This window comes from Heloderma suspectum, chromosome 6, assembly GCF_057233095.1.
Source record: "Heloderma suspectum isolate Gila_16-S chromosome 6, 16-S_ref, whole genome shotgun sequence".
NCBI lineage: Eukaryota > Metazoa > Chordata > Lepidosauria > Squamata > Helodermatidae > Heloderma > Heloderma suspectum.
The window spans coordinates 78,153,728-78,442,085 of NC_139463.1; the positions used below are offsets into that span (position 1 = coordinate 78,153,728).

Sequence of the window (288,358 nt, forward strand, 5' to 3'; positions counted from 1 at the left end):
TTTTGGATGAGGCCACCAGAGATAATTTTGAGCAAAAACATTCTGAAAAGACTTACATTCTTTCAAAATCCCCATTTGACCGTTCAAAGGCTTGTTTGATGGTGTCGTGTTCTGTAAAGAAGATTGTGATTAAGTTTTCAATCAATTTTTCTCATGACATTTATACGTCTACAAGCTTTTGTTACAGCACAATTCTGTGCATGTCTATCCATAAGTAAGCTCCATTGAGCTCAGACCTGTGTAAGTGGGCATTGAAGCCTTAGTGAATTCAAAAGAGAAAGCAATGGAGTTGATGGAACATGCATTCCTCCTGACTCCTGAAGTACCAGTTATAACCACTGGTGTTGACCACAAGTGGTCCACGTATGTTTCAGGCATCTGCCTGAACAAATGTGGGGTTGTGTTATCTTCAGCAGCATCACATTGGAAGTGATCATGCCTCACTGACTGCACACAAGAAATAGTCAGCTGAATTCAAATTGAAATCTAATTATGATATTGTGAATGGTGCGAAGATGCTCCTTAAATTGACACCAGGATTGCGTTATTACAACCTGGTTTCCTGCAGTTGTGTTGAACTGCAATTCCCATCATCCCCAGCCAGCATGGCCATTGGCCATGCAAGGTAAATTTGGGTCCAAAGTAAATGGACTAAAAGAAGGCAATACAGATTTAACAAAACAAAACAAAACAAAACAAAACAACACCTCTTAAATATAATAGACAAGTTCCTCAATTGATTGGATAACTAAAAAGACAAAAGGTTCAGAATTAAATGACATAAGCATTCAAATGTACCACCTGTAAAATGAGTCAGTGCACAACACTCTGTATGAAATACACATGTTCTGTGCAACTTTGAGGGGTCTCGTAAGGTTGTATGGATGAGGATCAATTAAATATGGCCCTAAAAATGCCATCAGCTTCACTTTGACCCACTAGCCAGAAGTATATTCACCCGTTTCTACTTCACACTGTGAAACTTAGCAGTGTTCACTGAATTTGATAGGCGGCGGCAATGCGGGCTGGTGCAAGTTCTTCCACCACCCAAAGCAGGAGAGCACAATTGCACTACCATGTCATCTCCCATAGCCACCATGTTTCCTGCCATCCCCTGCCATCCTCACCTGCATCGTCTCTCCTCCCCATGACCCACCCACACCATGCCCATGCCTCCCATCACCCCTACCCTCCCTCTGACCACCCACCAACCCACCCCCTGCCTGCCTGCTTTGCAGATCATCAACTCCTTCCCCTTCCCTTCCACGGCCATCATCGACTGCCTTCTGGCTTGCTCTCTGGGTGATCCAGAGGGTGAGCAACCTCTCTGAACAGCCACATTAGACAGAAAAAAGGAGCTGGAGTGGCTCTTCTGAGAGATTTTGAGTCCCAAATGCTGGGCTCTGAGCAGCATCCTGATGTCCTAGGAGATCACCTATACATGCAATGCTGTAATGTCAGGATGGCATGGGTAACTTCTACTAGACAATACAAATGGAATGAAGTAGACACATTTTTGAAGTCAATCATCTAGTTCTATGCAATGGCGCAAGACACTGGGAAGCTGTCTAGTGCAATACCTACTGAAGTGAATCAGGCTTGTGCAGGAAAACTTCCCTATAAGCTGAACCGCTTGTCTTTGTTTCAAAATACCATTAGAAAAGCCCCACAATCTGACCAGTGCATACAAATTGTTTCAGAGCAATTATATGGAAAGATCAGAATTAGAGTTCAATCCCATACACGTTTAGACAAAAGAAACAAACAAGACATTCATCCTGCAACCCACAGTTTTATTTATTTATTTATTTATTTATTTAATTAATTAATTTCTATACTGCCCCAATAGCCGAAGCTCTCTGGGCGGTTCACAAAATTTAAAGCCAAAGAGCACACAATAAAAACAATATATAAAACATTAAAACCACAGTAGCTGGGAAAGATTGAAGGCAAAAGGAAAAGGGGACGGCAGAGGATGAGATGGCTAGATAGCATCACCGATGCAATGAATATGAACTTGAGCACACTCCGGGAGAGAGCGAAGGACAGGAAGGCCTAGCGTGCTATGGTCCATGGGGTCATGAAGAGTCGGACATGACTTAACGACTGAACAACAACAATAACAATACAATGAGAATAAAATCAGAATAAAACCTAGCAGCATTGCAGGAGTTTAAAATACAGATTTAAAGCAGCAAAGCTAAAAGTCTAGAAAGCTAAAATGCTAAAATGCCTGGGAAAATAAAAAGGTCTTCAGCTGGTGCTGGAAAGAATACAATGTAGATGCCAGGCGAACCTCACTAGGGAGCTCATTCCACAGCTGGGGTGCCACAGCAGAAAAGGCCCTCCTCCTAGTAGCCACCCGCCTCACTTCCTTTGGCAGGGGCTCATGGACAAGGGGTGCTGAGGATGATCTTAAGGTCCGGGCAGGCACATATGGGAGGAGGCGATCCTTCAGGTAACCTGGCCCCAAGCCGTTAAGGGCTTTGAATGTTAACACCAGCACTTTGAATCGGGCCCGGAAATGGACTGGAAGCCAGTGCAGCTGGAAAAGTACTGGCGTAATATGAGCTCGCAGGCCAGTCCCTGTTAACAATCTTGCTGCCCTATTTTGGACCAGCTGAAGTTTCCGGACCGTTTTCAAAGGCAGCCCCACGTATAACGCATTGCAGTAATCCAGACGAGAAGTTATCAGAGCATGGATAACTGTAGCTAGGCTATCTCTGTCCAGATAAGGGCGTAGTTGGTATACCAGCCTAAGCTGATAAAAAGTGCTCCGTGCCACTGAGTTCACCTGTGCCTCAAGTGACAGTTCTGGATCCAAGAGCACCCCCAAACTACGAACCTGATCCTTTGGGGGAGTGCAACCCCCTCCAAAACAGGTTGAATACCACCTAGCCAGGCAGATGAACCACCCACTAACAGTACCTCCATCTTGTCTGGACTGAGCTTCAGTTTATTGGCCCTCATCCAGTCCATTACTGTGCCCAGGCACTGATTCAGAACAGCCACTGCCTCACCTGGGTTGGATGAAAAAGAGAGGTAGAGCTGGGTATCATCTGCATATTGAGGGCACCTCAGCCCACACCTCCGGATAACCTCCCCCAGCGGTTTCATGTAGATATTAAACAGCATGGGGGATAAAATAGAGCTTTGTGGAACCACATGGCATAATTGCCATGGCACAGAGCAATAATCCCCCAGCACCACCTTCTGGAATCGGCCATCCCCTGCAGTGCAGTGCCTCCAACTCCCAACCCAGACAACCTATCCAGAAGGATACCATGGTTGATGGTATTGAAAGCTATTGGCTTGGGAATGCTGGGAGTTGTGGGACAGTTTTCTGTCTAAACCTGCATAGGATTGCACCTTTAGGGCACAATCCTACAGCCACTAGTTAGAGGCTAGACAGCCATAGGATTGGTTGGTTCCCGGAGAACCGCCTCCCCACTGCCTCACAGGTCGTGTGGATCATCCCTGCACTCTGTGCTCATAAAAGCAGTGTGAAGTGGGGGGAAAGGGGGCATTCCCGGGGGTGGGATGGGGAGGGGTGTTCTTAAGTGCTGATATGACACTTCCTTTGTGTCGTCCGGCCTCCCCACCCCATGCTTCAATGGTCCGCAGCTAGACAGCCAAAATTGGCTGTCTAGCCACAAATGCAGAGTGGCTGGAGCACAGAGGAGATGATCCCCTCTGCACTTCTCCATCCATGCATTAGATAGGCAGTCGCCTCCTAGTTTGGAGTTGGCTGCCTATCACATAGGATTGCTCCCTCCGTGTATTATTATTATTATTATTATTATTATTATTATTATTATTATTATTATTATTTTCCACCCAAAGTACTCTTGGAAGTTCACAAAAATTAAAAACTATATAATATAAAAACATTAACATATGAAATTTAAAAAAATTGAAACTGCTAAAAACAGTTACTATGGGATAGTGGGACTAAGGGTGTACGGATTCCCCACTGTCCATTCTGGTGGGGAATCCATGGGGGGGGAGGCAATCCATTCCTCCCTGCCTCCCAGAATCCTCCATGAGGATTCCACGGAGCTGCACTGGCTATAGGGCTGCTTACCTTGCTGGCCAGAGCCATTTGCCTCCTCCACGCCAATTGCCATTTCTTTTTAAAAAAAGAAAGAAATGGCAATTGGCAGGATGTGCGCATAGACTTATATGCAAATACAGCCGTGAATCTTGTGTGTAAGCCTATGGACACATAGACTTATACAAAAGATTCACGGCTCTATTTTGCATATAAGTCTATGGGCACATCCTGCCGATTGTTTTAAAAAAAGAAAGAAATGGCGATCAGCATGGAGGAGGCTTCGGCTCTGGTGGAAGAAGCATCTGACAGCTGTTCCACCTCCAATCCTCCTGGAGCAGAGGTAAGTGGTGCCAAACCACCATGGATTCCTGAGGCCAGATTCCAAAGAATCCGGCCTCATCTGAATCTGTGGCATATTATTATTTTGAGACTATGATTAGTAATATTCCTGGCTGGTTGATTTTAGCTTTATCATTATATGTTAGCTGAAAATAGGGATGTTGGAAAATTCCGCCATGGGTTCCAGTGAGGCCGGATTCTAAAGTTGCATTTTTTTATACGCCAAAAAACTTATACGCCCCGGAATCCATAGCGGAACGGCCTCCCGTGCCCCCGCAAAATCCCCCTACGACGGAACTTACCTGGGGCGGATGCGGCGGTGGCAGCAGCTGGTCTCCTGGCCGGCTGCGGCCAGGCTGCTGCGGCCGCCATTTCATTTGTGTCTTTGCAGCCGTGATAGGCTATGTAAGTATTTATGTAGCCTATCATGGTAAAAGCAGCCATGCAAATGGCATAGCAGCTGCCATTTGCGTGGCTGCCTTTACCATGATAGGCTATGTAAGTATTTGAGTTACCTTTGAATCTGAGGTGGATTTCTCTAACATTCCTAAGTGGAACCTGGTAAAATAACTGACATTCCCATCATATGGACTCAAATGCCTGGGAGTACAGCACAGTCATAACTGGGCACTGAAAAGATGCAAATGTTGGTGACAGGCAGGCCTCAGTATGGAGATCACAGTTGGGAGGCTACCACCAAGAAGGCCCTCTCCTTTGTTGCTACCCTGGAGGAGGCACTCAGAGGATGAGCTGAGATGTTGACTGTAGTGTCTGGATAGGTTCAGACTGGGAGAGGCACTCCATAAGGTACTGCAGTCCTGAGCTATGTAAGGCTGTACAGGTTTAAAAAATCAGCACTTTGAATCAGACTCAGATATGCACAAGCAGCCTGTGCATTCAGGCCAGAATCAGTGTTATATATATATTCAGATCTTCTGGTCCTTGTTATCCATCTGGCTGTCTTATTTTGCACAAGCTGCAGTTCTGAACTGTCTTCAAAGGCAGCCCCACATAGAGCACATTGTAGTAATCTAACCTGAAGGTTATCAGAGCAAGAGCATAGACTACTGAAGCCAAGTTATCCCTGTCCACAGAAGGCTACCTAAGCCTCAAGTGATAATGATGGTCGCAGGAAAACCCCAATCTAGGAAACAGCTCTTTCAAGGGGGGCTCAGCCCCATCCAGATCATGCTGAATGCCCTCCATCTGGTCAGAAGAAAACCCACCAACAGCACCTCAAATCTTGTCTCGACTGAGCTTCAGTTTATTAATTGGGCAGTGGGTTGGACTCGATGGTCTTGTAGGCCCCTTCCAACCCTACTAGTCTATGATTCTATGATAACCCTTATCTGGTCCATTGTTGTAGTGAGGCACTGATTTAGCACATTTAGAGCCTCACCTGATGAGGATGCAGAGGAGAAATAGAGCTGCCTGTCATCAGCATACTGGTGGCAACGTAGTCCAAATCTCCTGATGACCCCACTCAACACTTTCATGAAGGTGTTAGAGACCATGAGGGCCAAAACTGATCCCTGTGGAACCTTATACCGGGGAATCCATGGGGCAGAGCATTATTCCCTCAAGGGCCACCTTCCAGACCTGACTATCCTAAGAGTGAAGCCACTGTAAAGCAGTACCCGCCCTCAGACAATCAGCCAAGAAGGATATCATTATCATGAAAGCCACTGAGAAATGAAAGAGAATCAACAGGATCACACTCCCTGTGTCCTTTCCTTACATAGGTCATCATACAGGATAACCAAGGCTGTTTCCATGTCCAAACCCAGCCTGAACCCTGACTGAAATGGATCCAGGTAATCCATCTCATCCAAGAGCATCTGGAACTGACTGGCAACTACCCACTCAAGGGCCTTTAAAAAACAAAGGGTGGTGGTGGGAGAACCCCTTCTTACCTACATCCCGATATCTTCTGGGCAGGTGTTTTGATTCAGCAAAGCTTATCAAGAAAAGACAAGAAATGAATGTTACCCACTTCATGGTTCCAGATTGTTTAGGGGCTTGAGTGTGCAAGGCAGAAAGAGCAAAGGGGAAGATGGAGCCTTTATACTCTAAAATGCATGTTGGGTTAATAACTACCCATCATATATCTTATGTATGGGCAGGACATGACATACTTCTGGTAATAATTAAAATATATACCTTGTCCGAAAAAGTCCTGCCAAAGCCTCCCCCTCCCTCCAGAATCAGGACAAACAGACATTAGCCTTATCGTCCTACAAATAAGTTAAGCAAACTCTTTTCTTCATTACCCTATAACTCATGTATCAACCTTTCCCCTCTCAATATTTTGACAAAGGTGAATGGAACTGAGGTAAGTGGCCAGTGGTTGTTTGTCAAGTTAAAAGAGCCCAAGTTCAGAGCAGAGCTCTGGCACCAGTTCCCAAGGCTGTTGCTGACTAAACATCACCTCTTTTTTAACAGGGTCTAAAAATCTGGATCGGAATCAGATGAAATGTAGGGTGGTGTTAAGTACCTTCCTGCTAAGCTGTGCATGTCAGGAAACATTCCCTCAATTTGGGAAACAACAATTCTCATTTATTACATTTGGGAATTAGACTATTTCAGAAGAGCAATTTTCTGAAAGCAGAAATGCCACTATTTTTACTCATTCATCCCTGGGGGTTTGGGGGGAATCTTACTATCAGCTGCAGAAAAAAAGAAAAACAGAATTTGGGGCCTTCATGGAACTTTGCAGTACATTATGAACACTCTCTCTCTCTCTCTCTCTCTCTCTCACACACACACACACACACACACCTCTCTCTCTCTCTCACACACACACACACACACACACACACACAGACTGTTGTTGCAGGTCCCACTTTTCGGGCTGCCTAAACCCCATTGACTTCAATACACTCATAGTCAACATAAAACTGTATCTGTCATGTAGCAGTCAGCTTTTGTTGTTGCCTGTAGTCGCTTTAGTATTTGACAGTTATATGAGTGATGATAAGCAATAGGAAGTGATATTGATCCTTTGCATCAAGGAACAAGACTGGCTTTGTATCAGGATTCCTTCAAGCATGATCAAAAGGGGTCTTGCATTAATGGGGGCTGTTAGTGGTTAAGACGCTGAACTGCAGACCGGAAGGTCAGCAGGATAGCAGTTCTAGACCCGAGTGCCGCGTGACGGAGTGAGCTCCTGTCTTCAGTCCCAGCTCCTGCTAACCTAGCAGTTTGAAAGCAAGAAATTGTAAGTAGACAAATAGGTACCACTTCAGCGGGAAAGGTAACAGCGTTCCGTGCACCTCGGTGTTCAGTCATGCCGGCCACATGACCACGGAAGCGTCTTCGGACAGCACTGGCTCTTCAGCTTAGAAATGGAGATGAGCCGCACACTCTAGAGTCGGACACGACTGGTTGGGGACACCTTTAATGTATTACAGCAAAAGATCCCATCCAGAGAGTTTTTATGAAGAAGAGTATTATAAAAGTGATGAAGGGCCATTGTTTCCTTCTGTGCGTGCTTTGTTGTCTGTGGGGAGTCTTGTTAGTAGCGGGAGGAGAAATGGGTATCTTGATCAGCATTGAGGGACATAGAGGAGCCTGAGCTACTTGCTTTACTTTTCACATGGTTATCGGCCACTTTTTACATCAGCTAACAAGACAACATTTGCAGGAGTTAAATGCTGTACTGTACTAGAACAGCAAACAAAAACCTAATAGCATCAGATAATAGGTCTGCCATATCTGGTAGATATGCTGACTGAGAAACAGCAAGTCCTGGGCATCAGGTCTACCTAGATAGGTAGACCTGGCTTCTGATAAAGTTGTATACCAGGTGTACCCCACTTTTGTTTCTCAGCGGGTAGATCTGGTCTCTAGATAATGTCTTTCTACTTCCCACTGAAACCCTCCATTCTTTCTCTTACTCCCTTCACCCCAAGGGCCATTACAGACTTGAAGGGCTTGGTTCATAAGGGGCTGGGGAGAAGGGGGCAGGGTTACCTGCTCAGCCTGCAGTTCATTCCTATGGTCTGTTCTGCAGGCAATGCACAATAGATCCAGGTTCCTTCATAACAGGGTCATTTACTACTACATTAAATGAGAGAGAGAGAGAGAGAGAGAGAGAGAGAGAGAGCGCTCAGACTTCTGAAGAGGTGTGTGGCAAACTGTCTCAGCTCCAAGAACTGCACTAAAATAAAGGTGAGGAGATGCTCCATTAGGGCCTCCTGCAAGTAGGGGTGCACAAATTACTTACCCCTAGGGATGTCAGATAATTCTGCCATGGATTCCAGTGAGAATCTAAAGAATCTGGCCCCCTAGAATCTGTGGCGGAATGGCCTCCTGCCCCCCCGCCCCCCCGTGGAATCTCCCTGGGATGGAACTTACCTGAGGCGGATGTTGCGGCGGCAGCAGCTCCGGCTGGTCTCCTGTCCGGCCGCAGCCGGGCTGCTGCGGGTGCCGTTTGCGTTCTTGCAGCTGTGATAGGCTGTGTAAGTATTTACGTAGCCTATCACGGCAAAGAGCAGGGACGTAAATGGCAGCCGCTATGCCATTTGTGCCCCTGCTCTTTGCCGTAATAGGCTACGTAAATACTTACACAGCCTATCATGGCCGCTTGCAAGGACGCAAATGGCAGCCACTATGATGGCCGCCATTCGCGGCCACAGCAGCCCAGGCGCAGCCGGAACTCCAGCTGCGGCCAGCCCCAGCCAGCGGCTATGCAGAGCGGAGCCAGCCGGGGAGGATTCTGGGGGGAGGGACGAAGTGCCTCCCCCCCCACCGTGGATGCCCTGGCATAGAGCCAGGTGAGTATTTCGTACATCCCTACTTACCCCATTCTGGTCCGCGGCATCTGTGGGGTGGGGGAGGCGATCCGGCGGGGGGGGATTTGCGGCTGCAGACCAGGGCCAGTGGATGGACCGGATGGCAGACACCAGGTAGGGTCCATCCTGGAAGAATTTTGCAGGGTGGCGGGGGGGATTGCTCCATTCTGCCACAGACTCCGGGGCAGTCCGTGGCGGAATTCTCTAACGTCCCTACCTGCAAGAGCAGAAAATAACAGGTTATCTTAAAGCTCTAAACATCACAACAACCTGCTCTAGCCCGCAATAAATTCTACTGCTGCTGCAATCAACTTCACAGCCCTATCTACATTTCCCAAGAACACCAACACACCAGGAGACTGGATAACAACACAAGACTACACTGCAGAGTTGCCATACATGACTCTAACCTCTACCTTGACAAAATGAGAATAACAGCACTGGCCTGATTTGCAGGACTTGGGTAACCCACACTTTCTCAGCCACAGCCCTGCCTCCTGCCATATGGGTAGAATACTGATGAACTTTATCTGTGTGCCGTGCATTGTCAGGGTAACGTTTCTCACATTTATATGCCGTGGGAAAAAGAATAACAAGACCTGAGTTAGAAGGATCTTTGGTGCTGCCTTTTGCTTTTTGGTAGACACACTACTGCCCAATCTCAGTGACACTAAACTCCTGGATATCTAAACATATTTTTTTTTGGGGGGGGGCATGTTCAATGAGGCTGCAATTACTTCCTAAATGGAAAGACCCCCAAAAGGCTCAACACAACTGGAAGGGTTAACACATCCAGATAGTGTGTGTGTTAACCATTGCTACAACTTCAATACTAATACTGAAAGACAGGAGCAGACTAGTTTCCCACAGCAAGAATAGGAAGAACAGTGGCTGCACATTTTGCTTCATATCTCAGGTTCTATGGGGGCTAGAGACATGCTTTTTCAAAAAAAGAAAAGAAAGGAAAGGAAAGGAAGCTAGTAATCTGAAGATTTTACCTTATCTGGGGGGTGGGGATCTGCCCCCATACCCCTTCCTGCGGATTCACATTGATGGAATGGAGTATGTTGGAAGAGGGCATGGCTGGCTGGCTGGCTGGAAACCAGAACTAGATCACTCCATATTGCAATGTTTTGTTGCAGGTCTCACTTGTATGGTTACTAATTGACAGCTGATATGCAGTAGCGGTCACTATTTGACTGATAGCCGATACATGATTTGCAAGAGAATGTAACAGCTTTTATCATAACTTATATCATACCCAACAGGAGAATGAACTGTTCAAGGAGCTAGCACTGAGTCAGTTTACTTACTGGTCCATAAGTGCAACTGCATTGTCTTCAAAGGCCTTGCAGTTCTTTTCTGCAATTAGTTTTTGAAAGGGAGGAAGGAATCCTGTAGTTGCATTTTTATGCAATAGAAAGCATTCCTTTCTTTCCTGATGGACTTTCCCACACAACACCCCATAGATCCATATTTGTTGCCCAAAGTTTATCTAATAGACAGAAGGCAAACAGTGTCTTAAGTCATTAACCATGCACTGGGACTAGGGATGTATAAGAATTTTATTTTTACCAGCAAAACATGAGAGCAAAAAAGCAAAAAAATGAAAGCAAGCACAAGCATGTGCCCACCAAAAATATCCACAAATTGTCAAATACATGCTGGCATTTCACTCGTTCTTGATTCCTCTTATCCTTTATATTAAATATAAATATATACATTATATTTAAGTATAAAATATCCTTTATATTAATTTTCTTAATTTGTGTAAATTTCCCCAATAATCCTAGGGATGTACGAAAGTCACTTACCTTTCTGCAGCTTGGATTCACGGGGGGGGAAGGGGCTCCATCCCGCCCCCGGAATCCTCCCTGGGCTGGCTTTGCTCCACAGTGGCTCCGCGGAGCTGCTGGCCATGGACGGGTTGCTGCAGATGCAAATGGCGGCGGCCGTAGCAGCCGCCATTTGCATCCTGCGAAGCTGCCGTGATAGGCTCCATAAGTATTTACGTAGCCTATCACAGCAAGCCAAAAAACAACAACAACAGTGTACGCAAATGGTAGTGGCTACGGTGGCCACCATTTGCGTTCCCTATTTTTAGCCATTTTAGCCTACGTAAATATTTACATAGGCTAAAATGGCTAAAAATTTTAGGGAACACAAATGGCAGCTGCTGTAGCCGCCACCATTTGCGTATGCTGTTTTTTTTTTTTTGGCTTGCCATGGTAGTCTACGTAAATATGCAGCCTATCACGGCCTCCACAGGGACGCAAAAGGCATCTCTGCGTTAGCAGTGATAGGCTACGTAAGTATTTAGGTAGCCTATCACGGCTATGATGAAGAAGCGAATGGCGGCTGCAGGGCAGCCGCCATTCACAAGTCAGCACAGACAGCAGCAAGTAAGTGCTCCATTTCGTGCGCCTTTCGTGGGGTGGGGGCTGGGGGGGCTTCGTTCTGCCATGGATTTTGGGGGGCTGAATGCACTGGCATTCGGCCTCACCGAGATCCATGGTGGAATTCTCTGACATCCCTAAATCAGGCCTGCTTTAGTCAATGGACAAAATCTTTGCAAATTTCAGGAGGGTGATGGAAACCTCCCATTGAATTTCTGCTTGGTTTGCTCAAGTTTCCCATTTGTGAAGTGAGCAGTGATTGCAAATGCAAATGGGAATTGGGCACACGTCGAACTGTGAGACGATGTTCAGAAAATCCTAGCAATCTGGAACTTTGCTCATTTGCCCATTCCTAACTGGGACTTTGTAGATTGACACTAAACTTGGGTTTTTCTGGATTTTTTTTTAGTCAATACTAGGAATGAGGTGGATTCCAATGTCTGAAATGGGGCCAACATATTCTGAAAGGATTCGGGCATTCCCAAAAGGGCTTCATGTGAAACAACTCAGTAGCTGAAGCAAAAGGAAGGGGATAGACGAGAAGAGGATAGAAGTGCCACCTGGTTGCTTCCGTTGATTAATGATCTTGGATACAAGAGCATAGAAGAGGGTAGAAGGGGATAGAAGTGCTACCTGGTTGCTTCTGCTGATTAATGATCTTGGATAGAAGAGGATAGAAGAGGATAGAAGGGGATAGAAGTGCCACCTGGTTGCTTCTGCTGATTAATGATCTTGGATAGAAGAAGGTAGAAGGGGATAGAAGTGCTACCTGGTTGCTTCTGCTGATTAATGATCTTGGATAGAAGAGGATAGAAGAGGAAAGAAGGGGATAGAAGTGCCACCTGGTTGCTTCTGCTGATTAATGATCTTGGATAGAAGAGGATAGAAGTGCTACCTGGTTCCTTCTGCTGATTAATGACCTTGGGTGTGATCATAATGACAGCAGAGTAGGCAAGGGGTTTAGAATGGCTAACAGCACCCAGAGTAATAGCAATTAGATCACTGCCCTTCAGTGTAATTGGCAGGGAGAATACAGAAAGTTTAGTAGTTCCTAACTTTGGCATGCTCTGAAGTTTTCAGATTAAATACATCTAATTCATCTTGGAATGTAGCCAAAAATGAAGAATCAGGATGAGCTATGTACCTGATTGGGAGGAGTTCACCAAGCATTACCATGAACAATTAGTAAAATATTCCAATTACAGGTGGAGTCACTAGATGTCTGTTTCCTGCTACTAACAATTGATAAGAAAGAGAGACAGTGAGTTGTCCAAAACCAGACATTCAGTCCCTGGCAGTGGTAAGATCTGCACACAGGTTTCCCCAGTCCAAGTCCAGTGCTCCCTCTAGCCAAGTTTAGGAGTTGTAGGAAGTATTAATAACAAGCAGGTGCATGGTTTCCTTGCACTTATGCTTTTATGCATTTCCCTAAGCAGAACAGCAAACGGGCCACCCTCCCCGCACAAGTCAAAGTTGACACTGAGAGAGAAAATCCCATAAATCTCTCTCCTCTCTGTAAGCTGGCCACTCAGATATAGGACAGACAGTGCACCCCCTTTCCCATGGTCATCAACTGTGCACACAGCACCATTATGGGAAACCAAGATGGGAGACTTTGGCCAAGCAGCAAAGAGAGCATAGCAACACTGGGTCACATACACATGGCTAGATCAGGTATTGCCTAATCAATCAGAGCTGCATAATTAGAAAGACTCGAGAAAGAGGCAACACTAATCAGAAATGCAAGCCGCTAATGCTAGAGTGATTTCTCCTCCTAAATTGGCATGAAGCACCCAATTTGGCAGGAAGCACCCCCCCCCCCGCCAAAAAATGCAGCTGTCTTTACAAGCAGCTTCACAGAACAAGTTCGAGGCCACGGTGAGCCAGCAGACAAGCTAATGTGAGTAGGGATGGATGGATGAGCAAAGGGCTGGATGTGCCTGATCTCTTCTGATCTTGGAAGCTATGCATGGTCAGCCCTGGTTAGTACTTGGATGGGAGACTGCCTGGGATCAGGCTTCCTGCATTGAGCAGGGTGCTGGACTCGGTCTTGTAGGCCCTTTTCAACCCTATGATTCCATGACTCACCACCATCCATCCTCACTAGGTGCTCAGCGACCTTCTGCCTCCTTCCCCTACTCGCTGCGCTCACCACTGGACGTCCTGGTGAGCAGTGGTGTAGTGGTGGCAGGTCGCGCTGGGGCTTCACTCCGGGTCTTTTTTTGAAGCCAGCCCCTGGCCAGATTGCTGTCTGCTAGGGAAGGAGGAGAGATCAGAGGGAGTGCGGGCAGCTGCCTCTTGGCTGCCACTCGTCTATGCAAAGCCAGCCAGACAAAGGGAGCGAGCAAGAGAGGGAGCCTGAGGGAGCTTTGCAGACTTCTTCCACCCCCCCCTTTTCCTCCTCAACTCTTGGCTTCTCCGCCCGTCCCTGCTCCGTGCCTGCACGCCCGATGCTGCCCTTGTCTCCTGCAACACTGGCCACCTGTTCAGAGCTGCTGCTGGCCATGGTAGCGGGGGGGGGGGGTACCACTATTATTTTACTTATGGGGCAGGTTGGCTGGTTTGTGCCAATTTTTAGGATGTATCACACAGTCCTATGCATGTTTACTCAGAAGTCAGTCCCACTATGCTCAATTGCCAATTGGGCTTTCTCCCTGGTAAGTGTGCACAGGATTGCAGCCTTAGCTGCCTTCCCAAGATCTCTATAAATTTAATTCGAAATAAGCACCCACTGGATTGCAATATTAATTCTTGAACATTAATTTCTACACTAAGCAGAATTGCCAAATGCAACCTGCTCAGTCAGCTACACTTTTTGGTAGAAGGCTGGCATGTACCTGGGTAAACAAACCCTGGTGGAGGGGAGGGAAACAGAAAAAAAAATCAGTTGAGGGAAGGGGAGAAAGGAGGGGTGTGTGTGTGTGTGTAGTTCAATCCAGCCAGGAGTGTGGATGTTTCTGTTGCGGGATGGGAGAGAGATAATGAAGGAGCGTAGGGAAGGCCTCTCAGGCATGAAGTGTCCCATCTTGCAAGGTGCTTCCACAGTTGCTTTCATTCATGACAGTTATATCCATGTTCCCTAACTGCCATGGCAACCATAACCATGTTCATGTGTTCAGACAAATGTGTGAGGACTTAAATGGGGTAGAGAGTAGTGCTGTGCTGAAAATTTCTCCCACATTCTTTTCTCCCCCCTCCCTTTTTTACCATTCTTATTCAATCTGCTAGAAAAGGAATTGCTTTTGAAAAGAAATTCAGAGGAGGAGAAATTCCGGAGAAATTCTTGTCAGTTGGGTTTGGGATTCTTGTGCTTACCTGACTAATGAGGTGGCTGAGGAGTGTGTGTGAGTGTCCTGTCTGTCTTTGTACAATAATTCCTGTGGCAGCCTGTAGCCTCCTTGGCTTCCCACACTTCAGTTAAAGCCATCATGAGGAAGACATCATGAGGCAATTCCTCCCATGGGGCTTTTCAGTTTCGGAAGTGCAGGTGGCCTGGGAGGCTGCAGAGCAGTGGAGAGATGCGGATGGGGGGGGGTCCTGCCAGATTCCCAGACAGAATCGGGTGCCTGTAGCCCTGTACCATCCCTACTATCAATAAGTATGAGACTGAGGATAGTCTGGAAACTCTATTCTGTACTCTGCCAGGAAAATGTTTTCCCCAGGATAGTGCTGGCACACTTCTTGGCCCTCCATGAACTCCCTGACTGTTGGAGACAAATCTGCAGGCTTGTCATCATTTTCCACATTGACTAGGCATTTTCCTTGTTCCCACAGGGGTTTGTCACAGCAACCCTTCAGTTTAGAATAAATGGTATCTTGGTGACTACAGACATAGATTGTCACTTCTGCCTGTAAAAAAAAGAGGTTCACAAGCAACTTCTTTTTTGAAGGAAGTACCTTTCCAACTCTAAGCTGGGAAGCTCTGGAGTCCCTCTGAAGTTGGCAGGTCTTCCTGCATAAGAAGATTACTATTGCTCATGGTGGACAGGTTCCCTGAGAGATCCCCTTGCCCTAGACTACAAGGCGTTCCCCACCCCTTTGATGACATGCCCCCTCCTGCAATGTGCAGGGAAGTACTAAATGAGTCCTAGTTCATACTGGCAGACGTAAACTGAGGCCCTAGATGCTTGTACCCAGTCCAACATAAATTGGCTGCCCTAGCCTAGAACATGCCCTAGGAATACCCAGAAAAAGGCAAAGTACACTGGCACATCTGCTGAGGTAGCTTGGCAGAGAATACAATGTACAAAGGATTCCCTGAAAGCACACTCTTTCAAATCCATTGTGGTTTTATGTTCAATTATTCCTCAGCAAGCTTCCAGCTGTGCACAGCACTACCACCCTTTGGCCTCTTTTCCTGAAATTAAATTCCAAACATTCTTGCTAGAAGAAATGACTGTGGACTGTGGAGGACTATTGGGCAACTCAGGGGGTGGGGGAGGTGCCACCATAACTGTGGTCATGGGCACGGGGAGGTATGGCGTTGGGGGATTAACAGGCCAGCTGAGGAGAAGAGGGGCTAGACACCTTACAGCTGTCCCCTCTTCTGGTTCTTCCCCCAATCTGATGGTTCCTGGCAGCCTTACCAGTCTGCCCTCGGGTCTGGTGCTGCTGCTGCTGAATGCCAGGTCGGCCCAAAATAAGACCTCCCTCATCCATGTTTTGATTGTGGATGAGGGGGCTGACCTGGCATGTATTACTGAGACCTGGGTGGGGGAACTGGGAGGGGTCACTCTCTCCCAGCTGTGCCCTCCTGGGTACTCGGTGCAGCACCAACACCGACTGGAGGGTCGGGGAGGGGGAGTTGCCGTGGTCTATAGGAATTCAATCTCCCTCTCCAGGCTTCCTGCTCATTCGAGTGGAGATCTTGAGTGTTTGTACCTTGTGTTGGGTACCCGGGACAGATTAGGGATTCTGTTGGTGTACCGCCCACCCCGCTGCCCATCAGACTCCCTGCCTGAGCTGACGGAGGTGGTCTCGGACTTGGTGTTGAGGACCCCCAGGATGATGGTCCTGGGGGATCTCAACTTCCATGCCGAGGCTGCTGTATCCGGGGCAGCTCAGGACTTCATGGCCTCCATGACAACCATGGGGCTGTCCCAACATGTCATCGGCCCAACGCATATAAAAGGACACACGCTTGATCTGGTTTTCTCGACTGGGCAGGTGGATGGTGATCTGAAAGTGGAGGAATTAACATCTGTCCCTTTGTCATGGTCAGATCACTTCCTGCTGAGGTTTAGACTTCTGGCGGCCTTTCCCCTCTGCAAGGGTGGGGGGCCTATTAAAATGGTCTGCCCCCGGAGATTAATGGATTCCGATGGATTCCAGAGGGCTCTGGGGGATTTTCCTGCTGGTATGGCTGGTGCTCCTCTCGAAGCCCAGGTCGCTCTGTGGAATGCAGAGATGACTCGGGCAGTTGACACGATCGCGCCCAAGCACCCTCTCCCTCTGAGCAGAGCCCGGCCAGCTCCTTGGTATACACCTGAGCTGAGGGCAATGAAGCAAGAGGGGAGACGGCTAGAATGCAGGTGGAGGAAAACTTGTGCTGAGTCTGACCGAACACAGGTAAGAGCCCACTATCGAGCCTACTCTGTGGCAGTGAGGGTGGCAAAGAGGCAGTTCTTTTCCACCAGCATTGCATCTTCTCAGTGTCGTCCAGCGGAGCTTTTCCGAGTGGTTCGTGGCCTGTTACATTCTGGGCCAGGGAGAGAGATGGTGGAACCCTCGGTAGCACGCTGTGACAAGTTTGCACAGCACTTTGAGGATAAAGTCGCTCAGATTCGTCATGAATTGGACACCACCATTAATGCAGTTCCATTGGTAGAGGCGTTCAGAGCACCGTCTGGTCCAGTTTTATTGGATGAGTTTCAGTTACTGAGGCCTGAGGATGCGGACAAGGTGCTTGTCCAAGTCCGATCGACCACTTGTGTGCTTGACCCTTGCCCTTCATGGCTTATTAAATCAAACAAGGAGGGGTTGTCCGGCTGGGTCCAGGAGGTTGTAAATTCCTCCTTGAGAGAGGGAGTGGTGCCTGCTGCTTTAAAAGAGGCAGTAATTAGACCACTCCTGAAAAAGCCTAATCTGGACCCAGAGGATGTTAACAATTATAGGCCAGTGGCCAACATCCCCTTCCTGGGCAAGGTGCTTGAGCGGGTGGTTGTAGGACAGCTCCAGGCACTCTTGAATGAAACGGATTATCTAGATCCATTTCAATTGGGCTTCAGGCCTGGTTTTGGAACAGAAACTGCCTTGTTCGCCCTGTGGGATGACCTCTGCTGGGAGAGGGACAGGGGGAGTGCGACCCTGTTGATTCTCCTGGACCTCTCAGCGGCTTTCGATACCATCGACCATGGTATCCTTCTGGATAGGTTGTCTGGGTTGGGAGTTGGAGGCACTGCACTACAGTGGTTCCGCTCCTACTTGGATGGCGGATTCCAGAAGGTGGTGCTGGGGGATTATTGCTCTGTGCCATGGCAATTGTGCCATGGGGTTCCACAGGGCTCTATTTTATCCCCCATGCTGTTTAACATCTACATGAAACCGCTGGGGGAGGTTATCCGGAGGTGTGGGCTGAGGTGCCATCAATATGCGGATGACACCCAGCTCTACCTCTCTTTTTCATCAAACCCAGGTGAGGCAGTGGCTGTTCTGAACCAGTGCCTGGGCACGGTAATGGACTGGATGAGGGCTAATAAACTGAAACTCAATCCAGACAAGATGGAGGTACTGTTAGTGGGTGGTTTGTCTGCCCGGCTAGGTGATATTCAACCTGTTCTGGAGGGGGTTGCACTCCCCCTAAAGGATCAGGTTCATAGTTTGGGGGTGCTCTTGGATCCAGAACTGTCACTTGAGGCACAGGTGAACTCAGTGGCACGGAGCACTTTTTATCAGCTTAGGCTGGTATACCAACTACGCACTTATCTGGACAGAGATAGCCTAGCTACAGTTATCCATGCTCTGATAACTTCTCGTCTGGATTACTGCAATGTGTTATATGTGGGGCTGCCTTTGAAAACGGTCCGGAAACTTCAGCTGGTCCAAAATAGGGCAGCAAGATTGTTAACAGGGACTGGCCTGTGAGCTCATATTACGCCAGTACTTTTCCAGCTGCACTGGCTTCCAGTCCATTTCCGGGCCCGATTCAAAGTGCTGGTGTTAACATTCAAAGCCCTTAACGGCTTGGGGCCAGGTTACCTGAAGGATCGCCTCCTCCCATATGTGCCTGCCCGGACCTTAAGATCATCATCAGCGGCCCTTCTCCGTGAGCCCCTGCCAAAGGAAGTGAGGCGGGTGGCTACTAGGAGGAGGGCTTTTTCTGTTGTGGCACCCCGGCTCTGGAATGAGCTCCCTAGTGAGGTTCGCCTGGCGCCTACATTGTACTCCTTTCGGTGCCAGGTGAAGACCTTTTTATTTTCCCAGGCTTTTTAGCTTTCTAAATTTTTATTTTTGCTGTTTTAAATCTGTATTTTAAATTCCTGTACTGCTGCTAGGTTTTATTGTGGTTGTATTGTTATATTGTGGTTTTAATGTTCTATATATTTTAAATTGTTTTATTGTGTGTTGTTTGGTTTTAATTTTTGTGAACCGCCCAGAGAGCTTCGGCTATTGGGTGGTATAGAAATAAATAAATAAATAAATAAATAAATAAATAAAATGACTGGGTCAAAAAAAAAGCTGTGGAGTCAGGGCAGGGTGGTTTGAAGGCCCAGTGCTTGAACTCTATAGGACACTGCAAGATTATATGTATGCTCACCAGCTAACAGTTGACACAGAGTAAAGTCCTGGAGCCTCCTGTCAGAATCCCTGGTATGAGACTGCTGGTGCTTTATACACAGGTCATTTTTCCATTGTGGGAGCCACCCATTTCTCACTGCTCAAAGTCATTTAGCCAAAGGCACATGGCAGGTAATGTCTGCCCTTAACCTCTTGACACCTGTACACTTTTCAGATGTTAGATCCACTCCTTTGGAACATATACATATGGTATTGGAGGGTGTTGCAGGTTTCAGTCCCATCCATCCCTCTGTAAGCACCTCACCAAATTACCTACACATCTATAGCTGTAATTGTGCAGACACATTACAGCTGTTTTCAGAACCTTGTGTTTCAGACTCCAGCTGCATCCATCCATCCATCCATCCATCCATTCATCCTTCTGCAGTCACATTCTGTGGTCACATCCAATTACTTATACACCTATAACTGTATAGACATATTGCAGATGTATCCAAAGTCATGTGTATGGCAGGGGACGATGTCTGTTCCAGAAAGGTGGAACCTGCCCTTCCAGCATTAAATTAATGTTTTATGGCAGATCCCATACTACTGAAAAAGGGGGCTTAAGCTGAGTGCCTCAGCCAAAGCTGTCAACATGTGAATTCTCTTATGTCATCAATTTTCAACTGTCTAAAGAGGATGATGACATGTGGTTTTCTTTTTTAAATCCAATTGCTGAACGCATGCTCAGAGTTTGGAAATAAAAGGCAGGCTAAAACAGCAAAATGGGGGTTACTTTTCCAAACATTTAACAACTTGTTGGTTAGATATAAGTGAAATGATATGAATAAACCTTACACTGTCAAGCAAACACTCCAGCGTATGACCTTTGCAGCACTCAGCATGGCCATGTGCAATATCCCCAGCAATCTTATTAATAATTGGAAAATCAGCCTTGGGAAACTTCTGGACCATCTGGGCTATTTTTCTAGAAACAAAACCAATGAAACATCAGGATTATTCAAAGACATGTTCCAAATAACACCTTAATTTATTTCCAGCAGGATCAGCAGCATAATCATAATTAGGGCCTAATGAATAAGTCTATTCCTTGTCTGTGTCAGTTGTATTCCATGGGCTTCTTCACACGGAGCTTTTATCCTGCTATTGAGATTGCTTACTCATGGAAGTTTATGGGTCCTTTAGATGATGTTGTTGACCTCCAGGGCATCTCCTGCACTAAATGACCTTTATTCCATTTTTTTAAAACATCGGAGATAATGAGCTATCAAATTACAGTGCTTGAGTTCCACATGAGTTCCCTCTGTGAAGAAGGAAAGCCGCAATAAGAGGAGCTAGACCAATTAAACATATGGGAGACTCAGATAAGGGGGGAAGGCGGGAAGGAAGCACGGGTAAAGGGAGTCTGTTGTGATCCTGCATTTAAAATGGAAGCAGAAAGCCCAGTTTTAAATGCGGGATTTTAGGCTGGTGTAGAGATGCTCCATGTATTCAATCAGAACTCTGTCCCATCCTATTTCTGCATCAGTCTTCAAATGTTGTTGTTGTTGCTGTGTTTTTGTTTTTAAAGAACAATGCACAGAATTTGCATCTGAACTCATGCAGTTTTTGTTCCAATCCACATATTAGTCCAAGAATTGCAAAGTAGGTTGGTTAGTAGGGACAGTCAGCCAGAATGTAGGTATAGTAAGTTATAATGCAGTAATTTTAAAGGATATTTAGTGAATGCATTTGGCTCTCTTTTAAGCTTGGTTAATACATACCCTTTGGAAATGTGGGTGGCAATGCTCCTTCGCATATTTGCAATTTGGAAGGTCTGTATTCCAGCAGCACCCAACTTTTCAGTTGATTTATCAGTGCTTTGTCATCATTCTTTCAAAGAAAAGAAAAGAAAAGAAAAGAAAAGAAAGGAAAGGAACTGCTACTGTCCTGCTCCAAACCTTCCAAATTATTAGGGATGTTAGAGAATTCCACCACAGATCCCGGGGGGGGGGGGCAAATGCCAGTGAATTCAGCCCCCCGGAATCCGTGGCGGAACAGCGCCCCCCCCAACGAAAGCTCCGTGAAATGGAGCCTACCTGGCTCTGGCTCCAGCTCTGGCTCCGGCGGTGGCGGCTCTGGCTGCTGCCGGGTTGCTGTGGCTGCAAATCATCCCTATGCCAGCGTAGGGATGCGTCCCTATGCCAGCCCATGATAGGCTATGTATATATTTATGTAGCCTATCATGGCTAAAGCAGGGACGCACATGGCATAGGGGATGCCATTTGTGTCCCTGCTTTAGCCATGATAGGCTACGTAAATATTTACGTAGCCTATCACGGGCTTGTGTAGGGATGCAAATGGCATCCCCTATGCAGGACGCCATTTGCGTCTGCACCAGCCTGGCAGAGGCTGGGGGCCCTGCTGTGGGTTGGCCTGGCTGGTGGCTCTGCGGCCTGGCTGCGGAGCGGAGCTGACCGGGCAGGATTCCAGGGGGAGGAATGGATCGCTCCCCCTACCTGTGGAACCTGACAGAGCCAGGTAAGCATTGTTTCATAAACCCTACAAATTATGCAGAAGATGACTCCAACCCATTTGAGGGAATGTCTGGCTGGCTACCATGTTTGGAGTTGAGACATGCCAGGTTATCTAGCCAGCCTAAGAGGGTTTTCTGATTTTAATTGTTGTGCCACTCTACAATGTATGGATTGGCTTTGATGCTTGAAAATTTGGAACAATAATATGTTTTATCCCCAGACACCTTTGAAGGGTGCATCTGCCTTCTACTTGTAGCACACGATGGTCCAAATGGCAGTGGGTGACCCTTCAATGTGGGGATGTAATACGAGGAGTTTTGCTCCTTTCTAACACACAGTTCTATGAACATCTCCCAATCCAAGTGTGCATTCACTTGAAAGATACACTGTGTTAGGAAGATAATGGACAGACAGACGCACGCACACAAGAACATCTGTCACTCTATCATCAGTTGAGCTTATTCCCCCATCCCCCAAAGCAAACAGACTTACACTCCCATCAAGACTGTTTCTCTAGATGTCTTCAGGATGAAACACATGCGCCCCTGCCACCAAATGGCTTCTTTCAGTTGATGCAAGTTGGCTGGTGCCTGATCCCCCCCAAAAACATTAAAAAAATCTGGGGGAAATGTCTTTTGATTCATTAGTGAAATACAAACAGCAGGCTGGAAAGCAGAAAAAGCAAAATAAACGTTTCCTCATAGTGCCCTGCAAAGTTTGGAGCAAGATGCAACCAAAGTTAACGCACTTATAGGTTTCACTGATTTCAATAGGGGCTGTTCAGACACAGCATTTCACTCAATGGGGATCAAGAGTTGTTAACTGTCTAGATCAATCCCATATGCTGCAGTCATTATAATACCTTGTCCAGGGCTGCTCACCCATTCTGTGGGGCCTGTAACTTCAGATATCACTGCTGCACTCTCTCTCTGGAACAAAGTATCCTTCTTCAGTCATACTGCACTTGTATACTGAAATGTGTCCTGGAAGTGTAATGTTGTCATAATTTTAGTGGATAAAAATGTCTTGATATGAGTCATCCATTTGTGCAGGATGGCCCAATGGCAGAAGCAACCTCAAGAGACATTTGGGGACTGTCACATTTCCAGGTGTGTTAGTGAAGTGGCCAAAGGTGATCTAAGAGGTAGGGACCAAGATTCCTTGCAATGTTATGGAGCATGCTTGAGTATGATCCTCTAAGACTTGTGGCTCATCCTCTGCCACATAGCAAGAAGTAGGGATGAACGAAACCCCCCTTATCTGGCTCCGCTGGGGGGGAGGTGCTCTGTCCCTCCCCCCGGAATCCTGGACGGGGGGGGAGGCACTCCACGCCTCCGCCCCAGAATCCTGGCCAGCCGGCTCCGCGGGGATTCCATGGAGCCGCTGGCCGGCTCCGCCTAGGGATGGCAGAGAATTTCTCCATGAATCTTCGGGAGGCCAAGTGCTGATGCATTCGGCCCCCCACAAGTGTTGGGGAAATTCTCCGCCGGCCCTCCGCCCCCCCCGGGATGGGACTTACCATGGCCGAATGTCCCTCTTGGCGGCGGGTCCCGGCGGCGTTTCGGCGGCGTTTCGGCGGGGGTGGGGGCGGCGGACAGTCTCATGACCGGCTGCTGCCGCTGCCATTACAAAATAAAATTAAACAAAAAACAAAAAACACACACCCGTGATAGGCTACGTGACGATTTACATAGCCTATCATGGCTGACTTTGGAAATCTAGCCGTGATAGGCTACGTTAATCGTTACGTAGCCTATCATGGTTTGTTTGTTTTTTTTCACTTTTTCTTTCGCGGCCGGGGAGACGGGGCGCTTCTCCCTGGCCTGAATTTCGGCTGGGCGAGGCGGGGCGCCTCCCCCCCGGACTGAATTTCGGCCAGGCGAGGCGGGGCACCTCCCCCCCACTGCAAAGCAAGCTGCGGGACAAGGTAAGTCCCTTTCGTCCATCCCTAGCTCCGCCAGCAGCCAGACATCCGGCCGCTGGCTAGCAGGGACGCAAATGGTGGCGGCCATAGCCGCCGCCGTTTGTGTCCCTGTAATCAGCCGTGATAGGCTATGTAAAGACTTACGTAGCCTATCATGTCTGGCTTAAAAAGAAAAAAAAACACGCATACGCAAATGGCGGTGGCTACGGCCACTGCCATTTGCGTTCCTTATTTTTGGCTGTCTTAGTCTACATAAATATTTACGTAAAGTAAGACGGCGAAAATATGGGGGAACGCAAATAGCGTTCGCTACGCTATTTGCGTTCCCCTTATTTTCGCCGTCTTATTCTACGTAAATATTTACGTAAACTAAGACGGCCAAAAATAAGGAACTCAAATGGCGGTGGCTGTAGCCGCTGCCATTTGCGTACGCTTTTTTTTTTTTTTAAGCCAGACGTGATAGGCTACGTAAATCTTTACGTAGCCTATCATGAATGGGAAAAAAAAAAACAGACTGCAAATGGCGGCAGTGGCGGCCGTTCGGAAGACCAGCCGCCGCCGCCGCCTCCACTGAAGCTGCCACTGGAGCCGCCACCGTCCGGAACATCCGCCCCAGGTAAGTCTCATCCCGGGGGGGATCCATGGGGGGCAGGGGGGTGGCAGGCCATTCCGCCACAGAGTTTGTGGGGCCAAATGCACTGGCATTCGGCCTCACCGAAATCCGTGGCGGAATTCTCTGCCATCCCTAAGCCTATCACAGCAAAAAAAAGGGAACGCAAATGGTGGCGGCTACAGTGGCTGCCATTTGCGTTCCCTTTTTTAGCTGTGATAGGCTATATTTACATAGCCTAACACAGAGAAAAAGGGAACACAAATGGCGGCCGCCATAGCCGCCATTTGCGTTCCCTTGTTTTTGCCATGATAGGCTATGTAAATATTTACGTAGCCTATCACCACCTCCTCAGGGATGCAAATGGTGTCCCTGTGTTAGCCGTGATAGACTATGCAAGTATTTATGTAGCGTATCACGGCTAAAATGGCAGACGCAGCTGCCATTCTCAGAGCAGTGTGAATGGCAGCAGGTGAGTGCTCTGTTTTGCGTGCCTTTTGCGAGGTGAGGTGGCATGTTACGCCATGGGTTTCAGGGGCTGAATGCACTTGCATTCGGCCTCACCGAGATCCGTGGCGGAATTCTCTGCCATCCCTATAGAGACAGAGATGACTCTGGTAGTGCTACTTAGTGATGAGAGAGAACCCACTCCTGTCTGGGTTATCCAGATGTCCCCCCATGCCTAGGGATGGCGGAGAATTCCACCACGGATTTCAATGAGGCCCCCCCGAAACCCATGTCAGAACGGCCTCCCACCCACCTGCCACCCCGCGGAACCCCCCCCCCGGAACGAAACTTACCTGGGGCGGCGGTGGCGGCGGCTCCAGCTGGTCTTTTGGCCAGCTGCTGTGGCTGCAAATGGTGGCCACCATAGCGGCTGCCATTTGCATCCTGCCATGCTGCTGTGATAAATACCTAAGGATTTACATAGCCTATCACCAGAGAGCCAGTGTGCTGTAGTGTCAAGAGTGTTGGACTATGAGCTGGGAGATCCGGGTTCTGGTCCCCACTCAGCCATGGAAGCTAACTAGGTGACTTTGGGCCTGTCACATACTCTCAGCCCAACCCACCTCACAGGGTTGTTGTTGTGAGGATAAAATGGAGAGGAGGAGGATAATGTAAGCCACCTTGGGTTCCTTGCAACAGGAAAAAAGGCAGGGTATAAATGCAATCAATCAATCAATCATGGCAAAGAGTAGGGACGCAACGGTGGCCGCTACGCCGTTTGTGCCGCTGCTCTTTCCATGATAGGCTATGCCACTACACCATTTGCATGGCTACCTTTACCATGATAGACTACGTAAATACTTACGTAGCCTATCACGAAAAGAGCAGTGGTGCAAACGGCGTGGCGGCCGCCGTTTGTGTTCCTGCTCTTTGCCGTTATAGGTTACATAAATACTTACATAGCCTATCATGGCAGCTGCTACGGTGACCGCCATTTGCGTCCGCAGCAGCCTGGCCGCGGCCGGAACTCCAGCTGCACACGGCCCTGGCCGGTGGCTCTGCAGAGCCACCATGGAGCGAAGCCTGCCAGGGAGGATTCCGGGGGGAGGGACGGAGTGCTTTCCCCCCCCCACTGCGAATCACACCTGCAAAAAGATAAGTGACTTTCGTACATCCCTACCCACGCCAGACCGTGCTCTGCTTGCTGGTCCCTCCACCTCCACCATGATCAACTTTTTAAAAAAAGAAATGGTGATTGGAAGTCTATGTGCACATATACCTATACATAAAAAAGTGCTGCGAATCACCCAGGCAGGAGGAGGAGGAGGTGAGGTACATGTCCCCACTGCTCACTAGCAGGAGACAGCTAGCTGGGGGGGGGGGTGTCATGAGATGCACCTTCTCCTCCTCCTACCTGGTCAGCTGTCAAGGACAGCTGACCAGCAGTGTTGCGCTTGCCCCCACAATGCTCTAGTTGTCTCCTCCTCATGAGCAGGAGATGGCTAGCAGTCCTTGGGGGTGTTTCCACAAGTGACTTTCCCCCTCAATTGACAAGGTACAGCAAGATCTCGAGGCTCCGATTCTCCTTTGTTTGGTTTATTGCCATAGGAAGAAACTTTGACCCTTTGTTATAGAGATCCTGTGGGTTAAAATGGGGGCTGGTTTCTGTCTTTGTGTTTACTGCTCTCTTTCCTGGCACAAGCATATGTGTAACTCCCATTGTGGTCAATGAGGCTTGCTCCTGAAATGCAGGTGCATCTGGACTTTCAGGGGAAAGGAGGAAGGAGGGGAGAGGGGGGAAGCCTCTCTTATTGGTTGAGCACCCTTGCCAGTCAGATGACATTCACCCCCACCCCCACCAGGAAGTATGTTCTGTGAAGTGATTTAAGAAGGATGCACTTAAACCACACTTTAAGAAGGATGCAGACAAGCTGGAGAGGGTTCAGAGGCAGGCAACAAAGATGATCAGGGGACTGGAAACAAAGCCCTATGAAGAGAGACTGAAAGAACTGGGCATGTTTAGCCTTGAGAAGAGAAGACTGAGGGGAGATAGGATAGCGCTCTTCAAGTACTTGAAAGGTTGTTGCAGAGAGGAAGGCCAGGCAGGATCTCTTCTTGATCATCCCAGAATGCAGGACACGGAACAGTGGGCTCAAGTTACAGGCAGCCAGATTCCGGCTGAACATCAGGAGAAACTTCCTGACTGCAATACGACAATGGGACCAATTACGTAGGGAGGTGGTGGGCTCTCCCACACTGGAGGCATTCAAGACGAGGTTGGACAGCCATCTGTTGGGGATGCTCTGACTTGGATTCCTGCATTGAGCAGGGAGTTGGACTCGATGGTCTCGTAGGCCCCTTCCAACCCTAGTATTCTATGATTCTATGATTTTTATTGTTCCAGACAACCTGCTCATGGAGCCCAAATGGACCACATTGCAGCAAAGCTAATTCCTTTTTAAAAAATCCAGTATTCCTCCATTAGCTTCTCCTTCTGTTGTTATGGAAACACAGCCATAGACAGCCGAGCAGGCAGGAGGTGGCAGCAGTGCAGGGCTGAGAAGTATAGCTCTTTGCTTTGAGAATTTTTCTGGAAAAGCTGAAATTTCAAGCTGCATCTAGCACAAGAAGTGCTTGGGCAAACTTTCTGAAATTTTGGCAGGTGGGACCCCCTCCATGTCAGCAGAGAGGTGCCCCAAGTTTCATGTGCTTATCGTGAAATCTGAAAAAGTGATGACCATTTGTGTTTTCCTATGCAAGTCGATGGGAAAACACCTAAACGGAGTGGTCTGGATATCCAAATCTCACTTCGGATCTGGAACCGGATCGAAGCAGAGGGGGTTCAGATCAGTCCCAGTCAAAGCGGGGCTGATCAGGAGGGTCCAAAGCGGCATCCAAAGTGAAGCAGAGGGTCAGCAATCAGCAACACGTAGATATCCGTAACTACAGCAATTTTTAGCACTTTGCTCTCACAGCACCTCATGGATTCCAGCAGCAGCAGCAGCTTATTTCTAGAACCTTTCCTGCAATCATGGGCAAGTATGCGCAATTATGGCAGTAATCTGTGCGATTTAAGGCTCCTCACAAAGTGGATATCCCTGTCACAGGTCTGTGTATGCATATATGGAATTCTTACCGTGAAATCATTTGGCAATGATGCACGGAACTCTCGCGGACTGCTTACTATGCTTAGAGCTGCCCTAGGGAAAAGTGAAACTAGATGAACCACATTCTTCTGGTAGTCCTCCCCCAGTCACTCCACTGCAAAAATGGCTACTCATATGGGGGTACCAGTCTACAGGCAGTGGGAAGAGGAGGAGGTGAAGGCCCTCCTCATTAACATCAAAAACAGTCCTGCAGTGGCCCTCCTCATGGGCAGCAACTCTTGCCGGAGCCTGAGGTACTGGAGACAGATTCAGAGAAGCATGGCCTGTGCAGGGTTCCCCCGCACCACCGGGCAACTCAGGTCCTGGTGGAAAAGGCTGAAGGTGGATTTCATGAGGCAGGGAATGGCTGCAGCAAAAGGGGATCACATCCCTCATAACCCACCCCCATTCTACTGAAGGGTCTGTCAAGTGTGGATGGCAGCAGGAAGGCCACGGTTTCATCGCCGCCATATGCCAGGTGGGTCATGTGGGTGTCTTCTATGCAATCAGTTGTTTCTGCAAATAATATGCCCTTAATGTAAGGGATCGTAATGAATGGCTGGGTGTATACAATCAGACAGGCTCCAACCTGACACAACTGAACATCCCACTCCACCCTCCATGTAGAGCCACTGCCACCCACTTGCACCCCACACAAGCTGCATATATGTGCTGGCAGTCACCCCAATGCTGCACTGTATGAAAGGCTGGTGTGCAGCAGGAGTACACATACGATATGTAACCTAACTGCCCTGCCCTTGTGTTACACAAATAAATGCAATCTAATCTTGGCTATATTTTTCCAGGTGAAACCAAAGATATGGTTGTTAAGTGTGTGTGTGTGTGTGTGTGTGTGTGCGCATACCTGAAGCAGCCTTCATGCATTGCTGAAACTGTGCACCATCATTCATTAGATTTTTCAGTGTGTCCCTTTTTGTGTAGCTGTTGTGTTTTTATTCCAAGAACAGGCAGCATGTAGCATTGCTTGTCGAGAGTGTAAGGGGACAATACTATGGCTGCTACGTAGTGGCTAGACGGCCATAGGATTGGTTGGTTTCTGGGAACTGGCCTTGGACCTCGTGCTCCGAGGTCAGTTCCCAGAGAACTGCTTCCCTGCCCCCTCCCCCACTGCCTCGTAGGCAGCACAGAACATTGCCAGGCTTATAAGAGCAGTGTGCAATGGGACAAAAGGGGGCATTCCCGGGGGCGGGAAGGGGAGTGCAGAAGTGCTGATATGATGCTTCCTATGCATCATCCGGCCTCCGCCCTTGCTCCGAGGTCCTGTGGCTAGGCAGCCAAAATGGGCCATCCAGCCATGAATACAGGGTGGCTGGAGTGTAGAGGAGAAGATCCCCTCTGCGCTCTGCCTGTCTTGCGTTGGATAAGTGGTCGCCTCTGAGTTTGGAGGTGGCTGCCTATCCCAATAAGGTTGCTCCCTCAATGCTCTATATTATGATGACATGATGACGGTACTGGTCAGCGGGGTCACAGACTGATATCCTTCCTGAGTCCTTATTCTCTGCAAGCTGGAGGAAGTGTGGTTTTCATGTACACCTAAGCATGGTTCCTTGCAGCTGCGTAAGCACAGTCCTGACCTGAAGATATGAACTAGACAAATCAGGAAGTTTCTAGAGAAGTAAATGCCAGGATTGTATGTTCCCATAGGGAAATTAAATGGTGTGGGCCATGTAGAGAGGCCTCAAGTGGAACTTACTTTGAAGATTGTGCCTCTTCTCATTGTGGTTCTTCTCCTCACTGTCGATGTCAGTCAGTGACACTGGTTGACTATGACAGTCACTCAAGGCACTCACAAAGACTGAAGCCTTTCTACTGGGGTTGACTGGTATGGGTAGGATAAAATGGATGGAGATTCTTCTGGCATCATATGGAACAGTGTATAACTATAAGTTTCTCTGCTACTTCCACAGAGGAACACCGGGGCCTGATGGAGGCCGAGGCGAGGCAGGAGAGGTGGAGGCGCCGTCGGCACCAGGAGGATGGGGAGGAATCACCGGCTGCTGCACCATCCTCACCACCAGCAGCAGCAGCAGCACCACTGCCGGCAGCACAAGCTGGAGGACCATTTGCAGCACCACCAGTGACACCGCCAGCAGGAGCCGCACCAGCACCACCACTCGCTGCTGCAAACCCATGTGTCCTGCCGGAGTCCCCTGCAGTGACACTCGGGCGGCTGGTGGGACAGGTGGCAGACCTGAGCAACCAAGTTGTGCAGTTGAGGCGTCAAAGTAAGTTTCACTTCACATCTTTCACTGGGTAGATGACTGCTGGATGGGTGACAGAACCTGTGGTGCCTTTTGTCTTTGTTGATGCCTGTCATGATGGCAAAGCTGTCTGTGTTGCCATGTTTTTCACTGATGATTCCTTGTTAGCATGGTGTAACTGTGTAAGTATATCACCCGAAGAAAAGATAGGATGAAATTGTAGTTACAACATGCCATCATCATTAGGGATGCTGGAGAAATTCAAGATGGATTAAAATGAGCTCAGATGTCTAAGAATCCGACCTGCGGAAACGGCTGCAGAGTGCCTCCTTCAGGCCATGCAGAGTCCGTGGACTTTCGGATGATTTTTTTTTTTTTTACTTTCCTGAAATTTACACACATTAATCCGTAGAAAAATACATATGTTTCTGCTGAGGAAACGTTGAATGGAATGGAGGACAATACACTAAATGTTACATACTGAGGTAAATAATATACATATTTACGGAAATACTTACGTAATTATTTACGTAATTATTTCCGTATTTTTCTGCATGGCGAGAAAGAAATAGTCGCATCTGTTTGTGGGTGGATGATGGAACGAAAGGCTCCTGACAATCCACAAAACACAGATGGAGCGGATTTTACACAATCCATACATTCCTAATCATCACCAGCAATAGTAAGTGGTGGCTGTGTGTTAAGTGTGTGGCTGTGTGTGTGTGTTCTCCATGAGCCACAGGTTTCCTCATGTGGTGTACATTCCTTCCTTCCACAGATGAGGAACTGACTCTGCAAGTGCAGACTCTAGAGAAGAGGGTGGAGAGATGGCCTGAGCCAGGCCCAGCATCAAGCAGCCATCCCAGCAGCAGCAGAGGACTGCCTGAACCAGCCCAGGGCCAGCAGCAGTAGGAGCAGTGAGACCTGCCCTGCCTGTACATGATGTAAATCATTATTTGAAAATGTATACCAATGAATGCTGTTCATGTTTCACCACACAAGCTGTACTGACTGCTACTGTACTTCTCCACTCCCCACCACCCAACTGGGATGCTGAAGTGGATACGGTTTGGTTTCTTTCCATTCCTTGCAATCCAGGCTCATTTCCTTGCCTGCTAGGGATGTACGAATCCCCTTACCTTGTGTCCACAGGTGGGGGGGGCGTCAGGGGGGGAGGCGATCCATTCCTCCCCCCCAGAATCTGACCTGGTTGGCTCCACTCCCTGGCGAGTCTGTGGAGCCACCGGTCAGCTCCGTTCCTCAAGCAATACGGCCGCTGTTGTGGTCCGTATCGCTGTCTATGTCAAAAAAGGAAATGATCCAGATGCAAATGGAGATAGGCTACTTAAGTATCTACATAAATAAAGATGTGTAGCCTATCGTGAGAAGAAACGGGGATGCAAATGGCATGGTGGACTCCATTTGCATCCGATCACTTCCTGGTTCTGCAGGACAGAATCGGACGGGAGGGGAGATTTGGCCCATTGCCTCCGGGGTGGCAGGGATGAGTACATTCGTTCTGCCATGGACTCCGGGGGGCCAAATTCACTGGAATTCGGCCTCATTTGAGTCTGTGGCGGATTTTGCAGCCATCCCTACTGCCCGTGCTTCCGGTACAAACACAGAGATGCTGTGTATGCCAGCCTTCCTCTGCCTCCAGCCCAGTTTTGCTGCAGTCCCGTCGCTGCCACTGCCAGTCCAGCAACTGGTGCCCAAGGTGGAATTTGCAATGGCCCACCCCCAAATCAAAGTTCAGCTCTAGGCTGAGGAGGCATTTGGTAAACCTGAGCAGCATTTTCCCCTGTTTTCCATCAGGCAACCCGCACACATCTTTGGTAGCAGAACTATTTTAATTTAAAATGGAATGTGCCCAAATTTATTTCCTTCCTTCCTTCCTTCCTTCCTTCCTTCCTTCCTTCCTTCCTTCCTTCCTTCCTTCGTCTTTCTTTCTTTCTTTCTTTCTTTCTTTCTTTCTTTCTTTCTTTCTTTCTTTCTTTTTGCATTGTGCCAGGACGTAGAGGCTATGGAAAACAACAAGGATGGCTGACAAGGTGTTGCCAGGCCAGTCAGTCCCTAGGATCAGCCCTCCAAGGGCAAAGGAAGTGGCTGCTGGCAAGGGTGCTCTCTCGCCCTTCCTCTCCTCCAAGCGGACTTGGTGTGAGGGAGGACTGGGTCCCAAAGGTGGGTGTGCAGGTCGCATGGCTAGGGATGCTGGAGAAATTCAAGATGGATTAAAATGAGCTTGGATTTCTAAGATTCCAGTCTGGGGAATCTACTGCGGAGAGACCCCCTCAGGCCACGCAGAGTCTGTGGACTTTTGGATTTTTTTTTTCAACTTTCCCAAAATTTACGCATATATATTCATAGGAAAATAAGCAAGTTTCTGTTAGGGATGTCGGAGAATTTCTCCACGAATCTCCAGGAGGCCGAATGACAACGCATTTGGCCCCCTGAAATTGGTGGAGAAACAGTCCGCCCCCCCCCACCCCCGGGATGGGACTTACCTTGGTCGAATGTTCCTGGCGGCGGCGGCAGCTCCCGCGGCTCCCGGCGGCGGTGCAGCGGTGGTTCGGTGGCAGCGGTGGCTGGTCTTCCAACCGGCTGCCACCGCCGCCATTTCCAAGTGTAAAAAAACACACACAACAACAAACGTGATAGGCTACGTAAACATTTATGTAGCGTATCACGGTGTTTTTTTAAAATCTAGCCGTGATAGGCTACGTAAATCTTTACGTAGCCTATCACAGCTGACTTTGGAAAAAAAAAAAGCGCATACGCAAATGGCAGCGCCCATGGGCACCATTTGCGTCCCTTATTTGGGCACGTGTAGTCTCCGTAAACATTTATGTAGACTACGGCAAAAATAAGGGCAACGCTATTTGCGTTGCCCTTATTTTCGTCGTAGTCTACGTAAATTTCTACATAGACTACACATGCCCAAATGAGGAACGCAAATGGCGGCGCCCATGGGCGCTGCCATTTGCGTACGCACTTTTTTTTTTTCAAAGTCAGCCGTGATAGGCTACATAAACATTTATGTAGCCTATCACGGCTGACTGCAGGGATGCAAATGGCAGCATTTGCGACCCAGCAGGACTAGAGGATCCAGAATTTCGGCCGGAGGGACGGGGCACCTCCTCCCCAGCCAGAATTTTGGCGGGGAGGGATGGGACGCCTCCCCCCCCACCCAGAATTTCAGGGGGAGGAACGGAGCACCTCTCCCCCACCGCGAAGCAAGCTGCGGGACCAGGTAAGGGTCTTTCGTCCATCCCTAGTTTCTGTTGGGGAAAAGTGGAATGGAATGGGGACAATATAGGCTATATAGACAATATAGGTAAATCGTCACGTAGCCTATCATGGGTGACTTAAAAAAAAAAAGCGCGTACGCAAATGGCGGCCCCCATAGGGAGCCGCCATTCACGTTCCTTATTTGGTCGCTGTAGTCTACGTAATCTTTATGTAGACTACAGCGACCAAATAAGGAACGTGAATGGCGGCTCCCTATGGGGGCCGCCATTATCCGTATGTGCTTTTTTTTTTTTAAAGTCACCTGTGATAGGCTACGTGACGATTTACATAGCCTATCACGGCTGACTTTGCAGATCTAGCCGTGATAGGCTACGTTAATCGTCACGTAGCCTATCACGGGGGCGTTTTTTTTTTTTTTAGTTTTATTGGAATGGCGGTGGCAGCAGCCGGTCGAAAGATCGGCTGCCACCCCCGCCCCTGACGAAGACCCGACGAACCGCCGCCGGGACCCGCCGCTGGGAGGGACATTCGGGAAAGGTAAGTCCCGTCCCGGGGGGGTGCGGGGTGCGGGGGGGGGTGCAGAGAATTTCTTCCCGAAACTTGTTCGGGGGGCCGAACACGTTGGCGCTCGGCCCCCCGAAGTTTCGGGGAGAAATTCTCCGCCATCCCTAACCTATATACTGACATCTTCTGAGCAGGTGTTTTAATTCAGGAAAGCCAACCATGAAAGGCAAGAAATGAATGTTAGCCACCTCATGGTTCAAAGTTGTTGAGGGGCTGGAATGTGCAGTAGAAAGAGAAATGAGGCAGATGGAGCTTTTATTTTCTAGTACCTAATTTGATGTTAATTACAAACCATCATAATGTCACTTCAAGCACTCCTGGTAATTATGGAACAGGAAATAAAGTGTCGCTCATCGTGTTTACAAAGAGCACATTCTGTCACCCAAAGGCCTGCCAAAGTCATTATTTTTATTTTCAGAAGTGGGAGAAAGAGACATTGGCTTGATAATCTGGAAACAAAGAAGTTAAGCCATTATTGCTGTCTTTCTTACCCTTTAATGAAATTATGACTCTTTCCCTTTTCAACATTTGTCCAAAGCAAAATCAACCGTATTATCAGAAATCAAAGGAAAATTCAGCGTTGGCAAGCACTACAGAACTGCTCAGAGCACTGTGGACAATGTAGTGCTTTAGCATTGCCATTTACTGCACTGCACTGCCCAAACAAAATTTCCATGATGTGGCTCCGAAGGGCCTGGGCACATCACAGTACTCCAGAACTTCCTTGCCCAAGTCAGGAGCTAAAACTTGAAAGAGCACAGCAATCAAATACAAACCACTCTTTTTCTTCTTTTTCCTTGCCCCACCACAACCCTGAGTGTCAAGCACTGCATGGCTGCACATCTCATCCTCTGTCCATTGATCTCCCTTACTTTATATGTGATGTGCTACTCTGGGCAGCGCCATGAAGGGTTAGAGGTAGGGGTAGGGGTAGGCAGGACTTGGTGTCTGAATGGTGCAGCAAGACCCTCGTGCAGTGGGTGGATGGCGACTTTTCACATTCATGCAATGCCTGCTTTCTTCTCATATGCCCAATGCAGCAGTCACTAATGCACATACAGAGTGATTTCGCTCTGAGCTTGCTGAGGATTGATTGTTGGTGTGTGTGTGTGTGTGTCCATCTGCTGGTGCTGTAACTCCTAATGCTCTTCTGCTGGTGGTGGTGGTTTGTGTATGTAACCCTTCACACACACACACGTGGACAACATTAAGGGCCAGAGCATCTGTGTTCACTCCCCAATCTAATAGCTTGACCTGGCCTCTAAAGGATATGCTCAGCGAGGTTGCTGAGTATTCCTTCTACTCGACTGCCTATGCAGGTACATTAGGCCGAGGCCAGACTTCCCATTAGGCAAAGTGGGGCAAACAATTCAGATGGTGGATCAGGGAAATGTAGCAGGGGGGTCTCAGAGTCTCTGCTGCTTGTTTACCTTAGTTTTGAGTCAGATATGGGGCCTTGGCCTACCTGCCTTCTACCAGATGCAGTTGCTTGCAACCTACAATGAGGCCAGGTGAACACCCAAGCTCTGGAGATAGAATGCAAGGAGCAGAGAAGTGAACATGTGTCCTTTGCTAGCCACCCACTTGTAAGGATGGATGAAAGTCCCTTACCTGGTCCCACAGCTTGCTTCGCGGTGGGGGGGGAGGTGCTTTGGTTCTCCCCCCGAAGTTCTTGGTGGGGGGGAGGCACCTCGCCCCTCCCAGCTGAAATTCAGGCCGGGGGGGAGGCGCCCCATCCCTCGTCGCCGAAATTCAGGCCGGGGAGGAGGACCCCATCTCCCCAGCTGTGAAATAAAAAAAGTAAATTGGAAGAGAAAAAAAAAGTGATAGGCTACGTAATGATTTACGTAGGCTATCATGGCTAGATTTTCAAAGTCAACCGTGATAGGCTATGTAAATCTTTACAAAGCCTATCACGGGTGACTTAAAAAAAAAAAAGCGTGTATGCAAATGGCGGCGCCCATGGGCACCGGCATTTGCTTTCCTTATTTGGGCAGGGGTTGTCTACGTAAAGATTTACATAGACTACGGCGAAAATAAGGGCAACGCTATTTGTGTTGTCCTTATTTTTGCCGTAGTCTACATAAATCTTTACGTAGACTACCTCTGCCCAAATAAGGGATGCAAATGGCGGCACCCATGGGCGCTGCCATTTGCGTATGCGCTTTCCCTCCCCCAAAGTCACCCGTGATAGGCTACGTAAAGATTTATGTAGCCTATCATGGCTGACTTTGAAAATCTAGCCGTGATAGGCTACGTAAATCGTTACGTAGCCTATCACGTGTTTTTTTTTTTTTTAACTTTACTTTGTAATGGCGGCGGCGGCAGCTGGTCGGAAGACCGGCCACCGCCCCCGCCCCCACCGAAACGCTGCCGAAACGCTGCCGGGACCCGCCACCAAGAGGGACATTCGAAGGAGGTAAGTCCCATCCCGGGGGGGGTGGGGGCGGAGAATTTCACCACCAATTTTGGGGGGCCGAATGCATTGGCATTCGGCCTCCTGGAGATTCGTGGAGAAATTCTCCGCCATCCCTACCCACTTGACAGTTTGCTCATTGCTGATGCAGACACTCTTCCACCACCACCCATCCTTCATAGAATGATAGAATAGTAGAGTTGGAAGGGGCTATAAGACCATCGAGTCCACCCCCCTGCTCAGTGCAGGAATCCAAGTCAGAGCAACCCTGAAAAGTGGCTGTTAGGGGTGGACGAAAGTCACTTACCTGTCCTCGAAGCTTGTTCGCGGTGGGGGGGAGGCACTTCGCTGCTCCCCCCGTGAAGTTCAGGCCGGGGGGGAGGCTACCCGCCTCGCCCGGCCGAAATTCAGGCCGGGGAGGAGGCGCCTTGCCTCGCCCGGCCGCGAACTCCAAAGTTTTTTTTTTTAAAAAAAAACGCCCCCGTGATAGGCTACGTGACGATTAACGTAGCCTATCACGGCTAGATCTGCAAAGTCAGCCGTGATAGGCTACGTTAATCGCCACGTAGCTTATCACGGGTGACTTAAAAAAAAAAAGCGCGTACGCAAATGGCGGCCCCCATAGGGAGCCGCCATTCGCGTTCCTTATTTGGTCGCTGTAGTCTACGTAAATCTTTACGTAGACTACGGCGAAAATAAGGGCAACGCTATTTGTGTTGCCCTTATTTTCGCCGTAGTCTACGTAAAGATTTACGTACACTACAGCTACCAAATAAGGAACGCGAATGGCGGCTCCCTATGGGGGCCGCCATTTGTGTATGCGCTTTTTTTTTTTTAAGTCACCCGTGATAGGCTATGTGACGTTTAACGTAGCCTATCACGACTGACTTTGCAGATCTAGCCATGATAGGCTACGTTAATCGTCACGTAGCCTATCACGGGGGCGGGTTTTTTTTTAAACTTTTTATTTCGCGGCCAGGCGAGGTGAGGCGCCTCCCCCCGGCCTGAATTTCGGCTGGGCGAGGCGGGAAGCCTCCCCCCCCAGGCCTGAACTTCGCGGGGAGAGCAGCGAAGTGCCTCCCCCCCACCGCGAAAAGCTGCAAGACCAGGTAAGTGACTTTCGTGCACCCCTAGTACTTGGCATTTTTCCCTATTAAATTTCATTCTTTTGTTTTCAGCCCAGTGCTCCAGCCTATCAAGATCACGCTGAATTTTGTTTCTGTCTTCCAGGGTATTAGCTAACCCACCCAATCTTGTGTCACCTGAAAATTTGATAAGCATTCCCTGCACCTCCTCCTCCAAGTCATTCATAAAAATGTAGAAGAGCACTGGGCCCAGGACTGAGAAAAATGTAGAAGAGCACTGGGCCCAGGTATATGATGTCCACAGCATTTCCACACTCCACAAGGGAGGTTACTTGATCAAAAAATGAGAACAGATTCGTCTGGCAGGATTTGTTCTTGACAAATCCATGTTGGCTTCGAGTAATCACTGCATTGTTCTCAAGGTGCTTGCAGACAGATTGCTTTATCATCTGCTCCAGAATTTTCCCAGGGATTGATGTCAGACTGACTGGTCTGTAGTTCCCAGGTTCCTCCTTTTTTTCTTTTTGAAGAGAGGGACAACATTAGCCCTACCTCCAGTCATCTGGCACTTCACCTGTCCTCCATGATTGCTCAAAGAGAATAGACAGTGTTTCTGAGAGTTCTTCTGCCAGTAGGGATGTCAGAGAATTCCTCCATGGATCTCGGTGAGGCCGAATGCCAGTGCATTCGGCCCCCCGAAATCCATGGCGGAACGGCCTGCCCCCCCGCCCCCCCCGTGGATCCCCCCTGGGACTAGACTTACCTGGGGAGGATGTTCCAGACGGTAGCGGCTCCAGCAGCGGCTTCGGCGGGTGGTCTTCCGACCGGCTGCCACCGCCGCCATTTGCAGTCTCGTCTTTTTTATTTTTTACATAGATGTGATAGGCTACGTAAAGACTTACGTAGCCTATCATGTCTGGGTTAAAAAAAAAGTGTACGCAAATGGTGTCTGTAGCCGCCGCCATTTGTGTACACATTTGTTTTTTTTAACCCAGATGTGATAGGCTACATAAGTCTTTACGTAGCCTATCACGGCTGAATACAGGGATGCAAACGGTGGTGGCTATGGCAGCCGCCATTTGCGTCCATGTTAGCCAGCGGCCAGATGTCCGGCTGCTGGCGGAGCCGGCCGGCGAAGATTCCTGGGGGTAGAGACGGAGTGCCTCCCCCCCGTCGAGGATTCCGGGGGGAGGGATGAAGCGTCTCCCCCCCAGCTGAACCCGGTGGAGCCAGGTAAGCAGGGTTTCGTACACCCCTATCTGCCAGTTCCTTTATTACTCTACAATGCAGTTCATCTGGCCCTGGAGATCTGAGCTTATTCAAAGTAATGAGGTGTTCTTTGATCATATGCCTATTGATCTCAAGCTGCAATACTGTCTCTTCAGTAGGGATGGAGGAGAATTTCTCCCCGAATCTCTGGGAGGCCTAATGCCAACGGATTCGGCCCCCCGAAATTGTTGGTGAAATTCTCTGCCCCCCCGCCTCCCCCGGGATGGGACTTACCTCCTGCGAATGTCCCTCCCGGCGGCGTTTCGGCGGGGGCAGAGGCGGTGGCTGGTCTTCCGACCGGCTGCCACCGCCGCCATTACAAAATAAAGTAAAAAAAAAACAAAACACCTGTGATAGGCTACGTAACGATTAACGTAGCCTATCATGGCTAGATTTCCAAAGTCAGCCATGATAGGCTACATAAATCATTACGTAGCCTATCACGGGTGACTTTGAAAAAAAAAAAAGTGCACACGCAAATGGCAGCGCCCATGGGTGCCGCCATTTGCATACGCACTTTTTTCCCCCCACTTTTTGCTGTCCTCTGGCAAACTTCAAAGATGAGACACTTTTACTACTCCCAGGTCAGAAGGTTAACCTGGGTTGCATTAGGCATTGGAATCTAATTTTTAATTCGAGAATTGTCTTGGAGGTATTTGGTTATAGAATGTCCTAACTGGGCAGAGGGGTTAGATGATGCAAATATGAAAGATTTGCCTGCTCTGCTATACATGGTGATATTTAGGGATGTCAGAGAATTCCGCCATGGATCTCGGTGAGGCTGAATGCCAGTGCATTTGGCCCACCGAAATCCAAGGCGGAATGAACCCCCCCCCCCGCAAAATGGGCCCGGAATGGAGCATCTACCTGCGAATGGCGGCCATGTCTGCTTCTTCCATATACCCATGATAGGCTATGTAAATACTTACGTAAGCCTATCATGGCTGAACTAAGGGAACGCAAATGGCGTCTATGGCGGCCACCATTTGCGTTCCCTTTTTTTTTCCATTTTAGCCTACATGAATATTTATGTAGGCTATTAAGGCAAAAAAAGAAAAGAAAAGAAAGGAACGCAAATGGCGGCTATTACGCCATTTGCGTTCCCCCCCCTTTTTTTTGCCGTAATAGCCTATGTAAATATTTATGTAGGCTAAAACAGCAAAAAAAAAAAAAAAAGGAATGCAAATGGCAGCCGCTGTAGCCACCGCCATTTGCATCCGCTGGATTGTTGTTTTTTGCTGTGATAGGTTACGTAAATATTTATGTAGCATATCACAGCAAAATACAGGGATGCAAATGGCGGCTACAGCAGCCATCATTTGCGTCCCTGCAGGCTGCCCAGTGGCTGGATGTCCGGCTGCGGGCGGCCCCGGCCGGCGGCTCCGTGGAATCTCCGTGGAGTGAAGCTGGCCGAAGAGAATTTTGGGGGGAGGGACGGAGCGCCTCCCCCCCACCGCGAATGTCACTCTTCGAAAAGGTAAGTGACTTTCGTACATCCCCAGATATGATACTGTCATAATATCTTGTGTTACAGCCAGCCAATTCCCCTACTCCTCACTTTCATTCTGTCCATCTAGGGATGTACGAATCCCCTACCTGCCAGTCTGGGAGAGGGATCCACAGGGGGGGAGGCAATCTGTTCCTCCCCTCGGAATCCTCTTCGGCCAGATCTGCGGCAATTCCGCAGAGCCGCCAGCCAGCTCCGAAGTGCCAGTGATATGGCTGCCAAGTCGTATCGCTGGCTGAAGGGGACTACTGAGTGCGGACGCAAATGGCATCCAGGATACCATTTGCGGCCGTAAAGTCCTTAGTTTAAGGTAAATGCAGCCATTTACAGCTGCATTCACCTTAAACTAAGGCCTTTATGGCCGCAAATGGCGTCCCAGATGCCATTTGCATCCGCAGTCAGTCCCCTTCAGCCAGCAATATGGCATGGCAGCTGTATCGCTGGCAATCCAGAGCTGGAGGATCCAGCTGAAGAGTATTCTGTGCAGAGGCAGGGGTAAGTCTTCTGTTCTGCCACGGATTCCAGGGGGCCGGATTCTTTAGAATCTGGCCTCATTGGAGTCCGTGGTGGAATTCTCTGCCATCCCTATGTCCATCATAGCTCTGGCTACACTGCTCAGCCTATAGCTCAAACTCTACTGCCAGTTTTCAAGTTTACAGCCCTGCCTCAATACATTCTCTCTAAAGGATCCCAATAAGACACATTTTCCTTTTTCTTTCACACCTTTCTCCTCCTCCTTCACAGTTTAACTGCCATTCCCATTGCCTTTAGGAAGAGCTTTCCTGGAACCTGGAGGACAGATTTCAGCACAGCACACTTAGGTACACATGGTGCCTGTGACATTCCTGCCCCAGGTTATACCTTCTTCAGCTTCTACCCCTTGAAACTGAAAGCAAAACCTCACAGGACACCTGCCTCCACTTTGGTCAGTTGTCCACTGACACACTGCCCCTTTTACTCTTTGGGTTAAAGAGACACCCAATATGCCCAATTGGTTCCTTCTACCTAATACAGAAGAAGTAACAATGGATTTTCTAATGATAACACAATAAGCCAAACAAATACATTCAATTTTGTATTTAAGCAAACAAACTTGCATTTTAAACAAGAACAATTATAGTTTATTTATAAAAGTTATAATTTATCACTTGATCAGTGCTTGGTCCTAGCTTACCTATTCTACCCCTTCTAAATCCTGGTTCCAAGCCCCCACTAACTAGGTGTAGCTTCTTCAATCCCTAAGGCCCTATCCAACTTCTATCTGTCAGTTCATTCCTTTTATAGGCCTTCGTACTGCACTCCCTATTAGCATGTTAGGAGAGTGAGTCCTAAGGTCTTCTAGTAACTGAAAGGCCATTCGGTTCAGAGGGAAGAAGCAGGCTTGTATTAACACAAAGGATGGCAATTGGGCCAACTCAGGGGCACAGTTCAGAAGATCTGGGGCTCATGCCCAAGTGATCCTTTCCTCACACCGCCCATGCCAAGCCATCAGAAATATAATAGGAGGCACTTTGGTTTCAAAGAAAGAGCTGGATCTGGTTGAGGGCATATTTTGGCTGAGGTGAAGGTTCCGAGAATTTAGCTTGAAATAAAACAAATTCCTTAAAAGGCTCGTAATAGCAACAATACCTCCTGAGTTGTTAAAATTTGTCACAGAGCAGTCTTTTAAAAACCCCAAATGAAATATTTGTATTTCCTTAGGTACAAACTATCCCTTTCATAAATTACTTGTTTAATAATTCATCTTGTCTCATGTGTTGGTGCCCACCTCACACCTGAGCCTCTTATACCATGCTACCAAGAGGTTTAGAGGTATTTTAACAGAATTGGTGGCAGCAGAAAAGGGTTACCCTGTGGAAGTATGAGTTATAGTGGTAGAGAGTTCCATAGGCCCTGAAATATAAGCATTTCCTCAAAGTAAGAAATACCATAGGTGGGAATGGTCAGTGAAGGAGCAGTTCCCCCAGAGGTGGTGGCAGTGCTGGGGAGAGGAAATCCCCCATAGGGTGGAGCCATAGGTGATATGGTTTAAACTGGGAAAATATCTCACCCAATTGATCTAAAAGGTGGCAGGCAAGGAGAGGTCAGATAACCCATGCCCATTTTGATGTAGAAAGGGTAAGATGAGGTTGATTTATAGGAATTCAAGGGTTTGATTATTTGCTTCCAGTGATTTGACAGTTATTTCCAGTTTTCCCTATAGTCATTGTTGGGGTTTGACTTTGTCAAACCATTTGTACTGTGTCTTTCAGGAAACATTTTGTGTTAGATCAAATGGACCATTTATGGAACTTCTTCCCAAGAGAGGTGAGACTGGCTTCCTCTCAGTTACACTCTATGTAGGCACTGAAGTCTGACCTATTCCTTTAAGATATTAATGGTGATGAATGTTGTATGTCACTATTTATTGTTAGTCTCTATTGAATATTCTTCTTTTTGTGTTTGTTCTTTGTTTTTTGTGATGCAGACATTCTTAATTACTTTTTAATCTACTTATATTGTATATTGCCTTTGGCAGCCCTGGCAGACCAGAAGTTTATTTAATAAATGTATTGAGTAAATAAATGATAAATATTTAAAATGGAACACATTATTCTCACATTAATCTGTTAACTCATTAGGTGATAGCAAATATTATTTGACAGCTATTCTAGTCCCACCAATAAAGATGGAACATATAGACATGCCTCAAATTCTACCCATTTAGTGACCACAAAGGGAGTAAGGTCAGGAAAGAGGTCACTACTTCCTTGGTCTTTGATGACTGTAAGGTCCTTATTTCATAACTAGAGACAGACAACTCAGTCTCTTTCCAGTATTTAGGGCTTCCACAGATGCTCAAACAATATTATTATTATTAGTATTGTGTGTGTGTGTGTGTGTGACCCGGAGCTGTGGTGTTGCCCAGGTGCCATAGTAATGTGATACTATTATCATGTTACCCTGAGTTACAGCCTGCCAGTTTCCCTACTCACATCAATTTTGTCCTCATAGTTCTGCTCACATGACTCAGTCTCTAGCCCAAACTCTGCTGCCAGTTTTCAATGTCACTTTACAGCCCTACCTCAATAATTCCCCTCTAAATGATCCTAAGAAAACAAATTTCTCTCTCTCCTCCTCCAACCGTCACTCCCATTTCCCTTAGAAAGTGTCTGCATGGAAGCTGGAGGAGAGATTTCTGCACAGCACTCTGGTGCCCACTACAGAAACAAATGAGGGAAACTGATGCCAGGAAAGGGGTGAGAAATGCATCCTTGCCTGGAAGATCTAGGGGATGGAATGGTAAAAGTGCTGCCACATCTACATAGGTGGGTGGCCTGGCAAGGGTAGGAGAAGATGAGAAGACGACAATGTGGACTGCTGTTGCTCTAGGGAGCGAACAGTGTAGCTCCTTCTTCCAGAAGACACTTGCAGTATTCTTTGGCATATATTTTCTACCTTCAATCTAGCCTTTTGCCCCACTCTGCACCTACCAGGACCAAAGGTCTGGTGTGGGAGTGAGTTGGGACTAAGGACCTCTAGGGAGGAAGAGTAAGGATGGAGAAAGAAAGCTTATGAGAAGGAACCATCAACAGCTACTGGTTATCTTCTGGCTGCAGTGATTACTGATTGTGTCCTGAGTTTCAACCATCTCTCTCTCTCTCTCTCTCTCTCACACACACACACACACACACACACACACACGACTTCCTGTTTAGCTCTAATTAAGTGAATCATTGTAATTTAACAGGGGAAAGTTTATTCCAGGCTTTATTCATTCTCAATGATATCATCATCCTGAGAGATGAAGGTTATGGAAGAATCATATACTTATTTCTTGGAGTCAGAAAGCTGACATGTAACATGCATTCAAGCAAGGGCACTGAGCCTTTAGGCTTTATCTCCAGCATTCTTCCACTGGTGAACTAGAAAGAAACAAAAGGAAATAATCACTTGCATGTGTATAAGGGTAACATGATGTAAAACATTCAAGAGATGATATATACTTCTAAGTGTTGATACAACCATTTTCACAACAGTGGATGCTTTAATGTAGGTTTTAAGTGAGTCTGAGACTGAAGTCCCCACTTGAGAATGTACAGGTTAAACATCAGAATGGGGGTGAGAGAGAGAAATACAGGGTGGTGGTGGTGAGGGGATTCTTCCTAAGTCCAGGGGGAATTACAGCTTAGTGGCGGCAGTGGTATGTTCTCTTCTCCTTCCTTTTCATTCTTTCTGCCACCACCATGAGCTGCAGTGAAGCTCCAGTGGGTGGCCAGCAGCAGACAAATACAGACAGGGGCTCTGCGTAGGGATGGTGCGAGCATCCGGTTGGGGCTTGAAGCCTGGCAAGAAGTTGCTGGTTCAGCAGCCCCCTGGATGCCAATTCATGGACCTGAGCTCTTGCCCAACTCACTGCATGCCGAGTTGGGCAAGAGCATGGGTGCCTGTTTCCTCAGTGAGTGAGCCAGCCACCTTTTGCGGAGAGGGAAGAAGGCTCCTTCCCCCATCCTTGCTACAGTGGCAGCACTTACACTTACATAAAACGACTAGCCTGTCCCTCACTGTTGCCACTGTAGCAAGGATGGGGGAAGGAGGAGAGGCACGCTGCCCTCTTCCCCTCTCATCCCCATGTTGGCAGCAACAAGGGACAGGCTGGTTGTTTTACATAAGTCTAAGAGCCTTACGGAAATCAAACCGCTTGTCCCTTGCTGCCACTGCTGCTGTAGCAGGTGGGGGTGGAGGGAAGAAGGAGGCACCTATCCTCCCCTCCACACACCTGCTACAGTGACAGCTGTGGCTGGATGTTTTACGCAAGTCTCTTACACTTACACAAAACAACCAGCCTGTCCCTCGCCGCAGCTGCTGTGTTAGGAAGAAGGACAATCATGGCACCCCAGCGCTCTTGCTGGAGGCCAGGGCTAGAGCATGGGGGCTGACTGCCGAGTTCCTTCTTCCCTGTGCCCAGCCCTTGACAGCCAGCGTGAGGAAGAAGGGCGACGGCCACCCTCAGTGCTATTGCCCTGGCCTCCTCCTCTAGAGTAGGCCAGGGCAAGAGGCTGGCAGCCAAGGACTCGGCAATCAAATCCTTGTGTACATAAAGCACAAGGGCTCGACTGGAGTCCTTGGTGTAGAGAAGAGGGGTGGCTCACACAGCTCCCAGGCGAGTTGGGAGGCTCGCTGAGCAGGTCCAGGCCGCAAGAGCTGGGGGGGGGAGCTCATCCAGCTCCCCCCACCCCTGACAGAGATTGGCTTCTCCATCCCTAGCTCCACTGCCATTGTTGCTTGCTGAGGCATGAAAGAGAAAGAAAGACCTTTCCTTGCCGCTATAACCATTACTGCCCTGAACTGATTGAGACATGTCACACATATGATAGCTCTCTTCAAGTACTTGAAAGGCTGTCACAGAGAGGAAGGCCAGGATCTCTTCTCGATCTTGCCAGAGTGCAGGACACGGAATGATGGGCTCAAGTTACAGGCAGACAGATTCGAGCTGAACATCAGGAAAAACTTCCTGACAGAGCAATACGACAATGGAACCAATGATCTAGGGAGGTGGTGGGCTCTCCCACACTGGAGGCATTCAAGACAGGGCTGGACAGCCATTTGTCAAGGATGCTCTGACTTGGATTCATGCACTGAGCAGGGGGTTGGACTTGATGGCCTTGTAGGCCCCTTCCAACCCTACTATTCTGTGATTCTATGACCCTCAACAAAATAATAACTGAAATCCTCCCATCAAAATACTCCACATACAAATTATGTGGAATATGGGTGAAGGTTACAGACTCAACAACTGTACACTGAAAAATGTAAATAATGAATAGGTGGTAACAACTATGTGTTTGCTGATATCTATATTCTGCACATACACTTTCTGGAAGGTATTCTGCTCTGGATCAAATCTTGGCTATTTGTAGGCAAATACAGGGAGCAATGCAATGGAACAGTCAAGTTGGCAAGCAAATGGCCAAGCACACAGGTTTCACTCCAAGGAGATTTTGGTTAAGGCAGGGGAGGTCAAAATCCAGGCAGAGGTCAGAACTCAGGCAGTCAAGGAGGATCAGGCAGCCAAGGAGGATCAGGCAGCAGCAGCAGTCAAGGCAACAAGCCAGAGGCCAAATGCCAGTACCAGTAAATCAGTCAGGTACGTCACGCAGTCCAGCAGCAGGGCCATTAGGCAGTCCAGAAGGTCAGTAAACAGAGCATCAAGCACAGGGCACAATTCAGGAGGCAAGGTGCAAGGCAGAAGCAGGATGGACCAAGTTGTTCCAACACTGGCTGGGCTTCCAGTGAAGGCTTATAAGCCGAAACCCACCCAGAGCTCAGCTGGAGCAATCAGAGCTCCCTTTCTAGAGCCTACTCCTGAGGAGTCTTTTTCTCCTGAGGAGACCTTTTCCAGAGGTGAGCACTCCTTTGCACAGGAGCCCTACAAGTCAGTCACTTGAGGTGACAATGCTTCTGGGGATCAGGGGGTGGCTCAGCCTCTGCCTCAGAGGCAGAACCCCTTTCTCCTGACAGGGATGGCATGGTAACCACCTCCCCCAAGGGCTCAGGTTGTGGGTCTGGTGGCAGTCCTTGGTCTGGGGTACCCTGGGCTTCTGGAGCCTCTAGCACCTCCTCTGAGGAGGACTCCTCCAGTCGGGGTATGACAGAAGGCTGGCTTATCTGTGGCTCCCTTTGAGTGTCCTTCAGTTCCAAACTCGGATTCGCCACTGCATAATGTGTGAAATGGTTCTTCAAGTACCTATTTGCTAGGGATGGAGAGACTCACCCCAGCCCACCTTATGTGGCACTCATGGGACTCCTGCAGGCTGCCCAACTCTACTCACTATGTGCAGTGAGCTGCCAGGTGGCCTGCAGATGTCCAGCCCATGGCCTCCTGGTCCCACATTGAGCCACATTTTAAAGGTCCATTTTATGCAAATGACTGTAAAGCAACCCATTTATGCAAGATTTCAGGCATAAATGGTCTATTTAGGCTATTTGCGCCTGTAATTTTGCGCAAATGGGCTGCTTTATGGCCACCCATTGCATAAAATGGCCCTTTACAAAAAAAGGCCGACCTGCCATTTTGAGTCTTGGTGAGGGAGGGGGATCACCATGCTTGCCTGACTCAGTGCACACCAAGTCATGCAAGTGCGGGGTTCCATGGATTGGTGTCCAGGGGGCCAATGGGCTACTAACGGCTTCTAGTCCTGATGGCTATGTGCTACCTCCAGTACCAGAGGCAGTAAGCCCATGTACACCAGTTGCTGGGGAACATGGGTGGGAGGGTGCTGTTGCACTCATGCCCTGCTTGTGGGTTCCCAGTTGACAGCTGGCTAGCCACTGTGTGAACAAAATGCTGGACTAGATGGACCCTTGGTCTGATCCAGCACGGCTCTTCTTACGTTCTTATGTTATGTTCCTAACTATAGGTGGGAACAACTTCATGTTTGCTGACGTGTATATTCTATATATATTGTTACTGGGAGGATGGATTGTCTGTGGCTTCCTGAGTGTGGTTCCAGTTTAAAGCTAGGATTTGCCATTGCATAATGTGTGAAAAAGTCCTTCAAGGATTTGCTTTGTAGAATCCTTCCTGTGTCTGTGACTGATTTGAGACTTGAGAGAGACTTTGGTTTCCTATGAAATCGGAACATACATCTGTCCTTTCAGTGTCACCTCTCATCAAATGAGTTCTGCAGACCTTGCAAGTACTCAACTGGCAACCAATACCATCCACATATAATGATAGAAAATTGGAAGGGTACTTGAAGGTAATCTAGACCAACCCCCTGCTCATTTCAGGAGAAGCCACAAGTAAAACACTCCTCTCTACTTATCCTGAAGATCTCCCACACAGTCTTTTTGTTACTTTTGTAATCCTGAAACAAAAATCCCATACACTAAGTGAATATTTTCCTGTAGTGAGTAAGGGGGCACAGAGTTTGTAGGGAAAGTTATTCTCTATAATGGCCCAATAATTCCTGGGTATTGGTGCAACATAAATGACCCATAAGTAATGAGTCCCCAACCCACTGGACTGGTCATAGGATGTGTCTCTGAACATCCTTTCTCTGGCATCATCTTTAATAAACAACTGAAACCTTGTTACAGAAATCATATTACCACATCAGCTCACCAGAGATGGTTAGTTCTCTCCAAGAGCAGCTCGAACGCTTTCAACCAGTTTTGAACCCTGAAACAAGAGGCACACATTCTGAGACATTACCGGGTAAAGACCTTCCCAAGGATCTCCACCCAGCTGAATAATTTAGGGTGCAGTCCTAAGGGGATAGGCAGCCACTGCCAAACTCAGAGGCAACCACCTATCCAATGCAGGGCAGGAGAAGCATGGAGGGGATCATCCCCTCCATGCTTCAGCTACCCTGCATTTGTGTCTAGGCCGTCAATTTCGGCTATCTAGCCTCGGGAAGGTGCAGTGGGGGAAGTGGCACATAGGATGTGTCATACCGGCATTTCCTCCTTCCCCGAACGCCCCCCAGAATGCCCCGTTTTCATCACTCCATGCTCCGCTTCTGAGCACGGAGTGTGCGAGACAACATGGGAGTGGGGGAAGGTCAGTTCTCCTGGAACTGACCTCAGTGCGCTGACTCTGAGGTCGGTTCCTGGAAACCAACATATCCTATGGCTTTCTACCCGTTAACTAGCGGCCATAGGATTGCTCCCTCCATCACTCTAGTAGTAATGCTAGTTTTAGTAGTCTTTATTGGGGATGTGCACGGACCCCTCTCTTTGCTTAGTGGCTGCCATTTGCGTGACTGCTTTTACTGTGATAGGCTATGTAAATACTTATGTAGCCTATCACAGAAAGAGCAGTGGTGCAAATGGCGTAGCGGCTGCCATTTGCATCCCTGCTCTTTGCCGTGATAGGCTATGTAAATACTTACGTAGCCTATCACGGCAGCCTGGCAGGATGCAAATGGCGGCTGCAGCAGCAGGCCGAAAGACCAACCGCCACTGCCGGAGTGGCTGCCGCCATCGCCGCCGGAGCCCCAGGTATGTTTCGTTCCGGGGGATTCTGCGGGGTGGCGGGGAGTGGGAGGCTGTTCTGCCATGGGTTTCAGGGGGCTGAATGCCAGTGCATTCGGCCTCACTGAAATCCGTGGCAGAATTCTCTGCCATCCCTACTGAGGTGCCTCAGCGATGAGCCACTTCACTTTGGGGCACCTCAGTGCTGTTCGGATCATGCCGAGTACCTCCAAAGCAGCCTGCTTTGCTTCGGGATTTGGACCGAAGTGGTGTATAGCCCTAGTCTGTATTATTAACTATATTTAGGTCCATTTTTTCCACTCTGAAGAAACTTAATACTCAACCTGCACCCCACCGCCACTCTAAATTTATAACAACAACAACAAAACAACCCTTCCTAAGGTAGCCCAGACCATTGTAATTCTACATTTCTAGAGCATGGAATTCAAACACAAACAAACCTTATTATTATTATTATTATTATTTGAAGAACACACTCAAGGCACCCAGCCATCTGTCACTGAGAATAAGGCCAGGGCCCTGTAATTACACCCCAACCCTGTGGCCTTGTCCTTGTCAGGCTGCCACATAAAGAAAACATGCACTGGATGCTTGTCCTTCTCAAACGTATACCTCTGCTGTAAAACATTCTTCATGGTTGTCAGCTTCACAGCATTTTGTCAAGAGGCCAGTGAAATCTGTTACCACAGCTGCAAATTGTTCATCTGTGATGGTGGGCTTGTGTTTAAGCAAGTTGACAAGCATCCTGTAATAAGAACAACAATTAGCCATAGCACACATCATTGCACACCTTCCTAATTCCATGGAAAGCAAGAGCCACCCCATCCTTACTGGGCGGGATGGCACATCATTTTAAGTCATGATGGACTTAAACAAGGTAGAGAGAGCTGTACTGACAGGAATTTCATAGTGTCAGGTCACTCCATGCAATATTGACTCCCAGTTACAAAGCCAATAAAAATTGCTAAAGACTGAGAGGAAAATGAAAGGGAGCCAAAATCGCATAGAAAAATAATATTTCTGTTTTTGGCAGGAAGAGTGATGGAGTAATAGAAGAGCTGAGCAGGCAGGGAGATTGACTTGGAGTCAGGATGGCTAAAGGAAGTAAAACAGAGAAGGCAAAAAGGGCACACAGACATTGGCATGAGGGTTAGAAGAAGCAGGCACCCACGAAAGGAGACAGGGAAGGAACCAGCAGGTTGAGGGAAGCAGTGGGAGGCTAAATAAGATGACTTGCTGACTGAGTGAGAGGCCAGAGAGAGGAGATTCAGATGGGCAGAAAATTAAGCATGAGAGTTCATGGACACAACAGGTGAATTTGGTCAGGAGCTGCAGAGGTGAGGAAGGCTAAACTTCATGTATTGATTGACTTAAAATAACTGGCCAAATATTGGGCTGCATGCCTCTAGTTTCTTACCTTTGCTTCTTTTCTTGCAGATCCTTTGGGTTTGTTGAACACAAATCCACATGGAATTTGAACAATTCATGATTGAATGGGACAGGAACATACTCTGGATCTTCTCCCAAGCCACTGAAGCATTCCCAACGGAAAGCATAGGAGTCATCACAGCATCGGCTAACTTGTTTATTTATAGGATGCTCTTCATGTCGCTGACATATAGCTCCTAGCACTAAATCTGTCTAGAGAGAAAGAGAGAGAGTGAATCTGTTTCTGAACTAAACAATTACCTATTTGTTGCATAAATTACCACAATTTTAATAGGATATCTTACTTACTTACTTACTTACTTACTTATTACATTTTTATACCACCCAATAGCCAAAGCTCTCTGGGCAGCTCACAACAATTAAAATGATAAAATACAAAACAATAAAATATAGATGATAGAATACAATATAAAAGTTTAAAACTACACTATAAAAATAAAATAATCGAACAGAACTTGCAGCAAGAAATTTAAAATACAATATCAAATAAAGACAAACTAAAAAAAATAAAATGCCTGGGGGAATAAAAAAGGTATTCACCTGGCACTGAAACAAGGACAACACAGGCACCAGGCAAACCTCTCTGGGAAGCTAATTCCACAACTGGGATGCCGCCACAGAAAAGGCCCTCCTTCTAGTAGCAACCCATCTCACGTCCTTTGGCAGGGGCTCTCGGAGGAGGACTGCTGAAGCTGATCTTTCAGACAGCCTAAACCCAAGCCATTTACGGCTTTGAATGTTAGTACCAGCACTTTGAATCGGGCCCAAAAATGGACCGGCAGCCAGTGCAGATGAAAGAGTGCTGGCATAATATGATCATATTGGACAGTCCCTGTTAACAGTCTCACTGCCCTATTTTGGACCAACTGAAGTTTCCGGACCATTTTCAAAGGCAGCCCCACATATAACACATTGCAGGTAGGGATGTATGAAACTCCCCTTACCTGGCTCCTCCGGGTTCCGCTGGGGGGGGAGGCGCTCCGTCCCTCCCCCTGGAATCCTGGCCGGCCGGCTCTGCTCCGCGGGGATTCCGCAGCAGCCGGACATCCGGCCGCTGGCTAGCAGGGACGCAAATGGCGGCTGCCATAGCTGCTGCCGTTTGCATCCCTGTAGTCAGCTGTGATAGGCTACGTAAAGACTTACATAGCCTATCACGTCTGGCTTTAAAAAAACCCAAAAAACGCGCGTATGCAAATGGCAGCAGCTACGGCCACCACCATTTGCGTTCCTTATTTTTGGCCGTCTTAGTCTATGTAAATATTTTAGGGATGGCGGAGAATTTCTCCCCGAAACTTCAGGGGGCTGAGCGCCAACGTGTTCGGCCCCCCGAACAAGTTTCGGGGAGAAATCCTCCACACACACCCCACCCCCTGCACCCCCCCCGGGATGGGACTTACCTTCCCTGAATGTCCCTCCCGGCGGTGGGTCCGGCTGGCGGTTCGTCGGGTGTTCAAGCAGGGCGGGAGCGGCAGCCGGTCTTTCGACCGGCTGCCGCCGCCGCCATTACAAGAAAAGAAAAAAAACAAAAGTCCCCTGATAGGCTACGTGACGATTCACGTAGCCTATCACGGCTAGATTTGCAAAGTCAGCCGTGATAGGCTATGTCAATCATCATGTAGCCTATCACGGGTGACTTAAAAAAAAAAAAAAAAGTGTGTACGGATAATGGCGGCCCCCATAGGGAGCCGCCATTCCCGTTCCTTATTTGGTCGCTGTAGTCTACGTAAATGTTTACGTAGACTACGGCGAAAATAAGGGCAACGCTATTTGCGTTGCCCTTATTTTCACCATAGTTTACGTAAACATTTACGTAGACTACAGCAACTAAATAAGGAACGCGAATGGCGGCTCCCTATGGGGGCCGCCATTCGCGTACGCGCTTTTTTTTTTTTTTGAAGTCACCCGTGATAGGCTACGTGACAATTCATGTAGCCTATCACGGCTGACTTTGCAGATCTAGCCGTGATAGGCTACGTGAATCGTCACGTAGCCTATCAGAGGACTTTTTTTTTTTACTTTCGCGTTCGCGGCCGGGTGAGGCGGGAAGCCTCCTCCCCGGCCTGAATTTCGGCCGGGCGAGGTGGGAAGCCTCCCCCCTGGCCTGAATTTCGGCCGGGTGAGGCGGGAAGCCTCCCCCCCGGCCTGAACTTCACGGGGGGAGCAGCGAAGCGCTCCCCCCCACCGCGAACAAGCTGCGAGAACAGGTAAGTGACTTTCGTCCACCCCTAATATATTTACATAGACTAAGATGGCGAAAATAAGGGGGAACACAAATAGTAGATGGGGCAGGGCCTTCTCAGTGATGGCATTTAGGTTTGGAACTCCCTTCCCCGAGAAGCCTGTATAGACACTAAGGATGTCAGAGAATTCCACCATGGACTGAAATGGGATAGAATTCCCTTCAGTCCATGCCATGGAATCCTCTGAGGAACGGCACCATGAGGTCCTGCGGAGCCAGCAGTCATGCAGCTTTTTTTTCGTCATCTGCAAGGAGTCGTGAATTTTTTGTAAATAAAAACGCAGTGTAGTATAGTCCGATAATAAATATGTAAGTTTTTTTTTAAAAAATGAATTGTGCTCACCGCCTTGTTTGTGGGTGTTCTTTTTAAATTGAAATCCTCCATCTCCGTTTACTTTCAGCCAAAACACTTCCTCTTCCTAGGGGCTTCCCAAAAGAATGCTGTCTTGGGTGTGCCTGAGCGATAAACTATTTGTTTAAAGCAATGCTGTTTTAAAGAAAGAAAAAAACTTTTAAAATGACCATAACAGTCCTGGAGTGGTATGGTCATTTTAAAAGTTTCTTTCTTTCTTTAAAACAGCATTGCTTTAAACAAATAGTTTATCGCTAAGGCACACCTAAGACAGCCTTCTTTTGGGAAGCCCCTAGGAAGAGGAAGTATTTTGGGTGAAAGTAAACGGAGACGGAGGATTTCAATAAAAAAACAAAACAAAATGTAAATATTTATGAAAAATAGCAATTCTTACAGAAGTTATGCAGACGCACAGAGACGGCTGGGCACCGGAATTACGGTTGTTGGTATGGATTTATCTCGTAATTTTTGGAGCGGAAAAAAAAGAGGAGAATTCTGGGGGCTTGTGAACGGTGGACCAGAGCACTGGCTGCAAACTTCAGAAGTCAAGCAGCACAGAAGCTACACAATTCGTACATCCCTAATAGACACTTCCCTTTACACCCTGAAATACCATGTAAAGACCATTTTCTTCAATGGATGTTTTATAGTGGGTTTTCTCCTGGACTGGTTTGTGAAGGCTGCTTTCTGTTATTGTGACAGTTACATTCATACTACTTGATCATATATTATTTTATTCCAATTTGGATTTTTTTTTTAAAAAAGAATGGGCATTATTTTTATTTTTGTGAGTTGTTTTGGTGTTATATGGTTGAAAAGAAGCAAAAAATATAACAAAATAAACCGTGGATAAAGAAAGAAATGGGAGAAGTAAATATGAAGGAGAAAAGACTCACATATTCCTCAGCACATATCAGTCTATGAGCGTCATCCTGATGGCAGCATTTGGTAGCAACTCCTGTGAGTTTCTTTGTGTACTTGTACAGTTCCTCAAATGTTAGCTGGGGTGCTCTCTTGCCATAGGAGAAAAGGAGCCTGCAACAACAAGAGCCCAGTAGAATTCAGTCAGAGGGGATATGGAGTGTGATCCACAGCTGGGGTGGATTTCCTGTAGTGTTCAAGGAGTCTGACAAGAAATTGCATTGCCTTCCACAAACTGAGGGCCTAACTGTGAGAGGTTCAGAAAAAGTAAGGCCTCTTCTACAAGGATTACCCACCCATGAAGCAGGGTGAGGCATCTGCATGAGGTGATGGTGTTGGAAGAGTGGGGAGTTGTGCCACTCCCACTTACACCCCAGCCAAGAGAGCCCACCAGTACCACCTGCAGGTGCTCTGGGGAGTCCCACCAGCCTCTCTCACACCATGGCATTTCCCACAGTGAGAGAACAGCTCAGGGGGATGTCTGGAGAAGGTGCCAGCCCTCTGTTGCTGCTAGGAATGTCCGTGGAATCTGCCGCGGACTCCAGTGAGGCTGAATTCCAGTGATTTGGCCCCCTGAAGTCCATGGTGAGACGAACGCACTTATCTGTGCCTCTCTGGACCAAATATCCACCCCTGGCCAGTTCTGTTCTGCCATCTGTGCGGAACCCGGAAGTAAGTGAACGGATGCAAATGGTGTCCCCATTTTTCCTTGCAATAGGCTACGCCTCTCTATTTACGTAGAAACTTATGTAGCCTATCACGTGAAAAAACAGGGATGCAAACGATGTAGCGGACACCATTTGCATCCGTGGTTTTTCACATGATAGACTACATAAGTGTCTATGTAAATAGAGACGCGTAGCCTATCGCAAGAAGAAATGAGGACGCAAATGGCGTAGCTGAGCTGATGCCATTTGCATCCGGAGAGCACAGTAGGAGCCGGGATGGAGCCGGCCAGCTCAGATTCCGGGGGAGGAATGGATCACCTCCCCCCCGGCAGACCCCCCCCCCCCGTAGATGCAAGGTAAGGGGATCCATACATCCCTAGTTGCTGCAGGGCTCTGGATCGCGACTGTGGCCATGTCCCTGCAAGACCTCATCAGATCACAACAGTGCCTGGCATGATCATTGGCTGGGCCTCATCGGCTGCTGAGACCTCACAAGAAGTCCTTCACTGTGGTGGCCCCTACTCTGTGGAACTCCCTCCCTAGGCAACTCTGCCATGCCCCATCTTTAATGAGCTTCTGCCATGCCTTGAAAACGTGGTTATTCAGGCAGGCATTTGGGGTGGGCTAGGGAAATTTCAGAAAATGATGTTTTAATGTGTAATCTTATTGTTTTCAAACTGTTTGTATTATTGTACATCACCCAGAGTGGCTGGGTGACTGACCAGATGGGTGGTTAAGAGAGTAAATAAATAAATAAATAAGAGCCACACATCCACTCACAAGATTTCGCGAGAGCCCTAGCATGGCAGCAAAGGTAAGGGTGGATGGCAGCAGTGGCAGGAGGGAGGGGCATGCGGAAGTGGCAGGAGAGAGGGCAGCAAGGTTGCAGTAGTGCAGGATGTGTTTCAGGTGGCCAGAGAGCTCGTGCTGGGCCTGCTATTTTATGTACGTTTTGGTGGGACTGTGGAAATTTGTTGTTGTTGTTCAGTCATGTCCGACTCTTTGTGACTCCATGGACCATAGCACACCAGGCCTTTCTGTCCTCCGCTCTCTCCCGGAGTGTGCTCAAGTTCATATTCATTGCATCGGTGATGCTATCTAGCCATCTCATCCTCTGCTGTCCCCTTCTCCTTTTGCCCTCAGTCTTTCCCAGCATCAGGGTCTTTTCCAGGGACTTTTCTCTTCGCATTTGGTGGCCAATAGAGATGTACGAAAGTCAGTTACCTTTTTGATGGGGTGATTCACGGCGGAAGGGAGGCGCACCGCACCTCCCCCCAAAATCCTAACCTGGCCAGCTCCGCTCAACAGAGTTTCTGCGTAGCTGCCAGCCGGGGCCGACCACAGCCAGACATCTGGCTGCTGGGCAGCCTGCACGGACGCAAATGGCGGCTTCCGTAGCCACCGCCATTTGTGTCCCTGTATTTAGCCGTGATAGGCTACATAAATATTTACCTATTTACGTTAATATGTAATCTGGCTCTCACCGAGATCCATGGCGGAATTCTCTGACATCCCTAATGGCCAAAATGTTTGAGCTTCAGCTTCAGTATCTGTCCTTCCAATGAGCACTTAGGGTTGATTTCCTTTAGGATGGACTGATTTGACCTCCTTGCAGTCCAGGGGACTCATAAGAGTCTTCTCCAGCACCACAGTTCGAAAGCATCGATTCTTCGGCGCTCAGCCTTCCTTATAGTCCAGCTCTCACAGCCATACATTACTACTGGGAAAACCATAGCTTTGATTATGCGGACCTTTGTTGGCAAGGTGATGTCTCTGCTTCTGACTATGCTGTCTAGGTTTGCAATAGCTTTCCTCCCAAGGAGCAAGCGCCTATTAATCTCATGGCTACAGCCACCGCCTGCAGTGATCTTGGAGCCCAAGAAAATAAAATCTGTCACTGCTTCCATTTCTTCCCCTTCCATATACCAGGAAGTGATGGGGCCAGATGCCATGATCTTCGTTTTTTTAATGTTGACTTTCAAACCAGCTTTTGCACTCTCCGCTTTCACCCCCAATAAGAGGCTCTTGAGATCCTCTTCGCTTTCTGCCATTAGGGTGGTATCGTCTGCGTATCTGAGGTTGTTGATAATTCTCCCAGCAATCTTAATTCTGACCTGTGATTCATTCAACCCGGTGTTTCTCATGATGTACTCTGTATATAAGTTAAATAAGCAGGGCGACAATATACAGCCTTGTCAAACTCCTTTCCCAATTTTGAACTAATCGGTTGTTCCATGTCTGTTTCTTACTGTTGCTTCTTGACCCTCGTACAGGTTTCTCAGGAGACAGGTAAGGTGGTCTGGTACTTCCATCTCTTTCAGAATTTGCCAGAGTTTGTTTGTTGTGATCCACACAATCAAAGGCTTGAGCATAATCAATGAAGCAGAAATAGATGTTTTTCTGGAATTCTCTTGCTTTCTCCATGATCCAGAGAATGTTGGCGATTTGATCTCTAGTTCCTCTGCCTCTTCGGAACCTAGCTTGTGCTTCTGGTAGTTCTCGGTTCACATACTGCTGAAGCCTAGCTTGTAGGATTTTGAGCATCACCTTGCTGGCATGTGAAATGAGTGCAATTGTACGATAGTTTGAACACTCTTTGGCATTGCCCTTCTTTGGAATGGGAATGTAAACTGACCTTTTCCAGTCTTGTGGACACTGTTGAGTGTTCCAATTCCAAATTTGTTGGCATATTGAGTGCAGCACTTTAACAGCCTCATCTTTTAGGATTTTAAATAGCTCAGCTGGAAGACTGTCATCTCCACTAGCTTTGTTGTTAGTAATGCTTCCTAAGGCCCACTTGACTTCACTCTCGAGGATGTCTGGCTCAAGTTCAGTGACCGCACTATCATGGCTATCAGGGACATTAAGATCTTTCCTGTATAGTTCTTCTGTGTATTCTTGCCACATCTTCTTAATCTCATCTGCTTTTGTTAGGTCCCTGCCATCTTTGTCCTTTATCATGCCTGTCTTTGCACAAAACATTCCCTTGAGATCTCCGATGTTCTTGAAAAGATCTCTAGTCTTTCCCATTCTATTGTTTTCCTTGATTTCTTTGCATTGTTCATTTAAGAAGGCCTTCTTGTCTCTCCTTGCTATTCTCTGGAACTCTGCATTCAGTTGGATATATCTTCCCCTTTCTCCCTTGCTTTTTGCTTCCCTTCTTTCCTCAGCTACTTGTAAAGCCTCCTCAGACAGCCACTTGATTTTCTTGCATTTCTTTTTCTTTGGGATGGATTGAGTTGCTGCCTCCTGAACAATGTTACAGACCTCTGTCCATAGTTCCTCGGGCACTCTGTGTATCAGGTCTAATCCCTTAAACCTATTCCTCACCTCCACTGTGTATTCATAAGGGATATGACTTAGGTCATACCTGAATGGTTTAGTGGTTTTCCCTACGTTCTTCAATTTAAGCCAAAATTTTGCAACAAGAAGCTCATGATCTGAGCCACAGTCAGCTTCTTGTTTTTACTGACTGTATACAGCTTCTCCATCTTTGACTGCAAAGTACATAATTGATCTGATTTCGATATTGACCATCTGGTGATGTCCATGTGTAGAGTCGCCTCTTGTGCTGTTGGAAAGGAGTGTTTGCTACGATCAGCATGTTCTCTTGACAATTAGCCTTTGTCCTGCTTCATTTTGTACACCAAGGCATGCTTGCCTGTTATCCCGGTGATTTCTTGACTTCCTACTTTAGCATTCCAATCCCCTATTTTGAAAAGGACATCTTTTTGTGTGTGTTAGTTTTAGAAGGTGTTGTAGGTCTTCATAGAACCGATCAACCTCAGTTTTTTTGGCCTCAGTGGTTGGGGCATAGACTTGAATTACTCTGATGTTGAATGGTTTGCCTTGGATTCGTACTGAGATAATTGTGTCGTTTTTGAGCTTGTACCCCAGTACTGCTTTTCCCACCCTTTTATTGACTATGAGTGCTACTCCATTTCTTCTAAGGGATTCTTGCCCACAGTAGTAGATATGATGGTCACCTGACTAAAATCTGCCCATGCTTGTCCATTTTTGTTCACTGATTCCCAAGTTGTTGATGTTCAATCTTGCCATCTCATGTTTGATCACCTCCAGCTTACCTTGATTCATTGATCTTACATTCCAGGTTCCTAAACAATATTGTTCTTTACAGCATCGGATTTTCTTTTCACCACCAGACACATCCACAGCTGAGTGTCCTTTCGGCTTTGGCACAGCCGCTTCACTCTTTCTGGCGCTACTTGGAAATACCCTCTGCTCTTCCCCAGTAGTATATTGGACACCTTCCAACCTGAGGGGCTCATCTTCCAGCATCACCTCTTTTAGCCTTGTGATATGTTCCATGGAGTTTTCTTGGCAAGAATACTGGAGTGGGTTGCCATTTCCTTCTCCAGTGGACCACATTTTGTCAGAACTCTCCGCCATGACCAGTCTGTCTTGGGTGGCCCTGCATGGCATAGCTTATGGCTTCACTGAGTTATGCAAGCCCCTTCGCCACAACAAGGCAGTGATCCATGAAGGGGACTGTGGAAATTAGTCCAGTTCAATCCCAGATCTCTTCCCATCCCCCAAAGTCTAATGCTGCTGCCTATGCAAGCACACTCTTCACTCATTCCCATGAGTTTGTGTCACAGCTGGTGGAACTTTATATATCATAGCTGACACTGGATGCCGGAGACAGGTAAGGGTGCAATCTGATGCATATTTAGACAGAGAAAAGTCCCACAACTCCCAGCCTTCCCTACCCAGCAATGCTGGCTTGGGAAAGCTGGGAGTTTTTCTGTCTAAACATGCATAAGGTTCTTCCTGAAAAGATTTTATATTTTTAAAATGTGGGCAAATAGTAATGGTTGTTTCTTTGTCCCAGCAGCATTCAATGTATCTTGAGGTCACTATGCATGTAGATTAGATTGGTCTAATTAAGTCTGCCTAACTGTAGTTTTTTTTGGCTCCAACATCATCCCAGCTACTTCCCTCTCTCTGAATTCAGAGTTGCAGTCTGCAATGGATAGTGGAGTGGGCTACCAATGGACAGTGGGCTACAGTGGATTGTGGGCTACGAATGGACAGTGAAACTGGGGAGATGGTTTTGCAGAACATTCTCCTAGGGAGGTCTGAAATCCTCCAACAATTCAGGAGTTGTTCGCAAAAGAAAATGTTCAAAAATTTATCAGAATTTTTTTTTCAGAGAAATTTTGGCCCAGCCCGCATTACTTCTTTTAGTGCAAACATAACTAATTTTGCACTTTCAAACCAATATGTGAGCCAAAAGTTAAATTATCCTCCAAACCATAATCCGTACCAATATGACTTTTTCAATGGAGTTCTCCAATCAAAGTAATGACCACAACAATGCATATATTTGTGACATGTGAACACAAAAAAGTTTACATTAGTGATCCCCCCAATGCAGTATTTTGGGGAAATTGCTTTCAAAAATGTGTACATTGGACAAAATGCATGCATTTGGGAAAATGCACTGAACAATGCACAAGAATTTTCACACAAGCTTTCTGAATGCAAATCCCCAGTGTTCTTCATGAACCCAACTTATTTTTTTTTAAATGAGAATCTGAGAGAAACTGAAATTGATGGATTCATTCCTCCCTACCCTACCATACATACTTTCAGTTTTGTTTCCTATCAGACCAACACAGCTACTTAAATCTTTAGCTACTAAAAGCCTTGAGCTAAAATGGTCCAGGCCACTGAGCATCTGGCCATGATTTGCAACATAGCAGAGAAGAGCAACATACCCATTTTGGAAGAGGTAGTCTCCCATATTCTTGTGGAGATCACAGTTCTTCTTTACTACTTCCAGGGTGTCAGCAATGTGTTTTTTGAATTCTTCTTCCTGAAAAGAAAAGAAAATAGTGGAATTGCTGTTAAATGTTTACATTGTGATGACTGCAGCTGCAAGAAGAAATGTAGGCAACCTTCAGATGAGGCCTGAACTGGACTTAGAAGGTTATTCATATCATGTATGTGTGCTATGAAGTGCACATGAAAGTGGTGTTAAAGGAGGCTGGAGAAAGCCAATACTTCTAAAGACAGCTCAGTATAGGATTGCAGAATATCATTTCCCAAAGTGCCTGAGGCAATTTGAGGAGTAAAATCATTTGCAAGGGAAAAGCAGTGACAAATACTGTAAGGGTATGTATGTTTAGACAGAAAAAATTCAACTCCTGGCATTTCTCAGCCAGCTGTGGACTTTTTTCTGCCTAAACATGCATATGATTGTGCCCTAAATAAATAAATACTATAAATAAACAAACACATAGAACAAATAAATAAAAAATAACATTAGATGAGCAAGGAGTTTACTTTACACATTAAATTTAAATATCCTGTTACTGAATGATGGATAGAAATATTGCAATATTGAAGTTGGATAGAAATATTGCTATTATTTGGAATCATCCGTCCATGCTTTATATACCCATTTCTTTTTGTCAGCTTCTCATCTCTGTTCAAATAGGTTTACAGATAAGGTATCTGAGGCAATACAAAACTTACAAAATGGTTTAAGCAGAGCAACAGTGCAATACAACAATGCATGTACCTGCAAGTTGCAACCTGAGAGTGAAATGGAGAATTTTCTTTTCTCACAAGTCATCATACTTAAAGATCACTCTGAACCTAAAATTCACCCTCTCTTTCTTGAAATGTCCTTTATGTGAACATAACCATGGATAACTCTGAAGGCTTGTGTCAAGGTTCCACTTATGACATGGACTTCCTGAGCGACGGTTAAGGATCTCTTGCTTCTTTCAGAGTCTCACCTTCCTTCTTTTAAACCTCCCCTTCCCAGCAATGTGGGGTTTAGGCTGTAGACATGGGGGGACTGACACTCTAGACAGAGGGTTTAACCGCAACAGTTTACTAGCAGATTTAAAGCAAACAAATTACAACAAAAGTTATTTACACCATAGCTCTGAGTGATACCAAAGGCATTAAAAGAAAATAAAAGTTGCAAAATGCAAGGTCCTTTAACCTAGCTGTGCTTAGACTTTTCTAGGATGCTTCTTCCTACTCACGCTTCAGACTCTGCTCTCACTTCAGGCCCATTTGGATGGGCAGGATTGGATACTGCCCTAAGTATGAGGGTGTGATCTGTTGGCTTGGGGTTTAAGGAACTATGCCTGTGATGGTGGCAAGGAATAGCAGGCATTCAAATGGTGCCAGAAGCATGGTGGTATCCCCACCTCAGAGTCCCATGGGCTGCACAGAGGCCAAAATGGCTATTGTTGTAGCAAGGAGTCTCAGCTTGTAGGCAAGCTCTCAGGTTATGTCAACATGAAATCTGGGAACATTACAGCAAAGAAAGCTGCAATCTACAGGCATGGCCTTGTGTCCATCAGCATCAACACCTCCCACAGGGGTCTCCCATCTATTCCTTACTATGAGCTCAAATGAAAGCTCAATCATGCAGTTCTGCTGTCACTTACAGTGTCCTCCAAGGAGAGCATTATTGGTTTGTCAAGAACTCATGGTCCACATACTGGGGAAATGACAGCTTCATCCTCATGCCCATGGAAGACAGAAACTGTGGAGTAGCTATAGATGCCACATTCCAAATCATGGCATAACTGGACCACACCATGGGAAGCTCCTTCAGGCTATCCCAAAAGATAGCCAAGACCAATGTTATTTTATTTTTTCAAACAAATCAGGATCACCCAATTCTCTCTCTCTCTCTCTCTCTCTCTCTCTCTCTTTTAATCTATTTTTATTTTATTTTTATAGATGAGATAAGCAGTACCAACAATATAATCAGAACCTTCAGTTTCCAACATTACAGTATTCTAAGAAAAAGAAAAAAGGGAGGATAGCAAAAGAAGGAAAAGGAAAAAAAAAGACAAAAGGAAAAAAAAAGAATTATATTAAACTTCAATAAGAACAAACCAAATATCCAAACAGTCTTATAGAACAGGAATAGAAGCATTTCCATTGGCCATAAATTACCATTCACTTAATGTGTATTAATAAACATTAAGGGTTTAGCCAACAAGGAATAGTAATAATAATAATAATAATCCCATAATGATATTAATTATAATAATATTAATAAAAAGGGGAGAGAGAAAAAAAGTTTAAGGATAAAAACAGGAAGAAATCATTTGTATATTTTAAGTAATATTATATATTTATATGTGTACACACACATATACACATAAACATGCAATTCATTACAATATAACATAAAAAGGAGAAGAAGAAAAAAACATGCAAACATTTATTCTGTCATATTGCCTAGACATCTTACCGGCTACAGCCCAAACTGTAGCTTCAAAAGAACAGTAAAAATGGCTAAGTTCCAGTTCTGGAGGCTGAGAGAGTTGGTTCCCTTATTTTAATTTTAATACCTATTAAAAATGTTTCTGCAGCATCAGGATCCAAAAATCTTTTCATCTGGTCTTCAAAAAGAATACAAAACATAGCTGGATATTTAATATGATATTGCAGGTTAATTTGCTTTGCCAAACTTCTCGCCTTGGTGAATTGCCTTCTTCTGTCAGTGATTTCTTTAGTATAATCAGAAAAGAGCATAATCTTGTCATTTGCTGGTCCCCACTGGAGCTCACCTCATTCTCTTGCCAAACACATAAGATAATTTTTTGTGGAGACTTGTGAAAATTGAACAATAACAGTCCCGAACATCCCTTTAGTGCCACTTATTGAACCAGGAACACGATATGCATGCTCAATATCAAGTAAAAAATCAGATGGTAAAGCAAATAGGTCAAGAGATTATCCATAAATTAAGCAAGAGATTATCCATAAATTCAGCCAGACCTATATCAGTAGCCACATCTTTAATACCAAGGATATGTAGATTCACTCTGCATGTGAAGGCCTTCAGTTGAGAAATTCGAGCAGACAAAATATTGTGAGACATTTCAATGGCTGTTTCATGAGCAGTAACCGATCTTCAAGAGCATTAACCTTCACTTCCATCTTTTGAAAATATATATTAATTAAGTCCACAGCCCTCTGAAGGGCAGTAATTGAATCCTGAATTGTTTCAAGTTTCTTTGACTGCTCTGGTAGCTGAGAAGACATAGTTTTTATCAAAGCAAGCAACTTCTCTTAATCTCTGGCATTTCTAGAAACCTTTGCAGAGAGAGCAATTGGGAGGGGGGTACAGGCATTCTCAAGCCTTTCCTTTTTTTTTCCTTTGGTACTGCCATCCTCCACATTCAAAAGCACAACAAGCAAATATAATTGCAGAAAAAAAAGCAAACACTTATGCAGATTTAATTACAATTCCTCAGATATTGCTGGTCGTTTAAATTCAGAAATACTATTTTGAGCCGTTTGTCCTTATGTCCACTAATTGCTTAGGAGTTTCAAACAGCATTCAGTAGATGACACTCCAGCATCTAATCCTGGATTTCAGCCCCTCTGTTTCTTCACAGAAGCAGCTGTTCTTCCACGATTTCATCCGGATGGTACTGTAAGCTTCCCCTTTTAATTCCAGGGGAAGATAAATAGGTTTCTCAACCTTTTCCCAGCTGTTTGAGAAAAGCAACCTGCGGAACTCCGCAAGTCACTGCTGGATGCCATGGCTCCAACTGGATGTCCTCAGGATCACCCAATTCTCAAAGGTCTCTAACATATTCATACATGTACTGGAATCTCAGTCATAGAACTAGAAGAGATTCAGGGAATTGTTGCTGTTTTTAATTGAATGTTTATAGTCTCAACTTGGGTCTATAGTCGCTGAGCTATACTGTAAGCCTTTTTATAAGGGCTTTTTGCCTTGAGTAGTGGGGTATAAATTAAGGATGCTGGAGAAATTCAAGATGAATTAAAATGAGCTCGGATTTCTAAGAATCTGACATGCGGGATCTACTGCGGAGCACCCCGCTCAGGTTGTGTGGAGTCTGTGGACTTTTGGATGATTTTTTTTTTTTTTTTACTTTCCTGAAATGTACGCATATAAATCCATAGAAAAATATGTAAGTTTCTGCTGAGGAAACGTTGAATGGAATGGGGGACAATATGCTACATGTTACATACTGTGGTAAATTATGTAAATACTTATGTAAATATTTATGTAATTATTTCCGTATTTTTCTGCATGATGAAAAAAATATTCACATCTGTCTGTGGGTGGATGATGGAATGTAAGGCTCCTGACAATCCGCGAAACACAGATGGAGCAGATTTTACACAGTCCATACATCCCTAGTATAAATACCTGCACAAATAAGACAACAACAACAACAACAACAACAACAACAACAAACTGCTAAGATATAGAGGCAACCCTCCCATCAAAGGGAACAAGGAGGCAAGAAAGAGCTGCAGCTCAGTGACAGAACATGTGTTTTGTATCCAAAAGATCCTGGGTTCAATTTCCAGCATCTCCATGTAGGGCTGGGAAAGACTCTTCTGTGAAACACTTGGCAACTGCTGCCACTCAGATAATATAAATCTAGGTGGACTTCTGAATAGGGATGGACAAATTAGTCAATTTTGCTTTCTCCATTTGAATCATTTAAATCTCAAGTTCTTCCATACCATATGAGAAGAAACATGTGACTTGTTAAATTCTTATCAAAAATGAACTGAAATGATGTTCTCTACCATCTGCACTGGCCAAATTCAACAGGTATGGGTATTCCTGACATGGAGGGGACCACAATGTGCCAGCCTACCATATAGTTGTTAAAAACGAGGTGGCAACCTGAGTTCAGAACCACAAACACAGTTGAATTCACAGGGATTCGAGCTCAGCTTTTAAGAGCTAAACATTCAAAACTCTGGGCCTGGAAGGATAAGTCTTCTCCATTTTAGTTTCTCCCACATTCAATTCTTTTTTCTTTTTTTTAAATAACAGGTTTATGAATAAATTTCCAGTTTTGGTAAGGAGATATATATATATATATATATATATATATATATATATATATATATATATAAACATATGGAATTCTTACCCATCCCTGGCTCCAAAGGATGTAATCTTTCTTGATACATGTTTCCCTAAGCTCATTACACTAAGCATTTCCCCATCACTGAAAGTGCACCATTGCCTACCATGGCTGGAAGTGTGAAAGTGCTCAGAGTAAGTATACCAAAACACACATGTGGAGCTAGGCATTATGGAACCAGTGGGGAGAAGCAGAGTTGAGGGTGCAGGTTGGGATAGCAGATCTGTTTCTTCCTTTCTGCCATGTTTTCCTGTAAGATCTACCTCTGCTCTGATACATACCATTCACAATCTGGTACATGGTTATGGAAAAACTACAGCAACATGCCCAACCATCTCAAGAAGGTAAAACACAACCTACTCCTTGTGCGAGGCATTCCCCGGGCGTCTCAGATTTACAGCACTTCTCCAGCAAATCCTCATACTTATCACCAAGTCTCAGGATTAATTGTAGAGAAAACTCAGGATGTCTCTTTGCATTCTCATTCAGAAAGCTGCAAGACAAGAAAGATTTCATTAACAGACAACAACAACAACAATAACAACACAATAGCAATAACAAATGTTTAAGGTGTTCAAACTCTTCAACTACATTAGCACAGTAAGCCTTAAGACAACCCAGCAAGCTGGGAGTTACTCCCTATACTACAACTAGGGATGCTGGAGAAATTTGAGATGGACTAAAATCTGTGGTGGCCCCCACTCTGTGGAACTCCCTCCCTAGGGACCTCCACCATGCCCCCTCTTTAATGAGCTTCTGCCGTGCATTAAAAATGTGGTTGTTCAGGCAGACATTTGGGGTGGGTTAGGGTATTTTAGAAAATGTTTTTATTGTAGAATGTTATTGTTTTAAACTGTTTAATTATATGCTTTGTACATCACCCAGAGTGGCTGGGTGACCAGCCAGATGGGCGATTAATAAATTTAATAAAAAAAAAAAAAATGAGCTCCGATTTCTAAGAATCCAACCTGCTGGATCCACTGCAGAGTGACCCCCTCAGGCTGCACAGAATCCGTGGACTTCCGGATCTTTTCTTTTTACTTTCCCAGAATTTACACATATAAATTCGTAGGAAAATATGTAAGTTTCTGCTGAGGAAACCTTGAATGGAATGGGGGACAATACACTAAATGTTACGTACTGAGGTAAATTAACCTCACACTTAATTATTTATGTATTTTTCTGCATGATGAAAAAAACAACAAAAACATTTGCATCCATCTGTGAGTGGATGATGGAACAAAAGGCACTTGACAATCTGTGAACCACAGATGGAGTGGATTTTACAGTCCGTACATCCCTAACTACAATCTCAGAAAAGTTTCAAGACCTGTCCTGTGAATCAAAATCAGGGCCAGATGTCCAAAATTCTTCATTAAGGTTGGGAGACTTTGCAGACCATTAATTCTATAGGCATTTTAACCTCCATCCCACCATTGCAATCAGATTCACACACACACACACACACACACACACTCATCATAAGGAAGCCTTTTTAAAGGACTTTTTTAAGGGAAAAATGCTGTCATTCAACTGTCTGCATCCTAATTGAGATTAACCCAGTAGGGATCCATTTAAGTAAGAGGTTCTGCTTTGAAGCCAGAGACCCCAACCCACCTCAGTTAATCATCCTTTAAGTGTCTTTGATATCAAATATATTAAATAAGTCTTCATGAAAATCATTGGCTTAAGCACACACTAATTTAGCTGGATTAGGACTTCTGGGTACCCAGTTGTGGTGGGTGGAAAACTGATCTGGCTAAATTAACTTCACCCAGGAGGAACCTGTAGGTTCCTTAACCTGTAGTAGCCTACATAGACCTGAAGAACTGCAGATGGATCCTTCCTCTTCTTGCCTTCTATGTGAGAGGTCAGATATGCTGGAGTTCAGCACTCCTTGTCTTCTGAAGAGCCACTACAGAAACACCACATGTGATTGCAGCCTGCCTGTTGAAAGGTGCTTTCTTTATTCACTGGGGCAAGCTGGTGTTTTTTGTCCTTGCTGGTTTCTTCACTACATTTTAGATTACTGTAATGCCATTTATCTTTGATAAACATTTTTGTACAATTATTTTGCTTCATGTTAACGTTATTGATGCTTTTGAATTTATTTTTTGCATATCGGCTTGGGACCATTTTGGAAGGGCAACTCCTAAATAATAAATGTAGCAACATCACAACCACAAGCACCACTGACACCATCAAGAACAAATTATATCTCAGCTCAGTTATGCGTATTTAGGGATTGGGAAAGCATATGGTCCATGCACTGGTGACCCTGTGTGATGAGCCCCCCGGGATTACAAGGTGGAAGAAGAAAAAGCAAGATGATTCTCCCAAGTACCATCATGATCCCACTCTCCTGGCAGCATATTGTTTGCCCTGGACGTCATCTAGAAAGAGTTGTTTTGTGGTCAGTCAGCCTAGGTCTTTTCCAAGGAAGCAGGCAGATTCCAATCTTGACTATGGGGCTCCTCACTTTTCCTCTTCCTGCCTTTGCCTGCTCCTTCTTATCTTGCTTGCTGGTTCTTCTGCTTCTTTCCTTCCTACATCCCATTCCAGTCATCCTTTGGAGAGATGTCTTAGCTTAGCTCCTAATTTGCAATCCACTGCTTCCAGATTGACCTTTCTGTAGACACATGCCCCAGTTTCCATCACACCTGGGCTCTAATCTTCCTTGGAGTCATGCTTCTGCTCCCTACTTGCTTAGCTTCCCACAGGCCAGCCTCATCAATAGGTAGAGTTGAGTATAGTCTGAAAATTCTATGCCATACCCTGCCAGGAGTGTGTTCTGGTCCTCAGCGTAGAGTGGACACACCAGATTGTTATCCATAAACTCCCTGGCCACTGGAGTCAAATCTGCAGGCTTGTCATCATTTTCCAAAGTGATGAGGCATTCTCCTTGTTCCAGGACTGGCTTTTCACAGCAACCCTTTACTTTTGAAGAAATCTCATCTTGGTGGCTACAGATGTATGCTGTCACATTTGCCTATAAGAAAAGAAAAGAAAAAAAAGATTCACAAACAACTTGTTATTTGACAGCAGTGGCTTTCAAACCATAATCTGAGGAAACCTGAAGATCCTTAGTTTATCAGGAGTTTCTCCATATTAGTAATAGCAGATTGGGGTGGATGTATTTGTCAAGTCTATTTCCATAGACTTACTCCTTTTCCCTCATCTAAGTCTGTTCCATGCTGGTTCCATTCAGATACTTTTTAAAAGGAAAAAAAAAAAATCCGTGGGTATTTTTGTGTGCATTTTTCAGATGGATGCATTAATGGGTACATGACCCCAATGACCAAAGTGTGTTTGTGCACTTTTTAAAGGAAATATTCACAGTGCTTTTTGTGCATTTTTCAAATGCACTCATGTTATAGAATGCAGTATGTTTGGGAAAAAAAATTCCTATTTTGCCTTGCTTTTCCATATATGGAAATTCCAGGGTGGGATGAGGGGTGAGGGAGAGGGATGACTGACAGGTCTACTGTCTAATCATAGGGATTGGTTAACGAGAAGCTCTCTACTCTCCGTACTTGAGGAGAAGTGTTTGAGTCTTATAAAATCCTCTGCACAAGGCTGCTCTCTGCTCCTTTTGCTGAGAGCAGGAAGATCTTTTGTGAGAGGAACTGTTTATGGCTGAATTCTGTATCTTCCTCATTCCTTAGCCTTCCAATTCCAACCAACCCTGCTTATTTAAACTTCCCTGTCTGTTTCCTAAACCCTTCATTCTTTTGGTCATTCTTCCTCTAGAACAGGGGTGGGCAAAATGTGGCTCATGAGATGAATGTGGCTTCCTTGGGACATATTTGCCATCCCCCCCACATGCATCTCCCTTCGCCATCCCTGAACCAAAATTTGGCAGCATGGTGGCAGGGGAAAAACAAACACAAAAATGTTGAAGTGGTTGAAACTGGTGATGTGAACCCCAGTGGGGTCGGGGTGGGGCAATGTGGCTCCCTAATTCCTGGAAATTGCTCTAGAAGTTATGCTGTTGGTTAGTTTCTTTTAGAACTAGTAATATAGACAGGGTCACTTTCCTTCCTTGCTTTTTCTGCCCCCTTCATTTTGGTTTTACTTCTGTAGATTTTATTTTGAATCGAGTTTTCTGTCTCTTCCCACTGCACCTATTCTTCTATAATTAGGCAATTCTGTCTTAGGGCAGCTCTGTGATGTTTGTTGTGTTTGTAGTAATTGCTTACCAAACAATAAAGGGGATTACAGATCTTTTTAACCACTCCAAATATGAAACACTCCCCTTTTACACAAACACTTGCACCTATCTGCCTGAAATTTAGCAGGTTTTATCTTCACAGAAGGAGCAACTACACTGGCAAGTGTCATCTAATTCTGTCAAAAACAAAGAAGTTATGAGTACTTTCCTTTTAAAACAACAACAAATTAAAAGGAGACTAGTTTCAGAAAACCCTGCACCTATTTCTCTGGAATGTTGCAGATGTCATCCATGGAGAAAGGTCCACGAAGCCCAAAAATGTAGTCTAATGATGTTAAAATGTTAGCGCCATGTGTAGATTTCCCATAGCTGTCAATCAAGAGACATGAAGTTTTGGACTCCCAAATCTCAATTCACGCTGAGATCTGAGCCAAAGCCTCTTAAATGGTCTGAGTTGAACTGGGCTGTTTTCTGACATGCCAAATTGCCGTATGAGCCAAATCTTATGGCAGATGCATACCCCTAGTAGAATGAAGCCCAATAGTCCTATAAAAATTGTGTGCCCTAGAACATTCCCCAGAATCCACTGAAACAGACAGGAGTTCTGTGGCACATATGCCAAGGTTTCATATAAGAGAAAACAGTATACAAAGGATTCCATGAAAGCTGACATTTTCAAATCTATTGTATATTTATATTTGTTTTTTCCTCTGCAAGCTTTCAACACTGCACAGCACAACCACCCATTCTCCTCTTTTCCAGAAATGAAATGGCAAACATTTTTGCTAGAAGGTATTAGTAGGTCAAAACAGGCTTTGGCTTGGGGCAGGGTGGGATTAAGTCTATAGGGCAGAGAATGTAAAATAGGGAGCTATGGGTGTGAGCTGGGAATGGGGAAGTCTCTAGGTCAGTTTTCATCTCACTAGGAACCTTTCATCAAGCACCCCCTCTCTCCAGCTTACCAACCCATGTTAAAGGAAGGACTAACAAGTGCTTTAAAAATAGTCCTGTGACAAATCCTGCTCCCTATTTTCTATAACTTTTTCTCTCCCTGTGAAAAAGGCATTGTTTTTGTCTGCCTCTTTCACAGGGAGGGGGAGAATTTCAGATAATTTTCTCCTTGGACAGGGGGACAGGGTTTCCATACCCTTTTTTTAAGTGTAGGTGATTCTTGAGGAGCCTTCTTTTTTTCTTTTTTGTGTAAAAAACATCCCCTTCACTTGCAGGAGTCCAGGACTCCAGCCAGAAGTCTTCCTTAATGCCTATTAGAGAGGAAGAGGTCACATGGTCTCCTGGGAGTTCAGAAAGAACTGCTGGGCTGAAGAAGAGTCCTGGGTTCCTGCAAGTGCAGGGGATGTTTTTTAAAAATAATTTTTTTAAAAAGAAAGAAGACCCCTTCAAGAATTGCCTACACTTAAAATGGTATATGGAAACCCTGTCCCACTCCCAAAGGAGAAAGTTCTCTGAAATTCTCACGTCTCCCAGCCTCTTTCACCAGAGTTTTCATTTTGCCCCCATGACACCGCACGAAATGCTGAAAATAGAAGAATTGAACAACATGATTTAAAAGCATAAGACAAATGCTAAGTCTACATAAGATTTCAAAAAGGCTCCATGTTACACATCCTGGTTGTTCTTGGGAACACATGTATCTGAAGAATTGTCATGTTCCATCTGGACTATTCATGGCTATAGCTGGTGCTCTGTGGTAGATTGTAGGGGTAGACGAAAGTCACTTACCTGTCCTCGAAGGATGTTCACGGTGGGGGGGAGGCGCTTCGCTGCTCCCCCCGTGAAGTTCCGGCCGGGGGGGGAGGCTTCCTGCCTTGGCCCGGCCGAAATTCAGGCCGGGGGGGAGGCTTCCCGCCTCGGCCCGGCTGAAATTCAGGCCGGGGAGGAGGCTTCCCGCCTCGCCCGGCCGCGAATGCGAAAGTTAAAAAAAAAACAAAAACGCCCCCTGATAGGCTACGTGACGATTCACATAGCCTATCACGGCTAGATCTGCAAAGTCAGCCGTGATAGGCTACGTCAATCGTCACGTAGCCTATCACGGGTGACTTAAAAAAAAAAAAAAAGCGCATACGCTAATGGCGGCCCCCATAGGGAGCCGCCATTCGCGTTCCTTATTTAGTCGCTGTAGTCTACGTAAATGTTTACGTAGACTACGGCGAAAATAAGGGCAACGCAAATAGCGTTTTTTTTTTTAAGTCACCCGTGATAGGCTAAGTGACGATTGACGTAGCCTATCACGGCTGACTTTGCAAATCTAGCCATGATAGGCTACGTTAATCATCACGTAGCCTATCAGGGGACGTTTTTTTTTTCTTTTATTGCAATGGCGGCGGCGGCAGCCGGTCGAAAGACCGGCTGCCGCTCCCGCCCAGCTCGAACACCCGCCGAACTGCCGGCCGGACCCGCTTCTGGGAGGGACATTCGGCGAAGGAAAGTCCCATCCCGGGGGGGTGCAGGGGGCGGGGGGTTCGGAGGATTTCTCCCCAAAACTTGTTCGGGGGGCCGAACACATTGGCGCTCGGCTCCCCGAAGTTTCGGGGAGAAATTCTCCACCAACCCTAGTAGATTGTCATTACAATGGTTGCATTTTCTAGCTACTCTGATTGTGGCCTTGCCACTGGAAAACTATATCTATGGAAGGACTAAGTCACCTTGTAACAATATGGTTCAGAGTAAAGCACTGGATGTAGGGATGTCAGAACCCCCCACTGCACTTTTTTTTTTTTTTAATGGAAAATCAGCAGACTGGCTTGACACGCTGAAGACCAAGTCCAGCTCTGCAGTAGAAAATCAGCCAAAGTCGGGGGGGGGGAATGAACTTGGGATGTACGAAGCCACCACTGTCCAGTCTGGAGGGGTCCGTGGAGGGGCAATTTGGGCTGCTCAGGACCTCACAGATAGGGATGTATAAAAGTCCCTTAGCTTTTCGAAGGGTGACATTCATGTTGGGGGGGAGGCGCTCTGTCCCTTCCCCCAAAATTCTCCCTGGCTGGCTCCGCTCTGCAGCGACTCCGCAGAGCTGCCGGCTGGGGCCGCCCACAGCCAGACATCCGGCCACTGGGCAGCCTGCACAGGGATGCAAAATGGCGGCCACTGTAGCCACCATTTGTGTCCCTGTGTTTTGCTGTGATAGGCTCTGTATATATTTACGTAGCCTATCATGACAAAAAAAAAAAAAGGAACGCAAATGGCGGCGGCTATTGTGGCCGCCATTTGCGTTCCCTTTTTTTTTTTTTGCTGTGATAGGCTATGTAAATATTTATGTAGCCTATTATGGCAAAAGACAGGGGCGCAAATGGCGGCCACTATGCCATTTGTGCCCCTGTCTTTTGCTGTGATGGGCTACGTAAATATTTACGTAGCCTATTACTGCAAAAAAAAAAAAAAAAGGGAACGCAAATGGCAGTGGCTACGGAGGCCGCCATTTGCATTCCTTTTTTTTTTTTTTGCTGTGATAGGCTATGTAAATATTTACGTAGCCTATCACGGCCTCTGCAGGGACGCAAATGATGCCCCTGTGTTAGCCATGATAGGCTACATAAGTATTTATATAGCCTATCACGGTAATAATGAAGAAGCGAATGGCGGACGCAGATGCGGCCGCCATTTGCAAAGCAGCACAAATGGCAGCAAGTAAGTGCTCCGTTTCGCACGCCTTTTGCGCGGTGAGGGGGTGGGGAGCTTCGTTCAGCCATGGATTTGGGGGGGCCGAATGCACTGGCATTCAGCCTCACCAAGATCCGTGGCAGAATTCTCTGACATCCCTACTCACAGAATCCTCCAGAGCCCAGCCGCATCCTCCAGAGTTGGCGGAGTGGCTCTCTGACTCCCTATAAAACACGATACAGTAGTGGCGGCTGCCATTAGCTTACTGCAGGAAAAATACAGCCCTAAATAGTGTACTGTACACCATTTGCGTCCTTAAAGCACTGACTTTGACCTAAATTGCAGCTGTTTATGGCTGTATTTAGGTCAAAGTAAGTGCTTTATGGATGCCAATGGTGTACAATACACCATTTACAGCTGTAACTTTCCTGCGATAAGCTAATGGCAGCCTCTATTAGTGTATTGCATCTTACAGGGGGCTGGAGAGGCCCCACATGAACTCCTCTGGACCTGGAGGTAAGTGCGGCCACTCCACCGCAGACTCTGGAGGTCAGATTCTTTGGAATCCAGCCTCATTTGAGTCTGCAACAGAATTCTCCAGCATCCCTAATTGGAAGCCCTGCCAGAATCCCTGGTTTGAGACTCCTGATGCTTTATTCACAGTTTCCTTTTTTTATTGTGTCAGCCATCCATTTCTCACAGCTCTAAGTCATTCAGTCAAAGGCAGATGGTCGGGGATCTCTGCTTGCCGATCAGCAGACACCTCATCCCTGGAATGAGTCTCTAAGCTAGAGGTGGTGGGATCCTCAGGCCCATGGGCCAAATCCAGCCCTCCTGGGGTCCCAATACAGGGATATTGGGGTTCCCCAAATACCCCTCTGGGGTTCCCCAAAATGGCCATTCTCCCATCTCCTAGCCCCCTTCCTTCCCTCCAACCACTGATCATTTGGTGGCTTTCCATTTTTTGTGCAGTTCTCCCCCACCCATTCTGAATTGCCTCTCCAAGGCTTCATTAGTGGGAGTAGGTGGTTCAAGCTTAGGGATGGTGTGGGCATCCAGTTGGGACTCGAAGCTCAGTGATTTCTCACTGGCTTCGCCCCCTGGATGCCAGTCCATGGATCCCCAGGCTTGCCCGACTCAGCACGCGCCGAGTCAGGGATGTCTGCAGTTTCCCACTGCCTGCCAACCCGTTGCACTCTCCTTCCTTGCAAGGAGAGAACCAGGGGTTGGTGGGTGGCAATGGGGACTACTGTTGCTGCCGCCTGCCAACCCCTCATGTTCTCCTTCCTAGCAAAGAGAGAACCAGGGGTTGGCGGGTGGCAGGGGCAGGAGTCCCGCACCGCTCACCAGCCCCTCATTCTCTCTTTGCAAGGAGAGAATGAGGGGGTGGCAGGTGGTGACAGGGACTCCTGCTGCTGCCCACTGCCAATCCTTCATGCTCTCCTTCCTTACAGGGAGAGAACCAGGGGTTGCCAGGCGGTGGGGACAGGAGTCCCGTGCTGCCTGCAAACCCCTCATTTTCTCCTTCCTAGGAGAGAACAGAGGGTTGGCGGGCAGTGACAGGGACTTCACCAGCCACCATTTTGGGCAAAATGGTGGCTAAGCTTTCCATAAATCCCCATTTTGCGCAAATGGCAGCCGTGAATAGGGCCATTTACACGAAGTTACTGGCATAAATGGTCTGTGCCCATCATTTTGCGTAAATGGCCCTATTTACAGCCACCATTCACTCAAAATGAGGATTTGTGAAACTGGCCTAGCTGCCCTTTTGCACAAAATGGCGACTGCCCAGAGCAGTAAGACACTGTGCACCACTCACCAGGCATCTGAGGACCATGCGGCAGCTCGTTCTGTGTGACGAACTGGGTCGGGCGGCCGGTGGGAGTTCAGTGAGCCGTGCCTGTGGTGGTGCTGGGTGAGTTCAGGCATCCCTGTTTAAGCTACAACGTCCTGATATTCTTTGTGTTGTTTGCGTCATTTGTTGCTGCTGTAATTTTAGCCCTACCCCTTTTGCTTTTGGTCATGCCTCCTTTCCCTTCACCCCCACCCCCCACTGAAATGTGGCCACTAGGAGCTTCTCCAAATGAAATTTAGCCCTTCAGCTGAAGGACGATCCCCTGCCCTGCCCTAAGCCCTATGCTGGAACATGGTAAGGTGGTGGTGGTTACAAGTGCCACCCCGATTTCTTCATTTGTGGGCACATCTGCAAATTACCTGCATACCTATGGACTATGGTATTTGTACTATGCATTGCACTTTGGCCCCAAAACAATCTTATGGCAGGGGGAAAATATGTGATGCATATTCAATTGTTTCAGCAGGATCAAGCAGGGTCTTGCTTTTTTTTTTTTTAAAAAAAAATACACCTACTTGCTAACCTCCTTTTTCAGAGAGCTAGGAAATGAAAGCACAGGATAGATAAGGAAGAGGAACAGTTTTGAGAGAGAGAAAGGGAGCAAGGGACAAAGAAGACCAGATTTCAGGGGACTTGTTTTTTCTGATAAGTCCCCCCAAAACTGGTCCATTGGTTTGATGTAATCTGTTGGTTTGACAAAATTGAAAGGGAATGAATAAATCTTACCCTATCAAGAAAACACTCCAGCGAATCACCTTTGCAGCACTCTTCATGGATGTGTGAAATATCCGTAGCAAGCTTGAGAATAGTAGAATCATCAGCCTTTGGAAACTTTTGACTCAGCTGAATATATTTCCTGGAATCAAAAGAAATGAAATATCATGATTGTTCCAAGATAGTTTCTGTACAACACAGCCTTTCCCAACCTGGTGCTCTGCAGATATTTTGGACTACAACTCCCAGCTTCTGTGACCATTGACCATGCTGGCTGAGACTGATGGGTGTTGAAGTCCAAAACACCTGCAGGGCACCAGGTTATGGAAGGCTGGTATAATGCCTCACATTTATTCCCAGTGTATGCACAATATGACCACATTATATCTGTAATCAGAGATATCTTTGCCCTTCAGTTACATTGAAGGCTTTGTGTTTCTTTTTCTGTAATGGCACACAGGAGGGCTTAAAGAGGGTCATAGACATTCACTTCAGCCCCACCTGCTGCAGTTCAGACCTTGCTGTATTGAATTGGCAAGGTCTGAAAGGGAGTGCTACTCGCATTTGCTTGAATGTGGCTACAACTCTAGAACTGTCTGTGCAATCGGGAACCTGATAAGGCAGGGTCCATGACTGCACAGAGTCCTGGTCACATTCAGGGAAATGCGAGTAGAGCTCCTGTATTCAGACCTTGCCAGTTCAACATGCCAAGGTCTGAACTGAAGGGAGCATGGTCAGTGCACCTGGAGATGCAGGGTGTGAGGCCAGTGTGTGTCTCCCTAACTCTTTACCCACTTCAAGCACTCATCTGTTTAGCTGAACAGGGCTTCTGTCCCTCCATTTTTTAAAAAAGAACACACACACACACACACACACACACACACTTCTAGCCCATATTATTGCAATGGTGGTTTTTAAAGCGAGTAGGCAATGCCTGTTCAAATCTCCAAAGCCAGGAGCACTTCTCATGGTTAGAGGGCATAGAATCATAGAATAGTAGGGTTGGAAGGGGCCTACAAGGCCATCGAGTCCAACCCCCTGCTCAATGCAGGAATCTAAGTCAAAGCATCCCTGACAGATGGCTGCCCAGCTTCCACTTGAATGCCTCCAGTGTGGAAGAGCCCACCACCTCCCTAGGTGGTTTCAGAGCCCTATATAAATCATTGTTCTTCTCTACCAGTACCAGAAAATAGAATACATGGGGCAAAAATATGCACAGTTGCTTACTAGGTAATTGGTTCCATTGTCATATTGCTCTAACAGTCAGGAAGTTTTTCCCGATGTTCAGCCAGAATCTGGCTTCCTGTTACTCCAGCCTATGATTCCTAGGGGTGGACGAAAGTCACTTACCTGTCCTCGAAGGATGTTCGTGGTGGGGGGGAGGCGCTTCGCTGCTCCCCCCGCGAAGTTCAGGCCAGGGGGGGAGGCTTCCCGCCTCGGCCCGGCCGAAATTCAGGCCGGGGAGGAGACTTCCCGCCTCGCCCGGCCGCGAACGCGAAAGTTAAAAAAAAAACAAAAACGCCCCCTGATAGGCTACGTGACGATTCACGTAGCCTATCACGGCTAGTTCTGCAAAGTCAGCCGTGATAGGCTACGTCAATCGTCACGTAGCCTATCACGGGTGACTTTAAAAAAAAAACGAAAAACGCGTACGCTAATGGCAGCCCCCATAGGGAGCCGGCATTCGCATTCCTTATTTAGTCGCTGTAGTCTACGTAAATGTTTACGTAGACTACAGCGACCAAATAAGGAACGTGAATGGGGGCTCCCTATCGGGGCCGCCATTATCCATACACACTTTTTTTTTAAGTCACCCGTGATAGGCTACGTGACGATTGACGTAGCCTATCATGGCTGACTTTGCAAATCTAGCTGTGATAGGCTACGTTAATCGTTACGTAGCCTATCAGGGGGCGTTTTTTTTTTCTTCTATTGCAATGGCAGCTCCCACCCCGCTCGAACACCCGCCGAACCGCCAGACGGACCTGCCGCCGGGAGAGACATTCGGTGAAGGTAAGTCCCGTCCCGGGGGGGTGCGGGGGGGGGGTTCGGAGATTTCTCCCCGAAACTTGTTCGGGGGGCCGAACACGTTGGCGCTTGGCCCCCTGAAGTTTCGGGGAGAAATTCTCCGCCAACCCTAATGATTCCATGTCCTGCACTCTGGGATGATCTAGGAGAGATCCTGGCCTTTCTCTCTGTGACAAACTTTCAAGTACTTGAAGAGCGCTATCCTATCTCCCCTCAGACTTCTCTTCTCAAGGCTAAACATGCCCAGTTCTTTCAGTCACTCCTCATAGGGCTTTGTTTCCAGTCCCCTGGAAACCTTTTGTATGGTTTTTGGCTGACATTAGGGATGAAAGAGAATTTTACCATGAATCTTGGCGAGGCCGAATGCCAGCGCATTCGGCCCCTGAAATCGGTGGCAAAACGGTCTGCCCCCCCGCCCCCCCCGGGACGGGACTTACCTTGTGCGAATGTCCCTAGCTGTGGCGGTGGTGGCCAGTCTTCCGACCAGCTGCCGCTGCCACCATTTCCAGTAAAACAAAAACAAAAACCAAAAAACGTGATAGGCTACATAAACATTTACATAGCCTATCACAGCTAGATTTTTAAAAAATACTGTGATAGGCTACGTAAATGTTTACATAGCCTATCATGGCTAGGGATGGACGAAAGTCACTTACCTGATCCCGACTCTTGCTTCGCGGTGGGGGGGAGGCGCTCCGTCCCTCCCCCCAAAATTCTGGGCCGGGGGGAGGCGCCCCATCCCTCCCCGCCGAAATTCTGGCTGGGGGGGAGCGCCCCGCCTCTCCGGCCGTGAAAGTTCTTCTGCCGGGAAGAAGTAAAAACAAAACAAAACGTGATAGGCTACGTAAAGATTTACGTAGCCTATCACGGCTAGATTTTCAAAGTCAGCTAGATTTTCAAAGTAGACGCTACGCTATTTGCAGTGCCCTTATTTTCACCGTAGTCTACGTAAATATTTACGTAGACTACCCATGCAAAAATAAGGAATGCAAATGGTGGCGCCCATGGGTGCCGCCATTTGCGTACACGCTTTTTTTTTTTCAAAGTCAGCTGTGATAGGCTACGTAAACTTTTAAGTAGCCTATCACGGTGTATTTTGAAAATCTAGCCATGATAGGCTACGTAAATCTTTACGTAGCCTATCACGTTTGTTGGTTTGTTTGTTTTTTCACTTGGAAATGGCGGCGGCGGCGGCCGGTCAGAAGACCAGCCGCCACCGCCACCACAATGCCGCCGCAATGCCGCCGCAATGCTGCCGCAACGCCGCCGGGAGCCGCCGCCGCAAGGGACATTCGCCGAAGGTAAGTCCCATCCTGGGGGGGTGGCAGGGGGGTGGCGGAACGTTTCTCCACCAATTTCGGGGGGCCGAATGCATTGGCATTCGGCCCCCCGGAGATTCATGGAGAAATTCTCTGACATCCCTAAACGGCTGAGTAAAAACAAAAACAAAAAACCCGTGCGTACGCAAATGGTGGTGCCCATGGGCGCCGCCATTTGCGTTCCTTATTTTGGCATGTCTAGTCTACGTAAACATTTACGTAGACTATGGCGAAAATAAGGGGAATGCAAATAGCGTAGCGTCTACTTTGAAAATCTAGCTGACTTTGAAAATCTAGCCATGATAGGCTACGTAAATCTTTACGTAGCCTATCACGTTTTTTTTTTTCCACTTTACTTGGAAATGGCGGCGGTGGCAGCCAGTCGGAAGACTGGCCGCTGCTGCTACCGAAAAGCTGCTGAACCGCCGCCGGGATCCGTCACCACGAGGGACATTCGGCCACGGTAAGTCCTGTCCCGGGGTGGGCGGGGGGCCGTCGGAGAATTTCCCCGCCAATTTGGAGGGCCGAATGCGTTGGCATTCGGCCTCCGAGAGATTCGTGGAGAAATTCTCCGACATCCCTAAGATCAACACAGTACATAAAAGCAAGTAAAATAAGGGTTCATCCAGCAGATATAACCCCTCAACAAATACACTTATTCTGAGATTAATGACCAAATGAACCTGTTTCCAAGTGTGTTTGAAAGAACTCCTTTGGAAGGTCTGAAAACTGTGTAGAGGATATTTTTTCTCCATTACTGATTATTTCTATATATATATTTATATTTTTTAGACTTCTTTGTCACTGGGCACCAGGCCCAGTCAACCAGAATGAGAGTATAGGGATGAAGTGGAGTTCATAGAATCATAGAATCATTGAATAGTAGGGTTGGAAGGGGCCTAAAAGACCATCGAGTCCACCCCTGTGCTCAATGCAGGAATCCAAGTCAGAGCATCCCCAACAGATGGCTGTCCAGCCTCATCTTGAATGCCTCCAGTGTGGGAGAGCCCACTACTTCCCTAGGTAATTGGTTCCCTAGGTAGTTGTACTCATATGATTTATTTATTTTGTTAGGGTATTTAATGGCTGGGTTTTGCTCTCTCTTATGATTGGTTAATGCATTCCCTTTAAAACTGTGGGTGGGTCTGCTCCTTTTCTTATGTGAAATAATTGGGAAGAGAAGGGCTTCATTCCAGTAGCATTCAACTTTTCAACGGACTTGTTGCCAGTGCCAGTGCCACACAGTGCCAGTGTGGAATGCAGAGATGACTGGGGTGGTTGACATGATTGCGCCCAAGTGCCCTCTCCCTCTGAGCAGAGCCCGGCCAGCTCCTTGGTATACTGCTGAACTGAGGGCAATGAAACAAGAGGGGAGACAGCTAGAATGCAGGTGGAGGAAAACTCGTGCTGAGTCTGACTGAACACAGGTAAGAGCCCATTATCAAGCCTACTCTGTGGCGGTGAGGGTGGCAAAGAGACAATTCTTTTCCACCAGCATTGCATCTTCTCAGTGTTGTCAAGCAGAGATTTTCCAAGTGGTTCATGGCCTGTTACATTCTGGGCCAGGGAGAGAGATGGTGGAACCCTTGGTGGCACGCTGTGATAAGTTTGCAAGGCACTTTGAAGATAAAGTCGCTCAGATTTGTCATGAATTGCAGTTCCATTGGTAGAGGCGTTCAGAGCACCATCTGGTCCAATATGATTGGATGAGTTTCAGTTACTGAGGCCTGAGGATGTGCACAAGGTGCTTGGCCAAGTCCGATCGACCACTTGTGTGATTGACCCTTGCCCTTCATGGCTTATTAAATCAAACAAGGAGGGGATGTCTGACTGGGTCCAGGAGGTTGTAAATTCCTCCTTGAGAGAGGGAGTGGTGCCTGCCACTTCAAAAGAGGTGGTGATTAGACCACTCCTGAAAAAGCTTAACCTGGACCCAGAGGATATTAACAATTATAGGCCAGTGGCCAACATCCCCTTCCTGGGCAAGGTGCTTGAGTGGGTGGTTGTAGGACAGCTCCAGGCACTGTTGAATGAAATGGATTATCTAGATCCATTTCAATTGGGCTTCAGGCCTGGTTTTGGAATGGAAACTGCCTTGGTCGCCCTGTAGGATGACCTCTGATAGGAGAGGGACAGGGGGAGTGTGACCCTGTTGATTCTCCTGGACTTCTCAGCGGCTTTCGATACCATTGACCGTGGTATCCTTCTGGATAGGTTGTCTGGGTTGGGAGTTGGAGGCACTGCACTGCAGTGGTTCCACTCCTACTTGGATGGCTGATTCCAGAAGGTGGTGCTGGGGGATTATTGCTCTGTACCATGACAATTGTGCCATGGGGTTCCACAGGGCTCTATTTTATCCCCTATGCTGTTTAACATCTACATGAAACCGCTGGGGGAGGTTATCTGGAAGTGTGGGCTGAGGTGCCATCAATATGCAGATGACAACCAGCTCTAACTCTCTTTCGCATCAAACCCAGGTGAGGCTGTGGCTGTTCTGAATCAAGGCCTGGGCATGATAATAGATTGGATGAGGGACAATAAACTAAAACTCAATCCAGACAAGACGGAGGTACTGTTAGTGGGTGGTTCGTCTGCCCGGCTAGGTGATATTCAACCTGTTCTGGAGGGGGTTGCACTCCCCCTAAAGGATCAGGTTCGTAGTTTGGGGGTGCTCTTGGATCTAGAACTGTCACTTGAGGCACAGGTGAACTCAGTGGCACGGAGCACTTTTTATCAGCTTAGGCTGGTATACCAACTATGCCCTTATCTGGACAGAGATAGCCTAGCTACAGTTATCCATGCTCTGATAACTTCTCGTCTGGATTACTGCAATGCATTATACATGAGGCTGCCTTTAAAAGAGGTCCAGAAACTTCAGCTGGTCCAAAATAGGGCAGCAAGGTTGTTAACAGGGACTAGCCAGCAAGCTCATATTACGCCAGTACTTTTTCAGCTGCACTGGCTGCCAGTCCATTTCCGGGCCTGATTCAAAGTGCTGGTATTAAGATTTAAAGCCCTTAACTGCTTGGGGTCAGGATACCTGAAGGATCACCTCCTCCCATATGTGCTTGCCCGGACCTTAAGATCGTCATCAGCGGCCCTTCTCCATGAGCCCCTGCCAAAGGAAATGAGGTGGGTGGCTACTAGGAGGAGGGCCTTTTCTGCTGTGGCACCCCAGCTCTGGAACGAGCTCCCTAGTGAGGTTCGCCTGGAACTTACATTGTATTCCTTTCAGCGCCAGGTGAAGACCTTTTTATTTTCCCAGGCATTTTAGCATTTTAGCTTTCTAGACTTTTAGCTTTGCGGTTTTGAATGTCTATTTTAAGCTCCTGCACTGCTGCTAGGTTTTATAGTGGTTGTATTGTTATATTGTGGTTTTAATGTTCTATATATTTTAAATAAAAAGAAAATCCAATGCTGTAAAGAACAATATTGTTTAGGAACCTGGAATGTCAGATCAATGAATCAAGGTAAGCTGGAGGTGGTCAAACATGAGATGGCAAGATTGAACATCGACATCTTGGGAATCAGCGAACTAAAATGGACAAGCATGGGCAGATTTAATTCAGGTGACCATCATGTCTACTACTGTGGGCAAGAATCCCTTAGAAGAAATGGAGTAGCACTCATAGTCAACAAAAGGGTGGGAAAAGCAGTACTGGGGTACAATCTTAAAAATGATAGAATGAACTTCCAGGAGGAATCCAAGGCAAGCCATTCAAGATCACAGTAATTCAAGTCTATGCCCCAACCACTGAGGCCGAAGAAACTGAGGTTGATCCATTCTATGAAGACCTACAACACCTTCTAGAACTAACACCAAAAAAAGATGTCCTCTTCATCACAGGGGATTGGAATGCCAAAGTAGGAAGTCAAGAAATCACTGGGATAACAGGCAGGCATGGCCTTGGTGTACAAAATGAAGCAGGACAAAGGCTAATAGAGTTTTGCCAAGAGAACACGCTGATCAGAGCAAACACTCTTTTCCAAGAGCACAAGAGGCGACTCTACACATGGACATCATCAGATGGTCAATATCGAAATCAGATTGATTATGTCCTATGCAGCCAAAGATGGAGAAGCTCTATGCAGTCAGTAAACACAAGAGCTGGAGCTGACTATGGCTCAGATCATGAGCTTCTTGTTGCAAAATTTTGGCTTAAATTGAAGAACATAGGGAAAACCACTAAACCATTCAGGTATGACCTAAATCATATCCCTTATGAATATACAGTGGAGGTGAGGAATTGTCAGGGTGGACACTGAGCCCATAGAATCCCAGAGTAGTTCTGATTCGGAGGAAGAGCAGTCGCTCCTGGGAGAGGAGCGCGCCCCTTTTTCCCAGGGCCCACAGCTGACAGAGTTTCCTCCCACCCACATTCCTAGATTAGAAAGCAGTCCAGGGAGTGACCCAGCACCGATAGCAGACTGGTTGGATGAGCGGCGCAGACGCAGAGAGCGGCGCCAAATGGAGAGCGCAGAAAGGAGGTGTAGTGCCCGGTTGGCGCTCAAAGAACAGTTGTGCCCAGAGGATCCAAGGGAAAAGGGGAAGGATTCTCCCTAGTCCTTATATTCAGGGGTCTGCCAGTAATTGCTTTTCAAACGGGGACCAACTGTTCTAACTTAGGGCACAGGGATGCTGCTGCTCAGATCTAGTTGCTACCTGTAGAGCTGTTAAGTTGTAAAAGAAGAATAAAGCTTTGAAAAGAATCCCTTTGTCTGTGTCTGGACTTGGCTACTGGATTAGACTGAGAGCCCTCCAAGGAGCCCTTGACAGGAATCGATTTAAGGGATTAGACCTGATAAACAGACTGCTTGAGGAACTATGGACAGAGGTCCGTAACATTGTTCAGGAGGCAGCAACTCAATCCATCCCAAAGAAAAAGAAATGCAAGAAAGGAAAGTGGCTGTCTGATGAAGTTTTACAAGTAGCTGAGGAAAGAAGGGAAGCAAAAAGCAAGGGAGAAAGGGGAAGATATACCCAACTGAATGCAGAGTTCCAGAGAATAGCACGAAGAGACAAGAAGGCCTTCTTAAATGAACAATGCAAAGAAATCAAGGAAAACAATAGAATGGGAAAGACTAGAGATCTTTTCAAGAACATCGGAGATCTCAAGGGAATGTTTTGTGCAAAGACGGGCATGATGAAGGACAAAGATGGCAGGGACCTAACAAAAGCAGATGAGATTAAGAAGAGGTGGCAAGAATACACAGAAGAACTATACAGGAAAGATCTGAATGTCCCTGATAGCCATGATAGTGCGGTCACTGAACTTGAGCCAGACATCCTCGAGAGTGAAGTCAAGTGGGCCTTAGGAAGCATTACTAACATCAAAGCTAACGGAGATGACAGTATTCCAGCTGATCTATTTAAAATCCTAAAAGATGATGCTGTTAAAGTGCTGCACTCAATATGCCAACAAATTTGGAATTGGAACACTCAACAGTGTCCAAAAGACTGGAAAAGGTCAGTTTACATTCCCATTCCAAAGAAGGGCAATGCGGAAGAGTGTTCAAACTATCGTACAATTGCACTCATTTCACATGCCAGCGAGGTGATGCTCAAAATCCTACAAGCTAGGCTTCAGCAGAATGCGAATCGAGAACTACCGGAAGTACAAGCTGGGTTCCAAAGGGGCAGAGGAACTAGAAATCAAATCGCCAACATTCTCTGGATCATGGAGAAAGCAAGAGAATTCCAGAAAAACGTCTATTTCTGCTTCATTGATTATGCTGAAGCCTTTGATTGTGTGGATCACAACAAACAAACTCTGGCAAATTCTTAAAGAGATGGGAGTACCAAACCACCTTACCTGTCTCCTGAGAAACCTGTACGAGGGTCAAGAAGCAACAGTAAGAACCAGAGATGGAACAACTGATTGGTTCAAAATTGGGAAAGGAGTTTGACAAGGCTGTATACTGTCGCCCTGCTTATTTAATTTATATGCAGAGTACATCATGAGAAACACCAGGTTGGATGAATCACAGGTGGGAATTAAGATTGCTGGGAGAATTATCAACAACCTCAGATACACAGACGATACCACCCTAGAGTTGGCGGAGAATTTCTCCCCGAAACTTCGGGGGGCCAAGCGCCAACGTGTTCGGCCCCCCAAAGAAGTTTCGGGGAGAAATTCTCCACACACCCCCGCCCCCCGCCCCCACCCCAGGATGGGACTTACCTTTCCCGAATGTCCCTCCCGGCGACGGGTCCCGGTAGCGGTTCGTCGGGTCTTCGTCAGGGGCGGGGGCGGCAGCCGATCTTTCGACCGGCTGCCGCCACCGCCATTCCCATAAAACTAAAAAAAACCCCATGCCCCCGTGATAGGCTACGTGATGATTAACGTAGCCTATCATGGCTAGATTTGCAAAGTCAGCCATGATAGGCTACGTTAATCGTCACGTAGCCTATCACGGGGGCGTTTTTTTTTAACTTTTTATTTCGCGGCCGGGCAAGGTGAGGTGCCTCCTCCCCGGCCTGAATTTCAGCCGGGCGAGGCGGGAAGCCTCTCCCCCCGGCATGAATTTCGGCCGGGCGAGGCGGGAAGCCTCCCCCCCGGCCTGAACTTCGCGGGGAGAGCAGTGAAGCGCCTCGCCCCCAACGCGAAAAGCTGCGAGACCAGGTAAGTGACTTTCGTGCACCCCTATACCACCCTAATGGCAGAAAGCGAAGAGGATCTAAAGAGCCTCTTGTTGGGGGTTAAAGCGGAGAGTGCAAAAGATGGTTTGAAAGTCAACATTAAAAAAAAACTAAGATAATGGCATCTGGCCCCATCACTTCCTGGCATATATAAGGGGAAGAAATGGAAGCAGTGACAGATTTTATTTTCTTGGGCTCCAAGATCACTGCAGATGGTGACTGTAGCCATGAAATTAAAAGACACTTGCTCCTTGGGAGGAAAGCTATTGCAAACCTAGACAGCATAGTAAGAAGCAGAGACCTCACCTTGCCGACAAAGGTTTGTCTAATCAAAGCTATGGTTTTCCCAGTAGTAATGTATGGCTGTGAGAGCTGGACTGTAAGGAAGGCTGAGCGCCGAAGAACTGATGCTATCGAACTGTGGTGCTGGAGAAGACTCTTACGAGTCCCCTGGACTGCAAGGAGTTCAAATCAGTCCATCCTAAAGGAAATCAACCCTGACTGCTCATTGGAAGGACAGATCCTGAAGCTGAAGCTCAAATATTTTGGCCACCTAATGGAAAGAGAAAACTCTCTGGAAAAGACCCTGATGCTGGGAAAGACTGAAGGCAAAAGGAGAAGGGGATGGCAGAGGATGAGATGGCTAGATAGCATCACTGATGCAATGAATATGGACTTGAGCACGCTCCGGGAGAGAGCGCAGGACAGGAAGGCCTGGCGTGCTATGGTCCATGGGGTCACGAAGAGTCGGACACGACTGAATGACTGAACAACAAATATTTTAAATTGTTTTATTGTGTGCTGTTTGGTTTTAATTTTTGTGAACCACCCAGAGAGCTTCAGCTATTGGGTGGTATAGAAATAAATAAATAAATAAATAAATAAATAAATAAATAGACTTCCACACATCCACCCATTTTTGGGAATGTGTAAAGTGAGCATCATTCAAGTCTGGTTGGGTACCATGCTTGGGGTAGACACTAGGGAAGTATGAGAATGTCTTTCATGTTTGCAAATCATGCAAACATGTTCTGTTCACAACCCTGAAAATTTGCACAAGTGCATATCTGCACAAGTGTGCATTTGCACAACTGCATGCTTGCCCAAGTGCCCAGATGCACCACCACCCCCAAACCACATTTTTGCACTTTAGCCTATTGGGGAAACTGCACCATTTCAGTCTTTTAAAAATGCATATTTTTCCCCAATCCAAAATGCACATTTTTTCCAATCCAAAATGCACATTTTTTCCCCAATCAGGAAAAAAAGATGCTCACATTTGGGAATACGAAGGAGAACTGAGTTTCAAGGAGGGATTTGGAGAACTTCAATGAGCTCAAACATCACATGTTTGCCCATCCCTACTTATGACATGCCACATTATCAACTGGGCCTAGGATGTTTTGTTCTTGCTCTACTCTACAATATGTGGATTGGATTTGATGCTTGAATAATGAGGAAAACCACTTGTTTGGACTACAGGTCTGAGGTGCATCTGCTCACTTCCTCGAGCACACAGTTATCTGACCAACAAAAGCTGGCCATGCAATTTGGGTTGGGACACAGTGTGGGGTTGGATCCAGAGTCTGCTTTCCATTGACAGGTCTTTGCTCATGGATGGTGCCTTTGCCCAATTTTCAGGGATCTACAGCTCACCCCTTTCAACAGCTTCCCCTGACCATCTGTGTAGCGTTTGGGGAGGCTAGGGGGACTGCTGTGGGAAGAAAGGGGAAGGGAAGTCCTCTTCTGCCAGCTCAGTTGCACCTAAATCTCAGTCCAACCCAGAACGTTTTGCTACTTTCTAACATTACAGTTTTATGAACATCTTCCAATCCAAGTGTGCCTTCAGAAAACTGTTGTGTTAGAGAGATACTGGATAGAGATAGAGAGCCATCTCATTTCAATACTTCTCTTGTTCCTGCACAGGTTATAGGTTCACTTTGTGCTCAAAGTTTTCTATTGTTCTCAAGGACACTTGTCATTGGTCATTAAGGTAGCTAATAGGTATATTCCAAACAAACATATTTACCGAGCTGTGACCATTCTTTTTCCAAAGTTATTATGGATGGAACAGATGTGCTCTTGCCAAGCAGCGGCATCTATCAATTCCTGTCTAATGGGTGGTGCCTGTTACAAAAAGAAAAGAAATATGGAAAACATGAGTGAAATATTTTTGACTATTTTTGATTAGTGATTAGCTACATATGCTATAAGCTATCTTTAAGGGTGAAAATGTCTTCTTGGAACTGGAGCAAAGAAGCTTGCCACAGGTGGGTTGGTTAATTCTTGGAAGTAAAACAGTCATTACCTCATGAGGAGATGGACGTTTGTAAGGGTCCTTCTTAAATAAGCTATAAATCTAGCAGCATTATGCAGAGGCATTCCTTAGTTCATGAGCAGGAGCTATGGCTGAGTCCAAAAAGTCAAGGTGTATAGATGTGTATTAAGATAAAGGAACTACACCTATTGGTAATTCTTTGATATGATTGAGCAGTGAGATCTTGAGAGAACAAAAAGCTTACCAAAGATGATTCCCTAAGCTCTGCCATCCATGCCTGCCAGATAAGTAACTATAATGGAACAATCCTATGGCCTCTAGACAGCGCCTAGATGGCCATAGGGTATCTGGTTTTCTGGGAACCAACCTCCCCCACTTCTGCACTGCCTTGGAGGCAGTGCAGAATAGCCCTGTGCTCCGCACTCACAAGAGGAGTGTGGAGCTGCCGAAAGGGGGCGTATCTGGGGGCGTTCCAGGGCGGGGAGTGTGGAAATGCCTGTATGACACGTCCAATGTGTCGTACAGCAGCCTCCTCCCCCATTTTGCCCTCCCACGGCTAGACAGCCACAATTGACTGTCTAGCCAAAAATACAGGGCAGGAGAAGCGTGGAGGGAACAATCCCCTTTGTGCTTCTCCTGCCCTGCATTGGATACGCGGTCGCCTCAGAGTTTGGAGGTGGCTGCCTATCTCAATAGGTTTGTGCCCTAAGGTCTTAATGCTGACTGCTTTGTTAGTTGAGAGGAATGGAACTTCAAGTTTACAAAGAAATATGCTAGCTCTATTTGTATTATGCTTCAAGTCATCCTGCATTGTATGTAGTAAATTGTTTTGCTTGTTTCATCATTGTAAATGTTTGTTATCCTTTAATACTGTTTGAGAATATATATATGTATATATATACATATTCTGTTAGGAATATTGTGTTAGGAACATAGGAAGCTGCCTTATACAAAGTCAGACCCTTGGTCCATCCAGCCCAGTATTGTTGACACTGACTGGCAGCAGCAGCTTTCCACAGTTTCAGGCAAGAGTTTTTCCAGACCTACCTGGAGATGCCAAGATGAAGCTGGGACCTTCTGCGTGCAAGGCAGGTGCTCTTCCACAGAGCCACAGCCCCTCCCAAGTGTTACTTGGTTTGTGGAACATTTCAGGGATCACAACTCGTATCAATTACTTCTTGAAGCCCAGAACAATCAGCTGGGATTTATAAATCTTTTGCTGAGCAGGTCTGTTCATACAGCTGCTGTTTACTCTAGGGCAGGTGAGTCACAGGCATACCTGTTCAAGCTAGAAACAAGCTAGTTGGATGGAGAGGGAATGGTTTACCCATCTCAGCGGAATATCTCTGCTTGTCTTTTTTCCCCCTGCTCTGCAGCCTGATGGAATGGATGCCACAAGGTGCCATTGTTATTGACATTAAGGGCGCAATCCTATGCTTGTTTAGACAGAGAAAAGGCCTACAACTCCCGGCACTCCCCAGCTGGCTTTGCTGGCTGGGGAATGCTGGGAGTTGTAGGCCTTTTCTCTGTCTAGATAGGCTTAGGATTGCACCCTAAGTCAATAACAATTGCTCCTCCCCTTGAGTGAGCCACTGACAATATTGGACATTACTGCTGCTAGGGGAGGAGCTACAATATTATCATGCTCTGTGTATGCACATTTTCTCAGAGCTTTAAGTTCTTTTATTTTCTTCATCTCTCCCCCACCCCTTCTACATGAAAACAAAACATGCACAAATGTATTGTTTTTAAAACAACAACAACAACAACAACAACAACATGGTAGCTAATAGGGAAGTTGGAGGAATCCATTTGGGTTGTGGAGATCGACAAGCTTTTCTTTGTTCACCCCCCCGCCCCGCTGCCCTTTGGTCCATTTTCCACCACAGAGCTGGACTTGGTCTGCAGTGAGTCAGGCCAGTTTGCGCATTTTCCATTTTTTTAATTATTTGTGCAAATTTTAGCTACAATTTGCACAAATCTCTATTTGCACTAATCATAGAAGACTGTTTTGGACTAGATGGATGGATAATTCCCATAAAGGCGGCTCATATAAATCCAGCCATGGTGGATTCTGTAAGCATCTCTACACAAAATGTCAAAACATGATTTGGACGATAGTGAAATACCTTTTCACTAAAGCAGGACTCCTTGTCAACTTCCTGGCAGCAAGTTATCCAGACCTTCTCAAAATCATGGGCAGCAGCAAGGAATTTGAAGATACTTATAGTGGGGATCCTTCTGGAAATCTCATAGAGGAAACTATGACAAAAAGTTCCTTGCTTAAAACTTGATTGAAGTTTATTAATTAATTAATGTATTTATTCGGGGCGCAACCCTACAGATGTTTAAACAGAAAAAAAGTCCCACAATCTCCCATGGCTGGAGAATACTGGGAGCTGTAGGACTGTTTTCTGTCTCAACGTGCCTAGGATTAAGCCCTCAATATATGAGTCGCCCTATTGCCAAAGCTCCCAGGGTGACATACATAGTAAGAACAAATGCAATACAAAACCAATAATAAAATACATCAAATTCATCTTTTTAAAGTTTTTTTTAAAAGACGCAACAATAAGCTCTATTTTTTATTTATTTGTTTATTGGTGTGTTTTAAAATAATATTTCCCAAGTTTCAGCTGCCTTCATATTTCTCTTTTCTTTTAAAATCAAAAGATTTTAGAGAGAAATATGAAGGCAGCTGAAACTTGGGAAATATTATTTTAAAACATACCGATAAACAAATAAATAAAAAATAAATAAAGCAAGCCACAGCTGTTATTTTGTAAAGGGGATAATAAAAAGTGTTTTGCCTGGCACCAAAAGTAGGCACCAAGTGGACCTTTCTAAGGAGGGCAATCCACAATGTTAGCGTCACATTGCCAGTTCCAGTGTTTGGAGGGCCGTTGCACAAGACAATCTCAATGACGCCCTCCCTCAGTGAGCCTTGCATCTTACCGCCATTGTCACCAGCTGCTATGGCTGTTCATCTCCATCACTGATACCACTTCTTTGCTTGACAGGCAGAGAGCAGTGAACAAGTGGGCAGCGGCATCTGCTGCTCCTCCTTCTCACCACCAACATTGTCTGGGCCAGAGCAAGAAGTGAGTGATGAAGCAGGTTGCCATGGTAAAGAGGAGGAGTAACTCCAGGGGCATTTGGTACCAGGTAAGTGCTCCATTTCGCGTGCCTTTCACAGGGTGGTGGTGGTGGGGGCTTCATTCCGCCATGGATTTCAGGGGGCTGAATGCACGGGCATTCAGCCTCACTGAGATCCATGGTGGAATTCTCTGACATCCCTATGGGAAATACCATGAGAGACATATAGATTTCAGTTCCCACACTGAACACAGAAGCTGCAATTCTGCATACCATTAGCCCACCTAAATCCTATTTTCAATGCAATAACAGTCATCATATGACAATGAGATAGCGGAGCATCTCTCCCTCCAATACTGAACTCAGGTGCTAAGTGCCAATGACTATGCAGCTGAAATGGCACCACTGAAAAACAAAAGGGAGGTATCAGCATATTTGGGGGAACCAAGGTTTTGAGAACTACTGAAAATACCCAGGAAAAGAAAATAAGGGGTCTCTGCTCCCCAAAAGCCTAATGAGGCTTGTGTATGTTCAGAAGCCATAGAATATCGAGTGTCTGTTGGATATGAAACCTGGGAAACCATGGGGAGGGAATGAAATGGAGCATCTTGGAGGAGGGCATGACTGGCTGGAAACCTGAAATCCACACTGAAAGATTTTGCTGCATGTCCCATTTATATTGCCACTATGAGATAGCTGGTATGTAGTAGCGATCAATATTTGACAAATACCGGAGAATTATTTGCAATGGAAAGCATCATATATTTTTGACAGTCTCCAAGAGGAGAACAAACTGCTCAAGTTGACTGCACTCAAATCAATTCACTTACCGGTCCATAGATGCAGCTGTGTCATCATGAAAGATTCTGCAGCCTTCTTCTGCAGGTGGTTTTTGAAAGGGAGGAATGGTTGCATTTTTATGGGATTGAAAACATTCCTTTCTTTCCTGATCAGCTTTGCCACAACACTCCATAAATCCGTATTTGTCACCAAGTCCTTGTTCATGACAAAGTTTATCTAATTGAACAGTTCCCTAACAGACAGAAGGAAAATGGTGCTTTAATTCATTAACCATGCACTGGGAATTTGTAGGTTGACTGCAAATTTGGGTACGCTATTTTTTAACCAATACCGTGAGGAGGATCCAATGTCTGAAATGGGGGGGGGGGAGAGAGAGAGAGAAGCATTCTGAAAGGACCCAGGCCTTCCTGAAAGGACACTACCTGGCTGCACCATTGAGTAATGATCTCAGGTGGTCTCATTGAAAGTAGAGGAGGCAAAGGGTGGGACAGCATTAACCTGCAGCATATCACTGTTGTACATGGAGAATGGCCAACAGTATCCAGGGTAATAGAAACCAAGCCCCTAACACAGGCAAGTCCAGAAGGAATGTGTTAGACTGAAGACAAATCTCTAATTAATCTGGGAAATCTAGAATTATTTCTCAGATCTACTAGGGACTGGATGAGGAAGAGTTCACCCAGCGTTAAACTCATCTTGTTCCGGTGGTCTCATTGAAAAGCATGAATGTACTACAAAGAAAACCCCAACAAAGCTGGACCATTAGTAGAATACTTGCTTTTTGTGTCCCTGTCTATATTGCCTATATGGCTTGAACATGCAAGAAATCTGGGGATTTCAAAATAGATATGGCAATTTAAGCTGCTGGTGCCAGATGTCTCCTACTTTAACATGTTGCCTGTTTCTTGTTCCTAATTATAATTGCCATGGAGTGCTGTGCCATGTCTTTTGTTTCCTCTAATGATAATTCTCTGAGGTAAGTCACTATTCTGAAAGAGAGACCACAAGTTACCAGAGACTAGACAAGTCCATCCATGGCAGTGCTGAGATTTGCACAGGACAGAGGCTTTCCCTGCCCAAGTCCAGTTTTCCATCCAGTAGACTCATGTGACAATTTTAGATGTGGTAAGAAGGACTAATAACAAGCAGATAAATGGTAACCTTACATTTGTATGCTGATACACTTCCTCAGTGATTTCCAAAGAGGAATATGCACAGGGCAAAATGCACTAGGTTCAGCTGCATGTATGCCTTCTATATCTCCTTAGAGGTGCTCTTTTGCACTGGTTCCAGTCCATTCTGTCAGGCTGTGTTCAGAATGGGTGCTGAGGAATTACTGTTCAACTCCATGCCTGTGGGTCTATGGTGTCCCTCTGTAGGTCTCAAACCTTCACACCCTGCATGCACCCACACTAAGCCCAATCCAGATGGGGAGGATGGAGTGCCTAGGACCGGCAAAGATAGCCCACATTATCCTGGTCCTGTATTGCCAGTATTACATCTGAGCCATACTACATTGCTTATAGCGGTGGTTTGCAATCCCTCTGGGGATTGGGGGATTGCATTAACACCCCCCCAAGCCCTGTGCAGACTGCACTCCTCCCCATAACATGCAGACATGTCTGGACCCAGAAGTGGCCGTCACCAGCACCACCTCCACAAAATCCCAGTAATTCTGCTGGGAAACAAGACATACAGGAAGCATACACCTTCCTTCCTAGCAGAACTGGGCTCACAACAACCCAATCAACTGCTGTTTCTGTTGTGGTGCTGGTGATTTTTTTTTTTAGTCAGCCGTGATAGGCTAAGTAAATGTTTACGTAGCCTATCATGGCTGATTTAAAAACAAAAACAAAAATGCACGTACGCAAATGGCGGCGGCCATGGCCGCTGCCATTTGCGTTCCTTATTTTGGCACGTCTTAGTCTACGTAAACATTTATGTAGGCTAAGACGGCGAAAATAAGGGGAATGCAAATAGCGTAGCGTCTACACTATTTGCGTTCCCCTTATTTTCATCATCTTAGTCTACGTAAATGTTTACATAGACTAAGACGTGCCAAAATAAGGAACGCATATGGCGGCGGCCATGGCCGCTGCCATTTGTGTACACGCTTTTTTTTTTAGTCAGCCGTGATAGGCTACGTAAACATTTACATAGCCTATCACGGTGTTTTTTTAAAATCTAGCCGTGATAGGCTACGTAAATCTTTGCGTAGCCTATCACGTTTTTTTTTTTTTTTAACCTGGAAATGGTGGCGGCGGCAGCCAGTCGGAAGACCAGCCACTATTGCCGCCGAACCGCCACCGGAGCCGCTGCTGGAGCCACTGCCACCAGGAAGATCTGCCCAAGGTAAGTCCCGTCCCGGGGGGTGGCGGGGGGGTGGCGGGCCATTCTGCCACCGATTTTGGGGGGCCGAATGCGCTGGCATTCAGCCTCCCCGAGATCCGTGGCAGAACCTTCGTACATCCCTACCTCTTAGTGATCCATCATTTTGCGTAAAAATGGCAGGTCAGAGATTTCTGTGTATCTAATGTTATATAATATTTTGTGAACTGCCCGGAGAGCTTCGGCTATTGGGCAGTAAAGAAATGAAATAAATACATACATAAAATAAATAGTAAAATAAATGGTGGCTGTAAAGGACCATTTACGCAACATTACAGGTGTAAATGGTCCATTCACACTGGTAATATTGCGTTAATGGTCCCTTTACAGCTGCCATTTATGCAACATTAGATTCCCAGAAATCCCCAAGCTGCCATTGTTACACAAAATGGTGGATCACTAAAAGGACAAGTGGCTGCTGGACCCACGTGCTGGGTGCACAGCTGCTTGGTGAGCTGGTCCGGGTGAATACGAAGACTGGGCGAGTTGGTCCGGGGGGAGCGAGCAGGGGCGGTGGGTCAACAAGCGCCCAGCAAAACTGAACAGCAGTGAGTGCATCCATCCCTAACAGACTGGCGGACAAGCAATCATGCGTGCATGCGCAACATGGACAAAAAATATTTTTAAATGACCCCATTTGCACAAAATAAAAGGCCCCCAAAAAGGAGAAAGAAAGAACACATTTGCACAAATTGCCACCATTAAAAATGCACACAAACAAATCAGAATCTCTGCATTGGATCAACTCACTACAGATAGAGTTGACTCAAGTGGGGGAAAATGGAATGAAATTTGCCAGGGCTGAAATGGATATATATATATATATATATATATATATATATATGTGTGTGTGTGTGTGTGTGTGTGTGTATGTATGTATGTATGTATGTACGTACGTACGTATGTACGTACGTATGTAGAGATTTCACTCTGAAAATAGAATTCTCATACTTTGTTAATGTGAAAATCCTCAGTAGCACTTCTATCTCTGGCCATCTCTCTGATTCATTACGCTGAATGGCCATTATTATAAACTATTAAACAGGCCTACCTATGCAAGAAGGGTACAAATGCCTTTCCCTTACAAGGGGCAGAGGCAGAGGGTGGATGGTGACTATTTACCTATGTTGATAGCAGTAGTATAGTTTTTTCAGGTATGTAAAACATGAGGGATTGGATCCCATGTTTTCACTCAATAGAAGTTGCTCTCCATTCACATATAGATTCTTGTGCTCATGGAAAGAGATACTACTCCATCAGCAGAAGGGTGAACACAACACTCATTCTGTGAATGGGAACTCTGTCCATGAATGAAGCAAAAAATATTGGATCCGATCAAATCAGAACAATGGATCCATTGAAAACAAGAAATCCCCTTAAAATGCACTGCTTTCTTGCAATGCAACCTTGAATATATCCAACAGGAGGGTTATGAATCTTACCTCCTGTCATCCTCCAAAATATCCAGGAATCTCTGAAATGACACTTGGTTAGGTGACTGATACGTCACTTAAAGGCACCTTACATCATTGTGCATTGTTTCCTGTGACTGGAAAGTACATATTTTAAGATCCTGTATACCAGATAGATTTTGGTATGATCCAGCAAGACAGTCCTGAAGCTCTAAAAAGAGGTGTGCTTAGGGATGTCAGTGAAATCCATTTGGGGGGTGGAGTTCAGCGTGTTCTCCTAGCCCCCCCCCCAACTGTGGTTTGGTTCCCGCTGCAGTGCAGGAACGGTGCACTAAGTCTGCAGATATTCCGGGCATTTTGTGCATTTTTTCACAGGTTCCACAATTTGTGCAAATTTTGGAGCAGTTTGCACAAATTCAGCTGTAATTTGTACAAATTGCTCAGACATTTGCACAAACTGCTCAGACATTTGTGCACACTGATCAGACATTTGCACAAATTACAAACCCTGCTAAAGGGGGGGGGGAGTGTGAAATTAGTTCCCAGAGTTTGGGAGAAAGCTTGCAGCTCGGCTTGTAAACACACATTGAGCCGTACATGCCACGGAACTCCATGGAGGAAAAAAAGAACTGGATTTCCATGCTTCTTGTTAGACTATGCACATATTTAAGTGTACTTCCTGTTTAGACTGTGACATTTGAACAGAAGCTGGTTTCTATTTAAACTGTTTACCTCCTATGTGCACTTACCCATGATAGACTAGGGTGCAATCCTATGAATGTTTAGACAGAAAAAAGGCCTACAACTCCCAACATTCCCCAGCCAGTCATGGCTAGCTGGGAAATGCTGGGAGTTGTAGGATGTTTTTCTGTCTAAAGATGCATAAGATTGCACCCTAAGACACAAGACTTTAGCACTGACTGTCTTAGCCATTTCCATGCTCAGGTTAGGAGACACAAAACAAGTCCATGATAGACCAAGACACCATATTATAGCTTGGTAGAGGCACTAGTAACCTCAAGACTAGATTACTGCAATGAGCTCTTTGTGGGGCTGAGGCTGCTCCAGAAGCTGGAGCTAGTGCAGAATATAGCCCTTCAGCTGTTGACAGGAGTTGCCCCTTTTCAGCATGAAATTCCTTTGCTGAGGGAGCTGCACTGACTGCCTATTCACTACCAGGCAAGGTTTAAAGTTTTGGTATGAGTGTACAAAGCTCTAAACAACTTGGGACCAGAATACCTGAGAGAGTACCTTCTCCCGTACCAACCTGACCAGTCACTGAGGTCATCAGAAGGCATGTTCCTGGTGGTTCCACATGGACCTATGGCCCGACTTGAGTCCACCCAGAGAAGAGCCTTCAGTGTGATGGCCCCCTTTCTATGTAACTCTCAGCCTCCGGAGGTCAGGCAGGCACCAACATTGTCCTGTTTCCAGTGCCTCCTGAAAACATCTTTATTTCAGGAAGCCTTTCTTGACTGATCAGCCATTGTTTTATTAGAATTCTGTTTCTTTTCTTTTCTTTCTTTTAAAAAATACAGTAATAATTTTTTAACTTTTTAACTTTAATATTTTTTTGTTTTATTCTTTTATCTTATTTTGTATCTTTTGTTATTCACTGCTCTGGAATCTGTTTAGATGTGGAGTGGTATATAAATGTTGGAAATAAAGAAATACTATGCAACATATTAACAATTCAATGTGTGTTCTACAAATTTACCAATGGCTTTCCACATGCTTGGTCTGCTTGTTCATCCGCAGTACATTTCTTTGCAAGTTCTGTGATGTCATTGGTTACATTCCGTACCTCTTCATATGTGGCTCTCTGCATGAACTGGGCAAACACGGCAAGGATACTGGAAAGGGGCATAAATTATTGAGAAGATGGTTATTAGTGCATACTGTTCAGTGGTCGATAAACATTGCAGCTTAAGATCAGGGCTAAGGCTATTTCATTTTGGCTCAAGCTTCACAAAGCCAAGAAATGGGAAGCTAAGGTTAATATCTCAGTAGACATGCCCTATGATCACTAATTATGTTATGCAATCTCACATGCTACCCTGTGTAAGGGTTCCCCTTATGACCTGGACCCCCTGAGCAACTCCTTAATGATATTTTGCCTCCTCAGGAGTCCTACTTTCCTTCTTTTAAAGTTTGCCTTCCCAATAATATGGAGTTTAGGCTGTAGATGTGGGGTGATGGACACTTCAGATGTCTGGGTGTTAAACTCAACAGTTACTGGTAAATTAAAGGAGGCAAATTATAACAAGAATTGTTTACAGAATGGAGCTAAGTGATATAAATGGCCTTAAGAGAAAATAAAGGTTGCAAAAATGCAAGTTCTTCTACCCTAGCTGTGCTTGGACGTCTCCAGGCTGCTTCTTCCTGCTCTATCTTCATGTTCAAGTCTCTCTCTCTCTTTCTCTCTCTCACTCGCTCTCTCTCCCTTTATATCCCCTCCTTCCCCCAAACCAAAAGTACTGTTTCAAACATGAAGACATGAAACCTAACTCAGGAAAATGAAACTTACTGAGGAAATGAAACTACTCCTCTCAGGGATACCCCCTCCCAACAGAAAACCCCAGGCCTCTAGGCCTGATCTTTTTACCTTTTCCTTGTCTCTGTAGGTCTCAAACCTTCACACCCTGCATGCACCCACACTAAGTCCAATCCAGATGGGGAGGATGGAGTGCCTGGGACCGGCAAAGATAGCCCACATTATCCTGGTCCTGTATTGCCATATGAAAGCATCTGAGCCATACTATATTGCTTATAGCGGGGGTTTGCAATCCCCCTGGGGATTGGGGGATTGCATTAACACCCCCCCCCCAAGCCCTGTGCAGACTGCATTCCTCCCTACAACATGCAGCTGTGTCTGGACCCAGAAGTGGCCGTCACCAGCACCACCTCCACAAAATCCCAGTAATTCTGCTGGGAAACAAGACATACAGGAAGCATACACCTTCCTTCCTAGCAGAACTGGGCTCACAACAACCCAATCAACTGCTGTTTCTGTTGTGGTGCTGCTGATGGCCACTTCTGGGTCCAGACATGTTTGCATGTTGTGGACTCTGTTGTGTGTTTTCCCCCTGCATCTTGTTCCCCAGCAAAATCACTGGGATCAGCAGCAGTAACAGCGGTAGGGATTGGTGAGGGGTGCTGCACAAATAGCCATGGTGGGCTGCATGTTAGTCGTGAGTAGGGATGGATGGACTCACCCAAGTCCATGCTCGGTGGGTGCTCGAGGAGCTGCTGCTGCCGCTCACCCGGACTGGGCCACGCGAGCCCCCGGAGGGCTCAGCGAACAGTCCAGGAGCGCCCCGCAGCACCCAGCTGCTCCACGCGAGCTGCGATTAGACGTAGAAAAAATTCGGAAATGGCCCTTTATGGCCGCCATTGTGTGCAACGACGGATACATAGAAATCCAGAGCCCCCCTGCACTCCGTAAAAATGACAGCTCGCGTGGAGGGCAGGCAACTGCTGGGTGTGAGTGGCCGGGTCCAGCAAGTTGCGGCTGCTCGTGCAGCTCGGTGGGCAGGGGTGGAAGCTCGCTGAGCCAGTTTCAGCAGAGCAAGTGGGGGCAGGGGGAGTCCTACAGACTCCCAGACCCAGTTGGGCACCCGCAACATCCCTACCCATGAGATGCATGTTGCTCACCCCTGTGATATAGGGATCTTCCTACGAGTTGACCCATCCTTGTTCGTTGCTTACATCAGTGGCTGGCAGGATATGTTAAACAGTGGGAGATGGTGATCTCTTCTGATACAGTGTTTTATTATTATTTATTCAATTTATGTTGTTGTTTATTCGGTCAGTCGCTTCCGACTCTTCGTGACTTCATGGACCAGCCCACGCCAGAGCTTCCTGTCAGCCGTCGCCACCCCCAGCTCCCCCAAGGTCGAGTCCGTCACCTCCAGAATATCATCCATCCATCTTGCCCTTGGTCGGCCCCTCTTCCTTTGGCCTTCCACTTTCCCTAGCATCAGCATCTTTTCCAGGGTATCCTGTCTTCTTCTCATGATGTGGCCAAAGTACTTCAGTTTTGCCTTGAATATCCTTCCCTCAAGTGAGCAATCTGGCTTTATTTCCTGGAGGATAGACTGGTTTGATCTTCTGGCAGTCCAAGGCACTCTCAGAATTTTCCTCCAGCACCACAGTTCAAAAGCATCTATCTCCCTTCGCTCAGCCTTCCTTATGGTCCAGCTCTCACAGCCATAGGTTACTACGGGGAATACCATTGCTTTAACTATGCGGACCTTTGTTATCAGTGTGATGTCTCTGCTCTACACTATTTTATCAAGATTTGTCATTGCTGTCCTCCCAAGAAGTAAACGTCTTCTGATTTCCTGGCTGCAGTCAGCGTCTGCAGTAATCTTTGCTCCAAGAAAGACAAAGTCTGTCACTGCCTCCACGTTTTCTCCCTTGTTTTGCCAGTTATCAATCAAGCTGGTTGCCACAATCTTGTTTTTTTTGAGGTTTAACTGCAATTTATATCCCACCTTTTTTCCTCTTGCAAGGAACCCAAGGCGGCTTACATTATCCTCCTCCTCCTCTCCATTTTATCCTTACAACAACTCTGTGAGCTAGGTTGGACTGAGAGTCTGTAACTGGCCCAAAGCCACCCAATGAGGTTCCAGGCTGAGTGGGGACTAGAACTTGGATCTCTGGGCTCCCAGTCCAGCACTCTCACCACTACACCATGCTGGCTCTCGCAGTAGAGATGACAGTGTTGTTGCTGATGATGACTTGGGTGGGGGTGGTTGTAGCTGTATTTCCTTGCATGTTATGATGGAGAAAGTTGTGATGAAAAATGCCAAAGCAAGGTTCAAAAATGATTTGCATGTGGAAATTTAAAAAAAGAAAAGAAAAGCTCACAATGCAGACTTGAGTTGGAACGAGCTTCAAGATGGAATTTGGAGAACTTTGGCAAGCTCAGCTTTTGCTGACCTGGACATCCCTAGCTGCTGCCCATCCCTGTGCTAGGGGGATCCTCCTGTGATATGGCCCATCCTTGTATGTTGCTTACATCAGTAGCTGGCAAGATGGGTGAAGCTGTAGGAGATGGGGATTTCCTCTGATGCAATAGGGATGAGAGTAGTATTGCTGCTGAGGACTTGAGTGCTTATAGCTATATTTCCTTTCAGGTTGTGATTCTATTTATTTTATTTATTTCTTCATTAGATTTATTAGCTGCCCATCTGGCCAGCTACCCAGCCACTCTAGGCAGCATACAATACAAATAACACAAAATACAACATAATCAACAAAACAACATTACTCTAAAAAAATCCCTGACCCAGCCCAAATGCCCACCTGAACAGCCAGGTTTTCAAAGCACGGCAGAAGCTCATCAAAGAGGGGGCATGGCAAAGGTCACTAGGGAGGGAATTCCCCAAAGTGGGGGCCACCACAGAAAAAGGCCCTCTCCCTAGTCCTCACCAGCTGAGCTGTCCTGGCTGATGGGGCAGACAGAAGGCCTTCCAAGGCCGATTGAAAATGTTGCCAGTAATGAAAAATGCCAAAGAAAGGTTCAAAAATAATATGTTGTACACCAAGGACCATAGCATCCTGGCAATGTGGGGTTGGGGAATGTACTAATTTTGAGCATGACTTGGTTGCTTAAGTATTTAGATATCTGTGAAATTTTAGGCCAGTGCCTCTTTCCCTCTAAAATGTGCTGAAAGGGACTTGTATAGAATATTCCCTCCTTTGTGTGATAGAGAAGGGGGATTCCTTTTCTGAGATAATGTCTCCTATCTGCAGCCCCCGTCCCCCTTAACATTTTATAATATTCTAAGTAACCGGCTTTCAAAAATGTTACCTGATGAACTGGGGGTACCTTGTTAGTTGATCAAACATGTTAATCAACAAGTGTAACTGATTAATCAATTAATATTGCAACCATAACATTTAGCAACTTCACTTAATGGCCACTTGATAGTATTTTGTTGTTGTCAATGTATCAGCCATTGCTCTACTGGGAGCTCCTTGTCTCTGTATATGTTGTCTTTCTTTAAAAGTTTGGATCAGACCAGTAAGGTGATTTCAAATAAAACTTCCTGGTAAGACTTACACATCTTTAAACTCCTCATCTGATAATGCAGAGAAAGCAGCGTGGGTGCGAAATCCTCCTGTATGTGAGACAATAATCAAGCGTTGACTCAATGTTATTCATAGCATTTATGTGTCTAAGCATTTCTTGATGACTGAAAAAGAAAGACCAAAGGAGCTGATGGAGGCAGGAAAATGAATATTTGAGCAACTGATGTGTCAGGGCTGACATCTCTGCATATCAGTCAGAATGAAGAGGGCAAAATCAGGGGTCCATCACAGAGATCCATCTACAATTATCATGTGCATATCAGGAAATGTGTCTTCATTTGCTCTGATTCAAAAAGAAAGATAAATATTTCCATGCAACCAAGGTGGGTGCAAAAAAGCAGATACAGATGTCCAACATGAGGATCATTTGCTCCTCATTTCAGTGTCCGAATACATCCTCTAATGAGGATGACGATACACATCCTCATCCAGGTCTAGTGAGCTCTTGTTTGAGCCCTCATTTTAAACAGTAACGAAAAGGGAAAACATGTATTTCAAATTTTCCCTGTGTGTACGGACATGGATGTCAAGCAGGAGATGGCTAGTGTCAGGGATACCAGCCAAGGCCCCGTCTTGCCCGGTCGGCTGTCCAGGAAGATTCCTGGACAGCTGACTTGGCAGTAGGGATGTCAGAGAATTCTGCCACAGATCTCAGTGAGGCCGAATTCGCAAAGCAGCGCGAACAGCACCAGGTAAGTGTCCCATTTTATGTGCCTTTCGCGGGGTGGTGGGGCTGGGGGCTTTGTTCCGCCACAGATTTCAGGGGGCCTACACCATTTGTACCCCTGCTTTTTTGCCGTGATAGGCTACATAAATATTTACGTAGCTTATCACGGCAAAAAAACAGGAACACAACTGGCGGTCGCTACGCCATTTGTGCCCCTATTTTTTTTTTTTTTTTGCTGTGATAGGCTACATAAATATTTACATAGCCTATCACGGCTAAAAAACAGGAACGTAAATGGCGGCTGCTGTAGCCACCGCCATTTGCATCCGCAGGCTCCACACGGTGCCTGCGAATGCACCCAGCCGGCAGCTCCGCGAAGTTGCCGCAGAGCGAAGCCGGCCGGGTTAGGATTTTGGGGGAAGTGTGGAGCGCCTCCCCCCCACCGCGAATCACCACGTTGAAAAGGTAAGTGACTTTCGGACATCCCTACCTGGCAGGAGGAGGCCTTGGCACTTCACACGCTGCAGCTGCTCTTGCTATCTCCTCCTTGCAAGGAGGCGATCGTGAGAGTGGTTGGGGCACATGCCGCGGCAAGTCTGGGATGTTCCCCGCCACTCGCCAAGCTCCAGGGTGCTCGTTGGCTGGGTCCATCAGCACCCTGGAGCTCAGTGAGCATAGTCTGGGGGTCCAGGGGATTTTGCTGGCCTCCCAGAGTAAGTGGGATGCTCGTGACATCCCTACCCTATACAGACCTTCATGCTCAATGTGCAAAGGTCAACGTGTAAGCTGTGAATGAGTGGACTGTTGGAGCAGGGCTTAAAGGGATGCCCACATTCCCTTATGCAGAAGCAGGTGAGTGCCAGAACAGGTATGGTATTCCCTGTTTCCATTTGAATAAAGCATTAATATATTAGGATAGTACACATGATAAGTGTTCACAATGTTTTACAGAAGTGGTGGGTGCCTCTGTCACTCAGGTTTGTGGGGTAAGAATTCCAGTGAACTCACAGATTTTGCCATCTCAGCATAGAGTCATCCTTTCTACTGCAGTGAAAGGAATCACCTCAGTGTAGGGATGGCAGAGAATTCCGCCATGGACTCCATTGAGGCTGGATTCTTTTGAATCCGGCCTCTGTAGTCGGTGGCAGAAGGGGTCCACCTCCCTCTGCCTCCTGCTGGACCCACACGGAGCCGGATCCTCCTCGCCAGCCAGCTCCGTACGGCAAGCAATACATCTGCCACTGCCGTGCCGTATCACTGAACACTCACTGCAGGAAGGGATCCTGGCACAAATGGCATCTACTACGCCATTCGCATCCCTGTTTTTTCACACGATAGGCTACACATTTGTATTTACATAGATATTTGCATAGCCTATCGCGTGAAAAAACGGGGACGCAAATGGCATAAGCAGATGCCATTTGCGTCCAGTCACCTTCCTGCAGTGAGTGCTCAGAGGTACAGAATGGCAATGGTGGCTGTATTGCTTGCTGTTTGGAGCCAGCTGGTGAGGATTCTGGGGGGAGGAATGGACCGTCTCTCCCCGCCCCTGCGGGACCCCCCCGGACTGGCAGGTAGGGGATTTATACATCCCTACCTTGGTGACGGGGTATACAGGCAAAAACGACCTCTCTAAAACATGTTGCACATTTCCCATGTATAGTATGCCTATATTTCAAAGATGTGTTCAAGTGGAAACCAATTACCATATATATGTACCTAGCTCTACCTCCTACCACCCGCCTTTGTAATGTCTAGGAAAACTTCTCTATGTTTGGCATTAACATATTGTGCATGATTCAAACTCATCCAGCTCTATATACTAAGAGAGCTATTGATGCATCAGGAGGATTTGGGTACATTGTACTAGACATTGCAGAGGGAGAGAACTAGAAACATTGTTGCCACTTTGGCTGTTGAGGTTATAATCTCTCTAGTTCCATCGGAAGGCATAATTTGCTGGGAAGTTTACTGGTGCAACTCCTGTTGAAATGAATGAGGCTTTCTGAGAAAACCTTTCCATGGGATTGATGTCCTAGTCTTTCTTCTAAAATAGCATTGCAAAACCAATACAAATCTAGCCAGTCTAGCCAAACTGGGAGATCAACATTACATGGGGAAAAAGAGAGAGTTATAGTGCAATCCTATACATATCTACTCAGAAGTAAGTTCCACGGGACTTACTCTCAGATACCTAGCTAAAGGATTGCAGCTTTTCAGTGCAATGCTATACATGTTCACTGAAAAGTAAGTCCCGCTGAGTTCCATGGGGCTTACGTCCCAGTAAGTATGTACAAGATTGCACTGCTAATATCTTAAGAATATATATTCTTACCTCCTAATTCCGTCTGTCTTTCAATCAGGGGTTCCGATTTAGCAAAGCTTACCAACAAAAGAGAAGAAATGAATGTTACCCACTTCATGACTCCAATTTTTTAGGACCTGGAAAGTGCAAGATAGAAAGCAAAAAGGGGAAGATGGAGTTTGTATCTTCTATTGGGCTGACAACAAGCCATCATAATGTTAGACGCTCCTGGTAATTATTTAACTGGAAATAAATATTTGCTTCTCATGTTTGCTAAGAGCACATCCTGTCCTAAAAAGGTCTGCCAACATCAGGGAGAAAGACACTGATCTAATCAGGCTGCAGATGAAAAAGTTAAGCAAAAACTGCTTTCTTCCTTACCATATAATTTATATAACAAGTAACAACCCTTTCCCTGTTCAGTAAATTTATCCGAAGTGAAATCAGCAGAAATAAAATTCCATGTAGGGTACTTTTTGGAACTTTGCAGTGCAATGTGGAAAATGTAGTGATCTAACGTTTCTAGTTACTGCATCTTGCTTCCCATCAAATTAAAATTTCCATGATGAGCTGTGGCCTTTCAGCTCCAAGATGCCTGGCTCACCCCTGTATTCTTCCTTCTTCCATGCACAATGCACACTGTGTAAGAGTTGTCACATCTACTTGGTCCAACCAGTCAAATTACCCCGGGAGGGCCAAATCTCTGTGACCTCATTCCCATCCCAGTACTGCAATAAAGGTGAAAAAGGTTCCACTTCCCAAACCAATCAGGTAGACTTCACCGACACCATCCAAAATAATTCATGGTGCCTCAGTGGCCACTGATTAGTCCTGCAGAGCCTCAAATAGGGGTGGAAGGTTGTGTTGGTGTGGCTGAGTACAAAGTGCTGAAGTGGTGGGGGTGTTTTATATTGCAACATCTCCACATTCCTCCAATTGGCTAGGGTTCTTAGACTTAGTCACATTCTCTACTCTCAAAAGTCTTGTGCCACCTAGGGACCACAGCAAACCCACAGACTCCAGTAAACCCTCCAATAAACCCACCGACTCCAGACTCCCACAGACTCCTGTAGGGACCACGGCAAACCCACCTTCTGAGTAGGCCACCTTCTGAGTAGGGACCATGGCAAACCCACATCCAGTAAACCCAGAGTAAACCCACAATAAACCCTCAGACTCCAGTAGGGACCATTGTAAACCCACCTTCTGAGTAGGCCACCTTGTCCCACCTTCTGAGTAGGGGACCATGGCAAACCCACAGACTAATCTACAGGCAGAGTGGAGGGCCTTTGCAGCATGATCTGTGACTCCAAATGAAAACAACGTGGATAGGAAAGAATGACAAATCTTTGCTAAAATAAAATTATACTTTTACCTGTTGCACTGTTTTATTCTCTGTAGATAAAATTGATTTGTTTTGCTGAAATATTCATGGGAATTTAACACCCTTAAGGCACAATCCGATGCATGTTTAGACAGAAAAAAATCTCTGCAACTCCCAGCATGGCTGGCTGGGGAATATTGGCAGTTGTAGGTAGGGATGGCGGAGAATTGCTCCCCGAAACTTCGGGGGGCCGAGCGCCAACGTGTTCGGCCCCCCGAACAAGTTTCGGGGAGAAATTCTCCGCACTCCCACCGGGACGGGATTTACCTTTGCCGAATGTCCCTCCCGGCGGCGGGTCCGGCCGGCGGTTCGGCGAGTGTTCGTCCTGGGCGGGGGCAGCAGCCGATCTTTCGACCGGCTGCCGCTGCCGCCATTCCAATAAAAGGAAAAAAAAAACGCCCCCGTGATAGGCTACGTGACGATTAACGTAGCCTATCACGGCTAGATTTGCAAAGTCAGCCATGATAGGCTACGTCAATCGTCACGTAGCCTATCATGGGTGACTTAAAAAAAAACAAAAAACGCGTACGGATAATGGCGGCCCCCATAGGGAGCCGCCATTCCCGTTCCTTATTTGGTCGCTGTAGTCTACGTAAAGATTTACGTAGACTACAGCGAAAATAAGGGCAACACTATTTGCGTTGCCCTTATTTTCGCCGTAGTCTACGTAAAGATTTACGTAGACTACAGCAACCAAATAAGGAACGCGAATGGCGGCTCCCTATGGGGGCTGCCATTAGCGTAAGCGCTTTTTTTTTTAAAGTCACCCGTGATAGGCTACGTGACGATTGACGTAGCCTATCACGGCTGACTTTGCAGATCTAGCCATGATAGGCTACGTTAATCGTCACGTAGCCTATCACAGGGGCATTTTTTTTTTTTTTTAACTTTCGAGTTCGCGGCCCGGCAAGGCGGGAAGCCTCCTCCCCGGCCTGAATTTCGGCTGGGCGAGGTGGGAAGCCTCCCCTCTGGCCTGAATTTCAGCCGGGCGAGGCGGGAAGCCTCCCCCCCCTGGCCTGAACTTCGCAGGGGGAGCAGCGAAGCGCCTCCCCCCCACCGCGAACAAGCTTCGAGGACAGGTAAGTCACTTTCGTCCACCCCTAGTTGTAGGTCTTTTTTTCTGTCTAAACCGGCATAGGATTTCACCCTTAATGTCCCTCCATTTTGTTAACTTAGTATGTGAGAGCAGCTATTCTTTGGCAGGTCTTCTAGGTGCCTTGGTAAAAGTGAAGAAAATATCCTTCCTTCCTTCCTTCCTTCCTTCCTTCCTTCCTTCCTTCCTTCCTTCCTTCCTTCCTCCCTCCCTCCCTCCCTCCCTCCCTCCCTCCCTTCCTTCCTTCCTTCCTTCCTCTTTCTTTTTCAAAAGATTTAAAATCCAACTTTCAAGGTCCACTGGATTCAGAGGTAGATTTCAAGATTATAAAACACAAGGAAATATCTGTGGCCAAGGCCTGCACCTCCCTGAGCCCTCTTGGCTCCCATATTGTCCTGGAGAGGAGGGGGTGGGTGCAGTACCAGTGAAAGCTGGGGTTAAAGTGCCCTCCAAGGCCCTAAGGCTCCATGCTCCCCTTCCTATTGCAGGTCCTTTCAGCTGCCCACTGTTGACACCCTCCACTATCACTCCCCACACAAACCCTCTGCAACCTCCCTGCCAAGACTCGCATGACTCCATTTTCCAGGAGGTGGAGAACTCTTCAGTTTACATAGGAATGTGCAAATCCTGAATTCCTCCAGCAGCCGTTGTAGTGATGTCCCTAGGATCCTTATCTAGTGAATCCCTTGGAGTCCATACCCAGTGACTCTCCCACCTTATCCTGGCCTGAGAGTCACTAGATAAAGTTCCCAGGTATATCTCAGTAACTCACAACTCACAATCTATAGTAGCATTAGGAATGGGGGAAGGTGTCGGTTTCACTTTCTGCTCCTGCATTCAGTTTTTAAAAATAAGTTTGTTCTCTCCTGAATATGAAGAGCTTCAGTAATTTCTTATCAAAAACGAAGTGAAATGAAATCCTCAACCTTCTGCACCAGCCAAAATTCGCTAAGTACAGCATTTCCCAGCATGGAGAGGACCGTGAAGAACCTGCCTGCCATGCAGTGGTTTAAGATTAGGAGGCTGTCAGAAAAAAGAGGGGGAAACTCTAATTCAGCACTACCATTGCTGAATACACAGGGACTGAAAGCCGGCGGCTCCATGGAATCTCCACGGAATGGAGCCCGACGGAGAGAATTTCGGGGGGAGGAACGGAGCGCCTCCCCCCCAACACAAATGGCACCCTTTGAAAAGGTAAGTGACTTTCGTACATCCCTAGTGGAGAGGGAGAATATATATATATATATATATATATATATATATATATATATATGATACTGACCAATGGATATTGATTCTAGCAGCCAAGTATACTGGACAAAATGAATTCAGAGCAAGTGATGTTTTATAAGCTAGCATGAACATAACTCATTAGGTCAAGTGTGCAGCTGGCAACAGTAACTTGCACACCTGGATCCCTGCAGTAAGTGGGCAGGCAGGAAAAAGAGGAATACTGTAATAGAGTAGGTTCCAGAGAGAGATTTAAGATTTCTGACTCACATAGGTTTCTCCCAGAGGTCAGGGGATTTGCATGGAGGCCAATGTTTAGCTATGGAAGGGAATTTATAATTAAATAAGGCCGCAATCCTAGGGATGTACGAAACTCCCCTTACCTGGCTCCATCGGGTTCCGCTGGGGGGGGGAGGCGCTCCATCCCTCCCCCCAGAATCCTGGCCATATGGCTCCGCTCCGCAGGGATTCCACGGAGCCGCCAGCCGGCTCCGCCAGCAGCCGGACATCCGGCCGCTGGCTAGCAGGGACGCAAATGACGGCGGCCATAGCAGCCGCCATTTGCGTCCCTGTAGTCAGCCGTGATAGGCTGCGTAAAGACTTATGTAGCCTATCATGTCTGGCTTAAAAAAAAACACCAAAGCACGGCGAAAATAAGGAGGAACGCAAATAGCGTCCACTATGCTATTTGTGTTCCCCTTATTTTCGTCGTCTTAGTCTACATAAATATTTACGTAGACTAAGACGGCCAAAAATAAGGAACGCAAATGGCGGCTGTAGCCGCCACCATTTGCATATGCATTTTTTTAAGCCAGACGTGATAGGCTATGTAAGTCTTTATGTAGCCTATCATGTCTTGTAAAAAAAAATAAAAAACCGACAAGACTGCAAATGGCAGTGGTGGCAGCTGGTCGGAAGACCAGCCGCTGCCGCCGCCACCGCCGGAGCCGCCCGGAAGATCTGCCCCAGGTAAGTCTCGTCCCGGAGGGATCCGCGGGGTGGGGGTGGGGGGTGGGCAGACCATTCCACCACAGATTTCGGGGGGCCGAATGCACTGGCATTCGGCCTCACCGAGATCCGTGGCGGAATTCTCTGCCATCCCTACGCAATCCTATCTGGATGAGCTAGACCACACTGTCATCTAGTGACTGTATAATGGAGCATGTGGAAGACTCAGATAAGGGGGGAAGCGGAGGGAGAAAGGGGTCAGGAGGAAAGGTGGGGTAAAGGAGGCACATGTAAAAGGACTCCTTTGTGATCCTGCATTTAAAACAGAAGGAGAAAGCCCTGCTTTAAATGTGGGGTTTTAGGGTGGTGTAGAGATGCTCAGAGTTTGGCTAGATGTGTCAATGCTGAAATAAAGCAGTTTCCTTTGAATCCAGGTGAATTCTGTGAGCCCCCTATGCAAAATTTCAAGGTCTGATATGAATTATGGTGAGATACCTTTTCAGTGAGCTGACGTCCTCGTCAGCTGCCTGGCAGCAAGTTTCCAGTACACCGTCATGCCCATGAGTTGCTTTAAAGGTTGTGACAACCTTTGCCAAAGGATGCCTTCTGGCAGTCTCATACATGAGACTAAGTAAAAATAGAAAAGAAAAAGAGGGTGGGGAGAAAAGTCTTTTGCATTAATCTGTGCTGCACTTTCATACAGCACAAGAGACCAAGGCTGCACCCAGTGAAGATGCTTAAATCCCATTGGCTTCAAGGCAATAGATTTGACTGCATCTGTATTTGAACCATTCCATATCACATCACTCCATTAAACAGTGAACAGTGAACCCAAGCACTGACTACAGATGGCTGTATAGCCACAATGTGATCAATGAGAAAACAAGAAATGGTATAGGGTGCTTTGAAGAAACCCAAGTATTGGGTTTAAAAAACAACAACAACAACTACCCCCTCCTCACACACACACTGAAAATGGAGCACTTGGTACAGAAAAATATAAAATCGGTAAGGCTGGAATAGAATATCATGAAAGACGGCATAGCCAGCTGGGTTCCACTTGGAACAAAGGAAGGAGAGGATACCCTGCAGGATGCAAGTGTGAAACCCAGAACAGGGACACTTATTTTAGAAAATCACAGCTGGAGAATGGTTATGCACACCTGGTCAGTGGTCCTGGCTAGGATGTTGGGGCTGGCTGAGAGAGAAGATGCAAGAGGAATCAATGCCTTAAATCCTGGTTTACCCTAAAGGCAACTAGCTGGGGCCAAATCTTTAGTTCATCTGGGAGATCCAGATCAGTTTCCTGGTTTCTTTGAGCTTTATTCTCCTCTATTGATGCCATTGAATAAAGACATTGTCATACTCGATAGTAAAACTGGGATGGTGTATTCCTGTTTCTACCTTTCTCCTGTTGCAATCTATCAACACACTCCCATTATTACATTCTGAAACAAGGAAGAGGTTTGCTTGAGCTGTTAACATAGCAATCCACTGGCCTTCAGACAGCATCTGATGACCGGAGCAGAGGCAGAACTTCAGCCTCAGCGGAGAAGCCCCAGCTGCTCTCCTCTCCAGCCAACAAGCCTGTCCCAGCTGAAGCAGAAAGCTCCCCCTTGGCTCCATTTCCCATTTCAGGACTCTGTCTGGGGGAAGTGAGGACAGGACAGAGGAGGGTATCAGTGGTTGGGGATGGAGGAGGCCAGTGGGTGGAGGGAAGAAGGCCTGGATGCAAAGGCCTTCCAGCCAAAAGCCCTGCCGCCAGCAGAGAAAGCACAGAAGATGGTCTCAGAGGCCCTTCTCATGAATATTGCCACAAAGGAGGGCAATGCAGCAAAACAGCCTCTGGCATTCCTCCCACCCTGCAGGCAACAGCCCAGAAGGGCTTGGGGTGGAGGGAGGACTCTGAGATCAGAGCTCTCTGTCAGCTGGGTGATCCACTCATAGCTCTGCAAAGGGTATTCTCATAGTCATCCAGTGTGGTGAATCAGCAGGTTGAGCAGACATAGAAGTACTTCTAAGGGATCATCTGAGAGATCATATGCCAGGTCAGCATATGCACCCTGCTCTTCTTGAACAATGTTTCTGCCAACAAGAGATGCCTCATAGCTCATGCGAGCTCCACTGGAATAAGAAACTTTGTTTCTCATGCACTGTTATCCAAATAGTGTATATTGACTTGTCCTGTCTTGGAGGTTTCCAGACTTAGATGGCATCAGTGGTACATATTTATTGTCAGGCAAAGCCCAATGAGGCTGCCGGGGTGAGTAGAGGCTGTTTGCTAAGCTCAGGCAGGGGGCAAGCAGGGGCATGGTGAGTGGGGCTCGGGGGTGCGGGCAGGAGTGGATCTGCTGGATTCCAGGATGGAATTGGATGCCCATGTGATCCCTATCAGCAAAAGTCCAGAGGACCAGGTAAGGAGCTAAAGGCTGGGTGGCAGCAGTGACAGAGGTGTGGCAGCTGGGCCTCCAGATCATTCCAAAGGCACCAGAGTGCTTCGGAGAGGCCTGATCTGCTTCGGGCCACTTTGAGCCCCCTCCGCCTTGACTCAGAGGTGGCCAGAAGAGGCCTGAGGCATCCTGCTTCAACTCGGAGTTCGGGTTTTGGGCCGAAGTGGTGCACAGTCCAATTATTTTGTATCACAAAATAAGAATGGGGGTGGGGGAAGCCTGACCTTTTTATCTGTGTTGATAACTGTACTTCATTTATTATGAGGTATATAACATAGTGACAATGATGATGCTTTCTTGCAATTTAATTTTGAATATATCCAAAGGAAGAATATCCATCTTTCTTGGAATCTTATTGTCTGCCCTTCTCCAAAATATTTGAACTGCCCACCCTAGTGAAATCTGAAATGACACTCATGGGTAGTAGGTGGCAAAGTGTGGTATAAGATTTTGTAAACCTTTCCAACAATATTCCCATTCATCTATGCCCTGCAAAATCCATGTTTTCTCATGTGTTTTATTGTAACCGGGGAGGTATGAAATGAATTGTGTAAGATCTGTTCTACCTGCATTTCACAGATAGTCAGCCGCCTTTCATCTCATCATCTGCCAGTCAATGGAATCAGATTTATTTATTTATTTTAGTTTTCTAGTCTGTGTAAATTTGCCCCCCTGAAAATGTGGAAATCCCATGAAAATGTGCAAAGCCCCAGAAAATGAGCATTTTCACTCTTTAGCCTATGGGGGAAATGGCCATTGTTGGCCTTTTAAAAAAACAAAAGTGTATTCTTTAATTACTAAATTTGTGCAAAATTCCGGAAAGTTAGGAAAATTGTCTAGAAGTCCATAGAAATTTCCTGACTGTGGAAATAATACATGTATTTATTTTTGCTCTAAGCTTCTTTGAATCTCTGAAGCTTTGGGAGGATTCACATTCAGAAGAGATCCACTTTGATTTGGACATCTCCCTCCACCCCACCCGCGAATTAGCCTGATCCAGTACTGGATTCAGGATTGGGTTTAATCTGATTCCCACCCCAAATTGGATGCAGACTTAATGAAGCATTCCCTCCTGTGCATGGCAGAGAAGGGGGATGCCCTTTTTAAGGCATCCCCTGCAACTGCCACTTTTATAAGACAGTATGATTCCTAAATAACACTGTTTAAAAACCTGTTTCCTGATCAGTTGGAGGAATAAACTTTTTAGCTGATCAAATGTTTTTAATCAACTCATCTAACCAACTAATCAACCAAAATTGAGCATTAAAATTTACCACTGTGTCTAGGTTCATCTGATGGCCACTTCATACAAAGTTTGTTATTATTGACAGCTCAAACTATGACTGCAGTCTTCATTCACAATCTCTGTATCTAATGTCCCTCTTTAATTCTGGATGAGGCCAACAGAGGTAACTTTGAATAAAACTTTCTGGGAAGACTTACAGGGCTTTAAAATTCCGAGGTGTCGGTCCGTAGGCGTATTTGATGGTGTCGTATTCTGTAAAGAAGACAGCAATCACCGACCCACCTCAGCCCCAAACCGGAAGCAGGTTCCCCTCCGATGCACCCCCCCCCCCAGCTCCTTACCACCTGCTGCTGCGGTCTTTGTCACCAGCTTCCCCACCAATGCCGCCGCCACCTCCGACACCTCCTGAGGCCTGGACACATGGCAACTCTTCTTCCAGGGAGTCGCCATTTTAAAAATTGTGGTTCCCTGGAAGAAGAGTCGCTGCATGTCCAGGCCTCAGGAGTTGGTGGGGTGGCGCAGAGGCGGCGGCAGAGGTGGCGGCGAGGAGAAGGTGGCTCAGGTAAGGCCCAGGAGGTCCTGGGGGGATGAGGAGTGGGGGCCAAAGTGCACCAAGCCCCCGACCTGCTCCAGCTGCTTTGTGCCCCCTCTGCTTCACCTTGGAAGGGGCACAAAGAGGCCCGAATCAACCCGCTTCGACTCAGGGTTCGGGCCTCGGGCTGAAGCGGTGCACAGCCCTAAAGAAAACAATAGAGGTATGACAAAGAATGTATCACCAGGAGTCTCCGGATCCCTTCAGTCTAATTTCATCTTGGTAATCTGACTCCTCAGAACTGGTGGTGAGGTTTGGATGTCTGTCTGTGTGGACTCCGAACCATGTTGGGCTTGACGGACTCCTGGAGAGCCTCTGATTTGGCTCACGTGCTGGAAGAGCAGCAAGGATTTTCCTGAAATCTGGAGAAGTTTTTGTTTCTTTTTTAAAAAAATCTGTAATTATAAATGTGTGCAAATTGCGTGGTGCAATTTGTATTTTATGAAAAATTTGAACACAAACTGCGTAACTTATGCAAATTACAGCTAAAATTTGCATGTCGATCATGCAAATTGTGCCTGTAATTTGTGCACGTTTCTATATCCATAAATTCTATAAAATGGGTCAAAAATCATTGAGCTGGCCCAACTTGATGCAAGATGACAGGGCCCAGCTCATGGGGACATGAGCCCAAATCAGGGAGGATGAGTTAATGGAAGCTGGGTGAGTTCCGCCCCCTGTACAAAGCTCTCCAATGTCCCTGCCCTGTCATGACTAGGGATGACTGGCTCAGTCTCTTTCCCACACTTAGGATTTCTATGGGCATTCAAACATTTGTTGTTGTTGTTGTTGCTGTTGCTGTTGCTGTTGTTGTGTAACACAGTGCAGTTTTGCCCAGGTGCCATGTGACATGATACACTCATGATGTTACTCTGTGATACAACCTGCTGGTTTCCCTCCTCTTCACTGTACCTCATAGCTCAGGCTGCACTGTTCAGACTCTGCTGGCAGGATCCAATGTGATATAAAAGCTTCCCAAATACTGAGGTCACAGAGCTTCCCAAATACTGCTTTGTCCCTTCTCCTTCACCTCTTTCACACCAGCCTCCTCTATCTCCAAATTTTAATGGCCACTCTCATTTCCCTTAGCAAATGTTTACATGGAAACTGGAGGGTGGATTTCAGAACAGCACTGTTAGTACCCATCATGCCCTTCTCAGAAAGGAGACGGGGAGTGAGGCTGGAAATGGTGCCGGGGAAGGAGCTCGGGGAGGATGAAATTTCTGCATCTTGGTAACTTCTCATTTAAAAAAAATGAGCTGAAATTAAATCCCCCCCCCCCGAATGGGTCAGATTCAAGATGTTCAGGTATCCCAGCATGGGGAGGACCGTGTTGTACCTTCCTGCCACAGAGCTGTCGAAGATGAGGAGCCTGTCAGAAAGTAGAGGTGGCAACCCTAATTCAGACCCATACTTTAAGGAGCGAAGCACTCGAACTCCTGGGGTTAGAAGGATGAATCAGTCGGTTTCCATTTTCCCCACATTCACATTTCTTTAATCTCAAGTTCGTTCTATCCTGAATATGATGAAATTTGTACATTTTGATGAAATCTTCTGTGAAAAGATGACCTCCAATGAAATTCTTAGCCATCCCTGCAAAGGAGAACAGGCTGCAGGATTGTCTAGGGGAACTGGGGGATAGAATGCCAATGGAGCAGCCCCACCCACATAGGCGGATGGTCTGGGAAGGGTGAGAGAAGATGAGATGAAGGCAATGTGGCCCGACCAGTCGCTCCTAGGAGGAAAAAGAGAACCTCCTACATCCAAGAATTGCTTCCGGAATTTTCCAGCCTGTAATTTCTTCCTCAATCTTACCCTTTTGCCCTCCTCTGCTCCAACCAGAACCAAGGCTCCTGACCTTAGGGGAGGGGAGGGAAGGGACCTCTATGGAGGAAGGGTGAGATGGAGAAAGAAAGCTCATGGGAAGGGACAATCAGCAGTACTGCTTATTGTCTAACTGCAGTGGGTACTGATTTCTCCCACAGCTCCAGCAATCACACACACACACACACACACACACACACACACACACACACACACGCATGCACACACATGCACACACACACACACACGTAGCACATATATCTTAGGTTTAATTAACTGAATCACTGAACTCTGACAGAGGGAAGTTTTAATTGAAGACTTCATTCATTCTCAATGTTGCCACCATCATGAGAGATGGGTGTTAAGGAAGACTCCATTCCTTCTGTTCCTTGAGTCAGAAAGTTGACATGTAAGAAGCAAGCAAGCAATCAAGGATGCTTGGGCATACTTGGCATTATCTTCAGCATTCTTCCACCACTGAATTAGAAAGAAATAGAAGCACAGAATTACCTCCCTTGCTAAACATGGATATAGGTTACTCTGCAAACCATGTGAGAGGTGGGTGACACCTTATCTCTATGGGCAATTCACCCATTGTTGCCACCGTGCAGTCTAAGGAAGTTTTAAGGAAGGCAGAGCTACAAGTTCCCACTTGACATCTTGCAGCTCAAATGTCAGGGTGTGGAGCGAAAGAAATCCCAGCAGAGGGGTCTCTCTGAATTCGGGGGTATTCTTCCAAAGCACAGGGGAATTACGAATGAGCATCTGCGGTTGTAGTGTGTTTTCCTTCTGTTTGTTTTTCCACCCCAAAAGTGCTGGTGAAGCTCCGTGAGTGTCCAGTAGACGCTGGATGCAGACAGGAGCTCTGCTGCCATTGTTGCCTGCAGATGCAGAGGAAGGAAGGAGCCACCACAGCTCCCACTGCTAACCATCAACCTATATAGCCTGCCCCCTCAAAGAAATTCTGTGGAAACGTGTGTGTGTGTGTGTGTGTGTGTGTGTGTGTGGTGGGTACTCAGCCCAAAATTGTGTGATGGAAAATGGAGAGAATGAGCTACAGCTAGTCTGGATTTTCTGTGGCTCCTGTTTTGTGTACTTCCGGTGGCAACATTGGGTTTGCCTCTGCAGGATGTATGAAAAGGCTCTTCAAGGATTTGATTTGCAGAATCTAGGGATGTCAGAGAATTCCGCTACAGATCTCGGGGAGGCCGAATGCCAGCCGGATGTCCGGCTGCTGGCGGAGCCGGCTGGTGGCTCTGCAGAATCCCTGTGGAGCACAGCCGGCCGGCCAGGATTCCGGGGGGGGGGGGAGGAACGGAGCGCCTCCCCCCCATCCAGGATTCCGGGGGGAGGGACAGAGCACCTCCCCCCCCACCATCAACATAATCCGCGAAAGTTAAGTGCCTTTCGTACATCCCTAGCAGAATCCACTGTATAAAAAGGGGGAAATGGTTTGAGAGATATTTTTGTTCCTATGAGATGCAAACAGGCTTCTGTTCTCCCAGGGTCACCTTTCCATGCATTTGGTACCTTCAGAGTTCCTTCATGCATTTTGTACCTTCAGAGTAGGTGGCTGAAAATTGTATCCTTCTTTCCTTAACCTCATCAGTTTTCAATCACTAAAACTTTTTAATGCAAACCACATCTCCCCACAGCTCACCTGAGATGTTCAGTTGTCTCCAAGGTCAGTATGAGTCTTTTCAACTAGTTTTGGACCCTGAAAGAAAAGACACACATTTTGATAAATTACTAGGCAGAGACTTCCTGTCAGGTCTTCACTGGCTGAATACCACAGTCATGCTCATTACAGTCATCTTGATTAGGAATGATATGTAGACTCATTGTTGCACCCTTGAGAAACTGAACTCTCTGCACCCCACCCCCGGCTTCAGTTTACGTTTGCAGAACAACGGCAATTGCTGTTCTACATTTCTAGAGCACAGCACTGAAGTACAACAAACCATCCTTCTTCCTCTTGTTCCTTTACACAAGATGATGTGGCTGCAATCACATCACAGTCAGTGCAATCCTCTATCTTCACTCACAAGCAAATTCCATTTGAGATCAATGGGGTTTACTGTCTGGAAGGTGTGCTTTGGATTTCAGCCTGTGTGTGTGTTTCCTGAAATAATAAAATCATCTAAAATTTGGGGGATGACACACAAAACCTCTTAGTGAAGCATTCCCCATCCATTCAGCCCACCTTCTTGTTCACACTCATGCTTCTGGCAACAAGGAAAACCTTCACTGTCTTATCTCTCATGAGCTATTCTAGAGAGTTGATTCTAAAATATATTCAAGCAGCCATCTAACCACAGACACACCCCCAACCACAGACACACACTGAAGGCATCCACCATTCTGTCACTGAGGTGGTGGCCAGTGCCCTGCAGTTACCCTCCAATCCTGAGTAGGGATGTACAAAACTCCCCTTACCTGGCTCCGCCGGGTTCCACTGGGGGGGGATGCGCTCCGTCCCTCCCCCCGGAATCCCGGCTGGCTGGCTCTGCTCCACAGGGATTCCAAAGAGCCGCCGGCCGGCTCCGCCAGCATCCGGACATCCAGCCGCTGGCTAGCAGGGATGCAAATGGCGGCAGCCATAGCCGACGCCGTTTGCGTCCCTGTAGTCAGCCGTGATAGGCTACGTAAAGACTTATGTAGCCTATCACGTCTGGCTTAAAAACAAAACAAAATGTGCGTATGCAAATGGCGGTGGCTACGGCTGCTGCCATTTGCGTTCCTCATTTTTGGCCATCTTAGTCTACGTAAATATTTACGTAGACTAAGACAGTGAAAATAAGGGGGAACGCAAATAACGTCCGCTACTCTATTTGCATTCCCCTTATTTTCGCTGTCTTAGTCTACGTAAATATTTACGTAGACTAAGACGGCCAAAAATAAGGAAAGCAAATGGCGGCAGCCGTAGCCGCCGCCATTTGCGTACATGTTTTTTTTTTTTTAAGCTAGACGTGATAGGCTACCTAAGTCTTTACGTAGCCTATCACATCTTGTAAAAACAACAACAACAACACCCGACAAGACTGCAAATGTCGGCGGTGGCAGCCGGTTGGAAGACCAGCCGCTGCTGCTGCTGAAGCCGCCGCCGCCCGGAAGATCCGCCCCAGGTAAGTCTCGTCCCAGGGGGGATCCGCGGGGAGGTGGGGGGTGGAAGGCCATTCCGCCACAGATTTTGGGGAGCCGAATACACTGGCACTCAGCCTCACCGAGATCCATCGTGGAATACTCTGCCATCCCTAATCCTGAGGCTACAGCCTTAACTAGGGATGTGTGGAGTTTGTTAAATCCATTCCATTTGGTTTTCACAGACTGGCAAGCATCTTTTGTTCCACTGTGTGCTCACTGATGGAATCAGATTTTTCTATGAGAAGTTTGTTCATTTACACGTGCAATCTGCACTACTGTGTGCTTGTGCATTAGCACAAATCCCCCCAAAGGTGTTTTTTAAGAGTCTGGAAGTTTGCGGAATCTGCATGACTCAGAAAAAGCCAGTCCGCAACCAAATCTGTGGGTTGGATGCATAGAAATCTGAACTTATTGTAATTCATTGAGGAGTTGTGCTGCATCCCTCGCCTTAACAGGCAGCCAAGGAAGGAAAAGCTGTACTGGATGCTTGTTTCTTTGAAAAGCATACCTCTGTTGCAAAGCATTCCTTGTGGTTTGCAGCTTCGCAACATTTTGTCACCAGTGCAGTAAATTCTATGATCACTTCTACAAGTTGGTCTTCTGTGATGTTGGGCTTGTGTTTATACATGTTGACAAGTATCCTGAAAGGAGAAGAACAGTTATGTGTAAAATAGGTGTGTCTCTAAAACCATTGGATCAAAGGGCCACCACATTCATACTGACTTCAGCAAGGTGGAGGTTCTCAGAATGATTTCTCTGTGTTATTTCTCATAATGTCCAGTGTTGACTCCCAGTTATGAATAGGGTTGTCACAGGTGTTCAACTGGGTCCAGGGGGCCAGTGGACTCCCCTGAACTTGGCGTCCCAAGCCCCGCTCACTGAGCCATGGGGTGCTGATGGACCTGGCCGCCAAGCACCCCAGAGGTCAGAAGCACCCTGGATCAACTCGCCCCTCTCTGTAAGCTGCCAACCTGCATTGCCAGCACTGCTGCTTCCTTCTCCCCCTCCCAGCTTTGCTACTGCATGGCAGCAGCAGCAGCAGGGGGGCAGAAGGATGAGAAGAGGGGGCTCCCTTTCCTCATCCTCCTGCCCCACTGCTGCCAGGGCTGGAGCCTGAACTAGGGGGAGAGGTGAGGCAAGTGGTGCTGCCTTCTCCTCCTCCCCCCATCCTGTCTACTGTTATGGCAGTGGTGCTGGAGGAGCAGAAGGACCTAACAGGCCTCTCCACTCACATGTGTCTTTCCCCTACCGATCCTCCTTTGCAGCCCCCATTTAATTGTACGATGGGGGCTCTTGTTTTTCATATGTTGTTTCAGAAATGGCAGGCTACATAGGGCCACCATTGCACACAACAATCAACTTAGGGAAAAAGAAGAGCCCCCATCTCATTTTAAAATGGAGGCCACAAAGGAGGATGGGTAGAGGAAGGATGCGTGCGACAGAGGCCTGGACAAGAGTGGAAGGGTCACTGAGCCCTCCCGGGGATCACACGGCCCAGCTCGGTTGGGTGAGTGGCTGTGGTGGCTGCTGGAGTGCCCAGCGAGCCTGGATGCAATGGTGTCAGTCCATCCCTCGTTATGAGCCCAGTAAAAGTTGGTAAAGATGGAGAGCAAGTTGAAAGGATGCCAAGACTTCATAAGAGAAGATGGCATATGCTCAGGAAGAAGGATGGAGAGAGAGAAGAGCTGTGCATGCAGGGAGGCTGACTGGGAATCAGGGTGGCTAAAAGAAGAGAGAAAGTGAAGGCAAAGTCAGCACACCAGTGCTGAAATCCAGTCACCTGAGGAGACCATGGATGGTGAGGCTTGTCAGTGAAGGAAGGAAACGGAGAGGGGAGTAACATGGCTGGGACAAAACCTTACAAGGGACACAGGGGAAGGAGGGAATGTGGGCTGACAGCGGCAGGGAAGTGCGCAGGAGAAGAAACCTGGATTGCGGTGGGCAGGGAGGGATGTCAAGTTTCAGATTTCCTGGGCCCACAAACTGCGAGCATCATGAAAACACTCCTAGGTACCCCTTTGCCATGATTGTGGCACCTATGAAAATATATTCTATTTTCTACCTAGCTGTGAGAAATGTACTGAGTCTCTCTCAAGGTGTGGGCCTGAAACCTCTGCGGGGGTCGAGAGCCCAAATGGATGGGGTGAGGAGAATGGTGGTGCCAGCCTCAGTATTGGCATAACTAGTGGCATGCTATAGTTCTCTCCCCTCCCCTGGCCCTGGCAGCTTGTAGTATCCTACATTCCATATCTGAAGATGAGGCACATTTAAAACAACCCTTAAATTCCTTTCAGGACTAGTGCTCTGCTGGAAATTTTATCCCACTCCCCCGCCCCCAACCATTTCGATTCAATTTGATAGAAAAGGAATTGCTTTTGAACAGGAATTCAAAGGAGGAGAAATTCCGGAGAAATTCTCCTCTGTTGGGTTTGGGGTTCTTGTGCTTACCTGACTTATGAGGTGGCTGAGGAATGTGTGAGAGTGTCCTGTCTGTCATTGTATAATAATACCTCGGGCAGCCTGTAGCCTCCTCGGCTTCCTGCACTTCAGTTAGAGCCATCATGAGGAAGAAGTCATGAGGCAATTCCTCCCATGGGGCTTTTTCAGGTCAGGAAGTGCAGGTGGTCTGGGAGGCTGCAGAACAATGGAAAGATGTGCAGTAGAGAGAGAAAACACACACAGCACCCTCGGCCACCTCGCAGGGATTAGGTAAGCTCAAAAATGCCACCAAAGGAAATTCAAAATTCTGCCTCAGAAGAGTGGAAGCCTCAGCACAGTTGATGCGGTTGCCACCTACAGAAGCAGTGCAATAAACCAAAAACTCTGAGGAAAAAGGAAGAACCCGTGCTACAACCCCTGCCAACACTGAGCCCTATCTGTGAGAAATTGTTGGAGAATTTCTTCTCCCCTAGGAGAAATTCAGTGAAATTGTCCCCCCAATTTCTCTGCCCACAAATAGGCTGGAGAATTTGGAGAGGCCATTTGTGCACAGCTCTGTTCAGGACTACGCCTCACAAATGGGCTATGACTGTGGCCTTCTGCCACTCGTCTGCATTGTACGATGCTAAGATATATGACCATGGTAGGGAGGAGACTGTCCTGGTGATTGGATGAGCTAAGCGAATATCATGGTGGGCGGAGCTGGTGGATAGACTGCCATTGGCTGAGAGAGGAGGGCAAGGCGGGACTTCAGCATGAAGCAAAGACCGAGAGCCAGGAGCGCCAGGGTATGTAGTCAGAAGCTAGAGAGGTGAGGACAATGCAAGTTCATGTACTGATTGACTTGAGATAGCCAGTCAGATCTCGGCTCAGGCCTCTGAGCTCTCACCTTTGCTTCTTCTTTTGCAGATCTGCTTCAGTATCTGTGCACATATCTGCATGGAAGGTGAATAATTCAGCACTGAATGGGACAGGAACGTATTCTGGATCTACACCCAAGCCGCTGAAGCATTCCTGACGGAAAGCATAGCTCTCACTGCAACATCGGCAGACTTGTTTGTTTATGTGGTGTTCTTCATGTCGCAGACATATGGCTCCTAGCACTAAATCCGTCTAGAGGGAGAGATATGGGGGGAGAGAGGGAGAGGAAATGTGCTGGCTGTTAAACTGGAAAAAGCATACTCCTCTATTTAGGATGTATTAGAGGTATACGAAACCCCGCTTACCTGGCTCTGCCGGGTTCCGCTGGGGGGGGGAGGTGCTCCGTCCCTCCCCCCGGCATTCTCGCTGGCCGGCTGTGCTCCGTGGGGATTCCGCGGAGCTGGCGGCTGGCTTTGGAAATCTAGCCGTGATAGGCTACGTTAATCGTTACGTAGCCTATCACGGGTTATTATTATTTTTTTTTACTTTTTGTTTCGTGGCCAGGGAGATGGGGCGCTTCTCCCCGGCCTGAATTTTGGCCGGGCGAGGCGGGGCACCTCCCCTCCGCCTGAACTTCAGGGGGAGAAGCAAAGTGCCTCCCCCTCACCACGAAGCACCCATGCGAAAAGGTAAGTGACTTTCATACATCCCTAAACATGACTCTCACAACCCCAAATGCTAGCACATTCGCTAATGCAGACACTTTGCTCAGGAAAATCTAACACATTCTCAATCTTGCAATTGCATCCACAAAATTCATACTTAAAAAAACACACACTTTGAAATGTGCACTGTTTAAAAAGGGTGTGGTGTCATGATTCGATCCACGTAGTCAAAGTGTGCATTTGTGCGTCTATTTTTTTTTTAAAGAATAAGCACTCTCCCTGTTGTTGTTGTTTTTTAATAGATGCTCGCGCTTCGGTATGACTACGAGGTGTAACGGAGCATCAAGGTGGGAAATGGAGAACATTGATAGCTTTGAACATCACCGGTTCTCCCATCCCTACCCCTTTCACATGCATTGACAGTATTTTCTGATCTCCTAACATTTCAAGTCATACTTTTTAACAGATACTAAAAGGTTGATCGGTAGCCCAGTAGTGTTTAATTTATTTTAACGCTATCAAAACACAATGACAATTAAATTAAAACAAGTTGGTTACCCGTGAACACATTTCACAGAGAAAAATCAAATCTAACAAAAGGTTTAACTTAACTATTTGAGTTTTTTAAAACATTTCAAGTGTTACATCACTTTCTATGCACAAAACCTCCTTAAATACAATTCTCTTGGTGTAAACTCCAGGGTAGGGATGTTGTGGGCATTCGGCTGGGGCTCGAGGTCTGGCGAGAAATGATCGACTTGGCACCCCTGACACCATTCTGCAGATCTCCACGCTTGCCTGATTCAGGGATAACCTACTAACTCCCAACTTTGAAATATATATATATATATATATATATATATATATATGTGTGTGTGTGAGAGAGAGAGAGTACAAAAATACACTGGGCATCCACAGATGCAATGTTATACTGAGGAAGGTTCAACAACACATCTCCAAGTTCCCATGAGTGGGAGAGCTAATGCAAGGAGCGATGTTCAGCCTGTTCTGGATGGCTTAGCATGTCCTCTGAGGAACCAGACATAGAATATGGGTGGACAGGCTGCTGGAAGTCAAGTTTCAGCAGAGACCATCCACTGTTTTTGACCATTTTTGGATAGTGGTCAGCCATGGTATTGGAGGGACTGTTGTTGGGGTCTCTTACTCAGAGCATGTTACTTGAGAATTAGTCAGGGTATCTTGGATTTTGGTTTCTTTCTTTGCTCAGTTCAAAATGTGTCTCATCATGTTTAAAGCCATAACCAGTGAAAGACCTTCCTCTGGGTCCAGATTAACTAATGGCATGATTACCTCCATATGATTGTACTCGCCTGCTGAGACCTTCGGAGGAGATTATGTTCTGTGTCCAAACATTGTCTGAGGTTAGGATAGTCAGTACACGGGACAGGCCTTATAAGTGGTGGCATCTAAGCTGAGGAGCCCATATGATCCTTTCCCATTATACCCTGAGGCATCATGTAAAGACTGCCCTCTTTAACAGAATTGTTATGGCAATTACTTTCCCCCTAGATGGGTTTCTGAAGGCTGACTTGTTATTTTGACATTTTTCTATTCATGTTGGTTGTTCTTATATTACTGATGTCGGACTTGGCCTACATATTTTCAATAATGCTTTGATTTAATTTCTTGTGATACATGTGTCGAACCAGTATGTCTGCCCACCCCTCCCTGCCCCTGGGAATGCCCGTTCTCGTCACTCTGTGCTGCTCTTCCAAGTGCGGAACACGGGGCCAATCTATGCTGAGTAGGGATGGCAGAGAATTTCTCCCCGAAAATTCAGGGGGCCGAGCGCCAACGTGTTCGGCCCCCCGAACAAGTTTTGGGGAGAAATCCTCCACACACCCCCGCCCCCAGCCCCCCCCCCGGGACGGGACTTACCTTCCCTGAATGACCGGCTGCCGCCCCCGCCATTGCAATGAAAGAAAAAAAAAACACGTCCCCTGATAGGCTACGTGACGATTCACGTAGCCTATCACGGCTAGATTTGCAAAGTCAGCCGTGATAGGCTACGTGAATCGTCATGTAGCCTATCACGGGTGACTTAAAAAAAAAAAAAAAGTGTGTACGGATAATGGCGGCCCCCATAGGGAGCCGCCATTCCCGTTCCTTATTTGGTCGCTGTAGTCTACGTAAATGTTTACGTAGACTATGGCGAAAATAAGGGCAACGCTATTTGCGTTGCCCTTATTTTCGCCGTAGTCTACGTAAACATTTACGTACACTACAGCAACTAAATAAGGAACACGAATGGCGGCTCCCTATGGGGGCCGCCATTCGCGTACGTGCTTTTTTTTTTTTAAAGTCACCCGTGATAGGCTACGTGACGATTCACGTAGCCTATCACGGCTGATTTGGCAGATCTAGCCATGATAGGCTATGTGAATCGTCACGTAGCCTATCAGGGGACATTTTTTTTTTTTAACTTTCGTGTTCGCGGCCGGGCGAGGCGGGAAGCCTCCCCCCCCGGCCTGAACTTCGCGGGGGGAGCAGCGAAGCGCTCCCCCCCACCGCGAACAAGCTGCGAGAAAAGGTAAGTGACTTTCGTCCACCCCTAATGCTGAGCACGAGGCAGCACAGGAGGTGGTGTGGGCTGATTCTCTGGGAACCAACCTCGGAGAGCAGACCTAGCCACTGACTAGCAGCCTTAGGATTGTGCCCTTAATTGTGTTTTGTTATGATTTTATTGTTTGAACCACTTTGGGATTTCTTTTACTGCAAAACAGCACGTAAGGTTTTTTTTTTTTAAAATACATAAATAACATGGAAGAGAAAATACTCACATCTTCCTCAGCACATGGCAGTCTGTGGGCATCATCCAGACTGCAGCATTTGGCAGAAACCCCAACAAGTTGCTTTGTGTACTTGTGCAGTTCCTCAAATGATAGCTGGGGTGCTTTCCGGGTGAATCTGACAAGGAACCTGCAATAGCAATGGACCAGCAGATTCCAGTTAGGGAGGGTATGGGGTGTGATCTTCAGCTACTGAGTGAAAGAGCTTCGGCTACTGGGCAGTATAGGAACTGAACAAACAAATACATAAAATCCTCAGCAGCTGAGGATTAGCTGTAGTGCCTGAGAATAATCGAATTGGCTTTCACAAACTGAGGGCTGAGCTCAGAGAGATTCAGAAAAAGTGAGGCCTCCGATTATGAAAATGAGGCCCATGGAGCTTCAGTCTAAGAGCTCTTTTCATTAGGGATGTACGAAAGTCACTTACCTTTTCAAAGCGTGACATTTGCGGTGGGGGGAGGGGCTCTGTCCCTCCCCCTGAAATTCTGGCCGGGGGGGAGGCGTAATAGGCTAGTTTACGTAGCCTACGTAATAGGCTAGTTTACGTAGCCTATCACGGCTGCTTTAAAAGAAAAAAAAATGTGCTTACGCAAATGGCGGCGCCCATGGGCACCGCCATTTGTGTTCCTTATTTTGACACGCCTTAGTCTACGTAAACATTTACGTAGACTAAAATGGCGAAAATAAGGAGAACGCAAATAGCGTAGACGCTACGCGGTTTTTCTTTTTTCTTTTAAAGCAGCTGTGATAGGCTACGCAAACATTTATGTAGCCTATCATGGTATTTTTTAAAAATCTAGCCGTGATAGGCTACGTCAATGTTTATGTAGCCTATCACATCTTTTTTTTAATGGAAATGGCGGCGGCGGCAGCTGGTCGGAAGACCGGCCGCCGCCGCCGCCAAACCGCCGCCAAACTGCCGCCGGAGCCGCCGCCGCCGCCAGGAAGATTCGCCCAAGGTAAGTCCCGTCCTGGGGGGGCGGGGGGGCAGACCGTTCTGCCACCAATTTTGTTGGGCCGAATGCGCTGGCATTCGGCCTCCCCGAGATTTGTGGCAAAATTCTCTGACATCCCTACTTTTCATCCCCACAATGTCTAATGTCTTTGCATCCTCAAACACACACCTCACTCCTTACCCCGAGCTTGTGACACAGCAAGCAGACCTTCACATACCTTAGCTGATGCTGGATAAAGAGCTGAGTAAGTATTACGGCATCTCTTCACCAGTCTAAAAACCTGCATTTGAAATGGGGTTTCTGCTTCTGTTTTAAATGCAGGATCACAACCAACTCCCTTTACATGCACTTCCTTACCGCCTTCCCCTTCCCCCCTCCTTGTCCCCATATCTGAGTCTTCCATTATTAGGGGTGCACGAAAGCCACTTACCTGGTCTCGCAGCTTGCTTCGCGGTGGGGGGGAGGCGCTTTGCTGCTCCCCCCTAAGTTCAGGTCGGGGGGGGAGGCTTCCCTCCTCGCCTGGCCGAAATTCAGGCCAGGGAGGAGGCTTCCCGCCTCACCCGGCCGAAATTCAGGCCGGGGAGGAGGCATCGCGCCTCGCCCGGCCGCGAAATAAAAAGTAAAAAAAAAAAATGCCCCCATGATAGGCTACGTAATGATTAACGTAGCCTATCACGGCTAGATCTGCAAAGTCAGCCATGATAGGCTACGTTAATCATCACGTAGCCTATCACGGGTGACTTTAAAAAAAAAAGAAAAAGGGCGTACGCAAATGGCGGCCCCCATAGGGAGCCGCCATTCGTCTTCCTTATTTGGTCGCTGTAGTCTACGTAAATCTTTACGTAGACTACGGTGAAAATAAGGGCAATGCAAATAGCGTTGCCCTTATTTTTGCCGTAGTCAATGTAATCTTTACGTAGACTACAGCGACCAAATAAGGAATGTGAATGGCGGCTCCCTATGGGGGCTGCCATTAGCCGTATGCGCTTTTTTTTTTTTTAAGTCACCCGTGATAGGCTACGTGACGATTTACGTAGCCTATCACGGCTGACTTTGCAAATCTAGCCGTGATACGCTATGTTAATCGTCACGTAGCCTATCACGGGGGCGTTTTTTTTTTTTTTACTTTGGTTGTAATGGCGGTGGCGGCAGCCGGTCAAAAGACCGGCTGCCGCCCCCGCCCCTGACGAAGACCTGCCGAACCGCCGCCGGGACCCACCGTCGGGAGGGACATTCGGGAAAGGTAAGTCCCATCCCAGGGGGGTGCGGGGGGTGCGGAGAATTTCTCCCCGAAACTACTTCGGGGGGCCGAATACGTTGGCACTTGGCCCCCCGAAGTTTCGGGGAGAAATTCTCCCCCATCCCTATTTATCTTTCATTGATTTCACTCCTCTTCATCCAGCTTTAACTCTTTTGACAGAGGAAACTAATGCGGAACACAATGGGGTAATTTGATTGTTCATTATCTGCGATCTATTTGAAACAGAACAAAGGGCATTTAGTGCAGGAGACACCCTGGAGGGTAACGGTAGGGTCACGGCATCATGTAAAGAACCCGCAAACCTCTGTGAAGGAGCAATCTCAATCGTGGTATAAAAGCTCACTGTGAAGGAGCCCTTAGAAACAGCCATTATTCTTTCTTTGACACAACATCCTCCTGCATTCTGAGTTAAGAGCCATACCAAATTCAGGGGGTTAAGCCCACTGCTTCCTTCAAAGATACTAAAATAACATGAAACAATATTAAAACTGGATTCACAGTTGCAGCCAAAATTCTCCACCAGACTAATGAACAGTGAAACTGAGACCATGTTGCTGACTGTGCTTGTGGTGAGGACTGAAATGCTCATAACAGTTCAGGAGAAGCTTGAAAAAAAAAGTATCATACAATAATTTTCAGAAGGATTTTGGACCAGCCCTATAATACTAATAGTGGTATGACTAAGCTTTGATTTATTTTTAAAAAGTCAGATCAATTAACATCGCTGCCTCCAGTTTTCATTAAAATGACTGAGCTCATTGAACATCTGCCCCTTCTAGACAAGCTAGACTCTCACGAGAATAACATACACATTTTGGAAGAGGTAGTCTTTCAATTGCGAATGGAGATCACAGTTTCTCTTCACCACAGCTAGGGTTTTGGCAACGTGTGCTTTGAGTGTATCTTCCTGGGGAAAAAAAAGTGAATTGTTGTTAAATATCTGGATGGAAAAGAAGGCAAGCTAACTGAAGAAAAGCTACAAGAAGACATATAAAATGCTTTGGGAGGAAGCCTGAACTGGCTTTATACTATGCCTCTTCAGAGAAATACATGACATTGATGTGCAATATGGCTTGCTTTCTTGAAGGATATGCTCATCAAGGCTGGAGAAGCCTTGAAATGACCATTCATTTTAAAGAAAGCTCAGGATGGGATTGCAGGATATCATTTTCCACAATCTCAGCGGCAGGTCTAGGATAATTTTTTTGGTGGGGGAGGAATGTTATGGCAGGACTGTTGTTAGGTGAGCAAGGGTTTTATTGTACACATTAAACACAGATATACTGTTACTGAAAGCTGTGGAAACAAATACGAAAGCAGGAAAAATTTGCTGGCCATGGCTAGTACCCCTAGCTATCAGTCGCTTGGAATCATCCCTCTGTGATTTATATACACATTTATCTCATTGCCTTGTCATCTCTGTGAACACCAGTTTGCAAGTATCTGAGGAAAAAAGGATCACCTCCCCCCTCTGCTTACCCCCCCCCCCGACTGGGAGGTAAGGGATTCATACATCCCAAATTCTAAGCGGGGTGTCAGATGACATCAGAGTCCCTGAAAAAGTGCCTGGGCTGTATCCCTGTGAGCCCTGCGTCCACTACACTGCTGAACTTTGCAAAGAAAAGGTGCCCGGCTCAATTCCCAACATCTCCAGGTAGGACTGGGAAAGACTCATGTATGAAACTCTGGGCTACTGCTGCCAGTCAGAGTACACATTACAGAGCTAGCTGGACCTCTGAATGGAGCATCTGTAGAATACAAGTGTACAGCATGTTTTGATAGATTAAAAAACAAAACAAAAACATTTTATGCTGTTAACAAGAGTCCCCAAAGTAGCTTATATAAAAGAAGAAAGGACATAATTGGAATTAACCCCTTAAAATCAAAAGGAGCAGAGTTGTTTTCCATCTTTTATTACAAACCATTCCAAGCCAAGTGGAATAAAAATATTTTTGCATCTGCCTAAAACCCACCAGGGATGTGTCTAGTTTCACATCATTTGGGAAGGAATTCCCTTAACTGGGTTGATGCCATAGCAAAGGTCCTGTTTCATTGCCCCAGCAACTGGACCTCTTTGCTGGTGGGACAAAGAAAAGGGCCTCCGCAGGTGATGTCAACCTATGATCATGTTTATGGGTGAGGACATGGTTTTGCAGAGTTTTGTAAGTGAACACCTCCATGTTAGATTTGGTCTGGAAGTGAATCAGAAGCCAGTGCACCTGACATAAGACCAGTGTAATGTGTGCTTAAAAGTGTACACCGGTCTGACTTGCACGTTTTGCACTAGCTGTGGTTTCCGAACACCTTTCAAGGGCAGCCCCACTTAGGGCATGTTGCAGCATTTTCATACCTCTGCCATGCCCATGCCACATTTGACTATCTGGGTAAAAACCACCACCACGACCACCATCCCCGGCACACACACCTCCAAACAAAACAAACAAACAAAAGAGTCATCTCCCTTTCGGAATGGGTGATGAATCCATTTCAGTTCAGTTTGATAAGAATTTACCAAAATTCTCAAAGTTCACCATATTTAGGATAAAAAGACTGATACACACACACACACACACTGGGTGGGGGGGTAATCTGGGTCAGGCTGCAAATTATTTGTAGAATGTATTTTGCTTGAGAGTATCTGGATGATAAATTAATTTTCCTTTTGTGAGATTGAAATAAATCCAAGTAACTATTTCTAAATTTGCACACACAGTTATCAATTGTCATATCCAGATTTTTGGCAGATTTGTGTCCTTGAGACTGGCCCCCAAAATCTTCTAAGTCCTTAGCAATGCCCATGGAAATACATCTGACTAGGCATTGCAGACCTGTTTCATTTGTGTTTTGTGTTTCCTTTTTCATAAGATCTAGTTCTATCTTCATCCAGATTGTTCATAACCATCTGTGATTTGATTGTTATTTCAAAACAACAAAAGACAACTTACCCCTCCAGGAAGGCACATCTCAGGATGCTCAGTTGAGCAGCACTTCTCCAGAAAATCCTCATCTCCTTTGGCAAGTCTCAGCAGCAGCTGTACTGACAACTCTGGGTGTCTCCTTGAGTATTCATACAGAAACCTGCAACCCAGGAAAGATTTCATCAAGGGACAAGAAGAACAAGAACACAACAATATTTTTGTGACCCACTCAGAAAGCATCAGTTATGGGGAGGTCTAGAAATACAATGAAATGAAATGTTTAAAGTGTTCAATGCGCTTGAAATGCATTATCTCAGTAATCCTTATGACAACCCTGCAAGGTGGGCCATATAATCCATATATTGCGACCACAGAGAGTTTCATGAGCTGTAAACCAAAACCAGTGCCAGATGTTCACCATCCCTCTCCATAAGGGATGGGAGACTTTATAAAATGCTAACTCCTCAAGCACTCCACACACACACCCGTCACACACACAATCCCATCATCCCAATGAGATTAACTAAAAGAAAAGAAAAGAGAGATTCCTCTGTCTGAATCCCATTTGAATTGAATTCACAAGGTTTCCATCCAAGCAAAAGATTCTACTTTGCAGACACAGGCCCCAACCCACCTCAGGTTAGTTAAATTGTATGCCCCACTGATATCAAGGAAGCATAAATTAAGTCACAATGAGCTTGTCCCATTGTTTTTCATGAGAGTTGAAGGACAGATTAATTTAGATGCATTGGGATTGACAGGTTTCCTGTTGTTCCTGATGAACTGATATGGGCAAATAAACTTCACCCAGACTGAGGAGAGATTAACTGTATAAACTAGGGATGTACGAAAGTTCTGCCACAGATCTCGGGGAGGCCGAATGCCAGAGCATTTGGCCCCCCGAAATCGGTGGCGGAATGGCCCGCCACCTCCCCGCCACCCCCCAGGACGAGACTTACCTGGGGCGGATCTTCCTGGCGGCGGCAGTTCGGCTGCGGCGGCTGCGGCTGCCGCCGCCGCCATTTCCAGTTAAAAACAAAACAAAACAAAATGTGATAGATGTGATATCATGGCTAGATGTGATATCATGTGATATCATGGCTAGATGTGATATCATGGCTAGGTTAAAAAAAAACACCGCCGTTTGTGTCCCTGTAGTCAGCCGTGATAGCCTACATAAATGTTTACGTAGCCTATCATGGCTGACTTTAAAAAAACAAACAAACGTGCGTACGCAAATGGTGGCAGCCATGGCCGCCACCATTTGCGTTCCTTATTTTGGCATGTCTTAGTCTACGTAAACATTTACGTAGACTAAGACGGAGAAAATAAGGGGATAAGATAAGAAAATAAGATGCTACGCTATTTGCGTTCCCCTTATTTTCGCTCTCTTAGTCTACGTAAATGTTTACGTAGACTAAGACATGCCAAAATAAGGAATGCAAATGGTGGCGGCCATGGCTGCCGCCATTTGCGTACGCACGTTTGTTTGTTTTTTTAAAGTCAGCCATGATAGGCTAAGTAAACATTTATGTAGGCTATCACGGCTGACTACAGGGACGCAAACGGCGGCGGCTATGGCCGCCGCCCTTTGCGTCCCTGCTAGCCAGCGGCCGGATGTCCGGCTGCTGGCGGAGCCGGCTGGCAGCTTCGCAGAATCACTGCGGAGCACAGCTGGCTGGCCAGGATTCCGGGGGGAGGGACGGAGCGCCTCCCCCCCCACCATCAGCATAATCCGTAAAAGGTAAGTGATTTTCGTACATCCCTAGTATAAACCTCCCCAGGCCTTAAGATCTGAAGAAGTTGCCTTGCCCTTCATCCTACTGAGGTGAGAGTTTTAGAGTGCAGACACCCAGTTTTGTGGAAGAGCCACAATACATACACGCTAGATGCGATCACTACTTGCTTTTTGCCAGATTGTTTATTCATTGGGACAAGATGATGTTTTGTCCTTGCTGGCTCATTTCTTCAATCTTATATCATTATGCAGCCATGTATATGCCGTAGATACTTAAGCAGAATTATATCAGCTCATTTTAAAATCATTGAATAATTATTGAATTATTTTTATACTTAATGTTTGCACATCAGCCCTAGCCAGTTTTGGAAATATGATTCTGAAATACAGCACACAATAACAATATCCATGTTCAACAAACAAAATGAACATAGGGATCAGGTAGGCCACCAAGTCTGTGAACGACGGGTGTCCCTGTGCGACTTGAGCTCATAGAGGGATGGAAGAAAGGGGAAGATGTGTCTCCCAGGACCCATCATGACTTCCCTTTGCTGGCAATCCATGGGTTGTTCCTAACCTCACCTGTCGATTGGATGTTTTGTCATTGCTCCCTTCCCGATTAAATCATGGGCGCCACTTATCATTCAAAGACACTGTAATACAATTGAATGTCTTCATTTTACACTAATGGATGTTTTGATATTTATTCCTTGTACACCAGCCATGGACCTTACTGAAAAGATGAATCCTAAGCAACATGAAGAGAAATGTCCTCAGGGGAGGATGTTGGTTCCACAATCACTGGAGGCACATTGGGTGGGGATGTGAGGCGGGGGCGGGGGGGGGCTTCTTGGTGGCTGCTCCCAGGCACTGATTCTGAAACTCCATGCCAAGGGAGGCTAGGCTGCCCCCATCCATATGGTCCTTTCACTGGCAGGCAAATGTTTTTGGCTATTATTTATTTAATTATTTAATTGGATAAATTGAATTTATTAAATTTCATGCTTTTATTGAGGCAGGACTTTGGCATGTCAGCTGGTGTTCCTGAAGGGCGTTTGACTGGGTGATTGTTATGTCTTTTATTGTTATTGTTTTTAATATTTTTATGTATTTGGTTGTTTGTATATTATGTTTTAACCAATAACTTTTTAAAGATTATTATTCTTCTTGTTGTTGTTGTTGTTGCTAGCTTTCCTGAGTGCCATTTGGGCCAGGGGGATGATAATATAAATGTTTATTATATATTTAATCAATACATCAATACATCAATAATTGAGAAAGAAAGGGAATCTAGGTATTAGGCAGGATTCCTAGTGTGCATTCTTTCCTGGAAATAACTGGTTGTGGGCCAGTCAGGTCTAGGTCTTTTCCAAAGTAAGAGGCAGATCCCAGGCCCACCCAGGTCCTTTCCCTGTTTGCAGGGCAGGCCTCCTTCTCTTGCTTGCCTGCCCTTCTTCCTGTTTTTCCTCCCTGCATCCTGTTCCAGTCCTGCTTTCGAGGGACTTCTTAACCGAGACTCTAGCTGCAACTGATCATCTCCAGATTGACCTTCCTATGGATCTGCCCCAGTGCTTCATCCAGCTCTGGTCCCAGTCATGTGAACAGACATACTTCAGCTCCCTGCATGTTCATCTGCCTACAGTCCAGGCAATAAATCCTGCCAATAGAGAGGATTTAAAATAGTCTGAAATCTGTCCATCATACCTTAGCTGGTGACCTAGCTTGTCCTGAGCATAGCGTTGGCACGCTTCGTCCTCTATGAACTCCCTGACTGTTGGAGACAGACCTGCAGGCTTGTCATCATTTTCCACATTGGCAAGGGAATCTCCTTGTTCCAGCAGCATTTCTCACAGCCACCCTTCACTTTAGAAGAAATTGTATCTTGGTGGCTACAGACGTAGTCTGCCACGTCTCTCTGCAAGAAAAGAGAGTCACAAACAACTTCTTATTGGAAGGAAGTCGCTTTCTAATTCTAACTCTTATCTGGGGAGCTCTGAAGTCCCTCAGAATTTTTTCAGGTCTTCCTCCATAAGAAAAAAAAAAGGTTAATGGTTGGTTGCTCTACAAGTCCTCTTGCCATAGGCTACAAGCCCCCCCCCCAAAAAATGTCCCCTCCTGCAAGGTGCAGATGTAGGGAAGTGCCAAGTGATTTCTAGTTGTATTGTCAGTTGTAGAGTGAGCCCCAAGAGGCCACCATGGAGTCCCACATATATTGTGTGTCCTAGCCTAGAACATGTCCCAGAAATGATGGGGTACTGTGGCACAGGTGCTGAGGTTTCTTGGCAGGGGAAATAATGTACGAAGGATTCCCTGAAAGCAGAAAGTTTCAAATCCACTCTATTTTGATGTTTTATTTTCTCTCAGCAAGCTTCCAACTGTGCACAGCACTATCACCCTTTAGTCTCTTTTCCTGAGATTAAATTCTGAGCCTTTTTGTGCTAGAAGGAAGGACTAGGTCAAAAGAAGCCACCAAGTCAGGGCAGCATGTTTGTGATGTCCACCCCTTGAACTGCGTAAGGCACAGCAATATTGAATGTATGGAGGGTCCAGCTCACCTTCTCACGCAATGACACAGAGTAAAGCTCTCGAGCGTCCTGCCAGAATACCCACCTGTCTGCTGTTTTTGTTCAGACAGATTACCGATGCTTCCGAAATTGTGTATATGGTGGGTGTATGAGTTCGTGTGGTCCAGACATTCCTTGAGGGTGTTATGGTGGAGCAAAACTACTGAAAGGGGCTTGAGCTGACTGCCTAAGGCAAAGCCATCAATGCAAATCCTCTTATGTTAAGAATTCTTAGCTGTTTAGAGGGGATGATCATGTGTTTTCCTTTTTTGAAAATAAAAACAAAACCTAATTACTGCACCCATTTTCAGAGTTTGGAAATGACAGGCAGGATAAAACAGCAAAATGAAGTAATGCTCAAAGGAGACCAAAATCCGTGGGGTGAGTTTTCTGAGAATATAACATCTTGTTGGTTAGATATAACTGAAATTAAATGCATAAATCTTACCCTATTGAGCAAACATGCCAGAGTATCACCTTTGCAGCACTCAGCATGGACATGTGCCATATCCCCAGCAATCTTCTGAATAGTTGCAAAATCAGCCTTGGGGATCTTCTGGGCAAACTGAGCTATTCTCCTAGAAATAAAACCAAAGAAATATCAGGATTATTCAAAGACATATTACAAATATCACCTAGAATTTATTCCCAGCAGGATCAGCAGAATAATCATAATTAGGGCTCGATGCTTCAGTCTACGTCTAGTCTGTGTCACTTTTGCATGTATTCAGTCGGAACGCTATCCCGGAACTCTATTTCTGCATCAGTCTGCAAATGTTTAATGAAAAACAACAAGAATGACGACAACACATAATTTGCATCAAAACACATGCCGTTTTTGTTCCGATCCGTATTTTAGTCCAAAGGCCTCTCCACACCAGCCTAAAATTCTGCATTTAAAATGGGGCTTTCTGCTCCTGTTTTAAATGCAGGATCACAATGACTCCCTTTTGCACGTGCTTCCTTTCCCCCCTGAGTATGGCTACATACGAATCCATGCTCAGAGAATGAGTTCGCTGTTGGTGTGCTGGATTAGAGAAACCCATGGAGAAGAGGTCTCTCTCAGTGGCTATGAGCCCTGATAAGAAATGGAACCTCCATGCTCCAAGGCAGCATACCCGTGAGGGTCAGGCACTGGGGCCAAACAGCAGAGAGAAGCCATTCTGTTCTTGCCCTGCTTGGATGCTCCCAGGGGCCCCAAGTTGGCCACTCCTGGGAGCAGAATGCGAGACTGGATTGGTCCTCAGTCAGATCCAGCAAGGCAGTGAGTGTACAGCTTGTTGGAGCTGAGACACACCACCTTATCTAGCCAGGCTAGGATCTTGTGTCATCCTTGTTTTAATTGCAATTACTGTGTGACTCTACAATGTATACATTGGCTCTTGTGCTGGAATCATTGGAGCATATTTATATGTATATGGGTCCTGCTTACTTACTTATTTATTTATTTATTTATTCATTTGACTTATTAACCACCCATCTGACCGGCTACCCAGCCACTCTAGGCGGCGTACAATACTAATAACAAATTTATGTAATGAACTGAACGAAACAGCATAACTAAACAACACTGCACTAAAACTCCCATTCCCACCCCAAATGCCCGCCTGAACAACCAGGTTTTTAAAGTCCGGCAGGTTTTGGTCATTCACAGTTGCATTTGTCATTCTATTATCCATTTCGCTTATGTTTCCCCCCGCCCAAACAAAACAGACTTACATAGCCTTCAAACCCCCTTCTTCATGCTTCTTCAGGATATAACAAATCTGCTTCTGAATACCAAGTGCTTCTCTCAGTTTAAGTGAATTGGCTGATGCCTGTTACCAAACAAAAATTAAAATTAATCTGAGGGAAAGGTGCTTTTCCAGATTCGTGAGCTCAATACAAAGAGTGGGTTAGATGGTAGAAAATGGAGAACAAACATTTCCTCATGCTGCCCTATAAAATCTGGGGCAAAATACAACCAAAGTTAAGGCACTTGGAGGTAGGGGCGGATCCCCCCCTGACCAGTTTCTCCAGGCTCCTGCCCAGCTGCTGTCCCCGCTTGGACATTCCCGGACATGCTCATGTGCCACCCCCTCCTTTGCTGAGCCACCCACACCTACCCTGAGACATTTGCAAGCGCCCATTATGCCCGCAGTTGCCATTTTGCAAGGAAACCCTGCGACCTGGGAACATCTGTAAATTTAATATTGCAGACACAGCAGTGCTAAAGGCCCCATCTATGCAATATTACAGGCATACATGGGCTGTTTATGCCTATAACATTATGTAAATGGGTCCTTTACGGCTTCTATGTGTACAATGTTAGACTTATGGAAGTTCCCAAGTCACTATAATTTTTCACAAAATGGAGAGCATGGGAATGTCAGGAACTCACAAACGGATCGTGGTAGATGCTGGTGGCACAGGGAGCGCATGGGGGGTGAGTGGGGGCAGCAGTTTGTTGGTCGCAGCTCAGAGGCATGAGCGGGGGGGGGAGTATATCAGACTCCCAGACTCAACTGAGCATCTGCTCCATCCTTACTTGTAGGTTGCATTGTGTTCAATAGGACCTATTAAGGCACAACACTTCACTCAATGAGAGTCAATACTGGTGATCGTTGCCTAGACCATGCCCATATGCTGCATTCGTAGTACACTTCCTGTACAGAAATGCCCTGGAAGTGTGAATTTTTTATAATTTTAGTGAGGAAAGATGTTGTCTTGATATGACATGAGTCAACAATTTGACCAGGATGGCCTAATGGCAGAAGCAATCTCTCCAGACGTTTGGGGACAGTATGATCCAGACGTTTGGGGACAGTATGATTTCCAGGTGTGCTAGTGAAGTGGCCAAACGTGATCCAAGAGGCATGTCACAAGATTCCTTGTAAAGCTATGGACGATGCTGGGGGATGCTCCTCAGATTGTACCTGATCCCAGAGTTGTGGATCATCCTCTGCCATGTACCAAGAAGAACTCCTGTTGATCCTTCAAAATTCGCAATTCTCCAAACTTTGCAATGGCGTTCTTCAAAGAAATATGCATACAAACATTGGATTGTAGGGAAAATAACATTGAAAAATGTATTGTATTAGGAAAACTGCTTGCAAAAAAGTGTGTGTTTTAGTGCACACAGAAATGCATGTATTAGTGAAAATAAGATTAAAAGTGCCTTTTGTTAGGAAAATGGCTTGCAAAAAATGTGTGTATTAGGGGAAATGGTGTTCAAAAATTCATGTATTCGGAGAAATACACACCAAAAGGTGGATGAATTTTCATAAAAACTTAAAAAAAAAAAACAACCTCAACATTTAGAAAACCGAATTTAAGATTGGAAGAATAATCACAACATTTGGGTTTAACCAAGCATGAGCTTGGGGAAAAAATGAGATAGGGGTAGGAGTGCACGAAAGCCACTTACCTGGTCTCACAGCTTTTCGCAGTGGGGGGAGGCGCTTCGCTGCTCTTCCCCCGAAGTTCAGGCTGGGAGGGAGGCTTCCCGCCTCGCCCGGCTGAAATTCAGGCTGGGGAGGAGGCGCCTCGCCTTGCCCGGCCACGAAATAAAAAGTTTTTTTTTTTAAAAAAAAAAAACGCCCCCGTGTTAGGCTACGTGACGATTAACGTAGCCTATCACAGCTAGATTGCAAAGTCAGCCATGATAGGCTACGTAAATCGTCACGTAGCCTATCACGGGTGACTTAATAAAAAAAAAAGCGCGTACGCAAATGGCGGCCCCCATAGGGAGCCACCATTTGCGTTCCTTATTTGGTCGCTGTAGTCTACGTAAATCTTTACGTAGACTACGGCGAAAATAAGGGCAACGCAAATAGCGTTGCCCTTATTTTCGCCATAGTCTACGTAATCTTTACGTAGACTACAGCGACTAAACAGGGAACGCGAATGGCGGCTCCCTATGGGGGCCGCCATTAGCCGTACGTGCTTTTTTTTTTTTAAGTCATCCGTGAAAGGCTACGTGACGATTAACGTAGCCTATCACGGCTGACTTTGCAAATCTAGCCATGATAGGCTACGTTAATCGTCACGTAGCCTATCACGGGGGCGTTGTTATTTTATTTTAGTTTTATTGGAATGGTGGTGGCGGCAGCCGGTCGAAAGATTGGCTGCCGCCCCCGCCCCTGACGAAGACCTGACGAACCACCGCCGGGACCCGCCGCCGGGAGGGACATTCGGGAAAGGTAAGTCCCGTCCCGGGGGGGGGGTGCGGGGGGCAGGAGGGTGTGGAGAATTTCTCCCCGAAACTTCTTTGGGGGGCCGAACACGTTGGCGCTCGGCCCCCCGAAGTTTCGGGGAGAAATTCTCCACCAACCCTAGATAGGGGTCAAAACTCAAACTGACACATCCATCTTTCCTTCCGCATCGAATGCATGATCTCATCCAGGCTCTCTGGTATAGTGTTTTATTAACATATGCAGTTGTGAACACTGAAAACTACCAGAGAGAGAGAAAATCTGGAAGCAACAATTTGGCAATCACACTGAGATTGCTCCCCCCCCCCGCTGTTTCATCAGTGAACAGAAATAGGATCTGTAGTGTAGAAGGAGGGAAACTAAGGGAACTGAATGCTGCAGGAACTGCACATGCTCCAATTATAGAATTCACTACAAACAAAAAAACAAAAAACACCTTTCTTAGCCCAAGTGGAATTAAGGAGAAAAGAACACAACACAAATTTAATTTTGGGACTGTGGGAATGGAATGTGGAATGTGGGAAATGGAATGTGGAAAATCTGTTTGTAGAAAATCTGTCAGTAGGAAATCTGTTCCTAGTGACCATTGGGTACTGCTTCTAAGTTCTAGAATCCAATTATTCTGGACCAAATGAGTTCATAGCAAGCAATGCTTTATAAGCTATCGTGAGCATAACTCCTTAGTTCAAGTGTGCAGCTGGCAACAGTCACTTACACACCTGGGTCCCTGCAGTGAGTGATCAGGCAGGGAGAAGAGAGAAAACTGCAACAGAGTCAGTTCAAGAGAGAGATTTGAGGTTTCTGATTCACATAGGGTTGGTTCAGAGTTAAGGGGACTTGCACAGAGACCAGTCTCTTGCTCAGGAAGGGAGTTTTCAATCAAATATGGCTGCAATCCTATCCACACTTATTGGGGAGTAAGTCGCTTTGAACCTAATAAGACTTACTTCTTAGCAGGCATGCATAGGTGGGCTCTGTAATGGACGCAATTAATGACTTCATAATCATAACCGTATAGCAGGAAAGGTTTGCAAAATTCCAGAACGAGAGCTCCAGAGGGACCAGCAATTCCAGGATTTTGTGCTCTTTTCAGATCAAGACAGCCTGGGGAGGGACGGCAGGCCCAGCTCCAGGTTTCGGAGCAGCCAGGACAGATGGCTGTTGAGGCAACGCACACAAACCTCCCAGCTGTGCTGGCTTAACTATGCTTCCCCAAGCAACAAGGTAAGCATGTTGTGGGCAAGGCTGCCATAAAGAGGAGGGCAGGTCGGGCACGTCTGGTCGCCCGGCTCACGGCTACAATTCTGGCCAACGGCCACCATGGGCAGGCAAGCGGCCCGCAGCAGCAACAGCAGAAGCACTGTGGCAGTGGTGATGGGGAGGGAACCACTGGGCACTGGCATGTGCCCCAGCATTGTGTCTGCGGGTGGTAGGCCTGGTAGGAGATCCCAAGTTCAATCTGCGGCATTTCTAGAGGAAACGAATTTCAGAGCATGGAGGAGGACAAAACCTGTGCCTGATGCCCTGAAGAGCCAGTGTCAGAGAAGACAATCTGCGGCTAGATGTATCAGTGCCCTGAGCTGGGATAAAGCAGTTTCCTGTGAATCTACCAAGGTGAATTCTGTAAACCTCCCTAGAAAAATGACACAGTCTGATCTGAATTATAGCGAAATACCTTTTCGGCGAAGCAGGCGCCCTTGTCAGCTGCCTGGCAGCAAGTTTCCAGTACACCGTCATACCCATGGGTTGCTTTGAAGATTGTGACAACCTTTGCGAAAGGATGCCTTCTCGCAATCTCATACATGAATCTAAGTAAAATAATGATGATGATGATGGTGATGAGGAGGAGGATAATGATGATGATGATGGTGATGATGATGGTGATGATGATGGTGAGAATTTGCATTAATCGGTGCTGCATTTTCATAAGGCAGGATCTGGTCTATTTAAAGGAAGTTGCTGTTATCAAGAAGAGGCGGGACAATTCAAGATTCAAGTTCCCACATGAGAGACCAAGGCTGCACCCAGTGAAGCTGCTTCAATCCCACTGGCTTCATTGCAATAGATCTGAGAGAGCCAGTGTGGTGTAGTGGCGAGAGTGACGGACTGGGAGCCGGGAGATCCGGGTTCTAGTCCCCACTTGGCCATGGAAGCTCACTGGGTGACTTTGGGCCAGTCACAGACTCTCAGCCCAACCTACCTCACAGGGATGTTGTTGTAAGGATAAAATGGAGAGGAGGATTATGTACGCTGCCTTGGGTTCCTTCAGGAGGAAAAAAGGCAGCATGTAAATGCAATCAATCAATCAATCAATCAATTTGACAGCATCTATGCTTGTACATTACACTACACTAAATCACAGTACTTTAAGGTACTCCATTAAATCATGAAGTCAAGCACTGAGTACAGATCACTGTATAGCCAAAATGGGGCTAATGAGAAAAAAAGGGGTGTCTATAGTAGAGCTGTGCACTGCTTCAGCCCAAGGCCCAAACCTGAGCTGGATTGGGCCCACCTCCAAAGCCACAAAGCACCCTCCGAGTCGGATCAGGGTGCCCTGCACAGCCCAAGTATATACAATGCTTGGGAGGACCCCAAAAATTGCACGGGGGGGGGCTTTTTAAAAAACCAATTCCCCCCCACACTCACAATGAAAATTGAGGATGCTCAGTGGCCACATAATTTTGGGTGTCATGTGGTTCAGAAAAAGTCACAAATGGGTGAGGTTGGAATGGCATATCGTGGACAAGGGCATAGCCCCCTGGGTTCCACTTCAAACCAAGGAAGGAGAGGATTCATGGCAGGATGCATGTGTGAAACACAGAACAGGACGCTCCTTGTAGAAAGTGAGGATACACAGCCACAGTTTGTGGCAGGCCCCACTTCGTCTTTGACAGCTGACATGAAGTCGCAGTGAGTATTCACGATTATGTGATAGATGATATGCGACAGAAACCAAAATAGAATTCTTCAGTAAAGAAAAAAGGAAAAAGCACTGAATCAATTGACTTACTGGCCCAAAACTCGGAGCTTGTTATCATGATATTGTTTGCAGCCCTCCTCCACTTCTGGATGTTGGAAGGGTGGAATGACTCCCGGAGTTTCATTTTTATGAGACAGAAAACATTCATTTCTTTCCAGATCAGCTTTAGCACAGCATTCGGTAAATCCGTATTTCTCAACTAAACCTGGTTCGTGACAAATTTCATCCAGGAAAATGGTACGCTGGTGGACAGAAGCAAAGCATTGCTTTAATTCATTAGGAAGACTGGAATTCTCCACTGGAGCCAGTACTGTCTGGAACATCTGCCCCAGCTAAGTCTCGTCCCTGGGGGGATCCGTGGGGGGGTGGCAGGCTGTTCCGCCACAGATTTCAGGGGGCTGAATGCCAGTGCATTCGGCCTCACTGAAGTCCGTGTTGGAATTCTCCACCATCCCTATGCAAATGGCGGCTGTCGTAGCAGCCGCCATTTGCGTCCTTGCAAGCAGTCTACTTGCAAGATAGGCTACTTAAGTATTTACGTAGCCTATCACAGCAAAGAGCAAGGATGCAAATGGTGGCCACTACCCGCCGTTTATACTTACGTAGCTTATCACGGTAAAGGCAGCCACGCAAATGGCATCTACTACTCCATTTGCGTGGCTGCCTTTACTGTGATAAGCTGCGTAAATACTTATGTAGCCTATCACGGCTGCAAGAATGCAAATGGTGGCCCCAGCAGCCCAGCCACAGCTGGCCAGGAGACCAGCCAGAGCCGCCGCCAGAGCCGCTGCTGCCGCATCTGCCCCAAGTAAGTTCCGTCCCGGGGTGATTCCACGGGGTGACGGGGGGCAGGAGGCCATTATGCCATGGATTCCGGGAGGCTGGATTCTAAAGAATCTGGCCTCACTGCAATCCGTGGTGGAATTCTCTGATATCCCTAGCCAGAACAGAGGCAGAGTTTCAGCTCAGCAGAGAAGCCCCAGCTGCTCTCCTCTCCAGCCAACAAGCCTGTCCCAGCTGAAGCAGCTCCCCCCTGGCTCCATTTCCCATTTCAGGACTCTGTCTGGGGGAAGTGAGGACAGGACAGAGGAGGATATCAGTGGTTGGGGAGGAGGGAGGCCAGTGGGTGGAGGGAAGAAGGCCTGGATGCAAAGACCTTTCAGCCAAAAGCTCTGCCGCCAGCAGAGAAAGCACAGCAGATGGTCTCAGAGGCCCCTCTCATGAATATTGCTGCAAAGGAGGGCAGTGCAGCAAAACAGCCTCTGGCATTCCTCCAACCCTGCCGGCAGCAGCCCAGAAGGGCTTGGGGTGGAGAGAGGGCTCTGAGAACAGAGCTGTCTGTCATCTGGGTGATCCGCTCATAGGACCGCTCTGCAAAGGGTATTCTCATAGTCATCCGGTGTGGTCAACCAGCAGGTTGAGCAGACATAGAAGTGCTTCTGAGGGATCATCCCATGCCGGGTCAGCAAATGCACCCCGCTCTTCCTGAACGATGCTTCAGCCCACAAGAGATGTCCATAGCTCATGTGAGCTCCACTGGAATGAGAAACTTTGTTTCTCACGCACTGTTATCCAAACAGTGTCTGTTGACTTGTCCTGTCTTGGAGGCTTCCGCATTTAGATGGCAAAAATGGTACATATCCGTTGTCACGCAAAGCGTCAGTTCCAAAAGATTTATGTTCTCTACATTTTGAAGCTCAAGACATGGGTTCAATGTTATTCTGTAGAAGCAATTTAAGTATGATACCCATGGTGTCTGGGTTCAGACACCGTGCTAACAACCTGCAAACAGGGTGATCGTTGGTGGCTAATTGAAAGCAGAAGCAGCAAGCATGCCGGGGACAGCACACTTCCTCAGTCCCAAGAGATGTCAGCAGTTTGTGCATTCAATGACAAATTGCTGTTATGTGTGAACCAGGTGCCACCCCTCACTTCACACACACACATACACACAATGCCATTTAAATGTGGACATACATATCCTCCAAGACAATAGACACAGTTACTTAATGATGTATGGGAAAGACAAAGTTCTCCATTGCAGTGTACATGCAATGATGTAAGAGGCACCCCAGAAGGTTTGGTGGCAGGAGCAGCATTCAGGGACACTGGGATGCATTTTATGGAAGAAAAAAACCCTAAACCATGAGGGTGACGATTTCTCAGAACGTCTACCCCGGTCTACTTGCTGATTCACCATAGTGAATGAGTATTACAAAGTAGGGCTGTGCACAGCTTCAGCCCAAGGCCCGAACCCTGAGTCAAAGCGGGCCATTTCGGGCCACTTTGTGCCCCTCCTGAGGCAAAGCGGAGGGGGCATGAAGCAGCCCGGAGTGGGTCACTCAGGGTGCTTCGGAGCTTTGGCCCCTGGACCAGCCCCCCCGATGCCCCTACGCAACCCCCCAGATCCGTACCTGGGCCACCTGCTTCCCTTCTGCCTCCTCGGCCACCACGCCGCCGCCTTCTCCGTTGCACTGCCGCCTCCGCCATCTTCTTCTTCACTGCTGCCGCCGCCTGCTGCTCCTGCTGTCATCTTCGTCCTTGCCACTGCCATCTCCTGAGGCCTGGACACATGGTGACTGGTCTTCTTCCAGGGACTTGCCATTTAAAAAATGGTGACTCCCTGCAAGAACAGGCGCTGCGCATCCAAGGCTGAGGAGCTGGTGGTGGTGGGCTGGGGGGGCAGCGGCGGTGCCTCAGAGAAGGTGGCGGCATGGCGAAAGCTTCTATGACTACATCTGTACCCACAGCACACATTATTTTTCCAGGCTGAGCATGGACCCCCAATCTGACTCGGGAGCCTCTATGGCTTCCACCCCCCACATGCCATACCCCAGCTCCTTCCCTGGGCCCAGGGTCCATGCCGCTGCTGCCAGTGCTGCTGGGGAGCTGCCAGGCAAGGCAGTGCCAGCACTGCTGGGGAAACCGCTGCCCTTCACTGCCCTCCAGCTGGCATGGAAGCAGAAGTCACCTGCCCACTGCACTCTCTCCCTTCTTGCGAGGAGGGGAGGGCACCTGGTCGGAGGCTGACTCTGCCTCTGCTCCAGCCTTCAGGGCTTCCTTGCTTGTGAGGAGCCTGTGAAGGCCTGAGTGAGGCCAGCGGCAGCAGCATGTGATGAGGGCGGGCTGCCGCCATCACCACGGGGGGAGCCTCTGCCGCCACCCTCTCCAAGGCTCTCTGGGTGTGTGCCAGCAGCCTCCTCATTCTGGGGAATGGGGGAGCCATTTTTTAAACGGCGGTTCCCTGTACTTCCAGGAATACAGGGACCTGCCATTGGAAAGATGTCTCTCCCCGTTCCCTGGATCAAGAGGGCTGCCAGCTAGGGATGGCGGAGAATTCTGCCACGGATTTCAGTGAGGCCGAATGCACTGCCATTCGGCCCCCTGAAATCCATGGTGGAATGGCCTCCCACCCCCCGCCACCTCGCGAAATAGCCCCAGAACGAAACTTACCTGGGGCTCTGGTGGCAGCTGCGGCGGCAGCTGGTCTTTTGACCGCCTGCCACAGCCGCCATTTGCATCCTGCTCTTTGCCGTGATAGGCTACCTAAGTATTTACATAGCCTATCATGGCAAGCTAAAAAAAAAAATAACGGCATACGCAAATGGCGGCGGCTACAACAGCTGCCATTTGTGTTCCCTTTTTTTCACTGTTTTAGCCTATGTTTACATAAGCTATTACGGCGAAAAAAGGGAACACAAATAGCACAGTGGGCGCTATTTGTGTTCCTTTCCCCCCCCGCCGTAATAGCTTACGTAAATATTTACATAGGCTAAAACGACGGGGGAAAAAAGGAACGCAAACGGCGCCCACTACGCTATTTGCGTTCCCCTTTTTTTGCTGTAATAGCTTACGTCAATATTTACGTAGGCTAAAACAGCAAAAAAAAGGGAACACAAATGGTGGCCGCCGTAGCCCCCGCCATTTGCGTACACTTTTGTTGTTGTGGTTGTTTTGCTTGCCGGATGTCCGGCTGCGGGCGGCCCCAGGTGGCGGCTCCGCAGAATCTCTGCAGAGTGGAGCTGGCCAGATTAGGATTTCGGGGGGAGGTGCAGAGTGCCTCCCCCCCCCACGGATCACCCCTTTGGAAAGGTAAGTGACTTTCATACATCCCTACTGCCAGCGAGTGTTCAGAGGACCAAGTAAGGAGCTGGAGCTGGGCAGCTGTAGTGGCAATGGTCTAGTGGCTGGGCCTCCGGATTGCTCCAATGCATGCCAACGTGCTTTGGAGTGACCCGATCCTCTTGGGCCACTTCGAGTCCCCTCCGTCTCAACTCAGAGGTGGCCAGAAGAGGCCTGAGGCATCCTGCTTCAACTTGGAGTTCGGGTCTCAGGCTGAAGCACTGCACAGCCCTATTATTTTATATCACAAAATAAGAATGGGGGTGGGGGAAGCCTGACCTTTTTATCTGTGTTGATAACTGTATGATTAGGTATATAAAAAAGTGACAATGAAAATGCTTTCTTGCAAATTAGTTTTGAATATATATAGGAGGAAGAATATCCATCTTTTTCTTGGAATCTTAACCCATGCCCTCCTTTGAAACATTTGAACTGCTCACCCTAGTAAAATCTGAAATGACACTCCTGGGTAGTAGGTTGCAAAGTGTGGTATAAGATTTTGGAAACCTTTCCAACAATATGCTAATCCATCTATGCCCTGCAAAATCCATGTTTTCTCATGTGTTATATTGCAACTAGGGAGGTAGGGATTGTGTAAGATCTGTTCTATCTGTATTTTGCAGATAGTCAGGCACCAGGACCGTTTCTCCACCAATTTTGGGGGGCCGAATGCATTGGCATTCAGCCTCCTGGAAATTCATGGAGAAATTCTCTGACATCCCTACCAAAATGAGCATTTTCACTCTTCAACCTATGGGGGGAATGTGCATTTTTGGCCAGTTTTAATGTGTATTATTCCATTACTAAATTTGTGCAAAATCCCAGAAATTTAGAAAACCAGTCTGCTAGTCAATCGAAACCTCCTGACCAAGGAAGAGCAAATCCAAACTAATTTGATGCCATTTTGGATTTCTCCAGTGTCCCTAATTACAGCCCTGAATAGGGTGACCTGCATCTGAGCCCGGACATTCAGACTTGTTCTCGTGAAACAGATATCACCCCTCTTTTATATAGATTGGTTTCTATCATTGATTTTTGCCTTCTGTTTGTCATTTTCTCAGGGGGGGGGGCACTTTGTTCATTAGTGGACAAAACACTAAATAACTCAGTGACTGACCAGGGGTCTAGGATATGCTGTGTTGCAATATTTCTAAGGAAGTTCTCCAAGTCTATTTCTTGAAGGCTTACCGAAGGCTTTGCACATCCCAGGTCTGAATGTTCATCAGCGGTACATTTCTTTGCAAGCGCTTCAGTATCAACCACCAGTTTATGCACCTCCTCAAATGTGTTTCTTGGCAAATTCTGAGAGAACAAGATCAAGGCCCTGGGAGAAAAGGGGCAGAAGTGATAAAGAAAGCAATTATTTCCGTGCCTTATCGGGGTTCCCAATCATGGGAGCTATGTAAGCACATTTGGCCGTACAAGCTTACAAGCCCCCATGCACACTTTTGCACTCAATCCACAGAGGCCTCCGAGGTAGCTGGGGTGCAAGGATGCTTGGGTGCTCACGCCTGTGCCACCCCCACTTTTGCTCTACAGGTCATGCAGGCAAACACCTGGATAGGGTGTACATACTACAGAAACCCCCAAGCCCAGGACATTCTTCGAGAAGGTGGCTGCACTGTAGTTAGAGGGTATGTATGTCCCTAACACTTCCTAAAGATTGTGCGTTGGGTAGGAAAAAAGAATATATAGTGAAGGAAATGCTTCCAAGTTGGTACTCTCAAAATGGAAGAAGGGAAATACTAGAGGACAAAATGGGCCTTATTTGATAAGATAAAAAAGGTCAAAGGAGCGCTTCCAAAAGTCTTGCGTTGTGACAGCCATTATGAACCATCGGCCCTATTTTATGTGTCTACAACCCTGATGATCAACTATTGGTAGGGGACTCTAAAAGGCTGGCATCAGTTTTAACTGTTTGCTAGGGCTCTCACACAGTTATCAATAACCCATATTGGATTCATGTGATGAGTTCTAAGTGATGAATCAATTTCATGCGCAGAATATCACATTTGAATGGAACCATAATATTGAGACCACACCTTTCCCTGCATTTATTTTGATCAGCCTTTCCAAACCTGGCACTCTCCAGATGAGTTGAGCAACTGTGTGAGAGAGAGTGCCAGCTGGGGAGGCCTGTGTTAGATGATGCCTTGTTTGTAGATTTTTAAAAATGTTTTAGATGACAGCTGCTTAGAGAAGGCTGGTTCCAGGATTGAGGAGCACTCCTGGCTGCAGTGATGGCATGGGAGCTGCTCCTTTAAAGCTGTCAGCTCCCAACATACCCATATTCAAAGGCATTGTGGGGAATTTAGATTCCTGGCATCTTAGAGGTAATTGGCTAATGCCGGGAGCCCATGGCAGCCATCAGGACCAGTGAGACTGGCCAGGACGGTGGGGTCATAGTAGTTTCCCAGGGGTGCCAGGTCAGGATGTGGAACAACCACAAAATCTGGTTCAGAACCTGATTTGGAGATGTGAAAACGACCCCAGTTTGCCTCAGACTAATTTAGAGGCTTCCCATTCAACTCTGGGCTTGCATCCAAACCTTGATGCAAAAATCCACGCTTCACGTCTCCCATTCAGTATGTTTGGAAATCAACCCGTTTGGCAGAACTGGTTAATATTCAAACCACTGTCGCTCTTTCCGTGCGTATGGAGCCTGCCAAATTTCAGGCAAAGAGGTGGAGGGGGCTTTCTGCTAGCTGTCTTTACACCTTTATTTTTAAATTTAAAATAACGTTTCTGTTGATTGGCCTTTGTGGGGATAATTGCCCCTTGTTGGAGGATGACACTTGCTATCAGATGGATAGGTGAAGAGAGATGTCTAGAAGAGCAGCCTTTACAGTTGGGGAGTTTCCAAAAAAGGGTGTGCTTGTCATCACCCCTGGCTTTTTGTGCACACTTGCTATGAAAGTGACATAGAACATAGATGTAGCTAACAACAACAACAAAAACACCTTGCAAGATTTCAAAAGGATAGGTCCAGTTTTCTGTGGGGAAGGGGGTTGGTGGAAGGATCGTCTTCGATTTTTGGTGGAAGGAGAATCTTCAACTTGGTGTGTGGCCATGGTAGGGACACACCTCTTTGTTTTGGGGAGAATTTGTATGAAAATAGCATAAAGATCCAGAAAGCTGGGCAAGCAACCTGCAAATTTCAGAAGGATAAGGTCCTGCATCTTGGGAAGTATAGGGATGTCCACCATGAGGAATTACAACCTGTTGGGGGCTTGCTGGAGTTCTGTGTCACACCCAACTTGCCTTGCATTTGCTAGCCAAGCCAGAAGTTTTCACCAAACTCTGGGAACTTTTTTTTTTTTTTAAATTGCCAAAATAGACATTTGTACAAATTGTGGCTGCAATTCACACAGATTGTGACCAAAATTTATGCAAATCATGCCAATCCCAGCCGCTATTTCCACCAATGTCTGTCTCCGCAAATATCAGGATGAATTTTAAAAAATGGAAAATCCACTACCTGGCCTGACTCGCTGTGGATCAATTTGGGGCTTTTTTGGGCCAACTAGGGAACGATGAGCCAAGTTGGGGGGGGGGGAATGAAAGGTCATTGAGCTCCACCCCACAACCAGATTCCTCAGACATCCCTGGGGAGTTAGGATGAATGAAGAAATGTTTAAGACTATTTTGTTCTCTGCTCGATCGGTACCAAAGTCACAAAATATGCAATAGGGCAGGGGCGAACAGTGGATGTGCAAAGACGTCAGTGTTTCACGTTCTCCAAGCAAGCACCCAATGCTACATGCTCCTGGGTCCCACGGGCTACACCCAAACAGCCCTGTGATATATGACCCCGACATCCCTCCCCCAAGGCACGGTGATCTGAGAACTCTATCAAACCAATTCAGTGATTTGAAGCTAGAACAGTGGGCGCTGGTGTCTCCAATTCTGTTGGGGTTGTGTTCCCATTCTGCTATCCGAGTGCTGAACCCTAACTCCACCCCCCAACTCCTTTGGAGTTCTGACTGGTTCTGACTGAAACCCAGGATGGAAACACAGCCCCACCAAACTCGGAGCCACCAGCCTCCAATGAGGTAGAGTGCTCAACCCTCTCCTCTCTGATGTTTTTCTTCTGTGGAAACCGTGTGGGGAAATGTATTTATTTTTGTTCTCTGTTTCTCTGAATCTCTGAATTGCTAACAAAGCTTTGGGAGGGTTCACATTCAGAAGAGATCCTCTTTGATCTGGACATCTGCACCTCCCTTTTTTTCTCTTTCTTTCTTTCTTTCTTTCTTTCTTTCTTTCTTTCTTTCCTTCCCAGAATTAGTCCAATAGTACTGGATTCAGGATTGGTTTGAATCTGATTCCCACCTCAAATTTGATGCAGACTAAATAAAGCATTCCCTCCTGTGCAAGGCAGAGAAGGGGGATGCCCTTTTTAAGACATCCCCTGCCAACTGCCGATAAGACAGTATGATTCCTAATTAACACCGTTTAAAAACCTGTTTCCTGATCAGTTGGGGGAATCAACTTTTTAGCTGATCAAATGTTTTTAATCAACTCATCTAACCAATTAATCAACCAAAACTGAGCATTAACATTTACCACTGTGTCTGGGTTCATCTGATGGCCACTTCCCACACGTTTGTTATTGACAGCTCAAACTATGACTGCAGTCTTCATTCACAATCTCTGTATCTAATGTCCCTCTTTAATTCTGGATGAGGCCAACAGAAGAAACTTTGAACAAAACTTCCTGGGAAGACTTACATGCCTGCAAAATTGTCACCTGCCAGTTCAGAGACACGTTTGATGGTGTCGTGTTCTGTAAAGAAGACAGCAATCACATTCTCAATCAGTGCTTTCGTAACACGTATATACCTAGAAGTTTGTCATACAGCACAATGCTATGCATATTGATGCAGAGGTAAGGCCCATTGAGTCCCAGGGGGCTTGGTTCTAGGTAAGTGAGTAGAGGCTTGCAGCCTTCGTGAGTTTAGAAGAGAAGTCAATGGAGCACATGGGGTATGAAGTTCTCTGACTGCTAGAAAAAGAAGAACATGAGCATTGCTGTTGACCACAACTGGTCCGTTTTGGAGCTGTGTGCAAATGGCCTCTTGACATTCTCCACCCTATTCCGGGGCAGAACGATTTCTGTAGTGACAATTTCTCTGAATTTCTCCAGGGGCAGGATACATTTTCCCAAGAGTTTCTCACAGCTGGGTATCACTATTGGCAAGGGTTGTAACGCAGCTTCATTCTTTTTTGTCTACAGGTTTCTTTGTTTGTTTGCACTGCCACTGCAATTGGCAACAGCATCAACTATGCTGTCAGCCTGGCCCCCATTTTGCATCCTCCAAATACCCCATATCCAGCATCACTCCAGGGCATAATAGGGAAGAGGGGATGCAACCGCCTCAAAATAGAAGAAGACAATTAGGAGAAAATCCTGCAAAGTGGCCCTGTATTTCTAGGGGTAGGGCATTGGGTAAGAAAAGAAAATCTCAGGACTTTTCTAAGAAAAATGTCTTCTGAGAGATTTTGGCTCAGCTCCACTTGCCTCTTCAGGGTTCTGCAACTTCCCCAGGGTCTTCCAAATGTCACATTTCTGAGGGCTGTTGGTGGATATATCTTGTTTCCAATGCAGTTGCAGATAATACCACTCCTTCCTTCCCTGCAAGAGCTGTAGCAGGTGTCTGTGTGTGGCAGGTGTGTGTTTCAGCTGTGTCCAGCTTCGGAGAAGAAGTATCACTAGTGCTAGGTCAAAACTGAACCTTCACTTTCTGGAAAGTTTTCTTTCCTCAGGGAAGAGGCTCCAGTGTTTATGCCTTATTCTGTTTAGTTATTCTCTCAAGTTAACTTTGAATTTATTTTGTTGGTGTTTTAACCCTATCTAATCATTATGAAGTAGCAAAGGGTGCTGTGTGTGTGTGTGTGTGTGTGTATGTGTGTGTGTCTTTTTCTCACACATCTCGCCACTGCTTTGTAATTTCCTGGGCTGCCTCCATTTCCTTATCTGAAAAAGACCTATGGGAGGAATTTCCTCCTGAAAATTACTTCAGGATGTGTGGGAAGCCATAGAGACTACAGGCTGCCATAGAAAGGTCTATACAATGAAAGACAGGACACTCATGCATACTCCTTGGTAAGCTTGCAAGTCAACTAAGGACACGGACCCTGAGCCAATCCCAAGAGAATTTCTCTGACGTTTCCTTTCAGAATTCCTTTTTGCAAGCAATTTATTTCTATCCAATGGAATGAGAATGGTTGAAAAAATATGTGGGAGACATTTTTTTGGTGCAACATTAGTTCACATATGTTTCTCTGCATATTTGAGCAATTACCTGGGCAAATGTGGTGTTACTTAGCCTTAAGGATCATCAAACCAGAAGTAATAGCACCGCACTTCACACAAGAAAATGTCAGCTGAATTTTAAATGAAAAGTTTTTAACATTTTGCCAATGCTGTGCAGTTGTGCCTTGAAATGGCACTAATGCTGTGTTAGGACAGTCACAGCATTACCCAAGCTGATGCCCTCCAGATGTGTTGGACTGCAACTTCCATCATCCAAAGACATATTTTCCATTAAGAAAGCAATATAGATCTTTTAACAGAGGAAAGTTACATTATAAAAGTGTACTAAATATAACAGGTGTCATAATTGATTGGAGAACTAAAAAAAATAGAAATGGGTAAAAGTTAAAAGGTATAAGCATTCAAATGTAGCAACTGTGAAATGATTCAGTGCACAAAAACCAACGTGAATTACATATGTTCAGTGCAACTTCGAAAGATCTCTTCAGGTCATATTAACCAGGGTAAGTTACAGGTGGCTCTACAAATTCCTTCAGGTTCACTTTGATTCGGGTTCATTTTGACTCACTGGCCAGAAATATATTCACTCGTTTCTAGTTCATATTGTTATTTTAAGAAAAGTGCACTGACTATGCATTGACTAAGGCCTTGGGCATGGAAACATTCCCGTTCCCTTCAGTGGACAGGAGAGACTGATGAACACAGCTGTCCCTCCCAGTGAACAGAGCAAGGAAGTCCTTTCAGGCAAGGCAGCTCTGTGAATTTTGACACACAGAAGGAATCACTGGACCAGTGCAATGGGTATTAAAAAAGGGTTTCAGAAAAGGCAAATGTTATTTGGGGCTGCATTAATAGAAGTGTAGCTTCCAAATCATGTGAAGTACTAGTTCCCCTCTACTCAGCACTGGTTAGGCCTCATCTGGAGTACTGTGTCCAGTTCTGGGCACCGCACTTGAAGACGGATGCAGACAAACTGGAGAGGGTTAAGAGGAGGGCAACAAAGATGATCAGGGAACTGGAAACTGGAGGGTTAAGAGGAGGGACTGAAAGAACAGGGTGTGTTTAGCCTTGAGAAGAGAAGACTGAAGGGAGATAGGATAGCGCTCTTCACGTAGTTGAAAGGTTGTCACAGAGAGGAAGGCCAGGATCTCTTCTCGATCATCCCAGAGTGCAGGACACGGAATAATGGGCTCAAGTTACAGGAAGCCAGATTCCGGCTGAACATCAGGAGAAACTTCTTGACTGTTAGAGCAATACGACAATGGAACCCATTACCTAGGGAGGTAGTGGGCTCTCCCACACTGGAGGCATTTCAAGATGAAGCTGGACAGCCATCTGCCAGGGATGCTTTGACCAAGATTCCTGCATTGAGCAGGGGGTGGGACTTGATGGTCTTATAAGTCCTTTCCAACTCTACTATTCTATGCTTCTGTGGTAAAAATCAGAACCATGGAGGGCAAAGGTTTAAAGCCCTTCTTACACACACACACACACCCTTGCACACCAGAGTTTGATCTGAATCAGTCCCTTAGCACCTGCAATTTTCACTGGAAAAAAATAAAATAAAATTGGAGTGAAGGGGGTGTGTGTTCCCCAATTCTAATGCGTGTATGTATGGGTATAACTGAGAGTCAATCTGGATGACACACAGTTCCTGTTAGGGGGTATTTCGTCTGCCTGGCTAAGTGATGTTCAACCTGCTCTGGATCAGTTTGCACTCCCCATAAAGGATCAGGCTAATAGTTTGGGGTTGCTTTTGGATCCAGCATTGTCACTTGAGGCATAGTGGACACAGTGGAACAGAGCACCTTTTATCAGCTTAGGTGGATATACCAGCCACATCCTTATCTGGACAGATGTAGCCTAATTAGTTATTCATGCTCTGGTAACCTCTCATCTGCATTATTGCAATGTGTTATACATGGGGCTGCCTTGGGAAATGGTCTAGAATCTTCAACTGGTCCAAAACAGGGCAGCGAGATGGTTAGCAGGGAGTGGCCAACATGGTCATATTATGCCAGTTCTTTTCCATCTGCTTTGGCTGCCAGTCCATTTCCAAGGCCTATTCAAAGTGCTGGTATTCATATTCAAAGTCCTAAATGGCTTGGCTGCAAGGGACATGAAGGAGAATCACCTTTCATATATGCCTGCCCAGACCTTTAGGTTGTTTCAGCATCGCTTCTCCAGGAGCTCCAGCCAGAGGAAGTGAGATAGCTGACTACTAAGAAAAGGAGGCTTTTCTGTTGTGGCAGCCTGGTTGTAAGATGAGCTTCACAGAGAGGCTCACCTGGCACCTAACTTGCTTGTGCTTTCCTCAGCACCAGGTGAAGACCTTCTTATTTCCCCAGGCATTTTAGTATTTCGCTTTCTGTTGTTTTAAATCTGTTACTGTATTTTATATTTTTTTGTGCTGATGGAATGTGTCATTTGGAAGGTTAGCCAGCAGGGAATGAAGCCCTTGAGATGACCAAAGTTCCTCACGCTGCTCTAGTTTAAAGCTTTATTCACCTTTCAGTGAAACAATGATTGCAAATAGACATACTGGGCATCTCAACACCAGCCTGAAATCCTGCATTTAAAATGGGGCTTTCTGCTTCCATGTTAAATGCAGGATAACAACGACTCCCTTTTTCACCCACTTCCTTTTTCCCCCTCCCCTTTCCCCTGCCTTCTCCCCATATCTGAGTCTTTCATTCTCTTTCATTGATCTCTCTCCTCTTCTTGCCTCTTTTCACAGAGGCAATTCAAGCAAACACAACAGGCTAATTTGATAGCTCATTATCTGCGATCTATTTAAAAATGGAACAAATGCATTTTGTGCAGGAGATGCCTGGGATGATTGCTGTGTCATGTAAAGAGCCTGCACACCTCTGTGAAGGAGCAATCTCCATCGCAGGATAAAAGCTCTTTGTGAAGAAAGCTATCGACTCCTTTCTAACGTCTCGTAAAATGTATCTGGGTCATGACATCACAATGTCATTGCAGCCAGGAAGGACCAATGATATGGAAATATACAATGCTGTGATGTCAAAATGCCATGGATAGGTTATACTAGGCATGACAGACAGAGTGAACTAGAGTGGCTGCCATGTGGGATGCAGATCATAACGTCTAGTTCCATATGAAGGCACAATTCACTAGGAAGTTTTCTGGTGCAAAATCTACTGAAGAGAACCAGGCTTGTGCCGGAAAACTCCCAATGGACTGAGCTCCTAGCCTTTGTGAAAAAGACCATTACAAGCCATCAAAAATCTGACCAGTTCACACAACTTGTTTCAGCAGAATTAGATGAAAAGCTCAGATAAAAATCTTACCTACATCCCGATGTCTTCTGGGCAGGAGTTTTGATTCAGCAAAGCTTACCAAGAAAAGACAAGAAAGGAATGTTACCCACTTCATGTTTCTGTATTGCTTAGGGGCTTGAGTGTGCAAGGCAGAAAGAGCAAATGAGAAAATGAAGCTTTTGTACTCTATCACACACATGTTGGGTTAATAACCACCCATTGTATGTCATATGTTCAGTAAAAACACAAGAAATACTCATGCTAATCATTAAACTGATGAAATATTTACCCATTATGTTTGTCATGTCACAAAAAGTCCTGGCAAAGTCATTTTTAAGGGTGAGGACATATAGACTTCAGCCTTATCATTCCAGTACATTAAGGAAACTGTGTTCTTTGTTACCCTACAACTCATCGACCACCCTTTCCCCTCTCAACATTTTCATTGAGGAGAATGGAAATTATGAGAGTGGACTAGCGCTTCTTGTCAAGTTAAGGAGCCCATGTTCAGAGCAGTGATCTGTGACATTTGTTTCCTAGGCTTCTGTTTGATCCGTTGCAACAGGGTCTGAAAATCTGGGTTGGAATCAGGTAAAATCTAGGATAGTACGCCATATCTCTCCACTAAGCCATGGAGATCTGAAAAATATTCCTCCAATTTTTAAAACAACAACAACAACAATCCTTATTTAGTGCATTTTGGAACTAGAGGTGTTTCACAAGAGCAATTTTCTGACAGCAGAAATCACACTTCCTTTACACATTCATCACTGAGAAAAGCCAACCTTATTGTCAGCAGAAGGAAAATTCAGTTTTGGGACTGTCATGGACCTTCATTGTGGATGGTGCAGATGGAGGGAGAGAAAGAGAAAGAGAGACTTCCTAGACTTCACTTTCCATTACATGAATGTTTCCATTATAAACTGCAGGATCATGGTCTCATGAGAGAGAGAAATGAATCACTTGGGCCTAATTGTTCAACAGGGATGGGTGAGAATGTAGTTTGGTGATTTTGTTTTTGTTTTTTTCCTTCTTCCAGAAGACAAGCTTCTTCATAAAAGGGATGGGGAAAACTTGAGATTTTTTAAAAATTCAATATTTGAGAAAGTAAAACTGACCGATTCATCTGTCAGGCAAAGAGAAGTGAATGCTTAGCTCTTAAAAGTCAAGGTTTGAATACTTGTGTATTCAACTATGCTTTTATTGCTATAAGGTGCCACCTTTGTCTGTTTTTCTGGCAGACTTCCCATCTTCAGCAGCTACCTGGCAGGCAGGTACAATGTGGTCCTCTCCACGCTGGGTATGGCTAGTTCCTCCTTGTAGAGGATGAGGACCCATTAAGATGGTCCACCCCAGGAGGCCTATGGAATCCAATGGAGTCTTGTATGTTCTGGGGGATTTTCCAGTCGCTAGAGGTGATGATCCTCCCAAGACCCTTGTTGCACTGTGGAATGGCCATCAACGTGATCACTCCTGAGTTCAGCATCGCAGAGTTCTGATGGCCCCTGGTTTACCAGGGAGCTCCAGACAATGTAACAGGTTGGAAGAGGGATGGGGAGCAAGTGGTTCATAGTTCATAATGAGGGTGACCAAACCTGCTTAAGAGCACATAATGGTGCCTCCTGCACAGCAGTGAAGGTGGCAAAGAAGGCTTACTTTGCCATCTCCATTACATCCTCAAGTAGCCGCCCAGCTGATCCTTACTTAGTGGCTCAGGGAAGTGCGTTCAGCCACACCAGTGAATCTAATACTGGAGCCCTTGGAGATTCACTGTGCCAAGTTTGTGAAACACGTCAAGGACAAAATCGTCAAGCTTCACATTGACCTGAACACCACTATAGGTACTGTGCGTATGCTGGCTGTGCTTACTTAGTGGCAAGGACAGGTTATTCTGCCATTCAGTTCCATTCCAGAAGAAAGCAGCCACCATATTCCCATCATTGTTACATTCCCATCATTCTCATCAGGTTTATTTGGTTTCCAGAGGGCAGCTGTGCCAGTCCGTTGCAGCAAAAACAGCAAAGGGTCTTGTGGCACCCTTGTTGTTGTTGTTCAGTCATTCAGTCGTGTCCGACTCTTTGTGACCCCATGGACCATAGCACGCCAGGCCTTCCTGTCCTGCGCTCTCTCCCGGAGCATGCTCAAGTTCATATTCATTGCATCCGTGATGCTATCTAGCCATCTTATCCTCTGCCATCCCCTTCTCCTTTTGCCTTCAGTCTTTCCCAGCATCAGGGTCTTTTCCAGGGAGTTTTCTCTTCGCATTAGGTGGCCAAAATATTGGAGCTTCAGCTTCATTATCTGTCCTTCCAATGAGCAGTCAGGGTTGATTTCCTTTAGGATGGACTGATTTGACCTCCTTGCAGTCCAGGGGACTCGTAAGAGTCTTCTCCAGCACCACAGTTCGAAAGCATCAATTCTTCGGTGCTCAGCCTTCCTTATAGTCCAGCTCTCACAGCCATACATTACTACTGGGAAAACCATAGCTTTGATTAGACGGACCTTTGTCGGCAAGGTGATGTCTCTGCTTCTTACTATGCTGTCTAGGTTGGCCATAGCTTTCCTCCCAAGGAGCAAGCGTCTTTTAATTTCATGGCTACAGTCACCGTCTGCGGTGATCTTGGAGCCCAAGAAAGTAAAATCTGTCACTGCTTCCATTTCTTCCCCTTCTATATGCCAGGAAGTGATAGGGCCAGATGACATGATCTTCGTTTTTTTAATGTTGAGTTTCAAACCAGCTTTTGCACTCTCCTCTTTCACCCTCAACAAGAGGCTCTTGAGATCCTCTTCGCTTTCTGCCATTAGGGTGGTATCGTCTGCATATCGGAGGTTGTTGATAATTCTCCCGGCAATCTTAATTCCGACCTCTGATTCATCCAACCCGGCATTTCTCATGATGTACTCTGCATATAAGTTAAATAAGCAGGGTGACAATATGCAGCCTTGTCGTACTCCTTTCCCAATTTTGAACCAATCGTTTGTTCCATGTCTGGTTCTTACTGTTGCTTCTTGACCCTCGTACAGGTTTCTCAGGAGACAGGTAAGGTGGTCTGGTACTCCCATCACTTTAAGAATTTGCCACAGTTTGTTGTGATCCACACAATCAAAGGCTTTCGCGTAGTCAATGAAGCAGAAATAGACGTTTTTCTGGAATTCTCTTGCTTTCTCCATGATGCAGCGAATGTTGGCGATTTGATCTCTAGTTCCTCTGCCTCTTCGAAACCCAGCTTGTACTTCCGGTAGTTCTCGGTTCGCATACTGCTGAAGCCTAGCTTGTAGGATTTTGAGCATCACCTTGCTGGCATGTGAAATGAGCACAATTGTGCGGTAGTTTGAACACTCTTTGGCGTTGCCCTTCTTTGGAATTGGAATGTAAACTGACCTTTTCCAGTCTTGTGGCCACTGTTGAGTGTTCCAGATTTGTTGGCATATTGAATGCAGCACTTTAACAGCATCATCTTTTAGGATTTTAAATAGCTCGGCTGGAATACTGTCATCTCCGCTAGCTTTGTTGTTACTAATGCTTCCTAAGGCCCACTTGACTTCACTCTCTAGGATGTCCGGCTCAAGTTCAGTGACCGCACTATCATGGCTACCAGGGACATTCAGATCTTTCCTGTATAGTTCTTCTGTGTATTCTTGCCACCTCTTCTTAATCTCATCTGCTTCTGTTAGGTCCCTGCCTTCTTTGTCCTTTAACATGCCCGTCTTTGCACAAAACGTTCCCTTGAGATCTCCAATTTTCTTGAAGAGATCTCTAGTCTTTCCCATTCTGTTGTTTTCCTCGGTTTCTTTGCATTGTTCATTTAAGAAGGCCTTCTTGTCTCTCCTTGCTATTCTCTGGAACTCTGCATTCAGTTGGGTATATCTTCCCCTTTCTCCTTTGCTTTTCGCTTCCCTTCTTTCGTGAGCTACTTGTAAAGCCTCATCAGACAGCCACTTGGCTTTCTTGCATTTCTTTTTCTTTGGGACGGATTTCGTTGCTGCCTCCTGAACAATGTTACGGACCTCCGTCCATAGTTCCTCAGGCACTCTGTCTATCAGGTCTAATCCCTGAAATATATTCCTCACCTCCACTGTATATTCATCAGGGATATGATTTAGGTCATACCTGAAAGGTTTAGTGGTTTTCCCGACGTTCTTCAATTTCAGCCGAAATTTTGCAAGAAGCAGCTCATGATCTGAGCCACAGTCAGCTCCAGGTCTTGTTTTTACTGACTGTATGGAGCTTCTCCATCTTTGGCTGCAAAGGACATAATCAATCTGATTTCGATATTGACCATCTGGTGACGTCCATGTGTAGAGTCGCCTCTTGTGCTGTTGGAAAAGAGCGTTTGCTATGATCAGCATGTTCTCTTGGCAAAACTCTATTAGCTTTTGTCCTGCTTCATTTTGTACACCAAGGCCATGCCTGCCTGTTATCCCGGTGATTTCTTGACTTCCTACTTTAGCATTCCAATCCCCTATGATGAAGAGGACATCTTTTTTGGGTGTTAGTTCTAGAAGGTGTTGTAGGTCTTCATAGAACCGATCAACCTCAGCTTCTTCGGCCTCAGTGGTTGGGGCAGAGACTTGAATTACTGTGATGTTGAATGGTTTGCCTTGGATTCGTACTGAGATCATTCTATCATTTTTAAGATTGTACCCCAGTACTGCTTTTCCCACCCTTTTGTTGACTATGAGTGCTACTCCATTTCTTCTAAGGGATTCTTGCCCACAATAGTAGATATGATGGTCACCTGAATTAAATTCGCCCATGCCTGTCCATTTTAGTTCGCTGATTCCCAAGATGTCGATGTTCAATCTTGCCATCTCATGTTTGACCACCTCCAGCTTACCTTGATTCATTGATCTGACATTCCAGGTTCCTAAACAATATTGTTCTTTACAGCATCGGATTTTCTTTTCACCACCAGACACATCCACAGCTGAGTGTCCTTTCGGGTTTGGCCCAGCCGCTTCACTCTTTCTGGAGCTACTTGGAAATACCCTCTGCTCTTCCCCAGTAGCATATTGGACACCTTCCGACCTGAGGGGCTCATCTTCCGGCGTCATATCTTTTAGCCTTGTGATACGTTCCATGGGGTTTTCTTGGCAAGAATACTGGAGTGGGTTGCCATTTCCTTCTCCAGTGGACCACATTTTGTTAAAACTCTCCGCCATGGCCTGTCCATCTTGGGTGGCCCTGCACGGCATAGCTTATGGCTTCACTGAGTTATGCAAGCCCCTTCGCCACAACAAGGCAGTGATCCATGAAGGGGTGTGGCACCCTAAGGGCCGTCAAATTTACTCTGGCATGAGCTTTCATGGTCTATAGCCTATTCCAACATATGAATGGAGTAACATTTGTCAGCCAGTCCAATTCCTCATAGGCAGGCACTGGAGCTTTGTCTTTCTCTCTTATTTCACATTTAAATGGGGTGACAATAGTGCAGTATTAACTGTCACACTACTGCAATTCTGAGTCTTTTGCTTGCTGGCCTGGCTGCCTGCATTATTACATGTTGCTTGGGCCTCAGCCCCTGCCCCATTCACAACCCCAGCCATGAACATAAGTGCATATTCCTTAAAAACCTCATGCATTTCCAAACTTGCCATCACACTGGGAAAAGGGAATATTTTTTTAAAAAAAATCTGCACTTTAAAATGCACATGTTTTCAAAAGAAGCAGCAGCAGCATTTTCATGCTTTAGTCAATGCAGGAAAGGGGCAGACCTTGGAAGGAGGAGTGCAGAAATGTGGACTTTTCCCATTAGAACAAAATTAAAAAACTGGTTGCAACAAGAATGGGAGTAAGGCAAACCAAACTTCCAAGTGGGATTCAGAGGATCTCAGCCAGGTCGAGCATCCCTGCTCTCCCTACTCTGTATGATATGAGGATCTCTCTAGCGTTGGCAAAGGCCAGCGAGATCACTTGATATCCCAAGTTTGCCAGGACAATTAGGGGCCATTGATAGAACTGTCAGAAATGAAAGCCAATGTGGAAGCACTTTGCAATGTGTGACACTTCAAGCCTGACAGATATGGGAATATCAGATCCATTCTTTGGGATGTAAACTGAGTTCAACTTAGGACCTATCGATGGGACAAATTCATGATGACTTAACTTGAGACCCTTTGCTTTCAATGATCTTAATTTGGCTCTAAACCACAGTGTTTCACACTGATTGTACTGTATATCCCTATTCAGTTCTTCATTTGCTGCTCATATGTAGGACTAAACTGTGTAGGGGGATATCAGCATGCATTGTAATCCCACTCCCAGTGTCCTGGGAAATGCCTGAATAGGGCATCTGTGGAGCTACTTTTATAGCAAGTGGAATTTTGTTACAGTATGGATCCAGACAGAATACAGACAGTACAAATCCAGCCAGTCTAGCCAAAGTGGTTGATGGAAATTGCATAAGGGGAAAAAGAGAGTTATAGTACAATCCTATACACATCTACTCCAGACTAGTCCCATTAGTTTCCATGGGGCTAAGTCCCAGATGCCTGGGTATATGGGATTGTAGCTTTTCAGTGGAATGCTCTACATGTCCACTCAGAAGTAAGTCCCACTGAATTCCATGGGGCTTTCTTCCAGGTAAGCATGTATAGGACTGCACTGCTAATGCATTAAATATATCTCTATCTCTATCTCTATCTCTATCTCTATCTCTATCTCTATCTCTATCTCTGTCTCTACCTCTACCTCTACCTCTACCTCTATCTCTATCTCTATCTCTATCTCTATCTCTATCTCAAATATATCTCTATCTCTATCTCTATCTCTATCTCTATCTCTATCTCTCTTACTTCCTAATTCCTGCTCTCTTTCGATCAGGGATTCCAATTCAGCAAAGCGTACAAAGAAAAAAAAGAGAGAAAGAAATGATTTTTACCCATGTCATGGTTCCATTGGGGGTGGGGGTGGGGGAATGCAAAGCGTAAGGTAGCAAGAGCAAAGGGGAAGATGGAGCATTTATTTTCTAGCAGCTACATATTGGGTTAATAGCAAGGCGTCAGAATGTCAGGCACTCCTGGTAATAATTCAACTGAATATATATATATATATATATATATATATATATATAATGTGTATATTCACTTGTCATCTTTGCTAAGAGAATGTCCTGTCCCAGAAAGTTCTGCCAAAGGCAATATTTTCAGAAATGGGGAATGAGACATTGGCCTTTGGCTGTGAAAAAAAAATAAAAATAAGCCAAATGGCATCCTTTCTTACCATACAACTTCTAAAAGACCCCTTCCCTCATCAGCATTTTGTTGAAAGCAAAATCAACCCCGTTATTAGCAGCAGGAAAAGTTCACTTTGGAACAAGGTTTGTTCACCTTCCAAAATAACACATGGTGCCTCAGTGGCCACAATTAGTCCTGCAGTGGTGTAAGGTTGGGTTGATGTGGCTGACTGCAAAGAGCTGCAGTGGGGGGGTCTGCTTTGTATCAAAAAATCTCCACATACCTCCATGTGGCTGCGGCTCTTAGATTGTTTGCGTCATATTTGCCACTTGCCAAAAGCCTTGTGCCACCTTCTGACTAGAGTACCATGAGAAACCCACAGCATCCAGCGACCTATAGACAAAATGGAGGACCTTTGTATCATGGCGTGTGACTCAAAAGTCAAAGGTTGACTTTGATCCTTTGAAGAATGGCAAGTCTGTGAAAGTAAAGTTCTACTTTGACCTTTTGTATTGTTTTATTCTCTGGATATGAAATTAATTTCTTTTGCTGAGAAAAGTAATGCTGTGTCATCATCTGATGACACTGACTGGTGGGTGATTCAGGACAGATAAAAGTCAGTACTTCTTCACACAGCGCATAGTCAAACGATGGCACTCCATTCCACAAGATGTAGCGATGGCCACCAACATGGATGGCTTTAAAAGGGGGTTAGGTCAATACCTGGAGGAGAGGGCTCTCAATGACTATTCATCCTGATGGCTATATGCTACCTCCAGTATCAGAGGTAGAACATTTGTTCCTTCTGGGTTGGTTCCTTCTGGATTGGTATGTGGAATTCATGCCACAATGGGTTCACTCCTCCTATCATCCAGGAAAAGCAGGCACCCATGTGACTGGGGTTTAAGCACTCTATGGGACCGAAGCTCCTCCTAGCCAGTTCCGTGCATGGCCAACGTTCAGAAATTGAGGAAGAAAACATCTCTTTGTATCATAGCTAAGGGAGAACCACAGAGAAACAGATAGTTTATTAGTAAATGCATACACATCCATCTGAGAAAATACACTTTGATAGGGATGTCAGAGAATTTCGCTACGAATCTCGGGGAGGCCGAATGCCAGTGCATTCGGCCCCCCGAAATCGGTGGCGAAACGGTCTGCCCCCCCCCCCGTGATGGGACTTACCTTTGGCGAATCTCCTTGGTGGCGGCGGCTCTGGCAGCGGTTCGGCGGCGGTTCGGCGGCGGTTTGGCGGCGGCGGCTGCGGCGGCTGGTCTTCCGACCAGCTGCTGCTGCCGCCATTTACAGTAAAAAAAAAAAACCCAAACAAAAAAACCTGATAGGCTACGTAAAGATTTACGTAGCCTATCTTGGCTAGTTTAAAAAAAAATACTGTGATAGGCTACGTAAGTAGCCCATCACGGCTGAGTAAAAACAAAAACAAAAAACCGCGCATATGCAAATGGCAGCACCCAGGGGCGCTGCCATTTGCATATGCGCGGGGTTGTTGTTTTTTTACTCAGCCGTAATAGGCTATGTAAACATTTACTTAGCCTATCACGGCTGACTGCAGGGACGCAAACGGCGGCGGCTACGGCCGCCACCATTTGCGTTCCTGGCCGGCCAGGATTCGCGGCGTGAGGGACGGGGCGCCTCCCCCCCTGGCCAGAATTTTGGGGGGGAGGGACGGAGCGCCTCCCCTCCAGCGCGAATAAAATTTAGTGACAGGTAAGTGACTTTCGTACATCCCTACACTTTGAGGATCCTGAGGAGGAGGTCTGGCCAGCTAAGTGCAGAGATGACTGGGCTGATTGCCTATGCAAATAGACTCAGTGGTGTTGCAGGGTGCAGTTGGGATGCCTTCTGCACACCAACCCAGAATGGACCTTCTCAGTAAGTGCCCTTGTCCCATTCTCCAGGTGGCTGTGAGGAAGGCATCTTACAATGGGGCATGCTATGGAAAAAATAGGGATGGATGAAAGTCCCTTACCTGATCCCAAAGCTTGCTTCGCGGTGGGAGGGAGGCGCTCCATCCCTCCCCCCGAAATTCTGGCTGGGGGGGGAGGTGCCCTGTCCCTCCCCATCAAAATTCTGGCTGGGGGGGAGGCGCCCCGTCCCTCCGGCTGCGAAACCTTGTCTCCTGCCAGGACGCAAATGGCGGCAGCTGTAGCCACCGCCGTTTGCGTCCCTGCAGTCAGCCATGATAGGCTACGTAAATGTTTATGTAGCCTATCACGGCTGAGTAAAAACAAACAAACAAACCGCGCGTACACAAATGGCAGCGCCCATGGGCGCTGCCATTTGTGTTCCTTATTTTGGCATGTGTAGTCTACGTAAACATTTATGTAGACTACGGAGAAAATAAGGGCAACACTATTTGCGTTGCCCTTATTTTTGCCGTAGTCTACGTAAATGTTTATGTAGATTACATGTGCCAAAATAAGGAACGCAAATGGCGGCGCCGATGGGTGCCACCATTTGCGTACGTGCTTTTTTTTTTTTTCAAAGTCAGCCGTGATAGGCTACGTAAACATTTGTTTGTTTGTTTGTTTTACTTGGAAATGGTGGTGGCGGCAGCCGGTTGGAAGACCGGCCACTGCTGCCATCGCTGCTGCCGCTGAACCGCCGCTGAACCGCCGCCGAACCGCCACTGAACCGCCGCCGAACCGCCGCCAAACCGCTGCCGGAGCCACCGCCGCCAGGGACATTCGAGCAAGGTAAGTCCCATCCTGGGGGGGGCGGGGGGGCAGACCATTTCTCCACCAATTTCGGGGGGCCGAATGCGCTGGCATTCGACCTCCCTGAGATTCGTGGAGAAATTCTCTGACATCCCTAGGCAAAAACCATTCTTTCGGTGGGAAACAATATAAGGCTGAGTCAATCATACTGCTGCTACTTGCTTGAGATATTCCCTGCCCAAGGAAGCATCTGCCGTCTCTGAGGAATATGTATCAATTTTGTAATTAGGGATGTTCAAAACCAACCACAACTGGGTTCTCTGGGCGCCCACTGAGCCGCCCTGCTCACTCCCCCCAGACGTGCGCTTCAGGCCCTAGGAGATCAGTGCGTCACCCGCACCATCCCTGGGCCCATCTGGTGAGCGCCCGCCATTTTGCCGCCATTTTTTTCTTACGGAAAAAAGGGAGCTTTAAACATGAGGACTTTTGAATATGCACAGTTTCTTTGAGCTCTCTCATTTTTCTTAAACAACAAAAAATGGTGGCAAAATGGCTGGCATTGACCAGAAGGGGCTGGGGTGAGTGTGGGGAGCATCTGAGAGGGTGCCTGCGACGGGGTGCCTCCTGCTCATGCTCCTGCCTGGTTGGACGCCAAAGGCAGCTGCCTGGGGAGCAGCAGCAGGAGGCGTGGGGCACTCCAGCCACTAGTCATCCCTTGCTCACAACAAGCAGGAGACAGCCAGGTGAAGGAGTACCCTTCAGAGCTCTGGAGTTTGGCGAGTGGAGGCTGGGGGGGGGTGAGTGTGAGGGATTTTGCTGGCCTCCTGGACTAAGTCGGGCACTTGTGATTTCCCTATTTATAATGGATTTGGAAGGAATTAAGATGTATCCAGATGGCCACCTTGCAGATTCCTGCCGGGGGAACATGAGTACTTATGGTGGCTGATGTAGTGGCTCTCCTTGGGGGGGGGGTAAACTGTGATTACTCCTTGCTTGGCGAAGCGTCAAGCCTCACAGGCCAAAACAACATCTGCTTTTAAGCACCTCGGTAACACAGATCTGGTAACCCTATTGCCATAGCAGTAGGGTGAAAGGAAACAAACAGTGAGTCGGATTTTTGAAAGCACTCTGTTCTTCTTAGGTAAAGTTTAATAGCTCTGTGGACATCCAGCTTGTGCCAGGCCTTCTCCTGTAGATGAGAAGGGTTAGGGTGGAAAGAGGGCAGAATAAGTTCCTGTGAACTCTGGAAGAACACAGAGATCTTAGGCATCAAGGTTGGTCTGTTGGAAGGATGACAGAAACCCTATGGAAGGAGAGGAGGCCTTTCCTGATTGAGATGGGAGAGAAATTATCTGAGATCCTGTGGCTCCCCCTGCCGCTGCCCTGTGCCTCCTCCTGCCACTGCCCTGTGCCTCCTCCTGCTGCTGCCCTGTCAGCTGTCAAGGATGGCCAACCAGGCAGCCCAGTCCAAGCTGTTCCCAGCCGCTTGCCAAGCTCAGGGCACTCGTCAACCGAGCCCTTCAGTGCACTGGAGTTTGGTGCGTGGAGGCTGGGGGCCGAGCATGGGGGATTTTGGATGAGGGAGTGTGGGGGAGAGGAGGCCTTTCCTGATTGAGATGGGAGAGAACTCTGAGATCCTGTGAGCAGATGCGATGGCAGCAAGGAAAAGAACCCTTTGTGGCAGAAGTTGTAATGGGATAGATCTAATTGGCTCAAAGTGAGGCTTAACCAATGCAGAAAGTGCAACTGGTAGGCTCCATGAAGGCAAACTAGGGACTGTGAGAGGACTTTTGAGAGCTGCTCCATGGAGGAATCTTTTGATGTGAGATTTTGAACATCATGGCTGCCTACCCAGCTTGGAAAGGACTGATGACAGGCCTGACACTGGTGGTCTGCTCAGGGTGCCTGGTTCCAAACCCATCTGGAGGCCTTTCTGAATAAAGGTGAGGCGCTCCTTGACACCCACTACATGTAAATCGACCCCCCCCCTTCATTCCGTCTGTAGAAGGTCTTTCAGGTTGTGTTTGCTGGTTGTGGAATCCTTGCAGCATGCCATCAGGGTGGATATGGCATGCTTGCAACAGCCAAGTGTCAAGCAAAGGGACCTTTCCACAGCCAGGCCATTTGGCCGCTGAAACGTCGTATCGTTTGAGCCAATTTGGGTCTGGGTGGAGTGTTGGTCCCTGAGACAAGAGTTCTCACTTCTGGGGCAGGGACCATGATCCTTGCTAGGATCTCAGACAACCAGGGATGTCACAATGGGGGGGGGGGCTACTAGGACTATGGTTGCTTGTTCCTTTCTGATTTTCGGCAGAACTGTGGATAACAGGGGGATTTGAAGGGACTGCATAAAGCCTTTCTTCCAGCCAGCTGATGTACAGCACATCTATTCTGGCCCTTTTGGACTGGAATCTGGAGAGAAATCTCAGCAGCTTGCTGTTGTGTCTGGATGCAAACAGGTCCAGCGTAAGCGGGCCAAAGTGGTGCATGATTTCCTGGAAGACTGCTGGGTGTAGGCTCCATTCCCTCGGTTGTATTTGTTGTCGACTTAGATAGTGCACTGTATGGTTCAGAGTCCCTTTGATTTGTTGGGCTGATATGGAGGCCAAGTTCTGCTCAGCCCATAATAGCGTGCTTCCAGGTGGAGGGAATGGGATTTGGTGCCCCTTTGAGACATCATGTGTGCTTGTGCCATCATGCTGTCCATCCTGGCTATGATGTGAGAATGTAACGGCTGGTGTAAGAAGGATTTCACACCCAGCTGGACTGCCCTGAGCACCAGCCAGTTGATGCTGTGCAGATTTTCCTCTGTGTCCCTGTTCCTTGGGCCAGGAGGGAATTGCAAGGGGCTCCCCACCCTGTGAGGCTGGCATCTGTCATCAGTGTGATCCTGTCTGGCTCCTGGAAGGGACTGCCCACCTGCACATTTTGGAGGTGTTGCCACCATCTGAGGGAGTCTCTGACACACTGAGGGATACAGACAGGGAGGTGATCTCTCTTTGCTGATTGAGCTCAGAAGGGCAGTAGGAACCATTGATGGTTCCCGTTGGCCAGACAGGAGGGCAGTCTGGCCCAGGGGAGGATGCTGAGGCATGAGATCATCAAACCCAGAAGATGTGCTCCAGAAGGAGTGACATTTTTATTTTATAAGTATCCTCACCATCCTCACCATCCTCATCCTCATCATTATTATTTTAAGTGTGGAGCAAGTTTCATTTACTTAATAAATGGCCAGTCAGATTGTCCATTACTGTCCTAGGGATATGGGAAAACACAGATTTATCTATTGAACCATGCTTCTGATTGGTGGTGGCTGGGGGGTTGGGTATTGTTTCCCATCCGAGCAATGGAGTTGGGATTAAAACTGCAACTTAAAATGGCCACCCCTTTTGTTTGGTGAGAATCCTGCCCGTGGGGAAGAAAGAATGGATTCATCTCACCCTTGATGTTGTTGGAGCATCTACCCTTTGTTGCTCCATTACCTCCTCCTGTTCTGAGTGGAGAGGGTGACCTGTGGGGCCCCACCTCCCTCAGCTTCAGCCATTTCTTTTCAGGCTGGGATCGCACCCTTCCGGTGTCTAAAAGACTCAGCCAGGGGCCATAGCCTCTGACTGGATCTCTTACTTGATCCTCCTTGGCTGCAAGACTTAGGCAGCCCAAACTGGCAACCTACTGATCTCCCTAACAGTGCTGGCTGATCCATTCTTTGTCTGTCGATGGCTTCTAAACAACTTGCACATGAGTTTTTGTTTTCTTTTTTCTTTGCAGGCTTTGAAATGGTTCTCTTGCCTGAGAGGTCATGGAGATCAATAGGCAAGCAACAGGGAGAGAGAAGAAAATATTTTCTTTTCTTGTCAGGCAAGGAGAAAAAATAAGAGCTGGTTGAGAGAAAAAAAAGCCAAAGAGGTAAGACGCTGAAGAAATTTTAGAAGTAGAGATAAGTCTTGGTTCGAGACAGGAGGAGATGAGAATTAGCTCTGTCCTGGGTGCTGCCCCAGGATATTGGAAGCCCCAGGTTAAACTGGAGGAGCTGACAATGTGGCTCCCTCTGACGCCAGTCTCATGCTCTCGGGGCTAGGCCAAAGAGGAGGAGGGAAGACACCACTGAAGATTCCTCACACATATCCTGTAGCATATTTTACCAGAAACCACAGGAAAAACAATGATTATAGTAGCTTCAACTGTGTAAAGATGCTTTTTGATGGAACCCGAAGTCACCTTAGACAAGTCACTTTCTAGGTTGCTCCCTGGTCTCTTGATGGTCAGAGCCTTACAATCTCTGGGCCACCATCTAGCAGAGCCCCGGGTGATGGGCAGAAAGTGTGCCTAGACTCCACCACAGTATATGATGTTCCTTCGATAAGGACCTGGACGCCTTTGTTTCTCTATTCTGAAGCTGGGATTTATACTGGGATGACATCCAGGGACTCACCTACAAGAAGGTCCTGATCATCCTTCAGTCCCCCACCACAAGTTTCAGAAGCTTGGCCAGCCAAAGGGGTTCCTGGAACATCCTCCAACTTGGTTAGATAGAGGCAGGAAGCCCAGATAGTATAAACATATTTCTTTGGAGCATTACCTACCAGAATGAATACTGAAAAAAAGCAAGGCTAGGATGCCTCTGCCACAGAAATGGAGTCAAAAAGACAATCCAGTTAGTCATTGGAACAGGTTGTTTAGTGAACTTGGAGCTCACTTAAGAGTCCAGTGTTAAAAGCAGAAATAAGCACCTGTATTGAGCAAGCAGAGAAATCTGGAAGTAGGTCTAGGACTGTGCCACTGACAGCTCCCCAGCTCCAAGGTGGTGGTGAAGCTGGAACTCGCCTTGAATGAAGAATGAACTGCGTGTGCAATGAATACATCTACGGCCATTGTTGGTAGGCTGGGCTAATACCGGAAAGGCCTGTCCACAGAGAGAATTGGACTACAAATAAATGCACTGGGCCTTGTGAAGTCTGAATAGCTGACCCACATTGCAAAGGCAGCCTTAACAGAACATGCCTTGTAAGCAGGCAAGAAAACTCGGGCTGTGCAGGGACCCCACGATCCCCTTTGGAAGCCGCTTTGCATCTTCCAAGGCGGGACTGATCCACCTCGGGCAGATTCGGTTGGCCCCTGACCCTCCTTGGTCCTGAACCCAAAGCAGGTTCCCCCTGACACCCCCACACAACCCTCAGCTCCTAACCTGGGCCTCCTCTGCCGCTGCCACCTTCTTCTCCATTGCGCCGCAATTGCTGCCGTCACAGGTGCTGCCACCGGCACCTCCTGAAGCCTGGACGTGAGGTGACTCTTCTTCCAGGGAGTCGCCATTTTAAAAATTGTGGCTCCCCAGAAGAAGAGTCACCATGTGTCCAGGCCTCAGGAGGTGGCGGTGTGGCGGCACGGTGGTGTCGCGGCAGCAGAGGTGGCAGCAGAGGTGGCAACGAGGAGAAGGTGGCTCAGGTATGGACCAGGAGGTGCTGGGGGGGTGGGGAGTGGGGGCCGAAGTGCACCGAGCCGCCGAGCTGCTCCGGGCTGCTTCGTGCCCCCTATGCTTCACCTCGGAAGGGGCACAAAGAGGCCCGAAGCAGCCCACTTCTACTCAGGGTTTGGGCCTTGGGCTGAAGCACTGCACAGCCCTAAAGAAAACAATAGAGGTATGACAAAGAATGTATCACCAGGAGTCTCCGGATCCCTTTAATCTAATTTCATCCTGGTAATCTGACTCCTCAGAACTGGTGGTGATGGCCTCAGATACTGGAATGTTCTCCCACAAGGTTTGGATGTCTGTCTGTGTGTACCCCGAATCATGTTGGGCTCGACAGACTCCTGGGGAGCCCCTGATTCATCTCACATGCTGGCAGAGCTGCGAGGCTTTTCCTGAAATCTGGCAGAGTTTTTGTTTCTTTTTTAAAAAAATCTATAATTATAAATGTGTGCAAATTGCATGGTGCAGTTTGCATTTTATCAAAAAAATCGAGCACAAACTGTGTAATTTATGCAAATTACAGCTAAAATTTGCATGTCAATCATGCAAATTGTGCCTGCAATTTGTACACATTTCTATATCCATAAATTCCATAAAATGGGACAAAAATAATTGAGCTGGCCCAACTCGATGCAAGATGACAGGGCCCAGCTCATGGGGAAATGAGCCAAAATCTGGGAGGATGAGCTAATGGAAGCTGGGTGAGTTCCACCCCCTGTACAAATCTCTCCATTGTCCTCACCAGAAACTGAGTTTCAAGGCTTCAGCTGTGTCTGGACATGGATGCTGTGTCTAACTCATAGATTGGACAGGCCCGAGCAGATCCTGACTTGGTTGCTTCCCCTCTCGCCACTGCCAACCCATGCTGATGATACAGCAGCCTTGTATCCCTCCTGGACATGGCATTGTGAGGCTCCCTCCCTTCTGCTGGCAGTTGTGGTGGGCTACTCTACTCATTAATGAGCACAGCTGTGTGGCAGCCACCCAAAATACTGATTTCTGTTGACTAGGGTCAGTCGGCAAAGCCAGGAACATCTCAGCCCCACATTCCTCTGTTGGCTAGTCACGGTGAATGGGCTGGACTCCAGGAGAAAGGGGGGGTTGTGTGACCCTTCCTCAGTTCAGAAACGGTTCTTTGGCAGCTATTTTAGTCCTAGTGTTAATATGGGATCATATAGACACCCCTCAAAGTCAGCTCATCTAGTAACTTCAAGGGCAGGCAAAGTCAGGAGAGGGGTCACTACATCCTTACCGTCTGACTTCCCTAATATCCTGATGTCATGACTAGGGATGACTGGCTCAGTCTCTTTCCCACACTTAGGAATTCTACGGGCATTCAAACATTTTTTTTTTGTTGTTGTTATGTAACACAGTGCAGTTTATGCCCAGGTGCCATATGACATTATACACTAGGGATGTACGAAACAATTCATCTGTTTCGTTTCGTATATCCGTGGTGGGGGGGGGAGGTGCTCTGTCCCTCCCCTTGAAATCCTTGATGGCCAGCTCCGCTCTGCGGTGACTCTGTGGAGCCGCCGGCCAGGGCAGCCCGCAGCGACATCCGGCCACTGCTGGGCTGTGCAGGGACACAAATGGCAGCTGCCGTAGCCGCCATTTGCGTCCCTTTTTTTGCATGATAGGCTACGTAAATATTTATGTAGGCTATCACTGCCTCTGCAGGGAGGCAAATGGTGTCCCTGCATTAGCCGTGATAGGCTACGTAAGTATTTACGTAGCGTATCACGGCTAAAATGGTGAAGCGAACCATTCTCAGAGCAGCACGAATGGCAGCAGGTGAGTGCTCAAATTCGTGTGCCTTTCACGGGGCGGGGGGGCAGGAGGCTTTGTTCCACCATGGGTTTCGGGGGGCCAAATGCACTGGCATTCGGCCTCACCGAGATCCGTCGCGGAATTCTCCATCATCCATATGGTACACTCATGGTGTTACTCTGTGATACAACCTGCTGGTTTCCCTCCTCTTCACATCCCTTCTGTACCTCATAGCTCAGGCTGCACTGTTCAGACTCTGCTGGCAGGATCCAATGCGATATAAAAGCTTCCCAAATACTGAGGTCACAGAGCTTCCCAAATACTGCTTTGTCCCTTCTCCTTCACCTCTTTCACACCAGCTTCCTCTGTCTCCAAATTTTAATGGCCACTCTCATTTCCCTTAACAAATGTTTACATGGAAACTGGAGGGTGGATTTCAGAACAGCACTGTTAGTACCCATCATGCCCTTCTCAGAAAGGAGACGGGGAGTGAGGCTGGAAATGGTGCCGGGGAAGGAGCTCGGGGAGGATGAAATTTCTGCATCTTGGTAACTTCTCATTTAAAAAAAATGAGCTGAAATTAAATCCCCCCCCCCCGAATGGGTCAGATTCAAGATGTTCAGGTATCCCAGCATGGGGAGGACCGTGTTGTACCTTCCTGCCACAGAGCTGTCGAAGATGAGGAGCCTGTCAGAAAGTAGAGGTGGCAACCCTAATTCAGACCCATATTTTAAGGAGCTAAGCACTCGAACTCCTGGGGATAGAAGGATGAATCAGTCGGTTTCCATTTTCCCCACATTCACATTTCTTTAATCTCAAGTTCGTTCTATCCTGAATATGATGAAATTTGTACATTTTGATGAAATCTTCTGTGAAAAGATGACCCCCAGTGAAATTCTGAGCCGCCCATCCCTACAAAGGAGAACAGGCTGCAGGATTGCCTAGGGGAACTGGGGGATAGAATGCCAATGGAGCAGCCCCACCCACATAGGTGAGTGGTCTGGGAAGGGTGAGAGAAGATGAGATGAAGGCAATGTGGCCCGACCAGTCGCTCCTAGGAGGAAAAAGAGAACCTCCTACATCCAAGGATTGCTTTCAGAGTTCTCCAGCTTGTAATTTCTTCCCCAATCTTACCCTTTTGCCTTCCTCTGCTCCAACCAGAACCAAGGCTCCTGACCTTAGGGAGGGGAGAGGAGGGACCTCTATGGAGGAAGAGTGAGATGCAGAAAGAAAGCTCATGGGAAGGGAGAATCAGCAGTACTACTTATTGTCTAGCTGCAGTGGGTACTGATTTCTCCCACAGCTCCAGCAATCACACACACACACACACACACACACACACACATCTACACACACACACACACACAAACACACACACACACGTAGCACATATATCTTAGGTTTAATTAACTGAATCACTGAACTCTGACAGAGGGAAGTTTTATTTGAAGACTTTATTCATTCTCAATGTTGCCACCATCATGAGAGATGGGTGTTAAGGAAGACTCCATTCCTTCCGTTCCTTGAGTCAGAAAGTTGACATGTAAGAAGCAAGCAAGCAATCAAGGATGCTTGGGCATACTTGGCATTATCTCCAGCATTCTTCCACCACTGAACTAGAAAGAAATAGAAGCACAGAATTACCTCCCTTGCTAAACATGGATATAGGTTACCCTGCAAACCATGTGAGAGGTGGGTGACACCTTATCTCTATGGGCAATTCACCCATTGTTGCCACCGTGCAGTCTAAGGAAGTTTTAAGGAAGGCAGAGCTACAAGTTCCCACTTGACATCTTGCAGCTCAAATGTCAGAGTGTGGAGCGAAAGAAATCCCAGCAGAGGGGTCTCTCTGAATTCGGGGGTATTCTTCCAAAGCACAGGGGAATTATGAATCAATGTCTGCGGTTGTAGTGTGTTTTCCTTCTGTTTGTTTTTCCACCCCAAAAGTGGCGGTGAAGCTCTGTGAGTGTCCAGTAGACGCTGGATGCAGACAGGAGCTCTGCTGCCATTGTTGCCTGCAGATGCAGAGGAAGGAAGGAGCCACCACAGCTCCCACTGCTAACCATCAACCTATATAGCCTGCCCCCTCAAAGAAATTCTGTGGAAACGTGTGTGTGTGTGTGTGTGTGTGTGGTGGGTACTCAGCCCAACATTGTGTGATAGAAAACGTAGAGAATGAGCTACAGCTAGTCTGGATTTTCTGTGGCTCCTGTTTTGTGTACTTCCGGTGGCAACGTTGGGTTTGCCTCTGCAGGATGTGTGAAAAGGCCCTTCAAGGATTTGATTTGCAGAATCCACTGTATAAAAAGGGGGAAATGGTTTGAGAGATATTTTTGTTCCTATGAGATGCAAACAGGCTTCTGTTCTCCCAGGGTCACCTTTCCATACATTTGGTACCTTCAGAGTTCCTTCATGCATTTCGTACCTTCAGAGCAGGTTGCTGAAAATTGTATCCTTCCTTCCTTAGCCTCATTTAGTTTTCAATCACTAAAACTTTTTAATGCAAACCACATCTCCCCACAGCTCACCTGAGATGTTCAGTTGTCTCCAAGGGCAGTGCGAGTCTTTTCAACTAGTTTTGGACCCTGAAAGAAAAGACACACGTTTTGATAAATTACTAGGCAGGGACTTCCTGTCAGGTCTTCACTGGTTGAATACCATAGTCATGCTCATTACAGTCATCTTGATTAGGAATGATATGTAGACTCATTGTTGCACCCTTGAGAAACTGAACTCTCTGCACCCCACCCCCGGCTTCAGTTTACGTTTGCAGAACAACGGCAATTGCTGTTCTACATTTCTAGAGCACAGCACTGAAGTGCAACAAACCATCCTTCTTCCTCTTGTTCCTTTACACAAGATGATGTGGCTGCAATCACATCACAGTCAGTGCAATCCTCTATCTTCACTCACAAGCAAATTCCATTTGAGATCAATGGGGTTTACTGTCTGGAAGGTGTGCTTTGGATTTCAGCCTGTGTGTGTGTTTCCTGAAATAATACAATCATCTAAAATTTGGGGGATGACACACAAAACCTCTTAGTGAAGCATTCCCCATCCATTCAGCCCACCTTCTTGTTCACACTCATGCTTCTGGCAACAAGGAAAACCCCCACTGTCTTATCTCTCATGAGCTATTCTAGAGAGTTGATTCTAAAATATATTCAAGCAGCCATCTAACCACAGACACACCCCCAACCACAGACACACACTGAAGGCATCCACCATTCTGTCACTGAGGTGGTGGCAGTGCCTTGCAGTTACCCTCCAATCCTGATTCCTGAGGCTACAGCCTTAACTAGGGATGTGTGGAATTTGTTAAATCCATTCCATCTGGTTTTCACAGATTGGCATGCGTCTTTTGTTCCATTGTGTGCTCACTGATGGAATCAGATTTTTCTATGATAAGTTTGTTCATTTACACATGCAATCTGCACTAGTGTGTGCTTGTGTATTAGCACAAATCCCCCCAAAGAAACCCAAAGGTTTTTATTAAGAGTCTGGAAGTTTGCAGAATACACATGACTCAGAAAAAGCCAGTCCGCAAACAGATCTATGGGTTGGATGCATAGAAATTTGAACTTATTGTAATTCATTGAGGATTTGTGCTGCATCCGTTGCCTTAACAGTCAGGCAGGCAAGGAAGGAAAAACTGTGCTGGATGCTTGTTTCTTTGAAAAGCATACCTCTGTTGCAAAGCATTCCTCGTGGTTTGCAGCTTCGCAACATTTTGTCATCAGGGCAGTAAATTCTATGATCACTTCTACAAGTTGGTCTTCTGTGATGTTGGGCTTGTGTTTATACATGTTGACAAGCATCCTGAAAGGAGAAGAACAGTTATGTGTAAAATAGGTGTGTCTCTAAAACCATTGGATCAAAGGGCCACCACATCCATATTGACTTCAGCAAGGTGGAGGTTCTCAGAATGATTTCTGTGAGTTATTTCCCAGGTATGAATAGGATTGTCACAGGTGTCCAGCTGGGTCCAGGGGGCCAGTGGACTCCCCTGAACTTGGCGTCCCAAGCCCTGCTCACTGAGCCATGGGGTGCTGATGGACCTGGCCGCCAAGCACCCCAGAGTTCAGAAGCACCCTGGATCAACTCACCCCTCTCTGCAAGCTGCCAACCTGCATTGCCAGCACTGCTGCTTCCTTCTCCCCCTCCCAGCTTTGCTACTGCATGGCAGCAGCAGCAGCGGGGTGGGGGGGCAGAAGGACAAGAAGAGGGGGCTCCTTTTCCTCATCCTCCTGCCCCACTGATGCCAGGGCTGGAGCTGGAACTGGGGGGAGAGGTGAGGCAAGTGGTGCTGCCTTCTCCTCCTCCCCCCATCCTGGCTACTGTTATGGCAAGTGGTGCTGGCAGAGCAGAAGGACCTAACAGGCCTCTCCACTTGCATGTGTCTTTCCCGCAACCATCCTCCTTTGCAGCCACCATTTCATTGCACGATGGGGGCTCTTGTTTTTCATATGTTGTTTCAGAAATGGCAGGCCACTTAGGGCCACCATTGCACACAACAATCAACTTAGGAAAAAGAAGAGCCCCCATCTCGTGTTAAAATGGAGGCCGCAAAGGAGGATGGGTGGAGGAAGGATGCGTGCGACACAGGCCTGGACAAGAGTGGAAGGGTCACTGAGCCCTCCCAGGGATCACACGGCCCAGCTCGCTTGGGCGAGTGGCTGTGGTGGTTGCTGGAGTGCCAAGCGAGCCTGGATCTGGATGCAATGGCCTCAGTCCATCCCTTGTTATGAGCCCAGTAAAAGTTGGTAAAGATGGAGAGCAAGTTGAAAGGATGCCAAGACTTCATAAGAGAAGATGGCATATGCTCAGGAAGAAGGATGGAGAGAGAGAAGAGCTGTGTATGCAGGGAGGCTGACTGGGAATCAGGGTGGCTAAAAGAAGAGAGAAAGTGTAGGCAAAGTCAGCACACTAGTGCTGAAATCCAGTCACCTGAGGAGACCATGGATGGTGAGGCTTGTCAGTGAAGGAAGGAAACGGAGAGGGGAGTAACATGTCTGGGACAAAACCTTACAAGGGACACAGGAGAAGGAAGGAATGTGGGCTGACAGCAGCAGGGAAGTGCGCAGGAGAAAAAACCTGGATTGCAGTGGGCAGGGAGGGATGTCAGGTTTCAAGATGTCAAGGGATGTCAAGACAAGATGTGCAGTAGAGAGAGAAAACACACACAGCACCCTCGGCCACCTCACAGGGATTAGGTAAGCTCAAAAATGCCACCAAAGGAAATTCAAAATTCTGCCTCAGAAGAGTGGAAGCCTCACCACAGTTGATGCGGTTGCCACCTACAGTAGCTGTGCAATAAACCAAAAACCCTGAGAAAAAAAGGAAGAACCTGTGCTACAACCCCTGCCAACACTGAGCCCTATCTGTGAGAAATTGTTGGAGAATTTCTCCTCCCCTAGGAGAAATTTGGTGAAATTGTCCCCCCAATTTCTCTGCCCACAAATAGGCTGGAGAATTTGGAGAGGCCATTTGTGCACAGCTCTGTTCAGGACTACGCCTCACAAATGGGCTATGACTGTGGCATTCTGCGACTCGTCTGCATTGTACGATGCTAAGATATATGACCATGGTAGGGAGGAGACTGTCCCGGTGATTGGATGAGCTAAGCGAATATCATGGTGGGCGGAGCGGGTGGATAGACTGCCATTGGCTGAGAGAGGAGGGCAAGGCGGGACTTCAGCATGAAGCAAAGACCGAGAGCCAGGAGCGCCAGGGTATGTAGTCAGAAGCTAGAGAGGTGAGGACAATGCAAGTTCATGTACTGATTGACTTGAGATAGCCAGTCAGATCTCGGCTCAGGCCTCTGAGCTCTCACCTTTGCTTCTTCTTTTGCAGATCTGCTTCAGTATCTGTGCACATATCTGCATGGAAGGTGAATAATTCAGCACTGAATGGGACAGGAACGTATTCTGGATCTACGCCCAAGCCGCTGAAGCATTCCCGACGGAAAGCATAGCTCTCACTGCAACATCGGCAGACTTGTTTGTTTATGTGGTGTTCTTCATGTCGCAGACATATGGCTCCTAGCACTAAATCCGTCTAGAGGGAGAGATATGGGGGGAGAGAGGGAGAGGAAATGTACTGGCAGTTGAACTGGAAAAAGCATACTCCTCTATTTAGGGTGTATTAGGGGTGTACGAAACCCCGCTTACCTGGCTCCGCCGGGTTCTGCTGGGGGGAGGAAGCACTCCATCCCTCCCCCCGGAATCCTTGCCGGCCAGCTCCGCTATGTGGGGATTCCGTGGAGCCACCGGCTGGCTCAGCCAGCAGCTGGACATCCGGCTGCTGGCTAGCAGGGATGCAAATGGCGGCTGCCATAGCCGCCGCCGTTTGCGTCCCTGTATTCAGCCGTGATAGCCTACATAAAGACTTACGTAGCCTATCACATCTGGGTTAAAAAAAAATACGCATACGCAAATGGCGGCGGCTATGGCCGCCACCATTTGCGTTCCTTATCTTTGGCCATCTTAGTCTATGTAAATATTGACGTAGGCTATGACGGCGAAAATAAGGGGGAACGCAAATAGCGTAGCAGTTACTATTTGCGTTCCCCTTTGTTTTCACCATCTTAAGTCTACGTAAATATTTACATAGACTAAGACGGCCAAAAATAAGGAACGCAAATGGCGGCGGCCTTAGCCGCCGCCATTTGCGTACGCATTTTTTTTAAAAAAAAACCCGGACGTGATAGGATACATAAGTCTTTATGTAGCCTATCATGAATGGGGGGGGGGGGAAGACTGCAAATGGTGGTGGCAGCGGTGGCAGCCGTTCGGAAGACCTGCCGCCGCCGCCACCGCAGCCGCCGCTAGAGCCGCCGCCATCCGGAACATCTGCCACAGGTAAGTCTCATGCCGGGGGGGATCCGCGGGGGATGGGGGGGTGGCAGGCCGTTCTGCCACGGAGTTCGGGGGGCTGAATCCACTGGCATTCGGCCTCGCTGCGATCCACGGCGGAATTCTCTGACATCCCTAGGATGTATGAGAATTTCGCTCACTTTGAAAAACACCTGAACATGACTCTCACAACCCCAAATGCTAGCACATTTGCTAATGCAGACACTTTGCTCAGGAAAAGCTAACACATTCTCAATCTTGCAATTGCATCCACAAAATTCATACTTCAAAAAACACACACTTTGAAATGTGCACTGTTTAAAAAGGGCGTGGTGTCATGATTTGATCAACGTAGTCAAAGTGTGCATTTGTGCGTCTATTTTTTTAAAAAAGTAAGCACTCTCCCTGTTTTGTTTTGTTTTTTTTAATAGATGCTTGCACTTCGGTATGACTACGAAGTGTAACGGAGCATCAAGGTGGGAAATGGAGAACATTGACAGCTTTGAACATCACCGGTTCTCCCATCCCTACCCCTTTCACATGCATTGACACTATTTTCTGATCTCCTAACATTTCAAGTCATACTTTTTAACAGATACTAAAAGGTTGATCAGTAGCCTAGTAGTGTTTAATTTATTTTAACGCTATCAAAACACAATGACAATTAAATTAAAACAAGTGGGTTACCCGTGAACACATTTCACAGAGAAAAATCAAATCTAACAAAAGGTTTAACTTAACTATTTGAGTTTTTTGAAACATTTCAAGTGTTACATCACTTTCTATGCACAAAACCTCCTTAAATACAATTCTCTTGGTGTAAACTCCAGGGTAGGGATGTTGTGGGCATTCGGCTGGGGCTCGAGGTCTGGCGAGAAATTATCGACTCAGCACCCCTGACACCAGTCTGCAGATCTCCATGCTGATTCAGGGATAACCAACTAACTCCCAACTTTGAAATATATATATATATATATATATATATATATATATATATATATATATAAATATATATATATATATATATATGTGTGTGTGTGTGTGTGTGTGTGTGTGAGAGAGAGAGAGAGAGAGAGAGAGAGAGATAGTACAAAAATACTGTGGGCATCCACAAATGCGATGTTATACTGAGGAAGGTTCACCAACACATCTCCAAGTTCCCATGAGTGGGAGAGCTAATGCAAGGAGCGATGTTCAGCCTGTCCTAGATGGGATAGCATGTCCTCTGAGGGACCAGACGTAGAATATGGGTGGGCAGGCTGCTGGAAGTCAAGTTTCAGCAGAGACCATCCACTGTTTTTGCCCATTTTTGGATAGTAGTCAGCCATGGCCCTGCCAGGAGAAACCAGGTCTGGCCGCTGTCATCCATGCTTTGGTCACATACAGGTTAGGTTATTGTATTCTGCTTGGTATTGGAGGGACTGTTGTTGGGGTCTCTTATTCAGAGCATGTTACTTGGGAATTAGTTGGGGTATCTTGGATTTTGGTTTCTTTCTTTGCTCAGTTCAAAATGTGTCTCATCATGTTTAAAGCCATAACCAGTGAAAGACCTTCCTCTGGGTCCAGATTAACTAATGGCATGATTACTTCCATATGATTGTACTTGCCTGCTGAGACCTTCAGAGGAGATTATGTTCTGTGTCCAAACATTGTCTGAGGTTAGGATAGTCAGTACACGGGACAGGCCTTATAAGTGGTGGCATCTAAGCTGAGGAGCCCATATGATCCTTTCCCATTATACCCTGAGGCATCATGTAAAGACTGCCCTCTTTAACAGAATTGTTATGGCAATTGCTTTCCCCCTAGATGGGTTTCTGAAGGCTGACTTGTTATTTTGACATTTTTCTATTCATGTTGGTTGTTCTTATATTACTGATGTCGGACTTGGGCTACATATTATCAATAATGCTTTGATTTAATTTCTTGTGGGGTTCCCTAGCTGAAATGCTGCACATGAATGTTAAAATAAAATGTAGATAAGGAAGGAGGTACTCTAGGGGGTGGGGTGGATAGAGGGAAGTACATGTGTGGAATTCTCTCCCCATTAAGATCAGGTGGGCTCCTATTGTCAAGTGTTTCTGCTGACAACGTAAGACATGGTGGTTTCCCCAGGTACTTTCCTGACTGCTAGCATTGCCAGCTACCCCTTGTTATTCTAAATGACATATTTTACTTTTGTATGATTGTACTGATTGGAAGAGGGAGCAATCGTATTGGGATAGGTGGGCGCCTCCGAGCCTGGGGGTGACCGCCTATCCAATGTAGGGCAGGAGCAGCATGGAGAGGATCTTCCCCTCTGCACTTCAGCTGCCCTGCATTCGTGACTAGGCAACGGATTTCACCACTCTAGCCGGAGGAAGTCAGAGCAGGGGGTGCGGGGTGGTGGCCAGATGATAGATAGGATGTTTCGTATTGGCATTTCCGCCCGGCCCACCCCCAGGAAGGCCCCGCCACCAGGAACGCCCCATTTTCATCACTCCTCGCTGCTCTTCCGAGGGCGGAATGCAGGGCCGAACTGCACTGACAGCGAGTCAGCGTGGGAGGGGGTGGGGGTCGGCTCTCTGGGAACCGACCTCGAAGAGTGGGTCTAGCCACTGACTAGCAGCCATAGCATTGTGCCCTTAATTGTGTTTTGTTATGATTTTATTGTTTTAACCACTTTGGGATTTCTTTTACTGCAAAACAGCACGTAAGTTTTTTTAAAAAATAGATAAATAACATGAAAGAGAAAATACTCACCTCTTCCTCAGCACATGGCAGTCTGTGCGCATCATCCAGACTGCAGCATTTGGCAGCAATCCCAACAAGTTGCTTTGTGTACTTGTGCAGTTCCTCAAATGATAGCTGGGGTGCTCTCTGGGAGTAAGTGACAAGGAGCCTGCAATAGCAATGGACCAGCAGATTCCAGTTAGGGAGGGTATGGGGTGAGATCTTCAGCTGCTGAGTGAAAGAGCTTCAGCTACTGGCCAGTACAGGAATTGAATAAACAAATAAATAAAATCCTCAGCTACTGAGGATTTGCTGTAGTGCTCAAAGAGCCTGAGAATAATTGAATTGGCTTTCACAAAGTGGGGGCTGAGCTCAGAGAGATTCAGAAAAAGTGAAGCCTCTGATTATGGAAATGACATAGGGATGTCAGAGAATTCCGCCACGGATCTCAGAAAGGCTGAATGCCGGTGCATTCGGCCCTCTGAAATCCATGGCGGAACAAAGCCCGCCACCCCCCCACGAAAGGCGCATGAAACAGAGGAGCACTTACCTGTTGCTGTTCGCGCTGGTTTGCGAATGGCGACCATGTCTGCGGCCGCCATTCACTTCCTCATTATACCCGTGATAGGCTACGTAAATAATTATGTAGCCTATCACAGCTAACGCAGGGATGCCATTTGCATCCCTGCGGAGGCCATGATAGGCTATGTAAGTATTACGTAGCCTATCGCGGCAAAAAAAAAAAGGGAACGCAAATGGCGGCCGCCGTAGCCGCCACCATATGTGCCCGCTGTTTTTCTCTTTTTCTTTTTTGCCATGATGGACTATGTAAATACAAATGAGGCCCATGGATCTTCAGTCCAAGAGCTCTTTTCCTCACCACAATGTCTAATGTCTTTGCCTCCTCAAACACACACCTCACTCCTCCTTACCCTGAGCTTGTGACACAGCAAGCAGAACTTCACATACCTTAGCTGATGCTGGATAAAGAGCTGAGTAAGTATTAGGGCAGATCTGCACCAGCCTAAAAACCTGTATTTGAAATGGGGTTTCTGCTTCCGTTTTAAATGCAGGATCACAACCAATTCCCTTTACATGCACTTCCTTTCCCCCCTACCCTTCCCCCCTCCTTGTCCCCATATCTGAGTCTTCCATTATCTTTCATTGATCTCACTCCTCTTCTTCCAGCTTTAACTCTTTTGATGGAGGAAACTAATGCGGACACAATGGGGTAATGTGATTGCTCATTATCTGCAATCTATTTAAAACAGAACAAAGGGCATTTAGTGCAGGAGACACCCTGGAGAGTAATGGCAGGGTCATGGCATCATGTAAAGAACCCACAAACCTCTGTGAAGGAGCAATCTCAATCACAGGAAGCTCATTGTGAAGGAGCCCTTAGAAACAGCCATTATCTTTCTTTGACACAACATCCTCCTGCATTCTGAATTAAGAGTCATACCAAATTCAGGGGGTTAAGCCCACTGCTTCCTTCAAAGATACCAAAATAACTTGAAACAATATTAAAACTGGATTCACAGTTGCAGCCAAAATTCTCCACCAGACTAATGAACAGTGAAACTGAGACCATGTTGCTGACTGTGCTTGTGGTGAGGACTGAAATGCTGATAACAGTTCAGGAGAAGCTTGGGAAAAAAGCGTCATATATACAATAATTTTCAGAAGGATTTTGGATCAGCCCTATAATAGTGGTATGACTATGCTTTGATTTATTTTTTTAAAATCTGATCAATTAACATCGCTGCCTCCAGTTTTCATTAAAATGATTGAGCTCATTGAACATCTGCCCCTTCTAGACAAGTAGACTCTCACAAGAATAACATACTCATTTTGGAAGAGGTAGTCTTTCAACTGAGAATGGAGATCACAGTTTCTCTTCACCACAGCTAGGGTTTCGGCAATGTGTGCTTTGAGTGCATCTTCCTGGGGAAAAAAAAGTGATTTGTTGTTAAATATCTGCATGAAAAGGAGACAAGCTAACAGGAGAAAAGCTACAAGAAGAAATATAAAGTGCTTTGGGAGGAAGCTTGAACTGGCTTTATACTATCCCTCTTCAGAGAAATACATGACATTTATCATGTGCAATAAGGCTTGCTTTTTTGAAGGAGATGCTCATCAAGGCTGAAGAAGGCCATTCATTTTAAAGAAAGCTCAAGATGGGATTGCAGGATATCATTTCCCACAATCTCAGCGGCAAGTCAAGGAGATTGTTCTTGGGTGGGGTGGGGGGGAATGTTGTGGCAAGACTGTTGTTAGGTGAGCAAGGGTTTTATTATACACATTAAACACAGATATACTGTTACTGAAAGCTGGGGAAACAGATACGATAGAAGGAAATATTTGCTGGCCAGGGCCGGTACCCCTAGCTATCTGTCCCTTGGAATCATCCCTCCATGATTTATGCACACATTTCTTTCATCGCCTTGTCGTCTCTGTCCACATCAGTTTGCAAGTATCTGAGGAACAATGATTTGAGCAGATCAATGATGTAACACAATATTTCTTGTGCCTGGCCTGGGGGGTGAAATGGAGAATTTCCTTACCTCACCAACCATTGTGCTTCAAGATCACTCTGAATCTAGAATGCACAATTGCTTTCCTAAAATATCCATTGTATGAACTTAAGAAATGACGGGCATTGAAGGCTTGCTTTCCCAGATGTCACAGTTGGATTGAACTGGACCTGTATGTCCAGAATCCTCCAGAGTAGACTCCTAATTATGAGAGTGCACTCTCTTGCCTCACACCTCACAGCCAACATGTAGAGGCAAGAAAGAGCTGCAGTTGAGTGCTACAGCATGAACTTTGCTCTTGGTGTAGCGGCAAATTCAGAAGTGCAGGTTCCCTTCATGACAGTCACAGCCACGCCCCCTCACAGCCATGCCCCCCTCTAAGATTGTACAACCTTGTGAGATATACAGCCTCCAAAAACAGTTCAGCTGAGAAATAAAGCAGGGGTATTTCAATTGGACATCTGAGAAAAAATGTGGGGGAGTTAAAATCTTACTCACTCACTCACTCACTCACTCACTCACTCAAACTCAAACGTTATAAGTTTCCAAAAGCTGATACTCTGAAGTTTCACCCTCTCAACTCAGCCCTCATGGACAGAGCCCTTCTCATTTAAGCAGCCCCCTTGTACACTTCCTAAGCGCCCCAACATTACCCATTAGCCTTCCCTAAGCTCTTTCATTGTATCTCCCCACTTCCCCTCCAAAAAATACATCCACACATACAGCTGGATTGAAACACACACACACACACACACACACACACACACACACACACACACACTGGTTTAGTGGTAAATTTGGAAATGCAGGAGCTCATTGCGACAGTCTTCAAGGGCAGTCCCAAAATTTTAGGTAGCTGTGGCAATCCATGTCAACAAACCCATTCATCTTCACCAGGAGCACGTCTTTGGAAAAGCGAATAGGTCTTAAATGCCCACTCCAGACCAGGTTATCCCAAACACTTTGCATTCCAACATGGAACAATATATTGCTGCTTGGAAAATTCACTCCCCCCACCGCTACAGTGTGGATCACAGCTAAGCTCAGAGGGAACAGGGAATTCTGAGGGGGTTGGCGGATGACATCAGAGTCCCTGCTAATGATGAAAAGGTCCTGGGGCTGCGTCCCTGTGAGCCCTGCCTCCACTACACCACTGAACTTTGCATAGGAAAAGTGCCCAGTTCAATTCCCAACATCTCCAGGTAGGACTGGGAAAGACTCATGTATGAAACTCTGGGCTACTGCTGCCAGTCAGAGTACACATTACAGAGCTAGCTGGACCTCTGAATGGAGCATCTGTAAAATACAAGTGTACAGCATGTTTTGATCGATTAAAAAACAAAACAAAAACATTTTATGCTGTTAACAAGAGTCCCCAGAGTAGCTTATATAAAAGAAGAAAGGACATAACTAAAATTAACCCCTTAAAATCAAAAGGAGCAGAGTTGCTTTCCATCTTTTATTACAAACCATTCCAAGCCAAGTGGAATAAAAATATTTTTGCATCTGCCTAAAACCCACCAGGGATGTGTCTAGTTTCACATCATTTGGGAGAGAATTCTGTAATTGGGTTGATGTCACAGCAAAGGTCCTGTTTCATTGCCCTAGCAACTGGACCCCTTTGGTGGTGGACAAAGAAAAGGGCCTCCACAGGTGATGTCAACCTATGAACATGTTTATGTGGGAGGACATGGTTTTGCAGAGTTTTATAAGTGAGCACCAGCATGTTAGATTTAGTCTGGAAGTGAATCAGAATCCAGTGCACCTGACATAAGACCAGTGTAATGTGTGCTTAAAAGCGTACACTGGTCCGACTTGCACGTTTTGCGCTATCTGTGGTTTTGAAACACCTTTCAAGGGCAACCCCACTTAGGGCATTTTACAGCATTTTCATACCTCTGTCATGCCGCATTTGACTATCTGGGTAAAAACAACATCAACACACACACACCCAGCACTGCCCCCCCCCCCCAACAAAACAACAACAACAAAAGAGTCATCTCCCTTTCGGAATGGGTGATGAATCCATTTCAGTTCAGTTTGATAAGAATTTACAAAAATTCTCAAAGTTCTCCATATTTGGGATAAAAAGACTCTGATTCACACACACACACACATATCATGGGAGAAACTGAAACAAGCAGATTCATCCATCCAGGGCAATGAGTTCATAGCTCTTAAAAGCCTGGATTTAAATCAATTTCAAGTTCGCGTTTATTGAGGTTGTGCTTCTTTTCGCTTTTTTGCGATGCTCCTCATCTTTAAGAGCTCTATGGCAGGCAAGGACTCTCCATGATGAGGACAGCTTCACCTATTGAAGTGGGTTGGTATAGATGGATGAGAATTTTGCTTTCGTTCATTTTTGGTAACTAAGGTAAAGAATATCATCTGAGAATGCTTGCAGGTGAATCACTATCACTCTCTCAAGCATCTTAATTGAAAATTCATGACATCCATATTCAGGAGAGAACGGACTTGAGATTTTCAAAATGTGAATACTGGGAAAAGTGAAAACTGACACATTTGGCGCACCCGCCCTGTCCACCTCCAGCTTGTAGGTGAAATTGAGAATTTTCATTCCTTACTGGTCATAGTTCATAAAGATCACTCAGATCTAGAATTCACCCTCCCTTTCCTGACCCATCCAGTCTTTGACCATAGCCAATGACTGACAATGAAGGCTTGATTTCACAGAGGTCAGAATTTGTACTATATCTTCAAAATGCTCAAACATAAACACCTCCTGAAGATGAGGCTGTGCTTCATTGCCTATCAGCAGGAATCAGCCAGCCTACACACAGGGGGAAGATGGAAATGGAAGCAAAGAAAGACTGTAGCTCTGTGGTAGAGGAAATCTTTTGCATGCAAAGGAACCTGCTTCAATCCATGGCATTTCCAGGTAGGGCTGGGAAAGACTCCTATCTGAAATTCTTGCAATCCACCACCAGTCGCAGTAGACATGACTGTACAAGACTAACCTCTGAGATGTGTATTTCATGTCCTTCTGTAAGATCATTATTCTGAGCATTCCCCCATCCCTGCACTAAGCGAATCTGTTTACCATGGCTGAGGTCAGGAAAACAGTCACAATAAGGAGGTAAAGGTAAAGGTGTCCCCAACCAGTCGTGTCCGACTCTAGGGTGCGGTGCTCATCCCCGTTTCTAAGCCGAAGAGCCAGCGCTGTCCGAAGACGCTTCTGTGGTCATGTGGCCGGCATGATTGAACACCAAGGTGCACGGAACGCTGCTACCTTTCCCGCCAAGGCAGTACCTATTTATCTACTTGCAATTTCTTGCTTTCGAACTGCTAGGTTGGCAGAAGCTGGGACTGAAGACGGGAGCTCACTCCGTCACGCAGCACTCGGGTCTCGAACTGCTGACCTGCCGACCTTCCAGTCTGCAGTTCAGCGTCTTAACCACTAAGCCACTGCGGCCCCCCACAATAAGGAGACCAAGATACAAATAAGCAGGAGCATTGTTAGGCCTGGACCTGTGGGGCCCCAGCCTCAAATCTTTTCTGCCAGGGACCTAGATCTATTAAACAGAGCCCTGAGTGTCCATTGGGGCCAGTAGAATGTTGCCACCGAGGGGGCAATTTTCAAGGGGAGGGGGTTGCACTTGCTGAGGGAAGGGTTAAGGTTAAAGCTCCCCTTCCCACATGCTGCAGCATATTCTCTTGCATTGCAGCTGAGCTTAGAAACACACCAACACATTGGGGGGGGGGATAATCTGGGTCAGGCTGCAAATTATTTGAGGAATGTATTTTGTTTGAGATTATCTGAATGATAAATCCATTTGCCTCCTGTGAAATCAAAATAAATCCTAGTAACTATTTCTAAATTTGCACAGATAGTTATCAATTGTCAGATCCAGAGTTTTGGCACATTTCCTTGGGACTGGGCCCCAAAATCTTCTAAGTCCTTAGCAATGTCCATGGAAATTGCTGACTAGGCATTGCAAAGCAGGGCAGGTCCCAAAAACGGGCAGGGATTTGGGGCAGCAGACCTGTTTTATTTGTGTGTTGCATTTGCTTTTTCACAATATCTAGTTCCATCTTCAGATAGATTGTTGATAATGATCTGTTATTTGATTGTTATTTCAAAACAACAAAAAGACAACTTACCCCTCCAGGAAGGCACGTCTCAGGATGCTCAGTCGAGCAGCACTTCTCCAGAAAATCCTCATATCCTTTGGCAAGTCTCAGCAGCAGCTGTACTGACAACTCTGTGTGTCTCCTTGAGTATTCATACAGAAACCTGCAACCCAGGAAAGATTTCATCAAGGGACAAGAAGAACAAGAACACAACAATATTTCTGTGACCCACTCAGAGAGCTTCAGCTATGGGGCAGTCTAGAAATATAATACATGAAATGACATGTTTAAAGTGTTCAATGCACTTGAAATGCATTATCTCAGTAATCCTTAGGACAACCCTGCAAGGTGGGCCATATAATCCATATATTGCGACCACAGAGAGTTTCATGAGCTGCGAACCAAAACCAGGGCCAGATGTTCAACATCCCTCTCCATAAAGGATGGGAGACTTTATAAAATGCTAACTCCTCAAGCATTCCACACACACACCCTGATGCACACACAATCCCATCATCCCAATGAGATCAACTAAAGAGAGAGAGAGAGATTCCTCTGTCTGCATCCCATTCGAATTGAACTCACAAAGTTTCCATCCAAGCAAAAGTTTCTGCTTTGCAGACACAGGCCCCAACCCACCTCAGGTTAGTTATATTGTATGCCCCACTGATATCAAGGAAGTATAAATTAAGTCACAATGAGCTTGTCCCATTATTTTTCATGAGAGTTGAAGGACAGATTAATTTAGATGGATTGGGATTGACAGGTTTCCTGTTGTGCCTGATGAACTGATATGGTGAAATAAGCTTCACCCAGACTGAGGAGAGATTAACTGTATAAACCTCCCCAGGCCTTAAGATCTGAAGAAGTTGCCTTGCCATTCATCCTACTGAAGTGAGAGTTTAAGAGTGCAGACACCCAGTTTTGTGGAAGAGCCACAAATTACAATACATATACACTAGATGTGATCACTACTTGCTTTTTGTGATATTGTTTATTCGTTGGGGCAAGATGATGTTTTGTCCTTGCTGGCTCATTTATTAAATCTTATTATATTTAATTTTTGCACATCAGCCCTAGGCAGTTTTGGAAAGATGATTCCTAAATACAGCACACAATAATAATATCCAAGTTCAACAAACACAATGAACATAGGGATCAGGTAGGACTCCAAGTCTATCAACTGGTAACCCTCTGTGGTGAGTGACCTGAGGTCATAGGGGGAAGGAAGGAAGGAAGGAAGGAAGGAAGGAAGGGAGGGGAAGGTGTCTCTCCCAGGACCCATCATGACTTCCCTCTGTTGGCAGTCCATTGGTCATTCCTAATCTCACCTGGTGATTGGATGTTTTGTCATTGCTCACTTCCCTATTAAATCATGAGGCACCACTTATCATTGAAAGACAATGTAATACAATCGTATGTCTTCATTTTACACTGATGGATGTTTTGATATTTATGTCTTGTACATCAGCCATGGACCTTACTGAAAAGATGAATCCTAAGCAACATGAAGAGCAACGTCCTCAGGGGAGGATGTTGGTTCCACAATCACTGGAGGCACATTGGGTGGGGATGTGAGGCGGGGGCGGGGGGGGGGCTTCTTGGTGGCTGCTCCCAGGCACTGATTCTGAAACTCCATGCCAAGGGAGGCTAGGCTGCCCCCATCAATATGGTCCTTTCACTGGCAGGCAAATGTTTTTGGCTAATATTTATTTAATTATTTAATTGGATAAATTAGATTTATTAAATTTCATGCTTTTATTGAGGTAGGACTTTGGCATGTACGCTGGTCTGTTCCTGAAGGGTGTTGGACTGGGTGATTGTTATGTCTTTTATTGTTGTTGCTTTTAATATTTTTATGTATGTATTTGTTTGTTTGTATATTATGTTTTAACCAATAACTTTTTAAAGATTTTTTTATTATTATTGCTAGCCCTCCCGAGTGCCATTTGGGGCAGGGGGATGATAATTTAAATGTTTATTATAAATTTAATCAATACATCAATACATCAATAATTGAGAAAGAAAGGGAATCTAGGTATTAGGCAGGATTCCTAGTGTGCATTCTTTCCTGGAAATAACTGGTTGTGGGCCAGTCAGGCCTAGGTCTTTTCCAAAGTAAGAGGCAGATCCCAGGCCCACCCAGGTCCTTTCCCTGTTTGCAGGGCAGGCCTCCTTCTCTTGCTTGCCTGCCCTTCTTCCTGTATTTCCTCCCTGCATCCTGTTCCAGTCCTTCTTTCGAGGGACTTCTTAACCGAGACTCTAGCTGCAACTGATTGTCTCCAGATTAACCTTCCTATGGATCTGCCCCAGTGCTTCATCCAGCTCTGGTCCCAGTCATTCAAACAGACATACTTCAGCTCCTTGCATGTTCATCTGCCTACAGTTCAGACCTGCCAATAGAGAGGATTTAAAATAGTCTGAAATCTCGATGTCATACTTTGCCAGGTGAACTCGCTTATCCTGAGCATAGTGTTGGCACACTTCACCCTCTATGAACTCCCTGACTGTTGGAGACAGATCTGCAGGCTTGTCATCATTTTCCACAGTGACAAGGCAATCTCCTCGTTCCAGCAGTGGTTTCTCACAGCAACCCTTCACTTTAGAAGAAATGGTATCTTGGTGGCTACAGACGTAGTCTGCCACTTTTCCCTGCAAGAAAAGAGAGTCACGAACAACTTTTTATTGGAAGGAAGTCGCTTTCTAATTCTAACTCTTATCTGTGGAGCTCCGAAGTCCCTCAGAAGTTTATCATAAAAAAAAAAAAAATGTCAATGGTTGGTTGCTCTACAAATCCTCTTGCCCTAGGGCTCTACAAGCCCCCGCCCCCCTTGAAAACATGTCCCCTCCTTCAATGTGCAGATGGGAAGTGCCAAGTGGTTTCTAGTTCTATTGTCAGTTGTAGAGTGATCCCCAAGAGGCCACCATGGAGTCCCACATATATTGTGTGTCCTAGCCTAGAACATGTTCTAGAATCCCCAGAAATGATAGGTTACTGTGGCACTGGGTCTGAGGTTTCATGGCCGAGAAAATAATGTACGAAGGATTCCCTGAAAGCAGAAAGTTTCAAATCCACTCTATTTTAATGTTTTATTTTCCCTCAGCAAGCTTCCAACTGTGCACAGCACTATCACCCTTTAGCCTGTTTTCCTGAAATTAAATTCCAAACATTCTGGGAGCCACCCATGTCTCACAGCTCTAAGGCATTTCGCCGAAGGCAAATGGCAAGTAATGTCTGTCCTTGTGTCTTGACACCTATATTGTTTTCAGGAACACACACATATGGTGGTGAATGCTATTGTAGGCTCCAGACCTATCCATCCTTCTGTGGGCGCCTCGCCATATTACCCACACACCTATAGCTGTATTTGTGCAGACAGGTTACCGATGCTTCCAAACTTGTGTGTATGGCGTGTGTGTGTGTGTGTGTGTGTGTGTGCGCGCGCGCGTGCGTCTGGTCCAGAAATTCCTTGAGTGTGTTATGGTGGAGCCCAAACTACTGAAAAGGGCTTGAGCTGACTGCCTAAGCCAAAGCCATCAATGTAAATCATCTTATGTTAAGAATTCTCAGCTGTTTAGAGAGGATGATCATGTGTTTTTCTTTAAAAAAAATCTAATTACTGCACCCATTTTCAGAGTTTGGAAATGACAGGCAGGATAATACAGCAAAATGAAGTAATGCTCAAAGGAGACCAAAATCCATGGGGTGAGTTTTCTGGGAATATAACGTCTTGTTGGTTAGATATAACTGAAATTAAATGCATAAATCTTACCCTATCGAGCAAACACTCCAGCGTATCACCTTTGCAGCACTCTTCATGGACATGTGCAATATCCCCAGCAAGCTTGGCAATAGTTGCAAAATCAGCCTTGGGGAACTTCTGGGCCAGCTGAGCTAGTTTTCTAGAAATAAAACCAATGAATGTCAGGAGTAGTTGAAGACATATTACAAAATTTGTTCCCAGCAGGATCTGCAGAATAATCATAATTAGGGCTTGATGCTTCAGTCTACTTCTAGTCTGAGTCACTTTTGCACATATTCAGTCAGAACTCTATCCCATCCTATTTCTGCATCAGTCTGAACATGTTTAATGAACAACAACAACAACAGTAACAACGATGCGTAATTTGCATCAAAACACAAGCCGTTTTTGTTCCCATCTGTATATTAGTCCAAGGGCATCTCTACACCAGCCTAAAATCTTTCATTTAAAATGGGGCTTTCTGCTCCCGTTTTAAATGCAGGATCACGACTCCCTTTTGCACGTGCTTCCTTTCCCCCTGAGTGTAGCTACATAAGAATCCATGCTCAGGGAATGAGTTCGCTGTTGGTATCCTGGAGTAGAGAAACCCATGGAGAAGAGGTCTCTCTCAGTGGCTACAAGCCCTGATAAGAAATGGAACTTCCATGTTCCAAGGCAGCATACCTGTGAGGGTCAGGTGCTGGGGCCAAACAACAGGGAGAAGCCATTCCTTTCTTGCCCTGCTTGGAAGCTCCCAGGGGCCCCAAGTTGGCCACTCCTGGGAGCAGAATGCGAGACTGGATTGGTCCTCAGTCAGATCCAGCAAGGCAGTTCTGACATCCTTATATTCCAAAAACGTTCCCCATTTATCATTTTTGCTTGCTTGCACTGCTTCCAGAAGACGGTTTATAAAAATTGCACATGGTATAGAGGAAAGTGGAAGAAGAAAGCTTTTTCTCCCTCTTCAATACTACTAGAAGTCGAAATCATCCAAGGAAATTAATGGGCAGCAGATTCAGGACAGGTGAAAGAAAACACTTCATTGCATAGCTGGAATTTTGACAAAGAGAGACTATCTGCCTTCGAGCAGCATCCAGCTTTTCAACCAACTATCCAGTGCCTTGGCTCCAGAGAAAGGAAAGGAACAAGAGGAGACATAGCATCTGCAGTCCCACACTAACCCTTCTTCAGACTTCTAGATAATGCAGAAAATGACTCCCACCCATTTGAGGGAATATCTGACTGGCTATCATGTTGGAGGGGTCTAAGATTGAAGTAAGTGCAGAGCTTGTTGGAGCTGAGACATGCCAGATTATCTAGCCAGCCTAGGATGTTGTGTTGTTGTTGTTTTAATTTCAAATACTGTGTGACTCTACAATGTATAGATTGGCTTTTGTGCTTGAATCATTGGAACATATTTATACATATATGAGTCATGCATTTATTTGTTTGTTTGTTTGATTCATTTGACTTATTAGCCACCCATCTGGCTGGCTACCTGGCCACTCTAGGCAGCGTACAATACTAATAACAAATTTACGTAATCAACTGAACAAAACAGCATAACAAAACAACACTGCTCTAAAAAAAAACAACCCATCCCACCCCAAATGCCCGCCTGAACAGCCAGGTTTTTAAAGCTGGGCAGGTTTTGGTCATTCACAGTTCTATTTGTCATTCTATCATCCATTTCGCTTATGTTCCCCCCCCAAAAAAAAAATGAAACAGACTTACACAGCCTTCAACACCCTTTCTTCATGCTTCTTCAGGATGTAACATGTCTGCTTCTGAACACCAAGGTCTTCTCTCAGTTTACGTGAGTTGGCTGATGCCTGTTACCGAACAAAAATTAAAATTAATCTGAGGGAAAGGTGTTTTTTTTCAGATTTGTTAGCTCAATACAAAGAGCAGGCTGGCCTACTGAGGGAAAAAATACAGATGCAAATGGCACAGTGGACACCACTTGAGGCCGTAAAACACTTAGTTCAACTTAATTGCAGCCATTTAGGGCTGCATTTAGGTTAATCTAAGAGCTTTACATCTGCAAGTGGCATCCACTATGTCATTTGCATCCAGAGTCATCCCTCAGTGATGCAGCACAGCAATGTTGGCTGTATCACCAGCCATATGGAACCAGCGGCCGGCTCCGCAGAATCACCATGGAATGGAGCTGGCTCACAAGGATTCTGGGGGGAGGGACAGATCGCCTCCCCCTGCGGGCAGATTCCAGGTGTGATGAAAGGTGGGGAATCTGCCCATCCCTAGATTTTACACAGTCAATACATCCCTAGTCACAAGACTCCTTGCAAAGCTATGGACGATGCTGGGGTATGATGCTCAGATTGTGCCTGATCCCAGAATTGTGGCTCATCCTCTGCCATGTACCAAGAACTCCTGTTTATCCTTCAAAATTTGCAGTTCTCCAAATTTTGCAATGGAGTTCTCCAAAGAAATGTGCATACAAAAATTGGATTTTAGTGAAAATAACATTGAAAAATGTATTGTATTAGGAAAACTGCTTGCAAAAAAGTGTGCATTTTAGGGGAAAGTGCACACAGAAATGCATGTATGCATGAAAATAAGATTCAAAATGCCTTATATTAGGAAAATGGCTTGCAAAAAATGTGTGTATCAGGGGAAATGGTGTTCAAAAATGCATGTGTTCGGAGAATAACACACCAAAAAGTGGATGAATTTTCATACAAACTTTTTTTAAAAAAAACCCAAACCCCATCCCTCAACCTTTAGAAAACAGAACTTAAGATTGGAAAAATAATCACAACATTTGGGATGAACCAGACAAAAGCTTGGGGAAAAAATGAGATACCGGTCAAAACCAAAACTGACACATCCATCCCTCCTTCCTGATCGAATGCATGATCTCATCCAGGCTCTTCTGGTATAGTATTTTATTCACACACGCAGTTGTGAACACTGAAAACTCTATGGATGGCAGAGAATTCTGCCACAGACTCCAATGAGGCCAGATTCTTTAGAATCTCCCCCCCCCCCGGGAGTCCGTGACGGAATGGAAGACTTATCCCTGCCTCCACGTGGAATCCTCTTCATCCAGAGCCTCCGGCTCGGATTGCCAGTGGTATGGCTGCCATGCTGTACCGCTGGCTGACGGGGACATACTGTGGCCGCAAATGGTGTCCAGGACACCATTTGCAGCTGTAAAGGCCTTAGTTTAAGGTAAATGCAGCCATAAATGGCTGTAGATTAAATTAAGCTGCATTTAATTTACAGCTTAAATGCAGCTGTAGTACGTCATGTTCCCCGCAGCCAGCAATACAGCATGGCGTCATATTGCTGGTGCTTTAGAGCCGGCCGGCAGCTCCGCGGAATCTCCATGGAGGGGAGCCATACAGCGAGGATCCGGGGGGAGGAATGGATCACCTCCCCCCCCAGTGGACCCCCAGCAGAAGGCAAGGTAAGGGATTCGTACCTCCCTAGAAAACTCCCAGAGAGAGAGAAAATCTGGAAGCAACCATTTTGCAATCACACCAAGTTTGCCCCCCCCCCCGCTGTTACATCAGTGACCATAAATAGGATCTGTAGTGTAGAAGGAGGGAAACTAAGGGAACTAAATGCTGCAGCAACTGCACATGCTCCAATTTCAGAATTCTTAAAACAAACAAACAAACAAACAACACAAAAACCTTTCTTAGCCCAAGTGGAATTAAGGAGAAAAGAACACAACACAAATTTAATTTCTGGGACTGGAAAAATGTGGGAATGGAATGTGGAAAATCTGTCCATTCCTACTGACCATTGGGTACTGCTTCTAAGTTCTAGCATCCAATTATTCTGGACCAAATGAGTTCATAGCAAGCAATGCTTTATAAGCTATCGTGAGCATAACTCCTTAGTTCAAGTGTGCAGCTGGCAACAGTCACTTGCACACCTGGGTCCCTGCAGTGAGTGATCAGGCAGGGAGAAGAGAGAAAACTGCAACAGAGTCAGTTCAAGAGAGAGATTTGAGGTTTCTGATTCACATAGGGTTGGTTCAGAGTTAAGGGGACTTGCACAGGGACCAGTCTCTTGCTCAGGAAGGGAGTTTTCAATCAAATACGGCTGCAATCCTATCCACACTTATTGGGGAGTAAGTTGCTTTGAACATAATAAGACTTACTTCTTAGCAGGCATGCATAGGAGGGCTCTGTAATGGACGCAATTAATTCATTAAGGCAATGACTTCATAATCATAACCGTATAGCAGGAAAGGTTTGCAAAATTCCAGAACGAGAGCTCCAGAGGGACCAGCAGTTCCAGGATTTTGTGCTCTTTCGGATCAAGACCGCCCGGGGAGGGATGGCAGGCCCACTCCAGGTTTCAGAGGGCCAGGACAGATGGCTGTTGAGGCAACGCACACAAACCTCCCGGCTGTGCTGGCTTAACTACGCTTCCCCAAGCAACGAGGTAAGCATGTTGTGGGCAAGGCTGCCATAAAGAGGAGGGCAGGTCAGGCACATCTGGTTGCCCGGCTCATGGCTACAATTCTGACCAATGGCCGCCATGGGCAGGCAAGCGGCCCGCAGCAGCAACAGCAGAAGCACTGTGGCAGTGGTGATGAGGAGGGAACCACTGAGCACTGGCATGTGCCCCAGCATTGCATCTGCGGGTGGTAGGCCTGGTGGGAGATCCCAAGTTCTATCCACGGCATTTCTAGAGGAAACGAATTTCAGAGCATGGAGGAGGACAAAACCTGTGTCTGAAGCCCTGAAGAGCCAGTGTCTGAGGAGACAATCTGCGGCTAGATGTATCAGTGCCCTGAGCTGGGATAAAGCAGTTTCCTGTGAATCTACCAAGGTGAATTCTGTAAACCTCCCTAGGAAAATGTCACAGTCTGATCTGAATTATAGCGAAATACCTTTTCGGCGAAGCAGGCGCTCTTGTCAGCTGCCTGGCAGCAGGTTTCCAGTACACCGTCATACCCATGGGTTGCTTTGAAGATTGTGACAACCTTTGCGAAAGGATGCCTTCTCGCAATCTCATACATGAATCTAAGTAAAATAAGGAGGAGGAGGAGGATGGTGATGATGATAGTGATGGTGATGATGATAATTTGCATTAATTGGTGCTGCATTTTCCTATGGCAGGATCTGGTCTATTTAAAGGAAGTTGCTGTTATCAAGAAGAGGCGGGACAATTCAAGATTCAAGTTCCCACATGAGAGACCAAGGCTGCACCCAGTGAAGCTGCTTCAATCCCACTGGCTTCATTGCAATAGATCTGAGAGAGCCAGTGTGGTGTAGTGGCGAGAGTGTTGGACTGGGAGCCAGGAGATCTGGGTTCTAGTCCCCACTAGGCCATGGAAGCTCACTGGGTGACTTTGGGCCAGTCACAGCCTCTCAGCCCAACCTACCTCACAGGGATGTTGTTGTAAGGATAAAATGGAGAGGAGGATTATGTACGCCGCCTTGGGTTCCTTCAGGAGGAAAAAAAGGCGGCTTATAAATCAATCAATTAATCAATCAATCAATTTGACAGCATCTTTGCTTGTACATTAAATTACATTAAATCACAGTACATTAATGTACTCCATTAAATCGTGAATCAAGTACTGAGTACAGATCGCTGTATAGCCAAAATGGGGCTAATGAGAAAAAAGGGGGGGTCTATAGTAGGGCTGTGCAGCACTGCAGCCAGAGGCCGAAACCCCTAGTCGAAGTGGGCCTCTTCAGGCTGTTTCAGGCCCCTTGAAGGCAAAGCAGAGGGGGCATGAAGTGATGCAGAGCCAGTTGGGGGCTCTTCAAAGCCCTCGGTGAACTTCAGAGCTTCGGCGCTCTGACCCAGCCACGCCAGCAACACCAGCTCCTTACCTGAGGTGATTCACAGGAGTTGCCGCTTCCGTCGTCTCCGCTGCCCCTGTTGCTGCCTCGACCGCCACCACTATCACTGCAACTGTCATTGCCACTGCCTGGTACCACCAGCTCCTGAGTCCTGGTCGAGCGCTGGCTCTTTTAAAATGGTGACTCCCTGCAACAGGAGCAGGAGTGTGTCCAGGGCTCAGGTGCTGGCGGCAGCAGAGTCAGAGGCAGTGACAGCAGCAGGTGAGGAGGAGCGGCAGAGGTAGCAGCCCAGGTTAGGAGGTGGGGGTTTGTGCAGAGGCATCGGGGGGGGGGCTGAAGCAGGATTTGGATGGCCAAATCCCATTTCAGGTTCGAGGCCAAGTCAGGTCGGAGGGGGCAAATCAGCCCGAGCTGAATTGGCCCCACCTCTGAAGCGATGAAGCGCCTTCCAAGTATGATCAGGGGTCCCTGCACAGCCCAAGTATATAGTATGCTTGGGAGGACCCCAATTATTGCATGGGGGGAACCCTTTTTTAAAAATCAAGCCCCCCCATACACACTAAAAATTGAGGATGCTCAGTGGCCACATAATTTTGGGTGTCATGTGATACAGGAAAAGTCACAAATGGGTGAGGTTGGAATGGCATATTGTGGATGAGGGCATAGCCACCTGGGTTCTACTTCAAACCAAGGAGGGAGAGGATTCACTGCAGGATGCATGTGTGAAACACAGAACAGGGATGCTCCCTGTAGAAAGTGAGGATACACAGCCACAGTTTGTGGCAGGCCCCACTTCGTCCTTGACAGCTGACATGAAGTTGCAGTGAGTATTCACGATTATGTGATAGATGATATGAGATAGAACCCAAAATAGACTTCTTTGGTACGGAAAAAAGAAATAAAGCACTGAATCAATTAACTTACTGGCCCAAAACTCGGAGCTTGTTATCATGATATTGTTTGCAGCCCTCCTCCTCTTCTGGATGTTGGAAGGGTGGAATGAATCCCGGAGTTTCATTTTTATGAGACAGAAAACATTCATTTCTTTCCGGATCAGCTTTAGCACAGCATTCGGTAAATCCGTATTTGTCAACTAAACCTGGTTCATGACACATTTCATCTAGGAAAACGGTATGCTGGTAGACAGAAGCAAAACATTGCTTTAATTCATTAGAAATATTGGAATTAGGCAAATGAGTGCCTAATTTCTTTTGGAACTTCCCATGCCTCCCTTAAATCATGAACTGGTACAAACTGCTAGAGCCCTAATATATGCTTCTTTCTTGACATGTCTTTTTTCCCCATTTATGTCTCTTACATATATTGATTCATGTTTACTTCCATAATTATAATTGTGAAAGATGAAATAAATGTTCTTGTACTTTGTATTGCCACAGCAAACTCTGTATTCATTGGATTTTTAATCTGTCTCAGGGAAGAGTCTGTGATTTCAGACCCATTTTGAGCATCCATTTGAAATTCCAGGATGTCTGAAATGGAGCCAAATATATCTGAGAAAATCACGTTTTTTCCAAAAGGCACAATGGCAAAAGAGTTGGTTGGAGCACTGAAAGTGCATTTTTGGGAGAAGGTGCTGAAAGAGGGAGGGAATATGCCATCACAGAAAGCATATTTATCTATCACACCTGGAGAATGGTTATCCACCCCCAGCCAGAGAGCATGCCTGTGACTCTGGGCTGAGAGAGAAGATGTAGGCAGGATAGATGCCTCTAAATCCCACAGGCACCTAGCTGGGACCAAATCTTTCATTAATCTGGGAAATCCAGATAAATTGTCTGAATTCTTAGAACTTTATTTTCCTTTGATGATCTCATCAAACACAAACATTACTGTACCTGATAGAAAAACCTGTATGGTGTATTCCTGTTTCTACCTTTGTCCTGTTGCAATCTTTTTATATACCACACAATAAATGAAGTAATGTTATCAACACAACTAAAAAGGTCAACCCCTCCCCCCTCCTGATATTACTTTGTGAAACCAAATTATTTTTGACGTTGGACTTTAATCTTAACTAAATGGCAGCTTAACGGCCACCATTTGGATAAAGAATCTTTTAGGCAGAATAATGAGCCACCATTTTTATGCAAAATGGCAGCTCACTAGGGGACTCGGTGGTCATGTGGAAGCTGCCATGCACTCGTGGGACCATCCAGTGGCTCATGCGGCACAGCGAGTGGGGGGCGGGGGGCAGTGAAGGTTTGGCGAGTGCCCGGCGAGCATGGACACAGGTGAATTGGTCTATCCCTAGATCGCAGAAATGGTACATATTTCTTCCCAAAGATTTATGCTTTCAGCTAGGGATGGCGGAGAATTCTGCCATGGACTCAAATGAGGGCGGATTCTTTGGAATCCGGCCTCTGGAATCCATGGCAGAATGGCACCACTCACCTCCACCTCCCAAGGATCCCCCGCAGACTGGCACTCCTGCTCCGGATCCTCAGCCAATACGGCAATGGCTGCCATTACAGTTTTGCTTGGAGAAAGACAGCTGCAAATGGCATAGTGGATGCCACTTGCAGCCATATAGCCCTGGGTTTTATGCAAAGAGAGCCATAAACAGCTGTGATTAGGTAAAACTCAGGGCTTCATGGCTGCAAGTGGCATCCACTATGCCATTTGCGGCTGTCTTTCTCCAAGCAAAATAGTAATGGCGGCCGCCATTGCTGTATTTGCTGAGGTTCCGGAGAAGGAGTGCCAGTCTGGGGAATCCAGTGGACATGGAGCCACTCCGGAGGATTCTGGGGGGGAAGAATGGATCACCTCCCCCCTGCGGACCCCCCCCTCCTGGAACAAAAGGTAGGGGTTCCGTACATCCCTACTTTCAGCATTTTGAAGTTGAAGACATAGGTTCAATGTTATTCTGTAGAAACAACATAAGTCCTATACCCATAGTGTCCAGATTCATATGTCAAGCTACCAACTTACAAACAGGATGAGCTTAAGTAGTTAATTGAAAGCAGATGAGCATGCTGGAGACAGCACACTTGCTCACTCCCACTAGATTTCAGCAATGTGTGCATTAAATAACTGAGAAATTGGTGCTACGTGTAAACCAGATCTCTCAGTGACTCTCTGTCTCTGTCTCTGTCTCTCTCTCCCCCCCTCATCATGCCATTTAAATGTGGACATAGATGTCCTCCAAGACAAGATACATCGAAATAAACAGTTGCTTAACAATGTGTGGGAAAGAAAGAGTACTTCATTGCAGTGGAGGTAGCATGAGATAGGAGACACCCCACAAAGTCTTGGTGGCAAGAGCATCATTCAGGAAGAGCGGGGTGCATTTTCTCAAAGAAAACCCATGGGTTAATGATTTCTCAGAAGAATTTTTATCCCTGGTCAATGTGCTCATTCACCATATTGAATGACTGTTATAAACTGTGTAATATGTACCAACAGCACCCATTATGTGGTATCACAAGGTAAGAATGGAGGGAGGGTGGCTTTTTATCTGTTTTGATAACTTTACTTGATTTATTATTAGCTTTATAAAAATAGTGACAATGATAAACACTGTAAAAATGCACTGCATTCTGGGGAATTAAATATTGAATATATCCAAGAGGGGGACTATGCATCCTTTTCTGAATCTTATCCACTTCCTACTTCAAAATATTTGATGTGTACACCATAGTGATATCTGAAGTTATACTCCTGGATACTCAGTGGCAAACTCTAATATAAGATTTTGGACACCTTTCTGACAATATGAACATTTACCCATGACCATCAAAATCCATGTTTTATCATGTGTTTTTTAGAATTGGGCATGTACAGATGGTGTAAATTTTTGCAGATTGTTTGGCATTTTTTGTCCTATCGTCGGCTCATCAATGGAATCAGATTGTTTTTAGCATCTGAATTTCTGCAAATCTGCATTTGCGTAAATTCATTCTTGTGAAAATGCACAGAACTCTCTAAAATGTGCAAATCCCCCCAAAATGAGCTTTTTCATGCTTTAGCCTATGGGGAAATGCACATTTGTGGCCATTAGAAACAAAACAAAAACATTTATGTATTTTTCAGTTACTAAATGTGTGCAAAATTCCAAAAAGTTAGAAAAACAGTCTGCAAGTCCATGGAATCCTCCCAGCTGGGGTAAAGGAAATCTGAACTGATTTGATGTCATTGCAGTTTCTCCGGTGTCCTTAATTACAGCTCTGCATAGGTGGACCTGCATCTGAGCCAGGACATTAAGACTTGTTCTCTTAAAACAGTATCACCCGTCTTTTACATAGATTGGTTTCTGTCATTGTTTTTTGCCTTCTGTGTCACAGTTCCTGTTGAGGAACACTTTCTTTGTTAGTTGCGAAAACACTAAAAAGAAAACAACCCTCAGTGACTTTCCAGGAGTCTAGGATATGTTGTGTTTCAATATTTCTAAGGAAGTTCTCTATTTTATTTCTTGAAGGCTTACCAAAGGCTTTGTACATTCCGGGTCCGAATGTTCATTGGCAGCACATTTCTTTGCAAGCTCTCCAGTATCCACCACCAGTTTATGTACCTCCTCAAATTCGGCTTTCTGAAAAATCTGAGCGAACAAGATCATGCACCTGGAGAAAAAAGGGCAGAAGTGATAAAGAAAGCAGTTAGTTTCATGCCTTATTGGGGTTCCATATCATGGGAGTTGTGTAAGCAAGTTTGGCCATACAAGCTTACAATCCCCTATGCAGACTTTTGCGCTCAATACACAAAGCCCTCTGCGCCCTCTCATGCTCTGAGGCATGTGAGGATACTTGGGTGCTCACACACGCCCCACCCCCAACTTTAGCTCTACACATCATGCAGGCAAATCCCTGGATAGGGTTTTTTATACAAACCCACAATGCAAGGATATTCTTAGGGATGGTGGCTGAGCAGTAGTTACGGGGTATGTATGTCCCTAGCACTTTTTAAAGAATGTGTGTTGGGTAGGGAAGAGAATATAAGGAAATGCTTCTAAGGTCTGACTCTCATGGAAGGAGGGAAATACTAGAGGATGTAATGGGCCTTATGAGATAAAGATAAACAAACTCAATGAAGGTTTCCAAAAAGTCTTGAATTGTGACAGCCATTATGAACAACTGGCCATGTTTATGTGGCTATTGGTCGGCGACTGTAAAAGGGTTTCAGTCAATTCACTTCTAACTGTTTGCCAGAGCTGTCACACAATTTCAAATAAAACTTACTTGATTCATCTGATAAAATCTAAGTGATTAATCAATTCCATCTGCAGAATATCACATTTGAATGGAACAATAATATTAAGACAAGGAATTTACCTTCATGTATTTAGATCAGCTTTCCCCAACCTTGCACCCTCCTCATGAGGGTGTCAGCTTAGGGAGCGCTGTTTTCAATGATTCATTGTTCTTAGATTTTGTTTGTTTATTTTCTTGATGACAGCTGCTTAAGCAAGGCTGGTTCCAGGACTGAGGGTGTCCCCCTGGCTGCAGCAATGGCATGGGAGCTGCCATTTTAAAGCTGCAAGCTTGAACTTACCAGTGTTCAAATGCATTATGGGAAATTTTAATTGGTGGCATCTTAGACATTATTGGCTAATGCCAGGAGCCCATGGCAGGCATCATGACCAGTGGGACCTGCTGGAGCAGTGGGGTCATAGCTTCCCAAGGGTGCCAGGTCAGTATGTGGAACAACCACAAAATCTGGTTCAGACCCCACTTTGGAGAAGGGGGAAATGCCCAATTTGCCTTGGACTAATTTGGAGGCTTCCCAATTTGGCTTTGAATCCCAATCTCAATGCAAAAAATCCAAAGCTTCCTTTCTCCCATTCTGTATATTTGGAAATCAACATGTTTGACAGAATTGGATAATATTCAAAGGGATAGTAGCTACTTCTGAGGGTATGGAGCCTGCCAAATTTCAGGCAAATAGGTACGGGGGCTTTCTGCTAGTTGCCTTTACACCTTTATTTTTATTTTTAGATAACTTTTCTATTGATTGCCCCCTCTTAGAGGATGAGGCTTGCTAAGTTTCAGATGGATAGGTGAAGAGATATGTGTACAAGAGCAGCCTTTACAGTTTGGGAGTTTCCAAAAAAGGGTGCGCTTACCAGCATCCCTTGTTTTTTGTGCACATTGCTATGAAAATGACATAAAGCCTAGATGTAGCCTGAGCTAAAAAAACCTTCAGGATAGGTCCATTTTTTTGCAGGGAGGTGGGTTGGTGGAAGGAGAGTCTTCAATTTTGTGCATGGTGGTGGTGGGGACACACCTCTGTGTTTTGGGGAACAATTTGTATGAAAATGGCATACATCGTAAAGATTGTGAAAGCTAGGCAAACAACCGACACAATTTCAGAAGGATGGGTCCTGGTGCTAGGGAATTATAATTATAGGGATGTCTGTCACTGGGGATTGAAAACTGCGATTTCAGAATTCTGGTAAAACCATTCCCTGTGATTTGAATCTAGAGCTGTCAACCCCCTCCCCCTCTCCCTACTCTGATGTTTTTCCTATGTGGAAAGCTTGCAGATAAATGTATCTATTTTTGCAGACATGCTGTCTGTGTCTTTCTGTTTCTCCGAATCTCTGAATTGCTAACAAAGCTTTGGGAGAGTTCATATTCAGAAGAGATCCATTTCAATTTGGACACCCCCCCTTTTTTTTCAGAAGTAGCCCAATCCTGTACTTGATTCAGGATTTGGGTGAATCTCATTCATCACACCCCAAATTGGATGTAGAGTTATGAAACATCCCCCCCCCCCCGTGAATGACAGAGAAGGGGGATGCCCTTTGGAAGATGTTATCTGCCAACTGCAGTTTTTATAAGACATTATGATAAATAATTAGTATTGTTTAAAAACCTATTCCCTGATCAGCTGGTGGAATAAATTTTTTAGTTGATCAAATGGTTTTAATCAACTAATCTAACCAATTAATCAACCAAAATTGAGTATTAATGTTTACCACTGTGTCTAGCTACTTTTCGTGGCCACTTCATACAAGTTTGTTCTTTCCAGCCCAAACTGTTACTGTACTATTAGCTCACAATCTCTGTATCTAATGTCCCTCTTTTATTTTGGATGAGACCACTAGAAGTAACTTTGAGCAAAACTTTCTGGAAATACTTACACGCCTGAAAAATTATCACCTGCCAGTTCGGAGGCACGTTTGATGGTGTCATGTTCTGTAAAGAAGACACAGCAATCACATTTTCAATCAGTGCTTCTCATAACATGTATATATGTAAAAGTTTGTCATACAGCACAATACTATGCATATCTAAGCAGAGATAAGCCCTACCGAGTGAGTCCAAAGGGGCTTGCTTCTAGGCAAGGAAGTATAGACTTTCAGCCTTAGTGAGCTCCTTCTGGGGTGCCTTGCTGGAATGGGACTTGGAGGCATTGTTTTACAGTGGCTCCATTCCTTCTTGGAGGGGTGCACCCAGAAGGTGGTGCTGGGGGACTTCTGTTCGACTCCCTGGCCATTGGCCTGTGGAGTTCCTCAGGGTTTTGTTTTGTCCCCCATGCTATTTAACATATACATGAAACTGGGAGAGGTTGTCCAGAGTTTGGGGGTTTGGTGTCATCAGTATGCTGATGACACCCAACTCTGCTTTTCCTTCCCATCTAATTCCAAGGAAGCTGTTGTGGTGCTAAACCGGTGTCTGTCAGTAGTAATGGACTGGATGAGGGCAAACAAATGGAAGCTTAATCCAGACAAGACAGAGGTGCTCCTGGTCAGTCAGAAGGTAGATAAAGGAATAGGGATTCAGCTGGTGCTGGATGGGGTTACACTCCCGCTGAAGACACACGTTCGCAGCCTGGGTGTACTTCCGGATTCAGCCCTGAGCCTGGATGTCCAGGTTTCAGCGGTGGCCAGGAGTGCATTTGCACAGTTAAAGCTAGTGCGCCACCTGCACCCATTCCTTGAGATGTCTGACTTAGCCACAGTGACACATGCCTTAGTTACATCCTGTTTGGATTATTGCAACGCGCTCTACGTGGGGCTGCCTCTGAAGAGTGTTCAGAAACTTCAGCTGGTTCAAAGAGCTGCTGCCAGACTGTTGACTGGGGCTGGCCACAGGGAGCATACAACTCCCCTGCTAAAACAGCTTCACTGGCTCCCAGTCTGTTTCAAGGCACAATCCAAAGTGCTGGTTATGACCTATAAAGCCCTATATGGCTCAGGTCCAGGTTAGCTGAAAGACTGTGCTCTCCCTTATGAGTCTGCTCGTGCCCTGAGATCTTCAGGGGAGGCCCTTCTCACGGTCCTGCCACCATCACAGGCATGTCTGGTGGGAACATGGGAGAGGGCCTTCTCAGTGGCTGCCCCAAGGCTCTGGAGCTCCCTTCCTAGGGAGGCGAGAGTGTCACCGTCCTTGATATGCTTTCACAGGCATGTGAATACTTTTTTGTTCTGGCAGGACTTTGGGGATAGCTAGTCTGAACCTGTGAGAATATGATGGATGGATACTATGGTTATATTTCTTGTTGTCTTTTAAAATTTTGACATTCTATACAATTTTAATATTATTCATGATTTAATTGTATTTTTTAACTTGTATATACTTCTATTTATAGGTTTTAACTGTACAAGTTTTAATGTGGTAAAGCCGCCTTGAGTCCCAGTATTGGGAAAAAGGCAGGTTATTATTATTATTATTAATAATAATAATAATATTAAGAAGAAGTAATTGATAATCTATCAAGGCAAGATGGAGTTACTGGTGGTTCATCTGCCCAACTAAGTGATGTTCAACCTTTTCTCGATGGGGGTTGCACTCCCCCTAAAGGATCAGGTTCATAGTTTGGGGGTGCTTTGGGGTCCAGTATTGTCACCAGACCAGAGGCACAGGTGGACTTAGTGGCACAGAGCACCTTTTATCACCTAAGGCTGATATACCAACTACATCCTTATCTGGACAGAGATAGCCTAGCTACAGTTATCCATGTCCTGGTAACCTTTCATCTGGGGCTGCCTTTGAAAATGTCTAGAAATTTCAGCTAGTCTAAAACAGGGCAGTGAGATTGTTAATGGATCATATTATGCCAGTTCTTTTCCATCTGCGCTGGGTGCCAGTCCATTTCCAAGCCCAATTCAAAGTGCTGGTATTAACATTCAAGGCCTTAAATAGTTTGGGGCCAGGGTACCTTAAAGATCCTCTCCTCCCATATATACCTGCCCAGACCCTAAGATCATCTTCACAGAAGATGTGGGAGGCCAAGCCAGAGGAAGTGAGATGATGGGTAGTTACTAAGAAGAGGACCTTTTTTTGTTGTGGCATCCTCATGGTAGAAGGAGCTTATTCAAAGAGAAGCTCACCTGGCACTTAGGTTGTGTTTTTTCAGCACCAGGTGAAGACCTTCGTATTTTCCAAGGAGTTCTAGTATTTCAGCTTCTGTTGTCTTTAAACCTGTTACTGAATTTTCTTTGCACTGCTGCTAGCTTTTATTTCAAGTTTTGTTTAATTTTTATTTTACACTGCAGTTTTACACTTTTAAATTATATATTATTGTGTTGTATTTTATGATTTTAATTGTTGTGAACCGCCTAGAGGGCTCCATAATGCATAAACCAATGAATAAATAAATAGAATGTGTGCAAATGAATGAGGATAAATTGATGTGTGGATGTGTGTGAATGGAGGGATGGAAGAATAAATCAAGATGGATGAGAGAGAGAGTGGCATTTGGAAGGTTAGCTAGGAGGGAATGAAGCCCTTGAGCTGATAAAAGTTCCTTACCCTGCTCTAGTTTAAAGCTGTATTAATCTTGTACTGAAACAAAGATTGCAATAGGCATAGCTACTCCCCACTCCTTTCTAATGTCTAGTAAAATGCATCTGCGTCATGACATCATAATGTTGTTCCAGCCAGGAGGAACCAATGATATAGAAATATACAATGCTGTGATGTCACAATGTCATGGGTAATTTATACTAGACATTACAGATACAGTGAACTAGACACATGCCTGCCATGTAGATCATAATATCTAGTTCCATAGGAAGGCACAATTCACTAGAAAGTTTTCTGGAGCAAAATCCACCGAAGTGACCGAAGCTTGTGCAGGAAAACTCCCCAATGGACAGAAATGCCTAGCATTTGTTAAAAACAACAGCAACACGATTACAAACCATCAAAAATCTGACCAGTTCACACAAATTGTTTAAGTAGAATTAGATGAAAACTTAGAATTAATATATCTTGGGGAAAAAAAATCTGCTTACCTACATCCCGATATCTTCTGGGCAGGGTTTTTGATTCAGCAAAGCTTACCAAGAAAAGACAAGAAATGAATGTTACCCACTTCATGGTTCCAAATTGTTTAGGGGCTTGAGAGTGCAAGGTAGAAAGAACATGGGAGAAAATGAAGCTTTATACTCTCATCACACACATGCTGGGTTAATAACCACCCACTGTATGTCGTAAGAACACAAGAAATACTCATGCTAATAATTAAATTGATAAAATATTTACCCATCATGTTTGTCTTGTCACAAAAAGTCCTGGCAAAGCCATTTTTGAGGGCCAGGACAAATAGACAGTAGCCTTATCATACCTCAAATACATTAAGCAAACTGCTTTCTTCGTTACCCTATAACTCATAGACCAACCTTTCCCCTCTCAACATTTTGACAAAGGTGAATGGAAATGATATGAGTGGTGGACTAGTGATTCTTTGTCTGGTTAAGAGTCCAAGTTCAGAGCACAGGTCTGTGACGTTAGTTTCCAAGGCTGCTGATGAGTAAACATTTGATCTTTTGCAACAGGGTCTGAAAATCTGGATTGGAATCAGGTAAAATCTAGGATAGTGTTATGCATCTCCTCATTAAGCCACACAGATCAGAAAAAATAATCCTCCAATTTTTAAAATGGTAACAACAATTCTCATTTATCACATTTTGGCACTGTAGATGTTTCAGAAGAGCAATTTTCATACTGCAGAAATCATAGTTGTTGTTGTTTTCTTTCTTTTTCTTTTACTCACTCATCATTGAGAAAAGCCAGTCTTATTGTCAGCAGAAGGAAAATTCAATTTTCGAAATGTCATGGGACTTCACAGTGCATTATGGATGATGGAGCTCAGAGAGAGAGAAAGAGGGAGACTTCCTAGGCCTCACTTTCCATCAAATGAATGTTTCTGTCATACACTGCAGGATCATGGCCATATGAGAGAGAGAGAAATGAAGCTCTTGACCCTAATTTTTCAATAGGGGTGGGTGATAATTTAGTTTGGCTATTTTTTTAAAGACAAATTTCTTCCTAAATGGGATCAGAAAAACTTGAGTTTCTTTTTTAATTGAATACATGAGAAAGTGAAACTGACTGATTTTTTCATCAGGCAGAGGGCTTTGAATGCTTAGCTCTTAAAAGCCAAGGTTTGAATACTTGTGTATTCAAGTATGTTTTTTTAGTGCTATAAGGGTTGCCACCTGTTTCTTTTCTTTTTCTGACAGGCTTCCCATCTTCAGCAGCTATCTGGCAGGCAGGTACAATGTTGTCCTCTCCATGATGGGTATGGCTAGCCCCTCCCTGTAGAGGAGGAGGACCCATTAAGATGGTCCACCCCAGGAGGCCTATGGAATCCAATGGAGTCTTGCATGTTCTGGAGGATTTTCCAGTAGCCAGAGCTGATGATTCTGTTAAGACCCTTTTCCCACTGTGGAATGGCCATCAACATGATCACTCCTCAATGCCCTCTTCAGCATCCTGGAGTTCAGATTTCCCCTGGTTTATGGGGCAGCTCCAGAAAATGAAATAGGTTGGAAGATGGATCGAAAGCAAGTGGTGCATAACTCATAATGAGGGTGGCCAAACATGCATAAGAGCACACAATCATGTTTACTGTATGGCAGTGAAGGTGGCAAAGAAGGCTTACTTTTCCATCTCCATCACATCCTTAAGTAGCCACCCAGCTGAGCTTTTCTTAGTGGTTCAGGACTTGCTTTCTGCTACGCCAGTGAATCTAGTATGGGAGCCCTTGGGGATTCACTTTGTTGAGTTTGCAAACACTTCAAGAACAATATCATCCACTTTCATATTGACCCGAATACCACTATAGGTACAGTGTCTGTTGCGGTGTTCAGTGCATTGTCTTGTCTGGTTTTATGGGATTAGTTCCAGTTTTTGAAGTCTGAGGGTGTGGATTTGATGCTTGCATCTGTGATATGACCCTTGCCCATCATGGGTTCTTCATGTGGTTGACCACATGGATCAGGGAGTGGTGAAATAGTGGAATGGTCTCAGCAGCCTTGAAGGACATAGTGGTGCAGCCACTCCTGAAAAAAAATCCCTGCCTGTGTCCAGATATTTATACTTACTATTGCCTTCTCACAAATACCCCATTTTTGATCAAGATGCTCAAGGGAGTGATAGTGATTCACCTGCATGCATTCTTGGATGAAATTCCTTGCCTTGACCCAATCCAGACTGGTTTCAGGTCCAGTGTACACAATAACCCTTGGGTAAAGTGCTTGATATAGTGATGGCATTTCTGCTGCAGACACTGAAGCTGATTATCTGGATCCAGTTTGAGGACTGAATTGGCTTTGGTGACTCTGTTGGATGATCTTCAGGAGAGGGAAAGGGTGAGTGGGTAGCCCTGATATGTCATCTCAATCTCCCAGTGGCTTTCGATACCACTGACCACTGATCTCTCAATGGCTTTTGATATCATTCCTCCCACATTGACCATCTCCACAAGTTGGGAACACCCATTCAGCAATTACTTATGGAGTCAGTTCCAAATAATAGCATTTGGTGACTATGTCAGCCCACTAGCAGTTGCCACAGGCACTATTTTGTTCCCAACAATGTTTAGCATCTATAATAATCCATTTGGAGTCCTTGTTAGGAGATTTGTGGCAAGGAAACATCAGTATGCTGATGACACCCAGTTCTGTTTCTTTGTAACACCTGAGTCAGGAGAGGCCATGCACATTCTGAACTGGTGCCTGGATGCATTTATGGGCTGGTTAAGGGTCAGTAGACTGAAACTGAATCCTGATAAGACAGACCGTATGGCTGGGTGTTTCATAGGTCTGGGGAATGGGTTGTTAACCTGATCTGGATAGAGTTGCACTCCCTCTGAAGGAACGGGCCCATAGTTCTTTGCCACTGGGGGTCCAGGTGACCTCAGTGGCCCAGAATATCCATTACCAATTTCTGTGGGTGCAACAACTATGTCTGTTACTGGATGATAGCCTAGCTACAGTATTCCATCCACTGGTAACCTCATAATTAGATCACTGCATTGCACTCTATGTGGGACTGTCAGTTAGGGATGGGTGAACTCACCCCAGTCCAGGTTCTCCAGACACTCGCCCAGCAGCTGCCCCTGCTCGCTGGTCCCTGGACCACACTTGAGCTCCTCCCATGCTCAGTGAGCAGTCTGCACTCACCTCAGCAGCCTCATCAAGCTCTGCTTTAATAATATTAAATTAAATAATATTAAATTATTATTTAATAAAATAAAATATTTTATTTTATTAAAAATAAATATTTTTATTTAAAAAATAATAAAATGTCGATCATACAAATGTGCATGTCTTGGTATGCATGAAAATGTGCATTTTGCAAATGTGTATATTCTCATGTGTGAAATGCACATGTTTGTGAAGGCACACATTTGTGTGTGTACAAAAATGCATTTTTTAAAATGTGCATTTTCACACATAAGCGAATATGTGCATTCGCAGAATGCACATTTTTGCATGTTCATAATTATGCACATTATTGCGATCGCCATTTTATTTCTCAAAGAAATGGCGACTGTGAAGCTCGACGAGGCCACCGGGGTGAGCGCAGGCCATTCACCGAGTGTGGGCAAGGGACGAGCAGGGGCCGGGGCTCAGCAAGCAGGGCTTGGGGGTGCAGGCAGGGGCAGTTCCGCCAGATTCCTGGACTGAATCGGGTGCCTGCACCATCCCTACTGTCAGTGCACCTGGTCTGGAAGTTACAGCTAGTGCAGAATGCAGTTGCTAGGATGCTCAGTGCAGCACCTAGCTATACACATATTACCACTGTGTTGGGGGAAAAAATGCACTCACTGCCTGTTAGCTACTGAGCCTTGTTCAAAGTTTTGTTGTTGACATACAAAGCCCTTTGGGATCAGGATACCAAGCAGGCTGCCTTCCCCTATATACACTCAGCCAACCTTTTAGATCCTCAAAGGAGGCCTTGCTGGTCATTCTGTGACCACTGGAATGTCATCTCAAAAGCAGGGCTTCTCAGTACTGGCACCCACCCTCTAGCACAACTTCCCCTATGCAATTCAAGAAACAGAAAATGTGGTGAGTTTTAAACACATTCTGAAAATGTACTTGTTTATACAAGCTTCCCCTTGTTTGTAACTGATCATGATCTCTTCTCGATCATCCCAGAGTGCAGGACACAGAATAATGGGCTCCAGTTACAGGAAGCCAGATTCTGGCTGAACATCAGGAAAAAAGTCTTAATCGTTAGAGCAATACAACAATGGAACCAATTACTTAGGGAGGTGGTGGGCTCTCCCACACTGGAGGCATTCAAGATGAGGCTGGACAGTCATCTGTCAGGGAGACTTTGACTTAGATTCCTGCACTGAACAGTGGGTTGGACTCAATGGTCTCGATGGCTGGACCCTTCCAGCCCTACTATTCTATGATTCTATGACACCACTCTGTTTTACGGTTTCTTTGTATTTATTCTGTTGCTGTTGTTGTATGTTGCAACCGTTTATTCTTATATTCTATTATATATATATTTTAAGTGTTTTTTTTAAAGTATTTTGTAATAAACTGCTGGGTTTTTATTATATTAAGCAGTACATAGATATCCCAAATAATAAATAAATAAATAAATAAGGATATTTTAAATCTCAAGTTCTTTCCATCCCTAATTTGAAGGCATTTGTGAATTTTGGTAAATCACAGAATTGAACTGAAACACCCACCCATAATAGTAATCTAGGCACAGGAAGCGAATACTTCTTTCATTCATGTCATTTACATGCAGGAGATATGAATATAAGCCATATGCTCATATACAGGATCATAGAATATAGATTATATAGAATATAACAAACATGTGTCTATTTTACTAGAAGCAGTCACTTCAGGCACCTTGGAGCATCTTCCCTGTGAAAAGGGGCTAGCAAGATTTTTTTTCCCCCCACTAGAAAAGAAAATCAAGCAACTATGAGGAAGACACAAGGTTGGATCCAGAGACACTTCCTCTATTGGTGGAAGCACCTTCCTCCCTCAGAAGAAGCTCCTTCATCAGTGGAAACCTCATTAGACCCAGTCCATGATATTTATAAAATCATGAATTGTGTGCAGTGAGTGGATAATTCCCCCCCCCCTTCTTCCTAGTACTAGAATTATTGGGCTGAGGGGATCTCCATAGTGATGGGTTTAGTTTGCTCTCCACTTTGTTGAAGTTTTTACAGGAGTCAAATCTCCTCTGTCTGGGGACACATGGGGGTTGAAAACCGGGATTATCCCAAAGCTAGCCTGGGGATCTCAGCAGGTCACATGCAGTTTACTGCTAATTGTTTGGGTGGTTACTGGGTGGAGTCTTGTCCATGTCATCATTTAGAGATCCTGTTCCCTCCTTCCCACTCTCACCTTATTCTGCCCCTTCTGCTTTCTCTGGCCAGTGTGTGTGTTAGTCCCACACCCTCCCCAACCTATGTCTGACCCTCCCCACCCAATTTTTAAAATTTATTTTCCATCTAAAACCACAATAGCACATTAGTGACAGGACTAAATACGCAGCAGTGACCCCTCACATTACCGCATTAGTGGGTCACTCAATCACTTTCAATCTTTAACATCCCCCCTTCTGTGCATGTTTACTCAGAAGTAAGAAATAAATCTTGCTCCCCTAAAGTGAAAAGGTTAAAGGCTAAATGTAATAACTTCCCCTAAAGCACTCTTTTGTTTCTCCATTGCTCTCTTAGACAGCAATTGCAAGGTTGTGTTTCTTTAATGTTGTGTAGTTTCTCTGTTATGTAAAATCACTTCTCCACTTGATGGCTTGATCACAGTAATGATCTTGCCTTCTCATTGTGAGCAGGAGGAAGGAGAAAAGGAGAAAGAGGTGGGTGGAAGCAGTAGGCGAAAGTAGGGATGTACGGACTATATAAAATCCACTTTGTGTTCTGCAGATTGTCAGATACCTTTCATTCTGTCATCCGCCCACAGACGGATACAAATATATTTTTTTTCATCATATGGAAAAATATGGAAATAGTTGCGTAAATATTTATGTAGGTATTTATGTAAGTATTTACATAATTTACCTCAGTACATAACATTTAGTGTATTGTCCCCCATTCCATTCAATTTTTCCTCAGCAGAAACTTATGTATGTTTCTACAGATTTATATGCATACATTTTGGGAAAGTAAAAACAAACAAACAAACAAAAACATCCAAATGTCTGCGGACTCCACCCAGCCTGAAGGAGTCACTCCGTGGCAGATTCCTCAGGTTGGATTCTTAGAAATCCGAGCTCATTTTAGTCCATCTTGAATTTCTCCAGCATCCCTAGGCAAAAGTGCACTCATGGGGAAAAATGGGGTGAGGAGCAGGCACTCTGCAGCAGATTTCTAGAATGTGGTGAAACTGGGGTCAGGGTGAGACCTAGAAATGGGGAACATTGAAATCCTGTGCATCTCTACTCAGAAGTAAGCCCCATTGGGTTCACTGGGGCTTCCACCCCTGTATGTGAGATTAGAATTGCAGCCAACATCTCCCAGAGGAGTTCTGAGAAATAAGAGGAACAACAACAACAACAATAATTATAATAATAGAGGCAGCAGCAGCAGCAACAACAATAATGAGAAGAAGAATCCCCTGCCAAAATGAGCAAGCTGAAATCTGAATTTGAAGACTTCCTTCTGAGCTCAGTCCTCCAGAGCTCCCCACCTCCCAATTTCACGATTTCCCAGCAATCTGCTTCAAATTCAGTCTTCAAATTCAGATTTCACCTTCCCATTTTGAAAGGGATCTTCCTCCTCCTAGTCTATTGCAGCAAAAATAACAGAGACTCAGTGTTTTGCTTGCATGCATGCTTGCATTCTGAAATATTTTTTTTATCCATTTGGGCCTTCTGTGCCAAGGTACGTGGACACCTTTCCTGATTGGCTGGGACATAACCACTTACAAATTAACATACAACATGCTAACCCAGACTCAGTGGCTGAGGGTGGGTTGTTGTTAGGGATGTCAGAGAATTCCGCATGAATTTTAAATGGGATTGAATTCTGACAAATCTGGTCCATGTAATCCTCCTCAGAACTAGTAGATAAAATGTGTGGAAGAGGTTCTGAAAATAAATACCTTAGACTGTGATTGTCACAGATTTTAAATAATATAGTCAAACTCAATCATCATCATCCCTGTATAAAATTGTTACAGAGGATCTTACTCAATTGACTAGATTTACAATGCAATCCCAGGCATGTCTATTTAGAAGTAAACTCTACTGAATTATATGGGACTTTACCAGTAAGTCTACATATTATAGAATGCAGCCTAACAGTGTAAATCATACATATCTACTCAGGAGTAAGTCCCATTGAATTCAGTGGGACTTACTCCCAGGATTGCAGCCTAAATCTCTCTTGGATGGGTAATGTATCTACAGTTATGAAAATGTTGCCACAGGTGATCTTTCTACTGATAAATATATCTGATCCTGTTCTGAAACTAGGTTAAAGGCCTGGCAAACTGTTTGTAATGATTTTATCTAGAAGGGGGGGGGTAATATGTGCCCTAGGATAGTATCCAAGTGCCAAATTAAGTGGGGAGAAGAAGTTTTAACTCTTTATCTCCCTACAATAGTTTCACTTCCCGTAAAAATAAATAGAAATAAAGCATCTACAAAGGAAGCTGCTATTTGCACTCTCTTGGTGCCATATAATAAATCTGAATACTGAATATCATAGAATAGTATAGAATAGTAGGGTTGGAAGGGGCCATCGAATCCAACCCCAAATAAAATAATTTAATTCATTTTAAATTAATTATTTTTAAAGTCATTTTGCTGACTATCCTCAGCAGAAATTTATTATTTATTTATTATGTACATATCTATTTATTTCATTTCTATATTACCCAATAGCCGAAGCTTTCCGGGTGGTTCACAAAAATTAAAACCAAAAAGTTCAGGGTAAAACAATATAAAATATAAAAGCATTAAAACCACAATAGAACAATACCACCAGAATACAACCAGAATAAAACCAGATTGGCAAACACTACATGTACAGAAGAACACATATCCCATCATAATGGGAAAAACTGTCATTTTTTAAAACAGATAATAATAAATAAATAAATCCAAAGAAGAACAAAGCAATACGGTCATTGCTAATACTAAGTTGAATATTACAATTATTTTCATTCCCTCTAATATTGAACTCAGGAGGTTAGTGCCAACAGAAAAGGAGCCAGAACAGGGCTACTTAAAAAAAAAATGAGAGGTTGGTATCAGCATGTTCAGGGAGGCCTTGAGGTTTGCAGCACTGCAAAAAACAGCAACACAAAAACAAAAACTTGAGGGGGAACTCTCTGCACAAAACACCCTGCTAAGGACTGTGCATGCTCAGTAGCCATGGACTGTTGCATGGGGATGGGCGAACTCACCATGGTCCAGGTCACATACTGCTTGCTGGATCCCTGCCAGCCACCCTGTTTGCTGTGCTGCATGAGCCACTGGACAGTCCATGAGTAGGGATGGGGGAGAATTTCTCCCCGAAACTTCAGGGGGCCGAGCGCCAATGCATTCGGTCCTCTGAAGGTTGTTCGGGGAGAAATTCTCCCCCCTCCGCCCCCCGCCCCCCCCGGGATGGGACTTACCTTTCACGAATGTCCCTCCTGGCGGCGGGTCCCGGCGGCGGTTCGGCAGGTCTTCGTCAGGGGCGGGGGTGGCAGCCAGTCTTTCGACCGGCTGCCACCGCCGCCATTACAAGAAAAGTAAAAAAAAAAAAAACGCCCCTGTGATAGGCTACGTAACGATTAACGTAGCCTATCATGGCTAGATTTGCAAAGTCAGCTGTGATAGGCTACGTTAATCATCACGTAGCCTATCACGAGTGACTTTGAAAAAAAAAAAGCGCGTACGGCTAATGGTGGCCCCCATAGGGTGCTATTTGCGTTCTCCTTATTTTCGCCGTAGTCTACGTAAATCTTTACGTAGACTACAAGGACCAAATAAGGAACGCAAATGGCAGCTCCCTATGGGGGCCGTCATTTGCGTACGTGCTTTTTTTTTTTCAAAGTCACCTGTGATAGGCTACGTGACGATTAACATAGCCTATCATGGCTGACTTTGCAGATCTAGCCGTGATAGGCTACGTTAATCGTTATGTAGCCTATCACAGGGGCTTTTTTTTGTTTTTTTTTCTTTTGAAGTTCGCGGCCGGGGAGATGGGGTGCTTCTCCCCAGCCTGAATTTCGGCTGGGCGAGGCGGGAAGCCTCCCCCCCGGCCTGAACTTTGGGGGGAGCAGCGAAGCGCCTCCCCCCCACCGCGAAGCAAGCTGCAAGACCAGGTAAGTGACTTTCGTGCACCCCTATCCATGAGTACCTGGCAAGTGGCATGCAGCTTCCCACTTCCTTGCTGAGCCACCATTTTGCAGAAAATGGCGGATCATCCTTGTTCGTAAATGTCCACCTGCACAAATGGCAGCCGTAAAGGGGCCATTTACCTTGTGTAAATGATCTCTTTATGGCCACCATTTGCACTAATGGATGTTTACAAACCAGGATAAGCTGCCATTTTCCCACAAAATGGCAGCTCAGCGAAGCATCAGGCTAGTGCACAGGAGGATGAGGTGGCAACTTCTCGTCAGGCTTCGAGCCCCGCCAGATGCCCATGACATCCCTACAGTTGAAAAGGGAAAACAGAAAAAAGGAGTTGGATGGGGTGGGGTCTGAATGTCCTGTCTGAGATGCTAACCTACTGTCTGGGGTTAACTCTGGGTTGTTTAACCCTTAAACAACCCATAAACAATGCAGAATGTCTAGGTTTGCACATCACAGAACAACCTAATAATGGAAACCAGGAGCGGTTAGCAGGCTCCCTAAGTCCAGGGCAAATTGTGAGCTAATTAACATACGATTTGCCACCCTGATGTGTGAACCAGCCCACGAACATAGTAGCCTGGAGGAGGGCATGGCTGGTTTCTTAGAACCATGATCAAGAGCATTCCCGGGGAGGGAGGATACAATTAGGGACAGGGGAGAAATGCATTTGGTTCACATTTTAATGTGATGGTAACTAATTTCACACTTGTTAACCAACTGGAGTTCTCCAATAAAAATGGTGCACACAACCATGCAAGCATTAGTGAAAGTAATGGTAAAAATGCATTATATTAGGAAAATGGCAAAACACCAAAGTGTATGTATTCAGAGAAATTCAGACAAAATGCACTCGAAGGTTGATGAAAACATTTTATCCTTTTTACTCTCAAAGTTGGGAACAAACCAAAGTTAAGACTGGTGGAAAAATCAGAAATGGCGAGAATTGAAATAGACAGATTTGTTCATTCCAAGATAAAACTGTTTAATCAGAATAGCTATATAAATGTTAAAGATTTTCCTTCTGCAGAAGTAGAGATGGTGGAGAATTCTGCCACGGATTTCAGTGAGGCTGAATGCACTGGCATTCAGTTCCCCGAAACCCATGGCGGAATGACCTCCCACCCCCTGCCACCCCGCAGAATTCCCCCTGGAATGAAACTTACCTGTGGCGGTGGCAGCGGTGGTGGCAATGGTTCCGGCGGCGGCAGCGGCGGCTGGTCTTTCAGCCAGCTGCTGCGGACACAAATGGCGGCTGCCGTAGAGGCCGCCATTTGCGTCCTGCCAGGCTGCCATGATAGGCTATGTAAATACTTATGTATTTACTTACGCATTCCCTATTTTTAGCTGTTTTAGCTTACGTAAATATTTACGTAGGCTATTACGGCAAAAAAAAGGGGAAGGGAAATAGCTTAGTGGGCGCTATTTGCGTTCCTTTATTTTTTGCCATGGTAGCCTATGTAAATATTTACATAGGCTAAAATGGGGGGGAAGGAATGCAAATGGCGCCCACTATGCTATTTGCATTCCCCTTTTTTTGCCGTAATAGCCTACGTAAATATTTACATAGGCTAAAGCGGCTAAAAATAGGGAACGCAAATGGTGGCCGCAGTAACCGCTGCCATTTGCGTACGCTGTTTTTTTTTTCTTTGCTTGCCTTGATAGGCTACATAAATAGCCTATCATGGCAGCTTCGCAGGACGCAAATGGCGGCCACTACTGTGGCCGCCATTTGTGTCCACAGCAGCCCATCTGCGGCTGGAACTCTGGCTGCGGATGGCCCTGGCCGGCCGCTTCATGGAGCTGCCCTGGAGTGGAGCCAGCCAGGGAGAATTCTGGGGGGAAGGATGGAGCACCTCCCCCCCCCACCGTGAATCACATCTGCGAAAAGATAAGTGACTTTCATACATCCCTATGCAGAAGACTTCTGCACAAGCAGAAGATTAGTTCATCTTATATATGGTTGCTCTTATGGCAACCATGGATCTCTCCTAGCACTGTGCCAAATCTCTCCCCCACCTCCCCTTTATACCATTCTTATTCAATTTCATGGAAAAAAAAGTTGTTTGAGAAAAGAAATTCAAAGAATAAGTGAATTTCAGAGAAATTAAGATGTGTTAGGTTCCTGTGCTTATTAGGTGGCTGAAGAGTGTCTATACGTGCCCTGTATTTCATTGTATAATTAATTCTCTGGCAGCTTGTAACCTCCTTGGCTTCCTGCATGTCAATTAAAGCCAAGGGGAACACATCATGAGGAACACATCCTCCTATAGGGTGGGCAGGGGGTAGATCAGGAAGCACACACAGCACCCTTCGACACCTTGCACTGATTTGTAAGCTCAAAAACACTTGAAAAAGAAATTCAAAATACATTATAAAATGCCCTTTCAGAAGATCCCCCCCCCCTCTAATAAGCTCTGAGATCTTTCTTTTCTTCCCCACCTCTCAGGGAATAAAATGGCACTTTGAGGAATTAACTCCACATTTTCTCCACCATTTTGGGGATGGTGGCGGCAGCGGCAGCCACCTTCCCTCTCCCTCCTTCCTCTTCCCCACAATATCTGCTCCCACACAGCTGGTAGGGCATGTTCTTCTCTTGGTGCGGTGTTCTCCTCTGAAGGTGGGTGAGCTTTGTATTGATCCTTTGTCATGGACAGAGGTTTAGCTAATATGATACAGGCTTAAGGGACTGGGAAACTCTGTTCCACCTCCAAAGGTTGACGCATCTTGATCTTGTTTTTTTTTCTTTCTTTCTGGAAGCTCTAAGGCAGGGGGTGGGCAACCTGAATCTGTGTCACCCACAGCCTAATTTCCGACAGCACTCAGCCTAACTTAAAAATTAGGTAGACCTCTGGCTAGGGATGTACGGATTCCCCACCATCTGTTCCAGTGGGGAATCTGTGTGTGTGGGGGGAGGCAATCCATTCCTCCCCCTGGAATCCTTGCAGAGCGAGGATTCTGCAGAGCCGAGGGCCACCCCGTTCCGCCATCTGCATGCCCCGGATTCCCTTGTGTGTTTTTTTCGGCTCCCCAAACTTATAAATAATTCCATAAGTATCGCCAAAAAATCCTTTTTGCGTGCCCGCTGTCGGTCTCTGTAAGCCTTGTGTCATAGGGAAAATGCCTATTTATTTTTGTAAAAAGGGTAAAGCCCTTTGCGGGGATTCCCCATGTAACTTCTGGTCACCTGACCTGACCTGACCTCATCAGACCTGACCTGACCTCATTGGACTTGACCTGACCTCACTGGACCTGACCTCACCAGACCTTACCGGACCTGACCTCACCGGACCTGACCTGACCTCACCTGACCTCACTTCCACACACATTTAACAGAAAACATGGAGGATTTCCATGGACTTCGCGACTCAGCCCCAGAGAAAGAAAGCCTTGGGTCACAGGTAGGGATGTATGAAAGTCATTTACCTTTTCGACGAGGCGATTCGCAGTGGGGGGAAGGCGCTCCGCACCTCCCCCCAAAAACCTTCTCTGGCCGGCTACGCTCCATGGACATTCCACGGAGCCACCGGCCGGGGCTGCCCGCAGCCAGAAATCCAGCCGCTGGGCAGCCTTCCTTCCTGAAGAAAAAACAACAACAACCTGCATACGCAAATTGCGGCGGCTACAGCAGCCGCCATTTGCGTTCCCCTTGTTTCGCAGTTTTAGCCTACGTAAATATTTACATAACCTATTACGGCAAAAAGAAAAGGAACGCAAATAGTGCCCACTACGCTATTTGCATTGCCCTTTTTTTCGCAGTAATAGCTTACGTAAATATTTACATAGGCTAAAACTGTGAAAAAAGGGAACGCAAATGTCGGCCTCCGTAGCCGCCACCATTTGCATACGCGGGTTTTTTTTTTTCCCTTGGCTTGCCGTGATAGACTATGTAAATACTTACGTAGCCTATCACGGCAAAGGGCAGATGGTGATGGTGGCTGCAGCAGCCAATCGAAAGACCAGCTGCCGCCACCGCTGCCGCTGGAGCCACCGCCGGAGCTGCCGCCACTGGAACATCTGCACCAGGTAAGCTTTGTCCTGGGGGGGAATCTGCAGGGGGGGCAGGCCGTTCCGCCACGGATTTCAGGGGGCCAAATGCCAGAGCATTCGGCCTCACTGAAATCCATGGAGGAATTCTCCGCCATCCCTAGTCACAGGGAAAATGCTTATTTATTATTGTAAAAAGGGTAAAGCTGTTCACGTTCTTCTTCCTCCATTTTTGATTTACGGATTTCTTTTCATGATTATTTTCATAAAATCCGCTGTTCGGTGAACAAAAAAAAGGGTCCGTGTGCACTCCGGTCTGGGTCGACCGGGCCACCCTATTCCAAGGAGGATTCCATGGACCAGATTTGTCAGAATTTGATCCCAATTAAAATTTGTGTGGAATTTTCTGACATCCCTACCTCTGGCAAAAGTGAACTATCTCTCCCCTGGCAGCCCATGGGACCGGGGCGGGGGGGGGGGGGGAGAAAGAGAAAGAGAAGTGAGGGTGGAAAGAAAACGTGGTGGCAGAAAGTGAGAGAATAGGGGTGTCCCTATCCCACCCACCACAGGCATCAGCCCCAGCCTCCACTAGTATGTGGTCCCTACAAATTATCCCTGATGGAATGTTGCCCTCAATGGAAGAAAAAGTTTGTCCACCACAACTGTAAGGAATTTTCCTTCTGGCATGGACAGTGGTCCTATCAGATATCTTGTTGATATCTGGAATAGAGAAATGGCCCAGGTGATTGTCATAATCATTCCCAGAAGCCTTCTCCTGGTGTTTAGAGCCCAGTCAGCTCCTTGGTCTTCTGAATAACTTCAAAAATGAAATAGCACAGATAATGGTTGACTTATGATCAAGTTGACTGAACATGTCAAATTTTGACCCAGTTGACCCTTTTAACCCAGTTATGGGACAAGGACTACCTTGGAAACTCTAATGGGCAACCTGTTAGAATTCACCTTAGAGCCTACTCTGTAGTGCTGATGGCGGCAATGAAAGCTCACTTCTCCATCACCACTGCATCTGTGCATTGCCCAGCAATGCTATCCCAAGTTGTTCGGGGATTATTAAATCGGAGTTGACAATGGGTGCAGGCGGAACCCCTGATGTCCCACTGTGAACAATTTGTTTTCTGTTTTGTGAATAAAATTGCTCATATCCATTCACACTTGGACGTTGTATTAATTACAGATCTGGGTCTATTTGACTGGAATTTTTGGCTTGTCCTAGGTATTATTATTATTATTATTATTATTATTATTATTATTATTATTACATTTCAGCTTGTGCAACCTGAAAACATGGGCAAGATGTAAGACTACTCTTTGTGCCCTTGATCCGAGTCCATCCTGGCTAATCATATCTAACAGAACAAGTTGGTTAGCTGGGTTGTGAAGGTATTAAATGTCTCCCACAGGGAAAGGGTGTTCACCACAACCTTAAAATATGATGTCATGGGGTTGCATCTTACAACAACAACAACAACAAGTTGATTTTAATATAGTTAGCATGTCTCCAGTCCTCCTTATTTAGGGAACATACTAAAGGAAGTAGAGACCCAGCTCCAGGGAGTTTCAGATTATGTGGATTATCTAGATCCTATACAGTCTAGATCCCTAGAACCTTTCCAGTTTTGACCCAGTTATGGGACAAGGACTCCCTTGGACATTCTAGTGGGCAACCTGTGGAAGAAGGATGGGGAATGTGTCCCTGGGGCTGTTTCCACAGTGGAAGAAGAAGCAAAGGGAAGCTTACCCGGATTTTTTCAAGGAACAGCGTTGGTGTGCTGTGGATGTGCACCATCCATGCAGGGCTCCATGAGAGAGTGCACCACTCCAGTATAAGCTGCTTCACAGAACATACTTCCAGGTGGTGTGGGGGGGATTGGAGTAAAAGTCATCAGACTGGCAGGGACTGCTCAACCAATAAGAAAGCCCTCCCCCTTCCAGGCTTTCCTTTTTCTATGCCCATAAAGTGATGGATGGAAACTTAGCCTTACTGACCACAATGGGAGTTACTTCTGAGGAGACACCTTCCCCAAGCTATGCCCAATTCCAGCAATTGTGTTTTATTTCTTCCCCCTCTAAAACCGCTATCTCAATTTGTCACTATCGCACAATAACAATTACAAAATCGTGTGATAGCGCAATTAGATAGCATTATGATAATCGTGTGATAGTGTTAGAGGTATAGAGATATGAAAGAAATCTCCCATCCAGAAAGGAAGATGTTTAAAAAGCACACCCCCAAGGGGTTTTCAATGTACCTAGGTCACTATCAAGCATTTGTCCAGCAATAGCTATGGCCCTGAATAGTGGCATAGTGAGGTAGTGAGATAGGAGATATGGGTATTGCTGGACAAATGCGAGATAATAACATACTGAGTGAGTTGGGGGAAATGTAGGTACTGCTGACAAAAGTGCTGTTTCAGTTTACTTCTTTAATTTTTTAAAGAAGTTAAGAGGCTGCCTGGTTCTCTAACAGCCAGCCTTGAAATGGCCGAAACAGTGGGGAAACTCAGGCAAGGAAAGCATTGCAGAAACACCCCTTGACTGGGGTCAGTGATGCAAAAGACACACCCCTGGGCAGGGCTATCATGTTGGAGTAAATGTGGAGGGTGGTGCTAGGGATGCTGGAGAAATTTGAGATGGATTAAAATGAACTTGAATTTCTAAGAAACCAACCTGAGGAATCTGCTGCGGAGCAACCCCCTCACGCTACTTAGAGTCCCTGGACTTTGATGATTTTTTTACTTTCCCGAAATTTACACATATAAATCCGTAGAAAAATATGTAAGTTTCTGCTGAGGAAACATTGAATGGAATGGGGGACAATTAGGGATGGCGGAGAATTTCTCCCCGAAACTTCGGGGGGCCGAGCGCCAACGTGTTCGGCCCCCCGAACATGTTTCGGTGAGAAATTCTCCGCACCCCCCCCCGCACCCCCCCCCCCGGGATGGGACTTACCTTTGGCGAATGTCCCTCCCGGCGGTGGGTCCAGCCGGCGGTTCGTCGGGTCTTCGTCAGGGGCGGGGGCGGCAGCCAATCTTTCGACCGGCTGCTGCCGCTGCCATTCCAATAAAAGAAAAAAAAAACCGCCCCCGTGATAGGCTACGTGACGATTAACGTAGCCTATCATGGCTAGATTTGCAAAGTCAGCCATGATAGGCTACGTAAATCATCACGTAGCCTATCACGGGTGACTTTAAAAAGAAAAAAAAAAGCGCGTATAGATAATGGCGGCCCACATAGGGAGCCGCCATTCCTGTTCCTTATTTGGTTGCTGAAGTTTACGTAAATTTTTACGTAGACTACGGCGAAAATAAGGGCAACGCTATTTGTGTTGCCCTTATTTTCGCCGTAGTCTACGTAAAGATTTACATAGACTACAGCGACTAAATAAGGACCGCGAATGGCGGCTCCCTATGGGGGCCGCCATTTGTGTACGCGCTTTTTTTTTTTAAGTCACCCGTGATAGGCTACGTGACGATTTACGTAGCCTATCACGGCTGACTTTGCAGATCTAGCCGTGATAGGCTACGTTAATCGTCACGTAACCTATCACGGGGGCTTTTTTTTTTTTAACTTTTTAGTTTGAGCCGGGGAAGACGAGGCGCCTCCTCCCCGGCCTGAATTTCAGCCGGGCGAGGCGGGAAGCCTCCCCCCCGGCCTGAATTTCGGCCGGGCGAGGCGGGAAGCCTCCCCCCCAGCCTGAACTTCACGGGGGGAGCAGTGAAGCGCCTCCCCCCCACTGCGAACAAGCTTCGAGGACAGGTAAGTGACTTTCGTCCACCCCTAGGGACAATACACTAAATGTTACGTACTGAGGTAAATTATGTGAATCCTTACGTCAATACCTACATAAATATTTACGTAAATATTTCCATATTTTTCCACATGATGAAAAAAAATATTCACATCCGTCTGTGGGCAGATGATGGAATGAAAGGTGTCTGACAATCCATAGAACACAGACGGAGCAGTTTTTATACAGTCTGTACATCGCTAGGTGGTGCACACCACAACAGAAGTGCAGACAAGCCAAATTAAGGAAAACTATCTGACTAAAAGTAGTCTCAGAAGAACCAGTTTTTCTGTGTGAAACTCAGAAGGCCACAACATCTTGTACAACAACATCCAAACACAGACAGCTTGGAGTAAGTTGCTCGTGGAGACACACACCCCTGTTTATACTCAGGGGTCTCTCAGAGGCTTTCAGTAGCATCAGGCAGCATGTTATCCATCTAGATCTCCTTGTCAGAGATCTAGCAAGGGTTGGAGAATGGGTTCGGTCAGAGAATACAATGGTAGGCCCCTAAAAGGAAGAGGTTTCTAAGCAAGGACATCTCTGCAGCATGCAGCACCCTATTCAGGCTGGGCCTAGAATCTTGTTTCAAATGTCCCAGAATTGTGCTTAGTCTGCTGGCAATGTGAACACAGGAGTAGGATTCTCACCCTATCTTTGGTCAAAATAAGACATACATTTATTTATTTATTTATTTATTTATTTATTTATTTATTTATTTATTAATTACATTTCTATACTGCCCAATATCAGAAGCCCTCTGCAATTTACATTCATTCGATTCATGACACCTGAATGCAATTAATGTATATTTTAAAAGAGAATGGCTTTGATCCAGACTTTTACTTGATTAGAGTAGGCCCATTGAAGTCAACAGGACTTATATTTGTCATGGTCAAATAAACCCAATTGATATCAATGGGTCTACTCTAGGTATGACTAAATCTGGATCCAATCCAGAGTAAATAAGAGGGTGGGGAGGGGTAATTCAACATTTTCACCATCTGCTGTGTTCCTCAGGAAAATCACCCACCACCCCAAGCTAGGGGTGTCAGAGAATTTCTCGCCGAAACTTCGGGGGGCCGAGTGCCAATGTATTCGGCCCCCCGAAGTAGTTTCAGGGAGAAATTCTCCGCTCCCCCGCCCCCCGCACCCCCCCCCCGGGATGGGACTTACCTTTCCCAAATGTCGCTCCCAGTGGCGGGTCGCAACGGTGGTTCGGCAGGGCTTCGACAGGGGCGGGGGCGGCAGCCGGTCTTTCGACTGGCTGCCACCGCCGCCATTCCAAGAAAAGTAAAAAAAAATAAAACGCCCCCGTGATAGGCTACGTGACAATTAACGTAGGCTATCACGGCTAGATTTGCAAAGTCAGCCGTGATAGGCTACGTTAATCATCACGTAGCCTATCACGGGTGACTTTAAAAAAAAAAAAAGCACGTACGGCTAATGGCGGCCCCCATAGGGAGCCGCCATTCGCGTTCCTTATTTGGTTGCTGTAGTCTACGTAAAGATTACGTAGACTACGGCGAAAATAAGGGCAACGCTATTTGCGTTACCCTTATTTTCGCCGTAGTCTACGTAATCTTTACGTAGACTACAGCGACCAAATAAGGAATGCAAATGGCGGCTCCCTATGGTGGCCGCCATTTGTGTACTCGCTTTTTTTTTTTAGTCACCCATGATAGGCTACGTGACGATTAACGTGGCCTATCACGTCTGACTTTGCAGATCTAGCCATGATAGGCTACGTAAATCGTCACGTAGCCTATCACGGGGGCGTTTTTGTTTTAACTTTTTGTTTTGCGGCCGGGTGAGGCGAGGCGCCTCCTCCCCGGCCTGAATTTCGGCCAGGCGAGGAGAGGTGCCTCCCCCCCCAGCCTGAATTTCGGGGGGAGAAGTGAAGCGCCTCCCCCCACTGCGAAGCAAGCTGTGAGATGAGGTAAGTGACTTTCAAGCACTCCTACCCCAAGCTGCTATTTTTATTGGTAGGGAAGCCTCCATTGTCACCAATGTCTATTAGCTCTTCTTATAGTTATAGCAGAGATTTTCAGTGCTGCATTCTGTTAATAAGTTTTTGTCTGTCCTGATTCCATTGCCGATAATTTTCATTGGGTTACCCCATTGTCTAGTGTTCTGAAAGTGTGTGTGTGTGTGTGTGTGTGTGTGTGTGTGTGTAGGGGTTTCTGTGTCTCAGTTTGACACCTGGTGTAATTCTTTTTTGCACTGGCATTTTCTCATTGGATAATTTAAGTGTGTTAACCATGACACATTTCAAATCTAATGTCAAACAAGAAAGCACACAGACACTTATGTGTGTCCTCAGGGACTTGCTGTCTGTCAGTTTAAGAACAAAGGTGCGCATTCCATCATATATTGTCCTAAATTGTTTTCTTGTCTGAAATTAGTGCTTTGAATGTTTAACAGAATTCCCTGTGGCAGAAGTACCCAGAGAGATTACATCTTCTCAGAAGAAAGATAAATAAGCACAGGATGTAGTCAGAGAATGCAGGGTGGAACATCATGCATGGTGGTTGTCATTTTTTATTGCATAGGCACAGATTTTTGTGGAGCAATGGAACAGTACCATAGGATCCATATCTAGGATTCCTGATATGGTAGAGTAGAGGTCAAAGCAGCGATGGAAGAAGCTTGTTTGAAGGTACAAAGTTCTGTGTGTGTGTGTGTGTGTGTGAGAGAGAGAGAGAGAGAGAGAGGAATTACAAAATTATCACATTGGGAGTTTGACCTCTTCCAGGCTGTTTTGCAAATATTCTATTTATTTTACAACACAGTATGGGCCTCCTGAAATCTTGTTAGCAAAAGTGCTGATGATAACATTTTTTTTAACTGTTTAGATGATGCAGAACATGTTCGCAGTTAAGGTGATCCCCTCTCATCATATGAGGGCCCTCTTCATAGTGTTGAAATAAATGACTTGCTCCCAGAAGTCCTAGCTTTAATCTGTACCTTATCCAAGTAAAAAAGAGCCTTGGGTGGAAGGGCTATGGAAGACCTCTGGTTCATATCTTTGAAAGCCACTCCCAGTTAGAGGAGGCTTCGCAGGTGAGTGGTGTGAGGTTTTTTCATAAATACTCATGACAGTTGATATTTGCTGATATTTGCTTTGCCTTATTCCTTTGTTATTTTCATTTCATATCATAGCTCCTTTCTGAAGCATAATATGACACTTACCTTGCAATCTCCAGACAGAACTTTACATTGGAATCCCACTGAGTACAGGAAACAAAATGATTAAAGGCATTTGGTCAGAAAGTTCAGTCTGCCTCTCACCAACATGAGGGTAAAATCTACCATAGATAATAATGGTCAGAGATAGTGCCAAGAAGTTTAATTTGCCATTAAAAAAAGAAATCAATCATGCTTATGGTTCGAATAGAGCACCACTCTGTGAATTGCACCTTGGGTCTACCAAGGACAAAACTTGCCCAAGGTATACTGGGCTACGTTTGTACATCAGTATGTACTGGAGTGGCACTTTGGACTTGCCTTGTGGCACAATTGCCAAAAAAGTTTCACCAACATGTGGTTACATGAATGAATTAACATGAGACAATACCACTAGTGATGTTCAGTTATAACAATTGTTTTGATCCTACTCCTGGGCTTCTCAAAACAATGAATGAATGAACAAATAATTAAAGTCACCCCACCTATTTCTGGAATTAGGCTGAGCAATAGTCTTTGCAGTAAAATGGTTGTATGAATCGTAGAATTGTAGGGTTGGAAGGGGCCTACAAGACCATCAAGTCCAACCCCCTGCTCAATGCAGGAAGCCTGATACCCAGGCGGTCTCCCATCCAAGTACTAACCAGGGCTGACCCTGCTTGGCTTCCGAGATCAGATGAGACTGGGCGCATCCAACCCTTTTTCAGATGCCCACTCTTAACTAATATCCAAGAGCGTTTTCTGAAATCATTACGATCTCCTGTATCAATAGCATACATAAGACAATTCCTCACCTTTCTTGAAAGTTTCTGTGTGTAGCTGACACAAATGGTAGCCAAATTTAATTTTGTTGTTGTTGTCTCCTTTAATTGGAATGGGATTGGCCCAATTGCACTGTATAAATGATAACAATTAAAATACAGTTATCTGGGACACTGCATTAGACATGAGACCTAGAAATAAGTGATTTCTAACAACACATAGTTCCTTCCTGTACATGTGGCATCATGTGACTGTTTAACCTCACCCTCTCTCCCGCAGCATCACATGGTTTTGATGATACCCAGCAGCATTTTTTCTTTCATTCTCTAGCTGTCAGGGGTTCAAGAGTGTTAGTGATGGCTTTGATCAGCTTTCATACCTACATCAGAAAGGAGTCAGTACAGCTTAGCTGGCCACTGTGGACATATGAAAATAAGATGACCCTTGCTGGGTCAGACCACACTGGTCTACCTGGTCCAGCGTTCTGTTCCTACGATGGCCAACAAGATGCCCCTTGGAAGCCCACAAGCAGGATATGAGTGTGAAAACACCCCCGCCCCCTGCTCAGATAATGATGCGTCAATTTGGAGTACTAACCAAACTTGAATATTTATGCAGTTAGGATAATTTCGATCACTTAATTTTTGTTTAATGGTTGTGGTTTCATTTCCAGGAACTTTATGTGTTGGATGAAATAATCAATGGCAACAAGCAAAAGGGATAATCAAACAATGGTGACAGAATTCATCCTTGTAGGATTTAAGACTCTACCTGAATTTCAGAATCTCCTCTTCATTATGTTTTTAGCAATCTACATAGTGACAATAGCTGGAAACATGCTTATAGCTGCTGTAGTTCTGGCTGATCATCACCTTCATAGGCCCATGTACTACTTCTTGGGGAACCTATCTATTTTGGAGACTTGCTACACCTCCACCATCCTTCCTAGGATTTTAGCCAGTTTTATCAGTGACTACCATGGGATTTCTTTTAGTGGGTGTTTCCTCCAATTCTATTTCTTTGCTTTTCTAGCTGGAGCTGAAAGCTATCTCTTATCTGCAATGTCGTATGACAGGTATTTAGCCATATGTAAACCACTACATTATGTAACCCTCATGAACAGCAGTTTGTGTGTTCAATTGTCCCTCTCATCTTGGATCACTGGCATTGTGGCTAGTGCGTTTACGACATCCTTTGCTTCACAGTTGAAATTCTGTGGCCCCAATGAAATTGACCATTTCTTTTGTGATTACGCACCATTGTTAACCCTCTCCTGTAGTGATACTCAACAGACAGAAATGTTGATGTCAGTCCTGGGATCCATATGCACCATGCCACCATTGTTGCTGACCCTGGCTTCCTACGTTTGCATCATCAGCACCATTTTGAAAATCCCTTCAAACAGTGTCAAGAGCAAAGCATTTTCTACCTGCTCCTCTCATCTTATTGTGGTCACAATTTTCTATGGAACCCTAATCATTGTATACATATTACCGAAAATCAACACACTGAGGGATCTGAACAAAGTTTTCTCAGTTTTCTACACAATCCTGACTCCCATGATTAATCCCTTCATCTACAGCTTGAGAAACAGAGAGTTTAAGGAAGCCCTCAAAAAAGCCATAGGCAAACTTCTGTCATTGAGAATAACTCAGGGAGCCCAACCACAGTAAAATTTCACACACACACACACACACACACGTGTGTGTGTGTGTGTTTCAGTAGTGATGTGAGCTGCAGACCATTTTCTTCTTCAGATGACCCAGGGAAATCTATTGAAATCTACACATCAAGGGGCTTGTGAAGCGGGAATGAGGTGTTAGAGTCCTGAGGTGGTAGTGAGTACTGTGCCATTTCAGCTGCAGGTGGGGTGTCACATTTTTAATCCTCCGTTGCATGATACAACTATCCTCCTCTCCACATGCACAAAGAGAAAACAAACACAGCAGGGTATGGAAAGGATAAAACCTTATGTCATGTGCTAGGGTTTGTTTTAGTTTAGTTTTGTTTTTAAACTTGCTGAGAAGTTGTTTGTGTGTTTTATCGTGGAGAAACATTCAATAATGGTAATCTCATTCCCTTCTGCATTTTGAAGTTGTAAAGTCTACTCTACTAACTCAGAATTCTGTATTTATTTTTGCTTGTTACAGATAGAGAGAGAGAGATATATATTTGTCTCCTACATTTTGATCAAATGATCCTCAAGGTTACAACAATATGAGCAATTACAACAATTAAAAAACAAAACAAAAACACCTTGTTTGGTGGCCTTTGTCCCTCTGACCAGTGGCATAATGTCCTTCCCCTCACTTCTGCAAATGTCAGTGGGCAGTTGAAGCTGAGTGTTCGTTTTGGAAGGAAGGGGGAAACAAGCTTCTTTAAGATGCTCCATTTTGAGCCAAAGGGTGGGGCTAGGCTCATGTTCCTATTATTATTATTATTATTATTATTATTATTAATCATCCTGCCTTTTTTCCTCATGCAAGGAACCCAAGGCAGATTACATGGTCCTCCTCCTCCTCCTCCTCTCCATTTTATCCTCAAAACAACCCTGTGAGGTAGATTAGGCATGACAAAATCAAAGTCACCCAGTGAGCATCATGGCTGAGTGAGGACTAGCACGTAGCACCCAGATCTCTTGAGTCCCACCCCAACACTCTAGCCACTACATCACACTGGCTCTCAACTGTAGAATTTTTCTTGGGAGTGGGGAAGACTTCTAACTCTACTGCATGTTTACTTTAGACCAGGCCTCAGTGGTAATCTAAGTTGCAAGCTGGGAACCACTTTTTTTCCACTGAAGATACAGTGGAATGAATAGAACTATGAGCCAATAATTAATGGACTTCCATGTGAGTGAGTCCAAGGTAGGAGTGCACGAAAGCCACTTACCTGGTCTCGCAGCTTGCTTCGCGGTGGGGGGGAGGCGCTTCGCTGCTCCCCCCGAAGTTCAGGCGGGGGGGAGGCTTCCCGCCTCGCCCGGCCGAAATTCAGGCCGGGGGGGAGGCTTCCCGCCTCGCCCGGCCAAAATTCAGGCCGGGGAGGAGGCGCCTCGCCTCGCCCGGCCGCGAAATGAAAAGTTAAAAAAAAAACGCCCCCGTGATAGGCTACGTGACGATTAACGTAGCCTATCACGGCTAGATCTGCAAAGTCAGCCGTGATAGGCTACGTTAATTGTCACGTAGCCTATCACGGATGACTTAAAAAAAAAAAGCGCGTACGCAAATGGTGGCCCCCATAGGGAGCCGCCATTCGCGTTCCTTATTTGGTCGCTGTAGTCTACGTAAATCTTTACGTAGACTACGGAGAAAATAAGGGCAACGCAAATAGTGTTGCCCTTATTTTCGCCGTAGTCTACATAATCTTTACGTAGACTACAGCGACCAAATAAGGAACGTGAATGGCGGCTCCCTATGGGGACTGCCATTAGCCATACGTGCTTTCTTTTTTTTTTTTAAAGTCACCCGTGATAGGCTACGTGACGATTTACGTAGCCTATCATGGCTGACTTTGCAAATCTAGCCGTGATAGTCTACGTTAATCGTCACGTAGCCTATCACGGGGTTTTTGTTTTTGTTTTACTTTTATTGGAATGGTGGCGGCGGCAGCCGGTCAAAAGACCGGCTGCCGCCTCTTCCCCTGTCGAAGACCTGACGAACTGCCGCCAGGACCCGCCGCCGGGAGGGACATTCGGAAAAGGTAAGTCCCGTCCCGGGGGGGGGGGTGCGGGGTGCGGGGGGGTGCAGAGAATTTCTCCCCGAAACTACTTCGTTGGCACTCGGTCCCCCGAAGTTTTGGGGAGAAATTCTCCCCCATCCCTAGTCCAAGGCAAGATTCCATGCTTCCCAACTGTGATGAACCCAACCCCTGGCTTCCCCCTTGGTTGCAAGTTTTGTTTGTTCATGATTTTACTGTTTTTGCTTTAACTCAGTCCTTCTCAATCATTCTTTCATCTTTCCCCCTGCCAAATCTTTCACTTTGAAATACCCCCGATTTCTCAGTTATTCTCTCTTGCTGTCTCTGTGTAGAATTAGGTAGTGAATCCATTTCCCCCTCTTCTAGTTAGGAAAAAGAAATCCAATAATTTTAATTAAGTTCCCATTTCCTACAGTTTGTGTGTGTGTGTGTGTGTGTGTGTGAGAGAGAGAGAGAGAGAGAGAGGTATTGTGCCCTATTTTTTCTGTGTCTCTTGCATTGCTTTTTCACTAGGCCATTCACTATACCTTAGTTGTTCTTTCCCCCTATTGAATTTTGAAATGTTTAAAAAAGAATTGTTGCATTTCCGTCATCATTTTGGTTCCATTTGTTTTGTATGTCTTAGGTATGCAATTCAATCCAACAGGATTCACTCCCCCCTGTTATGAATTTGAGAACATATTTCTTTTATTCCCAACCCATTCTGATCCCACTCTTCTTTTGGTTTTATTCAGTATATTTTGCATTATATCAGCATTTATTAATATATAATTTACAATATTATTTATTCATTCATTAGCTTTTCTCCTGAAATTCCCTCTGGCCGATTCCAGTAGGGAAAGGATGGGACCAAAAGTTGTCCATTCTCTGCAGTGGCACCCTGGTTGTGGAATGCCCTCCCCTGGGAGGCCCAGTTGGAACAGATGTTGGTTTCATTTCAGCACCAAGTTAAAACATGGCTTTTCAGCAAAGCCTTTGAGGGCTAAATGCATTCCCTAAAGTTGCACACTGTTTAAACTGTTTTATTGTTTTAGATTTTTTTAATTGGTATTAGCTTGTTTAATGGTTTAATATGCTTTTAACTGTTTCAATTATTTATTGTTTTGTACTGTTTAAATTGATTTTAACTGTATGCTGCCCTGAGATCTTAATGGTATAGAGCAGGATAGAAATGTTTTAAATAAAATAAATAAATTCTTCCAGTGCCAACATATTTCACTATGAAAGAGCAATAACTAGCACTTTTTAAATCCTCTAGCCCCTACACCCTTTCTTCTGAAACTTTCCAGGTTTCTTGCCTGGGTAGTCCTCTATTATGTGTGCTAATTTCACACAGATTGCCCAATAAACCATTGGGAGGGGTGAGGGAATGAGAAGTTAATCACGTCCCCCCACAAATATTTGAGGACTCCCTTTCCACATGAACTGTTACACCTATCCTTTTGAATTTGTTTTGGGTTTCTTACTTAGGGACATATTTAGACTGTCTGTCATTTTCAGGACATTGGTCCATAAGGGACATGGGGTAAGTGTGTCCTCTTTTGGATACCCTCAAAATGTCAAGGCTTCTCTTGCACTCACACCCTTGCAGCTATCATTCTGAAATGTGGCAGTCTTTATCCCCTCAGAAGGAGAAACTATCCCTGTAATTTCCATCCAATTCTGCCAAGAAGTTAAAAAGCCAGCAGTTCCCTTAAAAAAATAAAAATAAAATCACAATATAAAGGTGTGCAGCACAAATAACCCTAAATCCTATTTTTCTGAAAGTTGGCAAGAGTAATCCCCGCTTTAGCAGTTGCCATGCCTCCAAATATCATCCAGTTACGACCAAGAGGAAACGTTATAGCCATGTTTGTATTTATCATGATGTTGATGATGATGATGATTTCTATACCACCCAAAAGCTGAAGCTCTCTGGGTGGTTAACAGAACTTAATAGTCAGTAGGAGGCATTAAACCTCAAATTTCTGAATCTTGACTCGGGTTTGGTCCCCAAGTCAAAGTTGACAGGCTCCAGATCACTCTGAGCTGAATTGGCCATTTTCTGAAGGGCCAAATCATGGTCTGGGATGAAACTTAGGATCAGTTCACACCTCTACTAGAAACCGTAGCAAATACACCACACACATGAACATATGTAAGAACTTGGCAAAAGACTGTTAGACTAATGTAACAACCAATTAAACTCGTGGTGCATGACAAGCAACTGTAAATATGCAATACAGCTAGAAAAGCTCTAGGAATATAAAATAAAATTAACACGAAACTTTGTCAGTTCCTTCTATCATTTTAATCACCAGAAGATGCTTTGAAAGCACATGATGCAGCAAATTTCCTGAAATTAAGCAAGTATGGGTGTGTTCAGTGCCTGGATGAGGGAGTGCCTGGGAACCCTATTTATGCATGTGAGCTGTATGGTGGAAGAAAGCTGGGATAGAACAGAAATACGTATTGCTACAGGAATACACAGAAGCCTTTAAAATTTCACATGAAAGATCATGCCACAATATAGTGAGTAAATTTCCACCAGACTCTGTCCTTTTCACCCCACAACAGATGAGCTGGCGTGGCTACACAGCTAGCCCACAGGAATCAGTGTTGTGCAGTAGATAAATTCTTTGACGAGGGCTGTGAATAAACTGAGTTATAATTAAAGCTGGGCTAAAACATGCTCCCCAATTGGGGGGGGGCATTCATCCCCTTGCCCCCCCCCAAAAGAATTCAAAAGAACTGTTGAGGGTAAGGGACAAAGAAGGGGGGGCTGCATGTGTGTGTGTTTGCATGTGCTTACCTTATGAATTGTGCAAAGTAGACCAGAGGTCTTCCTTGCAATGTAAGAGTTCTTAGAGTCACAGCCAGACAGCAATTCTTGGAATACCTATTGGGCTGTGTGATCTTGTTTCTTAGGGATGGCAGAGAATTCCACCACAGACTCCAGTGAGTCCGCCTGGAGTCTGTGGCGGAATGGACTGCTCCCCCCTGCCATCCTGCGAAGTCCCAACAGAGCTCAGCCTACTTTCCTCTGGTGGGTCCGGATCCGGCCGCTGCGGCCTGCTGCTCCACTGTGCAGCCGTGAATGGCGTCCATAGGCTATGTAAATAAAGTGGGGATGCAAATGGCATAGGGGAAGCCATTTGCGTCACTGCTTTAGCCATGATAGGCTACATAAATATTTACGTAGCCTATCATGGCTAAAGCGGGGACGCAAATGGCACAGGGCATCCCCTCTTTAACTGTGATAGGCTACGTCAATATTTATGTAGCCTATCACAGCTAAAACAGCGACGCAAATGGTGTCCCCTATGCAGGACGCCATTTGCGTCTGCAGAAGCCCGGCAGCAGACGGAGGCCCCATTGCTGATTGGCCTGGCTGGCAGCTCTGCGGACTCACTGAGGAGCAGAGCAGACTAGGCAGGAATCCAGGGGAGAGGAATGGATTGCCTCCCCCCACAACCAACCCCCGGTGAAAGAAAGTTAAGGAGGATTCGTACATCCCTATGTTTCATCCCACAGGGAGCAAAATATGCAGTCCAGCCTTAGGAGCATTAGGGATGTATGAAAGTCACTTAACTTTTCACAGATGTAATTCGCTGTGGGGGGAAGGTGCTCTGTCCCTCCCCCCGGAATCCTCCCTGGCCGGCTCTGCTCCGTGGCAGCTCTGCGGAGCTGCCGGCCAGCACCATCCGCAGCTGGAGTTCCGGCCACGGACGGGCTGCTGCGGACGTAAATGGCACCCGCCGTAGTGGCCACCATTTGCATCCTGCAAAGCTGCCGTGATAGGCTATGTTAAGTATTTACATAGCCTATCATGGCAAGCCAAAAAAAAAAACAGCGTATGCAAATGGTGGTGGCTACGGCGGCCGTCATTTGCATTTGCTATTTTTAGCCATTTTAGCCTTTGTAAATATTTACATGGGGTATTATGGTGAAAAAAAAGGGGAACGCAAATAGCGTAGTGGGCGCCATTTGCGTTCCTTCCCCCCATTTTATCCTATGTAAATATTTACATAGGCTATTATGGCAGGGGGGAAAAGGAGCGCAAATAGCTCCCACTGCGCTATTTGCATTCCCCTTTTTTTTCCGCTGTAATAGCCTACGTAAATATTTATGTGGCTAAAATGGCTAAAAATAGGGAACACAAATGGCTGCCGCCATAGCCGCCGCCATTTGTTTACGCTGTTGTTGTTTTTTTGGCTTGCCATGATAGGCTATGTAAATACTTACGTAGCCTATCACAGCCTCTTCAGGGATGCAAAAGGCATCCCTGCGTTAGCCGTGATAGACTATGTAAGTATTTACGTAGCTTATCACAGCTATGATGAGGAAGCGAATGGCAGCCATGGGGAGGCCGCCATTCACAAGTCAGCGTGGATGGCAGAAGGTAAGTGCTCTGTTTCGTGCATCTTTCATGGGTTGGGGGGGTGGGGGCTTTGTTCCACCATGGATTTCGGGGGGCCGAATGCAGTGGCATTCAGCCTCACCGAGATCCGTTGTGGAATTCTCTGACATCCCTATTATCCAGCCTGTTTGTGGGCAGAGAAACTGGGGGACAATTTCACTGAATTTCTCCTAGGGGAGGAGAAATTCTCTAACATTTTCTCTCAGATAGGGCGGGGGGGGCGGAGAATTTCTCCCCGAACAACCTTTGGAGGATCGAATGCGTTGGCGCTCGGCCCCCCGAAGTTTCGGGGAGAAATTTTCCCCCATCCCTACTAAGAAGTATAGTTCAAAATAGTCACTAGAGGGCTAACCTGTTGTGCTGAATGCCAGTTTGCAAAGTGAGCAAAGGAACAGGACTCCCATCTCATCTGGGGCCCCATCTACATGGCACCACTTTCACCCCCCACCCCGTTGCAATTGCTTTGAAGTAGCTTTTGGTGGTATACACTCGCAGTGTACTGCGTGCTTCCCTAACAGACTCTGCCGTGTCCTCTTTTTTCCCCCCATTACACTGACGTGCACAGCTGTGCAGTCCCGTGAGTGTGGGGGTGCAACACTTCAGTGGCTGTTCTGTATTTTAGGGGTTCTATTTTGTCTGTCCATCCCTTGTTAGGTAAAAAAGACAAAAGTGAGTGTTTTGTGTTCCTTCATTTCCATGCCATCCGTCTGTCAGTTCCCCAGGCTGAGACTCTTGCGATGTTTCGCACTCACAAGCGTGAGCGGTACGTGCCTGCACATCACTCCGAAATGGTGGCCAGAGTGAAGTTGGTCCTCCTCCAAGACACACACCCCTGGCCCTTGGGCACTGAGTCCAAAAGCAACTGTTGCAAAGATATGAAGCTGCAAAAATTTGCGAAAGCGTGATAAAATATATGAAAATGCCTCTCTATGCTTCCGTAACTGCACAGCTGCAAAGGGATGGGGGAAGTAAAGGGACATCACAGAGTGACGAAGCACTACACATGCCTATAGCATGCCCAAAATGCGAAGTTCCTTTGGGGAAGGGACAGATGGCTCGCAACCACGCGAAACCTGCAGCAAACCAACAACATCACAGCAGAACACCTCCTTGGAAATCTGCATTTTCCAGGAGAAAACCACGGATGGCTGTGAAGTGTCTAATTCAAAAGGACCTCGACTCACACCTGCCCTGGAGTAAAAGGCTCATATAAAAGGCCCCTTAGTCATCTCCTCTGCCTCACCTGGGGATGGGGTTGAACTTCCTTTGGTTCACATTTTAATAGGGACCAATCTAATTCACACTTCTCAAACTAACACGCGAGCTGTCACACAATCTTCCTTCAATATTTCACTTCTCTGAATGTTGCAATGCAGCTCTCTGGCATATCCAAAAACGCATACCAAAAATGTGTACATTAAGGAAAATTGCAAACAAAAATGCCCACAAATGTCCATGCAAGCTTGTTTTGAAACATGAAAACTGATGTGGACACACGTCAGAACAGAATTGTGCTAGGCAAATGTAAATCTTATTGGATGTTATAAAAAGCAAAACACTCTAGCCCTGACCCCAGACATAACTCTTCTCTTAGTATATGGTTACTATGTGGTTGCAATATAACCGCCACATTACTGTGAAATGGAGATGGAGATGGTCAATTGCAGGAATGCCAAACCTTGTCAATGGCTCATATTTAGTATCATCCAGGACAGCCTCCTTTCCTCTTTAGGAAACAGGACAAACAATCTGGGGAGAGGCAGTGTGTGCAGGAATGTCCCTGCTCCCTCTCTCCATACAGACTTTACATGGTTAAAGCCATGTCTGCATATGGTTGGTGCATTTATTCCTCCTGCCAGTATTTACTGGGAGCAGTCCTTGTTTTCTGGTAACCGTCCTTGGTAAATTGCTGCCTTTATTTTCTTCCTATCTTGTCTTTGAAGTGTGTTTGTGTGTGTGTGTAAACTACATGAATTGCTATGTAAACTGTAAACTACTAGAAGTGCCATGCTTCAGATATCAACCTTCTTCCCTTGGCCTCTCCAGAAGTTGAATGACAATCTCTATAAATCTCTATACTCTCTGTAATCTAGCCCCTTGCACACACGTGGATATTAAGTAGTGCTGTGCCAAAAATTTATCCCACCTTTTTTTTGACAATTCTCATTCTATTTGATAGAAGATACATTATTTTCTAAAAGAAATTTAATAGTGAATAAATTTTGGAGAAATCCTCATGGGTTCGGTTTGGGTTTCTTGGGCTTATCTTACTTAGAAGGTGGCTGAAAAGTGAGCACAGGTGTCCTGTTTTTCATTGTACAATTGTCTCTCTGGTGGCCTGTAGCCTCCTCAGCTTCCTACACTTCAAGTGAAGCCCAGCTTAAGGCGCCATGAGGTAATTCCTCCCAGAGGGCTTTTTCACATCAGGATGTGCAGGCAGCCTGGGAGGCTAGCAGGGATTAGGTAAGCTCAAAAACACCATGAAATACATTATAAAACATCCTGAATGAAGCAAAACAATGGAAGCCTCTTTCATGGGGTGGAGGAAACATTTTGGCAGAGCACTATCTCCACTGAATCCCCGGAGCTGGATACAACACTGCCCCACTGCATTGCAGTGGATGCAAACTGGGGGCCGGCCTACCAAGGCAGTTGACTCTGTGGCAGCATAAAAAAACCCAAAGCCCTTACCAAAAAAGAAAGAAGCTGTGCTACAAGCCCTGCCAATGGAGAGCTGTCCCTGGGAGAAACTGTGGAGAATTTCTCCTCCCCCTGGATAAATTCAGTGAAATTGTCTCCTAAATTTCTCTACCCACAAGTAAGGTGGAGAATTTCAATCAAGAGGCCATTTGCACACAGCTGTAATATTAAGGCAACATGTAGCATACAGTCTGCCATTTCATTTGTTACAGCTGGCAAAGCTGAACTGCCCATTATGCATTAGATAAGACTGTTATGTTGATCTAGTATATCTTTAACCGACAGAATAAACATGCTCATCTATTAAAAAAAAAATGTGGGAGAGGCCCTTTAAAGAATAAATCAATATGTCACACAGCATATAGAGAAGAGGGCTCACTAATCCATAATCCTGTCTGTTGGGTGGGCTGGGATGGGCTGGGGGCAAGGTAATCAACCAAGCAGTGAGAGGTGCCGTGAAGAGTGTCACAAGTCCTTTCCTTTATTTTCATCTCTATGCATGCCATTCCACAAGAACATAGGGATGTACGAAAGTCACTTACCGTTTTGAAGGGTGACATTCGTGGTGGGGGGGAGGCGCTCCGTCCCTCCCCCTGAAATTCTGGCTGGGGGGGGAGGCGCTCTGTCCCTCCCCCCCGAATCCTGGCCGGCCAGCTCCGCTCCGCAGGGATTCTGCGGAGCCACCGTCCGGCTCCGCCAGCGGCCAGACATCCGGCCACTGGCTAACAGGGATGCAAATGGCAGCGGCCGTAGCCGCTGCCGTTTGCGTCCCTGCAGTCAGCCATGATAGGCTACATAAATGTTTACGTAGCCTATCACGGCTGATTTAAAAGAAAAAACAACAATGCGCGTACGCAAATGGCGGTGCCCATGGGAGCCGCCATTTGCGTTCCTTATTTTGGCACGTCTTAGTCTACATAAACATTTACGTAGACTAAGACAGCGAAAATAAGGGGAACGCAAATAGCGTAGACGCTATTCTGGGATGATCAAGAAGAGATCCTGGCCTTCCTCTCTGTGACAACCTTTCAACTACTTGAAGAGCGCTATCATATCTTCCCCCAGTCTTCTCTTCTCAAGGCTAAAAATGCTCACTTCTTTCAATCTCTCTTCAATAGGGTGCATGAAAGCCACTTACCTGGTCTCGCAGCTTGCTTCGTGGTGGGGGGGAGGTGCTTCGCTGCTCCCCCCGAAGTTCAGGCCGGGGCGGGAGGCTTCCCTCCTCGCCCGGCCGAAATTCAGCCTTTTTTGCAGCCACATCACATTGTTGGCTCATATTCAGCTTGTGATCGATAACAATTCCAAGATCCTTCTTTCTTGTAGTATTGTTGAGCCACGTATCCCCATCTTGTAACTGTGCATGTGGTTTCTTTTTCCTAGGTGCAGAACTTGACATTTATCCTAATAAATGTCATTCTGTTTTTTTCTGCGCAGCGCTCCAGTCTATTCAGATCACTTTGAATTTTGTTCCTGTCTTACAAAGTATTAGCTATCCCGCCCAGTTTTGTGTCATCTGCAAATCTGATCAGCATTCCCTGCACCTCCTCCTCCAAGTCATTAATAAAACTGTTGAAGAACACTGGGCCCAGGACTGAGCCCTGTGGTACCCTGCTCATTACCTCTCCCCAGTTGGAGAAGATCCCATTGATAAGCACTCTTGGGTCCGATTCTGTAGCCAACTGTGGATCCACCTGATCATTGTTTCATCTAGCCGACTTTGAGCTAGTTTTCTCATCAGGATATCATGGGGAATTTTGTCGAAAGCTTTGCTGAAGTTGAGGTATATTATGTCCACAGCATTCCCACAGTCCAAAAGGGAGGTTGTTGTTCAGTCGCTCAGTCGTGTCCGACTCTTCGTGACCCCATGGACCATAGCACGCCAGGCCTTCCTGTCCTGCACTCTTTCCCGGAGTGTGCTCAAGTTCATATTCATTGCATCGGTGATGCTATCTAGCCATCTCCTCCTCTGCCGTCCCCTTCTCCTTTTGCCTTCAGTCTTTCCCAGCATCAGGGTCTTTTCCAAAGAGTTTTCTCTTCGCATTAGGAGCCAAAATATTTGAGCTTCAGCTTCAGTATCTGTCCTTCCAGTGAGCACTCAGGGTTGATTTCCTTTAGGATGGACTGATTTGACCGCCTTGCAGTCCAGGGGACTCGTAAGAGTCTTCTCCAGCACCACAGTTCGAAAGCATCAATTCTTTGGCGCTCAGCCTTCCTTATAGTCCAGCTCTCACAGCCATACATTACTACTGGGAAAAGCATAGCTTTGATTAGATGGACCTTTGTCGGCAAGGTGATGTCTCTGCTTTTTACTATGCTGTCTAGGTTTGCCATAGCTTTCCTCCCAAGGAGCAAACGTCTTTTAATTTCATGACTACAGTCACCGTCTGCAGTGATCTTGGAGCCCAAGAAAGTGAAATCTGTCACTGCTTCCATTTCCTCCCCTTCTATATGCCAGGAAGTGATGGGGCCAGATGCCATGATCTTCGTTTTTTTAATGTTGAGTTTCAAACCAGCTTTTGCACTCTCCTCTTTCACCCTCAGCAAGAGACTCTTTAGATCGTCTTTGCTTTCTGCCATTAGGGTGGTATCATCTGCATACCGGAGGTTGTTGATAATTCTCCCGGCAATCTTAATTCTGACCTGTGATTCATCCAACCCAGCGTTTCTCATGCTGTACTCTGCATATAAGTTAAATAAGCAGGGTGACAATATGCAGCCTTGTCATCGTACTCCTTTCCCAATTTTGAACCACTCGGTTGTTCCATGTCTGGTTCTTATTGTTGCTTCTTGATCCTCGTACAGGTTTCTCAGGAGACAGGTAAGGTGGTCTGGTACTCCCATCTCTTTAAGAATTTGCCACAGTTTGTTGTGATCCACACAATCAAAGGCTTTAGCATAGTCAATGAAGCAGAAATAGACTTTTTTTGGAATTCTCTTGCTTTCTCCATGATGCAGCGAATGTTGGCGATTTGATCTCTAGTTCCTCTGCCTCTTCGAAACCCAGCTTGTACTTCCGGTAGTTCTCGGTTCGCATACTGCTGAAGCCTAGCTTGTAGGATTTTGAGCATCACCTTGCTGGCATGTGAAATGAGCACAATTGTGCAGTAGTTTGAACACTCTTTGGCATTGCCCTTCTTTGGAATTGGAATTTAAACTGACCTTTTCCAGTCTTGTGGCCACTGTTGAGTTTTCCAGATTTGTTGGCATATTGAATGCAGCACTTTAACAGCATCATCTTTTAGGATTTTAAATAGCACAGCTAGAATACTGTCATCTCCGCTAGCTTTGTTGTTACTAATGCTTCCTAAGGCCCACTTGACTTCACTCTCGAGGATGTCCGGCTCCAGTTCAGTGACCGCACTATCATGGCTATCAGGGACATTAAGATCTTCCCTGTATAGTTCTTCTGTGTATTCTTGCCACCTCTTCTTAATCTCATCTGCTTCTGTTAGGTCCCTGCCTTCTTTGTCCTTGATCATGCCTGTCTTTGCACAAAACATTCCCTTGAGATCTCCAATTTTCTTGAAGAGATCTCTAGTCTTTCCAATTCTGTTGTTTTCCTCGATTTCTTTGCATTGTTCATTTAAGAAGGCCTTCTTGTCTCTCCTTGCTATTCTCTGGAACTCTGCATTCCGTTGGATATATCTTCCCCTTTCTCCCTTGCTTTTCGCTTCCCTTCTTTCTTCAGCTACTTGTAAAGCCTCATCAGACAGCCACTTGGCTTTCTTGCATTTCTTTTTCTTTGGGATGGATTTCGTTGCTGCCTCCTGAACAATGTTACGGACCTCCGTCCATAGTTCCTCAGGCACTCTGTCTATCAGGTCTAATCCTTGAAATCTATTCCTTACCTCCACTGTATATTCATAAGGGATATGATTTAGGTCATACCTGAATGGTTTAGTGGTTTTCCCTACATTCTTCAATTTTACCTGAAATTTTGCAACAAGAAGCTCATGATCTGAGCCACAGTCAGCTCCAGCTCTTGTTTTTACTGACTGTATGGAGCTTCTCCATCTTTGGCTGCAAAGGACATAATCAATCTGATTTCGATATCGACCATCTGGTGATGTCCATGTGTAGAGTGGCCTCTTGTGCTGTTGGAAAAGAGTCTATGCTATGATCAGCATGTTCTCTTGGCAAAACTCTATTAGCTTTTGTCCTGCTTCATTTTGTACACCAAGGCCATGCCTGCCTGTTATCCTGGTGATTTCTTGACTTCCTACTTTAGCATTCCAATCCCCTATGATGAAGAGGACATCTTTTTTTGGTGTTAGTTCTAGAAGGTGTTCTAGGTCTTCATAGAACCGATCAACCTCAGCTTCTTCGGCCTCAGTGGTTGGGGCATAGACTTGAATTACTGTGATGTTGAATGGTTTGCCTTGGATTCGTACTGAGATCATTCTATAGTTTTTAAGATTGTACCCCAGTACTGCTTTTCCCACCCTTTTTTTGACTATGAGTGCTACTCCATTTCTTCTAAGGGATTCTTGCCCACAATAGTAGATACGATGGTCACCTGAATTAAATTCGCCCATGCCTGTCCATTTTAGTTTGCTGATTCCCAAGATGTCGATGTTCAATCTTGCAAGATGTCGATGCTCAAAAGGGAGGTTACCTGATCAAAAAATGAGATCAGATTCATCTGGCAGGATTTGTTCTTGACAAATCCATGTTGGCTTCGAGTCATCACTGCATTGTTTTCAAGGTGCTTCCAGATGGATTGCTTTATAGTCTGCTCCAGAATTTTCCCAGGGATTGATGTCAGTCTGACTGGTCTGTAGTTCCCAGGTTCCTTCTTCTTACCCTTTTTGAAGATAGGAACAACATTAGCCCTCCTCCAAACATCTGGAACTTCACCCATCCTCCATGATTGCTCAAAGAGAATAGACAGTGGTTCTGAGACTTCTTCTGCGAGTTCCTTTATTACTTTTGGATGCAGTTCTTTCTGCATCTCTAGTTCCTACCTCTACTTTCTGTAGGAGGACATTATCCACCATAGAAGTCAGGAATTTCTTGGACGGGCCATATTTTGCAGAATTTGTCCCCCATACAAATATTGGGTAAATTGAAAACCCCCATTACTACTACATCATGCTTCCTTGAAACATTGGCTATTTGCTTTTCAAAAGTTTCATCCTCGTCTTCTCCTTCATGGGGTGGCTGCCCGGTAGTAGACTCTGATCAACATGTTCCTTTTATTCTTTGCTGCATTTATTTTTACCCAGATGCTCTCGATAGGGCTACCAAGCTCATTCTCCTGTATTTCTGTGCAGAGATAAGTATTTTTAACATATAGTACAACCCCACCTCCTTTTCTGCTCCTCCTGTTCTTTTTGAACAAGTTATATCCTTCAATTGCTGTATTCCAGTCATGAGAGTCATCCCACCAAGTCTCAGTTATACCTATCAAGTCATAATTTCCCTCCTGTATTAAGAGTTCGAGTTCGTTCTGTTTGTTTCCCATACTCTTGGTGTTAGTATATAGACATCGAAGACCATGTATCTTCCTACATGTTTGTGAAGACTATTATTGGGCTATATTAGAGCTGTTCTCTCCATTGCAGTGCATGAGCCTTCATCCATTGTTACCCCCAACTTTACATCTCCCTTCCCCATAGGATTCAGTTTTAAGCCCTCCTGATAAAGTTCTTCATGCTGTGGCCAACCACATTCTCCCCAGCCTTTGTGAGGTGCAACCCATCCCTTGCCAACAGTCCATCTTCCAGGAAGTATAGCCCATAGTCTCAGAATCCAAACCTGTTGTGCCGGCACCACCTTCGTAGCCAGTCATTCACCTGGGATATTTTTTCCCCCTTTCTATCCCTCTTCTAACTACTGGAAGGATGGATGAGAAAACTATCTGGTCCCCAAAGTTCTTGAGTTTCCTTCCCAAAGCTTCAAAGTCTGATGTAATTTCTTCGTAGCTCCTCTTGGCGGTATCATTTGTTCCCACATGGATGAGAAGAAAGGGATACCTGTCAGTGGGCTTTATGAGTGCAGGCAACCCTTCAGTCACATCTCTAATCCGTCCTGCTGGGAGACAGCATACCTGGCGAGTCCACGGGTCTTCATGACATACTTGGGTTTCGATCCCATGCAGCAAGGAGTCTCCCACCACTACTACTCTTCTGTTTTTGTAGCTGTAGGCCTTGCTTTCATTGCCTCTGCTTGGCTGACCTTCAGCCTCTTGCTCGCTCTCCTGTGGAGTTCCATGTAATTCTTCCTCTGCAGGCTGTCCTCCATTCTCATCCTCTTTAGGGAAGTATGAAAGTCACATAACTTTTTGCAGCATTTATTCGCAGTAGGGGGGAGGCGCTCTGTCCCTCTTCCTGGAAGCCTCCCTGGGCCAGCTCTGCTCCATGGCGGCTCAATGGAGCCACTGGCCAGGGCCATCCGCAGCCGGAGTTCCAGCCATGGCTGGCTGCTGCAGACGCAAATGGTGGCCACTGTAGCAGCCACCATTTCCGTCCTGCCAGGCTGCCATGATAGGCTACATAAGTAATTACGTAGCCTATCACGGCAAAGAGCAGGGGCGCAAACGGCGGCCGCTACACCGTTTGCGCCGCTGCTCTTTCCTTGATAGGCTACGTAGGTATTTACATAGCATATCATGGTAAAGTAGGGATGTATGAAAGTGACTGACCTTTCGCAGATTATGTAGGGATGGCGGAGAATTTCTCCCCGAAACTACAGGGGGCCGAGTGCCAACGTGTTCGGCCCCCCGAACAAGTTTCGGGGAGAAATTCTCCGCACCCCCCCCCGCACCGCCCCCCGGGACGGGACTTACCTTTGCCGAATGTCCCTCCCGGCGGCAGGTCCGGCCGGCGGTTCGGCGGGTGTTCGTGCGGGGCGGGAGCGGCAGCCGGTCTTTTGACCGGCTGCCGCCGCCGCCATTGCAATTAAAGAAAAAAAAACGCCCCCATGATAGGCTACGTGACGATTAACGTAGCCTATCACGGCTAGATTTGCAGTCAGCCGTGATAGGCTACATAAATCGTTACGTAGCCTATCACGGGTGACTTTAAAAAAAAAAAAGCGCGTACGGATAATGGTGGCCCCCATAGGGAGCTGCCATTCCCGTTCCTTATTTGGTCGCTGTAGTCTACGTAAAGATTTACGTAGACTACAGCAACCAAATAAGGAACACGAATGGCGGCTCCCTATGGGGGCCGCCATTAGCGTATGCGCTTTTTTTTTTTTAAGTCACCCGTGATAGGCTACGTGATGATTAACGTAGCCTATCATGGCTGACTTTGCAGATCTAGCTGTGATAGGCTACGTTAATCGTCACGTAGCCTATCACTGGGGCGTTTTTTTAAAAAAAAAAACTTTGGAGTTCGCAGCCGGGCGAGGCGGGAAGCCTCCTCCCCGGCCTGAATTTCGGCCGGGCGAGGCGGGAAGCCTCCCCCCCCGGCCTGAACTTCACGGGGGGAGCAGCAAAGCGCCTCCCCCCCACCGTGAACAAGCTTCGACGACAGGTAAGTGACTTTCGTCCACCCCTAGGATTATGTTGATGGTGGGGGGGAGGCGATCCATTCCTCCCCCCCGGAATCCTCAATGGCTGGCTGTGCTCTGCGGTAGCTCCGTGGAGCAGCGGCCAGGCCCAGCCCATCCCAGAGCCGTCCACAGCCAGATTTCCGGCCGCGGAGGGCTCTGGGGAAAAAAAACAAAAACAAAACTGCGTACGCAAATGGCAGTGGCTACAGTCACCACCATTTCCATTCCTTATTTTTGTCCGTCTTAATCTACGTAAATATTTATGTAGACTATGATGACGAAAATAAAGGGGAACACAAATAGCGTAGCGGGTGGTATTTCCGTCCCTTTTTGATTCACTGTTTTAGCCTACGTAAATCTTTACTTAGGCTAAAACGGCGAATCTAAAAGGGATGCAAATAGCGCCCGCTACGCTATTTGCATTCCCCTTTATTTCGCCATAATACTCTATGTAAATATTTACGTAGACTAAGACAGCCAAAAATAAGGAACGCAAATGGCGGCGACCATAGCCGCCGCCATTTGCATATGCAGTTTGTTTTTTAAACCCACCCAGCCATTATAGGCTATGTAAAGATTTACGTAGCCTATCCCGTCTTCTTTTTTTTTTTTAACAAGACTGGAAATGGCAGTGGCAGTAGCCGGTTGGAAGAGCAGCCACCGCCACCGCCGAAGCCGCCACCGGAGCTGCCGCCGGAGCTGCTGCCGCGCGGAAGATCCGCCCCAGGTAAGTCTTGTCCCGGGTGGGATCTGTGGGGGGGTGGGGGGTGGCAGGCCATCCCGCCACGGAATTCGGGGGGTCGAATGCACTGGCATTCGGCCTCACCGAGATCCGTGGTGGAATTCTCTGCCATCCTTACGGTAAAGGCAGCTACGCAAATGGCGTAGTGGCCGCCATTTGCATGGCTGCCTTTACCGTGATAGGCTTCGTAAATACTTACATAGCCTATCACGGAAAGAGCAGCAGCGCAAATGTCGTAGTGGCCGCCGTTTGCTCCCCTGCTCTTTGCCGTGATAGGCTACGTAAATACTTACATAACCTATCACGGCAGCCTGCCAGGACATAAATGGCGGTTGCAGCAGCCGGCTGAAAGACCAGCTACCGCCTCCGCCAGTGCCGTCGTCGGAGCTGGCGCTGCCAGAACATCCGCCCCAGGTAAGCTTCGTCCCGGGGAGGATTCCGCGGGGTGGCAGGGAGTGGGAGGCCATTCCGCCACACTTGGGCAAGAAAACAAACATGGCACACATCTTGCAGGTCACCACCACTGGAGAGTTTTGTCCTTCTATAGTCTCTTTTCCCTTTTTGTGTCTAGGTTCCTGGTTGTTCTAGAGTAGCTTGTGCCTGCTCCTCTACTCACTGCGGGTTAAAAACAGAGTCCCATTGGTATGGAAGTATGTGTAGCAAGACAAATAAATTAAAAAAAATGTTAGGGGCCTCCCCTTTGACCTGCCCTGCCAAACTCCCCTGGCCAACTCCTGTTTGCTCCCCCTGTCCGATCACTCTGGTCGCTATCTCTCTGGGAGCTTTCTTGCTTCTGTAGTCCGTGGACCAGCTGGAGCAGCTTCCTCTGCTCTGCTCAGCTGAGAGGCAGGAAACAGACTGAAGCTTCCTGCCCACACACCTTCTGGGAGTACTCAGGCCACACATCCCCACCTGATGAGCTCACAGCCACTAAGCAGGAAATGGACAGCCCTCTGGGCTTCCTCCAGCTTCCTCCAACCCACTTACCTCTTTGCCTTGGTCTCCATTGACTCCTTTGTCTCTTCTGCCACTGCAGCTCCCCTGGCCAACTCCTGTTTGCTCCCCCTGTTCACTTGCTCTTATTGTTCGCTCTCTGGGAGCTTGCTTGCTTCTGTAGTCCCTAGACCAGCTGGAGCAGCATTTTTCCAACATTCAGTTCATCCTGAATGTCTGAGAATTTTTCCAGTCTTAAATTCTGTTGGTCCTAAACTTTGAAAATAATGCATGTTTTAAGAACATGAAAGCAGCCATGCTGAATCAGATTGAGGCTGCAATCCATATATACTCAGAAGTAAATCCTATTGAGACCAATTAGGCTTCCACTCAGGTAGGTGAGAAGAGGATTGCAGCCTAAGCCTACACTCCTATTATACATATTTTCCTGGAAGTGAGTCCCATTGAACTCAATGGGACTTATAGCTGAGTAGTAATATATAAGATCACATTGTAAGGGTACTTCTAGTCCATTGTTCTGTTTCTAAATGAGCCTAACTAGATAATTCTGGGTAGAGCTGTGCACAAACGGCCTCTCAAAATTATCCGGTAGGGATGTACGAATCCCTTACCTGGCTCCGCGCAGGGGCATCCGTGATGGGGGGGAGGCGTTCTGTCCCTCCTGCCGGAATCCTCGATGGGGAGGGAGGCACTCCGTCCCTCCCCCTGGAATCCTGCCTGGCCGGCTCTGCTCTGCTGCCCCGCTGGGCAGCCCTGCAGGGACGCAAATGGCAGCTGCCATAGCCGCTGCCATTTGCGCCCCTGTATTGAGCTGTGATAGGCTACGTTAATATTATTTACATAGCCTATCATGGCAGGGGGAAAAAACCCAGCGTACGCAAATGGCGGTAGCCACCGCCATTTGCGTACGCTGGGGTTCCCCCCCCGACCGTGATAGGCTAAGTAAATACTTATGTAGCCTATCACAGCCTCCGCAGGGATGCAAATGGCATCCCTGCATTAGCCGTGATAGGCTATGTAACTATTTACATAGCCTATCACGGCTATGAAGAGGAGGAAGCGAATGGCGGCCGCAAGACGGCCGCCATTCGCAAAGCAGCACGGACGGGAGCAGGTAAGTGCTCCATTTTGCATGCCTTTCATGGGGTGGGGCTGGTGGGGACTTAGCCCCGCATGCCTTTCGTGGGGTGGGGGGACAGGGACTTCGTTCCATGATGGATTTTGGGGGGCCGAATGCACTGGCATTCAGCTTCACCGAGATCCGTTGTGGAATTCTCTGACATCCCTATTATCCAGCCTGTTTGTGGGCAGAGAAACTGGGGGACAATTTCACTGAATTTCTCCTAGGGGAGGAGAAATTCTCTAACATTTTCTCTCAGATAGGGCTCACTATTGGCAGGGGTTGTAGCACAGGGGTTTTCTTTTTTCCTCAGGGTTTTTGTCTGATTGCACTGCTTCTGTAGGTAGCAACCACATCAACTGTGGCAAGGCTTCCACTTTTGGGGGGCAGAATTTTGAATTTCTTTTGCTGCTATTTTTGAGCTTACCTAATCACTGTGAGGTGGCCGAGGGTGCTGTGTGTGTTTTCTCTCTCTACTGCACACTTTTCCATTGCTCCGCAGCCTCCCAGGCCACCTGCACTTCCTGACCTGAAAAAGCCACATGGGAGGAATTGCCTCATGACATCTTCCTCATGACGGCTTTAACTGAAGTGCAGAAGCTGAAGAGGTTACAGGCTGCCACAGAAATTATTGTACGATGAAAGACACGACACTCATGCACACTCCTCCTCAGTCACCTCATATGTAAGCACAAGAACTCCAACCCCAGCCCATGAGATTTTCTCTGAAATTTCTCCTCCTCTGAATTTCTTTTCAAAAGCAATTTTTTTCTATTGAATTAAATGAGAATGGTTGAAAAAAATGTGGGAGAAATTTTCTGTGCAGCACTAATTCTGAGAACCCCAAATGCAGGCCATGGAGACCACAACCCACCCATTGCTTGTCCCCAGCATGGATTTTGAGGGTATACTGCCTCTGAAAACATAGGTTCCATTTCATTATGGCTGGTAATTTTTGATAGACCTTCTTTCCTCCTTCAAATTCTTTACTCCCCCTTTTAAAGACACCTTAGCCTGTGGCCCCATTACTCCACAACTTGTGACAGAGAAATCAAATTCACATGGTTGTAACATGCCATGTGCTGAAGCAATAGTTCATCATTTCCTTTGGGTGATGATCGCATGTTCTAAAAAAAAGCAAAAACAAAACAGAATTCTCATTTTGACTTGCAGCTGTTATTCTTGTTAGCCACTCCTATATTATCATTGGAGAATTTTATGTGAGTTTATCATGACATTTCTTTCCAATCTATAGAGTGGGAAATAATAAAAACAAAATCAAACCACTTAAAAAAGAGGAGGTTTGGAATGTGTCCTATAGAACTGCTTCTCTATCAGTTTAAGAAGAAAGGTGTCAATTTTATCAAAAGTTTTCCTACATCATTGTTACTATATGAAATGAGTATACTTTAAATATTGAGCTTAGAACTCCCTGTGGCAGAAGCGCCCAGAGAAATTTTGTCTTCTCAGGGGAAAGATAACTAACTGCAAGATGTAGTCAGAGAATACTGGCTGGAAAGTTAACCATGGTAGGGTGTTTTTTGTTTGTTTTTTAATTGTAGTCAGACATTTTGTGAGGGAAATGGAAAAGTACCATAGGATCCATATCTAATCTAGCTCTCCTGATATCCTGAGGGAAGAGGTCAAAGCACTAACGGAGAAACATGTTTGAAGATACAAAGGTTTGTGTGTGTATGTGTGAAAGAGAGTGGGCGGCAGGGGAGAAGAGAGTTCTATGGTCATTGCAAATCATCAGATCGGGAGGTCAACCTCTGTGAGGACCGGTTGCAAATATTCTGTTGGTTTTTCATCACAATAATAGGGATGTCAGAGAATTCCACCACGGATCTTGGTGAGGCCGAATGCCAGTGCATTCGGCCCTCCGAAACCCATGGCAGAACGAAGCCCCCCCTGCCCCCCCCGTGAAATGGGCCCGGAATGGAGCACCTACCTGCTTCCATCCATGCTGACTTGCAAATGGCGGGCGTGGCTGCAGCTTCCATTTGCTTCTTCCATATTGCCGTGATAGGCTACATAAGTATTTATCACGGCTAACGCAGGGATGCCATTTGTGTCCATTTTGCTAAAACGGCAAAAAAGAAAAAGAAAAAGGGGGAACGCAAATGGCAGCTGCCATAGCCGCTGCCATTTGCATGCGCTGTTTGTTTGTTTGTTTTTTTCCATGATAGACTATGTAAATATTTATGTAGCCTATGATGGCAAAATACAGGGACGCAAATGGCGGCAGCTATGGCTGCCGCCATTTGCTTCCCTGCAGGCTGCCCAGCAGCCAGATGTCTGGCTGCAGGTGGCCCAGGCCGGAGAGGAGCCGGCTGGAGAGAATTTTGGGGGGAGGGATGGAGCGCCTCCCCCCCACCACGAATGTCACCCTTTGAAAAGGAAAGTGACTTTGGTACATCCCTACACAATAATGGGTCTCTTGAAATTAGGGATGTTGGATAATTCCACCACGGATCTCAGTGAGGCCGAATGCTAGTGCATTCGGCCCCCGAAATCAGTGGTGGAGCGAAGCCCCCTGCCCCACCACCCTGAGAAAGGTGTGTGAAATGGATCACCTACCTGGTGCCGTTCGCGCTGCTTTGCAAATGGCGGCTGTGTCTGCGGCCACCATTCGCTCCTTCATTATTGCCATGATAGGCTACGTAAATACTTAAATATTGCTATTTGCATCCCTGAGGAGGCCGTGATATGCTACGTAAGTATTTACATAGCCTATCATGGCAAAAAAGGGAACGCAAATAGTGGCCGCCGTAGCCACTGCCATTTGCATTCCTGTTTTTTTGCTGTGATAGGCTACGTAAATATATATCCCTGTCTTTCGCCATGATAGGCTACGTATATATTGACATAGCCTATCATGGCAAAAAAAAAAGGGAACGCAAATGGCAGCGGCTATGGCATATGTCCGGCTGTGGGCGGCCCCAGCCGGCGGCTCCGCGGAGTTGCCATGGAGCGAAGCTGACTGGGGAGAATTTCGGGGGGAGGGACAGAGCGCCTCCCCCCCACTGTGGATGTCCCAGAATGAAAACAGGTAAGTGTTTCATACATCCCTACTTGAAATCTTGTTAAGAAGAGCTTTCATTAGCAGAACATTTCTGGAATGGGTTAGATGATCGAGGATATCATGCGCAGATCCTCACTCATTAGGGGAGGGATATGAAATTGTTGAATGCAGATATTCCCAGTTTCAGTTCCCAGGTAAAATGACTTCAGATGACAGGGCTTGGAAAAACCCTGAGAATCAGATTGGGGTAGATGGGTCAATGGTCTGAGACAGCTTGCTTATTTCTTTATGTATGACACAATAATAAACTGCTGCACATCAAGAGATATCAAAGCAGTGAACAACAAATTAAAATACAAAAAGAAATACAATAAAAGCGGGGTCATCAATCAAACAGTGGCTGTAATTTAGCCATTAGTCAGGAAATGCTTTCCTGAAAAGCAACATTTTCAGCAAATGCAGAATTATTATTGTTATTGGTATTATATCCCACCTTTTCCCCAATACTGGTACTCTGGGCAGCTTTACAACACTAAAACTTGTACAGTTAAAACCCATATATAGAAGTATAAATAGAAGTATACAAACATTAAAATTTAATTAAATCATCAATAATATTGAAATCATATAAAATATCAAAACGTTAAAAGACAACAGAAAACATAGATGCATGCCTGATCTAAGTTGGTGGACATTCCATAGGCTCGGAGCCAACACTCTAAAAGCCTTATTTCTGGTGGTTTCCAAGCAGAACTCTGACCCAAGCAGATCTCTGGCCTCTTGAGATAACCTCAGTGATTGGGCTTGATGATAAGGTGGAGTGTCCTCAAGTATCACATTTATGATCATGTGCTGTGGTCTTTATTAGGTACCCACGCCTGATATATACAAGATATCTCTCAGCGTTATCACTTTATATTTGGGGTGGGGGGGTGGTTGTACTTCTTTACGTAGACTACGGCGAAAATAAGGGCAACGCAAATAGCGTTGCCCTTATTTTCGCCGTAGTCTACATAATCTTTACGTAGACGACAGCGACCAAATAAGGAACATGAATGGCGGCTCCCTATGGGGGCTGCCATTAGCCGTACGCGCTTTTTTTTTTTAAAGTCACCCGTGATAGGCTACGTGACGATTTACGTAGCCTATCATGGCTGACTTTGCAAATCTAGCCGTGATAGGCTACGTTAATCGTCACGTAGCCTATCACGGGGGCGTTTTTTTTTTTTTTAGTTTTATTGGAATGGCGGCGACGGCAGCCGGTCAAAAGACCGGCTGCTGCCCCCGCCCCTGACGAAGACCCGACGAACCGCCGCCGGGACCCGCCGCTGGGAGGGACATTCGGGAAAGGTAAGTCCCGTCCCGGGGGGGGTTCGGGGGGCGGGGGGGTGCGGAGAATTTCTCCCCGAAACTTGTTTGGGGGGCCGAACACGTTGGTGCTTGGCCCCCCAAAGTTTCGGGGAGAAATTCTCCACCAACCCTGGTCAAAATAAGGAACGCAAATGGTGCGTACGCGCATTTTGTTTTGTTTTTTAAATCAGCCGTGATAGGAAATGTAAACATTTGCATAGCCTATCATGGTATTTTTTTAAAAATCTAGCTGTGATAGGCTACGTAAATCTTTACGTAGCCTATCACATTTTTTTTTTTACTGGAAATGGCGGTGGCGGCAGCCAGTCGGAAGACCGGTCACCACAGCCACCGCCGCCGCACCGCCACCGGAGCCGCCGCCGCCAAGAAGATTCGCCCAAGGTAAGTTCCGTCCCGGGGGTGGCAGGGGGGTGGCAGACCGTTTTGCCACCGATTTTGGGGGGCCGAATGCACTGGCATTCGGCCTCCCTGAGATTCGTGGCGAAATTCTCTGACATCCCTACTGCCAGGCTGCTGTGGCCACAAATGGCGGCTGCTATGCTGGCCACCATTTGCGTCCCTGCCAAGCCGTGATAGGCTACATAAGTTTTTACGTAGCCTATCATGACAAAAGGCAGGGGCGCAAATGGCATAGCAGTCTCCATTTCCGTGGTTGCCTTTTGCTGTGATAGGCTATGTTAATACTTATGTAGCCTATTACGGCAAAGAGCAGGGGTACAAATGGCATAGCAGCCGCCATTTGCGTGGCTACCTTTTGCCATGATAGGCTATGTAAGTATTTACGTAGCCTATCACGGCAAAAGGCAGCCATGCAAATGGCGGCTGCTACGACGGCTGCCATTTGCGGCCGCAGCAGCCCAGCAGTGGCCGGAAGACGAGCCAAAGCCTCTGCTGCTGCATCCACTGCCACATCCGCTGCCAGGTCAGGTCCATCCCAGGGGGATTCCACGGGGGGGAGGGGGGAGGCCATTCCACCACAGACTCTGGGGGGCTGGATTCTAAAGAAATCCAGAATTTTAAAAAATTTCAAAATTCGTGGCAGAATTCTCTGACATTCCTACATAAACCTTTTCTTCGGCTTAGGTCCATGTCACCCAGTATTGTCAACACTGACTAACAGCAGCTTTTTAGGGTTCTGGGCAAGAGTTATTCAAGCCCTACTTGGAGATGCTAGGGATTAGGGATGTCAGAGAATTCCACCACAGATCTTGGTGAGGCCGAATGCCAGTGCATTCAGGCCCCCAAAATCTGTGGCGGAACGAAGCCCCCCCACCCCTCCACCCCACGAAATGGGCCTGGAATGGAGCACCTACCTGCTGCCGTCCACGCTGACTTGCGAATGGCGTCTGCGTATGCGGCCATCATTCGCTTCTTCCATGTAGCCGTGATAGGCTACGTAAGTATTTACATAGCCTATCACGGCAAAACTAAAGGAACGCAAATGGCAGCTGCTATGGTGGCCGCCATTTGCGTTCCCTTTTGTTCTTTTTTTTGCCGTAATAGCCTACGTAAATGTTTATATAGGCTAAAATGGCAAAAAAAAAGGAATGCAAATGGCGGCCACCATAGCCGCCGCCATTTGTGTTCGCTGTTGTTTTTTGCCATGATAGGCTACGTAAATATTTACATAGCCTATCATGGCAAAATACAGGGATGCAAATGGCGGCGGGTACGGCAGCCGCCATTTGTGTCCCTGCAGGCTTCCCAGTGGCCGGATATGTGGCTGCAGGCAGCCCCGGCCGACGGCTCCGTAGAAACTCGGCGGAGCAGAGCCAGCTGGAGAGAATGTCAGGGGGAGGGACATAGTGCCTCCCCCCCCCACAAATGTAACCCTTTGAAAAGGTAAGTGACTTTCGTGCATCCCTACCAAGGATTGAACCTGGGAACTTCTGCATACACAGCAGAGAGCTTTGGTTAATGGGAGATATAGGAATGTAATAAATAAAATAGCAAATACATAAATAAAGCATGAGCTCTACCACTGAGCTACAGCCTGTCCTTTATTTAGCCTGGAATGCCCAGGCAACATAGCATAATGAAGTCCCACTGACACCTAAAAACAAATAATAATAATAATAATAATAATAATAATAATAATAATGAGGAGGAGGAGGAGGAGGAGGAGAAGGAGAACCCCACACACATCTTCTTAGACGGTTCAGTTCACATTTTACGAAAGTGAAGGGAAAATCTACCAAATATACTAATGGTCAGCGATAGCACTAATTTGTCAAGGGTTTGTTTCCAAGTGGTCCTTTTTGTGAATAGAGCAGGATTGTGTTATTTGCCTGTTGGGGCTCTAAGAGCCAAAACATCCCCAAAGGCACTAGGAGCTACATTTGTAGTGTACGCTAGAGTGGCACTTTAGAGTTGACTTTTGGCACTCTTGCCAAAAAGTTTTCTGACTGCTAGTTTAGAGGTCTGCATTCACATAACCAAACATCACCAGTGGGGTTCATTCATAAGAAGACTCTTTGTTTTCATATATGGTTTTGAATCCAAATTCTGCCCATCAGCTTCTGGAATTAGATTCAACAACAGTCTTTGTGGTAAAATGGACATACGTTTTACCACCATTAAGTGACATTTAACTGTTTTAAGGTGTAATCCTGCATGTTTAGACAGAAAAAAAATCCTACAACTCCCAGCATTCCCCAGCCATCCATGGCTGGCTGGGGAATGCTGGAAGTTGTAGGACTTTAAAAAATAAATAAATCTCTAAACACTTATGGAATTGTGCCCTTAACAAATAATTTGCAAGTACTGAAAATCCTACTTTGGACTGTGGCATCTATTAGAGAAAAAGATCTATTGCTTGTCTGGAATGATTACTATGTGATATAAAAAAGGACCTAAATAATATAATTAATTGTAGAACATCTCTCCTTAAATGGAAATGGTGTTAGACTGGTATATTGAAGAAATAAAATTTAAAAAGATTATGAGCCATATTGGATCGGGCCACAGGTAGGGATGGCAGAGAATTGCGCCACGGACCTCGGTGAGGCCGAATGCCATGGCGGAACGGACTACCCCCCCCCACGGATCCACCCCAGGATGAGACTTACCTGGGGCGGATCTTCTGGGAGGCGGCGGCGGCTCCGGTGGCAGATTCAGTGGCGGCGGCTGCAGCGGCTGGTCTTCAGACTGGCCGCCGCCGCCGCCATTTGCAGTCTTGTAAAAAACCCACACACGACGTGATAGGCTACATAAAGACTTATGTAGCCTATCATGGCTGGGTTTTAAAAAAAATGACGTGATAGGCTACGTAAAGATTTACGTAGCCTATCAGGGCTGGGTTTAAAACAAACAAACAAACCGCGTACGTAAATGGTGGCGGCTACGGCCGCCGCCATTTGCGTTCCTTATTTTTGGCCGTCTTATTCTATGTAAATATTTACGTAGACTATGACGTAGGGACAGACGAAAGGGATTTACCTTGTCCCGCAGCTTGCTTCGCGGTGGGGGGGAGGTGCTTCGGTTCTCCCCCCGAAGTTCAGGAGAGGGGGGGAGGCGCCCCACCTTGCCCGGCTGAAATTCAGGCCAGGGGGGAGGCGCCCCATCCCTCGCTGGCAAATTTCAGGCCGGGGAGGAGCGCCCCGTCTCCCCGGCCGCGAAAAAAAAGTCAACAAAAAACAAAAAACACACACTCGTGATAGGCTACGTAACAATTTGCGTAGCCTATCATGGCTAGATTTCCAAAGTCAGCCATGATAGGCTACATAAATTGTCACGTAGCCTATCACGGGTGACTTTGGAAAAAAAAAAAGCGCGTACGCAAATGCGTTCCTTATTTTGGCACGTCTAGTCTACATAAAGATTGATGTAGACTACGGCAAAAATAAGGGCAACACAAATAGCGTTGCCCTTATTTTCGCCGTAGTCTACATAAATCTTTACGTAGACTACCCCTGTCCAAATAAGGAACACAAATGGCGGTGCTCGCCAAAATGCCACCGAACCGCCGCTGGGACCCGCCTCCGGGAGGGACATTTGCTGAAGGTAAGTCCCATCCCGGGGGGGCCGGGGGGCCGGCGGAGAATTTCCCCAACACTTTCGGGAGGCTGAATGCATCGGAACTCGGCCTCCCGAAGATTCGTGGAGAAATTCTCCGCCATCCCTGCTATGACGGTGAAAATAAAGGGGGACACAAATAGCATAGCCGGCGCTATTTGCATCTCTTTTTGATTCCCCATTTTAGCCTACGTAAATATTTACGTGGGCTAAAACTGCCAATCAAAAAGGGAGGCAAATAGCGCCCGCTACACTATTTGCGTTCCCCTTTATTTTCGCCGTCATAGTCTACGTAAATACGTAGATAAGAGGGCGAAAATAAGGAATGAAAATGGCGGTGGTGTAGCCGCCATTTGTGTACGCTGGTTTGTTTGTTTTTTAATCCACCCAGCCATGATAGGCTACGTAAAGATTTATGTAGCCTATCACGTTGTGTGTGTTTTTTAAACATAGTCATGATAGGCTACGTAAATCTTTACGTAGCCTATCACGTCTTTCTTTTTCTTTCTTTCTTTTTTTTTTTTTACCAGAGTGGAATTGGCGGCAGCAGCAGCTGGTTGGAAGACCGGCCGCCACCGGAGCCGCCGCTGGAGCTGCCGCCACCCAGAAGATCCACCCCAGGTGAGTCTCGTCCTGGGGGGGATCCGTGGGGGGGGCAGGGGGGTGGCAGGCCATTCCGCCATGGAGTTCGGGGGGCCAGTGCATTTGGCCTCACTGTGATCCGTGGCAGAATTCTCTGCCATCCCTAATTCTAACAACACAAAATTAGGGATGGATGAAAGTCACTTACCTGATCCCGACGCTTGCTTCGCGGTGGGCGGGAGGTGCTCCGTCCCTCCCCCTGAAATTCTGGGTGGGGAGAGGTGCCCCATCCCTCCCAGCCAAAATTCTGGGTGGGGGGGAGGCGCCCCATCCCTCCCCACCAAAATTCTAAAGAAGTTAAAAAAAAAAAGTGATAGGCTATGTAAAGATTTATGTAGCCTATCACAGCTAGATTTTTAAAAAACACCGTGATAGGCTACGTAAAAGTTTACGTAGCCTATCACGGCTGACTTTGAAAAAAAAAAAAGTGCGTACGGAAATGGCGGCGCCCATGGGTGCCACCATTTGCATTCCTTATTTTGGCATGGGTAGTCTACATAAATATTCACGTAGACTATGGTGAAAATAAGGGCAACACAAATAGCCACCGAAATGCCGCCGAAACGCCACCAGGAGCCACCGCCGTGAGGGACATTCGCTGAAGCTAAGTCCCATCCTGGGGGTGGCAGGGGGGTGGCGGACTGTTTCTCCACCAATTTCGGGGCCCCGAATGCATTAGCATTCAGCCCCCTGGAGATTAGTGGAGAAATTCTCCGACATCCCTACACAAAATACATGTGGCCCAGGGTTGTGTATCCTCCTCATCTCACCCCCACCCCATGTAAGACATGTAGGTTTGCACATACTCAGCAAGAACATGGTGCATTCTCTGGTTGTCAGATGTTGATGTTATTGTTATTTGCATTGTTGTTGGTATAATTAATTGACCCAAGTTTACATCTATCAAATATAATTGCTAATGGGCTGAAACAATTAAAAATGGGCTGTATCAAACACAATGGCTCTGATGAGTTGTCATAAATACATCAGATAGATTTCTTTTTAGGACACAGCCTACCTGGAGATGTAATGTTGAATATTTAACAATGTTGAATATTTAAGGAGTTGAGTAGTTGTCATCCATGGAGACTGGTGGCTCCAATTTCAGAGGTGCTGTGGTTACATTCTGGGTTGCCGTCAGAACCAGCCAGAACTCTAAAGGACCTATCCAAGGTGCTGAATCCCATTCCCAAGATAGGTCCTTTAGAGTTCTGGCTGCTTCTGGCTGAAACCTAGAATGGATTCACAGTCTCATCAAATTCAGAACTACCAGCCTCCACTGGTTGTCTTTCACTGAATGTTTAAAATCGTAGTTTCCTTTTCAGCAACTGTTCAGACGGTGGATGAAACAACCATTAGAAAAGGTAAGAAGAAGAGTCAAGCAATGGTGAAAGAATTTAACCTCACAGGATTCAAGAATCTTCCTGAATTCATACTCTCCTCTTCATTATGTTTTTAGCAATCTGCATGGTGACCACAGCTGGAAACATCCTTATAGCTGGAAACATCCATATACTGTATATGGAAACATCCTATACAGTAGTTTTCAATTTCTTCACCTCCTTTGCTCATGCTGTTATCTCTGGTCTGTGATATCTTTAGGGATGGCAGAGAATTCCGCCATGGATCTTGGGGAGGCCGAATGGCAGTGCATTTGGCCCCCCAAAATCTGTGGCGGAACGGCCTGCCCCCCCTGCAGATCCCTCCGGGATGAGACTTACCTGGGGTGGATGTTCCGGGTGGCAGCGGCTCCGGCGGCAGCTCCGGCGGCGGCTCCGGCGGCAGTGGTGGCTGGTCTTCCGACCAGCTGCCGCTGCCACCATTTGCAGGTTTTTGGGGTGTTTTTACACCGATGTGATAGGCTGTGTAAGTTTTTACATAGCCTAAAGTGTCTGGGTAAAAAAAAAAAAAAGGCGTACGCAAATGGCGGCGGCTGTAGTCATGACATAGTCATGACGTAGTCATTTGCGTATGCCTTTTTTTTTTTTAACCCAGACGTTTTAGGCTATGTAAAAACTTACGTAGCCTAAAATGAATGGGTAAAAAAAAAAAAAAGCGTACGCAAATGGCGGTGGCTATGGCCATCTTAGTCCTTATTTCTTATTCCTTAAGAAAGTCCTTAGTCCTTATTCCTTATTTTGGGCCGTCTTAGTCTACGTAAATTTTTACGTAGACTAAGACGGCGAAAATAAGGGGAACACAAATAGCGTCCACTACGCTATTTGCGTCCCCCTTATTTTCGCCATCTTAGTCTACGTAAATATTTACGTAGATTAAGACATCAAAAATAAGGAACGCAAATGGTGGAAGCCATAGCCGCCGCCATTTGTGTACGCGGTTTCCCTCCCCCCAGAGCCTTCCGCGGCTGGAAAGCTGGCTGCGGACGGTTCTGGCCTGGCTGGGCCTGGCTGGCTGCTCTGCGGAGCTGCCACAAAGCGCAGCTGGCAGTGGAGGATTCCGGGGGGAGGAACGGAGCGCCTCCCCCCCATCCAGGATTCCGGGAGGAGGGACGTAATGCCTCCCCCCCACCATAAACATAATCGGCGAACAGGTAAGTGATTTTCGTACATCCCTAGATATCTTATGACAGGCATTATGTAACCCTTATGAACAGCAACTTGTGTGTTCACTTATCTTTTGTTACTTGGATCACTGGCATTGTGGCTAGTGCTTTTACAACATTTTTGCTTCACAGTTGGAGTTCTGTGGCCCCAATTAAATTGAGCATTTCTTTTGTGATTACACACCATTGTTAATGCTTTGAATCATTGGTTTGAATCATGACCCTCAAAACAGAGCCAACATGGCTGCTCCAAATTCTGTGCCTGTGAATGAAGGAACAAATTTGGGGTGGGCATTCTGTCCCACCCATGAGCTGTATCATTTTAATGTGTGGTTGGAATTCTCATGGCAAAATCTTTTCCATGCAACTTTCTAAATAAAAACAAAAACACCTTGTCATATCTAGTGATGTACAACCCCCCACTTTCCGGTTCAGGGGGGCTGTAGAGGGGCCATCCATGCCACTTGGGGCCCCTCAAAATCCACCAGAGCCGCTCCACATCTGGGGCAGTTTGCAGAGTGGCTCTCCCTCTCCGTATAGGGAGCCAGAGAGCTGCTCCGCGCAAAATCCTCCAGAGCCAAAGGTAAGTGGAGCTGTTCCGCCATGGAATCCGGAGGTCAGATTCTTTAGAATCTGGCCTCATTTGAGTCTGCGGTGGAATTGTCTGACATCCCTAGCTGTATCATATATATATATATATATATATATATATATGGCATGCTTGGGAACTTCTCATCCTGGCATCTAATTTTCTATGTAGAGAGTCTATTTGTTGGCAGGCTGCTGTTGAAATAAGCAAAAACATTTAATATTGCTCATCAAGGTACATTTCACAATAATACAGGGGCCATGTTTACTGTGCTATAAGGGCAGAGCAATGTCAAACCAGGATAGTTAGCATTAAAAAAGGAGGTTGTTGCCTAAGAAGAAAAATTCTGTCTTGAGACTTCAAAGAAATTCTACAGATTTCCAGGAAACAGAACTTGAGGTGACAGATAAAGCCAGTGTTAATGAGGTTGTTCTGCAACATCCTTTGAAATAAGATGTAAAGTGTTTCAAAGTGAATAATGAGGAGTTTGCTTCTTATCTTGTATTTTGTTTTAAAGGTAACATACCTGACTGGAGAGAGAACTATTCCACCTTTAACTTTTCTTATGAGGAGGCAGAAATCAAATGCCTTCTAGAAGCAGCAAAAATAAATGTGAGGAACAACACAGGAATAATCCTGCAGGCAATGAAAAACGTAGCTGTTCCTTAACAGCTTTTCATCCTGGATTGGGATTTTGGGATTCTGCTCAATGTCTCATTTTCCTTTTTGTCACAACTGAAGTCAATCAGTGCTACACATTTTATGCAGCCTGTTCTTAATTTTTCCATTTGAATATATTGTTTATTCAGATTTAGTCATACTAAGAGGGACATCAGTGGGACATGAATTAATTGTGACTACCTTAAATCCAATTCAAGGGTTAAGTGTGGCACCCATATAGACTGACTGTTTTAGTTGTTCAGATATTTGAATAAATTAGCATGAGCTTTTGTGTGTTACAACTGTAACTTTCACTTTAAGAGAATGGAATGCTTGCTGCGGATCTACCTGTAACCATCTTTCTGACTCTAAGTATGGGATCTACTCTAAGTATGACTAAATCTGGATTCAACCTATTGACTTTAAACATTCTAAGGTACATTTTCTTTAAACAGTTCTCAAACTGTATTTAATAATAATAATAATAATAATAATAATCTTTTCTCAGTTTTCCCTTTGCATTTTGCTATGAACATTTTTGTCTATCCAGTTGCTTCACACTCAAAGGACATTGATTTGATGATGTTGATCATCTTCATTAATTTCATAATTCTAACCTTAATATTTTAAAAAGCAGATGGAGGGAAAGATAATTCAAAATTTCTTCCAAACAATATGTTGCTTTATAAAATGTGTTACTTTTCAATCTGTTGCTGTTGGAAAGAAACAATATTTCTTTAAATCTTCTTTAAGTATTTTAAAGAAATACATTTTTTTCTCTCCAGTATAAATACCAACACTTCTAATCAGAATTTGTTAGCTGATTAATTCTTTAAAGTCTTCACATCTTACTGTGTGAACTATCTGTATTTATCTTCTGCATAATCATTAATAAACAGATGAAACTCCTAAAATTCACCCTTGGAATTACATGTGTGGTTTCGATAAGAATGGTCACAGTCCATTTTCTGACCCCAACCCATTTGGCCTTCCGATGATCGGAGGTGAATGGCATCATCAGATTATAGTGCTCTAGATAACTGCAAAGCGGTCCTGCTGAACCAGTATTTGTAGTTAATTAGAATGCTGTGGTCCATTTGGTCTATGAAATCTGGCTCTTAGAACTCCTTGGTACAAAGTTACTATAGTTCTCCTGTACCAAGACACTACACAAGCCTGAAGGGGCCAACTCATAAGATACATGTTGTACTTGCTAAAAGATTCCAAAAAAATACATATTCCATATATGGGTCAAACTACCCATGAGGGAAGCATGGGCTATGTGTGAGATTGCAGTTCCATGGCTTATCACGCCATCACGGTGATGCTGAAGATGGGGTTATTTAATGTGTTGTGGGGATGAGAGGAAGGAGGATGCTGAAAGCCCTCCCCCTCCAAAAAACAAAACAAAACACCACACACCATATTTTTTTCTCCTCAAAGTGCTTCCCATTTGCCATTTTTTCATCCATTCTCTGCTCCAAATGAAGGCTGAGAAATGTTGGTGGGGGGTAAGTTGCCCCCAAACCACCAATCTGCCACAAGGTTCATAGGGCATCTTTACACCAGCCTAAAATCCTGATTTAAAACGGGGCTTTCTGATTTTGTTTTAAATGTGGGATCACGACGACGAATCTCTTTTTCATATGCTTCCTTTCCCCCCACCCCCTTCCCACTCCTTCACCCCATCTCTAAGGCTTCCATTATCTTTCATCGATCTTGCTCCTCTTCTTTCCACTTTTACTCTTTTCACAGAGGAAACTGAAGTGGAACACAATGGGGTAATCTGATAGCTCATTATCTGTGATCTATTTAAAAACGGATCAAAGGGCATTTAGTGCAGGAGACACCTTGGATGACCATGGCGTCATCTGAAGAGCCCACAAACTTCCATGATGGAGCAATCTCAATTGTAAGATAAAAGCTCAATGTGAAAAAAGCCACAGTGATGATAATGGTTATTTCTGGGCAGCTGGCTCCCACCTTTTCAGTTCCCCAGACATCCTCTGGGAATTAGGTAATATTAAAGCATTTTGTTTTGTTCCCAGTTCGCCTACAGAAAATGAGAATCATAGTGCCAGGTGCCCAGAAGTGCATCACTGCCAGCAGGCCCCCTCCCTTTTGCACTCCACTGTTCATTCTCTCTCTCTCTCTCTCTCTCTCACACACACACACACACACACACACACACAAACACACACACAGAGAGAGAGAGAGAGAGAGAGAGAGAGAGGAGGAGGAGGAGGAGGGGGGGAGAGAGAGAAGGAGAGAGAGGGAGTCGGTCAGTCAGTCAATCAATTAACAATCCTCCATTTCATTGCCTGTGAATGGGGCAGCAAAATTGGATGAGGGCATTTTGGCTCAGCATTAAGCCCTATATTTGTTGTGGTGTTTCCCTTCAAAAGAGACACATGGTGGGACCCAATTCTTTCCAAATTGCAACACATGCATTTTTTGATTGGGAAATCTGCAGTTTATACATGTGGGTGTTTTCCTCCAAATAGAAGAAATGTGTGTCATTTTTACTTGGGATTAGGCACCAGTTCATGAATGCTGCATAGATAATATGGAACGGCCCAAATTGTGTTTGTGTATTTGCAAAGGAGTATCAATATGGCTTTAGGTTTGTTTTGTTCACTATGGTTTCAACTATTTGTTTCTACGTCCTAAACTGCACATTTATATGGGCAGCTGGGAAGAGAACGATGGCTCCATAGACAGGTTATTAGGTGAGTCCTACTCCTGGGTTTGTCCCTGAACCCAGCTGTAGTCACTGATCTCTGTGCCTGGATCCACCTAAACCTGCTGGGGTCCATCCCTGACTCTGCCTCCCACCCCACACAAACCTACTGTAGACTCTATGCAAGCACAAGAGTTACTTATTTCAACAGTTGGCAACACTATTCAGCTCAAATATCTTGGTGGTTTGTCTTTCCAGTGACAGGGAGAGGAGTGGTGTAAGGTCAGTCACATGACAATCCTGCATGTCATACAATTTATTTCCCAGGCAAAACAAGTGAGAAATGCATGCAAAAGAAGTCAAGATCACAAGAAAATGTCACTAATCAAGGTTTGCCTGTCTGAAGATATATAAAAAATTCTCCACCAGATGGCAACACATTAGTATGTAGATCACATTGTGCTCTCTGCTATAAAGTCAAGGTGGAAGCATATATTGTTAAATGGACAGCTCTTCTCTGAACAACTTTACATTTTATAGTTATAGTACATTCCTTTGTTATCAGAGATTCCACCACCATATGGGTCAACATTATCCATAGCTTAAAATTCCACTCTGTTAGCTAGTTTCCATCTCTTGGAGTCACTGCAACCAAAAACACAACAGAAATTTAATAAAGCCTATCGAGTTAATAAATGAAGTGATTTGGATATAAATAATATTTAAAGGAATGATTTTAGTCATAGAAGGCCATTTGATCCAATGAGAATTGCTGAATGCATTTCAACTTAAGTTTTCATCAGTTGCTATTTCATAACATGCAGAATGTCCTTACCAGTTGAGAAGAGTTTTGAAGCTGCAAGTGATCCTTTATCAATACAGACTGTAATAAATGAGAAAATGGAATCCTGCACGTTCTGAAAAACGCACAGATGTAGACTGACATTGAAAAGTGTTCAGCAGTTTTCATTAGGTCAAGAACTGTGCAGATTGGGCCGGTGGAGGGGGAGCAAGACAGAGCAATAATGGGTGCATTTGCACAAAACACAACCCCCTCGGGGGTGACAGGCTATGCACTGTGGGTGTTTTTGCAAATAACTCACACAGCGCACAAATGGCCTCCTTTATATATTTCCTGTCAGTTATTCACAGTTGCACACTGGCTATTCAAATATAAAGAGGCTTGCCTTGGTTGGAACCTTGTATGTTGCAGCTGTCAAACATATGTACACTATATACACTGTATATAGACTGTTTTGACAGCAACAGTTTGACAGTTGACAGGCGGGGAAACAGGGTGTAGATCGCCCCCTTAGCAGGGTTATCCCCAGGGCTCAAAGAGTTGCCAGGACCCTTTGGGTTGTCCTGCTAAGAATCCCTACCTGCATAAGTCCCAGCAACCCTGAGAGATTATTTGTTGTTATTCTCCTTATTCTTTTTTGTTCTTCTTAAAAGGACTTTTAATAACAATAAAGAAAAAAAAGTCCCTCTTGGCTTTCAGGCACCCAGTAGGCAGTAGCACTGGAAAGTCCCATGGGAGGAAGTCCTGTTTAAGTCCTCCAAAGGTCTTTCCCAGGAGCTCAAGCAGCTGGAGAAACTGAGGACACAAGTGGGGGGAATAGTAAAAGAAATGCCCTAACCCCGGTGCCAGCTTGTCTGGCAATGGGGGGGCACTGTGGGTGGGTGGGGAGAGAAGAGGTGGCTGGTGCCTATTGGTCACCCCCTCATGGCACCATCAGGCCGGGGAGGTGCCAGCAGAGCCCTTTTAACCTCTGCACCCCCTCCCAAACCAGCTCTCTCACTCTCTCATCTCCCTCCCTCCCTCCCTTAAGCAGTGTGGGTTTATACTGGTTGCCCTTTTGGGAGCCATGTAGGAATTTTTGGCTCACAGTACAATTGGCCCTTAACTGTGTGTCTTTTTGCCTACTTCACACTGTTATTGGGACTAGGGTGTCCAGTAGGCGAATTTGGTACAATCTCTCTTAGGTCACTTTTCAGTTTGCGGCTACGATGGGCAAAAGCAGAAAGAGATTAGGGGTGGTGTGCATGTAGAGGCACCTTATGGTGACAGGTGATGCCTGAGGCCCCCCGAATGGGTTGTGCAGATTGGTGGGGGGATGAGGGTTGCCTGGGAGTAGGGATGGACAAAAGGGACTTACCTTGTCCCGCAGCTTGCTTCATGGTGGGGGGGGAGGTGCTTCGGTTCTCCCCCCGAAGTTCAGGCGAGGGGGGGAGGCGCCCCGCCTCGCCCGGCCGAAATTCAGGCCGGGGGGGGAGGCGTCCCATCCCTTGCCGGCGAAATTCAGGCCGGGGAGGAGCTCCCCATCTCCCCGGCCATGAAAAAAAAGTAAACACACACACACACCTGTGATAGGCTACATAACGATTTGCGTAGCCTATCACAGCTAGATTTCCAAAGTCAGCCATGATAGGCTACGTAAATTGTCACATAGCCTATCACGGGTGACTTTGAAAAAAAAAAAGCACGTACGCAAATGGCGGCGCCCCATGGGCACCGCCATTTGCGTGCCTTATTTTGGCACGTCTAGTCTACGTAAAGATTTACGTAGACTACGGCGAAAATAAGGCCAACGCAAATAGTGTTCCCTTATTTTCGCCGTAGCCTACATAAATCTTTACGTAGACTAGACGTGCCAAAATAAGCAATGCAAATGCGTACGCGCTTTTTTTTTTATTTGCGTACGCGCTTTTTTTTCCCCCCAAAGTCACCCGTGATAGGCTACGTGACGATTTACGTAGCCTGTCACAGCTAACTTTGGAAATCTAGCCATGATAGGCTACGTAAATCGTCACATAGCCTATCATGGGTGTGTGTGTTTTTTTTCCCTGTACTTTTTTATTTTGTAATGGTGGCAGCAGCAGCCGGTCGGGAGACCGGCCGCCGCCCCCGCCCCTGCCAAAACGCCGCCGAACCGTTGCCGGGACCCGCCGCTGAGAGGGACATTCGCCGAAGGTAAGTCCCATCCCGGGGGGGCGGGGGGCCGGCGGAGAATTTCCCCAACACTTTCTGGGGGCCAAATGCGTAGGCACTCGGCCTCCCGAAGATTCGTGGAGAAATTCTCTGCCATCCTTGCCTGGGAGACCAACCCTCCTCACTCAACACTGAGGCACCAGGAGTGGGTGACAGGGGAAGGTCTACCTCCCCCAGAAGGGGCAGTCCAGAGGGGTGGCGAGATCAATGCCACCCCTCAGGCTGGGTGTGTTTTCACCCATGAAGTGCCAGCTAGTCGCGGGCACAGTCAGCTGCCCGTCTTAGGTACCCCTTTGCAGACATTATCTATCAAATGTGGCCCAATTTTCAACCCAAGCCTTGTTGTTTGACTCTTCTTTGACCCATCTCTGCTTGCAAAGAGCACACATACCCCTCTGCCACCTCCTTACAGTAAAGTAACCACAAAAGCCCTGCACCCTGAGAAATTTCAGAGACATTCTCAACATCCCAATGAAAGAGGCCAAAAAGCAACTACCTCTTCTGAAGGGAAACAAAGAGGTTGCAAATGGACAGGTGGGGTTTTGCCACAGCACTAGTAATGACCATGGGGAAGTTTGGTCATTCCCTCTCTTTAAACTCAAAGCATAGCAATGGTGGGCCCTAACTTTGACCCCACCAAATGCATTGCTTTAAGTCCATTTTATTCTGCAAAGCTGTTAAATGATAAAAGGCCCCTGTCAGCTTGAAAATTGGTCCAGGTTTGAATGCCACTTTAGTGATTCATCTTAAGAACAGCAGTGATTTAATACGTATGAAAAGCTCACATAAAAAATAGACTCTTATCTGTTTCACAGTGCACTGTGTGTTTGGAAAAACAAACAAACCAGAAGCCAGACTCAACAAACTAATACTGCAATCATAAGCATACTTAGTAAGACGTAATGCTTAACAAATCAGTGAGGATTTTTATTTGAGTAAACATGCTTAAGACTGTGCTGCCCATGAGTAAACACAGAGCTAATTTATACACATTAAAGATAGTGATTCTAAGGCGCAAACCTGTCAAAAGTAATAGCTGTAACAGCTCCAAATCAGGTACCTAGTAATACAGAAGAATGATTTGAACCCAGGCACCCCTTAATTACAGGCTAAAGAAGAGCAAGGAAAAGCAATCTTCACCGCATCATCAGACTTGAGCATGTTATACATATACTGCAATAATGCTGGAAGTCAGTGCCAACAAGATTATTTGCTCTCCCAGGTCAAGGAATACATTAAGCCTAGGTTGTATATGCTGGCTTTGGACCTAACTTTTGTATAGGTAGTAGGAATGACTGCAAGAATCAGCAAGCCTCCAAGATAACTTTTCTTGATTCAGCACACTAGGGATGTCAGAGAAGTCCGCCCAAAAGTTAAACGGGATTGAATTCTGACACATCCGGTCCGCGGAACCCTCCCCGGAATGGGGCGCCCTGGTCTACTCGGACCGGAGTTCATGTGGACTCTTTTTTTTCTCCGCCAAAAATTTTACGAAAGTATTTACGAAGGAAACTTCACAAATTGGAATGAAAGAAATAGACAGTGAAAGGGATTTTATGAAAGAATTTAATAAATACACTGTTTCCTGCAATGATGCACCTTTCTTTCACGGGGAGGGATGGGGTCACGAAATGCACGTAGCCTGCCTGAGTCACAAAGTGCACGTAGCCTCATCTTTTTTTATTGTCTGTGAAGGTGAGGTCAGGTGAGGTCAGGTGAGCGAGATCCCTCCAAGCCACCCCCCCACCCCCCCAGGAAGATAATGTCATTGAGGGGAGGGAACTCACTGACCATTTTCCTTGCCTTTACACATAGGATGGCGGTGTGTGACTGTCCAGCAGCCTCAGTTGCTCCAGTCCAGACTAGGGACCAGCGGCGCCACTACTGCAGACAGAGTGTCTGTGTCCAGCAGTTGCAAGGAGTATGTTTCTGTGTGTCCCCGTTCTACAGCACTGCAGTTCAAACTTTATTATAGTGAAGGTATGTTCTTTCATATGTTTACTTTACCTGAATGTGCCCCTATGTTTAGTGATTTCTGGGTGGGGTGGGGTGGGGTGGGGGGAACAGGGAAGACATCCTCCAGCAGCCTGCATTTAGGCCTTCTGAGAAGGACTCCATCCTCCATCCTCCTGGGCTTTCCAGGATTAATCAATGTGCTTTTCAACTCCAAGAGTCATGTGCCCCTATGTACTTAGTGTTTCTGAGTGATTCTGGGGAGGGCCTGCCTGGGCGGCCAGGCCAGGCCAGGCCAGGCCAACAGCCTGTGTTTAGGCCTGCTGAGAAGGACTCCATCCTCCATCTTCCTGGGCTTTCCAGGATTAATCAATGTGCTTTTCAACTACAAGAGTAATGTGCCCCTATGTACTCAGTGTTAGGGATGTACGAAAGTCACTTACCTTTCTGCAGATTGTGTTGATTGTGGGGGGGGGAGGCATTCCATCCCTCCCACCAGAATCCTCGATGGGGGAGGAGGCAATCCATTCCTCCCCCCCGGAATCCTCCACGGCTGGCGGTGCTCCGCAGCAGCTCCGCGGAGCAGCCGGCCAGGCCCAGCCAGGCCAGAGCCATCGACAGCTGGGTTTCCAGCCATGGAGGGCTCTGGGAAAAAACAAAACCAAAACCCGTGTACGTAAATGGTGGCGGCAATGGCCGCCACCATTTGCGTTCCTTATTTTTGGCTGTCTTAATCTATGTAAATATTTACGTAGACTAAGATGGTGAAAATAAGGGGGAACGCAAATAATGTAGCCGCTGCCATTTGCATCCTGGCAGGGCAGGATTCGCGGCGGGAGGGACAGCGCGCCTCCCTCCCGGCCAGAATTTCAGGGGGGAGGGACGGCACGTCTCCCCCCCGGCCAGAATTTTGGGGGGAGGGACGGCGAGCCTCCCCCCCAGCCAGAATTTCGGGGGGTGGGACAGCACGCCTCCCCCCCACCGCAAATCAACTTTCGGGTTCAGGTAAGTGACCTTCATACATCCCTGTTTACATGTATGTGATATGTACCTCCACGTAAAATAAATAGGGATGTCAGAGAATTCTGCCACGGATCTCAGTGAGGCCGAATGCCAGTGCATTTGGCCCCCTGAAATCCGTGGCGGAATGAAGCCCCCGCCCTCCCAACCCATGAAAGGCACGTGAAACTGAGCACTTACCTGCTGCTGTCCGCGCTGACTTGTGAAAGGCAAGCCATCCTGCGGACGCCATTTGCTTCATCATCATAGCTGTGATAGCTACGTAAATACTTACATAGCCTATCTCAGCTAATGCAGGGACGCCTTTTGCATCCCTGTGGAGGCAGTGATAGGCTACATAAGTATTTACGTAGCCTATCACAGCAAGCCCCCCCCCAAAAAAAAACAGCATATGCAAATGGCGGTGGCTACGGCAGCTGCCATTTGCATTCCCTATTTTTAGCCATTTTAGCCTACGTAAATATTTACATAGGCTATTACGGCGAAAAAAAGGGGAACACAAATAGCATAGTGGGTGCTATTTGCATTCCATTTTTTTCGCCGTAATAGCCTACATAAATATTTACGTAGGCTAAAATGGCTAAAAATAGGGAATGCAAATGGCGGCCACTGTACCTGCCGCCATTTGGGTATGCTGTTTTTTTGGGGGGGTTGGCTTGCTATGATAGGCTACATAAATACTTACGTAGCCTATCATGGCAGCTTTCCTGGATGCAAATGGCAGCGGCCATTTGCGTGCACAGCAGCCCGTCCATGGCCGGAACTCCGGCTGCGGACAGCACTGGTCAGTGGCTCCGCAGAGCCGCCATGGAGCGGATCTGGCCCAGGGAGGATTCTGGGGGGAGGGACGGAGCGCCTCCCCCCCACCGCGAATCCAAGCTCCGCAAAGGTAAGTGACTTTCATACATCCCTAAAAATAAAGCATACTTCATAGCATCAGGGATGCTGACTGACCATCTCCCTATGAGGGAAGCTTACAGCAGCTGGGCTTGGTTGGCTGGGAAAAACATTCTTGTTGCGGTTAACAGTAAGCAAACACAGAGATCATTGTGTACAATGATCTAGATTTAAAAAATTGTATCTGTGGACTTGAACCAAGGAATCGTTAACTTTTTTTAGAAAGAACTTTATATACAAACAGAACAGATCAAAACAAAACACAGAAACAATTCTACCATTGGGCTGGGCACTGGCTGGCTGCAGGCATCAGTTCGGAGGAGGATGCAGTTCCCGCTCTATGGCCTCCACCCTTCTTTGAAGGTCATCACCTGTGTGTAGAAAGAGTAGGGATGTACGAAAGTCACTTACCTTTCCACGGATTATGTTGATGGTGGGGGGGGAGGCGTTCCGTCCCTCCCCCCGGAATCCTCGATGGGGGGGAGGTGATCTGTTCCTCCCCCCTTGAATCCTCCACATTGGGCTTTGCTCTGTGGCAGCTCCGCAGAGCAGCTGGCCAGGCCCAGCCAGGCCAGAGCCGTCCGCAGCCGGATTTCTGGCCACGGAGGGCTCCGGGAAAAAACAAAACCACGTATGCAAATGGCGGCGGCTATGGCCGCTGCCATTTGCGTTCCTTATTTTTGGCCGTCTTAGTCCACGTAAATATTTATGTAGGCTAAAACGGCGAATCAAAAAGGGATGCAAATAGAGGCTGCTATGCTATTTGCGTTACCCTTTATTTTCGCCATCATAGTCTACATAAATATTTATGTAGACTAAGATGGCCAAAAATAAGGAATGCAAATGGCAGCTGTAGATGCCGCCATTTGCATACACGGTTTTTTTTTAAAACCCAGCCATGATAGGCTATGTAAATCTTTACGTAGCCTATCACGTCGGGTTTTTTTTTTTTAACAAGACTGCAAATGGCTGCGACGGCAGCCGGACGGAAGACAAGCCGCCGAAGCCCCCGCCGCTGAAGCCACCGCCGGAGCCTCCGCCGCCTGGAAGATCCGCCCCAGGTAAGTCTCATCCCGGGTGGGATCCATGGGGGGGTGGTGGGTGGCAGGCCATTCTGCCACGGAGTTCGGGGGGCCGAATGCACTGGCATTTGGCCTCACCGAGATCTGTGGCGGAATTCTCTGACATCCCTAAGAAAGAGAAGAATAAAGCACAATGGTAATATGCATCTTGCAGGCAGAGTAGTTAGCTCAGGTGCCATTCTGTAGTACTACTTACAGGTCCTGCTGAGCCTCTGGACGTCTCTCATCAGAAGCATCAGGAGCACAAGAGGAGGGGCTTCATCTGTGGAAGAAGGGTGGCCTTCCTCCACAGATGCTGCTCCTCTTGCTGCTGGCTCTGGCTGCAGTTGGGGCTCTTCGATCTCCTCCTCCTCCTCTTCCTCCTCCTCTTCTTCCTCCTCTCTCCTCTCCCTATCTGTGGCCCTCAGTGCCTCGTCCGCCAGCAAGGCACGATGCGCAGCTGTGGGATGTCACAGTAACAGAATGAATGCATTTATATATGCGATGAGTGAACAAAACCACAGTCATTGATTGATCTGTCTATCACCATCCATACTACCATAAGAACCACTGATTCTGTCCTCCCACCACAAGGTCTAATGATGAGGTGATAATTAGGGAGGCTGATTATACAGTACTGACAGTTTTGGCATGATGGGGACTGTTGGACTTCTGGAAACATGCACAGGATTGCACTTCTGGTCACCTCATTTCTACATTTGCATTGCTATGGTATTTATTTATTCTATTGATGCATTGCATAAATGCCACCTTTTTTTCCTAGCGCAAGGAACCCAAGGCAGCTCACATTATCCTCTTCCTCTCCATTTAACGTTCACAACAACAACACTGAGGTAGGCTGGGGCTTTCTGACTGGGCCAAAGTCACCCAGCGAGCTTCCATGGCTGAGTGGACTATACCCAGATCTCCAAGCTCTCAGATGAACCCTTGCTCATGAGTTGACTTGAGTGCAAAAGACTTGGTAGAAAGGTGGGGTGGGTGGGGTGCAAAAATTCAGCAATCACTACATGAAGAAGGATGACGTGCACACACCGAGAGGCTGGTCTTGTTGCTGCTGGGCTGGTGCCAGTCCCCCTGTGTGCACTGTGGAGAGAATGGCAGCAGCATTTCCCTGGAAATGGACAGCATGTCAGTGTGTAATATGAGTTGTAGCCAGGCCAGCATAATCCTATGCATGTGGTTGTACAGGAAAAAGCAATGCAGTTCCCAGAATCCCTTCTTCAACCAGCCAAAGTGGCTGGAAGATGATGGGACCTTTTTCTGTCCAAGTTGAACAAGCATAGGATTGCAGGCTAAATGTCAGGATTTGTTTGTTTCCACATGAGACCACAAAGAGATAGCTTCATTTTTGGTACACATCCTTGTTTTCATATTTAGTTAAGCTTGATGATGGGATGGGATAAATATAATTTACCAGGCATATGCCTCTGCGAAAATGGGGGCTGGCCTGCCTTGATCCACACTCTGTGGATGTGCCAGTAGTAGGCAGGGGGGGGGTTGACAGCGGTGCCCTCCTCTCAGCAGCAGCCATCCCCTCCCTGATGAAGGACTGCTTCAATGCCTTCCATTTGTTCCGTAATTGTCCCGTCATCCGATGGTGGCCCACTTGCTCCATCCTCCTCTTTATCTGGCCCCAATAAACTTCATTCATTGCGGCAGGAGCAGCTGCCAAACAGCGCTGCCACCACCTTGCTGCTCCTAATGTTAATGAGGAGGGCCTTGGTCTCCTCATGGTCCCACCTCCTGCCAATCACTGGTTAGCCATTTTAGTGCAGCCACACTACTACTACTACACACACACACACACACACACACACACCAGACAGCCACGCACAACCATCACTTAACTACAAACACACAGAGCAATCCAGACAAAAACACCACAATGCACAACTACACACACACACACAAACACCAGACAAAACCACCACAATGCACAAACAACACTGACACAAGCAAATCCAGTAAGCACCACCACTAACACACAACCACCATCACACAATAGAACTCCACCCACAAATCACCACACAGAAGCAAATGCAGATGCAGACGACATTCAGGAAGTTAGCAGGAAGTTGACGAAAGATTTTGCAGAAGCGGAGCTGCAGCCCCATTTTTTTTTTATTTGGGAGACGGTTTTCTGAGGTTAACACGTCCAGTAAATGCAAAGAACATCAAGCGCAAATACACAGAAATTAATAAAATCACAGTCCCTGTCCCTGTCTGAGAAAACAAAGTGGCAATGAAAAAAAAAAAGCGTGAACAATTATGAAAATAGCAGAAAAGTTCCTGCCAAGGCAATCACAACAATGGCGAGTGCGGTGGAAGTTACGGGGGGATTCCCACCTAGGGAGAAAATACGTAAGCAATCACAACAAACAATGGCGAGTGCGGCGGAAGTTACATAGGGTCAATTCCGGCCAACGGAAACTACGTAAGTATTTGAGAAGAATAGTCTTTCGCGGGATGGCGGAATGGGACAGGCGGCTGTTGGCGTGGAGGATTTTTCAATGGTTGTTGCGGATTTATTTACGTAACTTCAGAGGCGGAAAAAAACCCAGAGGATTTTGGGGGGTTGCGGTAGGGATGGGGGAGAATTTCTCCCCGAAACTTCGGGGGGGCGAGTGCCAATGTATTCGGTCCTCCAAAGGTTGTTCAGGGAGAAATTCCCCCCCCCCCGGGATGGGACTTACCTTTCACGAATGTTCCTCCCGGCAGCAGGTCCCGGCGGCGGTTCAGCAGGTCTTCGTCAGGGGTGGGGGCGGCAGCCGGTCTTTTGACCGGCTGCCGCCGCCGCCATTACAAGAAAAGTAAAAACAAAACAAAAACGCCCCTGTGATAGGCTACGTAATGATTAACGTAGCCTATCACGGCTAAATTTGCAAAGTCAGCCGTGATAGGCTACGTTAATCGTCACGTAGCCTATCACGGGTGACTTAAAAAAAAAAAAGTGCGTAAAGCTAATGGCGGCCCCCATAGGGAGCCGCCATTCACGTTCCTTATTTGGTCGCTGTAGTCTACATAAAGATTTACGTACACTACGGCGAAAATAAGGACAACGCAAATAGCCAAAATGTGATTTTCGCCATAGTCTACGTAAATCTTTACGTAGACTACAGCGACCAAAGAAGGAACGCAAATGGCAGCTCCCTATGGGGGCCGCCATTTGCGTACGTGCTTTTTTTTTTTTTCAAAGTCACCCGTGATAGGCTACGTGACGATTAACGTAGCCTATCACGGCTGACTTTGCAGATCTAGCCGTGATAGGCTACGTTAATCCTTACGTAGCCTATCACAGGGGCGTTTTTTTTTCTTTTCTTTTGAAGTTCGCGGCCGGGGAGACGGGGCGCTTCTCCCCGGCCTGAACTTCGGGGGGAGCAGCGAAGCGCCTCCCCCCCTACCGCGAAGCAAGCTGCGAGACCAGGTTAGTGACTTTCGTGCATCCCTAGTTTGCGGACAGCGGAACGGGACAGAGGATGCAAACTGCAGAAGTCAAGCAGAACGGTATGAGCACAATTCGTACATCCCTACAGCACACACAGAAGTGAATAACTTAGCAGAAGCTCCACCCACTATTGTTACACCCAGATGTACAGGAACTGCCAAGGTTCAAAAACAATAACTAACCCACAGTAACCCCCCCAGATACATAATAGTCCTCCTCCCTTAGCTATCATAGTCTTCCAACCAATTAGGAGGTACTCTTTCAAGGCTTGGTCTTTGCACTCCACTAGTAGGTAGGGATGTATGAAACATCTACCTGGTTCCACGCTGGGGCATCCGCGGTGGGGGGGAAGCATTCCATCCCTCCCCCCGGAATCTTCCCCAGCCAGCTCCGCTCCACAGCAGGTCTGCGGAGCCCCTGGCCAGGGCCAGCCGCAGCTGGAGTTCCAGCCATGGCTGGGCTGCTGCGGCCGCAAATGGCGGCCGTCGTAGTGGCCACCATTTTTGTCCTTCCAGGCTGCTGTGATAGGCTATGTAAGTATTTACTTAGCCTATCACGGCAAAGGCAGCTATGCAAATGGTGGCCACTATGCCATTTGCGTGGCTAGCTTTACTGTGATAGGCTACATAAATACTTACGTAGCCTATCACGGCAAGGAGCAGGGGTGCAAATGGCGTAGCGGCCACCATTTGCACCCCTGCTCTTTGCCGTGATAGGCTATGTAAATACTTATGTAGCCTATCATGGCAGCCTGGAAGGATGCAAATGGCAGACGCTACGATGGCCCCCATTTGTGGCCGCAGCAGCCAGCCGAGAGACCAGCTGCTGCCACTGCTGCTGGAGCTGCCGCCACCTCTGCCTCCGCCCCAGGTAAGCTTTGTCCTGGGGGGATTCCGCGGGGTGGCGTGTGGGTGGGAGGCCGTTCAGCCACAGGTTTCGGCGGGCCGAATGCTAGTGCATTCGGCCTTACTGAAATCTGTGGCGGAATTCTCCGCCATCCCTACTAGTAGGTGTAGATTGCTCAGATGACATTCTTTCAGTAACTGCTATAGGTAAGGAAGGAGTATTGCTCCCATCACTAAGTGGTTCTGGCACTTCATCAGGTGGTGAGAGAAACACATCAGTTCCAGATAGATCTTCAGCAGGTACCTCTGCTAATGACAACCCACTCTGGCCAGAACACCTTCTCAGCTGGTCAACATGGTGATGACACACTGACCCATCTGCACACTGGACCTTGTATGACACAGGTTCAGTGACCTCAGTGACAGAGGAAGGAACCCATCTCGGTCCAGCACCATGGCTCGTAGCAAACATATGATATTGTGGGACAAATGAATGGAGAGTAGGAGATGAGAAGGCAGCATCCAGAGCTTGATCCCATTTGTTTTGTAAGTCTTCAGCTAAATCTGCATGGAGACAGTAAAGGCAAGATTTCAGATGCTGCCCCATAAGTAACTTGGCAGGACTGACTCCTGTTGTTGCACAAAGACATGTTGAGCAATGAGAAACCTGGAAAGGCATGTAGTCTGTCTCCTCCCACAATGTGATTTAGGGCATCTTTTGTTGTCTGCACCATCTATTCAGCTTGGCAATTTGCTTCAGGATGACGAGGTGCAATAGCGAAAATCCGAATAAGGTTCTTGTCCACAAGTGTTTTAAATTCAGCAGATGCAAAAGCAGCCACATTGTCTGAGACTATATTATCAGGCAAAATATGGGTTGCAAATAAGTGGCGCATGCTGTGCTGGTTGCAGCGGCTGTTTGTGATGGTACTTCATTACTTCAAGTGGCTTGACAGGTACTGCACTCATTTACATAGGGATGTACAAAAGTGACTTACCTTTACGCGGATTCTGTTCATGGAGGGGGGAGGCATTCCATCCCTCCCCACTGAATCCTTGACGGGGGGGAGGCGATCCAGTTCTTCCCCCTGGAATCCTCGATGGCCGGCTCTGCTCTGTGGTGGCTCCGTGGAGCAGCCGGCCAGGCCAGGGCCATCCACAGCCAGATTTCCGGCCGCGGTGGCTGCTGGGTAAAAAAAAAAAAAAGGCATATGGAAATGGCAGCAGCTACAGCCACCACCATTTGCGTTCCTTATTTTTTGCCGTCTTAGTCTATGTAAATACTTACGTAGACTATTACGGTGAAAATAAAGGGGAACGCAAATAGCGTAGTGGGCACTATTTGCGTCCCTTTTTGATTCGCCGTAATAGTCTACAGAAATATTTATGTAGACTAAGACGGTGAAAAATAAGGAACGCAAATGGCGGCGGCCATAGCAGCCGCCATTTGCATACGCCGTTTTTGTTTCTTTTTTAACCGGGATGTGATAGGCTATGTAAGTCTTTACGTAGCCTATCACGTCTCTGTAAAAAAAAAAAAAAAAAAAAAAAACCCAAAGGACCAGACTGTAAATGGTGGTGGTGGATGCCGGTTGGAAGACCGGCTGCCGAAGCCGCTGCCGCTGGAGTCGCCGCCGCCGCCCGGAACATTCACCCCAGGTAAGTCTCATCCCGGGGGAGATCAGTGGGGGGGCGGGGGGTGGCAGGCCATTCCACCACAGATTTCGGGGGGCCAAATGCACTGGCATTCAGCCTCACCGAGATCCATGGTGGAGTTCTCTGACATCCCTACATTTACACTTTTTCAATATCTGAGTTGATACCTGGCCACCAGACGTAGATTCTGGCCAATGCTTTCATACAAACAATCCCTGGATGAGCTGCATGCAGCACGGTCAAGATGGTTTGATGACCCTTATCTGTAGGGATGTCAGAGAATTCCGCCATGGATCTCCGTGGAGCTGAATCCCAGCGCATTCGGCCCCCGAAATCTGTGGCGGAACAAAGCCCCCGGCCTCACCACCCCACGAATGGCACGCAAAACGAAGCACTTACCTGGTGCCGTTTGCGCTGCTTTGCAAATGGCTGCCGCACTTGCGGCCGCCATTCGCTTTCCCATTTAGACCATGATAGGCTACGTAAATACTTGTGTAGCCTATCATGGCTAATGCAGGGATGCTATTTGCGTCCCTGCAGAGGCCGTGATAGGCTACAGAAGTATTTACATAGCCTATTACTGCCAAAAACATGAACTCAAATGGCGGCCACAGTAGCCACCGCGATTTGCGTCCTCAGGCTCCAGATGCCTGCAAATGCCCCCAGTCAGTGGCTCTGTGGAGTTGCCGCAGAGCAGAGCCAGCCGGGTTGGGATTTCAGGGGGAGGTGCAGAGCACCTCCCCCCCACTGTGAATCACCTTTGCAAAAATGTAAGTGACTTTCGTACATCCCTAGAAAAAACCATGTTTTCCCCATTGCAGACATCCCTTATGGGCAGACATCTCATGCTGACAGCATTTTAATGGCTTAAATTCCTTTGGCAGTTCTTCATCTGGCCATCCCCTCCATACCCAGTTTAAAACATAAGCCAGTGCAGGATGTCAAACAGCCAGCCTAGCAATTTAATCTGGGGGTGTAAGAAATCCACTTACCGTTCTGGTCCAGGGTGTCCACAAGGTGGGGAGGCAATCCGTCACTCCCCTGGAATCCTCCCCAGCCGGCTCCGCTCCATGGCGACTCTGTGGAGCTACTAGCTGGGTGCGTCCACAGCCAGACTTCTGTCCTCTGCTGGGCTGCAGACGCAAATGGCATCCGGCGTAGCTAGGGATGGCAGAGAATTCCGCCACGGATCTCGATGAGGCTGAATGCCAGTGCATTCAGCCTCCTGAAATCTGAGGTGGAAAGGCCTGCCCCCCCGCCCCCCCGCGGATACCCCCTGGGACGAGACTTACCTGGGGCAGATCTTCCTGGCGGCGGCTCCAGCGGCGGCGGCTGGTTTTCTGACCAGATGCCGCCGCCGCCATTTGCAGTCTTGTCGGGGTTTTTTTGTTTTTTGTTTACAAGACGTGATAGGCTACATAAAGACTTATGTAGCCTATCAAGTCTGGCTTAAAAACAAAACAAAACAACATGCATACGCAAATGGCGGCGGCTACGGCCAACGCTATTTGCATTCCCCCTTATTTACGCCATCTTAGTCTACGTAAATATTTACGTAGACTAAGATGGCCAAAAATAAGGAACGCAAATGGCGGCAGCCGTAGCCGCAACCATTTGCATACGCACGTTGTTTTGTTTTGTTTTTTAAGCCAGACGTGATAGGCTACATAAGTCTTTACGTAGCCTATCATGGCTGACTACAGGGACGCAAACGGCGGTGGAAACGGCTGCCGCCATTTGCGTCCCTGCTAGCCAGCAGCTGGATGTCCGGCTGGTGGCGGAGCCGGCCAGCAGCTCTGCGGAAATCCTGCGGAGCGGATCCTGCCAGCCAGGATTCCAGGGGGGAGGCGCAGAGCACCTCCACCCTGGTGAGGATTCCGGAGGGGAGGGACGGAGCGCCTCCCCCCCCAGCGGAACCAGGTAAGGGGAGTAGTGGACACCATTTGCATCCCTGCTCTTGCTGTGATAGGCTACGCAAATATTTACGTAGCCTATCACGAAAAGAGTAGCGACATAAACAGCATCCGCTATGCCGGATGGCATCTGCGTCTGCAGCCCAGTAGCGGATGGCTGCGGACTGAAGTAGGGATGTCAGAGAATTTTGCCACGGATCTTGGTGAGGCCGAATGCCAATGCATTTGCCCCCCGAAATCTGTGGCGGAACGAAGTCCCCTGCCCCCCCCCCGCGAAAGGTGTGCGAAACAAATCACTTACCTGCTGCCGTTTGTGCTGCTTTGCGAATGGTGGCCGCATCTGTAGCTGCCTTTCGCTTCTTCATTATAGCCGTGATAGGCTACGTAAATACTTATGTAGCCTATCACAGCTAATGCAGGGATGGCAATTCCGTCACTGTGGAGGCCGTGATAGTCTACGTAAGTATTTATGTAGCCTATCATGACAAAAAAAAAAGAGGAATGCAAATGGCGGCGGCTATGGCGGCCACCATTTGCGTTCCCTTTTTTTTGCCATGATAGGCTACGTAAATATTTACGTAGCCTATCACGGCAAAATACAGGGACGCAAATGGCGGCAGCTATGGCGGCCGCCATTTGCATCCCTGTGCAGGCTGCCCAGTGGCCGGATATCCGGCTGCGGGTTGCCCTGGCCGGTGGCTCTGTGGAGTTGCCGTGGAGCGGAGCCGGTCAGGGAGAATTTTGGGGGGAGGGACGGAGTGCCTCCCCCCCCACCGCAAATGTCACCCTTCAAAAAGCTAAGTGACTTTCGTACATCCCTAGACTGAAGATGATGGCCATTTGCGGCCGGTGCAGCCCAGCTGGCCGAGCAGGATTCCGGGGGGAGGAATGGATCACCTTCCCCCACCACAGATGCCCATCAGCAGAGCAAGGTAAGGGATTTGTACATCCCTAACTGCAGGTAGTGAAGTGCATCAAATTGTATATCAATTCTATAATTTCGGAGGTGTACTTACAGTAGTGCCTTTTTAATCAATGCTTAATTAAAACATTTTGTAAAATAAGGGGAATTTATAGCAACAATTTATCACATCTCCACATTAGGCATCCACTTGGCATCTGGCGGTCCGCTACGCTATTTGCGTTCCCCATTATTTTCGCCGTCTTAGTCTACGTAAATATTTATGTAGACTATGACTGCTAAAAATAAGGAACGCAAATGGCAGCAGCCATAGCCGCTGCCATTTGCGTATGCCGTTTTTTGTGGGTTTTTTAACTGGGATGTGATAGGCTACGTAAGTCTTTACGTAGCCTATCACTTCTCTGTAAAAAAAAACAAAACCCAGGCAACCAGACTGCAAATGGCGGTGGAGCCACCGCCACCCGGAACATCCACCCCAGGTAAGTCTCATCCCGGGTGGGATCTGTGGGGGGGTGGGGTGGTGGCAGGTGGTTCCGCCACAGATTTCGTGGGGCCGAATTCGGCCTCACTGAGATACATGGCGGAATTCTCTGACATCCCTACTTCCATGGAGGAGCTGTCTCTGTTTGCCCTCTGTAGAAAACAGAAGGCCTTTGCTGGCTGATAATGACATATCTCACTTTGGAAGATGAACAAGTGAATGAACACCCTGATGTATCTGATATCCTCAGGAGCTTAGTGTTGTCAGGATGGGTCCAGGACAGGATTGGTATCATTCTCTCCAATTCCAAAACTCAGAGGTGAGGCTGTAGCCACAATGGCACAACCCATCCCCAAGAGGGATTTCTTAGCAAGCATCGGGGAACCTCAAATGTCGCAGAAAAATATTTTTCTGGAATGGAGCATTATGGAGGAGAGTATATCTGTCTGTCTGTCTGTCTGTCTGGCTGCAGGAGCATTACACCCTGCAAAATTTTGCCCTATGTACCATGTGCCACTTTCCTAATATGGGAAGTAACTGAAGGGGTACATCTGGCACACATTTGGGGTTACAGATCTAATGCTGCTCCCACACCAGTTCCTTGGAGAAAATTTGAACAGAAGCAGTTGCTTATCTTGTTGTTGTTCAGTCGTTCAGTCGTGTCCGACTCTTCGTGACCCCATGGACCATAGAATGCCAGGACTTCCTGTCCTCCACTCTCTCCCGGAGTGTGCTCAAGTCCATATTCATTGCATCAGTGATGCTATCTAGCCATCTCATCCTCTGCCGTCCCCTTCTCCTTTTGCCTTCAGTCTTTCCCAGCACCAGGATCTTTTCCAGAGAGTTTTCTCTTCGCATTAGGTGGCCAAAATATTTGAGCTTCAGCTTCAGTATCTTTCCTTTCAATGAGCAGTCTGGGTTGATTTCCTTTAGGATGGATTGATTTGACCTCCTTGCAGTCCAGGGGAGCCCAAGAAAATAAAATCTGTCACTGCTTCCATTTCTTCCCCTTCCATATGCCAGGAAGTGATGGGGCCAGATGTCATGATCTTTGTTTTTTTTTAACATTGAGTTTCAAACCAGCTTTTGCACTCTCCACTTTCACCCTCAACAAGAGGCTCTTTAGATCCTCTTCACTTTCTGCCATTAGGGTGGTATCATCTGCGTATCTGAGGTTGTTGATAATTCACCCGGCAGTCTTAATTCCGACCTGTGATTCATCCAACCCGGCGTTTCTCATGATGTACTCTGCATATAAGTTAAATAAACAGGGCGACAATATGCAGCCTTGTTGTACAACTTTCCCAATTTTGAACCAATTGGTTGTTCCATGTCCGGTTCTTACTGTTGCATCTTGACCCTTGTACAGGTTTCTCAGGAGACAGGTAAGGTGGTCTGGTACCCCCATCTCTTTCAGAATTTCCCAGAGTTTGTTGTGATCCACACAATCAAAGGCTTTAGCGTAGTCAATGAAGGAGAAATAGACATTTTTCTGGAATTCTCTTGCTTTCTCCATGAGCCAGCGAAAGTTGGCGATTTGATCTCTAGTTCCTCTGCCTCTTCAGAACCCAGCTTGTACTTCTGGTAGTTCTCGGTTCACATACTGCTGAAGCCTAGCTTGTAGGATTTTGAGCATCACCTTGCTGGCATGTGAAAGCGCAATTGTATGGTAGTTTGAACACTCTTTGGCATTGCCCTTCATTGGAATGGGAATGTAAACTGACTTTTCCAGTCTTGTGGCCACTGTTGAGTGTTCCAAATTTGTTGGCATATGGAGTGCAGCACTTTAACAGCATCATCTTTTAGGATTTTAAATAGCTCAGCAGGAATACTGTCATCTCCGCTAGCTTTGTTGTTACTAATGCTTCCTAAGGCCCACTGGACATCACTCTCTAGGAGGTCCGGCTCAAGTTCAGTGACCGCACTATCATGGCTATCAGGGACATTCAGATCTTTCCTGTATAGTTCTTCTGTGTATTCTTTCCACCTCTTCTGAATCTCATCTGCTTCTGTTAGGTCCCTGCCTTCTTTGTCCTTTATCATGCCCATCTTTGCACAAAACGTTCCCTTGAGATCTCCGATTTTCTTGAAGAGATCTCTAGTCTTTCCCATTCTGTTGTTTTCTTTGATTTCTTTGCATAGTTCATTTAAGAAGGCCTTCTTGTGTCTCCTTGCTATTCTCTGGAACTCTGCATTCAGTTGGATATATCTTCCCCTTTCTCCCTTGCTTTTCACTTCCCTTCTTTCCTCAGCTACTTGTCAAGCTTCCTCAGACAGCCACTTTGCCTTCTTGCATTTCTTTTTCTTTGGGATGGATTGAGTTTCTGCCTCCTGAACAATGTTACGGACCTCCGTCCATAGTTCCTCAGGCACTCTGTCTATCAGGTCTAATCCTTGAAATCTATTCCTCACCTCCACTGTGTATTCATAAGGGATGTGATTTAGGTCATACCTGAATGGTTTAATGGTTTTCCCTACGTTCTTCAATTTAAGCCAAAAGTTTGCAACAAGAAGCTAATGATCTGAGCCACAATCAGCTCCAGGTGTTATTTTAATGACTGTATAGAGCTTCTCCCCCTTCATGGATCACTGCCTTGTTGTGGCGAAGGGGCTTGCGTAACTCAGTGAAGCCATAAGCTATGCCATGCAGGGCCACCCAAGACGGACAGGTCATGGCAGAGAGTTCTGACAAAATGTGGTCCACTGGAGAAGGAAATGGCAACCCACTCCAGTATTCTTGCCAAGAAAACCCCATGGAACGTATCACAAGGCTAAAACAGATGACGCCGGAAGATGAGCCCCTCAGGTCGGAAGGTGTCCAATATGCTACTGGGGAAGAGCAGAGGGTATTTCCAAGTAGCGCCAGAAAGAGTGAAGCGGCTGGGCCAAAGCCGAAAGGACACTCAGCTGTGGATGTGTCTGGCGGTGAAAAGAAAATCCGATGCTGTAAAGAACAATATTGTTTAGGAACCTGGAATGTCAGATCAATGAATCAAGGTAAGCTGGAGGTGGTCAAACATGAGATGGCAGGATTGAACATCGACATCTTGGGAATCAGCGAACTAAAATGGACAGGCATGGGTGAATTTAATTCAGGTGACCATCATATCTATTATTGTGGGCAAGAATCCCTTAGAAGAAATGGAGTAGCACTCATAGTCAACAAAAGGGTGGGAAAAGCAGTACTGGGGTACAATCTTAAAAATGATAGAATGATCTCAGTACGAATCCAAGGCAAACCATTCAACATCACAGTAATTCAAGTCTCTGCCCCAACCACTGAGGCCGAAGAAGCTGAGGTTGATCGGTTCTATGAAGACCTAGAACACCTTCTAGAACTAACACCAAAAAAAGATGACCTCTTCATCATAGGGGATTGGAATGCTAAAGTAGGAAGTCAAGAAATCACCAGGATAACAGGCAGGCATGGCCTTGGTGTACAAAATGAAGCAGGACAAAAGCTAATAGAGTTTTGCCAAGAGAACATGCTGATCATAGCAAACACTCTTTTCCAACAGCACAAGAGGCGACTGTACACATGGACGTCACCAGATGGTCAATATCGAAATCAGATTGATTATGTCCTTTGCAGCCAAAGATGGAGAAGCTCCATACAGTCAGTAAAAACAAGACCTGGAGCTGACTGTGGCTCAGATCATGAGCTGCTTCTTGCAAAATTTCGTCTTAAATTGAAGAATGTCGGGAAAACCACTAAACCGTTCAGGTATGACCTAAATCATATCCCTGATGAATATACAGTGGAGGTGAGGAATAGATTTCAGGGATTAGACCTGATAGACAGAGTGCCTGAGAAACTCTGGACGGAGGTCCGTAACATTGTTCAGGAGGCAGCAACGAAATCCGTCCCAAAGAAAAAGAAATGCAAGAAAGCCAAGTGGCTGTCTGATGAGGCTTTACAAGTAGCTCACGAAAGAAGGGAAGCGAAAAGCAAGGGAGAAAGGGGAAGATATACCCAACTGAATGCAGAGTTCCAGAGAATAGCAAGGAGAGACAAGAAGGCCTTCTTAAATGAACAATGCAAAGAAATCGAGGAAAACAACAGAATGGGAAAGACTAGAGATCTCTTCAAGAAGAGATCCCTTCCTTCTTTGTCCTTGATCATGCCCGTCTTTGCACAAAACGTTCCCTTGAGATCTCCAATTTTCTTGAAGAGATCTCTAGTCTTTCCCATTCTGTTGTTTTCCTCGATTTCTTTGCATT

General features: G+C 46.4%; 7 protein-coding genes across 13 annotated transcripts in view; 3 read left to right on the plus strand and 4 right to left on the minus strand.

Annotated features, from left to right (window-relative positions):
• LOC146341310 (alpha-fetoprotein-like) overlaps positions 1-6,429 on the minus strand; it is a 47,776-nt gene extending 41,347 nt beyond the window's left edge. Inside the window, exons 1-2 of the mRNA XM_084807189.1 lie at positions 6,307-6,429; positions 57-111 (exon numbers count right to left, since the gene is read on the minus strand). Coding sequence (XP_084663315.1) covers positions 57-111; positions 6,307-6,391 — 140 coding nt within the window. The 5' untranslated portion in view covers positions 6,392-6,429. The remainder of the gene's footprint in view (positions 1-56; positions 112-6,306) is intronic.
• Positions 6,430-13,366: 6,937 nt separating this feature from the next.
• On the plus strand, positions 13,367-31,184 carry LOC146341311 (uncharacterized). Its single transcript, XM_084807363.1, has 3 exons — positions 13,367-13,482; positions 29,894-30,211; positions 30,966-31,184. Exons 1-3 carry the CDS (start codon positions 13,367-13,369, stop codon positions 30,967-30,969), a joined length of 438 nt encoding a protein of 145 aa, XP_084663489.1. The 3' UTR covers positions 30,970-31,184.
• Positions 31,185-41,340: 10,156 nt separating this feature from the next.
• On the minus strand, positions 41,341-106,987 carry LOC146341312 (albumin-like). Of its 2 annotated transcripts, XM_084807193.1 has the most exons (16): positions 106,853-106,987; positions 105,232-105,338; positions 102,201-102,258; positions 97,848-97,983; positions 92,360-92,562; positions 90,563-90,695; positions 88,185-88,282; positions 76,181-76,310; positions 68,585-68,799; positions 66,171-66,303; positions 60,627-60,724; positions 54,193-54,331; positions 50,674-50,897; positions 49,869-50,001; positions 48,385-48,441; positions 41,341-44,182 (listed from the first exon to the last, which is right to left on the minus strand). In XM_084807193.1, the coding sequence occupies exons 2-15, from the start codon at positions 105,317-105,319 to the stop codon at positions 48,394-48,396; spliced, it is 1,836 nt and encodes a 611-aa protein (XP_084663319.1). In that variant the 5' UTR covers positions 105,320-105,338; positions 106,853-106,987; the 3' UTR covers positions 41,341-44,182; positions 48,385-48,393. The 2 variants fall into 2 exon arrangements, with proteins under 2 accessions (XP_084663319.1, XP_084663318.1); XM_084807192.1 differs by lacking the exon at positions 106,853-106,987 and having other exon boundaries at positions 105,232-105,369.
• Positions 106,988-116,219: 9,232 nt separating this feature from the next.
• On the minus strand, positions 116,220-156,295 carry LOC146341313 (albumin-like). Its single transcript, XM_084807194.1, is given in 16 exon segments — positions 116,220-116,445; positions 117,629-117,685; positions 119,621-119,753; positions 122,441-122,664; positions 125,879-126,017; positions 128,914-129,011; positions 131,050-131,182; positions 134,465-134,603; positions 134,606-134,675; positions 135,773-135,902; positions 137,044-137,141; positions 141,193-141,325; positions 142,531-142,742; positions 147,811-147,946; positions 151,351-151,405; positions 156,211-156,295. Coding segments are annotated over 15 exon segments (1,833 nt in total). The 3' UTR covers positions 116,220-116,445; positions 117,629-117,637.
• Positions 156,296-173,132: 16,837 nt separating this feature from the next.
• LOC146341314 (albumin-like) lies at positions 173,133-209,316 on the minus strand. 2 transcript variants are annotated; one of them, XM_084807190.1, is made up of 15 exons: positions 209,194-209,316; positions 206,095-206,149; positions 203,440-203,575; positions 199,923-200,134; positions 198,077-198,209; positions 194,938-195,035; positions 193,234-193,363; positions 191,901-192,112; positions 189,491-189,623; positions 184,681-184,778; positions 182,865-183,003; positions 179,105-179,328; positions 176,958-177,090; positions 175,800-175,856; positions 173,133-174,887 (listed from the first exon to the last, which is right to left on the minus strand). In XM_084807190.1, exons 1-14 carry the CDS (start codon positions 209,276-209,278, stop codon positions 175,809-175,811), a joined length of 1,836 nt encoding a protein of 611 aa, XP_084663316.1. In that variant the 5' UTR covers positions 209,279-209,316; the 3' UTR covers positions 173,133-174,887; positions 175,800-175,808. The 2 variants fall into 2 exon arrangements, with proteins under 2 accessions (XP_084663316.1, XP_084663317.1); XM_084807191.1 differs by having other exon boundaries at positions 174,648-174,882.
• Positions 209,317-229,229: 19,913 nt separating this feature from the next.
• On the plus strand, positions 229,230-265,169 carry LOC146341315 (uncharacterized). 5 transcript variants are annotated; one of them, XM_084808319.1, is made up of 5 exons: positions 238,256-238,356; positions 249,190-249,298; positions 260,328-260,418; positions 261,765-261,803; positions 264,109-265,168. In XM_084808319.1, the coding sequence occupies exons 2-5, from the start codon at positions 249,197-249,199 to the stop codon at positions 264,258-264,260; spliced, it is 384 nt and encodes a 127-aa protein (XP_084664445.1). In that variant the 5' UTR covers positions 238,256-238,356; positions 249,190-249,196; the 3' UTR covers positions 264,261-265,168. The 5 variants fall into 5 exon arrangements, 1 of the variants encoding a protein (XP_084664445.1); XR_014784114.1 differs by lacking the exon at positions 261,765-261,803 and having other exon boundaries at positions 264,109-265,169; XR_014784115.1 differs by lacking the exon at positions 260,328-260,418 and having other exon boundaries at positions 264,109-265,162.
• LOC146341316 (olfactory receptor 6B1-like) lies at positions 230,981-232,509 on the plus strand. Its single transcript, XM_084808318.1, has one exon. The coding sequence runs from the start codon at positions 230,981-230,983 to the stop codon at positions 231,950-231,952; it is 972 nt and encodes a 323-aa protein (XP_084664444.1). The 3' UTR covers positions 231,953-232,509.
• Positions 265,170-288,358: the final 23,189 nt, after the last annotated feature.

What these genes read in the sequence shown, in the direction of transcription:
- LOC146341315 (XM_084808319.1), top strand. Translation starts at nt 249,197, where the DNA reads ATGGCAGTGGCAGTAGCCGGTTGGAAGAGCAGCCACCGCCACCGCCGA. An exon ending in GCGCGGAAGATCCGCCCCAG is followed by an intron (nt 249,299 to 260,327) that starts GTAAGTCTTGTC and finishes TTTTTTTACCAG; the next exon opens with AGTGGAATTGGCGGCAGCAG. An exon ending in TGAAACAACCATTAGAAAAG is followed by an intron (nt 261,804 to 264,108) that starts GTAAGAAGAAGA and finishes TTTGTTTTAAAG; the next exon opens with GTAACATACCTGACTGGAGA.
- LOC146341316 (XM_084808318.1), top strand. Translation starts at nt 230,981, where the DNA reads ATGGCAACAAGCAAAAGGGATAATCAAACAATGGTGACAGAATTCATC.
- LOC146341314 (XM_084807190.1), bottom strand. Translation starts at nt 209,278, where the DNA reads ATGAAGTGGGTAACATTCATTTCTTGTCTTTTCTTGGTAAGCTTTGCT. An exon ending in AAGCTCCGAGTTTTGGGCCA is followed by an intron (nt 198,210 to 199,922) that starts GTAAGTTAATTG and finishes TATTTTACTTAG; the next exon opens with ATTCATGTATGAGATTGCGA. An exon ending in AGGAATGCTTTGCAACAGAG is followed by an intron (nt 175,857 to 176,957) that starts GTATGCTTTTCA and finishes CTTTTCTTTCAG; the next exon opens with GGTCCAAAACTAGTTGAAAA.
- LOC146341312 (XM_084807193.1), bottom strand. Translation starts at nt 105,319, where the DNA reads ATGAAGTGGGTAACATTCATTTCTTCTCTTTTGTTGGTAAGCTTTGCT. An exon ending in AAGCATGTGGAAAGCCATTG is followed by an intron (nt 92,563 to 97,847) that starts GTAAATTTGTAG and finishes TCTGTCTGTTAG; the next exon opens with GGAACTGTTCAATTAGATAA. An exon ending in ACAGCTGCATCTATGGACCG is followed by an intron (nt 90,696 to 92,359) that starts GTAAGTGAATTG and finishes TTTTTGTCATAG; the next exon opens with TTTCCTCTATGAGATTTCCA.
- LOC146341311 (XM_084807363.1), top strand. Translation starts at nt 13,367, where the DNA reads ATGAAGCACCCAATTTGGCAGGAAGCACCCCCCCCCCCGCCAAAAAAT. An exon ending in GAGCCAGCAGACAAGCTAAT is followed by an intron (nt 13,483 to 29,893) that starts GTGAGTAGGGAT and finishes CTACTTCCACAG; the next exon opens with AGGAACACCGGGGCCTGATG.